Source organism: Homo sapiens, chromosome 5 (assembly GCF_000001405.40).
Source record: "Homo sapiens chromosome 5, GRCh38.p14 Primary Assembly".
NCBI classification, from domain to species: domain Eukaryota; kingdom Metazoa; phylum Chordata; class Mammalia; order Primates; family Hominidae; genus Homo; species Homo sapiens.
The window spans coordinates 25,088,111-25,376,468 of record NC_000005.10 but is presented as its reverse complement, the minus strand read 5'-3'; the positions used below and the strand labels follow the sequence as shown (position 1 = coordinate 25,376,468).

The 288,358-nt window shown below is 35.2% G+C and overlaps 2 long non-coding RNA genes across 2 annotated transcripts, besides 3 other annotated features; one reads left to right on the top strand and one right to left on the bottom strand.

Annotated features, from left to right (window-relative positions):
• Nucleotides 45,475-45,975: an enhancer, noted in NCBI's record as "H3K4me1 hESC enhancer chr5:25330603-25331103 (GRCh37/hg19 assembly coordinates)". NCBI's record gives its function as "activates a minimal SCP1, AML or CMV promoter by ChIP-STARR-seq in naive H9 embryonic stem cells {active_cell/tissue: H9 hESC(naive)}" and the evidence as "EXISTENCE:reporter gene assay evidence [ECO:0000049][PMID:30033119]".
• Nucleotides 45,976-46,476: an enhancer, noted in NCBI's record as "H3K4me1 hESC enhancer chr5:25330102-25330602 (GRCh37/hg19 assembly coordinates)". NCBI's record gives its function as "activates a minimal SCP1, AML or CMV promoter by ChIP-STARR-seq in primed H9 embryonic stem cells {active_cell/tissue: H9 hESC(primed)}" and the evidence as "EXISTENCE:reporter gene assay evidence [ECO:0000049][PMID:30033119]".
• Nucleotides 74,189-185,516, bottom strand: LINC02211 (long intergenic non-protein coding RNA 2211). Its single transcript, NR_136209.1, has 4 exons — nt 185,436-185,516; nt 78,666-78,766; nt 77,409-77,490; nt 74,189-74,251 (listed from the first exon to the last, which is right to left on the bottom strand). It is a non-coding gene; the product is annotated as a long intergenic non-protein coding RNA 2211 (long non-coding RNA).
• Nucleotides 185,310-185,809: an enhancer, noted in NCBI's record as "H3K27ac hESC enhancer chr5:25190769-25191268 (GRCh37/hg19 assembly coordinates)". NCBI's record gives its function as "activates a minimal SCP1, AML or CMV promoter by ChIP-STARR-seq in primed H9 embryonic stem cells {active_cell/tissue: H9 hESC(primed)}" and the evidence as "EXISTENCE:reporter gene assay evidence [ECO:0000049][PMID:30033119]".
• On the top strand, nt 185,813-250,164 carry LINC02228 (long intergenic non-protein coding RNA 2228). Its single transcript, NR_147006.1, has 5 exons — nt 185,813-186,022; nt 209,278-209,307; nt 214,200-214,239; nt 240,024-240,127; nt 250,015-250,164. It is a non-coding gene; the product is annotated as a long intergenic non-protein coding RNA 2228 (long non-coding RNA).
• Nucleotides 250,165-288,358: the final 38,194 nt, after the last annotated feature.

The window sequence follows — 288,358 nt, the reverse complement described above, 5'->3', positions numbered from 1 at the left end:
CCAATTTTATCTTTCCGTTGGTTGCCTTCTGTTTAGTTATAATTTTAAAAATATCCTTCAAAATACCATTCCTAACAAGCTTATATAAATTTAGCATTCATTTAATTAACCTTTCTTCAATAAGGATTTTCATTTGAAGTTCTGTGTTTCTATTTGTTCTGCATTCTCTTTGTATTAAATGGAAAAGCTTTCAGGAAGTTATTTTTTGAATATAGGAAACTAAACTTGAGCTGATGCAGAGGAAGTTGAAAATATAGACAACGTCATTTGCAGTTAAGGTCATATGAATGTTTATTTTGCTATAGGAGCTGGGCCTTGCTGGTGAGAACTACACAAATTTGACACAGAAAATAAGGATATATGAACAACCATTCACTGGTCCCATCACCGACTGAAGCCACCTGTTTTTGTTTATGGATGAGCCCACACAGACTGTGTAAATGTAGCTGGGGGGAAGACACCATAATCAGATGCAGTAGGTAGAAACAAATAGGCTTGAAAAGTGTGAATTTATTTAAAATGACAGCTCAAGAAGTTATACTTTTTAGAAAAGTGCATATTTTAAAAAATAATTCCAAGACAAGCCAATTACCATATGTTGTGAGATTTATAATTCATCATAAAATGAAATGTGTTAAAAACTTTCAATTATTTTCTTTTACTGGTAATGCTTTTGAGTGTTTCCTTTTGGATTCTATCAATTAATTGTTGGCTTTTAAAAAATTTTATGAAGCAAGATAACTTACAGTATTCAAAAGACACAGACAACATGAAATGGAGAAATTAAACATCACATATACAAACATTTCAGGTTCTTTTGCTGACATTTAATGCTTTTTAAGTAAAGAGGTTGTTTTAAAAACTCTGTATCATGGAATATTATACAGCCCTAAAAATGAAATCATTTCCTTTGTAGTAACATGGATGCAGCTGTAAGCCATTATCTTAAGGGAATTAATGCAGGAACAGAAAGCCATATACTACAGGTTCTTGCTTATAAGTGAACATAAGAAGCTAAACAATGGGTTCTCACAGACATAAAAGATGGCAACAATAGACACTGAGGACTAATAGGGGGACAGGGGGAAGGATTGAAAATGTCCTGGGTACTATGCTCACTACTTGGGTGACAGGATCAATTGTACACCAAACCTCAGCACTTTAAAATATATCCACTTAACAAACCTGCACATGTAACTCCTGAATCAAAAATAAAAGATGAAATCTTAAAAATGAAAATAAAATATTTTTAATATAGATATAATATGGATGTATTAGTTTCCCATTGCTGCTGTAACACCTTAAACTTAATGGCTTAAAACAACACACATTTATTTCCATTGAGTTCTGTAAGTCAGAAGTCTGAAGTGGAACTTACAAAGCTAAAATCAAGGTGTCAGTAGGGCTGTGTTGCCTCTGGAGACCCTAAGGGAGGATGTGTTTCTTTTCCTTTTCAGAGGCTAGCACATTCTTTGGCTGGTGATCCCCCCTCAATCTGACCTCTGCTTCTGTCTTCACTTCACATCCCCTAGTCTAATTCAAATCCTCCTACCTCCTCTTATACACATCCTTGTAATTAGATTAACTACCTAAATCATCCAAAATAATCTCCCCAACTCCACAATTTAATGATTTTTTAATTAAATAACATCTGCAATGTACCTTTTGCTTTGTAAGGTAACATGTCAACCAGTTCTAGAGACAATAACGTGAACATCTTCAGACGAGGGTACTATCTTGTTTACCACAGGTGATCTCTGTGACATTGTATCAAATGCTCAGTGAGTACCTACTGCTTTTTAATTTTGAAATATCTCATTTTATCAGCTAAAATAGTTTATCATTCTATGAATTCGATAGTTAACATATATAGGATAATACACAAAATTAACAAAATAACCTTCTATAAAAATTATCATGCTCAATATTACAATTAAGCAAATAAAATATTTTTGGTACTATTTTTAGCCTATGCATAAAATGTACTTATTAGAAAAAAAAAGTCTGTGAAAGGCTAAACAAACGTTGCTAATACAGTAAATTCTCTCTAGCTTTAAAAAGTTATTTATTTAGGAAAGATCTAAACAGTAATAATGGTGAGCATTTTATTTTTTCACATACACACATATTAGTGTAATATGTTTTATTTTCTTTTTTATGGAAACTTTTGCTCTTCATACAAAACTTTGAAATTGCAGGGAAAAATAATGGCATCTATCTAAAAACAAGCACTCTTAATATTGTCTCTGTACTCTTTCATGTCCATGTAAATTTGTTTTCCATTTATATAAATTTTAAAAATTAACTTTAGTGCTACTGGTCTTTATATATTTAATTTATTTGCCCAATTTTTCTTCATATTTTGAAGGGAATGCTTTTAGAATTTTAAACACTTAAAATTTAGTTAAATCATATTTAATTTGCTTACATTTTATAAATTATTTACATTTTATTAATATAACTGTGATGAGCATAATTATGCATTTTTTTTCTGAGAACAATTTTAAGGATGCAAAATGGAAATTTTTTTTTAAAGAATTGTTGGTATATAGTAGGTATATTTATTTATTTTTTCAGACGGAGTCTCGCTCTGTCGCCCAGGCTGGAGTGCAGTGGCGCGATCTGGGCTCACTGCAAGCTCCGCCTCCCGGGTTCAGGCCATTCTCCTGCCTCAGTCTCCCTAGTAGCTGGTTCTACAGGAAACTGCAACCACGCCTGGTTAATTTTTTTTTTTTTTTTTGTATTTGTAGTAGAGACGGAGTTTCACTGTGTTAGCCAGGACGGTCTCAATCTCCTGACCTCGTGATCCGCCCGCCTCGGCCTCGCAAAGCGCTGGGATTACAGGCGTGACCCACCGCTCCCGGCCAGTAGGTGTATATATTTAAGGGGTACATGAGATACTTTGCTGTAACCATGCAATGCATAATAATTACATCATGGTAAATGGGTATCCATTTCCTCACGCATTTATCCTTTGTGTTATAAACATTTGAATTATACTCATTTAGTTATCTTAAGATGTACAATTAAATTTTTACTGACTATAGTCACCCTGCTGTGCTATCAAAAACTAGGTTTTACTCATTCTAAACTACTTTTTATAACCATTAATCATCCTCACTTCCCCTCAACCCCTGTATGACCCTTCACAGCCTCTAGTTACCATCCTTCCATTTTCTATCTCCATGAGTTCAATTGTTTTAATTTTTAGCACAAACAAATGTGAGAATATGCAAATTTTGTCTTTCTGTGCCTGGCTTATTTCACTTAACATAATGATCCCAGATCCATCCTTGTTGTTGCCAACTACAGAGTGTCATTCTTTTGTATGGCTAAATAATACTCCATTGTATATGTGTATCACATTTTCTTTATCCACTAATCTGTTGATGGACCCTTAGGTTGCTTCCAAACCTTGGCTATTGTGGACAGTGCTGCGACATGCATGAGAGTACAGACGTCTCCTCCATGTACTGATTTCCTTTCTTTTAGGTATATACCCAGCAGTGGATTTGCTGGATTGTATTGCAGCTATTTTTTGGGTTTTTTTTGAGTAACCTCTAAACTGTTTTCCACCGTGGTTGTATTACTTTACATTCCCAACAACAGTGTAAAATTGTTCCCTTTTCTCTACATCCTCACCAGCATGTTATTGTCTGGTGAGGTGATATTACATTGTAGTTTTGATTAGCATTTCTCTGACGATAAATGATGTTGATCAATTTTTCATATACTTGTATGACATTTGCATGTCTTCTTTTGAGAAATGTCTATTCAGATCTTTTGGTCATTTTTTCATCAGTTTATTAGATTTTTTTCATGCAGAGTTGTTTGAGGTGCTTATCTATTCTGGTAATTAATCCCTCATCAGGTAGTTTTCAAATTTTTTCTCCCATTCTGTGAGTTGTCTCTTCATTTCCTTGATTATTTCCTTTGCTGTGCAGTATGATTCTGTTTGTTCACTTTTGCTTTGATTGCCTGTGCTTGTGGAGTATTGCCAAAGAAATTTTTGCCGAGACCAATGTCTGGAGAATTTTCCCAATCTTTTCTCGGAATTCTTTCATAGTTTGAGGTCTTTGATTGAAGTCTTTAATCCAGTTCATACAGATTTTTTTCTTTTTTCTTTTTTTTTTTTGCAATGGAATCTTGCTCTGTGGCCCAGGCTGGAGTGCAGTGGAATGATCTTGCCTCACTGCAACCTCCACCTCCCGGGTTCAAGTGATTCTCCTGCCTCAGCCTCCTGAGTAGCTGGGATTACAGGTGCCCATCACTACGTCCAGCTCATTTTTGTATTTTTAGTAGAAACGGGGTTTCACCATGTTGGCCAGGCTGTTCTTGAACTCCTGACCTTGTGATCTGCCTGCTTTGGCCTCCCAAAGTGTTGGGATTACAGGCATGACCTACCATGCCCAGCTGAATTGATTTTCTATATGGTGAGAGATAGGGTCTAGTGTCATTCTTCTGTATATGTATATCCAGTTTTCCCAAGACCATTTATTGAAGATACTGTCTTTTCCCCAATTTATGTTCTTGGCATCTTTGTCAAAAATGAGTTTACTGTAGGTGTATGGATTTGTTTCTATTTGTTACAATTTTGTTCATTTGTTACTATTTTGTTCCATTGATCTATGGGGTTTTTTTTATGCCAATATCATGCTGTTTGTGTTATAATAGCTCTGTAGTATAATTTTAAGCCAGATCATGTAAATTCTCATATTTTTTCTTTTTGCTCAGAATGGTTTTGGCTAGTCTGGGTCTTTTGTGGTTCCACAGAAATTTTAGTATTTTTTAAATATCTTGACAAAATATCGTTAGTATTTTGATAGGGATTGGATTGAGTCTGTGGATTGATTTAAGTAATATGGGCATTTTAACAATACTGATTCTTCCAACCCATACACATGAAATTCTTTGTGTGTGTGTGTGTCCTCTTCAATTTCTTTCCATCAGTGTTTTATAGTTTTCATTGTAGAAATCTTTTACTTTTTTAAGTTAATTTCTAGAAATTTAATTTTATTTGTGACTATTTTAAATGGAATTACTTTTTTAGTTCTTTTGCAGATTGTTTACTCTTGACATGTAGAAATGCTGCTGACCTTTGTATGTTGATTTTGTATCGTACAACTTTACTGGAGTTTTTTTTTTATCAGTTCTAATGGTTTTCTAATAGTCTTTAGGTTTGTCCAAATATAAGATCATATTATCTGCAAACAAGAATAATTTAACTTCTTTATTTCAAATTTGTAAGCCCTTTATTTATTTCTGTTACCTGATTGCTCTAGTTCAGACTCCTGGTACTATGTTTAGTAACAGTGGTGAAAGTAGGCATCCCTGTCGTGTTCCAGATCTAAGAGAAAAGTCTTTCCGTTTCTGCCCTATTCAGTACAATACTATCTGTGGATCTGTTGTATATGACTTTTATTATGTTAACATATATTTCTTCTATCCCCAGTGTTTTGAGATTTTTTATTATGAAGTGATATTGCATTTTATCAATGCTTTTTCAACGTCATTTGAAATGATCATACAGATTTTGTCATTTTGTTGATTATGTCATTTTGTTGATATAATCTATCACTTTGGTTTGCAAATGTTGAATCATCCTTGCATCACTGGGATAAATCCCACTTGGTCATAATGATCTTCTGAATGAATTGTTGAATTCAGTTTCCTATTATGTTTTTGAAAATTTTTGCATCAATATTCATCAAATATGTTTGTCTGTAGTTTTTTTTTGATATATCTTTGTTTTTTATATCAGGGTAATATAGGTCTCATAGAATGAGTAAGGAAGAAATCTCTCTTCCTTGATTTTTTTTAAAATTTGAGAAGGATTGGTATCAGTTCTTTAAATTTCTGATAGAATTCAGCAGTGAAGCCATTGGGTATTGGTATTTCATTACTGGAAGTCTTTTTATTATGACTGTAGTCTTATTACTTGTCATTGGCCTGTTCAGGTTTTGGATAAATCTTGGTCAGCTGCATGTGTCTAGGAATTTGTCCACTTCCTCTATATTTTCCAATTTATTGGCATGTAGTTGCCCAGAGTAGTCACTAATGATCCTTTCAATTTCTGTGGTACCAGTTGTAATGTCTCTTCTTTCATCCGTGATTTTATTTACTTAGATATTCTTTCTGTTTCTACTTAGTTTAGCTTACAGTTTGTCAATTTTATTTATCTTTTCAAAAACAAACTTAGTTTAATTGATCTTTTCTTTTGATTTCATTTCAAATTTATTTATATCTGCTCTGATCTTTATTATTTATATTCTGCTACTGATTTTGATTTTGGTTTAGTCTTGCTTTTCTAGTTTTTTGAGATATATCATTAGGCTATTGGCAATTTTCTTGTTTTTTGATGTAGGCATTTTTAGCTATAAATTTTTCCCTTAGTTCTGCCTTCATTATAACCCATAGGTTTTGGTATGTTGTGTTTCCATTATCCTTTGTCTCAAGAAATGTTTCAATTTCCCCCTTAATTTCTTCATTGACTCACTGGTCATTCAGAGGCACATTGTTTAATTTTCATGTATTTGTATGGTTATCAAAATTCATTTTCTTATTAATTTCTAGTTTTATTCTATTATGATTAGAGAAGATGCTTGATATTATTTTAATTTTTGAAATTTTAAGATTTTTTGGGACCCAACATGTTCTATCCTTAAGAAATATTCATGTGCTAAGAATTATGTGTATTCTGTAGCCACTGGATGAAATGTTCAGTAAATACCTGTTGGGGCAATTTGTTCTATGGTGTAGATTGTGCCTGATATTTCTTTAGTAATTTTATGTCTGAAAAATCGATCAAACGCTACAAGTTGGGTGCTGTAGTCTCCAGCTATTATTGTATTGGGGTCTGTCTCTCTCTCTGTAGCTTTAATAATATGTGTTTTATATATCTGGATGCTGCAGTGTTTGATGCATATTATATTTACAATTGTATCCTCTTGCTGAAATTATCCGTTTATCATTATCTCGTGACCTTCTTTGCCTCTTCTTACAGTTGTTGTCTTGAAATCTATTTTGTCTGATATAAGTATAGCTACAACTGTACTTTTTTGGTTTCCATTGGCATGAAATATCTGTTTTCTTTCTCTTTCAGTCCATGTGTATGTTTATAGATGAAGTGTGTTTCTTTTAGGCAACATCATTGAGTATTACTCTTTTATCTTTATCCCTTCATCTACTCCATGTCTTTTTATTGAAGAGTTTAGTCCATTTACATTCAATGTTATTATTGATAAGTAAGAACTTACTTCTAGCATTTTGTTGTTTTCTGGTGTCTTCGTCCCTCTTTCCTTCCTTTTTGTCTTCATTTTAGTGAAGGTGATTTCTTTGGTGGTATGATTTGATTTCTTACTTTTTATATTTTTGTGTATTCATTTTATGCTTTTTTTATTTGAGGTTACCATGAAGCTCACAAATATTATCTTATAACCCATGATTTTAAGCTGATAAAAACTTAATACTTATTGCATATGCAAACAAACATGCAAAAAGACTAATACAAACTCTATACTGTAACTTTATCTCTCCACTTTTTAACATTTTGTTGCTTCTCTTTATGTCTTACCGTACTGTCTATATGTTGAAAAGTTGTTGTAGTTATTATAATAGTTATTATTATTTCAATAGGTTTTTGGGGAATATTTCAACAGGTGTTTGGTTACATAAAGAAGTTTTGTGGTGGTGATTTCTGAGATTTTGGTGCACCCATCACCTGAGCAGTGTACACTATACCCAATGGGTAGTCTTTTATTCCTCACTCCCCTCAACCCATTTGTCCAAGTCCCCAAAGCCCATGGTATCATTCGTATGCCTGTGTCCTCAAAGCTTAGCTCCCACTTATGAGTGAGAAAATATGATGTTTAGTTTCCCATTCCTGAGTCACTTCACTTAGAATAATGATCTCCAATTCCATCCAGGTTGCTATAAAGGCCATTGTTTTTTTCCTTTTTTTTTTTTTTTTTTTTTTTTTGAGACGGAGTCTCGCTCTGTCACCCAGGCCGGACTGCGGACTGCAGTGGCGCAATCTTGGCTCACTGCAAGCTCTGCTTCCCAGGTTCACGCCATTCTCCTGCCTCAGCCTCCCGAGTAGCTGGGACTACAGGCGCCCGCCACCGCGCCGGGCTAATTTTTTGTATTTTTTAGTAGAGACGGGGTTTCACCTTGTTAGCCAGGATGGTCTCGATCTCCTGACCTCATGATCCACCCGCCTCGGCCTCCCAAAGTGCTGGGCTTACAGGCGTGAGCCACCGTGCCCGGCCTGTTTTTTTCCTTTTTATGGTTGAGTAGTATTCCATGGTATATGAAATATGTATATTCACCACATTTTCTTTTTCTACTCATTGATTGTTAGGCATTTGGGCTGCTCCCATAATTTTGCAATTGTGAATTGTGCTGCCACAAGCATGCATATATAAATATTTTTTTCTTATCATTACTTCTTTTCCTCTAGGTAGATACCCAAGAGTGGGACTGGTAGATCAAATGGTAGATCTACTTTTAGTTATTTAAGGAATCTCCACACTGTTTTCCACAGTGGTTTTACTAGTTTACATTCCCACTAACAGTATAAATGTGTTCCCTTTTTTACCGCATCCATGTCAACATCTTTTATTGCTTATGGCTATTCTTAAAGGAGTAAGGTGGTATCACATTGTGGTTTTGATTTTCATTTCTCTGATCATTAGTGATGCTGAGAATTTTTTATATGTGTGTTAGCCATTTGCATATCTTCTTTTGAGAATTGTCTTTCCAATGTTATCTTATAAAATTTTTATGGTTTCAGGTCTTAAAGACTTGGATCCATCTTCAGCCGATTTTTGTATAAGGTGGTAGATAAGGATCCAGTTTCATTCTTATACATGTGGCTTGCCAATTATCCCATCACCATTTATTAAATAGGGTGTCCTTTCCCTGCTTTATGTTTTTGTTTGCTTTTTCAAAGATAAGTTGACTGTAAGTATTTGGCTTTATTTCTGGGTTCTCTATTCTGCCCCATTGGTCGACATTAGGGTGATACTGGTTTCACAAAATGATCTATGTTTTTATATCATTATCATGCTCTTTTGGTGTCTATAGCCTTAGAGTATAGTTTGAAGTCATGTAATGTGATGCCTTCAGATTTTTTTTTGTTAGTCTTGCTTTGTGGGGTCTTTTTTGGTTCCATATAAATTTTAGGATTTTTTTTCTAGTTCCGTGAAGAATGATGGTGGTATTTTGATGGGAATTGCATTGAATTTGTAAATTGCTTTTAGCAGTCTGGTCATTTTCACAACATGATTGAACACATCCATGAGCATGGGATGTGTTTCCATTTGTTTGTGGCATCTATGATTTATTTCAGCAATGTTTTGTAGTTTTCCTCAAAGAGGTCTTTGATCTCCTTAGTTAAGTATATTCCCAAGTATTTTATTTTATTTTATTTTTTGCAGCTATTGTAAAAGGGGTTGAGTTCTTGATTTGCTTCTCAGCTTGGTCACTGTTGTTGTATTGCAGGGCTACTAATTTGTGTACATTAATTTTGTGTCCTGAAACTTTGCTGAATTCATTTACCAGTTCTAGGGGATTTTTGGATGTGTCTTTAGGGTTTTCTAGGAATATTATCATGTCATCAGCAAACAGTGACAGTTTGACTTCCTCTTTAGCAATTTGAATACCTTTTATTTCTTTCTCTTGTCTGATTGTTCTGGGTAGGAATTCCAGTACTATGTTGAATAGAAGTGGTGAAAGTAGGCATCCTTATCTTGTTCCAGTTCTCTGGGTGAATGCTTTCAATTTTTCACCATTCAGTATAATGTTGGCTGTGGGTTTGTCATAGATAATTTTTATTACCTTAAGGTAGGTCCCTTCTATGCTTATTTTGCTGAGGGTTTTAAGTATAAAGAGATGCTACATTTTGTCCAATGATTTTGTTGCATCTATTTAGATGATCATGTGATTTTTGTTTTTAATTTGGTTTATGTGGTGTATTACATTTATTTGTGTATGTTAAACCATCTTTGTCTCCCTAGCATAAAACCCACTTGATCATAGTGGAATGTTTTTTTGATATGTTGTTGGAATTGGTTAGCTAGTATCAGGGACATTGGTCTGTAGTGTTTTCGTTGTTGTTGTTTTGTCCTTTCCTGGTTTTGGTATTAGGGTGATACTGGCTTCATAGAATGATCTAGAGAGAATTTTCTCTTTCTCTGTCTCTTGGAATAGTGTCAATAGGAATAGTACCAATTCTTCTTTGAATGCCTGATAGAATTCAGCTGTGAATCCATCTGGTTCTGGACTTTTTTATTCTTGGTAACTTTTTAATTGCTATTTTAATCTTGCCGCTTGTTATTGGACTGTTCAGAGTTTCTATTTCTTACTGGTTTAATCTAGGAAGGTTTTATATTTCCAGAAATTTATCCATCTCCTCTAGCTTTTCTAGTTTATGTGCATAAAGGTGTTCATAGTAGCCTTGAATAATCTTTTGTATTTCTGTGGTATCAGTTGTTTATTTATCTTTTCAAAGAACCAGTTTTTTGTTTAATGTTTCTTTTGCATTTTTTTTTTTGGTTGTTGTTTCAAAACAATTTAGTTCTGCTCTGATCTTTCTTATTTCTTTTCTTCTTCTGGGTTTGGGTTTGGTTTGTTCTTGCTTTCCAACTCCTTGAGGTGTGATCTTAGATTGTTGATTTGTGCTTTTTCAGACTTTTCAATGTAGGCCTTTAATACTGTGAACTTTCTTCTTAGCACCACCTTTGCTATAACCCAGAGGTTTTGATAGGTTTCATCACTATTATCATCCAGGTCAAAATTTGTTTTAAATTTCCATCTTGGTTTTATTGTTGACCCAATGATCATTCAGGAGCAGATTATTTAATTTCCACATATTTGCATGGTTTTGAGGGCTCCTTTTGGAGTTGATTTCCAATTTTATTCCACTGTGGTCTGAGAGAGTACTTGCTATAATTTTGATTTTTAAGACTTTGTTGAGACACGTTTTGTGGCCTATCATATGGTCTGCCTTGCAGATGTTCTAAGTGCTGATGAATAGAATGCATATTTTGCAGTTGTTGGGTAGAATGTCCTGTAAATATCTGTTAAGTCCATTTGTTCCAGTGTATAATTTAAGTCCATTTTCTTTTGTTGACTTTCTGTGATGACCTGTCTAGTGCTGTCAGTGGAGTATTAAAGTCCTCCACTGTTATTGTGTTGCTATCTATCTCATTTCTTAGGTATAATAGTAATTGTTTCTTAAATTTGAAAACTCCAGTGTTAGGTGGATATATATTTAAGATTGTGATATGTTCCTTTTGGACTAGTCCTTTTATCATTGTATAATATCCCTGTGTCATTTTTAACTGTTGTTGCCTTAAAGTTTGTTTTGTCTGATATAAGAATGGCTGCTCCTGCTTGCTTTTGGTGTCTATTTGCATGGAATGTTTTTTCCACCCCTTTACCTTATGTTTATGTGAGTCCTTACGTGTCAGCTGAGTCTTTCAAAGACGGTAGATATTTGGCTGATGAATTCTTACCAATTCTACCATTCTATATCTTTAAGTGGAGCATTTAGGCCATTTACATTCAACATTAGTATCAAAATGTGAGGTACTATTATTTTATCATGCTATTTGATGCTTGAATACCTTGGGGTTTTTTATTGTGTTGTTGTTTTATAGGCTGTATGAAATTTCTGCTTAAAGGAGATGCTATTTTTCTGTATTCTGAGGTTTTTTTTCAAGATTTAGAGCTCCTTTTAGCAGTTCTTGTAGTGCTGAATTGGTAGTGACAAATTCTCTCAGCGTTTGATTGTCTGAAAAAGACTGTATTTTTCCTTCATTTATGAAGCTTAGTTTTGCTGGATACAAAATTTTTTCCTGATAATTGCTTTGTTTAAGGAAGATAAAGATAGGATTCTAATCCCTTCTCAGTTGTAGGGTTTCTGCTGTGAAATCTACTGTTAATCCATTTTCCTTTATAAGTAACCTGTTGCTTTTGCCTCGCAGTTCTTAAGATTCTTTCTTTTGTCTTGACTTCAGATTATCTGATGACTATGTACTTATGCAATGTTCAGTTTGTGATAAATTTCCCAGGTGTTGTTTGAGCTTCTTGTATTTGGATGTCTAGATCTCCAGCATGGCCGGGGAAGTTTTCCTCAATTATTCCCTCAAATATGTTTTCCAAACATTTAGATTTGTTTTCTTCAACGGAAACACTAATTGTTCTTAGGTTTGGTTATTTAACGTAATCCCAAACTTTTTGGAGGCTCTGTTCATTTATTTTTCTATTTTTTATTTTTATTTCTGTCTTTTTCAAATTTGGTTAATTCCAAAGCCTTATCTTAGAACTCCGAGGTTCTTTCTTCTACTTGTTTTATTCTATTGCTGAGACTTTCCAGTGCATTTTACAATTATCTGTGTCCTTAATTTCCAGCAGTCGTGACTGTTTTTTATTTATACTATCTATTTCATTGGAGACCTTTTCATTCATATCCTGTATCTTTTTTGATTTCTTCAAGTTGGACTTTACCTTTCTCTAGTGGCTTCTTGATTGGCTTAAAAGTCGACTTTCTAAATTCATTTTTTTGGCAACTCAGAGATTTTTATCTTGATTTGGATTTGTTGCTGGTGAGCTACTGTGATCATTTGGGGGTGTTAAAGAACCTTGTTTTTTCATACTACCAGAATTGTTTTTCTGTTTTATTCTCATTTGGATAGACTATGTCAGAGGAAAGATCTGAGACTCAAGGGCTGCTATTAAGATTATTTTGTCCCATGGTGTTCTCCCTTGATGTGGTGCTCTCCTCTTTCCCATAGAGATGGAACTTCCTGAGAGCCAAACTGCAGTAATTGTTATTTCTTTTCTGGATCTAGCCATCCATATGAGCTACTGGGCTCTGAGCTGGTACTAGGGAGTGTCATATGATTTGATCAATCTTCAGTTCTCTCAGCCATGGATACCAGCATCTGTTCCAGGAGAGGTAGCAGAAGAATGAAGTGGGCTCTGTGAGTGTCCTTGGTTGTAGTTTTGTTAAGTGCACTGGTTTTGTGTTCGTTGGCCTCCATCCAGGAGGTGGCATTTTCAAGAGTGCACTGGCTGCACTAGTATAGGGAGGATCAGGCCATGGGCAGGGCCGTAGAGCTCCCAAGAGATTAAGTCCTTTGTCTTCAGCTACCAGGGTGGGTACAGAAAGACCATCAGATGGGTACAGGGTGAGGCATATCTGAGCTTAGACTCTCCTTGGGCAGGGCTTGCTGTGGCTGGTGTTGGGGATGGATGTGTGATTCCCAAGTCAATGTAGTTATGGTCCCGAGGGGATTATGGCTGCCTCTGCTGTGTCACACAAGTCACTAGGGAAGTGGGGAAAAGCCAGCAGCCTGGATGTCCAGGCCTCACCCAGCTCCCACGCAGCCCACAGCTTGAAAGGCTGATCTCACTCCCCCACTATGCCTCCCTTGACCCCAGGAGCACAAAGTTTATTACCGGCAGCCTGTGCGCAGGGCTGAGACTTGCCCCAGGCTACAAGCCTCCCAACTGAGAAAGCAAGCTGACTCACAGTTCCTCAGCTGTCCTACAGAGCCTGCAGTGGCAGCCCATCTCCTGTGGATTCTGTCGGCTTTCCTGGTATGTTCCTACAGTACTTCTTGGAGCAAAAGTTCATGATGTAGGTCTCCAAATGCTGCTCTGTCCATCCGAGTGGGAGCTGCAAGTTAGTCCTGCCCCCTATTCACCATTTACCCCTCCATCATAGTTATTATTTTTGATTGGTTCATCTTTTAGTCCTTCTACTTAAGAGTAGTTTACACACAACAATTACAGTGTTATAAGAGTTTGCATTTTTCTGTAATTACTGTTTATTACCAGTGAGTTTTGTACCTTCAGATTATTTATTTTTGCTCATTAATTTCTTTTTCTTTATTTTTGCTCATTAACTTCTTTTTCTTTCATGTTTAAGAATTCCCTTTAGCATTTTTTTGTAAGACAGGATAGGTATTGATAAAATCCCTCAAATTTTGTTTATCTGGGAAGGTCTATATTTCTCCTTTACCCTTAAAAAATATATTTGGCCAGGTAAGGTGGCTCATGCCTGTAATCCCCGCACTTTAGGAGGCCAAGGCAGGTAGATCACCTGAGGTCAGGATTTCGTGATCAGCCTGGCCAACACAGTGAAACCTCATCTCTACTAAAAATACAAAAATTAGTCAGTCATGGTGGCGGCTGCCTGTAATCCCAGCTACTTGGGAGGCTGAGGCAGAAGAATTGCTTGAACCCAGGAGGCAGAGGATGCAGTGAGCAGAGACTACAACATTGCACTCCATCCTGCGAAACAAGAGTGAAACTTCCATCTCAAAAAAAAAGATTTTTTTTTACCAGACAGACTATTGTAGGGTAAACTTTTTTTTCTTTTAGCACTTAAAATATGTCACATCACTCTCTTCTTGTCTATAAGGGTTCCACTAAAAAGTCTACTAGCGGACATATTGGAGCTCCATTCTATGGTATTTGTTTCTTTTCTCTTGCTGCCATTAGGATCCTTTGTTTTTCCTTGTCTTCTGGGGGTTTTATTATGAAATGACTGTCTTGATGTGGTCTTCTGTGGGCTACATCAAGGCATTGTGGTTCTTGCAGATTCACAGATGTACTGCATAGGCGGTCCTGAATAAGATCTGGAAGAATTCTCTGAATCTGCTGGTGTTCTATAACCAACTTGTTCTTGAATGTTGACACCTTTGTCTAACTTGTGGAAATTCTCTGATACTATCCTTTTGAATAAATTTTCTATCCCTATGTCTTTTTCTTTTAGATCAATAACTCTTAGATTTTCCCTGTTTACGCTATTTTACAGATTTTGTAAACATGCTCCATTGCTTTTTGTTCTTTTTTATTTTGTCTTCTCTGACTGCATTCTTTTTTATTTATTTTTATTTTCTTATTATACTTTAAGTTCTAGGGTACATGTGCACAACGTGCAGGTTTGTTACATATGTGTACATGTGTCATGTTGGTGTGCTGCACCCATTAACTCGTCATTTACATTAGGTACATCTCCTAATGCTATCCCTTCCGCTCCCCCAACCCCACAACAGTCCCCGGTGTGTGATGCTCCCCTTCCTGTGTCCAAATGTTCTCATCATTCAATTCCCACCTATCAGTGAGAACATGCAGTGTTTGGTTTTTTCTCCTTGTGATAGTTTGCTGAGAATGATGGTTTCCGGCTTCATCCATGTCCCTACAAAGGACACGAACTCATCTTTTTTTATGGCTGCATAGTATTCCATGGTGTATATGTGCCACATTTTCTTAATCCAGTCTATCATTGATGGACATTTGGGTTGGTTCCAAGTCTTTGCTATTGTGAATAGTGCCGCAGTAAACATACGTGTGCATGTGTCTTTATAGCAGCTTGATTTATAATCCTTTGGGTATATACCCAGTAATGGGATGGCTGGGTCAAATGGTATTTCTAATTCTAGATCCTTGAGGAATCGCCACACTGTCTTCTGTAATGGTTGAACTAGTTTACAGTCCCACCAACAGTGTAAAAGTGTTCCTATTTCTCCACATCCTCTCCAGCACCTGTTGTTTCCTGACTTTTTAATGATTGCCATTCTAACTGGTGTGAGATGGTATCTCATTGTGGTTTTGATTTGCATTTCTCTGATGGCCAGTGATGAAGAGCATTTTTTCATATGTCTGTTGGCTGCATAAATGTCTTCTTTTGAGAAGCGTCTGTTCATATCCTTCACCCACTTTTTGATGGGGTTCATTGTTTTTTTCTTGTCAGTTTGTTTGAGTTCTTTGTAGATTCTGGATATTAGCCCTTTGTCAGATGAGTAGATTGCAAAAATTTTCTCCCATTCTGTAGGTTGCCTGTTCACTCTGATGGTAGTTTCTTTTGCTGTGCAGAAGCTGTTTAGTTTAATTAGATCCCATTTGTCAATTTTGGCTTTTGTTGCCATTGCTTTTGGTGTTTTAGACATGAAGTCCTTGCCCATGCCTATGTCCTGAATGGTATTGCCTAGGTTTTCCTCTAGGGTTTTTATGGTTTTAGGTCTAACATTTAAGTCTTTAATCCATCTTGAATTAATTTTTGTATAAGGTGTAAGGAAGGGATCCAGTTTCAGCTTTCTCCATATGGCTAGTCAGTTTTCCCAGCACCATTTATTAAATTGGGAATCCTTTCCCCATTTCTTGTTTTTGTCAGGTTTGTCAAAGATCAGATGGTTGTAGGTATGTGGTATTATTTCTGAGGGCTCTGTTCTGTTCCATTGGTCTATATCTCTGTTTTGGTACCAGTGCCATGCTGTTTTGGTTACTGTAGCCTTGTAATATAGTTTGAAGTCAGGTAGCATGATGCCTCCAGCTTTGTTCTTTTGGCTTAGGATTGTCTTGGTAATGTGGGCTCTTTTTTGGTTCCATATGAACTTTAAAGTAGTTTTTTCCAATTCTCTGAAGAAAGTCATTAGTAGCTTGATAGGGATGGCATTGAATCTATAAATTACCTTGGTCAGTATGGCCATTTTTACGATATTGATTCCTCCTATCCATGTGCGTGGACTGTTCTTCCATTTGTTTGTGTCCTCTTTTATTTTGTTGAGCAGTGTTTTGTAGTTCTCCTTGAAGAGGTCCTTCAGGACCTCTCTGACCCATTTTTAAATAGGCTGTTTTCTAGCCCAGTCATTACTTTATTTTCTCAATCAATTCTGCCATTAAGAGACTCTGATGTATTCTTCCCTATGTCACTTGCATTTTTCAACTTTACAATTTCTGTTTGATGCTTCATAATTTTTCCATCTCTTTGTCAAATTTATCTGCTAGAATTCTGAGTTCCTTTTTTGTGTTATCTAGAATTTCTTTGAGTTTCTTCAAAACAACTACTTTGAATTCTGTCTGAAAAAGCACATATCTCTGTTTCTCCAGGATTGATCCTTGGTGCCTTTAGATCAATGGTGCCTTTGGACCAACTTGTTTGTTTGGTGAAGTAACATTTTTCTGTACAATCTTGATGTTTGTAGATGTTTGTCAGTTTCTTGGCATTGAAGAATTGGGTATTTAATGTAGTCTTTATTGTCTGAGCTTGTTTGTGCCTGTGTTTCTTAGGAAGGCTTTCCAGCTATTCAAAGTGAATTAGTCCTCAAGCCCAATAATGCTGTGGTTCTTGCAGATTCATATAGATAGTGCATAGGTGGTCTTGAATAAAATCCAGAAGAATTCTCTGAATTACCAGAAATAGACTCTTGTTCTTTTCCCTTACTTTCTTCTGAACAAACAGAGGCTCTCTCTCTCTCGGTGCGGAGCCTCCTGTAGCTGGAGGTGAGGTGATGCAAGCACTCCTATGGCCACTACCACTGAAACTGCCCTGGGTTAGACCTGAAACCAGCACAGCACTGGGTCTAACCCAAGGCTTGCTGTAACCACTACCTGACTACTGCCTATGTTCACTCAAGGCTCTAGGGTTTTATAGTACAGCAAGTGGGGAAGCCAGCCAGGTTTGTTTCCTTTCCTTCAGGGTGGTGAGTTCTTAGGCCCTGGACTGGTCCATAGAGTTTGTCTGGAAGCCAGAGACTGAAGTCAAAGACCTTAGAAATCTACTTGATATTCTATTCTACTATTCTATTCTATTCTATTCTATTCTATTCTACTGCAGCTAAGCTGGACTTCAAGCCACATGACAGTCTTTCCCAGCCTTCCCTCCCCTTTCCCAATGGCCACCCCTATTGGACCACAGAGAGTTCTACCAGGCCATCACAGATGTTCACTTAAAGCCCAAGGGCTCTTCAGTCAGTTTGTGAATGCTGCCAGGCCTGCGACACACCGTTCAGGGAAGATGGTTCCCCTTTTGCCCAGGGCAGGTCCAGAAGTGCTGTCCAAGTGCCTAGACCTGGACTTGGGGACCCTGAGAGTTTGCAAGGTGCTATACCCCACTGTGGTCAAGCTGGCACCTAAGGTACAAGACAAAGTCCCCTTCACATTTCTCTCTGCTTTTCTCAACCAGAAGGAGTCTTTCATCAAAACCACCATAGCTGAGAATGTGCTGGGTCACACCTGAGGTCAGCATATCTCAGAGTCTCACCCAAGGCTCAAAGTATACTACCTGGGTATCACTGTTGGTTATTCAGGGCCCAAGGGGTCTTTAGTCAACAGGTGATAAATCCTGCCAGGACTAGATCCTTCCTTTCAAAGCAGCAGGTTCCCTCTTGTTCAGAGTATGTCTAGAAATGTCATCTGGGAGCTGGGGCCTGAGATCGGAGCCTCACGATACTGCCCAGTGCCCTATCTTAGTGTGGCTGAACTGGTATTCAAAATGCAAGATGAAGGCCTCTTTGGTCTTCCCTCTCCTCTTCTGAAGCAGAAGGAAGGAGTCATTTTCATTGCTGCAAGCTGTGCCTCCTGGGTTTGTGAAAGTGGTGGTACAAGCATTCCCTTAGCCACTCCAGCTGATGTCTCCCTAGGTCACATGCCACCCTAGTGCACTGGCTCTAAGCCCAGTCCAGCGATAACGCTTGCCTAGGAATTGCAGCCCTTATGTCCTAGACCATCTTTCAAGTTTGCCTAGAACCCCAGAGCACTTGAGCCCATGGTGGTGATGCTTGCCGAAACTCAAGTTCTGACCAAGGGGATAGGCAATTTCCGTGTGGTTAGGGCTTATCGAAATGCTCCTTTCATAAGCGAGTGCTGGCTGAGCCCAGCATGACTTTTGTCTCTGCTATGACGAGATGGCACTGTGTTCAATGCCAAATTCTCAGTTGCTGTGCTCGCCCTCACTCAAGGGCACAGATGCTCTCTCCACACTATGCACCCACTGCAATGGGAAATGGGAGGAATTGACATCAACAATTCAAGACTGTCTTTCTTACCCTTTTCAAGACCTCTTTTAGTGATAGGAAGTTTTAACCCAGTACTGTAATTGCTAATCTGACTTTTGGTTCTTATGACTGTGTTTTTGTTGTGTGTAGAAAGTTGTTAAAATGTGGTCTTCCTGAGGAGAGGAATGATCAATGCAAGCTTCTATTTGGCCATCTTCCTTCACCCTCAGGAAATAGGTTCTTAAAACTGTTTTTCTACCAGTGATCATTAAATTTTATTGATGAAGAATCACAAACCTATATTTTAATCCACCCAAATATATTACAGAAGAATTGCAGAGAATTAAATAACATAAGGAAAGTCACCCAATTATAAAAATAGAGACTATTAACATGATATAAAGGTATATGTTTTAGTTATATTTGCAATCTCATTTTGTTTCTAAAATATATTTGAATTGTTTTGGACATATCAAAAGAAATATGAGGAACAGAAGGTATAACCAAAGAAAAAATGGATATGATATGTATCGACATCTTTTATATGTTAATACAGAGCATTAATTCACATTAACTTGATTAAATATTCTAACTCACGATTTTCTTGGAGAAAGATAATTTTGAGGAGATGGATATGTTAATTTACTTGACTACAGTAATTAGTCACTATGTATATCAAAACATCATGTCGCACACCTTAAATGTATACAATTCTTATGGAAACATTTTTAAGAAGATAGAAATTTAGAGACTGTTTCTCAGTATTCTACAGGCAATGTTTTCATGTGCTGTGTATTTAAATGAGAGTAATAAAGTGTCATATAAATGGCAATTACTCATATTTCACAGCTTATCATCTTAAAACACTTTTTAAGCTGTATATTATGGCCTGGTGAATCTTAAGTAGCAAGAAATATTGCAGTTATTGCGAGCAAAAATACTGAAAGACTATCTTTTCATTATTTCTGAAGAAAAATCATCAATATTTGGTTTTCAAGTAAGAATAATTTCAATTGTAGATAAAATGAAGATGTTTTGTTTAACCACACTGTTTTATTACTGCGCCACAATTTACATAAGTCTATCCTACCATTTACTGGAATATAAATCTGATATACCATTTAATTCTAACCAATAAAAACATAAACTTATAGGGGCCTTTGTTATTGGAGATAAGTTAACTTAGTAACACAATTAACATGAAAAATAGGAAGGGAAGCAAAACAATACAGGGTCTTTATTAATACTGATGTCCAAAGTCAAGGTTTTTAGTCTCATATAAGAATGAGTTATAGTTCACGTGGCAAAAGTCAGACTTTAATATATCATGTATTTAATTGTCTATGACTAACATATGCTTAATTTTTTCCTTTTTTTTTTTAAGAGCAGGTCAAATTTAACTTGAAAGTCTTAAATGAAGAGGGCAACACAAAAGCAAACACACACATGATAAACCATCAAAGCATTAACATGAACACCACCACCCATCATAAAAAAACAATGTCAATAGAAATACATTGAGTTTTTAATACATCAAAATGCAAATGATGCACATGAGTCTCTTAGGAACACAACCACCTACCCAGATAATTACCCTTGAAGTCCTAGTGATTCAGCATGATCCTCCTCCAAAAATCAGATTTATCTGGACCAGAACTGGAAACTTTCTGAGAAAATACATTAAAAAAGAATTGACTAGCAAAAGTGCAAATGAGAAATAGCATTACATGGAGGATCTTGAATATTTAAATTGAAAACAAATTTAGACTTCTATTGATACTGCAAGAAATCCTACTCTCTCCCATTTAAACATTATTGAAATTCCTACTCCTTTGTAAACTGATTGTAAAATTACTCTGGCTTAATTTATAGAGCTAAACTATTGCAATACCCCGGAAGAAATAAATGGTAAGTTTCTAGATGGGGGGAAAAGCTGTGTGACAGTGCTGAGCAATGAGAAATAAAACAGTAAGTGCTTTGAGACAATGAGACATTCCGAAGAGATAAAATAAGCAATTTCTTGTGAATATAGAGTGGTCATGACCACTTTTTAGGTGGCATCCAAACTGTGCAATAAATGAAAACAAAATATACTACTGCATGAGGAAATTCAATAATTCAGGTCTTTTTAAAAAAATTAACATATGACATAGCTCTCTCTGAAAACATTTTTCCCCACTTCCTAACATACACAAACATACATAAACAGCAAATAGGATTGGGTACTAATGTGATATATGGTGTATTAGATATAGTGTATATATATTGTTTTATGCTAATAAATGTGGTTTTGTTATTTGATTTTCAAAAAAAGCATTTTTCTTTAGAACAATTTCAGGTTCACAGCAAAATTGAGCACAAAGTAGCATTCCCATTTACCACCCATCCTCACCTCTGCAAAAACTTCCCCCACTATCTGCATCCCACAAAACAGTGGTGCATTCTTAACAATTGATGAACCTACATTCATTATCACACTATATCATTAACACCCAAAGTTTATAGTTAACATTAGGCTTCACTCTTGGTGTTGCACATTCTGTGGGTTTTGACAAATGAATAGTGACATGTATCCACCATTGTATTAGGTTGGTGCAAAAGTAATTGCAGTTTTTGCCATTGAAAGTAATGGCGGAAACAGCAATTATTTTTGCACCAACCAATAGCAAGTACTATAGACTCAGTGCCCTAAAAATCCCTTCTGTTCTGCTTCTTCATTCTCTCTCCTGTAACCACTAGCAATAATTGATCTCTTTTCTGTCTCCATAAATTTGCCTTTTCAAAATGTCATATACTTGGATTCATATGGTATGTATTTTTTCACATTGGCTTCTTTCACTTAGTAATGTGAATTTAAATGTCCCCTATCTATTTTTAAGGCTTGATAGTGCATTTCTTTTTAGTACTGAATAGTTCTTCATTGCCTGTGTGTATTACAGTTTATCCAGTTGCCTATTGAAGGATATCTTGTTTGCTTCCGAGTTTTGGCAATTATAAAGCTGCTTTACACATTTTTGTGAAGGTTTTTGTGTGGACGTAAGTTTTCATTTGGGTAAATACTACAGAACACAATTGCTGGATTGTATGGTTAAATTATACTTATCTTAGTAGGACACTCTTAAACAGTCTTCCAAAGTGGCTATACCATTTTGCATTTCCACCAGCAGTGAATCACAGCTCCTGTTGCTTTACATCCTTGCCAGCAGTTGGTGGTGTCAGTGTTTTAAATTTTGGTCACTCTAATAAGTGTGTAGTGGTATCCCATTGTTGTTTTAATTTGCATTTTCCTAGTGACATATGATGCTGAACATATTTTCATATACTTACTTGCCATCTGTAGATTTTCTTCAGTGAAGTATGTCCTCAGGTCTTTTTCAAAAAAAGTAATAAGATTTTCTGTTTTCTTATTGTTAAAAAGTTTAAGAGTTCGGCCGGGTGCGGTGGCTCATGCCTGTAATTCCAGCATTTTGGGAGGCTGAGGCGGGCGGATTATGAGGTCAGGAGATCGAGACCATCCTGGCTAATACGGTGAAACCCCGTCTCTACTAAAAATACAAAAAATTATCTGGGCATGGTGGCGGGTGCCTGTAGTCCCAGCTACTCGGGAGGCTGAGGCAGGAGAATGGCGCGAACCCAGGAGGCGGAGCTTGCAGTGAGCCGAGATCGCGCCACTGCACTCCAGCCTGGGCGAAAGAGCGAGACTCTGTCTCAAAATAAATAAATAAACAAATAACATAAAATAAAGAGTTCTTTGTATATTATCTTTTCTTTTTCTTTTTTTTTTTTCTGAGACGGAGTCTCACTCTTTCGCCCAGGCCGGACTGCAGTGGTGCTATCTTGGCTCACTTCAAGCTCCGCCTCCCGGGTTTGCGCCATTCTCCTGCCTCAGCCTCCCGAGTAGCTGGGACTATAGGCGCCCGCCACCACGCCTGGCTAATTTTTTGTGTTTTTAGTAGAGAAGGGGTTTCACCGTGTTAGCCAGGATGGTCTCGATCTCCTGACCTCGTGATCCGCCCTCCTCGGCCTCCCAAAGTGCTGGGATCACAGGCGTGAGCCACCGTGCCCGGCCTGTATATTTTCATTAGCAGTCTTTTATCAGATGTATCTATTGCAAATATTTTCTCTCAGCCTATGGCTTGTCATCTCATTTGCTTGACATTGTCTTTTGAAGAGCAGAAGTATTTTATTTTAGTGGATTGCAGATTATCAATTGTTTCTTTCATTAATCATGACTTTGGTGTTCTATCTAAAAAGTCGCAATACCCAAGGTCGTCTAGATTTTCTGCTGTGTTATCTTCCAGGAGTTCTGTAATTTTGTGTTTTACATTTAGGTCTATGATTCATTTTGTGCTAATTTTTGTGAAGAGTGTAAAATCTGTATCTAGATTTACGTCTTTGCATGCAGAGGCTCGGTTGTTCCAGCACTATTTATTGAAAGGAGTATCTTTTCTTCATTGTGTTGCCTTATTCCTTTGTTAAATATCATTTGACTATATTTATCCGTATCTATTTCTGGACTCTCTTACCTATTTTTTCATCAATTTCTATCATTGTCTAATATTTCTAAAGTTATGGGACATTGCTTTCATTCTTATTTTTATTTTATTAATCAAAACTTCACAATATATTTTGTATGAAATACTTATTGCACTTAGAATTAAAATAAAATTTTACAGTGTAAATTCTACGTTGAATTTTTCATAATTTTTGTTTTTTAAAGTTATACAAAATGCACAGTTCCTCTTCTTACAGCTGTTGGTAAATAATATGTATAGATCTGTATCTAAATACTATTAATGTCACCTTTTCTTGGCAAGAATAACACACCATTTATTGATTCTATATTAACACTGTACCAAATTTAGCATTGGGAACAAAATTCTAAAGAAAATTAGAGGTATGGAGAATTTTATAAAGAGTTTCCCATATGCTTCAGAAATCCATGTGTGTTAAGAATAAAACAATGAATTTTTATTATAACAAAGAAGAATTGAGACAGATGGAATGACACAGTAAAAAAATACTTTCGAAAAATGAATTTTTAAAATAATCACACTTCTCTTATTTTTCTCCAAATTCTTAACCCAATGGTGTATTGTCAATTTTGTAAAAACAAACAACAATAAAAAGGTGTCATGACTTTAATTTTTCCTTTCATCATAAAATGGTAATTTTCCAGTAAAATATGTGAAATGAATTTTTTAGTGATGACAATGATCATGATGATAATTTTATAAATACTGAAATAGTTTAAATTTACCAATGACAAAGAGCTTTTACTGCTTTCTGAGGCTGTTTATTAATGGATATAATGAGTTTTATAATGCCTATCATAGAGATTTGAAATAAGAAATTATAAAACGTTGAATAGCACTTAAATATATCTTTTTAAAAAAACTTCTTGTGGGTGATCTTCAATACATACTTCACTGTACCAATTGAGATGTGATTTAAGGATATTTTATCAGTTAAACTATTACCTTTTTATATCTGTTTATCTGGATTTGTGTTTGTTTCAGAGATTTGATCTTATGTAATCTTCAGAGCTGGCTAAGCTTCCTGGTTAGGCCATCTCTGCAACTCTCTTTGCCTCTGATACTGGAGTTGAAGTCTACAGGAGAGGAGTCAGGAAGGAAAATTGGAGGTAAGATAAGGAACAAGAACAAGCTGGAATTCACAGCAGAATTGGAGCCCATGATTATGGACAGAAAACTATGCTTGTTTTTGTGGCCTTAGACCCGGTATCTGATAGGGTATCCTGTAGAAGCTGGGCCTCTCATAGCAGAGCTCAACACATTCACCTAGCATAGATTGAGAGAAGCTTCAAGGAGGATTGAGGGGATGGTAAAGCATTTTAAGGCCAAGCTGCTGCTCCTCTTGCTAATGATGTAATTCCATCTTTATCAACATAAGAGCTTAAAAATTGTAGCGTCACCTCTGCTCTCCAAATCAAGAACAATAATTTATCTAGGGCCCATCTTAACCAGAACACACAGGAAGAGGAATTCTGGGTAACATAGTCCGACATACCAAAGTTAGCACGTTGAAAAGAATGTGAGTGTCAACTGGGCACTTACACACATCTCCTTACAATATGCATAATTTTCAAATGAGAAAATAAGTCACCTTTTCCTAGCATCATGCAACCCTTCTGCTAAATGAAAACACTGTAACCTTTTCCCTGTAAGAGGCCTCCAGTCTTCTCTTTTGTCTTTGGATGATGTTCATTCTTTTCCCAGCTGATCCACACTTCCATTTGATATTATGTAACTTAAACAGTGAGTTTAAAGTAAATTATAATGAATATATCTCATGTCAGGTGACAAATGAATTAGAAAGGGAAAAAATATTTAGTGAACGTATGTATATTATATCAAAATAAGGATGAAATACTCAACTATTATGGTCCTCATTTATACAATTGATCACATAATGATAGCTCATATATATAAGAGTAAAATAATAAAGGCCATTATTTAAAAATTATTTGCATGCAAATTTTGAGCCAGTAAAATGATACGCAAAGGCTATTAAAAATGTTAGCCAGGGAGAGATACATTTGGGTGTTTTTAATTTCTGATACATATAGAACATCTCTACTTTTAGTACTTTATTTTCAGTTATTAATATTAAATAAAATACCGATTTTTCTCTGAGTAAGAAATTACTGGAAATTGATTCTTCTTTTAAATAGATAATTTTCACAATATTTTACTTTCTTATAGGCTGAAATCCTTTTCTTGTAATCTTCATTTTTAATACAAATTAATTTATAAGAAATATTTATTCAACATAGATTTACTTTAATGCAAATCCAATGTCAATATAACTCTTCCAATGATTCCAGCATTCTTATATTTCGTTAGGAAATGAAATTACCTGATATAATCCATGTTGTAATGTTAATTTTTCTTGCTATACAAGTTATATAGCAACTATGAATGGCACTAATAACAACCAATAGTAGTCATGGCTGTAGATATGTTCAGGAACCCAAAAAAAAGAAATGATATTTTCTATTTTCCCACATAAGTTACATAATATCTAGGAAGGGTCTCCAGTTTGGCTTATGCTCTCTGCTCCTTTTGGAACAATCTTTCATGGTCAGAAGCAGTATTGTGGCCAGGCCTGGGTGATGTGTATCTAAGAGGTCAGAATGACTGTATTTTTACTGGACAGAGAACATTTCTCAAAAAGGTAATAGAGAGTGGGGTTGTCCATCAGACCAAACAATAGATGCATTGCAGTGCATCTAGCTTAATGAGTTTTGCTTTATCCCATTATTAATATTCTATAGGTTGGTGCAAAAGTAACTGTGGTGTTTGCCATTAAAAGTAATGGCAAAAACACCCTCCGTATTGTTATTTTCTAGAACATATCCTTAATGTTCTGAATTCATTTAGGTGAGATTTTTATATAACTAAGCAACATTAAGAAGCTCAAGTCAATAGAAAAACCATAGAAATAATCCTAAGTGACACTGAAAAACTAAATTTCTGGAAGCCATATTTTTTGCAAATCATCCTTAACTACATTTTTTTCTCTGACTATAATTATATTTACACACTATAATGCTTCAAGAACCTAGAAAACTTTTTTTTAAAGACTTTATTTCCTTTCTGAATTATGACAAAAATCCAAGAAAGCTCACACATTGCCCTCTCATGAAATTTGATTCTCAGGCAATATTTTAAGGTTTGCACCTTTTTTTTTTTGACATGCTTGCAGCAATCATTTTATTTGAATATCTGTTTCAAATAACAGAAGATAGTATAAAGCAGATTGTATTTTTCACACTTTTGTCTACATATATATATGAAATCTTACTCCTTCCTAAAATAAATCCCATCCTTTGCCAGTTTCTTTAAAATTCTGTAGTGTATTGCTGCTTCATGGCAATGAAGTTCATTTCAAGATTAACCACTGCATTTAAAACACTAGAAAAAGTCCTGAAAAACTTAATGCAGTCTTAAATTTTGAACATATTTCTATAGATGAACATAGTTATAAGCACATTGCACTTAAAAGCTTACAGCACATCTTTAGTTATTGTAAAGACATTAGAATGTACTTCGATTCGTGTGTTTTATTGTTTTAAAAATAAGGCTATTACTTTAGGGAGGGTAAGCTCACCTTACAACATTTGCTGTTGTAAAAGTCTTCTAAAAGTTACCAGTATCACTAATTATCGTTGCCGCATCATTACCAACCTCTCTGTCACATTATACGTGTTTCCCTAAGGGAAACACAGTAAGAAATGATCCATAAAAGTGGTGTCAATAATAGGGTGTATGAACCACTATACCTATATTTGCACAGTAAAGGCATTGAAATAAACCAGATGGTCTCTTCCTTTCTTGAAGGTTAAATTAAATGCATATTTACTTTTCCTTTAATTATAACCTTCATCCTACAGGGCAACTTTTAACCAAAGACATGGCTGCATAATTCACATATAATTTGTCAGGGCAATGAATAAATAAAAAAAAACCACAGTAGCCTGGTGCTGCTAATATTGCTAGGCATTGCACCTTTCTCACAATCATAGATTATTTTTTAATTTGGTTGATGTAAAAGTTATGTGACTTATTTTCTTATCGATATTGAGAGTTTTTTGAGTCTTTAGAACCTTGCAACAGTTGCTTCTGAGAGTCGTTTCACCCCTTGTAGCCTCATTTGTAATATATTTATGAGACTATGAGAACACAGTTTATTTGAGTATACATATAGTTACATGGATTAATCAAGCATACTAGATCATACTAAAAAAAAAGAACTCCACTTTTAAAAAGTGGAATAGTTAAGAGCTTGGGAAACTTCAAATTGACCATATCAGCCCACAAATTTAATTTCTTACCCATGGTTAACTAAAAAGTAAAGAATATGTCAGATATTGAATACTGAATATTGGAAACCTTAATTAAACCTAGTATTGTTCTATGGTGTATTTCTCTTATCAATATCAACATGATAAATCAAAGAACTGATATTTACCAAGCCCTCCTATAATGTATGCATAATGTTAAATGTTTGTTATCTTGATGTTAAAGATCAGCAAACAGGAATTTAGGTTTGTAACTTGTCCCAAATTGCAAATGTCTCTACCCATTATTATATTAATTAATAGATGACAAGATTTTTAAAATAAATGTTAAACAAATTTGACAATACAGTTAGATCATATATGTGCAAACAAAGTGTCTAAAACAGTGTGGGAAGCAAATAAAGGCAACCCATTCACACACAAAAAAACTTGAATTCATTCCTATTTGTAATGCTTCAAGTTCCTGCAGACTTGGAAGTCTGACTATAACTGAGGTTTACTGCTGGGAAGAGGATAGACTTTATGTGTCTTGCTCAGACAAAGTGGAAAATCTCTCAAAGCCCTGTTCTGAAAACTATAGTAGGAGTGGACTTGTGTTTTGGAGATGGAATGATGTGTAATCTCATGTATTATGTTCATTTCAAAGGAATCCCAGTTCAGCTAGCCAGGGTTGTTTGGGTTAAAACTCTTTCATTTATTTCTTCCCTTAATGAGATTAAGACTATACAGATCCAGAGAATGCTACATGAGGCCTTGGCCAATGAAAACTAAAGCAAAACAAAAAACAAAAAACAACCAGACAAACAAAAACATTTATAAGTGCCAAAAGAGTTCCCTAGGGAAGGAAATAACAGCACTTTCTGCCCAGGAGATAATAAATATTTGAGATAGGACCTCACTTTCTCTTAAGTGATTTTAAGACATATTCCTGTAATCCCAGCACTTTGGGTGGCTGATGCGGGCGGATCACCTGAGGTCAGGAGTTCAAGACCAGTCTGGCCAACATGGCGAAACCCGGTGTCTACTAAATACACAAAATTAGCCGGGAGTGGTGGCAGGCGCCTGTAATCCCAGCTGCTCGGGAGGCTGCAGCAAGAAGCATTGTTTGAACCCAGGAGGCAGAGGTTTCACACCGTTGCACTCCAGCCTGGGTGACAGAGCGAGAATCTGTCTCAAAAAAAAAAAAAAGTTATCTGTTGCCTAAATTTTAGGAGGAACATTAATACAATGCACATGATTTCTGATGTTGGGGTCAGGTCCACCTGAAAAATTTTTAAATCTTTCATTTACGTAAGTCACACAAATATATGTATAATTTTGGATGTCGTAATTTAAAACATATTCCTCTAAGGTAGAAGGTATTGGCAAGGAATAGTGAGGATGGAGAGAAATCTAGAAGTTCTGCCACGTAAGAATGTGGTAGAGAACTGAGGTCCTTGCAATGAAGAAATTGAGTAGTTCAGGGTGAATGGGCAAGTACCAGCAGCATTCTTTTTAGGATTTTCTGTGGCTATGAAGTGGGGTTTTTATTGTGATTCAATGATGAAAATGAAACAGATTTCTCTATATAATCTTAGACTTTAAGATTTAATATAACTTTAATTGGTCTAACTTAATAAAACTCCTATGTGAAAATGGCATTATGGCCATAGCTTGAAGAAGTCAAGAGGAAGAAAGAGAATGATGAAGGATGGATAATTTCCAGATGATGGAATGGAAAAATTTGTCACTTTGAAACGTCATCATGTAAACTCAGAGGAAAGAATTGTCCAGTTTATAATTATAAGGTGTAGGAAAAAATGCTACAATAATTATTTATTTACCATAGCCAACTTTCATTCCTTGAAATTTAAAGCAAGCTTTTCTAGGAATAAACCTGCCAATCATAACTGAGACAAGTATAAATATTCATCATTCTAAATATGAAGATATAAAAAGATTAATGTTAATGTGTTCACGTAAAAATGGGTATTGTTATGGTCTAAGTAAGAATATTGTTTTAAGTAGGACATTAATTTCAGTAAATAATATTTCATAAATTTTATTTTCATAAGTAAATTAAGAAAAAGTAGATAAATTAAAAAAAACTCCAAAGATAAGTGCTATAATTGAATTGCATCCTCCCAAATTAATATGTTGAAGGTCTTACTGCAGACGTGACCACGTCTGAAGATAGAATCGTTAGGAGGTAATTAAGATTCAATGAAGCCATCAGAGTGGAGTTCTAATGCTACAGGACTGCTAAAAGGAAAAGATCTCTCTCTTTCCTCTTCCTCCATCCTTCTTCCTGTCATGTGACTGTCATGTGAAGACACAACCAAGAGAGCCATCACCATAAACCATACTGAACCTTGATCTTGGATGTTCCAGGCTCCAGACCAAATGTCTCTCTTTTTTTTTTTTTTTTTGAGACAGAGTCTTGCTCTGTCTATCAGGCTGGAGTGCAGTGGCGCAATATCGGCTCACTGCAACCTCTGCCTCCCAGGTTCATGTGATTCTCCTGCCTCAGCCTCCTGAGTAGCTGGGACTACAGGCGTGTGCCATCACTCCCAGCTAATTTTGTATTTTTAGTAGAGATGGGGTTTCACCATGTTGACCAGGATGGTCTCCATCTCTTGACCTCGTGATCCACCCTCCTCGGCCTCCCAAAGTGCTGGGATTATTTTTTAAGCCATCTAGTCTATGGAATTTTGTTACACAGCTCAAACACACTAGTACAAAGGACAAATTGAATCCAATTCAACAAATTTTTATAAACATTTTATATAAGACATTATATGAAGTGCTAAGAAACTTAAGACGTTACTTTTCATTAAAGTAAAAACACATTATACAATCATACCTGATCTTACCAAAGAAAAGAATAGAAACCTATATAAACATATATGTATATAAGCCTAGAAACATGTAGAAATATGTTGTCTGCACTTGTGTGTGGGATGTGTGTGTGTGTATGCGTGCACATGTTTAAGGAATTCTCACTCTAATTCCTAGCAAGTTTAGCAATAACACATTCATGTTTTATCAAGTAATATATTAAGGGCTGGTGATCATTTTTTCTAATTTTTATAGGATTGCCTTGTAAAAGTCAGGCCTTTAAAACTAGAGTTTGTAAGTAAGAAGAGTCTAGATACAAAACATCAATATTCCTTAGCAATGAAGCATGGCAAGTCTTGAATGTACTATAAATAGCACTAAATTTCCAAATCGTATTGAAATGGAAAACTGCTTAGTAAAGACACTATGTCTCAAACAGAGTCACAGCAAGTTTCTTTTGTTCCACTTAAACCAACTGCCTGAGTTCGCAAATATTGGCTCTTCCTTCTCATTCAAAACGAAAACAGAGGAATGAGGCAATTTCCTGGGTGATTATCACAATTCAGTGCCTCACTTTTCTACAGAGCTGTCAATTATTCTTATTTAATGGAAGTAGAATTTGAAGATGAACACATTTGAGTGACAGTAATATTTCTAAAAATTGCTGAAGAAAAGCAAATTGTAAAGAAAAAAAAAAAAGCCTATCAACTTCATGAGACCCGAAGCAGATCGGTTGCTCTTTCTGAGGTAATAGCAATGCTATCAGTCAAACAGAGCCTTAACTCTAAAAATAACTTTATTCACCAAATCTGTGATAACTACACTCATTCAAAGATGATATCTAGAAAGAAATGTGTTATATGATAATTTATATGAGGCAAGATAGCACATGTTATGTATGAACATATTTGTTTTTTTCAATAAATCTGTAAAATATGGTAACATCTTAAGACCATGCTGATACACTTATGAACAGGCAAATGAGTGTCTGTTCTCTTTGAGTAAAGAAGTGAGGAGAAAACAAAAATCAACAACATATACATTTAAATAATTGTGACAAGAACAATGAATGCTATCATAAAAATCAGAAAAGTTGAGGTGGAAGAGAACAAAGGGAGAGCTTATCTTAAAAAAAGCGATCTGCCGGGCACAGTGGCTCACGACTGTAATCCCAGCACTTTGAGAGGCCGACGCCGGCGGATCACGAGGTCAGGAGATCGAGACCATCCTGGCTAACACGGTGAAACCCTGTCTCTACTAAAAATACAAAAAAATTAGCCGGGCATGATGGCGGGCGCTTGTAGTCCCAGCTACTGAGGAGGCTGAGGCAGGAGAATGGCATGAATCCGGGAGGCGGAGCTTGCAGTGAGAGGAGATCACACTACTGCACTCCAGCCTGGCCGACAGAGCAAGACTCCGTCTCAAAAATAAAAAAAAAAAAGTGATCTTTCAGGTAAAACCTGAATGAAAAATAGAGCTAGCTGTATTAAAATGTGAAACTAATATTCGAGGAATGAGAAAGAAGGAAAAAAAGGGCATAAGGTACCAAAAAATTTGACAGATTAGAGTTCACAGTGGTAAACTTTTTTCTGTGAAGGGTCAATTAGTAGATGGTTTAGGTTTTGCCCTTCTACACTAGAAGAGCAAATAAAAGACAAATAGGAATGGGTTTTAGTTGGTCAAATAGCGGAGCCCAGATTCAAGACAGTCTAATTTAAAAATATGCTGTCAAACACTATCCTACCTTACTTTACAACAATATTTACAATGAGAATAAATAATATTCTGAAATAACATGAAGATACAGATTACAATTTTTTTTCTTATATAGTGTGTTAGTATCTGAGAGGGTTTCTGGGGGCAGGGGGGCGATACCTACACAGAATGTTAGAGGATGATGTCCCTTCATTTTAATCCCTTCTGTTTTAGTCTATTTTAATCTTGAGCCAAAAGCTTCTATCGTTTTTTGTTTTTTTCAGACTAAGTCAGTGAAATACATATATATTGAGCACTTTTGCTATGCCCAGCATTGTGGAAGGCCCTGTACTATGATAACAATACGCTGGAAGACACAGTTTAATGCCCCTGAGAGAGGTATTATGAAGTGGCTATAAGAGCCGATCTTTTGAAGTCAGATTATGCTGGGTTCACATCCACATTGGCAATTCCTTTAGTTGTGTGAACTCAAGCTTATTATTACCTCACATCTCTGATCTTGGTTTTCTTTTTCTCTAAAAAGTCTTAATAAAAAGAAACTCACAAGTTCCAAGTTGAAGGGAAAAAAAAGAAAAGAAAAAAAAACAGCAAATAAGAAACAGCTCTTCACAGTGCCTTACATACACTTTGTTGTGTCCTTTTAATTTAAAAATAAGATATCACCTTTCTGCAGCTGTAAATTAGTAAATAATGTGCACACATAACAAATGTATTAAATCAGGTATATTTGGGACAAAAATATTTGAATATGTAACTCTGATGGAAAAAGTAAAAGTAAGCAGAGAAATGTATGAGGTTTGAGAGATGAAATGAAAATAAGATGCTTCAACATAAGAATATTAGCCCACAAATGTGAACAGAGACATTAGAAAGAGAGAAGGCCGGGCGCGGTGGCTCACGCCTGTAATCCCAGCACTTTGGGAGGCTGAGGCCAGTGGATCATGAGGTCAGGAGATGGAGGCCATCCTGGCTAACATGGTGAAACCCGTCTCTACTAAAAATACAAAAAAAAAAAAAAAAATAGCCGGGCGTGGTGACGGGTGCCTGTAGTCCCAGCTACTCGGGAGGCTGAGGCAGGAGAATGGCATGAACCCGGGAGGCGGAGCTTGCAGTGAGCCGACATCGTGCCACTGCACTCCAGCCTGGGCGACAGAGTGAGACTCCATCAAAAAAAAAAAAAAAAAAAAAAAAAAAAAAAAAGATAGGAACTAACAACAACAGCAAATCTAGAGAAACAAACATAAAAAATATATACATAAATTAAAGCTCCCCCAGGCAGGATACTTTGACTACTTAACTCAAAGACAGCACCACTGAGTCTTCTGTGGCTTAATTTTATTGGCGGTGGGAATGGGAGGTCACTGTATGAATTACTTTTATATCACTGCCTGATATGGCTTGGATCTGTGTCCCCACCCAAATCTCATGTCAAATTGTAATCTCCAATATTGGTTTCTCATGGTTTAACAACATCCACCTTAGTGTTTTTGTGGTAAGAGTGAGTTATTGCAAGATCTGGTTGTTTAAAAGTGTGTAGCATCTTGCTTCATCTTTCCCCTCCTCCTGTTGTATAAGATGTGCCTGCTCACTTTTTGCCATACACCATGATTGTAATTTTCCTGTAGCCTCCCCAGCCATGCTTCCTGTACAGCCTGCAGAACTGTGATCCAATTAAACCTCTTTTCTTTATAAATTACCCAGTCTCAGGAATTTCTTTATAGCAGTGCAAGAACAGATGAATACACTGTCATAACAAATTACTACAAATATTGTGGCATAAATAATGCTCATTTATGACCTCATAATTTTGATGGGGCTTAAATCTAGGCACAAAATAGCAAAGGTAGGTTCTCTGCTCAGTGTGTCACAAGAACAAAATAGAGGTGTTGGTAGGACCACTCTTTTCTTTCTGGAAGCTTCAGGGGAGTCCTCCCACGTGGTTGACAGCCATTTCTTTTCTGGCTGTCAGCTGGGAACCACACTTACCTGCTAGGAGCCACTCTTGGGACTCTTTGGTGAGTCCTTTATTTAAAAACCTGCCACCACACCTCCTGGCCTTCTTACATCACTGTGTTGCATCTTCTTGACTGTTCTGCCTATTTCTTCTATTTGTAAGAGCTCAAGTGATTACAATATCTGAATTACACCCAGATAATCGAAAATAATCTCCTTATTCTAAGGTCTTTAGCTTTGATCACATCTGCAAAATCCCTTTCGCCAAGCAAGGAAATATATTCACAAGTTCAGGGAATTAGGGCATGGAAAGCTTTGGGTGAGTCATAATTCTTTCTACTACTGGGAAAGTAGTAGTAGTATAACTATAGGCATAGTTATATAGATATGTATGTATATGCATATTTATATAGAACTATATATCATACAGTTTTAATCAGTGTTGGAGAATTGGTAGTAATCTTTAGAAAAGTACATGATATTTTCAGGCCACTTCAGTTATGCCATACATTATAATACAGATAAGTGAAGAGTAAAATAAAATTATTGAAGAGACAATTTGTCATAATGGCTTATAACCAGACATGGAAATATCCAGCATGCCTTTGTCACAGGTCGTTGAAAAGGGAAAGAATTATGAAACTCTACCAATGTAGGTTTCAGAGGTTGCACTAGATAAATTTCAATCCAAAGGAGAAATTTATTTAATGTTATGAGGATTTTTAATTGAAGTGATATTCAGGTTTGGGGAATTGTAGATTATGTGTAAGAGAGTGGTAAAATGAGTCTGAGTTTGGGGCTTAAATGAGTTTATATAATAAACCAAACAGATCTACCATCTATGAGCAGAAGGAAATTACTTCAATGGAAAGTAATGAGTTACTCATCAGTTTCCAGAATTAACATGCATCTGATCATCAAAGTCATATCAACAGAGTTGGCCCTGACAATAATATCTATAGCTAAAGTTATTACACAATTTTCTTATTGGTTGTTCAAATAATTTGTCCCAAGGAAGTCTATTTCTTTCTATCCACATCCATACATACCAGAGGAAAAGGTTACTCTGTGTCAGCCATTTCTAACTGGTTATTGATTAGGGTTATTCCACCCACCTTGCTGCTAATGGTTACAGGATTCCATTGGCCTCTGAGCGCACAGCTTCCAATCATTTTCTTGTTATTAGGTATGCAATTTCTATAACAGAATATACTTCTGTAAGCACTGCACTACACAGATCAGCCACCAATCACATTCTCAATGCTTTTGTTTCCTCATTGCCACCATAACACAGTGTCCTCCTGTGCCCAGGAAACACAGTCAGCTGGTGGGTTTCAGATTTTATACAGTAGAGTCATTCTTTTAAGGCCAGTTCTCTGAACTTCTTGACCCATCTTCCACAGTCTTCCACAGGGCTTCTGAAAACTCTGCTTCATTTCATAGGGACTGTTTCTTTAAGTCTCTAAAATGCATCCTTGAAGAATATTATACCTGGCCCCTCATTCTCTTGTTAGCAATTTAAATAATGTGATATAAAAGAGTGACTCTTTTTGACAGACTCGTTCAGTTATAGATTAACTTTTAAATCCCTGGATTCAGAACCATTCCTATGAATATGCTCCATGTTTGTGCCAGTACATATTATTCAGGTTCAGCAGCTACTTTACTATGTAACTCCATTCTTCCTTTAGGCAGGTTCATTGATTTCCCTGCTAAGTCAGACTGAGTTTTCACCCTAATTAGTGGTTTCATTGCCAGGAGTATAACTGGGGCATATAATTAAAAGGGCAAGCATTATCTTGTATGATACTGCCTCATTTGAAGCTTCTGCCTAGTCTTCAAGCAAGCGAAGCAGAGGGCTCTTTCATCTAACGAAGAATGGGCTGTTCCTGCAGATCCATGCCTTTGGAGGATTTTGGGCCTTCCCGTTTCTCAGTCATCGGCTATGATATATTTCAGGTTCTTACTTCTTCTCTGTTCAGGGCCCAGACTTTGGCATAGTAGATTTGCAAAGCTAAAAAATTCAGCCTTTACTGATGTTCTGCTTCTCATAAATAGGACCTGTGTGTGGTGTTCAGCCATTCAACTACAGTAGACGAGGACTTTTTGCTGATCAGGAGGACTTGTGGGTGCCACATTTTTCTTTGCATGCATGATGAATTTCTTTGAGTCTAACATTTTTCTCTTTCAGAATATTACTGGTGCTCAGTAACAGTCAATTGATTGCATGGTCCTAATAATTACTACTACCTATATATCTCTAGTCCCAGCAGTATCATAAATATCATACAAATCAGTACATTCCATTCTGTGTATCTCATCCTAGTTCAACACAGGTGCACATCTTAATGTTTCTACAGCTACAGAATACCAGGGAATATCGATGTTGTACCTACCTCAGTGAAAGTGGCTTTAGTTTTATCCAGCTGGTGAGTGAGCTAAATCCATCAACTCATCTTTAGCATTTCTTCTCTGGGATCGTATATCAAAGGCATCCTTGATCATATCTTTTACTCACTTTTCAGAACTAAACTACGAGCTAATCGTATCAGCCTTATCTTCAAAATGTATCCAGAATCCACCTTAGGTAGTCATTCCTGAAAACAGAGGCTGAAGTAAGGAATCTGGTGTGCATGATTTTCTGAGAAAATGCGCTTCTGGAGAAACCTGTACTTTTTAAGCCCGTATTTTCAGCTGTTGCAAAAGCTTGCAGATGATTACATCTACAGGTCAAGGGAATCAGGTAGAATACCATAAATTCCCACTATAATCAACAAACTCAATCAAACCTATAGATATGAATGCTATGAAAACTTTCACTCATTATTCATGGGAAATTAATACAATCTTCCGTATTGTCTTATACATTTCTTAGAGATGCAACCTTTTGTCTCTGACTTTTCCCTCACTATCTTTGCTTTTTCTTGTTTGGTTTCTCTTTCTTGCTTTTCTTCCAACATCACAATGTGATAAGGTCACAACACTGGGGAAACCTACTCATCACTTATCCATTTGTACTACCCGAGCATGAAATAATAGCCGCTTTTGTATTTATAAAAAATATTTGCATTACAGTTACTGGAGATACTCCCCAGCTTTCCAGTCAGTTGTTTTGTTCTTTGCCATGCAATTTCATCTGGTTTCATGGCTTTAAATATTATATATGCTTAAAAAAACCCAGCTTTATAATTCCACATCTCATTGCTCCCATAAACCCATATCCTTGTATTCAACTCCCTTCTCATGAACACCTCCAACTGGACATCCAAAGAAATTTCAAAACATACTCTTTACCTACCTCCCCCAACACTCCTGCTACATATATTTTCTATGTAAGTAAAGTTTAATTCCTTTATTCCAGGTTTTTAGCCTCAAAACTTGGAGTCATCTTGATTTTCTTCTGTCACCTCCTAACATACAATACATCAGCAAATGTAGTTGCTTTGCCTATCAAACAATAGGAAAAACTTGAACATTTCTCACCACCTCTGCAGTGATCCAAGTCAATATTATCCATCTCCAGGAATACCTCGTAATCACTAACCAACCCTTCTGCTTCCACACTCAACTCTTCCCAGATTGTGTCACTCCTCTATTCTATAGCCCATAATGACATCCTACCTATCTCATTAAAAGTGAAACAAATACATTTTTAGGAGACAAGGTCTTGCTTTGTCTTCCAGGCTGGAATGCAGTGGCACAATCACAACTCACTGTAACTTCTAGCTTCTGAGATCAAGGGATCCTCCTGCCTCAGCCTCCCAAGGGGCTGGAATTATAGGTGTGAACCACTGCACCCAGCCCTCAAAAGCACATTTTGTAACAGACTACAGGCTTTGCGTGATAGACGTTCAATGTGATTAACAGATAATAAATCTAGCATCATGATTTATTTGTTACTTGCAACCCAGGGAACAAGTTTTTTGCAGGGTCTACAATTTCTTGTCTTCATATGTGTAATGTGGAATACATAATTTTACAAAGTAACTACATTGTATTTAAAAAATATATTTATGACCCAAGTTCAACATTGAAATCACATTTAAAGAGAAAATAACAAAACTACCAGTAATTAAGCATTTACATTGAGTCCTTTCAGAAGCCAGCTTCTATTCAACAAAGAAAACAATAATACATTCAAAGCCAAAAAATGTGAGGATTTTTTCTCTTTTATTTTTCCTACTATATTTCTTCCTTTTATCAAATCAGTCGCTATTTGACCAATGTTGCATGTATTGTCAAGTTTACATTAGACCCCAATAAATATCTCCCAATTCCTAAGTAATAGCCTGTAACCTTTCTCTCCCAGCATTTACTATATTACCACTAATAACACATTTTGAAGTTTCAAAAATTTCCAAAGAAAATGAGTCTTAGAAATTTGCTCAAAAGTAGAATACACACAAGTAATATGGCTGAAATTTTAACTTAGAAACTTCATTTGGATCTGGAGCCTGTAACCTGGATTATAATCTTATGCTGACTTTCAAGAACTGAGATGACCAATGGCCATGTGATGATGATCATGACGATAATGATGATGATGATGTGTTTCTGTTTCTCTTATTTTGTGTAGAGCCACTAACCAGTTTTTGAAAGTTTTTAGGAAAAAATCAGTCATTTCAAATTCTTTTTGAAGGAAAATTTGAAGGAAAACACTCCAGTAAGGTGTTTTCAAGTGCAAGCAATATTAAACTCTAGTTCATCTGCTTATTCAATTAAAAATATCTGTAATCTAAAAGGTAAGATATACAGGTCCTGAGTTCAGGGCCTATTTCTATGTTATGATTCCTGCTAGTGACTCTGTCCTGCCTTCTTTTGAATCTTTATCTTCAGGGTAATTTTCCTCATTGTCACAAAGAATCTATCAGCAGCATCCCAGCATCTGAGGTCATACACTTTATCTTTTCTACCTGTGGGAGATTGAGGAAGGCACTTCCCCTATTAAGGGAACAAAATCTTTCAGTTTGAATAGGCCAGCTTAGGTCACATGCCGTTTCTGGATCAATAACAGTCATCAGGAGAATACTAGGTGAGCTTTGGTTGAAAGTCTGTATTCCTGTAATAAGTATTTGGAGTGAGAGTGGGTGGATGTGATAGATATTATTCATTTAATGTGTATTTATTTAGAGCTTTTTGCATGCTGGGGAATGTTGTTTATGTTGGATACATAACAACAATCAAAATTGACAAAATCTCTGCCATCAAAGAGCTTTTCAAACAGGTAGACAAATAAACAAGGCATGTTAATATATAATAGGAAATATAAAATTCATATGCTACACACAATATACTACGGAATGTCTTACATGCACACACGCATGTGCACACTCACACACATGCGTCAAACCCATGTAGAAAAGTAAAACAACTATGCAGACTTAGGTGAGGTGACCCTTGAGCAGAGATCTGAGTGAATTTATTTTTTCATAATAAATAACAGTGCTCTTAAATTCATATGGAAATAGTAAGAGTCAATACAAATTAGGAAAATTCTGAGAAAGGGAAAGCAATAGGTGTGGCAAAAGTTGCCCGACTAGATATCAGTGCTATTTTAAAGCTATAAAATATAAGTAAGTGTGATGTTGCCTCAGGGATAAACAAATAGAGCATTTAAAGAGAATATAGAAATTTATTGACATAATAACAAAGTCAGTTTTGGCACTCCAAGTGAGGAGGAGGAGAGATGGTTCAATAAACACTGCTTGGGAAAATAACTTTTTAAAAACTTTTAAAAAACCTTTATTTTATATTACAAATAAACAAAAATTTCCAATGGATTAAGCGCAACAAATAATATTTTTTAATTTTAGAAAAACTAATATATCAGATTTTCCTTTTTAAATCAGATCATGATGATTTGTTAAAAACAATAAAGTTTTATAAAATTGATTTAGTTACTGATGGACCTTCATTAGGTTAGAGAAAATTGACTTTTTGATTTGTTATGTCTCCTTTTACATACACATGGTACACATTCTCTATTTATGAAGTATTCTTGCAGGTGCTTTCTAGAGTTTTATTTTTTTCTATTAAAAACTTATGCTTTATATTATGTGATGTGTTATATATTATTTCCAGATATATCCTATTTTTTCTATCGTTTGGATTCTTTCTGTCTTAAAAAAAAAAAAATAGGCTGGGTGTGGTGGCTCACACCTGTAATTCCAGTACTTTTGGAGGCCTAGGTGGGGGGATCACCTGAGGTCAGGAGTTCAAATCAGCCTGGCCAACACGATGAAACCCCATCTCTAGTAAAAATACCAACAGGAGCTAGACGTGGTGGTACATGCCTGTAATCCCAGCTACTTGGGAGGCTGAGAATCACTTGAATCCAGGAGACGGAAGTTGCAGTGAGCCAAGATTGTACCACTGCACTCCAGCCTGAGTGACAGAGTGAGACTCCATCTCCAATAAATAAATAAATAAATAAATAAATAAATAAATAAATAAATAAATAAAAATAGAGACAGTGTCTCCTTCTGTTGCCCAGGCTAGAATGTAGTGGTGCCATCATAGTTCACTGACACTTGGAACTCCTGGGCTCTGTGATTGGCTAGGACTACAGGAACACACCACCATGCCTGGCTAATTTTTAGAAGTTTTGGTGGAGATGGGAACTTCCTATATTCCCCAGGCTGGTCTCAAACTCTTGGCCTTAACCAATCCTCCTGTCTTGGTCTCCCAAAGTGCTGGGGTTACAAGCCTGACTCTACCTCATTTTTTATTTTATTTTCAGTGTGGATTTTGCTTGGTATGGGGAAAACTACTCAATTCCTTTGATAGGTTGCATCTATATGTGCAGCTTATTATAATAATCTACATCTTAATTTCTACCTTCTCTCTCACATGCCTTTGTCTTGTTTTATGGCAATAGTCATTGTATTGAGCAAGGCAGGCTGAAAGTTTCCCTTAGCTTGACTAAATATTTAGACAGTTTTTTGTTTGTTTGTTTTTTTGTTTGTTTGTTTGTTTGTTTTAACCTGGACTATAGGCCTCTGAATTTCATCTTTATAGAGGATTTTCTTTAGAAAACGTTGTAAATTTTTTCTCTGCCTCTTTGAGATATAAGCATTTTTAAAAGTCTCTTGCCAGTTTCACATCCCAGGAATGTCCTTCTCATGGACCTTCAGGCCATCCCTTTAAAAGGTTATCATTAGGAAAGATAGAGCCCCTGTTTTCCAGTCATTGTGAGACTGCAGGGGCCTAACTTCCATAGGGGCCAATTATCAAACACAGATGGCTTAATCACAAAGACCAACACCACCCCCACACCAACCCAAAGCCCTCCAGTACCTTTTCATTCACTCACTCATGCTCAGAAACTCTTCTGCTTGCCTTTTGCAATGGTCTTGAATAAAATCTCCGTTGCCTATTGTATTAGTCAGGGTTCTCTAGAAGGACAGAGCTAATAGTATAGATGTATATATGAAAGGGAGTTTATTAAGGAGAACTGACTCACACAATCACAAGGTAAATATCCACAATAGGCTGTCTGCAAGTTGAGGAGCAAGGAAAGCAGTGGTAGATCAGTCCAAGTCCCCAAGGAAGGGAAGCCAACAGTGCAGCCTTCAATCTGTGGCCAAAGGCCTGAGACCCCCTGGCACACCACTGTTGTAAGTCCAAGAGTCCAAAAACAGAAGAACTTGCAATCTGATGTTCGAGGGCAGGAAGCATGCAGCGTGGGAGAAAGATGAAGTCTGGAAGACTCAGCAAGTCTAGTCTTCCCGTTCTTCTGTCTGCTTTATTCTAGCCATGCTGGCAGCTGATTAAATGATTCCCACCCAGACTGACGGTGGTTCTGCCTCTCCCAGTCCACTGACTCGAATGTTAATCTCCTTTGACAACACCCTTTCAGACACCCCCAGGAACAATACTTTGTATCCTTCAATCCAATTAAGTTGACACTCAGTATTAACCGTCACATCTATTTAACTGCTCAGTTCAATTCTCTTTTACCATATCCATTATTAAGTTGAACAGAAGAACTTATACTAATGGGAAAATTTTCTAGGAGGAAAGGGTTTTATATGTTTTAAAATTTTGGTTAAATAAACTTGTAAATATCATTTGTGGTATAATTGTTTTTTATTCTTTGTATATGTGGGAACTTTTGATTAATAGTTTATTTTTATTAATACATAATTCTACATATTTATGGGTTATGGTGATATTTTGATACATGCATACCATGTGTAGGAATTAAATCTGAGTTACTGGAACATTCATTACGTCAAACATTTATTATTCCTTTGTGACAAAAACATTTTAAATCTTCTAGCTACTTTGAAATATGTAATATATTATTGTTAACTGTAGTCACCCTACTGTGCTATTGAACACAAGAATTAAATCTTATCTATCGGTATGTTTGTATCCATTAACTAGCATCTATTCATCCCACCCCTTCATCCTTCCCAGCCTCTGGTAACTATCATCGTACTACTCTCTACATCCAGATTAATTTTTTTAGGTCCCAGATATCAGTGAGAATATGCAAATTTTGTCCTTCTATGCCTTGCTTATTTCACTTAGCATAATAGCCTCTAGTTCCAGCCATGTTGCTGCATATAACAGAATTTCATCGTTTTTTATGGCTGAATGGTACTCCTTATTTTATACCACATTTTAAAAATTCATTAATCCATCGATGGACATTTAGGTTGATTCCACACCTAGGCTACTGTGAATAGAGCTGCAAGAAACATGAGGGTTGCAGGTATCATTTTTATGCACTGATTTCCTTAAAATTGTATTTTTAAATGGATATTGTTCTATTCAATCATCAAACTGCAATTGATTGCTTAGAAATCTTTGCATATATGTGAAAGCCCTTTGACTGGAGTGGGTATTAAGGAAGTGGACTATCAATTATTTTCATATACAAACAAAATGTTAAAATAAAGGTTCTGAATACATATTTAGGATCCCTACAATAATATTACTTCTTACTAAAGTTAAATATTATAGTGTTCAATATTATACAGAAGGGAAATATGTGAAACAATATTTTTATTATTATATAGTAATCCTGTTATTAGATTAAATTGTATAATCTGATTCTGTGAGTTTCATTAAAATATATTAATATAAAAGTGTAGGAATTAATTTTGTTTAAAAGGTTTCATTATTCTTAAATCAATTAGACTATTTTTGTGGCTTTGGGAATAAAAATTCAACAACCTTTTGAAAAGTTTTTGAGTATAACTTGTCTATTTTATTGGTGTTAAATGAAAATATGTAAGTTTGGAATAGAATTGAAAAACAGTCTTGTGGAAAGTTGATGTTGATGTTTTTCTTTCTTCACTAATCTCCCTGAGAGTACTGATTATGCCAAAAGTGTAGGTTTCACTATAAAACCCATATGAGTTAATGTGAAAAAGAATTGGTGGAAGTGTGTTAACAATACCAAAACCCTTGATAATACAAAAGTTCTTTCTTTCAACATGAAGTTCAAAGGAGATCTTAAACGTAATTATATGTTCATTAATAAATGCAATATAAAATATATTGCCACAAGTTTCTTTCAATAAGTCTTTATTTAGGGGTGAATTTTGGTGGGAGGGGTCAAGGGCATCTTTGACTTTCAATATTTACATTAAATACTCAGTTTAAGGTCCAAGCTTCCTCTATGCTAGAGAAAAAGGACCAAAAGAGAAAAGCATTTTTTAGTTTCTCCATTATTCTGTTTAGCTTTCTAGTAGAGGAAATTAAATTATCAGCAGCAATATGAAAATAACTGCATTTGAACAGAGTACATTCTATTGTCTGTGCAGGACTGGTGCTCAAGATAAATAATTATAGCTTTAAAATAAAACAACTCATTTAGTAAGTTATATTTATGTATCACTTATGTCTCAGGAACTGTTTAAAACTAGATGTGTGTGTGTGTGTGTGTGTGTGTGTTCATCACTCTTCTCAACATTACTATGCAGTAGGTAGTGTAATTTCCCTAATTTACAAGTTACAAAGACAGAATATACATGCCTTGTCATTTGGCTATGAGACATGCAGATAAAATACCTCTAAAACTCATTAAAAACAATGAATTAACACTGCATTTTCATCATCATTTATCCCAAATTCTTATACATGAACTAAAAATATACATTTATCAAATGTCTACTGTGAATCAGGCCCTTATAGGTATCCATGTGTCTATCTATGTATATAGATATAGATAAATAGAGGTAAAATAGAACTACTTGCTTTCACAGAATTTAAATTAACGTGTAATCTGTTTAAGGGGAAGACACAAAAACCAGCACCTACAAATATACAGTGTGAAACTATTAATGCTCGGGGAGTTGCTTCACCAGCCAGAAATCTCTGTGGCCAGTGGTGCATTTGCCGAGTTTTGCTCTAGCCTGCTGGGTTTGTTCCACCCACTTGGCCTGGCAGGCTGCATTCAGCTTCTGCTACTGGTCTGAATCCCATACCTGCCAAGGGCAAGCCAGGCATGGAGTGGACAGGGATGTGTGACTGAGCGTGGGGTCTGGCCACTGCACACAGGTTGCGATGGGGTGGGCAGCTCCAGGCACCAACATGGGTGCCAGCTCACTACAAGTCTGGAGCTGGACTGTGCATACTGTTAGCAGCTTCCATGGCTGGCACTGGGGAATGTGGTGTAGCACTCAGAAGCTTAGAGATGCCAGGAACCACAGAGCCCTAAAGAGCATGTCACAGCCCTGGCTCAGGGACCTCCTAGGTCTAGGCTCCCTGATAGGCTGCAGCTCTTCTCTCTTCTCTCCTTCTGTGGCCTGCAATATGGCATGCAAGGAGCGTGTTTCAGCCCTGTCTGTGTTACAGCTCTTTTAGTCCCACCATTTGGCAGGTCCCCAGTTATTGTCTTGCATCTAGGAAGAATGAGGTACACAGACAAGTGGAGGGTGTGTAAGATGAAGAGGAACTTTATTGAGCTCCTCTCAGAGGAGATCTGCAGTAAGCAGCTCCTCTCCACAACCAGGTGGTCCCAATGAGTGTTAGGCTCTCAGCAGAGAGGGTAGTTCCTTTCTGCAGCTGGTCATCCCATTGTCTTCTCTGCTGTCAGGAGAGAGGAGACCCTGGGGTGGGCAGCTCCTCTCTGCAGTTGATTGTCCCATCTCCTTGAGTCTGGCTGAGTCCTGGGCTTTTATGAGTCTCAGTGGGGAGGAAGTGTTCACCAGTTGGTCCATGGGCAGCCATGGGCAGGCCAAGAAAGGCACCATGAGTCCCCATTCCAGGCCACAGGACTGGCAACCTGGTCTCCATGCATCAGGCCCTCCCTGACTTGAAGGTGGGGCTTTTCCGGGGTCCCACCCCCTTCCACCCAGGTGCCTATCTGCCTCCTGCTGATGTTCATGATGCCCAGGCTGTTAATACCAAGGGTCACCTGCAGGCCAGCACCAGGCTGTCCTCGGCCCCCCAATCTGTCTCCCTCCTGTTCCTATCAATGCCTAAAGTCCAGAGGCACTGAGGCAGCAGGAGCCTGGCATGTCAGTTATGCCCTGGGTGTGCTCATACCCAGTCAGGTTGCAACAGTGCCTGGGTTTTTCTCCAACTTTGTTCTGAGAATGGAGTGGGCATCAACAACAGGGAAAAGCCAGGCAGCTGGAGCAGGCACTTCTGAGTCCGTGGGGGCAGGAGGTGGCCTTCCCAGGCCCCTGAGAGTACAGAGATGCCTGGATCCACAACCACTCCCGGGTGGCTGCAGCTGCACCAGGGAGCTCCTTCCCCACCAACTTGGAAGGGGAGGGGTTCCTGCTTGTCCCTGGCAGCCACTGGCTCTGTGAAACTTGCAGCCCCAGATGTGCATCCTTGAAGCCTGCAGCAGGGACTCCAGGTCCTTGCTGGGCCTTGGCCAGTGTCCAGGGCAGGGGTGACTTCACCGTGAGTTTTTCCTGTGGCCCTGGCATTCAGGGGCTGCCTGGGGTTCTGCTTCACCTGGCTCATGGCCCTTCCTAGGGGACATCTCCAGGAATGGATCTTGGGCCCTGCCCTGACTGTTGGGAACATCAAGCTCGGTGGTCACGTGGATGCAGGGTGGGTCCTGGGTGTGCAACCTCGAGCAACCCCACACAGAGCCTTTCCCCGAGGTGCAGGAATGTGGCTCAGCTGGTGGGGTGGGTGCAGTGGCAGCATCACTGGCTGGGTCCTCAAAGCAGGCACCACTGCTACTTCCTGCCATGGGCCTCTGAAGCATGGGCCCAGATCTGCATCTTGGGCCCAGTCCCCATGCTGCATTTGCAAGCCCGGCTCTGCCCCAGGCCAGCTCCACTTTGGGGCCCCTCTCTGCCTACTCCTCCATGCCTGACCATCCTGCTCTTTTGCTGGCAGGCGGCTTGGCCTGGCACCATTGTAGCAGCTCTCAGGGGCAGGTTCCCAGGGTGGTGGGTTTCAGGGCGGCTCCCAGGGGCAGGATCCAGGAACTGCCTCCCTCAACATCTGTACCTGAGGACCCACAGCCTGTGCCTGTAACCCACTGCAGCTGGTGTCATGCCAGTGACCACTTCAGACCAGCTGCCACTGCCATCAAGCCCCTCTCTCAAGAGGTACATCTAACTGCCATTAGAATAAGGACAATTACAACTCTTAACTGCTTCATGCTGACAAAGGGCGTTGTTTTTGGGGAAAACAGCAGTCAGAGCTCCTCTCAGGGTACCCAGTAAAAAGGGAGTCATTGTCCGAGACTCCAGTTTTATGACTGCTTGGATTTTGATGGCCCATCCCTTTTGTTTCTTCTGAGCTGCAGTCAGGGGTCACTGGTTGGTTCACCTCACAATTGACAAAAGCTGTAAATGGCTCAAAAAAAAAAGGTTCTCTGACTCTGAAAAACAAAACAAAGGATCAGCAATGTTCCAAACAAAAAGTCAAAAGTCAAAAAAGATTACTTCTGTCTTCCACTAGTTCAGTCCACCCAGTCAATACTTTTTCACAATTTCCAAAGTTATCAGAAGCATGCAATGGAGTACTATAATCCATCTTTTGAGGAGGATCAAAACAAGACAACAATTTTCTGTGAATGTCAAAATGTCCTAGAGTAGTTATAGTCAAAAACACTACTGACAAAGAAATTTGGTCACCTCTGCCGTCAAAATCACTGGGGCATCTTCAGGAGTCCAGTGAAATAATCTACAGATGGACATATTTGAAATTCATTGTGGCAAATCTCCTTGTCCCTTATTCTCCTTACCACCCAAAACAAACAAAAAGAATACATAATAGAAAATAGAAAACAGCGGGTTATTCATTGTATAATCTGAGGGGGGAAAGTTTGCACCACTCACGCAAGAAAGAAACATGAAATACGTTGTAGGTGATTTCATTTTCATATTTTATGCTTATATTATCTTTGAAATTGGGGTATTTTTTCAAAACCAATTATATATTTTAGGAAAATGGATATACATTGAGTAACATGTGAATTGAAAAAAGCTGTATTGTAGAGGCATTTGTGTGTGGCCAGTCTCAAGGCAACACATGAGTCTGAATATGATTCTATGATATCTGCAAGAACGGACATGGCTTCAAATGTAACACACACCAATTCCAGAAATCTGTTACAGAAACAGTTAATTATATGTGTGATTTATTTAAGAAATTTAATGATGTAAAGAAATTAAAAAGTACTCTACACTTATCACAGTGAGTACATGGGATTCGACATAATTTTTTGATCAGGCATCTGAAACCAAAGCTTTTCTTTTAAACCTCCAAACGCACTGACTCTGCCCCTTTGAATTTGTAAGCCTGCCACATGTAAATATCACTGAACTTCTCACAACATTTGACTCTTCTGAATTTAAAGGAAAGGGAAAAAAAGCTAAAAATGACTTTTACGGATGTATTTTACTTTTACCAAAAGTTTCCAGAGTTCCTTTATCTTTGCTCTGCTTTCTGTTTGTTAATTTATCTCATATAAACTTCATAAAGAATAATTTTTTACATTAGTTTCTATCTAACCCTAAATGCGACCCCCTATCCTGAGATTATGCTTTTTGTTTTTGCTACCCTAAACAGAGGATTCTTACCTAAACAGAGGAGTGACTCATAACTACATAGTATATGAAAAAGAAATAAATAAAAATATAGTCATTTGAACGTATAGGATAATACTATTGAAATGTTAAACTGTTTAACATTTTAAACAGTTTAAAAATTAAGACTGTTGAATGTTATAAAGAATGCCATAATAGAAACGGTATCTAAAATTTTGTATATGACATGAGAGAATGAAAGAGATACCAGCATATCTATTTTTTACTCTGGAGGGTCATGCTTTCCTCAATACAAGGTTGAAAATAGGAATCATTCACATTTCTAAAGCTATTTCCCACTGTTAAAAATCAATCAAAAGAATAAAATTTCTAACTCTGGTGAGACATCATGCCATTCATAACTATAATATTCTAAAGGAGAATCAAATCTGAGACTGTTTCTTTGAAATGGCTGGTAAAAGGTCACACATTGGTAGTAGAAGAAAGGTTTAAATTTTTTAAAGAATATATTATTTATTAATTATATTTATTTGTTCTAGAATTTTGTATTTCTAGATTGCCTATTTGAAGAACAAATCTATTAGAGCATGCTTAACACAAAACAAAAGTAGACAAAAACCGAATCATCTCTTGCACATCAGGAAAGGGCTGTAAGAACGTGTAGTCCCCAAATCAAAAGGGAGTTCACCTTAACGGAGTTAACAGGATCCCCAAAGGCCCGGATTTTCAAAAGCCATTTTATTTAAAACTGACAGAAAAAATTTCAAACAGATATATTTAAGTATTAAAAGATAAAATTATGACAAATTTAGTTACAGATTTAATTGGCTTTTATTCATGCTTCATGAATCAAGGTAGCCTCCATTCTACAAAAGAGAATGAGATTTCCCTCTGGGCAAAGGCAGAACAGTGGGTTTTGCAAAGTGGGAACAATGGGAAAAAAGTTGATTGATTAATATCAGGTCACTTCAGGTTATTTTTCTTGTAAGGATTGAAACAAAGGGGAACTTTCTCATTACGCTGACTCAGCTAGAGTAGAATCTCCTATTTTCAGGAAAAACTGTTTCTGTTTTAGAATCTATCTGCTTCCCTAATTTTTCAGTTAGATTACGTGACACTTAGCATGAGTGAATCCATTTTGGTTTGGTTTGGTCCACTGGAGCCCAGGCAGGCACACAGTTCAAAACAATGGGATCACATAATTTTGTTTAATACATTTTTTTTCAGAAAGATGATTTTTGATTTTATACTAGGAAACATGATTTTTATATACAGTGTATATTTTGATATATAGTAAATTATTTTCCCAGTAGAAAAATAGTAATAAAAAAACTAAAATAAAATATATATTTAGTACCTGTAGAATTAACGTAAGTACATATCCTTAACAATCACCAAATAGAAACCCTTTTGTTCTTTAATGTCACACTTTGAACTGACATGGATAATTGAAAAAGTTCATTCTTTCTAGAAATAATAATGTAGTTATTATGCATATTCTTACACCTTCCCTATAGTTAAAGTACATACAATTTATTTCCCTAAGTAGACTATAAATTTTCCAAGAATACAGAAACTACTACATATGTTACTACATCCATGACAGACTTGATCATCATCATCACTGTTAGGGATGGACAGGCTTTGGTGTGGTCCAAGTGAACACCAAAATCTCAGTGGCTTTCTGGTATAAAGGTTTATTTTCAGAGGCCAGTGTTGTTTCCAGTAGTAACTTAGGGCTCTGGACTCTTTGTGTTTTCGATAACATCGTCTTCATCATTTGCTTTCCCAGGTCCCACAACAGGGCAAGAATGACAGGAGGTGTGCACACAGATACATTTCAAGGCAGGCATGGTGGTGTCTGCCTTTAGCTCTGCTCACATCTCATTGGTCCAAATTCAACTAGAGTCCCCAAGTCGACAGCAAGGGAAGCTCGGCAACGTGGAGCAGCCCGTGAATGTTTGGAGAATCCTACTCATTTCGCCACAGTTATTCTAATCAATTAAATAGAAGATATGTGTTTGACCTTAACTAATGTCAGGCTCTGTTCCTGGTGTTACATCTATTAACCCACTAATCCCCACTTAACTCTATGACATAAAGACATTTACAACCTCATTTTTTTTTGGTGCAGAGATGGATAATTATATTACAAACCAATTGAAATCTTAAAACTTTGTAGCTTTACATAAGGAAAATATATTGGTTTTTTACATCATTGTGGGTTCCACCTGGTGCCAGAAAGTTTCTTCCCTACACAGTCATGCAGGCTCATTGCCATCTTCCATCCTGTAGACTTGGCCTTGCATATCCTCAGAGTTCTTTCCATTTTATTACATATTGATGGGGAAGAAGAACACAATTATGCATAGATAGATTTTTATGGGCCAGGCTTCGAAGTGTTTTAACTACTTATGTTTACCTTTCACTTGCAGGGACTATTTCCTGGATTGTTGTGAACGTATATGGGATGAGGAATATAAGTAGACTCTATACTCACGAACAAAAGGAAAAAATGGGTAGTGATGAGTTCCAGCAGTTGTCACACCCCACATTGTAGAGAAGAATCAAGAAAGAGAGAGCTTAAATAACAGCTTGCTTAAGTTCACACGGAAAAATGACAGAAAAAGAACTTGAACCCATGTAAATTAGCTTCATATTCTTTGTTCTTACCCACTTTGCTATACTCAATGCAAAATTTTCAATACATATTAACTAGTTGAACGACTGTAGAATAAATAGGTAATTTATTCCAAAATTTAGAACACAGATTTTTTTTTCTCAATAGACCATTACTGGGTGGTTGAATCTAGAGAAGATAATTTTACTCAGATGTTTGACGTAAAGCACTGTTTTTGGCAGTCACTCATTGGCATCTTAAGATCACTAGTAAAGTATAATCAAGGCACATTGTAATCTTTCATTACTGGGAAAATTTTTTGTAGATATTCAGTTTTATATCAATAAAGTATTTCCATTCCAGATTTGATGAGTAGCTGTGCAGCCTTGCATCTGTCCCTTCAGCTTCCTGATCTTCATCTTTATCTGTTCTAGCACATACCCTTCAGTATACAAACAGGCAAACTTAGGGTTAGCTCTTATTTTCTCTGATCAATTTTAAAAGTCCTTACAGAGCACAGAAACACACACAAAAAAATTCTAATTATTATTGAGAAAAAATAACAGATGGTGGATTATCAAACATTTCTGTCTTAGCTTTAGAGAAAACTATTGTAGGAAGGTATTCTCCTGGAGGAAACCTGGAGAAAATGTGGATAACTTTCACATGGGATAGGATATAATTTTTGAAACAGCTTTATTCATTTGCCTTAACTGGTAGTGAAAGTGCTATACTGCTAATGGTCGGTGAATCTTTAATTACAGATAAATGTTCATGTTAGTATCTGTCCTCAGGGCAAAAATGCAAACACATATACACCACTAGAGAAGCAAAGAAATGAATTTATGCTTTAATGAGCTGTGGAGTCTTATTATTCGCTTAATATAATATGACACTTTGACTCTGTACTGGAAACGAACTGGGAATATGAGGTTCAATTTGTACTCAGGGAAATTGTTTACTCCGAAACAATTTAGCCAATGATTAATCGTTATTTTCTTTCATATCTTGAAGACTTCCTTTCATTGATTTTTCTATCTTTAATTAGTTTAAAGTAATTATTTAAAAATTCAACATTAATTTTGCCTCTGTTCTGGAGAGAAATTATTCATGAAAAAAATCACATTAGAGTTGTCATTTCACTGTGACACTATGTATTTTGCTATCCAGCAAAATCAGATGTAAAATCAGATGTAATAATTGCCCCAGATGCTAATGACCTCTCCACCTAATGAAGTACTTTTCATTATGTCACATTGACTGATTTAACTGAGCATTTAATTCATAGTTTGTCACTCTGATGGTTGCTTAATGATTTATTTATAGCCAATCCTTACACGAAAGCTAGAAGGTAATGTCAATTTAAATGAGATATTGAAAATCAAATATTTCCAAATATTAAATCAAATACATTTAATAGACATTTTATTTTCATTGCCATCGTTTTCATGTTTATTATTGTCGCTTACGCTGCAAGTGTGATGCATGTAGAAAGAAAAACATAATAATGGCCAATGGACTTACGGTTTGACAAATGAAACTTACATTTATTACTATCATAAAATAGAAAATTAAATGTTATTTTAAGGGCCACAATTATTAAATAGCCAATCAAAATTTTATTTCTCTTACAAGGTAACATTTAACCTTTAAAGTTATAGTAGTAGTTCTATAATATGGATTATTCTATGGAACTGCAGAGAAAAGGAAACATTTTTCTTCTTCCTGAGATTTGCAACAGTTATATGGGCTTGCAGCTGCAAATCTAAGTAAAGTCCTGGAATCACAGTAGTTAGCACTGAGATAGAAAATCAGTTCCGGAAAGCTAAAAATTAACAATAAGGATGAGAGTGAATATGATAAAAAAGATAACGAGACATTTTATGTTTTATACATTGCAGAGGTATTATCATCTCCAGTTCTAAATCTAGGAGAATAAAGTATGTGGGTTTAAATATATTTATTCATTCAAAATGTATTTTATTGAGTTCTAGTTTTCAATAGAGACTGCTATGAAGTGAGAGTTATAGCTATGATAAAGTGTACTCATTCTAACCTTGGGTAGCAACATAAAATTAAAAACATCTCCCAAAATATTTACTTACTTTAAATTGTATGAAGTCCCCAAAAGAGAATTAGAAGGTGCTATGAGATATAAAACAAGAATTTGATCTTGCATGCATGTCAAGGAAAGCATTCATGAAGAACTGCAATTTTAAAAGTCACTTGAAAATGTGCATACTTGTTTAATTATGTATGCATAGGTAAATATGAGAAAGAAAGAGAGAGAGATAATGAGGGAGTAATAATTTGAGAATGTATAATACCATACTACTTTTTTGTCTGTATGGCAGAATGGAGAAAATGTCTTGGACCAGGGGAAAATACTTATTGTCTTTTCATACTGTAAATGTTTTGATTTAACTGTCTAGTTGAACAGCAGGAAAGGATTTATAGATAAAAACTTTATATTTGTGAAAGTACTGTATTGATGTTCATTCACAGAACAAATGAGTTAATCTGTAAAGTATTTTTTGGGCCAGGCATGGTGGTATCCCAGCACTTTGGGAGGCTGAAGTGGGAGGATAACTTGACGCCTGGAGTTCGAGACCAGCCTGAGCAACATAGGGAAACTCTGTCTCTACAAAAAGTAAAAACACAAAAGTAAAAAAATAGCCAGGTGCATGTCTGTCGTACCTGCAGAAGCCCTAGGAAAGCTGATGTGGGAGAACTGCTTGAGTTTTTGAGGTGGAGGCTGATGTGGACTGTTTGCACCACTTCATTCCACACTTGGCAATAGAGTAAGACCCTCTCTCAAAAAAATGTTTATCTACATAGATATGGATATAGATACAGATACATACATGTATATACACACTATATAGATATATATATCTACATATATAGTCTAGCTATCATCTATATAGTTTTTGAGATGCATAAAACAGAGTTTTAAATGCTGAAATCATCATATATGTATTTCTCATTTCATATCTACTCTGGTTTACAGTTTAGTGTTTTCATGCTACTTAAACCATCACACTTACTATTTCTACTTTATAATTACCTCAAATCTCTATTTCAGTTGCTGAATCTTTTCTTACATTTTTCTAAATTCAACTGCTGTCCCATTTCTTATTTGAAAGCCATTGAGTATTTTAACACATTGCATCTTTCATCTTTCACTATTTTTATTACTTTTACGTTTGATAAATTTTTGTCAATACCATTACCTCCAACTACACTATTTTAACACATATACTTGACAAAACACTGATTATTTCCTTACACCTTGCTATTTGCAAGCTTATTATGCTCACTTATTCATGGTCACTTTGTCCATAATATATATATATATTTCAGTAGCCTAGGAAATTTTCTTGGTACAATGTAACCACTCAATAGCAATGAATAGATCTCAGAACTTAAATTCATAATTTTATTCATTGATAGAAGATAAATATTATAAATCACACAATATATGGTAACATTATTATTTTCTGGCATAGAGAAAGACACAGTATAAAAATGTTAGCAACTGAAGAGGCCATAACTTGTCATGATAATATAAGAAAATCATCAAATTTTCAAATGTTAAAGTTGAACATATAAGAAAAAGTATAGCCTTAAAAACATATTATTTTAACTAATTCTAAGTCTCTCTATCCCTCTTTTTATTTATGCTAAAATAATTTCCATTTTTCATCCTCTGTCTTCTTACATTCTTTAATTAATGCTCTAACCAAAAGATGGTAACTTTTATGGTTCAAGCAAATATATCCTGCTCTTTCTCTCCCCCAAACTACATTATTTTTGTCTTTATTTGTTAAATATATCTATAAGCCACACGTTATCATTTTTTAGTTTAAAATAAATTTGAAATATTCTTTCAATATTTTTCCTCATAAGCTTAAAGACTTTGTTTTCCAAGTGAAAATCCTGCTATTGGAAAATATCCAGATTGTCTTATATTTGCTGTTTATATTTTCAAGAAACAGCATTTTTAAGATAATTTATAAGCAAATATTATTTATTTATAAATACATTACAACTATAAATATTTTATATTATAAAATAAATATATTAAAATATTATAGACTGTTTTAACACATCACAGTATATTTTTATATTTGTCAAATTGTATTCCTTCACATATGTGTGGATACCTCTTGCCAATTATTTGTTCAAGTATTTGAATATTCTTTAAATTCTATAGTAATTATTGTAAGGGTTGGGTTTGATTTTTGTATATTAGTAATGAATGTTGAAATGATCAAATGTTTTTAAATAATTTATTCTCTCTTCTTAATACTTACATATTTGGCGAGATATGTCATTAATATACTATTTTGATTTTAGAAAATTAGAATTTGTAGTTATTTTTTCCCATGTGGGTCACTTTAAATGACAAAACATACGTAACTCTTGAACATTTGAAATGCTTTAATAAATAAAACTCATATTTGTATAATTTACAAAAGACACATTTAACACTGTGATCATATTTTTAAGTCATTAATAATTATTTTATATACATTTATTAACTCAAAAATGTACATTTTCCTAAAAGTTTTACCCATTTAATTCTGTTTTTCGAATCTACACACAGTTGTATATATCTATGTGAGATCTAATTCTGAAGTCCTTGCATAGTTAAGAAACATTATTCAATGCCTTCTAGTCTTTATGACTTTAGAGGACACTTCAGATTCTGATATTCCTGGTCCTTCTTCCTGTAACAGTCAGGCAGGGAATCACCCATAAGTAAATGTGTATTGAGTCACTGTGTATGACAGTCCTGTTCTAGGCACTGAAGACACGGAGGTAAAGCAAGGGACAGTAGATTTACATTTTATTTGAAATTATAAGATTATAATAAAAACAAGTGAATAATAAAGATAATTTCATGCACTGATGGTAATTAAAAAATGATAAAATAATCATATGTGATTGGCAAAATAACTTCTAGCAAGTGGAAAGGAAACAGCTTCTACACGAGGTAATCTTTATTTGTGAATAAATGACAAAAACGAGGAATTCATGCATAAATCAGGAAGACGAGCTTCTAAAAGAAGAAATGTGCAAAAGCTTTACGATCAATGTGAAGAAAAGAGACTGAGAGATAAAGGTGACAACTTTAGCAGGAGATTACATTGAAAGGTGGCTTTGTCAAAATTACACACTATTCCAAGAAATCTGCCACCAATCCATTTTCTGATTTAGACATCTGACCCTATATGATCAACTTCCAAATCAATTTTGGACTTCTTCTATATTTCTCCTATCTATCTGCTTTTTTTGTGCTTTATTTTTACAAAATATTCCATTCAAATACCATTTCAATAATACGTTAAAAAATATTTCTTCAATGCACCTAAGACTTTGAAGACCACCTAATAATGCTTGAAGTAGACGAAGCTGATCTCCCTGAATGTCTTCTCAGATTTTTGGTAAGAACGTTTATATAGCCATCCAGTGATAAAGGGGAGGTTTTCCAGATTCCTCTTTGTGTGCATCCTTTACTTTCTGATTTGAGGAGATACTGCTCCATAAATTCTGAGATCTTCTGATCCTTTAGGGAAATCAGAGCATGATTTTTGAGATCCCACCTCTTGTCTTCTTAGATATCTGTGAGTTCCATACACCATTTCTGGTCTGATAATATTTATGATATCTAAAACTTATCTAATAACTTTTTGAAGAGCACATACATCCAGGTTTCAAATATAGTTTATACAGATTCCTTTATATATGTTGAGATTGGACTTTAAGTTTTTACTTACTGGTTAAATTTACCCAGACTCTCCTATAAAAGTTTAATTTTTCTATCAATTAAATCTCTTTCTTAAGCCAGCTTAACTATTCGCTCTTTTCATATTTATTTACCCACATGTTCTGACTGTAAGGCTAACAAGTTTTATTTTTACTTTTAATTCTTTCAACAGTTCTATTTTTCTTTATTTTCCTGAAGAAACTTAGTTTTAAGAAAAACAGTATTAATGATGAGCTTCTTTATACTTGAAATAATTTTATAGATGTTGTTGTTTCTCTACTTGATTGCAACATTATAATGCTGTTTCTGCTTTCTAATATACGTTTTGTCTTAATAAAATATACCACCTTCCAAAGGAAAATCTACAGTTTAGATTTTCAAATTTTGAGTCCTTCCCATAAATTAAACATTTAGCTACAAATGGTAGTAATGGGTAGGGGTGGGAGTTTAAACTTGGATCACCTGATCAAGTACTGTCAACTTAGGTCTTATTCTAAATATTTAACGACATATTCTCACTTGTCATGCGTAGAAAACAAAAATCTTTGCAATTTAAAGGCCAAGACTCATATAAACATTGCTAAGAAATATAGTAAAAACAGCAAATAACATTCTAATGTAATATCTAAAATGCCTGTATAAAGAAAGGATGATAAAATAAGGCAGAATTTACATCTGCTAAAGCTAGAGAAGCCCATATGTGTTTCCAAAGCTCTGCAGTAGAAGCTCTGCCTGTGTGTAAGGAGTTCCTCTCCTACATTAAAATTACCCACCTCTCGCCTGAGGACAAACTACTGCACATTGGACAGATCTGCGTCAAAAACTTTTAAAGCCCATATGGTGGGAATTAAGACTTAACACGTGACCCTGTTAAATAACAGTGAAGTTAATTTGATCACTAATTTTAAACCTCTGTTTCTCAAGATTCCTGATCTCAGAGCCCAGATAGTTATGAACGGCAAGGATATAGCATAACACTTCCCTGTCTCTGTTCAAGTTTTGGAACAGCTGAGTGCTAGATAGAGACAGAACACAGATTAAGATCAAAATGGTATCCTTTAGTCTGATTAAAAATATGTTGGAATACATGGCTTGGGAGTGAGGACAAAATGAGCCATGTTGACATTACTTCTTCCCATTCCTAACTTTCACAAGCAGCTATTACTTCTACATCCTACATAGCTGACCCAGTCCTTCAGGGTTTACTTATGTCTTTAAATCTGTCCAGTGTTTCTTTTAAGAAAAATTTTATTTTATCTAACTTAAGTAGGACAAATTAATTATCTGTGTTCTATCCTAAATACTTATTATTTCTCTTTAATTTTTTAAATTTTCTCTTCTGAATACAAAGTCCTTTTTTGAAATTTATTTTATAGACTCATTCAGCCTTTTAATTCATCCAATGTCATTTTTTCTGTTTTTATTTATAGTAGCCTCATTTGTAATTTTTCTTCTATTCTTATAGCTCCATGTATAACATACTCAATTACAATTTCTTCTTTATTGTCATCATACTTTGTATTTCATCAAGGATCAATAGCATTTATTGACTATAATATTTTATAATTTCTTGAAATATTTTATTAAAATATACTTTTATTTCTGTTAAAACCACTTATTAACTTCCATTTTTGTATATTGGAATTTTTATATATGCTTTTTTTGTTATTTTTTCTTGTTTCTTCATCTTTGTTTGTGGAGTCATAGCTACTTAGTTTTTTTGTTTTCACCAAATTGTGTAGGAGGTATCTCTTTAAACATATCAATGAACATCAATTTAAGGGCCAGATGATATTAATTTTGAGTGCCGTTCAGTTGTTCAGCAATCTAAGGGAGCTAGTGAAGAAGCTGACTTGTGCGTAGTCAAAGGTAAAATAAACTTTCTGTTTCTGGACAGTGACCTGCCTCAACTCTCATTTATTTATCCAACCAACAAAACCTTGTCAAACTATGAATTCTTCCAGGATATCTTCTATGTGCTGTGAAAAATCAATTGAAACAAACAAACAAACAAAAAACAACACTTACATTCTATTGAGAAGACGTACAGTAAATAAAAAGATAAAACATACTGAATGTTGGGGTAAGTGATGAGGAGCAAATGAAGCAGAAAGAGTACGTGGTTCTCATAGATGTTACCTTCAAAGACAGTGACAACTAGGTTATCTATCTTACATGTGATGATGTTACCACCTTGCCATTAAAAGTAGTATCTAGGTGACATTCTCTTGAACCTTGGTGGACTTAAAACTGTTTTATTCAAAAGAATGCAGTTGAACTGACAATATGTGGCTTTGCAGGTAGGTTCACAATAAACACTTCACTTTGCTCATTAGTACACTAGCTTTTGGAGCTCTGTGCCCCCATCTAAAAATTCCAATTATCCTACAATTTCTATTTGGTGAGTAAGCCCAGGGCATGTGTAGATCATCTGATTGAAAATCCCTTCTGAGGATCCAGTTGAAAGCCAAATATGTGATTGAAGATATGGCCAGATAGTTTCGTCTTCTTGCCTTCAAGTCCCCACAGCCATAGATAAACTATTCTATTCTTGGTCTTTCCTAATTCTTGATCCAAGGAATTTGTGAGCTTAACAAAATGACAGTTTTATATTCCACCATGTTTTGGGATGGTCTATTACAATAGTAACTAGAAAGTGAGATTTTACATTTTAGACAGGATGACCAGGGAAGGGTGATATTTATGTAAAGTTTGAACTGCCTGTTAGACATTCAAGTGGAATTATCAGCAAAGAGGAGATTATTTGAATCTCAAGTTTAAGGAAATGTTTCAGATTCAAGGGAAGACTCTAGTGATCATCTGTTGGGAAATACGGCATAAAAGTGAAGCGTATTAAAAGATCTACTACTCTCAGTACTATTCCACATATTCAGAAAAGAAGTATGCTTTCCAACTTCTAGCATCTTCTTTCAATTTTATCCATGGAATGCTGTTGGACATTTCACAATTTTCAACATGTTCTACACATCTTAACAACGTGAATGATTTTTCATTGTACCTTTATTCTTACTATTTAAGTTTCAATGTCAGTTACGTCAGAAAAAAGAGTGAAATTATTATTATTACTTTATATTTTCCACTAAGTTGCATGTTTTCTGGGTTATAATTGTCTGTACTTAATGCATATCATTAGATATTTTCAAAGTCTGTCTTATTATAGCTTTTTAGGCTTTTCCTGTTGTAAGCTACACTGATTGTTATGTTAATTGGGTTCTCACTGCCAAGCTGTAAAAGTTCCCACCTAAGCTGTAAGGTTTTATGATGGGTCAATAGTCAATTATTTATGCTGGAATTTATAGTTAATTGTGAGGCCTTCACACACCACAATCATGCAATTAATATTCAGCACAGAAGCAGCAGTAAAAGAAGGCTAACAAACCACAGTATAGTTTAGAGGCAGTAGCAAAAGGAGGCTAACAAACCACAGTGATAGTAAAAGGAGGCTAACAAACCACAGCACGCCAACAGACTAGTCCAGTGGGTCCTGAAGTCCTTTGAATGCAGGTCAGTGAGTTGGTCACTGCTTCTCTCCTGCAGAGTCTTTGGTAACAGCTGCTGAGGTTGGAAAAATGCCTCAGAGTTCTTTTTTTTTTTGAGACGGAGTCTCGCTCTGTCGCCCAGGCTGGAGTGCAGTGGCGCGATCTCGGCTCACTGCAAGCTCCGCCTCCCGGGTTCACGCCATTCTCCTGCCTCAGCCTCCCGCGCAGCTGGGACTACAGGCGCCCGCCACCACGCCCGGCTAATTTTTTTGTGTTTTTTAGTAGAGACGGGGTTTCACTGTGTTAGCCAGGATGGTCTCGATCTCCTGACCTCGTGATCCGCCCGCCTCGGCCTCCCAAAGTGCTGGGATTACAGGCGTGAGCCACCGCGCGCGGCCTGCCTCAGAGTTCTTATGGGCAGAGTCTCCATAGGTATCTCAGACAAGGCCAGGATTTGGCTGTTTTTGTATCTTCTGCAGGTTGGTCTATGCACATTATCTCAGCCACTCTTCATTTTCTATGGTGTGTTTCAGGCCTCCTATGGTACCAGGAAAAAGTGGGTGTTATCACCTCAGTCCATTACACAAATGTTTTTCATTTTGAAGAAGGGGTGAAGAACTTCAGTGTGGGCTCACTGCTACTTGACATGAATGACTTTATTTTGATACAGGATCACAAACAATTATGATATATCACCTCCATACATTAGCATAATTGTATATATTCATATTTTCTATTTAGAACAAAATATCATTCTGAAGAAATAAAAATTGAGATAAATAACATATTATATATTTCTGTAACAGTATAATATGGAATGATTATGGATTATGATTATTCCATTTCATGGGTTACTTTATATCAACTACACTGTTTTTTTTTTTTTTTTTTTTTTTCCTAACTTGCCTATGTGAGAGCAGGGTCTTAGGCTGATCTAGGTTGAGTTTAGCTTATGTTGGATGGGTTTGTTCGAGTGTCAGTAGATGGCTGGTTTACTTATGCATCTGAAATTTGGTCAGGGCTCTGCTCTAGGTTGTGCTTGCCTAGGGCACCTCAGTTGATATTTCTCTGCTTCAGATGTTGTTCATCCTCCTCACAGCACCATAGGGCTACCCCAGACATGGTTTTGATGTGGAGATGTGAGCAGCTCAAAAGCTAGTGAGATCAACCTTGCAAAAACTTTTCAAGACACTGCTAGTGTCTGGTCATATTGGCCAAAGCCAATCACAAACCAAGCCTAGGGACGAAGAATGATACCTATCCACAGTGGGAGAGCGTTGAAAACTTAGAAGAAGTTATGGATAGATGGAGTGGTAAGGAATTGGGGCCATTAATGCAATCTAGACAAAGTCTGTAAACTATGCTAATTTAATCTTCTGAGTACTTCCTTCTTTTGTTCCAAGTCTCAAGCTGCTTTTGTTTCCCGATATTATATGAATATTGTTTCTTCCTATACTGCTTTTGTGATTACTGTGACTGCTTTTGTGACTATGACAAAATATATACAAGCCAAACTAATATTTTGATACTTTATATGTTCTCAATTAGCAATTCATCATCCAAAAAAGGAAACAAATTATTTTTTTATATATATATATAAATATAAACCCGGGAATTTTACCAATTTGGTTCAACAAATTGAATCATAAAAAAATTTCTAGGCCGGGCGCGGTGGCTCACGCCTGTAATCCCAGCACTTTGGGAGGCCGAGGCGGGCGGATCACGAGGTCAGGAGATCGAGACCATCCTGGCTAACAAGGTGAAACCCCGTCTCTACTAAAAATACAAAAAATTAGCCGGGCGTAGTGGCGGGCGCCTGTAGTCCCAGCTACTTGGGAGGCTGAGGCAGGAGAATGGCGTGAACCCGGGAGGCGGAGCTTGCAGTGAGCCGAGATCCCGCCACTGCACTCCAGCCTGGGCGACAGAGCGAGACTCCGTCTCAAAAAAAAAAAAAAAAAAAAAAAAAAAAAAAAAAAAAAAAAAAAAAAAAATTTCTAGGATTACCCATATTTAATGTTATTTATCGCATTTCTGATGACTAAACATTTGAATATGTTACTCTCTAATTAGCATACTAATATTAATATTTCTAGATAGATTTACATGGATGAATAATGTATTTTCTATTTTTTGTGGATTATATGTCATTTTAAATTGTTTTTTCCAACAATAACAAAATCTGATAAATTTAGTCTGCTTTCTACTATTTACTGGATGTCTCAGAGGCATAGTTTAGAGATACGTTGTGTGCAATAGACATATAAATGATTTGTTTACATTACTCCATATAAATGATTTGTTTGTTTAATGTCTTGGAAATTATTTTATGTCTTATGGTTGCTGATTCTGTTGTCATCAGATTACTACAATAAACAAGATCTGTATCTAATTTGATCTTCTTTTAACTTCCCTAAACCAAAGGCAGGTGCTATTATCTCCAATATTTTTTATGTTAATGGCATTTATAACAATTTCATAATAAAGTATAACATTTATAATATTTTAACTTTTCCTTATTAAAATTATTTTTTCAAAAATTATGAAATATTTTGAGTAAGAAAAACATAACACATTATAAGGAATACCCGTGCATAACCTACCAGGATGTAAGAAAACTTAGCATGTAGATACATTTGCATCAAACCTATTATTTTAAAAATCTAAAATATTATAAATGAATGGTTGCATTCTTTGATTTCTCAGTAATTCTTCAATGAGGCACTATCCAGGTGTTGGTTTTCAGACCATTGATTAATTTTGTAATATTTTTGCTATATACATATATGTTTACATATAAGATATAATGTTTTGCTACTTTACTGTACAGGAATAAAATCATCTGTACACACAATTTTTGTAGTTTAGTGGTTCTACTAACAATTTTGTGTTCAGGTTAATCTGTGTTTATATATGTAAAAGCAGTTTATTTTATAAATTGCTTGTTATTTAGTCCATTTTTTAAATTCACATGAGCCATGGTGTTTTCGCAGCATTTATCTAGATCTGGATTTGTTCAGTCTAATGAGACCTTTCAAATCTACTAGATGCAATAGTTATCTATCACTGTGTAATAATTGTTCCCAAAACATTCTACCACATTTTTTGTGGGTGAGGAATGCAGGCACGTCTAAGCTGGATACTCTCCCGGCTTTGTCTTTCTCAAGGCTGCAGTCATCTCAAGGTTTGACTGAGGGTGAATCTGCTTGCAAGATCACCTGATGCAGTCTTTTGTAGGATTCCATGGCTTACAGGATGTTGAACTAAGGGTCTCTTCTTCATTGGCTGTTGATTGAAGGCCAGTCTTAGTCCTTGCCAAAGGGCAGTTCACAAATGACAGTTGGCTTTGTCAAAGTGAAGAAGTGAAAGAGAAGGAAATAAAATAACTTTTGTAATCTAATCAGAAGTGATTTTCCATCACTTCTGCTCTATTCTTCTTATAAGAAGCAAGTGACTAAATCAGCCTATACTCAGGGAGAGAAGATTGTACAAAGACATGGATACCAAGGGGTGGGCGTCATTGGAAACTATTTCTGATGCTGCCTACTACACTGGCTATTTGCAAGCTGCTTTCAAAGCACCTGCTCCAAATTTGAACTTCACCAACATGATATTAAGTCACTATTCCTCCATTTCTTGCCAACACAATATAGATGGATTAGTGTTTTTACCCATGGATTGTTAAATGTCTAAATGTTTATTCTTTATAGTCCCGATTATCAATGTTATTTATTAGTTTATCTATATGTTTATTCAACTTTTGAAGTCCTTTTTGCTGTGAATTATTGGTACGTTGCCACAAATTTTCCCCATCACTATAATGCGTGTTCATTTGCAATGTGACTTTGCAGTTCCTGTCTTGAATAAATAAACACAATTTCTCTAACCCTTTGATTCCAAGCTGCAATAAGCTTGCTTTAATCTATAGAATGTTATAGAATTGATGTTAGGTGCATTTCAAATCTAGACTTCAAGAGAATTTATAAACTCTGCTTGTGCTCAGCTGAAACCCTGGCCTGAGACCCTCTTGGGGAAAACCTAAATATAGTCTCTGATGATGAGAGACCACAGAGAGACAGAGAAGCCCAGCTAAGAGGTTTTGGCAATGCTGAAATATGTGAATGAGGCCTTCTCATACCATGTAGTCACAGTCTAACTATCAAGTAATTGGAATTACATGAATGATCCCAGATGGGACTAGAACAAGAATTCCTCAGTTTAGGAAAACTCAAATTCCTGAAACTACAGAGCAATCAGTAAATAAATAATTGTTTGGAATGTGACACTATATAACCTACACAATGTTTAAGGTTGTGCAGAATTTTTTTTTCTTTTTTGAGATGGAGTTTCACTCTGTCTCCAGGCTTGAGTGCAGTGGTGCAATCTCAGCTCACTGCAACCTCTGCCTCCTGGGTTCAACTGATTCTCCTGCCTCAGCCTCCCGAGGAGCTGGGACTACAGCTAATTTTTGTATTTTCAGTATAAATGGGATTTCACCATGGTGGCCAGGATGGTCTCAATCCCTTGACCTCGTGATCTGCTCGCCTAGGCCTCCCAGAGTACTAGGATTACAAGCATAAGCCACTGTGCCCGGCCAGGTCATGCAGAATTTAATGACTACCTAGGGGATTTGAGAAAAGACGCATGCAAATCAGTCAAGGAAGAGCCTTAGCAAATAAATCAGATCATCAATGAAATGTTGAATTGTCAGCACAATCACCATGATCATCATCATCCTCATTATCATCATTATCACTATCTCAAGAAAGGAACAAGGCAGGAAATTTGTCTTTTTGGTTTGGGTACCATATGAGGTGAAAAAGTAATGTTTTTACTCAAATTTTGAACCAAAATTAGCTATCCTAACATATTTGGGTTTAAACCATTCAAATTACTACTAATTGTCTATCTAAAGAAACATTAAGGCAAGAGTTTTAATACAAAGTTGTCCTTATAAATTGCATTTATTGGTGAAGAAAACACATCATTTGGGGAAATGCAAACAAAAGTAATTCAGTTTTCTGTTGTAAAGTTGCATAGATATGATCTTAACCTGACACATTAGCACAAACAGCTGCTGAAATAGAAAAGAAATCAACATATATTGTGAGCAAATATCATTAAAAATGGGCAAGTGATACCAACAAGGACTTCAGATGTCTGAACATCTGATAGTCTGATAGAATTGGTAATATTTAATATTATCAATTTATACTGTGGTATTAATACATCCAACAAAGATGGATGTACTATGATGATCAATATAAATATTTGTTTAAATTAGTTCATCTTGGCCGGGCGAGGGGGCTCATGCCTGTAATTGCAGCACTTTGGGAGGCCGAGGCAAGTGAATCATTTGAGGTAAGGGGTTCAAGACCAGCCTGCCCAACATGGTGAAATCCTGTCTCTATTTAAAATACAAAAAAATTAGCCGGGCGTTGTGGCAGGTGCCTGTAATCCCAGCCACTCGGGAAGCTGAGGTAAGAGAATCACTTGAATCCAGCAGGCGGAGGTTGCAGTGAGCCGAGCTGGTGCCACTGCACTCCAGCCGAGGCGACTGAGCGAGACTCCTACTCAAAAAAAAAGAAAAAAAAAAAAAATTAGCATATCTTTGTTGGATATACTAATACCACAATACAAATTGATAATATTAAATACTTTTAAGTAATAAAAATAAAGAATGAGAAACAAAAAATTAAGTAATCAAAAATATTTAGGTATACATAAAACAAATTAAATGGAATTACTAGATATGGAAACTATCTGAAGTACAAACACAATGACCTGTTTAATAATACTTTATATACAAATAACATAACTACAGTTATATACAGATAAAGCTAGGATTAATAAACTGAAAGGCAAATTAAATAAAAAACTACAGCCAATAGAGTCTAATATGTTAAAAAGATAAATTAGGGATCCAGAGGCATACTGGATAGAGTTATGCAAATAGAAAGTTACACTCAATGTTGCAGAAACCAATGATAATGTTTTCAAGTCTGTGTTATGACAAGAAAAGCATCCATTACCACATCATACTCAAAGGCTTCCTCTCAGCGAAAGTTCTGACAGCCAGGGCTAAATTTCTTATTTTTTGTTTGCTTTCCTTTTTTTTTCAGATGGAGTTTCACTCTTGTTGCCCAGGCTGGAGTGCAATGGCTTGATCTCGGCTTACTGCAACCTCTGCCTCCTGGGTTCAAGTGATTCTTCAGCCTCAGCCTCCCGAGTAGCTGGGATTACAGGCATGTGCCACCACACCTGGCTAATTTTGTGTTTTTAGTAGAGACAGGGTTTCTCCATGTTGGTTAGGCTGGTCTTGAACTCCCGACCCCAGATGATCCGCCCGCCTCAGCCTCCCAAAGTGCTGGGATTACAGGCATGAGCCACCTCGCCTGGCCAGGTCTAAGGTCTAAATTTTAATTCCTATCCTTCTGTATGGGCCAAATGAATAGGCTTTCTTTCTCAGATTAAGAAGCCAATGTGTGTGCAGAATATTTTGGAACCAACAAGTCAAAAATGGAGTTTCTATTGGAATTACTAATAACTTGTTAGTCACATAAGGCATATATCTGTTATGTAGCCATAGTATGTTTGCATCAATCAGGTATTAGCTGGTTTTGCATGGTAGCAAATTATCCAAAATCTTGGCGGATTATTATAATAATCCCTCAAGGCTTGCTTCCATTAAGACTCACTGAGCTAAGATCAGAGCAGAACTGAAAGAGACAGAGACACAAAAACCCTTCAAAAAATCAATGAATCCAGGAGCTGGTTTTTTGAAAAGATCAACAAAATTGATAGACTGCTAGCAAGACTAATAAAGGAGAAAAGAGAGAAGAATCAAATAGACGCAATAAAAAATGATAAAGGGGATATCACCACCGATCCCACAGAAATACAAACTACCATCAGAGAATACTATAAACACCTCTATGCAAATAAACTAAAAAATCTAGAACAAATAGATAAGTTCCTGGACACATACACCCTCTCAAGACTAAACCAGGAAGAAGTTGAGTCCCTGAACAGACCAAATAACAGACTCTGAAATTGAGGCAATAATGAATAGCCTACCAACAAAAAAAGTCCGGGACCAGACAGATTCAAAGCCGAATTCCACCAGAGGTAAAAGAGGAGCTGGTACCATTTCTTCTGAAACTATTCCAATCAACAGAAAAAGAGGGAATCCTCTCTGACTCATTTTATGAGGCCAGCATCATCCTGATACCAAAGCCTGGCAGAGACACAACAGAAAAGGAGAATTTTAGACCAATATCCTTGATGAACATCAGTGCAAAAATCCCCAATAAAATACTGGCAAACCGAATCCAGCAGCACATCAAAAAGCTTATCCACCACAATCAAGTTGGCTTCATCCCTGAGATGCAAGGCTGGTTCCACATACACAAATCAATAAACGTAATCCATTATATAAACAGAACCAAAGACAAAAACCACATGATTATCTCCATAGATGCAGAAAAGGCCTTCGACAAAATTCAACAGCGCTTCATGCTAAAAACTCTCAATAAACTAGGTATTGATGGGACATATCTCAAAATATTAAGAGCTATTTATGACAAACCAACAGCCAATATCATACTGAATGGGCAAAACCTGAAAGCATTCCCTTTGAAAACTGGCACAAGACAAGGATACCCTCTCTCACCACTCCTATTCAACGTAGTGTTGGAAGAACTGGCCAGGGCAATCAGGCAGGAGAAAGAAATAAGGGGCATTCAATTAGGAAAAGAGGAAGTCAAATTGTCCCTGTTTGCAGATGACATGATTGTATTTTAGAAAACCCCATCATCTCAGCCTCAAATCTCCTTAAGCTGATAAGCAACTTCAGCAAGGTCTCAGGACACAAAATCAATGTGAAAAAATCATAAGCATTCCTATACACCAATAACAGACAAACAGAGAGCAAAATCATGAGTGAACTCCCATTCACAATTGCTACAAAGAACATAAAATACCTAGGAATCCAACTTACAAGGGATGTGAAGGACCTCTTCAAGGAGAACTACAAAGCAATGCTCAACGAAATAAAAGAGGACACAAAACAAATGGAAGAACATTCCATGCTCATGGATAGGAAGAATCAATATCATGAAAACGGCCATACTGACCAAGGTGATTTATAGATTCAATGCCATCCCCATCAAGCTACCAATGACTTTCTTCACAGAATTGGAAAAAAACTACTTAAAAGTTCATATGGAACCAAAAAAGAGCCCACATCACCAAGACAATCCTAAGCAAAAAGAATGAAGCTGGAGGCATCACACTACCTGACTTTAAATTATACTACAAGGCTACAGTCACCAAAACAGCATGGCACCGGTACCAAAACACAGATGTAGACCAATGGAACAGAACAGAGCCCTCAGAAATAATACCACACACCTACAACCATCTGATCTTTGACAAACCTGACAAAAACAAGAAATGGGGAAAGGATTCCCTATTGAATAAATGGTGCTGGGAAAGCTGGCTAGCCATATGTAGAAAGCTGAAACTGGATCCCTTCCTTACACCTTATACAAAAATTAACTCAAGATGGATTAATGACTTAAATGTTAGACCTAAAACCATAAAAACCCTACAAGAAAACCTAGGCAATACCATTAAGGACATAGCCATGGGCAAGGACTTCATGACTAAAACACAAAAAGCAATGTCAACAAAAGCCAAAATTGACAAATGGGATCTAATTAAACTACAGAGCTTCTGCACAGCAAAAGAAACTACCATCAGAGTGAACAGGCAACCTACAGAATGGGAGAAAATTTTTTACAATCTACTCATCTGACAAAGGGCTAACATCCAGAATCTACAAATAACTTAAACAAATTTACAGGAAAACATCAGACAACCCCATCAAAAAGTGGGCAAAGGATATGAACAGACACTTCTCAAAAGAAGACATTTATGCAGTCAACAGACACATGGAAAAATGCTCATCATCCCTGGCCATCAGAGAAATGCAAATCAAAACCACAATGAGATACCATCTCACACCAGTTAGAATGGCGATCGTTAAAAAGTCAGGAAACAACAGGTGCTGGAGAGGATGTGGAGAAATAGACACACTTTAACACTGTTGGTGGGACTGTAAACTAGTTCAACCATTGTGGAAGACAGTGAGGCGATTCCTCAAGGATCTAGAACTAGAAATACCATTTGACCCAGCCATCCCATTACTGGGTATATACCCGAAGGATTATAGATCATGCTGCTCTAAAGACACATGCACACGTATGTTTATTGTGGCACTGTTCACAATATCAAAGACTTGGAACCAACCCAAATGTCCAACAATGATAGACTGGATTAAGAAAATGTGGCACATATACACCATGGAATACCATGCAGCCATAAAAAAGGATGCGTTCATGTCCCTTGAAGGGACATAGATGAAGCTGGAAACCATCATTCTGAGCAAAGCATCACAAGGACAGAAAACCAAACACTGCATATTCTCACTCATGGTGGGAAATGAACAATGAGAATATTTGGAGACAAGGTGGGGAATATCACACACTGGGGCCTGTCATGGGGTGAGGGAAGCGGGGAGGGATAGCATTAGGAGATATACCTAATGCTAAATGATGAGTTAATGGGTGCAGCACACCAACATGGCACATGTATACATATGTAACAAACCTGTACGTTGTGCACATGTACCCTAGAACTTAAAGTATAATAATAATAATAAAAAAAGACTCAGTGAGCAGATCTGCTCTGTTCCACATAGTGATAATGCAATGTAGGTCATGGCAGGTCTGCTTGCACAGGTGATTCCACAATTGCCAACTTGGGATAAAAAAAACTTTCTGGGAAAGCAACATACTTTCTTCTCATAGTGTGTTTCCCTACATTAGTCAAAATGACACAACTGACCTCAAAGTGCTCAGAGAAGTATAATGTATATTCTGCAGAGAAAATAAATTGTCAGTAGCCCTAATGATTACTTACAATACAGTTATTTTAAAAAGAAATAAGTAAAAAGATATTCCTTCAAGATTTAAAATATTTCATACATACTAGGAAGACCATCCCAAGAAATTATCTAATCTAGTTCTTAATATTTAAAATATTTTTTCATACTTATGTGAACTCTACTTAATGTTTACCCTTAATGAAAATTTTATTCAATATTAAAATTAATTTGTGTCAACTTTAAAATTACATATTTAGAGAAAAGAATAACATACTTATTGAAATGGTTTGTGTGGTTATAAATCAGAAGACATTCAGACAGAAGACTGTCATATTTTAAACTCTAATTGTAAGAAGAATGTAAATGAACTTCAACAGAACTAGTTATGCTTAATAACATTTATTTTATAAAATTTAATGAGCACTTCAAGACTATAACGTTAATGTATTCTTGTTAGAAAAATAAATTAGAAACAGAAAATTATAAAAAGTATATTGTCTAAAAATTATAAAAAAGCCATTATTAAGATTTAACCTTGGTTGAGGCTGGGTGGGGTGGCTAATGCCTCTAATCCCATCACTTTGGGAGGCTGCAGCAGACAGATATTTGAGCCCAGTAGTTAGAGACCTGCCTGGGAAACACAGCGAGACCCAGTCTCTTAAAAAAAAAAATAAAAAAGATTTAACCTTGGTGCATATGGACATATATCTACATATAGGTACAAATGTCTATAGAGATATATACATACAGATAGGAATTTAATTATTCAGTTCTTCTGTATTCAATATTTATTAAGTACTATATGCCAGGAAGTTATGACATTTGAATACAAGATGAAACAAAACAGAAAAAATAATGTCTCACATTCATCAGGCTTAAATTCTAGTAAAATCAATATTACTTGATTGACCTCAAAGTAATATATTTGTCATAAATACCACTATATGTATTTTAGAAGTGGTTACATATGTAAATGTATAACTCATGTATCCACGATACACATTTAGTCACATATATTAATAAGTAATAATGTTCACATATAAATTTTGTAAAATTATGTATACACACATATAGAGGAAACATATATCTAGTTTATTTCAGAGTTGAATGCATATTTATGCATATTTAGAAGTTTGTCTTTTCACTTAATGATGCACTGTAAATATGTTTTTGTGCCTTCAAAATACCTACATCATCAATTTAAATGGGTGAATAGCTATTCAATTATTTTGTTACCATATTGACATTATTTAATATGTTTAGTTGAAATTCAAGCTATTTAAAACATTTTGTAGTTTAATAATATTAATAAAGCTATAAATAAAAATAAAATAAGATTCATCTATACTAATATGTTCCTCATGTCGAAATTAAAATTTACTGCCAAAACTAATGACATATATTTGATGGATGAAAATGCCCATTTTTTTTGTTGTTGATGCCTTTAAAGGCTAAACTGAGTTTTTGCTTAGTGAATTAATCTAAATACTCAAATACATTTTCTCAGTGGATCTGTCAAGATACATACAAAACTCAGAATTCATATTTAAATAAAGGCCAGGCACGGTGGCTCACGCCTGTAATCCCAGCACTTTGGGAGGCCAAGGTGGGTGGATTACCTGAGATCAGGAGTTGGAGACCAGACTGGTCAACATAGTGAAACCCTGTCTCTACTAAAAATACAAAAATTAGCCGGGCTTGGTGGCACGTGCCTGTAATCCCAGCTACTCGGGAGGCTGAGGCAGAGGAATCTCTTGACCCAGGAGGAGGAGGTTGCAGTGAGCTGAGATTGCACCACTGCACTCTGATCTGGGCAACAGAGTGAGACTCTGCCTCAAAAACAAAAAAAAAAAAAAAAAAAAGAAAGAAAGAAAGAAGGAAAGAAAGAAAAAGAGTATATATATACACACACACACATATATTATATATATTTAATTAAAGTACATTTTCTAGAACATAAAGTATATAATCTTCAATTTAAAAATACAATATGCCTTTTAAAAGGGGGGTGGATATCCCTGATATGTAAATTGTTCTTTCATTCTTTTTGTAAATCATTTTGGTTTACTCTGACATGAACACTTTACTAAAAATATATTGGATAAAACATTTCCTGTTATAATGCTGAATCATTTGCTAACACTATTTGAAATCCCTGGATCAGTTCTTCACTTTGCCTCAGTGTACATGGCCACAAAATGTGAGAAAACCAACAGTATTTTTATCACTCTAAATATTTTTCAGTCTCAGGAATGCTGAAATTAATAATGTGAATCTATTCTATGCGATTTTATATGCAAATCAGAGAGTAAAAAAAATGTCCTTTCAAGAAACCGGTAGTAATATTCTTAAGCATAATTGTCATGCTTTAAAGCTGTTCAGATTTATTTTAGAATGAGAAAATACTAAGTATATTTTATGTGGCATACACATTTCAGGAATTTTGAAGAGAAAATATTTAAAAATTATAGATACAAATAAAGTAACACAATATTTAAAAATGATTCTCTTGAAAAAGATAATTTATAAAAAGTGAAAAGTTTAAGGTAATATTTTACTTTTAAAATTATTAATATTACATATATTAAAACTGAAACATAGATTTATTGTTCTGCTTGAATATTCATGGGATGAACATCTCTTTTTAGTATTTACATTAGTATATTTCCTAATATCTAATTCAGTTAGTTTACTATTACCAAGATTCCATCATTTATCATGCATCTCTCTCTTTCTCTCTCTCTCTCTCTCTCTTGTTCTCTCTCCTATTTATCTATCATCTGTCTATCTATTCAGGTTCACTTATGTACATCTGTTTCTCTTCTTGTCTGCCTTATTTAGACAATTTGAAGGGATTCTTGCAACTGTAAAAAACTAATATTCAAATAAAAGCAATCTATTTATAAAAATTTGGCACCAGTATAGGTTCAGAAATCCATGTTGAAATATTTTATGTGGGTAAAATCACTTTGGTGATATTATTAGCATTGATTGGTTTGGATATAAGTAAAATGAACTTCAAGCATACATATATATTTTAACCAAAACTCTTCAGCTCTTACTTTTAATTAAGGATAGCTTAAGTAATGACTAGAATTCAATACAGACAGTTATCAAAGGTACATTCGAAACTTAAAAGAAGAGGAAAGAGTTGTGTTTAATCACTGGAATGTATATAAATATATGTTTTTATAATTTTTATGTAAAAGCTTTATTTAATTCTTTATATACAAATTATTCTTCCCTAGGCTTCTAGCTTTAGAAAATCAATCTAATGAAGTAAAACTAACAACGTTTGCCTGAAACCAAAATTAATGTTTCTTTAACTTACCACATATTCTAGATTTAACTATGTATTTTCTTTCTTTTAGACGAAATGTTTAATTACTGTAATTAATAACTTGCTACTAAAATAGAAATAAAAAACTTTTTCCTCTTAAATTGGTATGTATACATTGGGTAGTTGAGGGATGTACTCACGGTGACCAGGCGTGAAGCCCTTTAGCGACTGGAGTACAGGTAAGAGGCAAATTTAGTTAAGGAAGATGGGACAGTTTATGGAGAAGTGCCAGAAACTAGCCTCAGTATTAATTGCCTGGAGAATTGTACGCAGTGTGGCAGAGCTAAAACGTAGATCTCAAGTCAGAGATAAAAAAAGGCTAGGAAAATAATAACTCTAAGTTGAATATCTCATAGGCATAGTTCCACAGAAGCCCGACACATCTCAAATAATCGTAAGTATTTTTATTTTTAATTCAGCAAAAATTATACAAACTTATGGTATACAGCATGTTGTTTTGAAATATATAAACATTATAGAAAAATTAAATTGAGTTAATTAACATGTACATTATCTCACTTATATGTGGAATCTAAAGAAGTTGGACTCATAAAAAGTGGAGAGGAGAACGGTGGTTACCAGGGACTGAGTGCAGGGGGATTGGGTTGATGTTGGTCAAAAGATACAAAAGTTCAGTTAAATTGCAAGAATAAGTTGAAGAGATCTATTGTACCATGCGATGACCAGAGTTAAAACTAATGTTTTGTATCCTTGAATTGCTAGGAGGGTAGACTTTAGGTGTTCTCATCTCAAATGATTGTAATTAAACTATAGTGATAGATGTCTCAGGCAGAATTACAAGTTTATGTAAAAGGCGTTGATTTGAATCAAACACATAGAAATTCACAGTATTTGAGAAAGCTGACCCACCTGGAATAAAAGCAACAATGACTTCTTATGTTTGATTTCAGAAGCCTAATTTTTTGTATTCGGGAAGCAGAATAACCAAGCAGGTCATCCTCTTCAATGCACTCATCAGAGGTGGCTAAGGAGGATGACTGAAAAGAAAACACATCCAAGAAGTGGAGGCAAAAGTGATGGAGAATATTCAACCGGAGCATCACTACATTCTTAAAGCTTTCTATTTCTTTTATTGCTAAGAAACTACCATCTTATGATTTTTCTTTTGGACGCCTAATTTCCAACATGGTTTGCCTGCTTGACTAACTCTCAGGATTCCAGTTTTGCTAAACATTAACTTTACTTACTATTTAGACTTTTCCTAGCTTGTCTCAATGTGTGGTTTCATCTACCATATGCATGAGGTTGAGTTTCAAATTCAAATAGCTCCCAGCCAAACTATTTCCAACTATATATATTCACTTGAATGTTTAAAAAAGTACTTACTGTAAAAAATTACAAAATTACATTTAATATCTCTTTTTCTCTTTCCCCTTTTCCTACACACACACACACACACTCACACACACTATGCACACTCTTATCCACAAACTCATACAGGTATTGTACATACACAGGCATTCACACACACTCAAAAATGCTTTTTTATCTTTTATTTCATTGAATGTCAAACTATTAAACAGGCAACTATAATTTTATCTTAAAAATGTAAATTAGTTTTAACAATATTGTTACTGTGAATTTTAGTGGAATTGCAGTAACACAAATGGAGGTTTAATGGTAGTAGGTAAGAATTGCATTAAAACAGGAAAAAAAATGATGAAGTTACAGAGAGGAGTATACATGTTTGAAATGGAATTGCATTCATTATTTTAAAATTGGGAAGACGGTGATATTAAAAGTTGGTATGAAAAATAGGTTAAATGAATAAAATAAGATTTCTGACCACATGAATGGGAAGCAATTAGTCATAAAAATATTTCTGGGAAGAAATTTTATGATCTTCTCATAGCTGAGTAAAGAATATTATATTTATGCTTACATTATGCAAAAAAGGGAATATAAGTCTTCAAATAAAACATTTAAATAAAATCAGTCTATAAATTGTGGTAGCTGTTAGTAGCTATGTAAAAATTTATTTAATTAATAAAATGTTTATTTAGTGGCTAGACTTTCAGGTTCTCAGAGTTACGACTGCTGTTGGCACAAAGAGAAATAATCAAATGGAAATTTTAAAATGAAAGATAATTGAATAATCTTGTCTAGCAATGATATTGGAAAATACTGTTTTTTGAAAGTTTTTATTACCCTGCTTGTCTAATAACTGATTTTTTGAAATAGATCATAAAGTTATAAATTACTATACCTTTTAACATAATGATTAGTGATACAGCATATTAAAAATAGAAAAAGTTAATTAAATATACATTTAGGAAAATGTAAAATCACCAGATTATCTTAAAGACCCATTTTTCTGTTTTTGATTCTCACAGTTTTTCAAAAGAAATGTATAGAAACCTGCAAAATTATGAGAAGAAAAAAATAAACTGTAACAAGAGCAAACTTTAAAATTATCCCCGCTAATATTCCTGTTGTGATTAATCATGATCTTTAACTGACCTGTCAAACATGGCCAAATGTAAGATATAATATGGCTTCCAACTTTTATAGATACTTCAAAATACACTAGTTTCTCCAGAGGAAATTTGTAGCATTTTAAAAAACACTCACTTCATAGGTTTTTGCAAAAACATTATGATCATATCACCATATGCAGAAAAAGCATTTCATGAAATACAACACCCAATTGTGATAATTCTCAATAAACTGGGAATAGAGAACTTCCTTAGCCAGAAATAGAATATTTACAAAATCCCTATAGCTAACTTTATTCTTAATGTTGAGAAACTTGAAGCTCCCCTACTAAGATTCAGAGAAAGGCAAGGATGTCTTCTTCTCACCACAGCTTTTCAATATCATACTGAAAGTTCTAGCTAATGCAATAAGAAAGGAAACAAAATGTATAAGTATTGAGAAAAAATAAATAAGCCTATTTTTGTTTAAAGATGGCAAGACTATCCATGTAAAAAACCTAAAGGAATCAACAACTACAACAAATAACTTCTGGAACTAGCAAACAATTATAGCAAGGTTGCTGATTACAAGTCTAATGTACAAATGTCAGTTTATTTTTTATAGACCAGCCATGAACAGTTAAATTTGAAATAAAAAAAAACAGAAATAACATTACTTTTATATCAGCTTCCCCCAAAATGGAATACTTTAGGTATAAATTGAACAAAATATGTACAAGCTTTATACAAAAAAAACTATAAAATTCTGATGAGTTAAACAGAAAAGGACCAAATAAATGGAAACATCCCATGCTCATAAATCAGAAGACTCAATATTGGCAATATGTCATTTCTTCCCAATTTGGTCTATAGATTCAACAAAATTCCAATCACATTCCAGTAATGTATGTTGTGGACACTAGCAAGCTAATTCTAAAGTTTATATGGAGCGGCAAAAAACACAGAATAGCCAAAGCAATATTGATTGATAAGAATAAATTGAAGGACTGTCTATACCCATCTCTAAGGCTTACTATAAAGGTACAGTAATCATGACAGTCTGATATTGGCAAAAAGAGACAAATAGACCCATGGAACAGAATAGATAACCAACAAATAGACCTGCATAAATATAGTCGACTGATTTTGGAACAAAAAGCAATGCAGTATAATGTAGCAAAGATAGTCTTTTCAGCGAGAGGTACCAGAATAACTAGACATGCAAAAAAAGTGAGTCTAGACACAGATCTTACACCCTCCACAAAAATTAACCCAACATGAATCATAGGATCAAATGTAAAACATAAAACTATAAAACTAAGAGGTAACAAAGGAGAAAATCTAGCTGATCATCAGTATGGAAATAACGTTTTAGGAAGAACACCAAAGCCATGATCCAAGAAAGAAATCAATCATTAAGCCAGCCATTGAAAACTTCTGCTCTGCAGAAAACAAAGTCAAGAGAATGAAGAGAAATGCCACAGACTGGGAAAAAATGTTTGCAAAAGATAAATCTGATTAAGGGGAGTTGTGTAGAATTTACAAAGTACCCTTAAACCCCGGTAATAAGAGAAAGTCTGATTGAAAAAATAGCTCAATAACCTTAACAGACACTTCATCAAAGAAGACACATGCATGGCAAATTAGCATAGGAAAAGATGCTCCATATCGTATGTCATAAAGGAAAGGCCAGTTAAAACAACAAGATACCACTACCCACCTATTATAATGGTCAAAATCTAGGACACTGACGGCATCAAATGCTGACAATGATGTTGAGAAATAGGAACTGTCATTCACTGCTGGTGGGAATACAAAATGGGACAGTTACTTAAGAAGGCAGTTTGGCAATTTCTTACAAGACTAAACATATCCTTACCACATGATCCACCAATCGTACTCCTTGGCATTTACCTAAAGGAGCTGAAAACTTCCACACAAACCTGCACACAAATGTTTATGGCAGTTTTGTTCATAATTAACAAAACTTGGAAGAAATCAAAATGTACTTCAGTGGGTGAATGGATAAATAAACCGCAGTAAATCCAGACAATGGAATATTATTCAACAGTAAAAAGAACTGAGTTATTAAGATGTGAAAATACAGGAAAGAAACTTAAATGCACATTGCTAAGTGAAATAAGTCAATCTAAATCCTTTATATATTACAGGATTCCAACTACATAACATTCTGGAAAAGACAAAACTGTGAAGACAGCAGAAGAGAATTGGTTGCCAACAGATGACATAGAGGTGAGAGGGATGAAAAGGCAAAGCAAATAGTTTAAGGACATTGTGTAAACTCTATATGTTACTATAATTATATATATGTGATATTGCAAATGAATATTACATTATGCATGTGTCCAAACCCCTAGGATGTACAACATTGAGAGTGAACCCTAATGTAAACTACAGCCTTTGGATGATTATGATGTGTCAATACAGGTTCATCAATTGCAACAAATATGACTTCTGGTGAGGGATGTTCATAGTCCCTCACCAGAGCAAGCTATACAACATGTGTGAGGTCACAGGCTATATGGGAAATTCCTGTACCATGCTCCCAATTTTGCTGTGAACCTAAAACTGCTCAAAAAAAAATGAAATCTTAAGAAAACATTGAACAACATTATAGGTAATATCTTCAATGATAATTTCATAGAAAACGTGATGTTTTAAATAGAACCATTTTGAAGTAAAATTTATTAATGCACATCATTTGATCAAATGGGTTTACATGGTAGTTGATTTATAATGATAGCAAATAACAGAAAAGATGGAATGAACAGTACAACGAACATACCACACAATTAAATGATATCCCCTGAGGCCATTTTTATATAGACTTGGAAAAAGAACTGTACCGAGTCAATTCAAGCTAAATACAAGAGATTGGCAACACTGGTCGTGTGTTGCTTTTTAAAAAATTTAGGTGACAATTTTCAGATCTATCATGAAAGTCAAAAACACTTACCAATTCTCCCTGAGTTTGGAGGATCACTCTGGAGATGAGGCTGATTGATGTTTTTGGCCAAGAACAACTTTTTTTTTTCATCAATACAAATTTCTGATTTTCTGAAATGTGTGAGACGTGAGATGTGTGAATGAATTCCGAATTGAATTTCCAATAATGTAAAAACATCTACGTATTTTCTTAGAAAATGTCAAGACAAAGTTTAAGAGCCATCTATATTGGTAGACTATCTGATTTTAAGTTACACTACCCTCACCCAAATTTCTATAGAGCAGTCAGATGGATTTATTGCATAATAAACCATTAGATAGCTAAAATAATCTCCAGTTGATTGAACTATTTCAAGAGTATTATCAAGATAGCATAAGACATTTTTCTTTCAATCTCATGATAAGTAATCCTGTAGTGTTCTTCTAAACTTTATTTTCAGGTTTTAAATATGATTTAAAGAAAAAGATGAAAAAATGTTCGTTCTATCATTTTATGCTGAATTCTAATCATTCTTGTCTTGCCCATTCTTGTCTTGCCCATTCTTTTTGATATAGTAACAACAGATAAAGCACAAGGTACCTATCAGGCATTGCATGTTTATTATGTACATGTATTTTTCCAATAACCCTTTAAGTTAGTATTCTTATAATTATTGCTGTTTTATAGATGAAGCAACTTGTGAGTGTTATTTCGACTACCACTGTTGTAGATAAATAATTTACTTTTCCATACTCAAAGATATAGTAAGTGACAAACCTGGATTAAAACTAGTTATTTTCAATTCCAAGCCAATATACTATAATGCTTCCCACACAAATGGCAATATCACATATACTTTGGACCTTTTGAGTTCATATTATCTATATCAGTACTGATTTCGGACAGTAAAAAATAGTTATTGATTGCAATGTTATCAAGAATCCAGTATCAATAGTCTTTTAAAAGACTATAAGCCTGCAGTATTACAGAAAGACACGATTATTCAATTAATTTTATTCATGGATTTAAAAGCATTTATTTGAATATTTTACTGTATTTGAAGAATTTGAACAATTAAAAATGCATGAATTTTTTAAATCTATAAATTGTAAGGTGAGGTTTTAACATTTTATAATCCAGCATCAATCAAAGGAAATTATATTTGAGAAATTAAATTTAACATCTAACAAATATTGGTACTGTCACTCATAAAAGGGTCAAATTACTTTATGCCAAAAAGAGATTCCTGGAGTCCATTATTCAATTTAATGAATGTAATCAAATGAGAAAAATAAAAGGTGTTAATCAAAGGGGAAAATTCTAGAAAAGTTTCTCTATTGAGGATGTATCCATGGTCATAGTGACAAAGTTAATGAGATTTTGACATGTGGATGTTAAATCTCTTGTTAAGGGGAAAAATGTGTCAGATCTCTGAAGGATCTTAGCATACATTTGCCAAAATCAATGGTTGTAATACATAAAAAGCTTAAATTTCTATTTTACATTATCATTTATTTCTAAATGTAGCTAGCTTTATTTAAAAAATAGAACATTCACACATATACGCATGCACACATACACACACGAATCTCCCCAGGGGAACACATTCATTTCTAGTAGTATTACCAAGATTCAAGCACATGGGTAATGTGCTGCCCTACCAGATTGCCATTGCTATGATGTCCCTAGGAGACAGAAACTTTTCAGCTTCATCGTATTCTTACAGTACCACTGTTGTATATGGGTCTATTGTTAACTAAAACATCATTATGCAGTATATGGCTGTACTAAAAACAAAATGAATCAGGATACACAGGGTTTGTGCTAGGAATTTAGGGTAAACTATTATTAGAAAAGCCTACCACAATTATTTGTTATCTTATTCTCTATCTTAGAGATATTTTGTCTTGGTTAATAAGAACGTTGACAGTTATGAAAGAGAAAAGTATATAATAGCAATTTAAAGAAGAAATAAAAACTAAATAAGCATGATATAGAGAAAATTAACTAGTTTTTTAAAAAAAATTTATTATGCATTTGGAAATACAAGAATTGGAATTATCACTGTAAACTGTAAACTAAAAACCAAAAAACAAAAACCTTTGTGCTTTGCAAAATGTTAATGGCAGCATTTTAAAATGTGGTCTTTCAAACCATTTTTATAAGCTCCTAGCCTTTAAAAAATTAAATATAAGCTCTCAGTTTTTATATTTAACGCTCTTTCCAAATTGAAAAGTAAGTACATAAACTATTTCAGAGTAGCTGATTTCAGGATGTTTGCAGACTTTTTTTTTCTGTTATAAGACACTTCTAATAACCAATGTTGCTTATTACCATTATTAATGAGGGAAAATTATAAAATAAAATTTGTGTTTTATATCTGTATCTGTTTTCATATCTGATTTTTCTGAGGAGCCAAAATAGTGTGAGAAAAATTAAACCCTCAACAAGAAAAAAAAGGAAAAAAAATGTAGTAAGCATTTTGCTTGGGTGCTTCATACACGGTAGTCTTTTCAACTCTACTTTAGAGAAATTGACAATGAGTCACTGTGTGCGATATACTCACTCTGGAGAACCAGAACCACACCCATACAAAGTTCTAGTCTGAGAGCAGATTTTACTTGCTCTGGTGTCCTGAGCTCCGTTTTCTTTCTGCATTGATTCAGTGCCTTGCACAAGCCAGACTTTCACCTCAATTGTTTTTGCATAAGTTTAATATTTCCTTAGGCAACCTTCAGGCAAACCTGAGCTGCTTGCATGGTCTGCCAAGTTATTTTCTAAGACAGCAGTTATTATTTTTGTTAGTGCTCTGTTTACAGGCCTGCGCAGGTTTTGGCCAATGTCATTTTCCTCATAAGCCCTGGAATCGTTTGCGGTGATTTTGCAGAATGCAGTCTTTCACAAACATATATATTGTACCCAAGCAGATATAAAGATGTTACTGGAACACCTTGCTCCAGAAAGCAAAGATGCTTTCAAGAATAGGAGAGGTGTACCTAAATGTTAAAGGGACTAATAATGTTAATAGGAAAGCCATTGACTAGGCAGTGATAATGGACAACATAATGGAATAAAAAATAGAAATATTTAGAATATATTGACACAGTCAAACCCCACCAGTATGCTCACATGGAAAAACTATAAATGAAAAATTCATAAAAAATTAAGACGGGTGACATTATTCTTAGTAGTATACATCTTTATTAATTTGTCTTTATTTAAAAATAAATAATTGTATTAGATGTTTGTTCATTTGCTTTTTTGAAATGGAGTCTCACTCTGTCGCCTAGGCTGGAATGCAGTGGTGGTGCAATCTTGGCTCACTGTAACCTCTGCCTCAGCCTCCTGAGTAGCTGGGATTACAGATGTTCACCACTATGTCTGGCATATATATACATATATATATTTATTTATATATATAATATATATTATATATAAGTATAAATATATATATATAAATAAAATACCCGGCCTGTATTAGGTGCTACAAGTTTATATGTGGTTCCGATTATCTCACAATGTTAAGCATTTGTCTGAATAAAATCTAAATTTTGGGAACAGTTTTCCAAGTAAAAAATAAAGAAGCCTAAACAAAGGGAACTGAGAATAAGCCAAAGCATCCTGAAAAAAAAAAAAAGAATATTAGGAAAAAAAGAAAGGCTTATCAGCTCCATTTCTCAACAAGGTAGTCAGGTTAAAAAGTACTTCCCAAATCTGATGGAAGATAGCAACTTGATCTACTGTCAGAGAGAATACAAACCTTTGCTCTCACCAACTCTGCTTTCCAAGGTGACATAAGCTTTGGATCATCTACCAAAATGTAATATATGACGCACATAGGAAAGCATTATATTTCTGGAAATTAAAGCAATGTGTGAAATTAAGAAAATTAAACTTGGACAACATGGGGATAGATAGAAAAAGCTTCAAGTTAAAAAGACATGCATGAGGTCTGAATGTTCTTTTGATGTAGGAAATGAGCTCTATAAAAGAGTGGCCTACATCAATGTTGTAATGGAGATTATTGAGAGAACTGAGAAGATACAATGAGGACTCATGTTTGACCTGGAAATCAGTTGACTGACAAACCAGAGTGGGTTTTTTTTTTTTTAATTTCTAGCTCTGCAATTATTATTCACTCTTTGAAAAGTGTGAAAAAAGTATGAAGATAACAAGGAAATAAAATATATGATACAATAACTTTAAGTAGTGTAGGAGTAAAAATAAAATTCTATACTCATTCAGTAATTATTGTATGTCATTTGAAGCATGTAGGAGTATATGACAAAATGATTTGTTAAAATGTAAAATTAGTACAAGAAAATGTGAAATTACTTAAGAAAACTATTGCTATAAAAGTCAAAAAAGTGATTCATCATGATTTTTTAGAATAAATGTATTTACAGTTGATAAATTAACCATTAAACAAAGTAAAAAAAATCAATAACTGTCTGCAACAAAAGATCCTTGGATATGATTACTTATAGTAATGGTCCCCAGCCTTTTTGGCACCAGTGACAGGTTTCTTGGAGGACAATTTCTCCACTGCTGAGAGGATTGGGGGTGATGATTTCAGGATGAAACTATTTCACCTCAGATCATCAGGAATTAAATTCTTATAAGGAGTGCACAACCTATATCCCTCATATGTGCAGTTCATAATAGGGTTCCCGCTCCTATGAGAATCTCATGCCTCTGCTGATCTGACAGGAGGTGAAGCTCAGGTGATAATGTGAACGATGGGGAGCAGCTGTAAATATGGATAAAACTTCACTTGCTCACCTGCCGCTCACCTCCTGCTGTGCGGCCAGTTCCTAACAGGCTATGGACAGGTACAGGTCTGTGGCCTGGGGGCTGGGGACGCCAGACTTATAATACTTACTACAATTTCCTATTGTGTTTATGTGTTAACGTCACTGCTTTTTTTTGTCTAAGTGTCACATTTTTCTGTTTACTATTATTTCTGACATACAAGACACATCAATAAATATTACTGAAGTAAAGGAAAGAAATTAATGACGAAGAGAAACCAATAAATTATTAAACTTTATCCAAAATGTTCCTAGAATGTAATAAAATTCTACAGACTTAAATTTTAAAAAGATTTCTGTTAAACTAAAAAAAAAAAAAAAAAAGAGAGAGACTATTCAAAATTATAGAGAAAATTGTCTGAGGATACCCCCAAATAATAAATTAAACTAGAAACATGATGCAGATTTGACTTTTATTTTATTTTACTTTATTTATTTATTTTTTTTGAGACGGAGTCTTGCTCTGTTGCCCAGGCTGGAGTGCAGTGGCGTGATCTCGGCTCACTGCAAGTTCCGCCTCCCGGGTTCACATCATTCTCCTGCCTCAGCCTCCTGAGTAGCTGGGACTACAGGTGCCCGCCACCGCGCCCGGTTAATTTTTTGTATTTTTAGTAGAGATGGGGTGTCACCACGTTAGCCAGGATGATCTCGATCTCCTGACTTCATCATCCGCCCGCCTCGGCCTCCCAAGATTTTACTTTTATTACTATTGATTCAGAAATCCTAAATAAAAGTTGCATAAATCATGATCTTCACCTTCATCTTGCCCTTCTTCTAGCTTGAAGCCCCATAAAAACAGTAGGGACATTGGTCTGGGATCCTTTGGATCGGTTGTGTCCTCACTTTACAGGGTCTTCTAAGGCTACCCAACTTTGAGACGCAACTTTATGACATACTAGGCAAGAATGGACGTCTTGGAGAAACACATGATTGCTTATTTACTAGCTTGGTAGTAAAACAAGTGGAAAGTATCTCAGAAGTCCCTGAATTTCTTACCAATTGTCAAATCTAGACCTTTGTGTCTCACAGAGATTAACACTTTTTTTTCTTTTTTTCTTTTCTCTTTGAGGCAAGATCTCACTCTGTCACCCAGGCTGAAGTGCAGTGGTGCCATCAAGGCTCACTGCAGCCTTGACCACCCTGGCTCAAGTGATCCTCCCACCTTGGCTTCCAGAGTAGCTGAGACTACAGTCACGTGCCACCACGCCTAGCTAATTTTTATATTTTTCGTAGATTTGGAGTTTCGTCACGTTGACCAGGCTGGTCTCTAACTCCTGGGCTCAAGCAATCCACCAGCTCCTGCCTCCCAAAGTGCTGGGAGCCACTGCACATGGCCTGAGATGAACATATTCTTGATTAGAAGTTAACATAGTAAAGCCACCAACTCTTGAAATTACAAATTAATAAAATATATTAATAATTAGAATTTTTTAAAAATTATTTTACTGAATAGAACGGGGCAAATATTTGCAACCATATATTCGATAAGAGTTGATTTCCACAATATTTGAGACTCCTACAACTCAACAGCAAATAAATAAATAAAAATAAATAAACAAACTTAAAAAAATGGGCAAAGGACTTAACTAGACATGTCTCTAAAGAAGATATACAAATGGTCAACAGGTATATCTATATCTATATCCATATCTATCTATATATATATAGAAAGATCAACATCACTAATCATCAGGGAAATATAAAGCAAGATGACAATGAGTTATCATCTCACAACTATTAGATTAGCTATTATTAAAACATCAAAAATTAATATGTATTGGCTACGTCGTGGAGAAATCAAAACCATTTTCCACTGTTGTTGAAAATGTAAAATAGTGCAGCTGGTATGGAAAATAGCATGGAAGTTCCACAAAAGAAATTAAAAATAGAACTACCATATGACCTAGCAATCATATTTTTGGGCATATATATAAAAAATTGAAATTAGAATCTTAAAGTGATATCTGCACTCCTATGTTCAGTGAAGCATTATTCTCAATAATATTCAGGATATGGAAATGTCCCAAATGCATATCAAAAGGTGAAAGAAAATTTGGTATACATATAAAATGGAATATTATTCAGCCTTAAAAATAAAAGAAATGGTGCTCTTTGCAACAACATAGATGGACTTAGCAGATGTTATGTTACATGAAATAATCCAGTCACAGATGGACAAATCCTGCATTATTCTTCTTATATGAAGCATATAAAATTGTCAAATGTATAGAAGTTGGCAATTGAATGGTAGTTACTTGAGAATGGAGAAAGAAGGAGATGTGTGTTTTGTTCAGCAGATATGACATCACAATCCTAAGCTATTTTTAATAGTGTGGTGATGAACATATGAGTGCATGTATCTTTTGGTAGAATGATCTGTTATCCTTGGGGTATACGGTAGATGCCCAATAATGGGATTACTGGATTGAATGGTAGCTCTGTTTTAAGGTCTTTGAGAAATATCCAAACTGCTTTCTACAGTAGTTTAACTAACTTACATTCCCACCAAAAGTGCATAATTGTTCCCCTTTTCCTCTGCAGCCTCACCAGCATCTGTTGTTTTGTAACTTTTAATAACAACCATTCTTACTGGTGTGAGATGGCATCTCATTCCGATTTTGACTTGCATTTCTCTGATGATTACTGATGTGGAACATTTTTATATCTTCTTTGGCCACTTGCATGTTTTCTTTTGAGAAATGTCCATTATGTCCTTTACCTATTTTTTAAATATTCTTATTATACTCTAAATTCTAGGGTTCATGTGCACAACGTGTAGGTTTGTTACATATGTATACATCTGCCATGTTGGTGTGCTGCACCCATTAACTCGTCATTTACATTAGGTGTTTCTCCTAATGCTATCCCTCCCCCCTTCCCCCACTCCCACTCCACATCAGGCCCTGGTGTGTGATGTTCCCCACCCTGTGTCCAGATGTTCTCATTGTTCAATTCCCACCTATGAGTGAGAACATGCGGTGTTTGGTTTTCTGTCCTTGTGATAGTTTGCTCAGATGTTGGTTTCCAGCTTCATCCATGTCCCTTCAAAGGACATGAACTCATCCTTTTTCATGGCTGCATAGTATTCCATGGTGTATATGTGCCACATTTTCTTAATCCAGTCTATCATTGATGGACATTTGGGTTGGTTCCAAGTCTTTGATATTGTGCATAGTGCCACAATAAACATGTGTGCATGTGTCTTTAGAGCAGCATGATTTATAATCCTTCGGGTATATAAATAAGTAATGAGATGGCTGGGTCAAATGGTATTTCTAGTTCTAGATCCTTGAGGAATCGCCACACTGTCTTCCACAATGGTTGAACTAGTTTACAGTCCCACCAACAGTGTAAAAGTGTTCCTATTTCTCCACATCCTCTCCAGCACTTGTTGTTTCCTGACTTTTTAATGATCGCCATTCTAACTGGTGTGAGATGGTATCTCATTGTGGTTTTGATTTGCATTTCTCTGATGGCCAGTGATGATGAGCATTTTTTCATGTGTCTGTTGGCTGCATAAATGTCTTCTTTTGAGAAGTGTCTGTTCATATCCTTTGTCCACTTTTTGGTGGGGTTTTTCTTGTAAATTGGTTTAAGTTCTTTGTAGATTCTTGATATTAGCCCTTTGTCAGATGGGTAGATTGCCAAAATTTTCTCCCATTCTGTAGGTTGCCTGTTCACTCTGATGGAAGCGCTTCTAGTTAAGTATTGTAGGATTTAAGAAGATACATCTCATGTTAAAAACTTTTAACACACAGGCACACACACACACACACACACACATGCAAACATAAAGCAAAGGAGCACAAGAATACACTCAGTACTGAACAAGTTTACCATCTAGAATATGGTGACAGTAATGCAAATGTATACATATGTCCAAACTCCCCAAATTGTATGCATTACTTATGTGCAGTTTCAAGAATTTCCTAGGAAACACTGAAAAAAAAAAGAGTAACAAGGGAGAAATTATCCTGAAGATATTTCTTGAGGATATTTAAAGATGCAATTGAGAATACATACAAGTATATTTACAGTGAGTTGTTTGGAAAAAAGTTTGAATCGATAAAACAATCCAGATGTGAAAACAAAAATGGACAGATTTTACAATATACATTTTTATGTGTTTGTGTATATTTGAAGACATTATAAGTATGTACAAATATGAGATTGAGAGAAAATGTCTCAAATAATTATAATAAGAGATGGGCATTCCTGAAGTAAAAATAATTTCTACAAATTAATAAAAATAGTATATGAACAAGTAATGACAGAAGATAAAGACAGGAGTCCAAAAATATTGTTAGTCACTGATGATTACCCATATTCAAATTAATATATTGTTATACTGCTTTTGTTTTGATTTATAAAAGTCAATTTATTGAGAACATTTAATAATAGACTAGCATTAAAAAACATTCTCATGCACTGCATGTAGATGTGAAAATTAGAATAATCTTTTTAGAATGTATTCTTCTGTATTTGAAAATTAAATATGCATTACTGTTCAGCCAAGGATGCCACTCAACAGAGTATTTTATATCATGTATTAGATTCAAATCCAGTAATGAGTTTAATAGCAAAAATATTTTGGAATTGAAGTTACTTTTTTCATGAAACTGCATCTAATGATTATCTTTATGACATTTAATTCGTTCATTATATTTAGTTTCCCAGCACTATGGAGTTTCACAGACCCATTTGTTATATTTGAGGAGAAAATTTAAGATTTTGAAAAACATAATTACATTAGTATACATTGAAAGCAAGAATAAAAGAGCAATAAATGAGGAGAAAGTATAAAATACTATACTTATTTATTCAGAGACAAAAACAAATTCAATTTAGTTACCCATTGGCTTAGAAAGCCTGAGTTATTACTGATGCAAGGGATCAGAAGCAAACTAGGTGTCCAAGCAACAGATCTGGTGACAAGCATTCACGGACCCAATGCAAGTAAAATTCCTTAAATAAAAAAAAACTGAAATAATGAACAATTATTGGTTTTAGAGCAACAAAATACTCTTACCTAGGAATCAATAGTGCCTTGTGAATTATAAACTAGCAATACTTTTTCTTAATTAATTCAAAGAGTGGAACAAAATTTGATCTCTGATGGAAGATAAAACACTCAGTACTAAGAGGCAAAGCATCCTTTGTTGGTCACCGTTATCCCAGAAGGTGAAACGGAAGTGCTATCCATGCCAAATGAAAAATTTTTAAAAAATTCTGTTTCAGAGTTAATGATCTTTGGACCTATGCATACTTGAGTCTCTCCTGAACTGCTAAATTTTTGTGCTGGATTTTTAGATTTAGGTTAATTCTTCAATTTTTCTAATTTTCATCAGAGGTACTAACACAACTCTAGGGGAAACTCAAAGTAGGTTAAACAAAAAAAAGCTCTTGATTCATCAAACTCTTCCGCCCGAGATCATATATAGTAAATCATCTGATCACCTTCTCGTCTTTTATCAGGATAATTTTATTGGTGCTTCAGGGTCTAATGTTCTTTCGCATTAATTAAAATCTGATGTCAAATGAATATCCTGCTACTCCTACTTTTTCTGCGAGAATGTCCATTAAAAAGTGTGAGGTTTACATTTGAGTATAGTGAGAATTGAAAACAATTTTTCAAAAAACATTCATATTTATAGTGTGTTTTTTTCTGTGAATTTACAGTTAACCCAATTAACTTACTTAGCAAAGATAACTTGTTGCTGTCATGGATATTTCATAAACATAAATCATATTTCAAATATAAATGATATGTAAAAATCAAGGATAAAATTGTAGTTAAGATAAGAAACAAGTTTTCAAATTTATTCCATAAACTTCTCAAAATCAGTGCTTAAATGCATGGAAACACAGAACAGAAACCAAAGTCCGGATGCAAAAATATAGAGTTTAAAGTATATTTTCTAATGTGTAAGTTTTAGAGAAAATACACATTATAATGTATTTTTCCTTTCTTGCCTTCATCATCTAGCAATTTCTTGATCTCCTTCCCACATATTCTCATGACCAATAGGCAAAACACTGTTATATTTTATTAAGGATGGACTGTTTAATAATTTATTCTATAAATATTTAGCAAACAATTACTATATGCAAGTAATTATATAAGGCACAAAAATTATTGAATATATACTGAACAAACACATATTTAGATAATTTGCCTTATTATTTATTCTTTTTAATTCTGTGCCATTTTTATAACTGAAGACATCTTTCTGTATACTATGTGGGTAGAGACTCCAAGAAGATGATGAATGAGAGAGAAAAGAGAGCTTGGCAGATATTCAAACTAAATCAATATTTTCAGAGAGAAAGATTTAGGCAAAACCACGATGCTGGTAAGTGCTGACTGCTTTAGAGTCATGAAAACATCAAGGACTAGCACATTTAGAAATGTGGCATATGCCGGAGTTTAGTATGATTCATGTCCCTTGATGGGTTGTAAATTCAAAAAGATCATTCTGGCTGAATAGATTACAGTAGAGTGGTGTCAACAGCCTGAGGAACCTAGCCAAACAACACTGAACCTGAGCTACAAAGTGCTTTTGGCATTTGTTGTTATTTAGACAATATTGCTATTATAGGGAAAATTTATAGAAAGCATTCATAGAATCTGAGCAATGTATCCCTGAGGTAGAAATAATATGGTGTCAGGGTAAAGTCGGCTAAATGTGAATTCTTTAAAAAGGAGAGCAGGTCCTGGAGTAATGTGATAGCTGCAAGTGGTTTCTTGGGCAAAATGATAAAACACTGTCTGTAAAATATGTGCCATGCCCAAAACATGTTAGGCTGCTTGAATTCTGGGATTTATAAACTAATGGTTTTGCTAAATTTTGTAACTCTGAATCACAAAATAACAATTGTCTGTAACCTATGTGAGTATTTTAGATTGTCATGTTTTAGAATTTCATATAGTTTTCATGCTTTATGAACAAAGTCTTAAGCAATATACAGCCTACTGCTTTCCTTCTATAACTCCTAACCAAGTTAATTTAGCATAGTTCACTGTATCTCAAAAATGAATGTAGCACATTTAGATCAAGGGACAATTATACCAATGGGAATAGTGGATATGCTATGCTTTTTTAAAAAAAGTTTTTTTTCACTCACTCTAAGACAGAAGAAACTTCTACAGTCAAATCTGATCTTATTGGCTCTTAGCATTTTTTGGCTCTCAGCATAAAATGATGCCGTATTCTTTTTAGCTATTCTGAGTTGACAGAATATAACCCCAATGTAGTTATTGAGATTTGAAGGAGGAGAAATAAATAGCAGCACTTGTCGTTATTCAATTCTGAACCAATTGAGAAGACCAAAGAGTAAGCAGAATAGAAGACTAAATAAGACCTTAATTCATGATGCAGCTCACACTGAGGAAAGTGGTCTATAAAACTTTACTTTATTGATTCAAAGACCCACATCACTTTACATTTTCAGTTATCCAAAATCGGGATGCATGTAGAGTCAATGTAGCTTTTCAATTACTATAGTCAGCTGCAATGCATTGTGTATTGGTTAGCTCATGTTTATTTTCTCTTCCAAACTCAATTATTAGATTTAATCACTCATCAAGCCCTAGGGGGAAATTAGTGAAGAGGAGGAAGGCAAAGAAACTACTTACGTACTTATGCCCACAATAGCCAACTTCATTCTCTGCACGTGCTTTCATTTAGTCACTGGAATGCATAATGCATTCCAAACATTATCAGAGTTAATGTTTAATATTCAATAACATACTTTAACATGGCTTTGTCCCACAGCATTCCACATTCATTATCAGTTTTTGTTAAAGACCATGACCTCCGTGACACTTTTTAATGGATATTCTTTAGTCAGCTTAACATTTCAGCTTCAATTGGAACTATTTACCATTTGCTTCTTCTTGAAGTAGTCTCTGACTTTGATCGGAGTGGCAAAAAACTCACACAGATTTTCAATTTCTGCTATAATGAAGTAATTTTGATAAGCCAAAAGTCCTATCCAGAATGGGTAGAATAGCTAGACAAAATAATGAGAACAATGAAAACAATAATGTCACTGAAGAATAAGCCCCTTAGAATGCTCCTGTGGCAATGAAGTCCTTATGATCCAGTACCTAAGATAGAAAGGAACATAGTAAGAATGAGTCAATATTCTCAATATTCTGTTTCACCACTGTTTTTATCCTCCTCTTAGGATTTCACTCTTCTTCATACAGAGTGAGAAAGCTGAGATATCCAGAAGTCAAGAAGTCAGAGGAGATTTCATTAATCTTCACTGGAATGAGAAAACGCAATTTTGGTATTTGTGACTACCAAGGTAAAAAAAAATATTGGGGGCCAAGGTCGCAAAGAAAACAAAGGTACAAAGATATGAGCAGGAGAATTAGTCCATTTTCTTCTTGAGCGTTTGCCAATATATTATACTGTAGTGGAAAAGATGTTGAAAGTCAAGAAGAAAGAATCTAAAAAAGGAGACTAGGCCTTTTTTGGTAATTTAGACCAAATGGAAACAAAATTGCTGGGAAAAAAAAATTTGAATTCAGTACTTGCCGAAAAGAAGAAACTCAATTATACAACAGATATTAATATCTTCTATTTCTATACATCACAGGGGTAAACGTACCAGAAAATCAAACTAGAGAGTACCAAAGAATCACTCAAAGATTACTATCATGGCTTACGTCAGTATTAATGTGGTCTATTCTCATTTTTCATTCCTATCAGAAAATAATGTTCTCTCTCTCTGCAAAATTATAAAGCATCATTGAAATATTTTATATTTTTTATGCATAACGGTGAGGATTAATTTTCTCTGCCAACTTGGCTATACTATGGTGCCCAGTTGTTTGGTCAAATACTAGTCAACTACATGTTGCTGTGAATGTATTTTTAGATGTGATTAACATTTACAATTAGTTGACTTTAAGAAAATGACTTGCAATAATGTGGGTAGATTTTATTCATTCATCTGATGCCATAAGAGCAAGCACGGACGTTTCCCGGAGAAGGAACTCTTTTAGTTAGAGACTGAAACATCAACTCTTATTTGAATTTCCAGCCTACGGGCCTATCTTACAGATTTCATACTTGTGAGTTCTCACAATTGTGTGAATGAATTTATCAAAATTTGTCTCTGTCTCTCCCCTCCCTTTCTCTCTCTCTTCTCCCTCCCTCTCTCTCTCTCTCTCTCCCCTCCTCTGCCTCCATAGATAGATAGATATCTTATTGGCTCTGTTGCTTGGGAGATCCCTGACTCATACAGTAACCATTACAACATTAATGTCTAGGCATACAATAAAGAAGAACAAAAGAAAAAGAAAAAGAAAAAAGTGGATACTAGAAACAGAATCCAAGATGTATAATATACTAGAGTTATCACATGTGTATTTAAAAATAAATGGGAATACTATGTTCTCCAATGTAAAGGATGAATAAAAAATTTTACCATAGAATAGAAATAATAAAGAACCAAATACAAATACTAGAACTGGAAAGGAAGTAATGGCTATTAAAAACACAATAGATTATTTGGGCATGAGATTGATCACAACATAAGAGGATTCCTGTACTAGAAGCCAGATGAGTAAAAATTTCCATGGATGGAAAATAAAAAATAAAAAAGTAGTATGAAAGATATATGACACAGAGTAAATGGATTGATATACATGTAATCAGAGTCTCAGATAAAGATAAAAGAGACAGACACAGTGGGGTAGAAGTTAAAACTTAAGAAGGATGTCCTGAGAATTTTCCAAAACCTATGTGGGGTAATTACTTAATAAAATATAAGAATATTGGGCAAATATTATAAAGCAACTGACTCTACTATGGTGATTTTTTGTTTGTTTTTTTATCATCTCAAAGATTCTATTCTTTTTTCTGCCATACATATTTTAATAAAAGAATTTTATATAATATAGAATTGCACTGTCCATATTTGTTGATAGTACAAGATGAGAGCAGTATATGAAAAAAGCAGCATTCATAGGTATTTTTAAGCAAAGTAATAATAGCCCAGAATCAATAAGCTGATATTAAATATAAATTTAAGTTTCTTATATAATATAAAAAAGTTCAGTTTAGCTCAAATTTCAAAGTCTAGATTTACAGAATTCCATGTTGAAATACTTGAATACCTAAAGAATCTGAACACAATATGAACCATTATTTTAATGCTGTTGACACAGAAATCATGTACTTAAGACATAAAATATAATGATGGGTCACAAAAGAGCCATGATCCTATTATATTTTTACATTTGAAAATGATATGCACCATGTACATTTCTATAACAATGCCACATTTCAAAGGGCATAGGAAATATGTCATACAAGGAATAAGACAAAAAGAAATGTAATGTTTCCATGGTAGGTATGTAGAGAATGTGAAAGAGCTAATTATATAGCCTATAGTTAGTTTGGCATTAATCAAAAAGTGTGTTTAACGTCATGTTTAGAGATTTTACATAATTTGAAAAATGATTTTGAAGGTGTTTGAATAAGGTTGTGTGGAAGCCATTACTTGAAAGAAGACAGAATAGATTGAGGGGATAAGAATGTTTAGAGCTTATAGTTGCTTATAAGTATACTAATATAGTTGAGGAAAGGAGTACTAAGAGAGTATACTTAGAAAAATGTAGTATAAATTAAACATAAAATTATTTTATTACTTTATGAAGTTCATTACATTTATTTCAAAACCTAATGTTCCATATATAAAAGAATTCTGTTCCACCATTATTTGTTAAGTTCATCTTTAAAGGCACTGCACAAGATATTTTTGAATATGTAAAAGATGTAGACATCATTTCTGTCCTCAAAGAACAACCAAACAAGTAAACACATATTTTTATTATTAGCTTGAGAATTCTAATGCTGCAAGAAAGGTCCTAAATAGCTCTTTAAGTTCGGAGGGAGAAGTAATTTCCATCTGTTTGTGATAGTGGTTATGATGGTGGTGGGAATATAATGGGATTTTTAAAATTTGAAAAGGTCAATTTCCAGAAATTTTTATTTGATTTGTTTGTTGAGGACTGAAACGGAAATGGAACAAATTATGTACAAGCCCAGGGAAAGTATAGGCAATCACCATGATATATTTAGCCAAAACATCTAAAGCAAAAAAAAAAAAAAAAAAAAAGGTTGTGTCGGGTCTTTAGCGACCTTTAATATCAGCGTGAAGTAGTAAAAAATTTGCTGAGTTGTTAAATGTGTCTTTAGATATTTTCCCAGGTCTTTGAATATTGTTCCTTTAGAAAGATTTTGATAGCATTTTCTCAAGGAGAGATTTAAGAATAGCCAGTGTTCTGTCAGTTCTGGTATTGAGCTAATAAGGTCCTGAAGAATAGCATCTGCATTGGGAATATGAAGAAAAGGAGTAATGAAAGGAATATTACAGAGCTAGAATCAGCATTATCTAGGAACTGATTATTCGAATTAAAATGCAGTACACGATGATAGCTTGAAGGCTTCAAGCCTAAATACCTTGAAGGGTTGTGAAGCCATTAAAAGAAATAAGGCATACAATATGAGGGGAGATTTGAAATTAAATCATGAATTAAATTTTGCTCATGCAGAATATGACTCTAGCCCCTAAAATAAAGAGTGCATGAGAAGCGCATGATATTTCCCGCTTGTAAGCAAAGAGAAGATAACTTCTGATAAATAGATACACTGTTATTAGGAATATAGAATTTAATATTACTGAGGGGAAAATCTTTTTTTCCTAAACCATATTTGGTAGATATAAAAGGTGGCCAAAAGTTCCTCCCATTCCTACATACCTAAAAGGTTAGAATGTGAACTTGCTGCTGCTTCTTTCTTCGGAAGGTGGAATCTATCTCTCCACCACTTGATTCTGGGATTTGCCATGTAATTTGCATAGGGCAATGAACCATTAGCAGATATGACAAAAGTGAAGGCTTGAAACACGCTTTTGCACTATAACTTGTCATTTCTGGAACTTTCTTCTAGGCAATCATATGAAGAATAAGACTTAGCCATTCACAGGCATCTTATCTGAGGTTCCAGACATATAAGTGAACCAATGCTATGTTGTCGGCATATGTCTAGATGGAAAGAACTGCTCAGATAACTGTAAGTTTCTTGAGAAATACTATGAAGTGCTGTTTTAGGCCAATGTATTTTCAAGTCACTTATTTCACAGCAAATATGAACCAATACATAAATTGATGTCTACAACTGGGAATTCCGCCGTAACAAAAGCATAAATTATGTGTTTGGTTTTGATACCAGGCACCAGATGCGCTAGATGCACCGCGGAAAAATGACAAGAAATCTGTTAGAAAAGGCTAGAAAAATGACAAGATTTTAGATATCTTTTAAGACTTTTAAAGGGATTGTCGTATAACAATTAGACACCTTTTTAAGACTTTTAAAGGGATTGCCCTATAACAATTAGCCATGTGGTCTAAGCTAGACAGAACTCAGTTTTATAACATTTTTTTGGATGTGTCTTTTGAAACGGAGTGTATTCAAGGTTGACAGAAAACTCACTGTTTATTTCAGAGAGTTGTATAGGTGGATGTAGCAATGACTTGGATTAAATCATAGAGATTGTTTCAATTGCAAAATGGGATCCAACTGATAAAGTTGCATTGACTGTTAGTAACTTCAATCACGGTCCATTTGTATAAAAAGCACAGGTCATTACAGTGGACAGAGTGAAAGTTTCATCAAAGGGTAAAGTCAAAAACCAAAGAGATCAATGAACTGGGAAACAATTTCCAGGAAACAGATTAAATATCCACCTTGAATTTGTAATTGCTTCATATTCTCCTATTTTGAACACAAGCATCCATGTTGATTATTTTCTTTTTGCTTCACTTTGAATGTTGGATCTATGGGGGGTAAATAACTTGTCTTTCTCATTCATTTCTTTGGAATAAGAAACAATGCTCTTAAGGACTTACAGCCAATGAACTTCATCTGTATCTGGACCTAATGCAGCTGGTGAAATAATGAATTGTAAACCCAGTGTCCAAACTGAAAAAGAATTCGGTGGTTCATGAAATAAAGATGAACATGTTTTTATGGGTTAGTGGCTTAGATTGAGTTCTACAAAACATACTCTGAGGAAGTTGCTTGCGTGTTGTTTATTAGTAAATGCTCTTAGAAACAGGTCTTTGGTGGCCTAATAGAAACCTCTTTAGGCAGAGAAAATTTAAACTTAAATGAAGAGAGGTAAACCTTCGAAGTTGACCCAGGCTGTGACAATGAGGCCAAGCCTTTATGCCTAGCATCCATAGATTACTTATGCAACCTTCACTGAAAGATGTATTAGCAGAGGCACTCTCTTAGTATGAAGACAATTCCTAGGAAGGTGTTAACTTTTGAACTTTTTGAATTAAACTCTCCTGCAGCCAGGGGAAAGATTGCTTTTGTCATTAAAGAATGATCTAAGGTACAGATCATATTATCCACTAGAGTGAGGAATGTAACTAATCACTGGCCAGGGACCTGTTGATAAATTGAAAAAAATGCCCAAAATTCCTCCCATGCTTGCATGCATATCCACTTTAAATGTAATTTCAGCATCCCCTCTGTCAAGACAAGAATCTCTCTCCTTGCTTCTTGAATTGGAAGTTGGTCATGCAGCTTTTATTTGCTCAGTGAGATGCTTGAAGACATGTCAAAAAATGAAGATAAAGCCCGGGCGCGGTGGATCACACCTGTAATCCCAGCACTTTGGGAGGCTGAGGCAGGTGGATCACGAGGCCAGGAGATCGAGACCATCCTGACTAACACGGTGAAACCCTGTCTCTACTAAAAATACAAAAAATTAGCCGGGCGTGGTGGTGGGCACCTGTATAGTCCCAGCTACTCTGGAGGCTGAGGCAGGAGAATGGCGTGAACCCAGGAGGAGGAGCTTGCAGTGAGCCAAGATCCCACCACTGCACTCCAGCCCGGGAGACAGAGCGAGACTCCATCTTAAAAAAAAAAAGAGGATAAAGTATCACTTGAAAAGAGAACATGAAGGTCTGCATGGAGACAGAGGTATAGCAATCGGTGTTATTCCACGAAACCCAACTAATGTCTAAGACATGCACCATAGCTATCTTAGATAATTAACTCAGAGTTGTCCCAGAACAGAACTGCCTATCCATCCATAACTCTTAAAAATTTTAAATCATTGTTGCATAAAAGCCACTAAATGTTGAAGTGGTTTGTTTTGCACATAATTGATACACATATCCATCACGTATGTATATATAATTATTCTCTTTGATTATAAATTAATATATTTTTAATTCTATATTGCAGGTTTAAGGAACATCGATTGGCTAGATTATTCAAGGATAAAATTAGCTAACAAAAGTATTAAAAGTGAAGTGAAGTGATAATTTGGAAAAAGTATGAAATAAGTGAAAAAATAAAATGATTTGTGGATAGCACAACCAGTATATGAAACGATCTATAATTGACATGGAAGTACTTGCCCTCATTATTCTATTTGTCCAAGAATAAAATGAATGGAATCTGTGAGCATTTTAAATATGTGTTTATTGCCTAATAATATTCATTTCTCTCATAGGGAAAATGAAACGCACACCATCAGTATGTTTGCAAAAAATAACCATTTGTGAAATAGACCATATGAAATAATTTGAAAAAGGCATGCATTATAAGAAAACTACAGCAGGGCAAAGCAACAGGATACCTTCTGTTACCTGATACCTTCTGTTTAGTTTCTTTTCCATATAAAATATTTACAAAGTCATCATTGTTATATATTTACTTGTATGTTTACAAATTATCTATGTTTGTGGTAGTACATTATTTAAGAATAATGTATATGTATATTATATTAAGAATAATGTATATGTATATACGTATACACATATATGTGTATACGTATATACATATACATTATATTAAGAATATATGTATGTATATGTGTATATATATGCATATACATATATGTACACATATACATATATACATATACATATGTATATGCATATACATGTATGTACACATATACATATATGTATGTATATGTGTATATATTTATACATATGTTATATTATATATGTATAATATATATGTATATATAATATATGTATACATATATTATATAATATATGTATATTATATTATACATTATATAAATATATGTTATATAAAAATAATGTATATGTATATACATATTACTTATATATTATATGTATATGTATACGTATTATTTACATATTATATGTATACATATACATATATACATATATGTTATATTAAAAATAATATATATGTATATACATGTATAATGTACTACCATGAAGATAGATAGATATAGATAAACATATATAGATACATAAATACATATACATATATAAACAATGTATATGTGATGAATTGATAAAATTAGATATTAATTTGTAATTATTCTCAACATCATTGTCACACCTAAATCTCAGTGCACATTAGCGTAAGTCATATCTAAAAACCACAGGTTTTCTAACTCTATTACTTTGGCTCTTTCCTCACATATTGTATACACAGACGTAATATTCTTTTCTGATTAACATAAGTATTTGTTCTTGAATTACATACTATTTCACCAAAAACAACCCTCCTCTAATTAATCATTATTATGAAAACAAAATCTATTGTGCCATAATATTTGTGACAAATTACCAATTTTCCTTATTAAGATATGTTCAGAATCAAATGATGACCTAACAGAATGTTTAATTATTCACTGAGATGAACCTCTGTGTTAAATTCTTTAAATTACAGATTTTTTATATAGTATGCAAAACAAAGAGAAATTTAAGCTTGCCCTAGTATCATCTGTCCCTAAAAAAGTATGTCAAAACTGATCACCATTTTGACTTCATGTGAGGTCTCATCTTTTACTCTAGGTGCATCTGCTATATATCATCAGGGACAAAATTATTTGAAAGAATATCATAGTGTATCACTTTTATTCTATATGTAAATAGGTAGGGTACGTACTTTTTATGAACACTCATTTAACATTTCTTCCATAAAATAGTTATAGTATATATAAAAGCACATCCAATTGACTGTAAAATATGTCATCACTATATTTTAAGTTCCAGATTAAAAACACAGAAGTAATCATGGGTAATTTTTATTTTATCAAATAGAGTAATTCTTAAATAAGTAAGCATACACCCAAAAAATTACACACAGAATGCATAATATTTGGTAAATTTTAAAAAATATTCTTTTATGAAACTACTCAGGCATGTAAAAAAGTTATAAATTAATTTTTAAAGTTATATTTAAATACTAACATAAAACTTAAGAGCAAAGTACATTTTTATGACACATACATTAAGAACGTATTTTAGAAATGGAAAAAAAACTTCCTAAAACTGGAAAATTTAATTAAGAAGCCACCCATATTGATCAAGTTGCTGATTAATCTCATTGTTTTTCAGTGTCCAAGATGGAAGCTGTTATTTTGAGGGAGTTTCTGAAAGGTCTAAGAGAAAAATTCCCCTGGGTTGATGGGACAGGTATCCAAAGCAATCCAAACTATCATTACAAGCCTGAGACACTCAGCATACAAGGATCTCCTCAAGCTCCCTGACTCTCTCTTTAGGTAGTGCTTTTCAGCTCTGGGAGGATGCTACTGCCCACTTCATCTTATCCATGGCTATAGGGGGCAAAAGACAGGGGGCCAGTTCCATGGGAAGGAAGATAGTTTTGCAAATTTCTATAGCTAATGAGGATATAAACAGTTAATTTATTTTTTTTGAAATAGTTAGAAATCCATTATAAGACAAAGTGGGAGTTAATGATTCCTCCACCACTTCAATACTAGGTTATGTCAAAGTTCAGACCAAATGTTTTCACACATCAGTTATTTATTCAATATTCAATACCAACAATACCATTATTTTTAAAATAACAAAACACCAGGAAGCTAGAACTGCTAGAACAGTTTTGTGTTCACGCAACCTAGTCCATAAACTGGATGGAGTTCAAGCTTCCTAGCATTTTGTTTTAGTTTTTAAAGGTTTTAGACCGCATGCTGCAAATAAGGAGAAGAGATGCTTGTTATTTTGATGATTACATTTACAAGGAACAGGTTGAGAAATGCAACAAAAAGAATCTTGAAAATTGCTATCATCTAGAGGGTACAGTGATTTTAGAGTGACTAAAAGTGTATGTTTTCTTAATGCACAGTAATTTTCGATTTAGGTATTGTTTTTGAGATACAGGTGCCTTGCAGTGAGGCATACTAAGGAGATGCCCTGTGTATGTCCTTGTGAATGTATCTTCTCTGAAATGCAACCTTTGTTTTTACCTAATAAAGTGTGCAATGTAGTATTTTCAAGGTAGAAAAGCAAAGGATCTGTGCAATAAAAGAATAGTTCATTTCATTATTCACTATTTGGGAGAAATTAAGAAGCTTAATTGTTTTTTTTTTTTTTTTTTTTTTTTGAGACGGAGTCTCGCTCTGTCGCCCAGGCCGGACTGCGGACTGCAGTGGCGCAATCTCGGCTCACTGCAAGCTCCGCTTCCCGGGTTCACGCCATTCTCCTGCCTCAGCCTCCCGAGTAGCTGGGACTACAGGCGCCCGCCACCGCGCCCGGCTAATTTTTTGTATTTTTAGTAGAGACGGGGTTTCACCTTGTTAGCCAGGATGGTCTCGATCTCTTGACCTCATGATCCACCCGCCTCGGCCTCCCAAAGTGCTGGGATTACAGGCGTGAGCCACCGCGCCCGGCCAGAAGCTTAATTGTTTAAATGCAGTTGTATTAATTAATATTAATCTGTAAATATATATTTTCTTAAAATAGTCAAATATGAGACTAAATTATTGACTTTCTAGTGACTTATTAAATAGATATTATATATTTCTAACCTAGTATTATTTATTAGAAAAGCTTTCACTTATTATATTAGGTAAGAATTTATAATTTTGAATATATTTTGCATAGCTTAGTTGATTTCTCAATTGCACATGTGTATATATGTACATATATATGAATAAACATAGTATGAATTTCTAGATTTGCTATTGTAGACCAGAAACACAAACAAAAACATGTAATTTATTCCATATCCTACTTTTCTATTTATAGTCATCGTATATCAGTTAAGGCACAAAGTATATGGAGAAACAGTACAATTTTTCTGTACCGTTTTAACTAAAAAATAAGATACACATTGGCAATTTAAAAAAATAGTATACATTTACAGTGAATTCCATATATATCTATAGATCTGTCTGTATTTGTTTATATTTCATCCTCATCTATGTATTTTGAAGTGGCAATTATTAGAAGCCATATATTAACATTTAATTTATTAACAGGGTTCAGGTCCTAGATTAAATATCACATCCAAATAGTGGGTTTGCTCCTCATTTCCCTCTTCCCCTCATATAGCAACTATGATGTCTCTTTATCACAGGTATCATGATGATGATGATTTGTGTGATTATATTTCCACTATATCTCCCTTGATGAATCAATCTAAGGGTAAAAAATTTTTATCTTTCTTTTTGGCTGTATTATCAAGCTGGTTGGTGTCATAAGGTCAGTAATTGATTTAAATAAAACCGTTGCTCACATAAATAAACTCCCTAACCAGAATCTGTGACAATTTATGATATAAAATATATTAGATAAATCTAAATCAGTCTCATTATTCAGGGTCAGTGTGGATATTTAGTTTAGCTGTGCTGGATTTTTATTTCTATTCAATAAAAATCAAATGACATTTTACAAACATCTCCCTCAGCTTACAAAGCTTACTATACATAACAATTTGTTATTTTGGCAAAATTTGTCAATGCAATACACATGCTGAAATAAACAAAAGTATTAAGGCTTAGGATTATATTTCATGTTATTTTACATTAAACATCTTTTCTAATTTTACATAAAAAGTATTTTTAAAACTAATACAAATTAATAAAAATATAGAAAGTGCACAAGTACAAGTCTATGAATCTTTAAAAGTCATTCTCCATTAACTCACAATACAGGGAAGAGTCTATGCTAATATTTTCATTTATTGTTCTAAGTAGTTTTTCCTCTCCTGTGAAACTATATAGTAATCAATATGGATGTGGATTTGGTTTATAGTACTAGAGATTATCCATTGATGAATTATATATGTACTTATGCATATATATAGTGTGCTTATATATATGTAGTTATGTGCATGTAACTGTGAATGGATAACACATATTATAGATATACTGTAAGGCAGCATATGTATTTGAAATTTGTATCATAATTTAAATTTTTGTATTTGTTTAAAATACTTGATACTTTTTTATGAAATTCATTTTAGAATAATTTTTAATTGTTAGACCACCTTTCTTCTCTTTACTCAACTTAAGTGATCTCAATCAATATACAATCTCCACACAGCATCTGTTCCTCTTTCATAGGAAAGAATTGCCAGTGATGAGTAAGTATTCATTGACGTGGTAGTGAAATAATGACTAGTTTAAATGACTTATTCTTACCCATTTTTTGAATAATCTATATCTATGTATCTCCAATATTAACAGCTAAGTCCATTCCTTATTATTTGAACCTTAATGCTGTTCTTGTTTTCAGTTAAGGGATATGTGTTACCTACTATACAAAATCTATCAACATTTTCCTTTTTTGTCATTTATCATATGTTGCATCTTCTGCATCAGTGTAGGAAGAGGGGCAGCATTAAAGGCAACATGAGAGTGAAGAGTGTTCTGGGAGGTTATCAAGTCAACATCACATCACTTCCACCTGTCATTTGCCAGTGGTATCTTGCATGCCTCCCAATCTGGTTTTGCTGTTATAATAAAATATCTGAGACTGAGTAATTTACAAATAATGGAAATTTGTTTCTCACAGTTCTAGAGCCTGGAAAGTTCAAGAACTAGGTGTTTGTAGGTTTTGGGTCTGGTGAGGGCTGATGTCTGCTTTTAAGATTCTGTCTTGAATGCTGTGTTCTTACATGGCAGAAGGAAAGGAGGACAAAAGGGTCTAGCCAATTGTCTCCAACCCTTTAATAAGGCACTAATTTCATCCATGAGGGCTCTCCCTTCACGGCCTAATCACCTTCTAAAACACCAGCCTCTTAATACTGCTGCATTGGGGATTGAGTTTCAACATGAATTTTGTAGGGAGCGCAAACATTCAAACTATAGCAGCATGCTACTATATATAGTTTGTTTGTTTGCTTCTTTTGTACTCATTTTTATTACCATACAGCAAAGGGTACCATGAACCATGAAGGAAGAATTATCTTGACATTTTTAGGGCTGGGTAATATAATATTTTGATTCATCAAAATAGTTTTTCAATATTGAGTGTATATTAGGTATTTATACACAGAGCTACATCAATAAATAAGCAAAGAGCTTACTCTATTATTGGAGACAGGAAATAATATGCACATATTAAACAAAATGACTTAAATGTACATTAATGCTATTAGTAAACATGGGAGAGGCTAACATCATAGAAAATTGTGAGAGTGCCTAATGTAGTAGAGTGGTCAAAGTAACTTTCATGTTTAAATTTTGAGCTGAGCTTTGAATGACAAGAAAGAAGTAATCATGAAATTTTGGAGGATGAGCATTGAATACATGGGGATTAAAGAAGATACGTAATGATGCATTACATTTTCTGAAAAATAAAACTATAGTAGTTAGTAAGGCAGAGAACCTGAGAAGTGATCAAGGAGGACAGTAGGAATCAGATAACATAGTTATTTTAAATTTGTTTCTCAGTAAGATATAAACTTCATCTAATATATGTATTTGCAGTCAGAAAATGGGGTTTGGATTTTAAAAAAGACAAAATAACAAGATGTAGGTTTTAGGAAAAGCTGTGACATTACCTCATATATCTATATCTATCTATGTCTATATCTCTATATATACACGCGTGATACGTGTGTATGTATGTACATATGAATGAGTTAGATGCGAGTCAAGTGTCAAGTGTAGAGATGAATCAGGACATTCTTGGAATAATTTGTCCATGTGATAATGTATATTTAAAATGCTGACTTACAGAATACAACAGTGCTGAAAAATATCCAAATTATTTATACACCTAATTAATATTGTGATTTTTACTGCCAAGAGTTTTAAATGATAGTACTGTAGCAATATTTAAATAAAAATTTGTTTAACAATTTTAATATTCAAAAAAGACATTAAAAGTATTGCCTATGTTCTAATATTATACTACACATTAAAGCTATGATTTAAAGTTATATCTCATGATATAAGATGATGTTTATATCTCACTGAAAGGCAGATTTTAAAATAACCTGTATATGTATACTTCTATTTAAATATAATTGTATGCCACTTTTGCCTGTGCTAATATTATTTTCCCCAAATCCCCCTTAAGTGGAAAAGAAGGAATAAAGTGAAATATTAACTTATGAATTATAAAGAATTAGTGAGTTTCGTTCCCAATTATAAGAGGGCATGAATAACTGAACATATATCAAGGCTTGCTGAAATATTATAGTAATTAAATTGATTAGCATTAAAATAATAATATGAAATTAGAAACTGTACTACACAATAAAAATATAATAACTTGTGGAATTGATATTTCAACTGATAAGTAAATAATTTTGATAGACAAGCAGTTATCCAGATTTTTTTAAACGTAGGTTCCTAGTTTACAATACATGCAGCAATAAATTAGAGGTTCTTCCAAAATGTAAGAACAAAATTTGAAATATGTGAAAAAATGTAAAAGAAAAGCTATAATTAGGGAAGGTTTTCTTAAGACAGAAAAGTGCAAACTACAAAGAAAAAGTTCAAAATTGTGAATAAATTAATACTAAATGTTTTAATAGCAAAGTAACCATGTGATATTCTGAACAAAGTAAACTGAGAAATCATAGAGAAACATTGCTACAAATTGTCTTAAGCCATTTGTGTTTCTAAAAAAGAACACCTGAGGCTTGGTAATTTATACAGAAAAGAGGTTTATTTGTTTCATAGTTCTATAGGCTGTATAAGAAGCATGGCTGTGTAAGAACCCATAGTTCCATGGGCTGTATAAGAAGCATGGTACCACCACCTGCTTTTGGTGAGGGCTTCAGGGATCCTCCTCTCACGGCAGAAGGTGAAGGGGAGCAGGTATCACAGGGTGAAAAAAAGGAAGCAAGAGAGAGGAGGGATATGCCTGATTCTTTTAACAACTGGATCTCATGGGAACTTGGAGTGAGAACACACTCAATACCACAAAGACAGCACCAAATCATTCATGAGTGATCTGCCCCCATGATCCATATTCCTCCCAGCAGGCCCTACTTCTAACAATGGGGATCAAATTTTAACATGAGATTTGGAGGCGATGAATATCTAAACTATATTTAAAAATTCCAAAAATAAATAAAATGCAGTGATTCAAGACAAATTTTTAAAAAGCAAATGATTCTATCACAATTTGAGCAAACTTGGGCAAAACCTATGATCGGACGTTTTCTAGAAAAACCACAACACAGACAACTCGCTATTAACCAGTTGTCAAGGAAATTCCAATTCATCTACATGAGATACCATTTTAAATTTGGATTATTGAAGCAGTGGCAACTTTCATACATGGTTGATAATGTTGACATCTGTAAAACAACTTAGAGTGGCAATTGGGAGAGGTCATCCAAAGATGGAATGAACATACTCTACCCTATCCTAAGCAACATGGCAGGAAAAAAGGATTCCCTGAGATCCATCCCTAATCTTCACAGCATGAACAACAGAATTTCTACCTGGATGACATTAAAATACATGTAAAAAAGAATTCCAACAGGGCTTTTAGAAGAGATTAAGAGGCTGGATATTATTTTTTTTATGGAAGAGCAAGAATTAAATTAAAGCCAAGACACTGGTGAAAACACAAAACATGTTAAGGGACAGTCCCTACCAGATATCCTGACCTACTATTATGTTGTATTTTCTTAAATCAGTAGTTTTATATCTATCAGGGGATGTACATTACCTCAAAATGTCAGTAACAGCACTGTTGTTAATTTAAAAAGCACGGGTAGGAAAAAAGTGTCAAAGAAATATATGCTAATATAATTGATAAATATGTTGTGATCTATTCATATAATGGAAAATTACAGAGCTGGGAAAATGAAAAAATGAAGGAAATAAAGTTGCAAGCATCTGTGTAGATGGAACTTAAACAAAATTTTTAGAATAAAATAGATATCAGAATCTCTGGGACAAAGTCCAGGCAGTGTTAAAAGGGAAATTTGCAGCCCATGTCAAATACTTAGAAAGATCTTGAGTTAACAATCTAACATCACAACTAAAAGAAATAGAGAAACAAAAGCAAACAAATAACAAAACTAGCAGAAGACAGGAAATAACCAAAATCAGAGCTGAAATGAAAGAGCCGGAGACACCAAAACCATTCAAAAGATCAAGGAATACAGGAGCTGGGTTTTTTTTAATTGAAAAAATTAATAAAATAGACCACTAACTGAGAAAAAAGAGAGAAGATTCACATAAATTTAATCAGAAACTACAAGGAGGATATTACCGCTTACCCAACAGCAATACAAATAGCCATCAGAGACTATTATGAACACATCTACGCACATAAACTAGAAAACCCAAAAGAAATGGAAAAATTCCTGGACACAAACAACTTCTCAAGACTAAACCAAGAAGGAACTGAATCCCTGAACAGAGCTATAATGAGCCCTGAATTTGAGACCATAATAAATAGCTCATGAACAAAAAGAAAGCCCAAGACCAGACAGATTCAGTGCTGAATTCTACCAGATGTACAAAGAAGAGCTGGTGCCATTCCTACTGAAACTATTCCAAAGAATTGAGGAGGAACTCCTCCCTAACTCATTCAATGGACAGCATCATTCTGATACCAAAATCTGGCAGAGATACAAAAACAATAAAATAAAAACTTCAGGCCAATATTCTTGATAACCATCAATGTAAAATCCTCAACAAAATACTGGTAAACCAAATCCAGCAGCACATCAAAAAACTTATCCAGCACTATCAAGGAGGCTTTATCCCCAGGATGCAAGGTTAGTTCAATATAAGCAATTCAATGAATATAATTCATCACAGAAACAGAATTAAAGACAAAAACCACATAATGATCTCAATTGATACAAAGGCTTTCAATAAAATTCAACATCCATTCATGTTAAAAACTCTCAGTAAATTAGATATTGAAGGAACATAGATGAAAATAATAAGAGCCATCTATGACAAGCCCACAGCCAACATCATATTGAATGGGCAAAAATTGGAAGAATTCCCCTTAAAACTGGCACAAGACAAGGATGCCCTCTCTCTCCACTTCTATTCAACATAGTATTGGAAGTTGTGGCTCAGGCAATCAGGCAAGAGAAAGAAAGAAAGGCATTCACATATGTACAAAGGAAGTAAAACAATCCATGTTTGTAGATGACATGATCCAATATCGAGAAATACCCATAGTCTCAGCTAAAAAGCTTCTTAAGTTGATAAACAATTTCAGCAAAGTTTCAGGGTAAAAAAATCACTGTGCAAATATCACAAGCATCCCTATGCACCAAAAACAGTCAAGCCAAGAGTCAAATTAGGAATAAACTCCCATTCACACTTGTCACAAAAAAGAATGAAATACCTACAAACACAGATAACTAGAGAGGTGAAAGATCTCTACAAGCAACACTACAAACCACTGCTCGAGGAAATCAGAGATGACACGAACAAATAGAAAAGCATCCCATGCTTATGGATAAGAAAAAATAAATATTGTTAAAATGGCCATACTGCCAAAAACAATTCATGAATTACATGCTATGTCTATTAAACTGCCATTGATATTCTTCACAGATGTAGTAAAAACTATTTTAAAATGTATATGGAATAAAAAAGAGCCCAAATAGTTAAGGAAATCCTAAGCAAAAAGAATGAAAATGGAGACATTATGATACTTGACTACAAACTATATAAAAGGGCTACAATAACCAAAACAGCATGGTACTGGTACAAAAACAGACACATAGACCAATAGAACAGAATAAAGAACCCAGAAATAAGGCCACATGCCTACAACTACCTGATCTTCCAAAAACTTGACAAAAACAAGCAATGGGGAAAGGATTCCCTATCCAATACGTGGTGCTGGGATAACTGGCTAGCCATACGTAGAAAATTGAAACTGGACCCCTTTCTTACACCATATACAAAAATTAACCCAAAATGGTTAAAGACTCAAATGTAAAACCCCAAACTATAAAAAAAATCCTGGAAGACAATCTAAGCAGTACCATTCAGAACATAGTCATGGGTAAAGATTTCTTGATGTAGATGCCAAAAGCAATTTCAACAAAAGCAAAAATTGACAGATGAAATCTAATTAAACTAAAGAGCTTCTTCAGAGCAAAGAAAACTATCAACAGAGTAAACAGGCAATCTACAGAATGGGAGAAAATTTTTCACACTATACACCCAACAAACGTTGAATATCTAGTCTCTATAAGGAACTTCAATAAATTTACAAGAAGAAAACAAGCAACCCATCAAAAATGGACAAAGGGCATGAACAGACACTTTTCAAAAGAAGACATACATGCAGCCACTAAGCATATGAAAAAAAAAATCAACATCACTGATCATTAGAGAAAAGAGAAACAAAACCACAATAAGATACCATGTCACACGGGTCAGAATGGCTATTATTAAAAAGTCAAAAAATAACATGCTGATAGGGTTGTGGAGAAAAAGGAATGCTTATACACCTTTGATGGGAATTGGAATTAGTTCACCCATTGTGGAAGACAGTGTGAGGATTCCGGAAAGACCTAAAGACAGAAGTACCATTTGACTCGGCAATCCCATTACTGGGCATATACTCAAAGAAAAATAAGTCATTCCATTATAAAGACATGTGCATGGGTATGTTCATTGCAGCACTATTCACAGTAGCAAAGACATGGAATCAAGCTAAATGCCCATCAGTGGTAGACTGAATAAAGAAAATGTGGTACATGTATACCATGGAACACTATGCAGCCATAAAAAATATTGAGATCATGTCCTTTCAAGGGACATGTTTGGAGCTGTAGGCCATTATCCTTAGTGAAAATGCAGGAACTGAAACCAAATATCGCATGTTCTTGCTTATAAGTGGAAACTAAATGACGAGAACACACAGACACATAAAGGGGAACAACACACCCTAGGCCCTATCAGAGGGTAAAGGGTGGGAAGAGGAAGAGGATTAGGAAAAATAACTAATAGGTACTAGGCTTAATACCTGGGTGATAAAATAATCTCTACAACAAACCCTTATGACAAAAATTTTCCTAGGTAACAAACCTGCACATGTACCCCGAACTTAAAATAAAAGATAAAAACAAAGAAAAAAAAGTCATAAGGGCAGGTTATATTTTTTAAAAGTTGGAAAATTCACAAAAGACCATTGCTTTTAGAATCATAAGTTATTTTTAAAATTTAAAAATATTTAACTGAAATTTAAATAATTATTTTGGAATAGGAGGAAGGATATTCTTAAAGGGAGGGAGGCACTGGCAGTGTTCTCTTTATCCACCTGTGTGGTGTTTTCACTGAGAATTTTTAATCGTGTTAGAAACATATTTACATTTTATAAACTTTATTGTGTGAATTTTATACAATAAAATATAACTGGTAAGTTGTTAATAGCTATTTATTTTAGTAAAGATACTGTATTCATAGTCACCGTGAAATTTATTTTCTGTATATCAACACTAAAATTTAAGTTTTAAAAATTTAAAATTACATTGGGTTTTAAATATAAAAATAAAATGTAAGATAAGTTAAAATACAAAATTATATGGGAATATTGGAGACATATTTCATGTAAATATATTTTTCTATTTTTAACTTATCTTTGATGATTGAAAATAAATTATAATTTCTCTTTGAAAACTTTGAATAGCTCTTAATAATAATATTGCAAAAATACACACAAATACACACACACTATCTTTTTATTAATTTAAAATACACCTAATTTTAGTCTCTTTAGTTGTGATGCATTCAATTATTTATGTAATACAATTTATTATTAAGATGTATCTAAATACATTTTATAGTTATTAAAATATCTTAAGCTTTTAAATATTTCATCTTTGCATTGTGCTCTAATATGATAATTCATTTAACATTGTTTTATTTCTTGACTTTCTGCTTTAGAATTGAATTTGTTTTATAACTTTACAACCATAATAATAATAAAACACCGAGAGAAACAAATAATAATTCATTTTGAGAGCATCTATTCAGAAAATTGCTACATCTTTGAACTTTAAAACAATATCATATATTTGATGTAGTAATTGATAAACTATGCTAAGATAGTAAATATTTATTTCAGGAGGTGTTTTACATTTTTATTCATTTCTTACAGAGAAAAAAAACTCTTTTTAACTGCGTCTTATGCAAAACACTTCTGTAAACAGTACACCAAAGATTATGAAATAGGAACATGTAACTTTTGAACAAATAACTATCCTAAGGCTATGAATGAGAGGCAGAATAGTACGTGGAATATTTTAAATAAGTTATATATGAGAAGCAGAGTGCAAATATTGAACAGGAGATGAAAGCAGAGTCAGAAGTTGCAGCCTTCGGATTTGATAGTTTGATGGTTGTATTTGTCAGGGTTCTCCAGAGGAAAAAAGAAAAAGAAAAAGAAGAAAGAGAAAAAAAGAAAAAAGAAAAAAAATTGCGCGCGCGCGCATATGTGTGTGTGTGTATGTGTGCGTGTATGTGTTGGGGAAGGATGGAAGAAAGATTAACTGTATAAGTTATTATTTTTGGTCGTTTTCCAGGGTTCTTCAATGAGGAAACCCAGCCTCCCCTTTGCTTCATTCAAGGGGTTCTGGCTCTGTAAACTGGTTCAAATCTGAACACTGAAAGTCTGCGACTCTCTGTTTTATCATTTGTGTTAGACTTCTGTTTGCTTGGCCTAAAAGTTTTCTGCTCGTACAGATAAAGTACAAATTTAGTAGTCTTCCTATTTTTCTCACTTCCCGGAATGCCATAATTAACTGGCCAATGCCAGAGGTCTATGGGTGAGACAATTTTGATAGCTTTTTTGACTTCGTTATCCATCACAGTAACCACACTCACATTAACTTTGGAGGTTGGGTGCTGCCACTTGGCCCCTGGCCCTCCAATGTCTAATTATTGAAGTTAGGTTTTCTAATTAAGTGTTTCCAGTTCTTATTGCAGGGTCTGGCCTACATAGAAGAGTGATCACTGAACTCATTAAGGATGTTGGGGTCCCCTCACCAATTTATTTATCAAAGTATTCATGAAATTATGTCTTCTGGGCCCTCCCAGTGTGGATGAATATGTCTTAAATAACAAACTCAATTTTAACATTATTCTTTTTCTAAGCTTTTGAGTCCTCTCCTCCATATTAAATCAATAGAGATAGGACATTCTTTTCTTTTCTTTTCTTTCTTTTTTCTTTTCTTTTTCTTTTTTTTTTTTTTTTTGAGACAGAGTCTTGCTCTGTCGCCCAGGCTGGAGTGATGGAGGTTCTTCGGTGACCCCTTTATACTTGGCTATCTCACTTTTTTCCACCTCCAATCTGAGGGTATAAATCCCACATTTCCTGAGGGAAAGGGAATGGCCTCCCCTAAGGCAGTTACCTTGTAAGACAATTCTGATTCTTCTTAGAACCAGCACCTATCATTCCTCCTTGCTTCGAGAAGTATAAGTAGACTCAAGTATCAGCAAGTACCTAAACGCGAGGTACAAAGCATGACCCATCAAGAGTATGCTAACTCCAAAAAAATCTACGTGAGTTTTTAAAGTTCTACAAGCAAATTCTGGAGAAGAAGTGTCGGAATGGATATAAATGATTAGGATAATGGTGGAAAGAACACAAAGTTGAATCATTTTGAATGTATTGATATGTTCTCACTGAGCAGAGAATCTGCATTTACTGTTGAAGCTACAGGAGTTAGTAAGGGCTCTGACAGTTTAGTTGGCTGTCCGAAATATGCAACAAAAGATGACCCATCTTGAGCTAATTGAAAATGCCCAATCTGGGCTGGGCTCTGTGGCTCACGCCTGTAATCCCAGCACTTTGGGAGGCCAAGACAGGCGGATCACTTGAGGTCAGGAGTTCGAGACCAGCCTGGCCAACATGGTGACACTCCATCTCTACTAAAAATACAAAAATTAGCTGGGCGTGGTGGCGGGCGCCTGTAATCCCTCAGCCTCAGGAGGCTGAGGCAGAAGAATCACTTGAACCCGGGAGGCGTAGGTTGCAGTGAGCCGAGATCGTGCCACTGCATCCGGCTTGCACACTGGAACGAGTGCACACTGCAGTAGAGCCTTGGAAAGTTTGCGTCATGTGCAGGGGGCAGGAGCCTGGCCTCTCCTGTTCCAGGGTGGTACCTGGGATTCAATCTGTAAGGCAGGAAACCGGCTTGCAGGACTCTCGCTTTGCTGAGTCCCTGTTTTCCTTTTTTTTTTTTTTCCTTTTCAGCTAAACGTTCAATTTTTTTTCCACCCTTCAAAATGTCTGCAGGCCTAATTTTTCATGGTCGTTTGAGAAGGACCCCACTTTTAGCTGAACTAAGGAGAAACTCCTACAACAAAAGGATACTACTATGGGTGGTGAGACAGCTAAACGCAGTCCGGGAGAGGCTACTTCTCAGATGATCCGCCTCCCTCGGCCTCCCAGAGTGCTGGGATTACAGGCGTGAGCCACCACGCCCGGCCTGAGAAAAATATATTATGCCTTCCATGTGTATTAGGATCCTATAAACATGAGTTGAACAGCACAAGCTGCAAAAGTTAAGAACTAAAGTCTTGAAGTAATTCTGATCAACTGGATAACGGCAATAATGGTAAACCATTCCATATCCACTTGATAACAGTAAATAAAATCTTCTACAGTTATCAATGAAAGATATTTTGTTCCAACACTATCATTTCAAAACAGAAATAGGGAAACATCAGGGATTATATTTAGCTAATTTATAAGCACCAAGACCTGGAATACTATCTCAGCATCATTTGAAGTCTGTTGGAAAGGGTTACACTGGATCAGAGTTCTGGAAGACATCGGATTCAAAAATGTTTTCCATAAAAGAGCCACATAACAAGACTGGGTAGAATTTTAATTGCCTAAGCTAGGATTACATAGACTAAAAATAACATAAACTATAATTGAATTTAAGAAAGTAGTGTTAATTTACCAGGACAGAATTTTCAAGACACAATTGAAATAAAACCTAGATACTGAATATTCTTTGTAGAGGATAGAAAATGAAAAGAGGTTCCACATTAAAAAACAAAACCACAAAAAGTTTCATTTTCTCAGTTGGAAACTGTATAATGTCTGCTTCTTAAAAACAATTTGGGAAACTCTTTGAGTGGAACACTTTAATCAAGTTCACCACATAGACTCATTTGTTAGGCTAATGGTAAATTATATTTAAATTATTATATTTTGAGTCCAAACCAGAGTAAGAACTGTAGATAGTGGGTGTTCATGAATGCAGCTGTGAGGAAGTGTGCATAACAGCAGAAAGACAATGTCGACGTCCATATATACATACACACTTTCCTAAAGTGAATTATGAGAGTAGCTATGTATAGAGTAAATATTTATTGCAGTAAAGAGTACATGCAAAGTGTTTATTTTGCTGGAAAGCATTGGGCAAATAAGAAACTGTTGAATATTCAGTATCATTCTCTTATCAATGAGATTATCATGTAAACAAAGATATTCTTTTCCTCCAAGAAGAGAAGGAAAATGGGAAGCATTCCTTGTGTCTGGAGTCACATATAATTATTACACAGTGATATAATGCCAAAGCAATAACACTAAATAAAACAAAAACCAAACATAAAATAGAACATTCTCTCCTTACACTAACTTCTAAAAGAATACATTTGTAGATTGTGTATTGCTGTATCCCCGCCCGCCCCCCCAACACCCCCAGCCGGGGAATAACTTAAAGAAAACTTATGTAATTATTCAGATCATGAAATGCTCTTTGTGTCACATAGAAACTTGTTTCTCTCATTTAAAAAATATGATATAAAGGCAAGTTATGAGCCTAAATTGCTGCTTTCATATTCTTATTTTCAAACATTTCTTAAAATGTGAATTCATTGATTTATATAAGAAAATTTGTTAAATCAAGCAAAATTGATTTGAAAATGGATCAGACTCTTATTTTGGGAATGTGATTTTGCTCAAGGCAAGGGATTTGTTCCCTGAGGTTTACGTTTGGAGGATTTCTCAACCAAAGTCTAATCTTCCATTGGGGGATAAACTCCTGCAGGTCCATGACTGTGCCTTGTGCTTATTCAGATCCCAAATGTTCTTTGTATTGCCTAGCAAGACATACATATCATCTAGCAAACTTACAAGATAATTTCCTAATTTGAAGTTAACGTACCGAGATATCACCATTTCTAAAGCGATATGATACATTATTTTATTTAATTAGAACAGTTGATGGTATCAGTAATGATATGACACTTGACTCTTGAAAAATACAAGGGTTAGGATGCCATTCCCCCACTCCTTCACAGTGGAAAATTTCGGTGTAACTTCAACTCCCTCCAAAACTTAACCACTAATAGCCTACTCTGGACAAAAGTAAACAATCAATTAACAAATATTTTGTATTCTGTATGTATTATATAATGTATTTGTATGACCAAGTAAGTTAGAGGGAAGAAAATGTATCTATTATTTAAGTAGAAGTGGATCATCATAAGGGTCTTTTGTCTGAATGTCTTCACTTTGAATAGGCTGAAGTGTGGGGGAGGGATTGGTCTTGCTGTCAGGGGAGGCAGAGGCAGAAAATGTGGTAGAGATACAAGGCGAGGCAGAAAATGTGGTAGAGATAGAAGGCGAGGCAGAAGACGTAGGCATATTTGGTGTAACTTTTTTTGAAAAAATCCATGTAGAAATGAATTTGTGCAGTTCAAACTTTTGTTGTTCAAAGGTCCACTGTATTTGAAATAATTATCAGAAAACACACTTTGAGGGGTTGTTAGGACAAGGTCATTTTGGTTGCAGGAAACAGAGCTCAATGTTTTTTGAAAAAACTAGACTTCCAATGCTTCGAGGAATGTGAAAAGCATTTCTCTTCAGCTACAGAGAAGCCTCACACATTTTTCATATTTTTTATTTAGAAAAGACAGACAAATTGTCTCCGTGTATTACTGTACTACCCATCATTTTACTCCAATTGGACCCCACATTAATCCAGCTTTTTGAGGCTAGAAGAGACAATTTTAGACACTGTGTTGATTGTAATCATAGCAATTTTATTCTCACTCCCCTAAATGAGATGGTTTCCTATGTAATTACCTTTTGCTTTTTCTCAATAATATAAAATATTATCCTGAATGCATCTTCTGTAACATGAGAAATTCAAGTTTGGTTTGCTTGTACTTTATTTTCTTGCCTTAAGTTGAGATATTTAGGTCTGTAAACAAAGGAAAATTGTGTTGGATAACTGTACATTAAAAATATAGGTAATTTTGTTAGGTTATTAAGATTACCTGACAAACATAACCTACTTACCTAACCTACCTACCTAACCTAACCTACCTAACCTAAAAATGTTAGGTAAAAATTTTAATTACCTAACATTTACCAGTCATAACTGTCTTAATCTCCTTTATTTTAATGTATTTAAGTATAAGAAGATCCACATAACTGGCTAAACTCATATAACCTTTTTAAGATCTGTACTGCAATTATTGCTATTATTACTGATACTTTTGTTGTACTGTTTGTCTTGTGACATGGGTAATTAAACATCAACACGTTCTATATATTTTAACATGCTTTGGATAAATTTCAAACTTTCTACATTTTACTCACATTTCTCTCATGGCCTTCATAGAAAGTGGTAACAAATGTGACAGTGGCAATGAGAGCTAAAAGACACCAATACATAGCTGAAAATATATTTTTCTGAGTTTCAATAAAGTGCAGGATGTCTCTTGACAAAAATATTTTCAATCATCTCTGTATTAAGCAATAGACTAGTCAATCAATTGGAAGATGACATTGTGTCATAGAAATGTAGTCTAGGGAACTGTGATATAGAACCTTATATCTATTTTAATCATACATATTTTTAAATGTGAATTTTGTTACCATTATGTTTTGGAAAACATACAAGCAAATAATGTGGGGTTATCTTATAACACAGAATATCACAGAAAGAAATAACAAAGAAAGAGAAAAATATATATGTGTGATGAGAAGTATCTCCAAATGGGCCACCAATAATATATATACTAACTTGAGTCAAATAAAATATTTCATTTAGCAAGATTTTGACCTATAATAGCAGTTAGTAGTTTAAAATACATTGGCTATAATGTGAAATCTTGACAGTTCAGAAAATATTGAGTTGGATACAATGGATTTAATGAACAAACATTGCTCTTTCTATTTGTATTTGCATATATATATATATATGTGTTCATATTTAGTATTACATGCATACATTTATCGATATACTACATTATATGTACATATTGGAAATGCATATATATTAATTTATACAATAAAACATTCAAATCTACAAAATGAGATTTTTGACATTTGATGTATCTTTTCAAAATTGTTATGATAGTCATGTCAGAGGTTATGAATAAAAATAAACCTAATATCAATCTATACACCAGCTTCAAGTACACATAATGGAGCCTAACACAAATAATTTATATTATGATAATTCATTGTGTGGTTTCCTCAAGCTGATAGATGTCAACACTACTTTCCTATAACTATGCAGATAAAACTGGGTATCAGATGTCTTATTGTGTAATTACAGTAGCAAAAGAAAACAGCACACTTGTAATTATAATTGTGGTGTCATATACACATTTCATTTAATGATACACATTGTTATATGTTAAATAGTTTTAAAATGGCTTGCATCAGCAGTAACATAGTCTGGCTAATGATGTAATTTTAAACGGTAAGTGAGAAGTATTCATTGTTCCTGTTGAACTTATCCAACAATTAGTACACCATAGATAGTGTCCTTACCATGGTCCCATGATGGCAGTAGATTGAGAAGTGAGATCTTCTGTTTGCCATGAATAGAAATCTATTTTTTATGTTCTTTTTATGAAACGTGAACAAGCATGGTCAGTCTCTTCATTGAGTTATATCTAAACCACAAGCCAAATTTAAGAAAATAACTAATTAATAGAATTAGTGTATTTTTGAAAATACATATGATTCATAACTCACTGCTATAATTTTTTCTGTCTTTACAGTCCTTTCATGTCTAACAACAAACAACACTGACCAAAAGCACACATAAAATTGCCTTTCTCTCTTTCCTAGCTTCCCTTTCTCCCTCCCTAACACCAGTCTCTCTGTGATGTGGACCAATGCAGTTTTCTTTCTAATCAATTCCCCCTATTGGTGGATGTCTTGGCCTTTCAGGCTTCTATAATAAAATACCTTGGACTGGGTAATTAATACAATAATAGAAATGTATTTCTCACAGTTTTGGAGGCTGAGAAGTTCAAGATCAAAACACCAGTAGATTAACTCAGTGAGTAATGAAGGTTTCAAAGATGACGTGATGCCTATTATTGCACCCTCACTTGGCGATAGCACGAAAAGGGCACTAATCCCATTAAAGTGGGTGGATCCTTCGTGACTCAGTCAAATCCCCAAAGGCCCCACCTATCAATATTATCACATTGGGTATTAGGTTCCAACTTATAAATGTTGGGGAGACATCAGCATTCAGACCATAGCAAGGGCCTATCCATTTTCTGATGTGGCATTACAAATGTCTAGGAGCTGCTCTGTTAACCTCTACTCTTCTGAACTAGGCAAGAGTGAGAAAGCAAAGATTCTTTATTAGAATGAGAGAAAGTAAAAAGTGGGACAACCTATATATTAAATTATGTTACTCTTTTAATATATAAACATTTTGATATTACTCTTATATTTATATTACACATATTTATATATTTATATATCATATAAATAAATATACACATATAAATATATATGCATATATAATGTATATCTAATATATATAAATTACTCATATAACTATTTAGACCACTCATATTTATATGAGTAATGTAAAATGTATATAATTATCAATATATGAATAATGGGATATGTATATAATTATCAATATATGAATAATGGGATATTGTAAATGAACAGTGAAGGAAAGACTCAGTGTTAAGAGAGGAAATACTAATGTTTAGTAATTAATTTCAAACTTCAAATTTTTTAGTTTAGTAATTAACTTCAAACTTCAAATTTCTTAGGTAGTTTTCTTACAACTATATACTCAAAAAATAAAAAGAAATAGGACAAAATAAGTCTAGAGAATTAATAAATGCTTTTTGGTGTTTGTTTCCTACCACAATTATGTGTCTCTCATCTTTTTGATATATTTAGCTCTAAATTCTTTCCTCTTTTCAGAAGTTTGCATTTTTAATTGGGTTTTCAGCACAAATATTTTAAAAAGAAGTTTACTGATCATTGTGAAGTAATTGTTACCTATGTGCTGACAATCTTCAAATTCACATTTTAATCCAGATGCCTTTTCTGATTACAAAACCTAAGAAATTTCTTCTCATTCATGCTTCAGAAGAACACAAAAATTCAAAATGAATAAAAATTAATTTATTATACCATCAATCCAAGCATTAAATTTATATTTCTTAATTCCAGTATTGGCAGCACCACTCATCAAGTTACCCAAATTAGAAAACCTGAGCAGAAAAATTAAAAAAAAATTAAAGCCAGAAAATATTAAATTTCTAAAAAAAAAATCATGAAAGAAACTTAAAAATCAGAAAACTCTCTTCTTTCTTTCACCAATATCAAATCAACCACAATATCACCTTAATCTATGACCTAAATATCTCTTGAATTTCTTCACTATTCCCAGTGTCTACCACTATCACCTTATTCTGTTTATAATCATTTCACTCACCTGCTTCGTTACTTGTTTCTTATTTTCCTTAGTGTTTTGAAGACTGGAATCTTTAACATGCAATCCTCTCAGTTATGGTCTTTTTGTTTTCATCTCTATTTTACACCTCATCTCCACACTCCTCACATTCTAACTATATTATATTTTATTCATCGATTCATATTTGCTATAATTTATCTCAACTTAAGACCAATTTTCATGTCCTCATTACCCCAAAAAGAAAAGATAATACATACTGTGGAATTTTTCTTTGTTGCATGAACTAGGCTTACTCAGTTGCAAGTTTTCTTGGACTTTTATTATTTCTTGGTCTTTTTAGTTACATCACATAAATCTTCTTACTATGTCAGACATTTCCTCATTTTTAGAGTTATAAGATATAAGAATCTGGTTTGGACTTAGAAAGGAAATAAGCTTTCAGCTTACTTTTTAGACCACCTTAGGTCTTTTCCAAAAATGGGTGAAAACATCCTATACCCTCCCACAGTTCACCAGTGGACTCTTTTATTATGCTTAGGACAAAGATTCAAAATACCTCAGAATATTTTTATTTTTACATAGAGCAATCTTTCAGCATGTACTCCTTGGAAGCTTCTAGAAAAAGTAGCATTGTATCAGAATCTGCTATTTTGCTTATACTGTTTTTGTCCATGGCACTCTGCACATTCTCAATTTATAACATTCTTTGTGCTATGTTACTTTAAAAAGGCTTCCTTCTGAGTAGGTTTGGTAATGATGACTTAAAGTCCTTTTCATTTTTGTGATTCTAATGGTTACTTTTACTTCAATTGCCTCTGCACAATGGTTTTTTACATTTATTTTTGCACTTTTCAAATCATTCTGTTACCTATGCTGGGATTTATTTTTCTTGTATTCTTAAAACTTTAGTTCTCAGTTCAGTATCTGGCTTACTACCTTCAACTTAAAAAATCTCAATTTCATCTTTAAAAAAAATACTATTCTGTTTCAGTAGGTATTAGATAAAAGAAATTTAAAATAAATGTGACATTTTGCAACTATATAAATGCTACAACTGGAATGACATTTAAGGGTTCCAGAACCTGGCTATTTTCTCAGGGGACCTTGTGTCTGTAATTCAGACACACTGATGCCAGACTGTGATGCTATGGTAGTTTCCTAGACCTATGACCTGCCTATAAATCTATCCTAAAACAGAGGCAAATGATCAGTTTCCCTTGACTCAGTACTTATTTCTTATGGAAGAGAAGGAAGTCAGGCTGAAGATAGGGCTGAAGTGGCATAATATCAAAACCAGCATAGGGATAAAAACTTCAGAGTTTTTAAAGCAAATTAAGACAAATAATATTCTTTAAAGTCATTTGTAGATAATGATCAAACAAAAAAGGATGCTACTATTAAATAGTGATCAGGGAGCTCTCAAGTTTAGTTTTCCAAAGATTTTTACCTTCCTAACATGAATGTCAGCATCTGCTTGTGCATAATAAATGTATTACATGTAAAAGGCCAGACAAAAGTCAATACTAAGGTGTTAAAGTTTAATTACTTAAATTTCTCCTAATATCAATTTTGCAACTATCTAGCACTCATCATCCTGCTGGGTTTGCTAGTATTGCTTGCATAAGACAAAAGCCTGCTGAAATCACTCTCCTTCAAAATACAGTATGATGTAGCTGAAGGAAATGAAACCCCATTTGTAAGTCTCAAATAGATGTTATCTCTCTGCCAGTATTACTAAAGCAAATATGAACTGCACTTCTGCTATGACTATTTAATCCCTCTACCAATATGGCATGTCTCTTAGTTGTTATACCAATTGCTTTGCAAACAGTGAATGGATTACTGCTTATAAATTTCTCCTGGCATGTCGAATTTCCAAATTAGGTACAAATTTTAACAAATGGGGTAAAACTATTGATAGGGTAACATTTTGTGCACTTTATAAATATTATAGCCTAAACTAAACATAATGATTTTTGAAAATTCAAATGAGTATAATTTTTAGAAAATTAGTTCTAAATCTAGAAGTGAAAGTATCTTCCAAGTAGAGAGATGTAATATTATATAAAATATCTTTTAAAGAAATGTCCTTTTTTCAGTCCTATTGGTAAAAAAAATTTTCAATATTATTCATCTCTTTTTAAAACAATCCAACTGGCTTGTATAGCTTGCATTTATGTGTAAGCAAGGTTAAATTTAGCAGTAATTCAGGTTAATCTCAAGTACGTATATTGTGCATATGGCCCCATACTTGTAAACTTCTAAAATCACAGAACATGATATTTTAGGTTGCTTGAAACAGTTTGTAATAGAAAAGCCTTTTGCTCACAAAAGAGAGCATATCAGAAACTTTTTGGAAACATATCCTTGACTTTTGCCACTTTTCCACCTTCTTAAGTCTTTCACATGCTCCATCTTTATTTTCATTATAACATTTTTCTTTACCTCCCCTTTGGCTTGTAACAAATCATTTTTGCATCCTGTATCTGTATCATTGAACAAGAATTTATCAAGTACTTTCTATGTACAACCTAATATTTATTTTGCTATGGAATATGAAAGGTTGAAGAAAATACGACTTTTCAACTTGCCTCTGGATGCGAACAAACCCTAGTAGTTGAAACAATAACATTTCCAATATGTATTCCTCTTAAAGGGCTCAGAGGCTTAGAAGCTCTCCATTTCCTCTATAAGCAAGGTACCTTCACAGTGAAACTATTAACAGACAATTCCTTGTTTTGAGGGCAGCCCTGTATCCTGCATGATGTTTACCAGCATCCCTGGCTCCTACTCACCAGATACCAATAACAATCTTTCCCCTGAACAGTCGTGCCAATGTCTCCTGACATTGCCAAATGTCCCTGAGGGGAAAAATCAATCATATTTGAGAGCCATTCCTCTGTAACACCTCCTGTCTAGGGTCCAAAGCTCTCTTAATTCACTAAGCTTGTAGCTATTCTCTAGTGAGCCACACACTTCTCTCTGCATTAAGTGTAACGCTTATTAAGACTCAGCCAGCTCTTATAAAACTGTTCAAGCCAGTTTTACTGCTCTTTTCAATTATATGCATTAATTAAATTAAATAAGCACTTAAAAATCATTAGAAAAAAGAGTTCTATTAAGAAAATTGCATGCTTTGGAAATAATAAAGGTGAATCAGAATAATCACTGTCAAGGTAGTGTGAGACAAGTATAAGATGTAATTGAGGAAAAAAGATTATAAAACTCAAAGGATGATGAGACCAAACTATTACAAAAATGTACTTACATTCTCTCCCCACTGTAGGAAAATAAAATTAGCTGCTAAAAAAGTCTTCCGGGTATACAAGAAAGACAACAGGAAACTCGATTGAGAATAATCCCCCATACTCAAAACAAAGGCTTTGGTCAGCATTGAGAGAATAAAATGTTTGTTTACATTTTAAGTGAAATTCAACGTTTATCTTTAATTTAGGAAATATACACTTAAACCAATTTTTCTTTTTCTTCTTTGTAAATTTTATTTTAAGTCCAGGGGTACATGTGCAGGTTTGTTGCACAGGTAAACTTGGATCATGGGAGTTTGGTAAAACAGATCATTTTATCACCCAGGTATTAAGCCTAGTACTCATCAGTTATTTTTCCTGATCCTTTTCCTCCTCCCACCTTTCACCCTCCTGATAGGCCCCAGTGTGTATTCTTCCCCTCTATGTGTCCATGTGTCATCATCTTCTAGCCCCACTTTTAAGTGAGGACATGTGGTATTTTTTTTTTCTCCCTGCATTAGTTGGCTAAGGATAATGGCTTACAGCTCCAACCAAGTCCCTGTGAAGGACAAGATCTCATCCTGTTTTATGACTACATAGTATCCCATGGTATATATGTACCACAATTTTTTAATCCAATCTATCATTGATGCGTATTTAGGTTGATTCCATGTCTTTGTTATTGTGAAAGGTGCTTCAATAAACATACCCATGCATGTGTCTTTATAATAGAATGATTTATATTCCTTTGGGTATACACTCAAATAATGGGATTGCTGGGTTGAAGGGTATTTCTGTCTTTAGGTCTTTGAGGAATCACCACATTGTCTTCCACAATAGTTGAACAAATTTATACAACCACCAACAGTGTGTAAGCATTCCTTTTTCTCCACAACCTTGCCAGCATCTGTTATTTTCTTACTTTTTAATAATAGCCATTCTTAATGGCATGGGACAATATCTTATTGTGGCTTTGACTTGCATTTCTCTAAGATCAGCGATGTTGAACTTTTCTTCATATAATTGTTTGCTGCATGCATGTCCTCTTTTGAAAAGGGCCTGTTCATGTTTTTTGCCAACTTTTTAATGGGTTGCATTGGGTTTGTTTTTTAAATGTTTAAGTTTATTGTATATGTTGTATATTAGACCTTTGCCAGATGCAGTGTGCAAAAATTTTATCACATTGTGTAGGTTGTTTACTCTGTGGGCAATTTTTCCTTTTTTCTTTCCTTTTTTTTTTTTTTTTTGCTATGCAGAATCTCTTTATATTAATTAGATGCTATTTGTCAATTTTTGCTTTTGTCGCAATTGCTTTTGGCATCTTCATTATGAAATTTTTGCCCGTGCCTATGTCCTGAATGGTACCGCCTAAGTTGTCTTCCAGGGTTTTTATAGTTTTGGGTTTTGAATTTAAGTAAGTCTTTAATCCATCTTGAGTTAATTTTTGTATATGGTATAAAAAGGAGTCCAGTTTTAATCTTCTGCATATGGCTATCCAGTTATCCCAGCACCATTTATTGAATAGGAAATCCTTTCTCTATTCCTTGTATTTGTCAGGTTTGTTGAAGGTCAGATAGCTGCAGGTGTGCAGTCTTATATCTGGATTCTCTATTCTGTTTCATTTGTCTATGTATCTGTTTTTGTACCAGTACCATGATGTTTTGGTTCCTATAGCCCTGTAGTATAGTTTGAAGTCAGATAGTGTGATGTCTCCAGCCCTGTTCTTTTTGCTTAGGATGCCTTGGCTATTCAGGCTCTCTTTTGGTTCCATATGTATTAAAAAAATTTTTTTTTTCTAGTTCTGTGAAGAATCTCAAAGGTAGTTATATTAGTCAGGGTTCTCTAGAGGGACAGAAGTAATAGGATAGATGAATATATAAAGGGGAGTTTATTAAGGAGTATTGACTCACAGGATCACAAGGTGAGGTCCCACAATAGGCCATCTGCAAGCTGAGGAGCAAGGAAGCCAATCTAAGTCCCAAAGCTGAAGAACTTGGAGTCTGATGCTTGAGGGCAGGAAGCATCCAGCAAGGGAGAAAGATGTAGGCCAGAAGACTAAACCAGTCTAGCCTTTCCACGTTCTTCTGCCTGCTTTAATTTTGGCGACTCTGGCAGCTGATTAGATTGTGCCCACACAGATTGAGGGTGGGTCTGCCATTCCCAGTCTACTGACTCAAATGTTAATTTCCTTTGCCAACACCCTCACAGACACACCCAGGAACAATACTTTGCATCCTTCAGTCCAATCAAGTTAACACTCAGTATTAACCATCACAGTAGTTTAATAGGAATAGCATTGAATCTATAAATTGTTTTGGACAGTATGACCACTTCAGCAATATTTATTCTTCCTATCCATGAACATTTGTTTGTGCCATCTTTGGTTTCTTTCAGCAGTGCTTTGTCGTTCTCCTTGTAGAGATCTTTCATCTCCCTTGTAAGCTCTAATCCTAGGTATTTTATGCTTTTGGTGGAAATTGTGAATGGGAGTTCATTCCTGATTTGAGTGTCAGCTTGACTGTTGTTGGTGTATAGGAATGCTTGTGGTTTTGCACATTGATTTTGCATCCTAGGATTTTGCTGAAGTTGTTAATCAGCTTAAGAAGCTTTTGGGCTGAGACTATAGGGGCTTTTTTAGATACAGGATAATGTAATCTGCAAACAGGGATAGTTGTACTTCCTCTTTACCTATGTGGGTGCTCTTTGTTTATTTCTCTTGCCTGATTACCCTGGTCAGAACTTCCAATATTGTGTTGAATAGAAGTGATGATAGAGGGCATCCTTGTCTTTTGCTGGTTTTCAAGAGAAGTGCTTCCAGCTTTTGCCCATTAAGTATGATGTTGACTGTGGGTTTGTCATAAATGGGCCTTATTATTTTTAGGTATGTTCCTTCAATACCTAGTTTATTGAGAGGTTTTTTTTACACAAAAGGGTGTTGAAATCTATGGAAAGCTTTTTCTGTGTGAATTGAGATATCATGTGGGATTTTTTCTTTAGTTCTGTTTATATGATCAGTCACAATTACTGATTTGTGTTTGTTGGACTAACCTTGCATGGCAGGGCTGAAACCTACTTGATCATGGTGGATAAGCTTTTTGATATGTTGCTGGATTCAGTTTCCCGTATTTTGTTGATAATTTTTGCATTGATGCTCATCTGGGATATTGGCCTGAAGTTTTCTTTTTTTGTTGTGTCCTTGCCAGTCCCTTCTCTTCAATTCATTAAAATAGTTTTAGCAGAAATGGTACCAGCTCTTCTTTGTACATCTGGTCGATTTCAGCTCTGACTCTGTCTGGTCCTGGGCTTTTATTGGTTGATAGGCTATTTATTACTGGCTCGATTTCAGAACTCATTATTGGTCTGTTCAGGGATTCAATTTCTTCCTGGGCGAGTCTTGAGAGGGTGTATGTTTCCAGATTTTCTAGTTTATATGCATAGAATTCTTTATAATATTCTCTGATGGCTGTTTATATCTCTGTTGGGTTAGTGGTAATATCCCTCCTTGTCGTTTCTGATTATGTTTATTTGAATCTTCTCTCTATATATTTATTTTATTTTATTTTATTTTATTTTGAGAACGAGTCTCACTCTGTTGCCAGGCGGGAGTGCAGTGGTGCGATCTCGGCTCACTGCAACCTCTGCCTCCTGGGTTCAGGTGATTCTCCTGCCTCAGCCTCTTGAGTAGCTGAGACTACAGCTGCATGTCACCACGCCCAACTAATTTTTTTGTATTTTTAGTAGAGATGGGGTTTCACCATGTTGGCCAGGATGGTCTCAATCTCTTAACCTCGTGGCCTGCCCGCCTCGGCCTCCCAAAGTGCTGAGATTACAGGCGTGAGCCACCGCGCCTGGCCTATTTTATTAATTTTTTCAAAAAGCCAGCTTCTGGATCTTTGACCTTTTGAATGGTTTTTTGTGGTTCTATCTCCTTCAGTTCTGCTCTGATTGTGTCTTTTCCCTGTTTTCTGCTAGATTTGGGATTTGATTGTTCTTGGCCCTCTAGTTCTTTTAGTATTGATGTTAGGTTAAATCAGATTCTTTTGACAAGCAAATGCTGAGGGAATTGTTACCGCCTATACTGCCTTACAAGAACTCCTGAAGGAAGCACTAAATATGGAAAGAAAAAACTTACCAGCCGCTATAAAAACACACTGAAGTACACAGACCAGTGACACTATAAAGCAACCCCATAAAATAGCCTGCAAAATAACCAGCTAACATCATGATGACAGCATCAAACCCACACATGTCAACACTACCCTTAAATGTAAGTGGGCTAAATGCCCCAATTAAAAGAAGTAGAGTGGCAAGCTGGATAAAGAACTAAGACCCATTAGTACCTTGTCTTCAAGAGACCTATCTCATATGCAGTGACACACATAGGCTCAAAATAGAGATGGAGAAAAATCTACAAAGCAAATGGAAAACAGAAAAAAGCAGGGGCTGCAATCCTAGTTTCTGACAAAACAGACTTTAAACCAACAAAAATTTTAAAAGACTAAAAGGGCATTACATAATGGTAAATGGTTCAATTCAACAAAAAGAACATAGTATTCTAAATATGTATGTACCCAACACAGGAGCATCCAGATTCATAAAGCAAGTTCTTAGAGACCTTCAGTGAGCGTTAGACTTTCACACAATAATAGTGGGAGACTTTAACACCCCACTGAGAATATTAGACAGATCTTTGAGATAGAATATTAACTGAGATACTCAGGACCTGAACTCAGCACTGGATCAATTGGACCTGCTAAGTATCTACAGAACTTTCCACCCTAAAACAACAGAATATACATTCTGTGTATGATATGGTATATTTCTTTGTGTGTGAGTGTATGTGCAAATATAATATTTAGAATATGTACATTTATATTACAAAATACATTGTGCATGTGTATACATATGTACATACCATATTACATTAAAAAAGGAACAGAATTTATAGATTGCCTTATAACTATATGTAAATATATACATTTATATACCATAATTTTATTAGTACATCCATTCACCGCTTTTGTTTTTATGTTTCTTAGTTGTCTATTATATGGATTTTTATACTTATATATTCTATAATAAAATGATTACATATTGTATATATGGCATATGGCATGGACGTTACATATTTCACCTCTGTCCTCCTATTGATAAGTTTCTAAGTGTCATAGTTGGCTCCTACAAATAATTTTGAAATGCCTATTTTTGTACATAAGTTGGATTAATCTCTTGGAGAGATTTCTAGTGATGGAAATCACAGGTTTTCAGGCTCTGCCTGATTCCTTTTAGCCCCAGTCTGGTCAAATGCATGGCCTTGCTTCTCCTTACATGCCTGGCTTCCAGTTAGAATATAACATAGGGACAGAAATACAGAACTAACTCGAGAGGTAAGGGGGCCAAGGACTGGGAACCCCAGCATTAGGATAATCTCCGTATTCTCTCCTTCCCTTTTTCCATTAATCTGTCACGTTTTACTTAAAGGTGCTCCAGAACATACTGGTGCTAATGCCCACCCAATATCCCCAGCCCCAAGGCTGGCCTGTCAGCTGAGAAGGTCACATTCAGCTTCATCTGCACGTTCAATTCCCTCTGTGGTCTCCTATTTTACCAACCTGACAAACAAACAAAAGTCACACTCAGATCCAGCAGCTCCTGGTGCTGTGATCCCACTCAGTGGCCTTGCTATCTGGGACGTGCATGCCTTTGACTGATGCACTGGACCACTTCCAGGAATATTTTGGTTTTTCTGCCTCTAGGGACCAACCACCACTAGTAATGAAGCAGCATCGCTTCACCCTGCCCTGCTCCTGTGTGTCTTTTAATTAGCCCAGGGTCACACACTCTGCTAGGTAACACAGTGCATTTTTCACATTATGAGATGTAAATCCCAAATTGTCAAATAAGGGAACTAACGATCTTTGAACCAAACAGACTGGCATTTTTGTTTTGAGCGGGATATACCAGTAACCATCTGGGATTATTTTAAAGCCACATCTGTCTTCTAAGCACCTTCAATTTAACAATATTAATGCTAGGTGGTTCTTATTTTAGTTGCATTTCTATCAAACCAAGAGCAAAGGTTAATTCCTTTTCTGGCCTTTGTGCTTTGGCAAGGGAACACAATGAATATTAAATGAATAAAAATGACTAATCATTGCCTTCCTTTATATACTTCATGAGAGTTACCATGAGAACAAATATTATAACCTTTCTTTTCTGTTCTTTTAATGGAACCATTAATAACACTAGGTAAAATGAAAGTATACAACAATGCAGTGTTTTTTCTTCATGCTAATTACGTTGTCAGCTTTTTGTCTGAGTATATAATTGTCTCTAGCAGCAACCAATATTGTAACATGTGAGTGCCTTGTATTAGGGTTTTGTTTATGGTGGCCCAGAAAAGGACACAACCTTGATAGCTAGACTCTTTGGTTGAATAATTCAACGTAATAATGCATCAATAGAGAATTCCCTGGCCATGACTAACTACTAAGAGGACAAGTACTAGTGAGGCAAAACGAGGAGTCAGATTCTGAAGTTTAGAGGCCACCTTTTATTGATCTAGTCCAGTGGTTTTCAAATTTCAGAGTATTTGTGATTGATAATGTATCCGTGCACCCAACTCTAAGAAACATCACAACAGGCATCCAGTATTGCCATGTTTGGTGATTGGTTGGTGCCCCAAACATAAGCATGAATGGTGCAACTTCCTGGCAGTACTTCGTTTAACGTGTTCATACCTACAATTCCACAAAATGTGGAATTTGTGCGTGTGTATGTAATTATGAAAGTGAAGGCATTATACCACGTTTAACCCCTGTAGATAATGGGCAAGAAAGCCTTACAGTTTTCCTCAGCTTGACAAATCTTTAGACTTCTTCCTGACTGTAGGTCCCTAACCTTCCTTTCGTGAAAATATTTACTTTAGAAAACTTGCAACGGTTATTTTCTACTCTGTTCTTCTGAAATATAAATTCACAGTACAGAAATGTTTTCCCCACAACCTGGAAGCCATCTTTTTGACATGCACTCATCAAAAAATATAGGGCTCTGTCTCCAAGTTTCCAGAGTAGGGTAGAAGTCTAAATTCCAGAGGTGACTATTAGCAAACACAGGTGACCTAATCCTATTGACCAAGATCTCCAGAACTTTTTTATTAGCTCACCTAATGTCTAAAAATAGTTTTGAACCCCTGTACTAAGAATCTTGAATAAAGTTATACTTGATGTTTTTTGAACAGGTGCCAGTGCAAATTTTATTTTACAATAAGTGCATAAGTACGACACCCTGGCACTAGGTCTTTGGAGCCCCCATCATAATCAGTGACCTAATTCTTTATTTCCTTTTTATTTATTTATTTTTTCTGAGATGGAGTTTCACTCTGTCATCCAGGCTGTAGTGCAGTGGCACAATCTCAGCTCACTACAACCTCCGCCTCTGGGGTTCAAGTGATTCTCCTGCCTCAGCCTGTCAAGTAGCTGGTATTACAAGTGCATACCAAGACACCAGGCTAATTTTTGTATTTTTAGTAGCAAAGGGGTTTCACCATGTTGGCCAGACTGGTCTCGAACTCCTGAACTTGGCCTCCAAAAGTGGTGGGATTACAGACATGAGCTACCACCCCCAGACCCTAATTCTTAATAATTTTTTTTAAAAAAATTATGGGTGCCTCTTATTTTGGATGACTTATTTTTAAACACATAAGACCATCTATGAGGTAAGATGTAAAAATGGAAAATCTTTAGCCCTGGATACCACTAGGAATATGTTTGCTGTATAAATTACAAATAATTATTTCCTAATTATTAGGCACAATTCAGTCCTAAGAAAGGTGACGCTAATGAGTTCATTTTTTTGAAATTAAAATACACATATTCTTGATTAGATAATAGGATAAAGTAAAAAGATTAGCTTCCTTTTACTTTAAGATACTTAAATTGTAAATCATAAAATAAGCTATATAGAAAACCTGATCCTTAATTATTAATTAATTACTTTTCTACAATACCAATTGTATTCATCAGGGTTCTCTAGAGGGACAGGAATAACAGGATAGATATAAAGGGGGGTTTCTTAAGTAGTATTAACTCACATGATCACAAGGTCCCACAGTAGGCCATCTGCAAGCTGAGGAAAAAGGAAGCCAGTCCAACTCCCAAAGCTGAAGAACCTAAAGTCTGATGTTCGAGGGCAGGAAGCATCCAGCAGGGGAGAAATATGTAGGTTGGGAGGCAAAGCCAGTCTTGGTCTTTTCACTTCCTTCTGCCTGCTTTTATTCGGGCTGCGCTGGCAGCAGATTAGATGGTGCTCACCCAGATTAAGGGTGTGTCTGCCTTTCCCAGTCCACTGACTCAAATGTTAATCTACTTTGGAAACACCCTCACACCCAGGATCAATACTTTGCATGCTTCAATCTAATAAAGTTGACACTCAGAATTAACCATCGCATCAATATACTTGAAAATATACACAGTATGAGCATTTGTTAAGAGATCAAAAAGATAGATTGTATTATTTAACATGTTCAATCCATTGATATTTTATAAATTTAAATTAATTTGAAATGAGTATATTTAAATTCTTAATTACTTATAATGTAGGTGTTGAGAGATAATAGATAATATGTATGTTTTATATCCCTCAAATATGACGAAGAATTCTGAAAAAGAATTCCAAAAATCGTCATTTAATTATAGATCTATTCATATGACTATATGAGGTTAAAACTCAATAAAGTCTGATGACAAAAATATAAATTAGATAATTCTGCACATAATATAATGAGACTCTTTTTAACGAGTATCACATAATCTGGCTACCTAGTATTTTGTCTTACTAGAATCTCTGAGAAATACTTTATGGAGGCCACATTTTATCCTCTGAAACTAATAACGAAAGACAGGGGTATACGCAGAAGAAATCCAAATGTCTTTTTTTAAAAAATTGCCTTTATATAGAAGTTAGTCATTTATAAATTTATGTAATATATTCTATAAACACGTTTTATTTTGAATATAAAGTTTAGGTCTACTAGCCTGTGAATGAAATGATTTTCATCTTTGCATATTTCAGAACTTGGTCTTAAAAGGGAAATCTGTAATGGCAAAAACTAAACAAACACATGCTAGAACATTTTCATCCTTCATCCACTGAAAAGCTTATCCTATGTTTGGGTTTACATCAGCAGCAGTCTCTGAGGTAAGGCTCTACATATAATTTGATTATTTTGTTGGTGACAAAAATCTGGCCCTAGGGGTGAGGGAAACAGGGAAGAGAAGGCAATCGATAAAGGTTATCTTCCATTATTACACATACAATTATGGGTGATGTGAGATCAATCCCGCATGGAAAATCCAAGAACTATAGAAAATACACAACTCTGTGATCCCCTGAAAAGTGAGGGAATTTGGGTATTTATAAGTCAATTCCCAACCACAAATAGTTGGGTGCTGCTAAGTGGAGGGTGTTGTAAATTACCTTCCAGGTGAATGACAGGCCATCAAAATGCTCAGACAATGAATGGAAGATGTGTTGATTACAACAATCCTTCCTGCTCAAGCCTACATATAATCTAAAGCAGGGGTCCCCAACCACAGGGCCACAGACTGGTACCAGTCCATGGCCTGTTAGGAGCTGAGCCACGCAGCAGAGGTGAGTGGCGGGTCAGTGAGCTAACCGTCATCTGTATTTACAGCTGCTCCCCATCACTTGCATTACCACCTGAGCTCTGCCTTCTTCCAGGTCAGCGGTAGCATTAGATTCCCATAGGAGCATTAACCTTATTGTGAATTGCACATGTGAGGGATCTAGGTTCCGTACTCCTTATGAGAATCTAATGATCTTGATGATCTGAGGTGGAGCTGAGGTGGTGATGCTAACACTGGGGAGCGACTGCATGTACAGATTAACATTAGCAGAGAGGTTTGACTGCACAAAGACCATAATGAATCAATTGCTTGCAGATTCATAGCAAAATCCTATCAGTGAATAGCAAGTAACAATTAAGCTGCATCTGGTGTCAGGCCTTAAGTTCGAATCCAACACTTACTTTAGTCTGCACATGACTGACCTACTATTTTATTTACCACTTCCCTCTGTGCCTCTTTTCTGCACTGTGCACTTGTCTCAGTCACAGTTTTGGTAAGCCAGTGATCTAACGCTAGCCAAAATGAGTGAAAAACAGACATCACTTGGCAGCTACTTTGAAAACAGGGAAAGACCCAATGATGAGATAGCAGAAGACTCTAAGACTGACAAAAAAGAGAAAGCTGCATTTAAAAGAAAATACCAAGAGTCCTATTTAAATTATTGATTTTATTGCAACAGGTGATTCACATTGTCCAAGCCTAGTTTGTATACTATGAGGCTACCAGCTATCCAACAAAGCCATGAAACCTTCAAAACTGCTTTGACACATGGAAATCAAGCACCTGCATTAAAAGACAAGCCTTAGGAGTTCTTCAAAAGAAAAAAGAAATGAAGACAAAGAACAGAAGCAATTATTGAAGGCCACAACTTCATCAAATGTGTCTGCACGGAGAGCATCATCCTTAGTGGCTAACCACATTGCTAAAGCTAAGAAGCCCTTTACTATTGGTGAAGAGTTGATCCTACCTGCTCCTAAGAAAATTTGTTGTAAACTTTTAGGAGAGGCTGCAGTTCAAAAGGTGGCAGGTATTCCTCTTTCAGCTAGCACCATAACAAGACAAATTGAAGAAATAACAGAGGATATTGAGGCATAATTGTTAGAGAGGATTAATGAGTCACTAGGGTATGCAATCCAGGTTGATGAGTCTGCCAATGTTGACAACAAAGTAACAATCCTTGTTTTTGTGCAATACATTTTTCAGGAGAATGTGCATGATAATATGTGATGTACACTTTTGTTGCCAACCAACAGCACAGCCGCAGAACTATTCAAGTATTTGAATGATTACATATCAGGAAAAAAAAGGAATTGGTCATTTTTCATAGGTATATGAATGACCAGAGCAGCCGCCATGACTGGATGGCTTTCTGGTTTGACTACTCAGGTCAAAGAGTTTGCTTCCGAATATGAGTCTACGCGGGTCAAAGAGTTTGCTTTTGAAAATGAGTCTACCCACTGTGTCATCCATGGAGAAATGCTGGCTAGCCAAATGTTGTCACCTGAACTTAACAATGTTAAAATTATCAACCACATTAAAGTGCATGCCGTTAACTCACATCTGTTTGCTCAACTCTGTGAGGAGATGGACGCAGAGCACACACATCTTTTCTTATACACAGAAGCAAGATAGCTTTCTAAAGATAGATCACTGGCCAGAATTTTTGAGTTACAAGAGCTACACCAGAAATTTCTTTTAGGAAAACAAAAGGGGTTGCAAGATTTGCTTTCTTGTGTGACATATTCAGCCTGCTCAACAAATCCAATCTGTCGCTTCAAGGGAGAATGACAACTGTGTTCAAATTGGCAGATAAAGTGGCAGCATTCAAAGCCAAACTGGAATTGTGGGGATGATGAGTGAACATTGAAATTTCTGACACGTTTCAAACATTAGGAGAGATTTTGAAAGAGACTGAGCTAAGGCCTTCTTTCTCCCATTTGGTGCATGATCACCCATCTAGGCTTTCAAAAGAGTTTGAGCATTACTTCCCAACCACAAAAGACCCCTGCAGAGGGAAGTAATGGATCCACAATGCATTTGTGAATAAGCCACATGAATAAGCCACAAAGCCACTTCGTGCTAGAAGAGGATCAACTGCTTGAGATTGCAAATGACGGTGACCTGAAAAGTATATTTGAGATAATTTCAGAAGTCCATACGTTTTGGATTAAAGTCAAGGAAGGCTATCTTGAGATTGCCACAACAGCACTGACAAGCCTGCTTTTATTTCCAACATCCTATCTTTGTGAAGCAGGGTTTTCTGCAGTGACATCAACCAAAATGAGATTACCTAGTAGACTGGACATAAGCAACATACTTCAGGTGTCACTGTCACCCATTACCCCCAGATGAAACTCTACATGCAGAAAAACAAGCTCAGGACTCCCACTTATTCTACATTATTGTTGAGTTGTGTAATTATTTCACTTTCTATTACAATGTAATAATAATAGAAATAAAGTGTGCAATAAATGGAATATGTTTGAATCATCCCAAAACCGCCTCCCACTTCCCAGTCTCAGTGCATGGAAAAATTGTTTTCCATGAAACAGGTCCCTGAGGCCCAAAAGGTTGGAGACTGCTGATCTAAACCTTTTTCCAATCCTGCCATTCCTGCAGCCAATATAAACAATCGGATTTTAAGGTTTTAACTTAAAGACACTGATTTAGCTTCCAAAATTCCAAAGATTTTTCACCGGCGCACCCTAGACAAGTTACATTAGTAATCTGAAAAATATTAAAAAATACTCCTACTGCACACAATATTTTACTATCATATATATTAGTGGAAACTCCATATGTTTAATCATATTTAATCAATTCTATCAGTATTGGTAATTCCATTAATAAAATCTTAAACATTTTCATATTTATTATTTTCTAGCATAAAGATATTCTGATTCTTTTATTGTGCCTTTTTGTTCTCTTTGCACTGGTGTTTGACTATGTAGAAGTATATGTCATCTTTTAACTTAAATAATGGTTATTTCTCTTTTGCCTAGGAATCGTTTATAATTGTATTTGATAAGAAGAAGCCTATAGAAGATGAAAAGTTTGAAGGATTACAAATAGGTGAATTAGGGAAGCCGAGGAAAGAAAATTTTTTAAGAAGTGAGGAGTCAGCACTATCAAATGGCATAGAAAGGTTGCTAAAGAAAAAGACTAATAAGTGTCAGTTGTATTTACAAGTCCCCCAGAGTGTCTAAGGCAGGTTTTTGCTGTTCTCTTTCTAAGACATGGCTCTCCCAGGATCTGGTGTCCTATGCCTGAACTCCAGTACAGTGGTTATAATAATGTTATTTGTTGGCAGTTCTTCTCCTTGCCTAAACTCAGCCATGAAGTTATTCAACAGATCCCTTTGAATACCTAAAAATTTTCTGTACTCTATTACTTGGTGAGTAACAGAGGCAAGGATTTTCCATTTTCAGAAAAGTTACTGGCAAATTTAGAGAAAGAGCCATCGATCAATCAGATTAAGAACACATGCATAAATGTGTGGCTACACATTGTGAAGAGTGCTATTAAAAAACATTAAAGTTTGTTGTAATAACCATATCAGAGTCAAAATGCCATTCAGCAGTTTTTCAGGGCATGCCTTTTTGTGACTTTTAAGTGCAGCGATGGACAGTGAATAAGCATCGGTGAGAGAGAAGGAGAGGAAAATCCAAGCAAAGGGTCAGTGGGGCCAGTAACACAAAAATAAAGATAGAGATGAAGGCAATTTGAGAAAGCATATTTTTATGTCACATGTCCACTAATGACATATTCATTAGCCCTAAATCCATGAAATAGATAAAAATAATATTGTCCAAATACTAAAGGAGGTTAAAGTTATAGGCGAAAATGGCTTTACTATGATTTGAAGCAGTGCCATACAAAGTATAAGATGTTTGCTAATTCCTTTTTGGTTTTGTTTTGTATGTGGAGAGGTGCTTCTTTTATCTAAATAACTCAGATAATAATAACTATTATGCTTGATAAAGGTTTAGTGGTGCAATTTTCTATAGCGTCTGAGTGGAAAAGTAAAGTCATATCACCTTTCAGTTGACAATTGTCAAAAGCCACCAAAAAATATACGTTATCTTTTCCTTGTAATTCTATTCCTGAGAATTCAGCAATAGCAAGTAACTGAGTATATGAGTAAAGATTTAACTATAAAGGGACAATATGCTTTATTCATAGTAGCTTATAAAAAAAGGGATACGTATAAATATCTAGTATTAGATGGTAACTCAAATAAGTTGTCGGGATTCATACGAGTAAAAGTTCAAAACAAAATATATTACAAACATTTATCTCTTGGCCAGGAGCAGTGGTTCACGGCTGTAATTCTAGCACTTGGGGAGGCCAAGGCAGGTGTTTGAGGTCAGGAGTTTGAGACCAGCCTGACCAACATGACGAAACACCCTCTCTACTAAAAATACAAAAAAAATTAACCACGCCTGGTGGCACACACCTGTAATCCCTGCTACTCAGGAGGCTGAGGCAGGAGAATTGCTTGAAGCTGGGAGGCAGAGGTTTTAGTGAGCCAAGATCACACCACTGCACTTCAGCGTGGGTGACAGGGCAAGACTCCATCTCAAAAAAACAAAGCAAAACAAAACAAAACAAAAATACACATCTCTTAGGATATGATATTTTCATGCAGTGATTTTGAGTTTTAAAAGTTATTATATAGAGAATTCAGGTTTATTATTATTATTATTATTAATATTATTAGAGACCAGGTCTCACTCTGTTGCCCAGGCTGGAGTGCAGTGGTATGATAATAGCTAACTGTCACCTCTAACCCCTGGGTTCAAGACATCCTCCGGACTACAGGTACATGCCTCCATGCCTAGCTAATTATTTTTAAAAATTTTATGCAGACAGGATCTCCATATGTTCCCTACACTGGTCTTGAACTCCAGGTTCATGATTATTATGTATCTATAATCTTTATTTTAGATAACATCAACATATGTTTCAGCATATATATATAGACATATATGATGATATACTCCAAAATATAAAGCTATGTCTGGCTAGTCTATAACCATGTGTAATTTTTACCTTTCTATTTTGGCTTGGTTGAATTTTCTACTTATTTTATAATAATTATGTGGGTAATTATTACTAATCAAATACATTGGGGTTTTATATTAAATTACTATTGACCATTTTTGTGGAAAATTTCTGAATAGCAAATTCAAATATGTATAAAATTTTCTCCCACCTTTTAACTTGAATAACTATAAAAGTTCAATGAGACCTAGTTATTTATTTATTTATTTATTTATTTATTTATTTATTTTGAGATGGAGTCCTGCTCTGTTGCCCAGGTTGGAGTGCAATGGTGTGATCTCGGCTCACTGCAATCTCTGCCTCCCGGGTTGAAGCTATTCTCCCTGTCTCAGCCTCCTGAGCAGCTAGGATTACAGGCGCCCACCTCCACACCCAGCTAATTTTGTATTTCTAGTAGAGGCGGAGTTTCGCCATTTGGTCAGGCTGGCCTCAAACTCCTGACCTCAGGTGATCCATCAGCCTCTACCTCCCAAAGTGCTGAGATTACAGGAGTGATCCACTGCACTGGCCCGAGACCTAATTTATTTTTATGGAAACTTATTAGTAGTTGTTGGTATGAATTTAGCATTTTCACTTAACTTTTTAGTGACTTAGTGTATAAACATACAGCTTTCTTGATAAAGCAATAAGGAAATATATTTGTGATACAGGCATGTATGTCAAAAGACAGGAATATATTCTATACTGTTTAGTGAAATGTTGAGATGTTAAAGGTGCTAGGGAATAATTAAAATCAAAGAAGATAGATCTAGATCAATATTAAATTGCACTTAGTTATTAAATTATATGGAAATTTGAGGTAATACAATGATACAAAGGGGAAAAACTTATTTATGAATGAAGGAATAATGGTGCAAGGAAATAAAAATATATGTACAATAATGTCAAGACAAAAAAGAGACAATATATCCTGAAAATGTCATAATAATTGGCTTCCTCATTTTCAATGTCTTCCCATCCCAATTCATCTAGCACACTTCCTTTAAATTACTTTTGTCAATTTCTCCTTTTATCATTTAACTTTCCTGTTCAAAGTCATTTCTTCACTTTCTATTACTAATAGGCTGAACTGTGACTGCACGTTTTAGAATTTATGACCTTCAATAACCTGGCTGCAACCTATGTCTCTAGTTTGAATCACTGATACCAATCAACTTGTCAGAAACTATTACAGCATGTGTCATTAAAGCACTGCTTTCCACTCCTAAATCTCCTGCTGATAAATCTCTCCCTAGACTTCAAGAAGAGGGTTAATCTGGATTGCCCAAATTTCAGAATTTTTAACTTGACCACCATAGATAGGTTGATAAAGTTATTAAAGCTCTTAAATGATTAAAAGCATTTGTATATGGTACATATCCCTTTTCTCTTCTCTCAGGGCCCGCAAGTAGAGCTTTTTGCGCAAATATCTATACTCAGGACACTACTTGCGTCTAGATGAGTTCTTCCTGAAACATGGAAATAAATATGAATTAACTTCTTAGTTTTGGAAATATAATTTATACTCAAATTACAGAGGTGACATGGAGAGTCAGGTGGAAAAAATGAAGTTAATTTTTTGGGTTTCTTTGGTGCTTGGCTATGACTCAGGCTTTGTTTACCTGCAGTGATTCCTCCCATTTGGATTATCGAAGCTTCTACATTAGAATTCTGAAATGAATGTCTAGGTAATGAAGTACTTGGAGAGAAAAGAAAAGCCAGTCTTATTTTGTTCTTCATGTGTGTATATAGCTTCAAAGACTTATAAAAATAATGGACTATCAAGTTTCCCTCAATTTACATCATGCTCCTAGGCTTTAGTTACACCATTTCAAGTCATGTTACTGAAGACATCAAATCTTTTCTCTACCTAACTAGTGATCTTCTAATGGCCAGAGTATATGTATATTTATTTGTAGCTTCGTATCAACACAATGTAATGATGAGCACCTTAATACAAAAACAAAAGTCTATAGTGATGGGAATACATTTTATTTAAGTCACATATTCTCAATAATGAAGTAACATAATTTTCTTGGATTTCCACATTTGCCACAGACTTTTCTCTGCCTTTTGGTAATTATGCTTTCAATGTTTCCTTTCATGTGTATAAAACCAATAAAATAACTTATATGGGAACAGGACTTGAATAGACATTTTTTAAAGAAGATATGCAAATGGCCAATAAGCACATGAAGGAATGCTCAACATCCCTAGTCATTAGAGAAACGCAAATGAAAACCACAAAGAATGCCATTTCACACCAATTATGATAGCTATGATCAAAAACGCAGAATATAACAAGTATTGGAAAAGATGTAGGGAATTTGGAGCCCTTGTGTATTGCTGGTGGGACTGTACAGTGGTCGAGGCACTGTAGAAAACAGTATGTTAAATCTTTAAAACATTAAGTATAGAATTACTATGTGCTTTAGCAATTCCACTTCTGGTAATATATCCAAAAGAGGTCAAAGCAGGGAACTCAAACAGACATTTGTATACCAATATACAGATTTGTATACCAATATACAATAATCAGAGCGGCATGTTTTACAATAGATAAAAGGTGAAGAAAAAAACCAACCAAGTATCTATTGATGGATGAGCGAATAAACAAAAATGTGGCATGTAGATAAAAGGGAAACCTTAAAAGGAAGGAAATTCTGTGCCACGAAATTACAAGCTATGACATGGATGAAACTTGACGACATTATGCTAAGTGTAATAAGTCAATTGCAAAAGGATGAATACTTTGTAATTCCACTTATATGAGACACCTAGACACAAATCCAGAGAGATAAAAATAATATAGTGGTTGACAGGGTCTGAGGTGGAAGGGGGTTAGTGTTTAATGAGTATAGAGTTTCTGTTGGAAAAGATGAAAATGTTTTGGAGATGGATGGTGGTGATGGTTGCACAACAATGTGAATGTACTTAATGCCATGGAACTGTACACTTAAAATAGTACAAATGGTCAATTTCATGTTGTATATATTTGACCCCAATGGAAAATTGATTGTTAAATTAAAAAGCAAGTAATAGCAAACTCCAAAAATAATATTTTCAAGTGGGAGTTCTACCTCTGTAGCTTGACTGAAAACAGAACAATAGGATGTCCCTCAGTAATCACTGAGATGGGAGATTTTTCTGTCTATGGTTTGGCTTTAGAAAAAGATGTGCTCTGGCATATGTATGTATAAGTAAATCAAATGTTTTTTGGCATCGATTTTTTAAATAGCAATATAATCTTATTGTAATAAGAACCCAGATGTGTATATATATATATACATAGACGTGTATATATATATATACATAGACATATATATATATATATGGAGGGTATATTTAATATACTTTTTAATGATATAATATGCAGACATACCACTTTTAACATTACAACAATGTACAGATATCCATTATTTTATGTATTAATTGGCTCAAAACAAATTTATTGAGCATGTCGGCATATGTTATTTTTATCGCTCAGATGATTAGCATTCTTGAGATACGCAGAAGGCTAAGTTTAAACTTAATAATATCAAAAATGATATTTGCTTTCTTTACTGTATTTGGGTACTTAAAATAACTTGTATGTGTTAACAAGTGTCTGTTATAGGAAGATAAATTACAGGTTAGAAACATCATCAATAATAATTTTACTCTCAAATTCATGTTTCTCTGTATAAAAAAGTTTCAAGGAGAAGGCAACATTGAGCACAAATGATGGTCCAAGAAAATGGAAAGCAGTTCCAGAAGTATCAGATTTAAAGAAAATCACCCCCCAGATAGGTGAGAAAAGATCAAGATGGAGACACTTGAGGCACAGTCAGGTTCCCAGGTGCCCTGATCTGAATCTGAGTGCTGACCAGTGAGAGGGCTGGAGAAGTGGCATAACACAGGCAGGAAAGCCCAAATGTTCCTGCATATGAAATTCTCTTGTACTTGTATTTACCTTCTAGCTACCTCACTTCTCAGTCAGTTAATAGCACAACATGTTTCTCAACTGCACTGACTGATAGATATCCTTCCAGACTGAATCCTTTTGCTCCAAGCAAGTTATGGCAGCCTAGAGATTAATAGACGTTCATTGTAGACATTTAAATAAGGCTCGGGCTGCACAGGGCCTCACTCTAAGCATTCAAAGAAGAGAAATTCATAGTGGGCAGGGGTCAAAAATAAAAATCTCTTGTAACAGATAGAACTTGAAAATACATAGCATCACCAAGCAAATTTTAAAAATAAATAAATTAGAAAAGAAACAATATCAAGGACCCCTGAAGTATGTATAACATATTTTAAACTATTACATAAACATATATAAGAAGGGCTGACATTCAAATCATTCAACAAGCAATACCACACAGTCATTATTAAATAAGGATAGACCTCCATCATGGTGTGGGAATATGGGTGAGTAGGACCTTATTGTGCCCAGCTTAACAATTTGGTTGCTGAATTAACAATCAGAGGTCGGGGGTGGGTATCTAGGACTTTGTAATGATGGCAGAGGCAGGATGCATGGGTTTAGGAACTGAGGTGGTATAACTATTTACCAAAAGGAAGAAAACATTTCAATAATTTAAAAATAAATATGGCTAAACTCTTGCCTACTGGATGAATGTCAGCGCTGTATAAAGAATTTTTTTAAAAGAGTATTTTGTATGTTCCATGAAGATTTAAAATTGAACCTTAGCTGACAATGTATTCAGTTACCTCTTGCTGTCAGGGGCATTTTGGATTCCTAGAAGAGTTTATTTTAGAATACCATTAAATATACTCTGGCAGTGGCTTCTCTACTGAATGATGCAGAAAAGGCTACACCATTAAGTAGAGAAATCACTACTTTCAGAAGGGGATAAAGCCCAAGCAGCATCATCACAGTTTTTCACTTTTCTCCATCAGAAAGTCTTTCTATTTCAATGCACATTCTACTCAAATTTATTTTGCCCAATGGACTGTTAAAATAGAATGCAAAAAACTTATATTCCAGCAGTGGTTATGCTGATGCCCTAATCACTGCTTTGCAGATAATATCAAACAGCAAAGGTAAAACTAGTCATTTTGCCAATAGAGAAAAATTCTATTGGAATTGATTACTATTGTATGTAGAGAGGTCAAATGTTTTATATACATCTGCCTTGCCTGGTTAATTCTACTTTTACAGATTAGTTAGTCCTACTAAAGTAAATGGTGCTATATTTTGTTTAAAACATCAAAATTTCAATAGAATTTTATAAACACATGCTGCTGAAACTATGTACCTATTTGTAATTTACCTGTTGGATACATAAGATAAACAATTTCGTTTTGTTTATAACATACATGTTTGATCATTTATTTTAAAAGAATAAACAATCACATCAAATAGCATTCCTGCTCTTCTAATGAAAGTTATCAAAAACCTTAGAAAATTATCAAAAAGTTAGAAGAGACATGCACAATTAGATTATAGGAAATAATTTATGATGTTTTCATATATTAACATGTACATTTTTGTACACACCCATCATGTCATGTACAACATAGTGTTATTTGTACAGCGTCATGGAGATTATGTAACACAAACACACCTTTCTACATAGATATTATATGTCCTAATTGTTTTTACATAACATTATATCAATACTACTATAAATTCCAAATAATATTTTAATAATCATATGCAATTTAAACCAAATATATATAAACCATTTGTAGGTAATCCATTTTGTCAGGTATTTGATTTTTCAAATGTTTTGGAGCTGGAATGAATTTCTTTCTTTATGCAATTTTTCTTTCGCTACTTCTGATTTCATGCATTATAGATGATCAGTCATAGAATTACTGGTTTATAGGCACTTTTGTAACTTGTTACCTAGTCCAACAAAAGTATTTATTTTAGAAATAAAAGTCTATGGTAAATAAAAGCTGCCTACAAATGTTCATTGTGGACAGTTCAAATAGGCTTACTGGAGTCATTCAGAGAAGACGAAATTTAATATCCCACCAGATTTAAGCATCCAAATTTAACCATAATTAACTTATTGAGTATAAATTTTTTATTATTTCAAAACCTCTACATGTAGGTAGATGACAGACAGGCAGCTATAGATAGATATTTTATTAAGTATGATTTTGGAACTGGACTTTGTCATTTGATATATTACAAACAATGTTGATGTATTTTTTAAATCGATGTTGATAAATGATTTCTAAGAGTCTTCTACTCACCATTGGCTATATCAACATATTCCACTGGGCAGATATACATATCATATCATGTAAAAGTACAAAATTGCTTGACAATGTGTAAAACCTCAGGAAAAATAAAGGTGAAAAATCCCACAAACATAATTGAAAATGTATCTTAAATTCAGAGCAGTTATCTAGCAAACTGAGGCATTCAAGGTAGTAATACATACCTTAAAATTTTAATAAAGTGATATTTAAATTAATGAGACATTCCACCTATTATGGGCTGAGTTATTTCATTCCAAAAATCAGTATGTTGTTGTCTCAACCTTCTAATATCTCAAATAACTATATTTGGAGATACAGTCTTTAAAGGGGTAATTAAGTTAAAATTAGATCATTAGGATGTGCCCTAATTAAATATTGCTGATGTCATTATAAGAGGAAATTTATATGTAGACACATGCAGAAGAAATATGCCATATAAACACAAAAATGACCACCTACAAGCCAAAGATAGAGGCCTTAGAAGAAACCAATTCTGCTAATAACTCCATTGAAAACCAAACCTAGCATCCAGAAGTGTGATGAAGTAATTTTTTGTTGTGTAAGCCACCCAGTCTTTGGTATTTGGTTATGGTAGACCTAGCCAGCTAATATATTGCCTACAGTGGGACTTCGCTTTGGTTGGGGTATTCCACCATAAGGGAAGAGAACCCCAAGCTATATACCACAACTGCATAGACTTGAAATGCAATTTTCCAAATCGGAATCGAATTGAAAGAATTCAGCTTAAAAGATTAGGACCAGAGGAATGTGGAGATCTTAGCAGTATAGAGGAAATTAACACTTTTTTTAATAGAATTTTTATATAATCTAAGTAAAGATAGAAACTGATTTATTGTTTAAGAAGTGTTATGAAAAGAAATTATAGCCATCATCACAGGCTATTGAACCACTTTAAGAGTCTTCAGAAAAATAATGAAGAATTATTACTTCCAAGAATGTAAAATAATAGGCAAATGTCAAGAGATGACAAAATGTTTACTTTATATGATATGAAATGGAAAAAAATGAAAAAAATATTAAACAAGAAAGCATATTTTGAAAAAGGAAAACATACCAGTAGAAGTGAAATGTATTTATTAGGATTTGAATCTTGCCAACATATTGCTTTTCACTCTTTTAATAAGAGTAGTTGGCAAATATTTTTTCCCATTTTGTGAGTTCTTTCTTCACTGTGTTGATTGTTTCCTTTGCTATACAAGGGCTTTTTAGCTTGATGTAATCTCATTTTTCTATTTTTTATTGGGTTGCCTGTGCTTTTGAGGTCTTAGATAAAAACATTTTAACCAGACATATGTCCTGAAGTGTTTTCCCAATGTTTTCATCTAAGAGTTTTATAGTTTCAGGTCTTAGATGTAAGTATTTAATTCACTTTGATTTTTGTGTATGGTGAGAGATAGGGGTCTAGTTTTATTCTTCTGCATACAGATAACCAGTTTTCCCAGCACCATTTATTAAAGAGACTGTCATTTTCTCATTGTATGTTCATGGTGCCTTTGTCGAAGATTATTTGTTTTAAAAGCATGAATATATATCTGGGTTCTCCATTCTGTTTCATTGGTCTGTGTGTCTGTTTGATGACAGTACCATGCTGATTTGGTTACTATAATTTTGTAATAAATTTTTAGTTAGGTAATGTGATGCCTCCAGCTTTATTCTATTTTGCTCAGAATTACTTTGGCTACTCAGCATCTTTTGTGATTATAAAAATTTTAGGACTTTTTTTTTTCTATTTTCATGCAGAAAGATGTTAGTATTTTGATAGGGACTACTTTGAATCTGTAAATTGCTTTGGGTAGTATGGTCAGTTTAGCAATGTTAGTATGGTCACTTTAGCAATGTTAATTCGTCCAATCTGTTACCATAAAGTATCTTTAAATTTTTTGTGTCCTTTTTTTTCCCTCGGTGTTAAATAGTTTTCCTTGTATAGATATTTTACTTATTTGGTCAAATAGATTCTTAGGTATTTATATGATTTACAGCTACTGTAAATGATATTGCATTCTTGATTTCTTTTTCATATCATTTGCTGTTGTTGTATATAAATGCTACTGATTTTTCCTTGTTGATTTTTGTATCCTAACACTTTATTGAATTCATTCATCAATTCTAACAGTTTCTTGATGGAGTTTTTAGATTTTTCTAAGTATAAGATTATGCTACCTGCAAACAAGGGGAAATGGACTTCTTTCTTTCCTCTTTGAATGCCCTTTATTTCTCTATCTTGTCTAATTACTCTGGTCAGGACTTCCACTACAACATTTAAACGTAATGGCAAAAACCGCAATTAGTTTTGCATCGACCTAATAATAAAAGAGGTGAAAGTGAGCATCCAGTCCTTAAAAAAATGACCTTTAATTTTTCACCATTCATTATTATATTAGTGTGGGCATTTCATGTATGGCTTTTATTATTTTGAGGTATGTTCCTTTTATACCTAGTTTGATGAGGGATATTATCATAACAGAATATTGAATTTTACTGAATAACTTTTAAACATATATTTAAAAATTCATGTTTTTGTTCTTGGTTCTGCTAATGTGATGTATTATGTACATTAATTTTCATATATTGAACCATTCTTACATTCCTGAATGAATCCCACTTGAACATGGTGAATGGTCTTTTTAATGTGTTATTGAATTTCTTTTACTACTATTTTGTTAAGACTATTTATATCTGTGCTCATCATAGATATTAGTTTTATTTATTTTTTTCTGTTTTTGTTTGTTTGTTTGTTTGTTTTTTGAGATGGAGTCTTGCTCTGTTGCCCAGGCTGGAGTGCAATGATGCGATCTTGGCTCACTGCAACCTCCATCTCCTAGGTTCATATTCTCCTGCCTCAGCCTCCCTAGTAGCTGGGATTACAGGCACACACCACCATGCCCAGCTGATTTTTGTATTTTTAATAGAGATGAGGTTTCATCATGTTGGCCAGGCTGGTCTCGAACTCCTGACCTCAGGTGATCTGCCCGCTTTGGCATCCCAAAGTGCTGGGATTACAAGTATGAACCACTGCACCCAGCATTTTTTTCCTGTTTTATTAAAAGTTATTACTTGTATAAATTTAAAGGATGCAAGTGCAGTTTTGTTATGTGAATATAATGCATAATGATTGAAATCTGGGCTTTTAGTGTCAGGATCACCTAAATAATGTACATTGTATCCATTAGGTAATATTTCATTTCTCATCCCCCTTACAACTTCTTGCCCTTCTGTTTCCAATGTCTACTATTCCACATTCTATGTCTATGGGAACACATTATTTATCTCCCATTTATATGTGAAAGCATTTGAGTTTCTGTTTCTGGGTTATTTCACTTAAGATAATGGTCTCTAGTTCCGCCCATGTCTGTGCAAAAGACATGATTTTTGTATCAGGATAATGCTGGCCTCATAGAATGAATTTGGAAATATTTTCTTCTCTTAAATTTTTTTGAACAGTTTTAGTAGAATTGGTATTAGTTCTCCTTTGAATGTTTAGTAGAATTCAGCAGTAAAGACATCATGTTGTGACCTTTTTTAATGGCTTCAATCTCATTACAAGTTATTGGTATATTGAAGTTTTCTATTTCTTCAAGGTTCAATATTTGTAGGTTGCATGTGTTCAGGAATTTATTAATTTTTTCCAGGTTTTTCAATTTGTTGGCGTAAGTTGTTCATATGAGAATCTAATGATTCTTTATATTTTTTATTTTCATTTGTTTTGTCTCCTTTTTTGTTTCTGATATTATTTATTTGGGCTTCTATTTCTTCATCTAGCCAAAGGTTTGTTAATTTTATTTATCTTTTCAAAAACTAATTTTTAACTTGTTGATCTTCTATATTATTTTTTATTGTCTCAATTGTATTTATTTATGCTCTGATCTTTTTCTTTTATTTTACTAATTTAAGGATTGGTTTGTTCTTGCTTTTTAGTTCCTTGAGGTTTTTTGAAGTACTACTTTTTAAACATAAGAATTTGTTGATACAAACTTTGTTTTAAGTACTGTTTTTTTGCTGTAGCCCATAGATTTTGGCATATGGTATTTTAATTATCATCTGCTTTAAGAAATTCTTTAAATATTCTTCTTAGTTTCTTCATTGACCTATTGGTCATTTAGAAACATGCTGTTTAATTTCCAAGTGTTTGTGAAGTTTCTGAGGTTACTCTTTTTATTGATTTCTAATTTTATTCCATTGTGATGAGAAAAAAATACTTGATATAATTTCTACTGTTTTTGAATTTTTTCAGATTTGTTTTGTAGCCTAAGATATGGTCCATTTTGGAGAATGTTTTATATGAAGATGAAAGAAATATGTATTCTGCAGCAGTTGGGTGAAATGTTCTGTAACTCTCAGTTAGGTCTCTTTGGTCTAATGTGTAGTTTAACTCTGAGGTTTCCTTATAGATTTTCTATCTCTATGATCTGTCATCACCAAGAGTGGGGTGTTAAAGTTCTCTACTATTATTGTATTACAGTATATCTCTCCCTTCAGAGCTGTTAATATTTGCTTTATATACTTAGGAGCTCTGATGTTAAGTGCATAGGTTTTTAAAATTGTAATATCTCTTTACTAAATTGATCCATTTATCATTATATAGTGACCTTCTTTATTTCTTTATACAGTCCTTGATTTGTATTCTATTATCTGATATAAGTATTGCTACTCTTGCTCTGTTGTGGTTTTCCATTTGCATTTAGATGTGAGAAGCATTCTTGATTGTAATGTAGCCATGCATATCAATTTTCTACTTTATAATATTGTTTAAGTAACCGATCCTTAGTCCAAGTCAGCAGATATTCCCCAATGTTATCTTTCAGAAGTGTTATTATTTTACCATTTTACCTAGATTGATTTTTATTTTTGGTGTATATAAGAGTCAAGTTTCTTTTTGTTTTTCTTTTTCTTATAGAATCCAAAAGACTCAGCACCATTATTGAAAAGTCAAAGCTTTTCCACTGTTCTTTGTCATAAATCCAATGACCAGCTCTGTGGAAATCTGTTTCTGGATTTCTATCTTGTTGTGTTCTGCCAGTAACATGTAACAGAAGCTATTTGTAGCATATATAGGCAATAAATGTCTCATATCGAGAAGATGCAGAGAATACCTATAAATTAATTAGGTATTCTCTACTGAGTTTTCTCAATAGAGAAAACTCAATACAGAAACGGCTTAAACTACTTTAAAGTTCATATGGAACCAAAAAAGAGCCCACATCGCCAAGTCAATCCTAAGCCAAAAGAACAAAGCTGGAGGCATCACACTACCTGACTTCAAACCATACTACAAGGCTACAGTAACCAAAACAGCTGTTTTGGTACCAGTACCATAACAGAGATATAGATCAATGGAACAGAACAGAGCCCTCAGAAATAATGCTGCATATCTACAACTATCTGATCTTTGACAAACCTGAGAAAAACAAGCAATGGGGAAAGGATTCCCTGTTTAATAAATGGTGCTGGGAAAACTGGCTAGCCATATGTAGAAAGCTGAAACTGGATCCCTTCCTTATACCTTATACAAAAATCAATTCAAGATGGATTAAAGACTTAAACGTTAGACCTAAAACCATAAAAACCCTAGAAGAAAACCTAGGCATTACCATTCAGGACATAGGCATGGGCAAGGACTTCATGTCGAAAACACCAAAAGCAATGGCAACAAAAGCCAAAATTGACAAATGGGATCTAATTAAACTAAAGAGCTTCTGCACAGCAAAAGAAACTACCATCAGAGTGAACAGGCAAAGTACAAAATGGGAGAAAATTTTCGCAACCTACTCATCTGACAAAGGGCTAATATCCAGAATCTACAATGAACTCAAACAAATTTACAAGAAAAAAACAAACAGCCCCATCAAAAAGTGGGCGAAGGACATGAACAGACACTTCTCAAAAGAAGACATTTATGCAGCCAAAAAACACATGAAAAAATGCTCACCATCACTGGCCATCAGAGAAATGCAAATCAAAACCACAATGAAATACCATCTCACACCAGTTAGAATGGCAATCATTAAAAAGTCAGGAAACAACAGGTGCTGGAGAGGATGTGGAGAAATAGGAACACTTTTACACTGTTGGTGGGACTGTAAACTAGTTCAACCATTGTGGAGGTCAGCGTGGCCATTCCTCAGGGATCCAGAACTAGAAATACCATTTGACCCAGCCATCCCATTACTGGGTATATACCCAAAGGACTATAAATCATGCTGCTATAAAGACACATGCACACGTATGTTTATTGCGGCATTATTCACAATAGCAAAGACTTGGAAGCAACCCAAACGTCCAACAATGATAGACTGGATTAAGAAAATGTGGCACATATACACCATGGAATACTATGCAGCCATAAAAAATGATGAGTTCACGTCCTTTGTAGGGACATGGATGAAATTGGAAATCATCATTCTCAGTAAACTATCGCAAGAACAAAAAACCAAACACCACATATTCTTGCTCATAGGTGGGAATTGAACAATGAGAACACATGGACACAGGAAGGGGAACATCACACTCTAGGGACTGTTGTGGGGTGGGGGGAGGGGGGAGGGATAGCACTGGGAGATATACCTAATGCTAGATGACGAGTTAGTGGGTGCAGCGCACCAGCATGGCACATGTATACATATGTAACTAACCTGCACATTGTGCACATGTACCCTAAAACTCAAAGTATAATAATAATAAATTTAAAAAAAAAAGAGAAAAGACTTAAAGAGTTACCTCAAAAGAGAAGATAAACAAGTTGCTAGTAAACCTATGAAAACTTTCTCCATTATGTTAATCACCAGGGAAATTTCCATTAAAACCTGAATGACATAACACTATAAATCAAAAAGAAAGATTAAAAATGAAAGAAGACTCACAATACCAAGGGTTTGCAAGAAAGGAAAGAAAAGATAATTGTCATTTCTTTTTCTGGAATAACGTAAGTTAGTACAGATTATTGGAAAATACATTAGGAGGTATCTGCCAAATTCCAAGATATGCATGCATATTTATAGCAAAAGACATCTGAAACACATTCATATTGAAACACTGAATGCAACCCTTCAACAACAGAATGAATGGAAGAATAATTTTATGTTTATAAAATACATTACTACACAGAAAATTAAATTAAAAAATAAATATCTGCTTATACCAGTATAATGGGTACTACTAGGTGTTCAAAAATCTTATTTTATAAAGTCAAAAATAATCAAAAATGATTATGGATTTAAGGTATTAGAAGTAGTAAAATTAGTGATCACTTTGGGAAGGAAGGACAAGTGTTTGGGAGGAGCAGGAAGGGACAGTTCTAATATTTCTTAGCCTGCATGGTTGTTACCTAGTTATGTACTCCGAAAGTTTTTAATAAATTTTAAAGTTATCTACATATGAACCTATGAAAAATATACAGAAACACATATGACCAATGTATGTTTTTAAATTATATGTAAATAATTCTAGAAAACAGTTCATTAGCAGTCAATAGATGTTAAGAAATTTCAGCTAAAAATCATAGTGACAATATAGCATATGAAACTATTGAGGATTAAAGCAACAAGGAAAAAAGACAGTTCTTAAAAATTGAAAGGCTATCAAAACAAATGAAACTAACTATATATCAAGTTGTTTATATAACCACACTGGATAAAAATTATTTCAAATGTTTTTAGAACACTGTATTCTTATAGTTTATTCTTAGCTGAATACATTTTATAGTGAAACAAAATGCAAATACATCTCAGAATTTATTCTGCCATCATATTTTTGAAAGTAACACTGTTATTATTACTTTGAAATTAGACATGTATGTTGAATATAGATAGATGTTGATGTAACAAATAGGTAATTACGCTAAAGTTAGATTTTTCAGTATAAAAGAATAAGGAAATGCAAATTCAAAATCAAAAAAATTTTATAACCATTTAAAATAATAAACATGAATTTTAAATATCAATGTAAGTTTATGAATTTTAAATCCACCTTATTTCTGTCAGTGAAATGGAAGTATGAACATATGAACTAAGCAGCCAAGATGACCAAGCTTAATGTCGTCCCATGACAAGTCCCATGTATCAACGCTGGCCTAGCTACTGTGCCTGTGAGAATTCAACCTGTCATGACAGATTGATGTTGAGCTCTGGGTAAGGTATGCGCTATTGCTTACAGAGACCAACAAGTCACTTGGTGACAAATTAAGCAGCATGTGTGTGGGCTGCTCTTCTACTTTGCCCCTAGCAAGGCCGTACACTATTAACCGTCTTCACAAATCTTTGTCAGTTAGGCCCGTTGTCTTGCCCTTTGACCTTGCCAGTCTTAACAGTAGTTGCAGCCTCCTGGCAGTTAAGTGCTGACTCCTGACCTCTATCACGTTGGGGTCCGTCCCATCATCCAGCTTTGTGGCTGCCCCTCCTATGTCAGCCCTGGTCTGCAGAGAAAAACTTCTTCTTGATGTCAGTGTCCCCTCGCCTCATGGTCTTGGTGAATGATGAGCCTTCTGGTCTTTCCCATGGTACATAAATCTCTGATGGGTTTTCTGACCTTATATAATACATCCAAACCAGAATGCCTACTTCCTTTAACCTCGTTCTTCCTTCTTCTGCCATCTCCTAGGGCAGCTCAGACAATTTCTCCTCACTTATTGCTAGCCATTGTTTTTCCCAGGCTTCCAAGGCAGTAGCAATTTTTTTCTATTGCTTGAATTTTCTCCTGGTGTATTAAGTCCTATGCCCTGAAAAAGGATCCCCAATTCAATCAATATTTCCTTACTTACTCTTATATTTTTGTCCCCTTGATAAAAAAAGGCTCAAGATCCAATCCTAAGAATGTTCTCCTGACTCCAGTCCATAGATGCTGGCTATTTGTTATAATTCTTGGTATATGGTCCACAGAGTCCTAATATCCTTCTGATAACATCAATGTAACTTAGCAGTAAGCGGCCAGTTCTGCGGTCTTTATAGGCACTGCTCCTTCTGCCACCCGTATTTTTTGGATGTCACATATGCTACAGCAGTCCCCTCCACTGGAACTTTACCAAAGTAATTGCCTGTGGAATATTTAGCAGTTGAGACACTATCTTATGCCAGAGTAATCTGCACCTAACCTAGCAACTTTATCCTACCTGTAATGCATGATGCCTGAGCCAGTCCCTAATTCCACATCTTATCACTTGTATTCTTGAAACATTTCAGATATCACTTGTGTTAGTCTCAATCCTCTAAGAGGTAGATTCCTAGACTGAATTATTTGTCCATGTGATTGATTAAGAGAGGAAAATGGGGAAAGGGCCAAGAAAGACTGGGAGAACTACCAGACTATGATACAGATCAGATCTCAGATGAAGGAGAGTGATAAAAAAGGAAGATTGAGTGAGTATCGTACAGTGCAAAGAAGGTCTAAGAGTCCAGGAAGGCCGTTTTAAATCGAAAGTCACTTCTCAGTTTAGTCTCATGTCTCCCAGGAACAAAATGAACTTAATATCTCTGCCACGCTCAGTTTTTGGATGAAGTCTTCTGTGAAGTGGGGCATTAGTGGGAACACAGTGATAAATTACAGAGTATAGCAGCTAGAGCCATCAGTCAACTGACTGTACTCTCCATAGTCAGAGAACTTACAGGCACATATTCGTGGCTGACGCATGTATAAATAGTTATGCAAATCTAAGTGTAGACATATAGATGTAGCTTTAACATATTCAGTATATTTAAAAATTTAATTGTCAGGAATTGAGTAAATTTAATATACTGTGTCTTATATTGGACACAGAGATATACAATGTTTATTTCTGATGACCAAGTGTACTTATTTAGGTACAGTAATAATGCATTAGATAACTGAATGGAACATAATGAGTATCCAATGGAGGACAAAAATCAGATGTATTTGGTAGGCCATGCAAGTATTCAGAGATGAAGCATGTAAGATAAATATGTACGCCAAGACTAATAAGAGTAAGGGCTAGCTATGGAAGAAAAACTACAAGCATAAGGATTTTTCTGAAAAAGGTCATTGGTGAATGAAAAAAAATATGACACAGTAAGGAAATTATTAGTGTTTTGACAAGACATCAGTGTAAAGAATGAATCAGAGGAATTTGAAAACAAGTGAAGACAAATAGGCTGAGAGAAAAGTTCTAGGATGCCATGTAAAAAAAACTTGTGGCCATAGAAAGAAGTAGGCACTTCTGTGTACATAAGGAGATCCATAGGTGAATTTCAAATATGGCAGTTTTATGATCAGAAATATATATATATAAATTCATTTTGTAAATATTTACTGAGCCTATTCTGTGTTCCAGAATTTGTCACAGGAAATTAGAAAAGTCAGTAAATACTATAGACTAAACCTGGGCAAATAGAGCTTATGTCCTGAAGATAGAGAAATAAAAACTAAAAATTATCAATAATATATTTCTATGCTATTAAGTGGAACATGGTATGTGGGAAAGAGTAAAGTTGGAAAAGGGGATTGGGAGTGAGGGAATGAAAGTGTTCTTCTATGGAGCATAAGTCTACTTATTCCAGAGGTTCAAGAGAGATTAAGGAAGGAGGAATAGAAGTCACAGAGTATAGGTGATACCAAGGAAATTTTCTGTAAAGAGGATCAGAGGGATATAACAGAGCACAAAGTTTTAGAGAAAGGTCAAGTCAAGGGAGGGTTTTTAGGATAAGATAAAGGTAACAGTATGTTGTCAAGCAGATAAAATTAATGTAGTAGAGAGTAAAACCTATAAGACTGCAGAGAGAATACTCCAAATTACATTCTGGAATAGGCAAGAGTGAATGATATCTCACACGAAATTGGAAGGCTGTTCTTATCTAGAGCAAAAGGCAAAAAGGCAGAGTGTATATGTCAAATGCTGGTAGATGGGTAGAAAATTTAGAAACTATGTATAACTAAAGTGCTGAGAATTGGTTTGTTTGGATATAGAATTTTAGGCAAGGGGAAATTTAGGAATCTATTATAATAATTCATGTGAGAGGATAAAAGTCAGAAATGAGTGTTGAAAATGTCACAAAATACATGTGCAGAAATAGGTGGCAAAGTTGATGTAGGTGGAATGAGAATGAGGCATGTCTAAGACAACTCCTGGATTTTACCTTCTTTGACTGATGATGTGAAAATGCCAGACTTCCAGATGAAATAGAAGTGAAAGGTGCTCTGTGTTACTGCTAGTGAGTAGAGTGCGTAATATAATGACTTGCTGATATCCAGGAGTCATTTATGTTGGATCCATTTTAGTGGGGTTCAAGAAATATAAGGATGCAGATATTGTGATGAAGCTCTACGTGGATATGTAACATGAGACAACAGAAGCATCAATATTTAAGGGAGGGCAGATGGGGACCTGCTGAGAATGATCAAAAGCCAAGACAGAGGCAATAATAAGAGGAAGTTCATAATGGAAATATTAGTTGGGAAATGAAATTAGCACAATGTTTCTATAATTAGGAAATATTTGAGGAGTTCTTCCAAGAAACAATTACTGGAAGTGTAAGATGAAATCTTGACCAAAGTATATTAGGAAGAAAATGATAGCAAAGAAAATACAATTATTCTCCAAATCACTATTTGGTGTTAGTTGGAAACCTAGTTTTATGACTTTAGGCAGCTTCAAATTTATAGCAAAATATCAAATTCTATCAGCAGTATTGTTTTTCAGTTATCTCAGATATTTTTGTTCCCTGTTTGAAAAGGCCCAAGGGCAATTACTTTCACTTGATTGTTATTTGAGAGCCCAAGCCTGGCAAGATTCAAAAGCATCCAGGAAATCCATTCTTGGACATAGAGATACAAGTTTAGGTATCTCCTCTCTCCTACTCTGCCCTTCTGCTTGTACCCTACATGCATTACCTCCAAAAAAAAATGAGAAATGCAATCCAAATAAAATTTTCCTAAGAGTGTTCACCATGCAACAATGTTGAACTTTCCTTTTAGTCTGTATTTGGAGTGTGACTTACTGGTATGAATTCCTATTTTAGTACAGATCCTGCTGTTTCTAGAACTATCTGGACTCTACACAATTTACTCTCTATCCATCTGTTTCTACTAACACAAATAGAGAGGTATCTATCTCTACATATTATCAAATTAAATGCATATAGGTTCATGATTCCAGATCACTTTAAAAAATAATTAAAAAATTAACATTACAAATTGTTTTTGCAACATTTTATACTGTCTTACTAAGCTGTTTTGTCATTTCATGTGTTTACATTATCTTATGCAAAACAATATTCCCAAATATAATTACTACTCCGATTTAAATATTTTCCTTTGCCATTTAAAATTTACAACAGAGGACTAGTAAACTAGCAGTCAATCAAATCTTGAACATAGGAGATACACAATTTAAACTGATTCATATGCAATATTTATAGTAAAGAATTTGGATGCTAAAGTAGTATGCATCACAAAAATTTTAAAACACTTTATATTATATTTTTATTTCTATTTTCATGAACTACATACTAATTCATTTAATCAACTGCATATTGTTATGTACCTGTGTGTGTTTATAAGTTTATATTATCACAACTTGAAAAATATTATACATGAGAGTCCTCCTTAGGTTGTTCTCTTTGCATACTTTTACATTAGTTCAAGCATTTAAAAACTAATATTTCTTTCCAAAAATCAATTAAATGTTACACACTTACTGGCTTTCTCTATATCAAGACCACTTTCTACTCCTCTCTAAAGAGTGCTGGTTACATTAATTGGATAATGAGGAAATTAAGGGATTGGCAGTGGAGTGGGAGGTACTGAAAATAATATAATGTAGTAGAAGTCGTATCTATAGCAAGATTTGTTGACAGAAAAAGAAAATCTTTAGTAGCAATGCATGCTGAGAAGTAGATGCCTTATACTTTACTACTTCTAAATACTGGAGATCTGGCTGTGAGGGATAGACATAACATAAACCAAGATGATCACACTTCTTTTTAAATAAATGCCAGCTAGAACATTTTAATTCAGAGTAAATCTTACCAACTTGCCTTTCAGCTAAATATATTTAATGGAGATTTTGGCTATATATATATTTATAGAAAAGTTGACACGTGTAAAACACACACTGTCGGTTCATAAATATGTCTAGATTCATCTTGTAGCAATTAATGCATATATGTAGTAACTAATGAACTTGAGTGTAAAAGTGATAGAAAATGATAAGAATCATGATTACCTTTGATGAGGCTTACCATGAAAGTAAGCAACAGGGTCTTCTCTCTGTGACTTAAGAAAGGTGAATTTATAAGTAAGAATAGAGGGAAAGTGATGATATTCACATATAAGAACATGCAGGCAATATATAGTGAGGTGTAAAATGGCTTTTATGAGTAATTAAATATATACTAACTAGGGAATATCTAAAAATAATGCTTAATACCTTTGTTTCTTTTAGAAAATTTTTGATTTATATAATTGAAAATGAAAGAAAAAAATGCCCAAATGGAAACTTTTTAAAAATGGTAAAAAATAAATAAAATTTATTGATTCATTAAAATATTAAATAAAGTACTTTTATTCAAATATTAGTACGAGCCTTTATCCAATGAGAGCCTCTTTTCTGTTTTCTATGTTACTATAAATAATTGAATCAAACTTGTTTATTCTCCTTATTTGGAAGTATGTATTTAATTCATTTCATTTATGACCCTTTAGTGAATATGTATATGTTTACCTATAAGAAAACAATCAACATTTATTATCTGAAATCCTGTTTCCCAAAGAAATATGAAAAATCAAAATTATATCTTTAGTAATATCCCATGGTTGAAAAAACACATATAACAAGAGTGTTACTCATAGGCAGAAATTGCATTAAAACTAAAATTTTTATTTTTATTTATTTTTTATTTAAACTTTTATTTTAGGTTTGGGACTACATGTGCAGTTTTGTTATATAGGTAAGCTCTGTCATGGGGGTCTGCTGTACAGATTATTTCATCAAGAGGTGACTTGGCTGCTGTTAAAGGCATTCAGTCTCATAAGAGAAGCAGAGCACAAAAGTTTGGAAAATTTGCAGCCTGCCAATTTTATAGAAAATAATATTCCATTTTCTGAGGAGAAATTCAAGCCAGCTGCAGAAATGTGCATAAATAATGAGAAGTCAAATGTTAATTCCTAAGACAATGCGGAAAATGTCTCCAGGGCACGTCAGAGGTTTTCACAGCAGCCCCTCTCATCACAGGCCCAGAGGCCTAGGAGGAAAAAAAAATGGTTTTGTTGCCTGGGCCAAGGGTCCCTGTGCTGTGTGCAGCCTAGAGACTTGGTGCCCTGAGTTCCAGCCACTCCTGCTGTGGCTGAAAGTGGCCAATGTAGAGTTCAGGCCATGGCTTCAGAGGGTGCAAACTCAAAGCCTTGGCAGCTTCCGTGTGGTATTGAGCCTGTGAGTGCACAGAAGCCAGGAATCAGGGTTTGGGAACCTCCACTTAGGTTTCAGATTTATAGAAATGCCTGGATGCCCAGGCAGAAGTTTGCTACAGGGGCAGGGCCCTAATGGAGAACGTCTGCTAGGGCAGTGCAGAAGAGAAATGTGGGGTCAAAGCCCCCACACAGAGTCCCTACTGGGGCACTGCCTAGTGGAGCTGTGAGAAGAGGGCAACCATCCTCCAGACCAGACTGGTAGATGCACTGACAGCTTGCACCATTCACCTGGAAAAGCCACAGACACTCAAAGCCAGCCCATGAAAGCAGCTGGGAGAGAGGCTGTACCCTGAAGAGCCACAGGGCTGGAACTACCCAAGACCATGGGAACCCACCTCTTGCATCAGCATGACTTGGATGTGAGAAATGGAGTCAAAGGAGATCATTTTGCAGCTTTAAGATTTGACTGCTCTGCTGGATTTTGGACTTGAATGGGGCCTGTAGCCCCTTTGCTTTGGCCAATTTCTCCCATTTGGAATGACTGTATTTACCCAATGCCTGCACCCACATTGTGTCTAGGAAGTAACTAACCTGCTTTTGATTTTACAGGCTCATAGGTGGAAGAGACTTGCCTTGTCTCAGATGAGACGTTGGACTATGGACTTTTGAGTTAATGCTAAAATTAGTTAAAATTTTGAGGAACTGTTGGGAAAGCATGATTAGTTTTGAAATGTGAGGACATGAGATTTTGGAACGGCCAGGACTGAAATTATATGGTTTGGCTGTGGACCCATGCAAATCTTCTCTTGAATTGTACCTCCCACAATTCCCATGTGTTGTGGGAGGAACCCGGTGGAAGGTGATTGAATTATGGAGGTGGGTCTTTTCTGTGCTATTCTCGTGATGGTGAATGAGTCTCACAAGATCTGACAGTTTTAAAAATGAGAGTTTCCCCACACAAGCTCTCTTTTTGCCTACTGCCCTCCATGTAATACATGACTTGCTCCTCCTTGCCTTCCACCATGATTGCAAGGCCTCCATGTGAAACTGTAACTCCATTAAACCTCTTTCTTTTCTAAATTGCCCAGTCTCAGGTCTGTCTTTATCAGTAGTATGAAAATAGACTAATATATGTTCTCATGATTTAGCTCCCACTTATGAGTAAGAACACGTGGTATTTGGTTTTCTATTTCTGCATTAGTTTGCTGAGGATAATGGCCTCCAGCTCCATTCATGTTTCTGCAAAAGTCATGATCTCATTTTTTTATGGCTGCATAGTATCCCATGGTGTATATATACCACATATTCTTTATATAGTCTACCATTAATGGACATTTAGGTTGATTCCATGTTTTTGCTATTATGAATAGTGCTACAGTGAACATAGGAATGCATGTGTCTTTATGACAGAACAATTTCTATTCCTCTGGGTATTTACCCAGTCATGGGATTTCTGAGTTTAATAGTAGTTCTGCTTTGAGCTCTTTGAGGAATAACTACATTAATTTTCACAATGGCTGAACTAATTTCACTCCCACAAACAATGTGTAAGCATTCTCTTCCCTCCACAATGTTGCCAGAATCTGTTTTTTTTAGAGGGAGTTTCGCCTCTTGTTGCCCAGGGTGGAGTGCAATGGTGAGATCTTGGCTCACTGCAACCACCCGCTCACAGGTTCAAGTCATTCTCCTGCCTCAGCCTCCTGAGTAGCTGAGATTACAGGTTTGCACCATCAAACACAGCTCATTAAAAAAAAATTATTAGAGATGGGGTTTCACCATGTTGCCCAGGCTGGTCTCGAATTCTTGATATCAGATGATCCACCCACCTTCCAAAGTGCTGGGATTACAGGCATGAGCCACTGCACTCAGCCAAGCTTTTTTTTATATGCTTGTTGGCCACATGTATGCTTCTTTCAAAAAGTGTCTGTTCACGTTCTTTGCTTATTTAATAGGATCTTTTTTTCTTGTAAATTCAAGTTCCTTATAGGTGTTGGATATTATACTTTTGCCAGATACATAATTTGCAAATATTTTCTCCAATTTTGTAGCTTGCCTGTTCTCTCTGATGATAGTTTCTTTTACTGTGTAGAAGCTCTTTAGTTTAATTTGAACCCATAGGTCAATTTTTGCTTTTGTTGCAATTGTTATTGGCATCTTCATCATGAAATCTTGCCTGTGCCTATGTCCTGATGGTATTGCCCAGGTCATTTTCCATGGTTTTTATAGCTCTGAGTTTTATATTTAAGTCTGTTTTGTTTTGTTTTGTTTGAGACGGAGTCTCACTCTGTGGCCAGGCTGGAGTGCAGTGGCATGATCTCAGCTCACTGCAAGCTCCGCCTCATGGGTTTACACCATTCTCCTGCCTCAACCTCCCAAGTAGCTGGGACTACAGGCGCCCATCACCATGCCCAGCTAATTTTTTGTATTTTTAGTAGAGATGGGGTTTCCCCATGTTAGCCAGGATGGTCTTGATCTCCGGACCTTGTGATCCACCCTCCTCGGCCTCCAAAAGTGCTGGGATTACAGGCATGAGCCACCATGCCTGGCCTATATTTAAGTCTTTAATCCATCCTATGTTGATTTTCGCATATGGTGTAAGAAAGGGGTTCAGTTTAAATCTTGTGCATATCGTTAGCCAGTTATCTCAGCACCATTTATTGAATAAGGAGTCCTTTCCCCATTGCTTGTTTTTGTCAGCTTTGTAGAAGATCAGATGATTGTAGCTGTGATGCCTTGTTTCTGGGCTCTCTAATCTGTTCCATTGGCCTATGTGTCTATTTTTGTACCAATACCATGCTATTTTGGTTACTGTAGCCCCATAGTATAATTTGAAGTTGTGTAAAGTGCTGCTTCCAGCTTTGTTCTTTTCCTTAGAACTGCCTTGGCTATGCAGGCTACTTTTTTCTTCCATATAAATTTCAAAATTTTTTTTTCTGGTTCTCTGAAGAATATCATTAGTAATTTGATAGGCATAACATTGAATCTATATATTACTTTGGGGAGTATGGCAATTTTAATGATATTGATTCTTCCTATTGATGAAAATAATACGTTTTTCCATTTGTTTATGTCAACTCTGATTCTTTTGAACAGTGTTTTGTAATTCTCTTTCTAGAGATTTTTTACCTCCCTGGTAGCTCTATTCCTAGGTATTTTATTTCTTGTGTGTGGCAGATCTGAATGGGATTGCATTCCTGCTTGGTTCTTGGCTTCATTGTTGTTGGTGTATAGAAATGCTTGTGATTCTTGTACAATGATTTTGTATCCTGACACTTTCCTGAAGTTGTGTATCAGTTTAAGGCATTTTAAGCTGAGAATATGAGGTTTTCTAGATATAGAATCATATTGTCTACAAATATAAATATTTTGGCTTCCTTTCTTCCTGTTGGCATGCCCTTTATTTCTTTTCCTGGCCTGATTGCTCTGGCCAGAACTTTCAATACTATGTTGAATAGGAGGGGTGAGAAAGGGTATCTTTATCTTGTGCCAGTTTTCAATGGGAATGTTTCCAGCTTTTGGCAATTTAGTTAGATGCTGGCTTTGGGTTTGCCATAGTTGGTGCTTATTATTTTGAGGTATGTTCCTTCAATACATAGTTTATTGAGAGTTTTTAATATGAAGGGATATCAAATTTTATCATAAGCCTTTTATGCATCAATTGAGATAATCATATGGGTTTTTTTAATTTAGTTATGTTTATTTGACTAATCATATTTATTGATTTGCATATGTTGAACCAACCTTGTATCCAGGATAAAGCCTACTTGATCATGGTGGATTAGTTTTTGATTTGCTGCTAAATTCAGTTAGCTAGTATTTTGTTGAGGATTTTTGCATCAATGTACATCAAGAATATTGGTCTGAAGTGTGTGGAGGTGTGTGTGTGTGTGTGTGTGTGTGTGTATCTGCAAGCTTTTGATATCAGGATGAATCTGGACTAATTGAATGAGTTGTGGAGGAGTCCCTCCTCCTACATTATTTGGAGTAGTTTCAGTAGGAATGGTACCAGCTCTTCTTTGGACATCTGGTAGAATTCAGCTGTGAGTCCATCTGGTCCAGGGCTTTGTTGTTGCTGTTGTTGTTGGTAGGCTATTTATTACTGATTCTATTTCAGAGCTTATTATTGGTCTTTTCAGGGATTCAAATTCTTCCTGGTTTAGTCTTGGGAGGGTGTATGTGTCTAGGAACTTATCCTTTATTCTATATTTTCTAGTTTCTGTTCATAGACATGTTCTTAGTAGACAGTCTCTGATTTCTTTTGTATTTCTGTAGGGACTATGGCAACATTCCCTTTGTCATTTCTATTTGTGTTTATTTGGATCTTTTTTCTTCTGTATTAGTCTAGCTAGTAGTTTGTCTTACTAAATTTTTTTCAAAAAAACAACTCCTAGATTTGCTGATCTTTTAAATGTTTTCCTTACCTCAATCTCCTTCAGCTTAGCTTTGATTTTTGTTATTTCTTGCCTTCTGCTAGGTTTGGAGTTAGTTTGCTCTTGCTTCTCGCATTGTTTTACTTGTGATGTTATGTTGTCAATTTGAATTCTTTCTAACTTTTTGTTGTGGGTAGTTAGTGGTATAAATTTCTTTCTTAATACTGCCTTAGTTGTGTCCCAGAAATTCTGGCATGTTGCATCTGTGTTCAGATTAGTTTCAAAGAACTTCTTGGCTTCTGCCTTATTTTCATTGTCCAAAAGTCATTAAAAAGCTGGTTGGTTGATTTTCATGTAATTCTATAGTTTTGAGTACTTTTCTTGATCTTGTTTTCTATTTTTATTGTGCTGTGGTCCAAAAGAGTGTTTGTTATATTTTTGGTTCTTTTGCATTTGCTGAGGATTGTTTTATGTCCCATTGTGTGGACAACTTTAGGGTATCTGCTATGTGGTGATAAGAAGAATGCATATTCTGTTGCTTTGGTTGAAGAGCTCTGTGGATGGCTATCAAGTCCCTTTGGAACAGTGTTGAGTTCAGATCCTTAATATCGTCAAGTGGGGTGTCGAAGTCTCCCACTATTATTGTGTGGGAGTCTAAGTCTCCCTGAAAGTGTCTAAGAACTTGCGTTATGAGTCTAGTGTTCCTGTGTTGGATACATATATATGTAGTTAGGTCTTCTTGTTGAATTTAACCTTATACCGTTATCTAATGTCATTCTTTGTCTTTTTTGATCTTTGTTAAAGTCCCTTTTGTCCAAAATTAAGATTCCGACCCCTGCTTTTTTTCTGTTTTCCATTTGTTTGGCAGATTTTCCTCCATCCCTTTATTTTGAGCCAATGAGTGTTATTGCCTGTGAGATGGGTCTCTTGAAAACAACATACCGTTGGCCCTTGCTTTTTGTCCAGGTTGCCACTCTGTGCCTTTCAAGTGGGGCATTTAGACCATTTACATTCAAGGTTAGTATTAATATGTTTGGATTTTATTCCATTATTTCGTTGTTAGCTGGTTATTATGCAGACTTTTGTGTGGTTGCTTTATAGTGTCACTGATCTTTGGACTTAAGTGTGATTTCGTAGTGGCTGGTAATGGGCTTTCCTTTCCACAGTTAGTGTTTCTTTCAGGAGCTCTTGGAAGGCTCCTCATTTTATTGTGATTCATACCTTCCTTGGATTGGGTTTCAATGTTCTCCTGAATCTCAATTCTCTTTGCTTATATCTATATTCTATATTCTATTCCTGTCTATTCAGCCATCTTGTTAAGAACCCTTGATGGACAGCTAGTATGGATTTATGAAAGAAATAAGGCACTCTCACTTTTTGAGTTGTCAGAGTTTTTGCACTGGTTCTTTCTTATCTTTGTGGGCTGATGTTTCTTCAATCTTTGAAGTTGCTGTCCTTTGGATGGGTTTTTAAAAATTCTCTTTTATCCTTTTGATGACCTTGTGGATAGAGCAGACTGAGAAGTGCTCAGTTTGGACTGGCCTCGTCTCATGGGCAAGCCCACTCTGAAGAGTTCAGGTCCAACAGTTTCCGCTAGTTTCCTATGGGAGCAAGTTGTGCCTATGGTGATGGGAGTCCCTGGCTGTGTTCCACTACAAACACTCCCATATCAAACCCTCTGGGCTCTGCACTGGCTGGAATTCTGCCCTTACCAGTTCTTTAAGCATCATTCCTTTCAAATTCAAGTGTCCTTGGTGGTCATGGGGGGTCTCCCCCTTCAGTTCAGCATCTGTGCCTTCTCTCCATCTGTTCTGAATGCCTTCCCTCTGAAGATCTGGTATAAGTGTGCCTGTCATCCCAATGTCCTGGTCCCTTGGTGGCTGATGTTCATCCTGGCTGTGTGTAGTTGGTCATCTTGCCACTGTAACCAAAACTAAAAATGTTTAAATGTGAATCTTATTATCACTGGTATTCTAGCCTTCAAAAATGACAGATATATTGTAGCCAATCCATCAAAAATGAATAATTAAACCTTATACATTTTCACAGAAAAGTGTATTTGTTAATTCTTTTCTTTTTTTAGTACTTGATTTTTGCTTCCCATGTTTAACTCATGACATTTAGTCAATTACACTAGAGCAAATTGCTGTTAAATACTTTATACATTTTATGGAAATTGTAATAATAGGTCAAGCAAATAAAAGAAGGGAGCCAATTAATAAAGCCCTAAAAGCATTTGTTGCATTCGCATGCTAATTTGAAATTATTAATTTTTAATTTTTCCATGAAAAATACCATTTAAATATTTTACAAATTTTCACCATTACACAAAACTCAACATATATTTTATTTTATTTATTCTCTTAATGATTTATTCAATTAAAAACAGGTGTGCATATTTGAAGGGTGTGAATAAAATGTTATTTTCTAAGGAGAAAATAAGTATTGCTCCTCAAATCCCAAATTAACATGATTTTTATTGAGTACTTTACTGAGTTCCAATATCTATCTGAATAAAATTTAATATACCAGGAATACGTCTTCAAATTTAAGCAGTGTACTAGTTTCAATTTACCATCCTTACGTGGTATCCAAAGAACAAATTTTTTTTTTTCAGAAATATAAGGAATATTATATTTCTGGTCTTGTTTACCAGGTCATCCAGCTGCAGAAGTTATAAATGTAGTTTATCCATCCATTTTTTGGACTTCAATGTAATCAAGAAAAATATTCCATGTAATGGGGTGTAAAAGTGTTACAATAACCAAGGTGTTATCCCAAAGTTCACTGTAAGATACAAATAGATCTGTAAACAGGCCTACTTTATTTACTTAAGCATTTTAATACTTTACTTTTCTCAGAAAATGACCTTTCACAAAATTTGTTTTTGATGTGTATACTCTGTCAGCATGGAAAGTTCGATAACAAATAGTGCCTTGTTCCATGATATGTGTCGATGTAAGCTATATAACTTCTAGACACAAACTTTCCATTGACATTAATAGATGAGTTCCTTATTTGCAGGGTGGCTATGAAATGTTTTCATCCCCCATTAAGGGCAAAGAATAGGAATAAAGAAAACATGGCCACAGGTCCACAAAAGGTTCTACTAAGTACTTGGTTACCTATAGCAATAAATAGTCTCAAAATCTAGTTATTATGTTTATCTGAACTTCTCTCATTCAGATCATTAATTTTTTTCTAACCAAATAAACACACAAATTCCCTTGCCAAATAGCAATACGAGTTTTGTTATTATTATTATTTTTCATTTTGTTTTGTTTTTGAAAAATACAATTCTGTTTATTAATTCATTTTTTAAAAGAAAAAACATATCTTATTGAGAAGAAACTTTAATACTGCATTTTATCATTTAAAAGTCATTATTTTTTTTTTCTTTTCTATCCATAAATGACAGCATCAATTTATCTTGGGAAAGTCTCCCTTTGGCCTGGAAATAGCCATGTGAATATTCTCTTTTGCAAGACAAGAATGTACTCATTTTAATAAGAGCATGTATATCGGGCCACGCTGATAACACAGAAAAAAAAATCCATAAATGTATGCCTCCATGTTACTCCTCACCATATAACTTGGCTATTTCAGGAATGCAATAGTCCAAATTTGCCTAGAATGGCAAGGGCTTCACAGCTATATCTCTTTGTAATTAAATTTTGTTGAACAAGAAATTCTTTGAATGAATTGGGTCACAGTGATCAAGGTGAATGAAAGCAAAGGGGCAATGTAGTGACTAAGAAATAATTTGCCATAAAGGTGAGCGAGGATTGAATCATTAAGTACCTTACTACAGTTAGATAAACACTGAAGAGTGATTATTTGGTCACAGAATGGCCAGGTATAGCTCACAGAACTGATGGCTACGTATTAAGAAAAAAAAATGATTTTCTACAAAGTGTGTGCCCATCTGTGAACTGGAGGTACTGAAAAGTAAGACTAGCAGTTTTTGATATAAGACAACTTTCACCATGTGTGACTTGGGAAAGAGTGACCTGCTGTATGTTTTGTAAGCCAGTGTGGCTTGAATGAATGAGTGGAGTATTGTACTATATCTTGAGCCCCACTGTCAGAGACCGATGAGAGCTGAGAGCAGGCTTCACCTGCAGTGGCTAATAGAGGCATTTCTTCAAAACGTCTCATATCAGAGAGATACACCAGGCTGCTGGCTTGAAAAACTTAGTGAGCTGATCCAGAAGGCAGGAGAAAGCATCAGGTAGGTCAAAAGGATTATCAGGAGCTATTTCTGTATGACAAAACGTCTATCTCATCTTACATTTCCCATGTACAACTGTGAAACTGTGTAAAAATTGAGGGTCTTTCAAATATATTATTTAAACTTATGAAAAGATTGAATTTTCACATAGGAAACACAGTTTCTCTTTTGAAAGGAAGGTGTCACTACTTTTTAGACAAAATTTTTGAGATCTAGCACCATGGAAGTTAACTATTCATTCATTCAAAATATATTGAACATATACTCTGTGCCAAGCAATACAAATATGGTTAAATTAAAAAATATTAAAAAATTCATATTTGTACGGAGTAAGAAACAAAAAGGATTATAAGTCACTCTGATTTTGTGTGAATTTACTATTCAAAATCTTTCAGTAGCATGTGCTTTTTAAAAGCTATTATTAACATATCCAATCTGGTGTTCCAAATAAAGTAGACAAAAACATGCAATTATTTCCACCACAGGTTACCACTATAATACAGTTATTTGTAGAAGAAATTTAACAATGCATATCAAAAGTCTCAAAAATGGTTGTGGAATCAGATCTAAGAATTACTCTTAAGGTAATAATTAAGTATGTGGACAATAATTTACATCTTTATCCCAGAGAATAATTTAAGACATAAAAAATATCTAAAAAAAGTTACTGGATAAAGTGTTTCGGCAAAAAAATTTACAATAATACGTAAATAGTAAAATTATACTTTATATTGACATATTATATTACATGCTAAAGTATATAATACAAGTTAAAAACACTCCCTAAAAGAGTAAAGATGATAATGATTACATCTACACATGTAAGAGACATCGTAGTAGTGATTTTTATTTTCTTTGTTTTGATATCTTTAAACACATATATAATTAAAAGTTAGATTGTATATTAAAAATAATTGTTCTCAGCACCTATCTAAAGTGAAAAAGTTATGAATAATGACAAAGTTTAGGGAGTGGATCTGATTAATTCTGTTGTCTTTACTAGTAATACCTAATGTCCTTAGCTTCCTGGATCTGAAGTCAGCAGTGGTTTAGCAGTGTGCTTGAGACAAAGCATAATTGTCACTAAAAAGAGAAACAAGAACTTTACTATAGAGTTCTAAAGTCAAAATCTTCAAGCTAAACATAGGTAATGTACATAATTTTACAACACATAATTAAATTTTAGCAGCTGTTGTCAAGGAAATAACATTATACAAGTATTGTGTGGGCACTCTCAAACGTTTCATATACTTTAAAACATAAAGCTCTTAAAATAAAGTGTATGTGAAAGTTCAGTAATTTTTACAAATATAAATGAAGTGTAAGTGAAAAGGTCATCAAATTTGACAATTAAAAATTCCAAACATATTAAACAATTCTGCAAACTAAAAGAAAATAACCATTGGGCAAAATCCAAGCAGAATACATATAAAACTGAAATTAGAGGAATATTCTAATAGTAAAGATTTTAATTACTTGAGTTATATAATAGAAAGCAAAATATTTGATAATACAAAAATAAAGTTTTTGTATGGAAATAAGGTATCATAATAAGTAGACATAGTTCAATTAGGGGAATAAAAGAAAAATGAATGCATCAAATAAAGAGGAATATATAGAAGTTTCTATAATTCACTTAAAACCACTCAAGTAGAACAAAAAGTAATGGTCTGCTTCTCAAGCATATCAAAATGCTAAAAGGAGCATAAACACATAAACAGCAAAATTCATTCGAAGTCATGGAGAGCAAAACAAAAATGTAGATATTGACACACACACACAAACACACACACATATATATATATTTAAGTATTTATGTGTGTATGTGAATGTGTGGGTATGTGTGTATGTGTGTATAACCAATCAGACTGTTGTCAGAAATGTATCATCCAGTAAAGAACTGTCTTTTGTGTTACTGGTAGAAACATGAATTGCTACAACCATTTTGGGGAAACAAAAGCAAAAATGCACCACAGTCTTGAAATTCTATTAAATTAAAAATGAAAACAATGGCAATCATTAAAAAGTCAGGAAACAACAGGTGCTGGAGAGGATGTGGAGAAATAGGAACACTTTTACACTGTTGGTGGGACTGTAAACTAGTTCAACCATTGTGGAAGTCAGTGTGGCGATTCCTCAGGGATCTAGAACTAGAAATACCATTTGACCCAGCCATCCCATTACTGGGTATATACCCAAAGGACTATAAATCATGCTGCTATAAAGACACATGCACATGTATGTTTATTGCGGCATTATTCACAATAGCAAAGACTTGGAACCAACCCAAATGTCCAACAATGATAGACTGGATTAAGAAAATGTGGCACATATACACCATGGAATACTATGCAGCCATAAAAAATGATGAGTTCATGTCCTTTGTAGGGACATGGATGAAATTGGAAATCATCATTCTCAGTAAACTATCGCAAGAACAAAAAACCAAACACTGCATATTCTCACTCATAGGTGGGAATTGAACAATGAGATCACATGGACACAGGAAGGGGAACATCACACTCTGGGGACTGTTGTGGGGTAGGGGGAGGGGGGAGGGATAGCATTGGGAGATATACCTAATGCTAGATGACGAGTTAGTGGGTGCAGCGCACCAGCATGGCACATGTATACATATGTACCTAACCTGCACAATGTGCACATGTACCCTAAAACTTAAAGTATAATAATAATAAAAAAATAAAATAAAAATAAAAAAATAAAAATAAAAATAAAAATGAAAACAAACAAAAAGGCAGAATAGTTCATGCCAAAAAATTCTGCTCTAAGGATTCTGTCCTCTAGGAATGGAAGTAACAAGTGTGAGGGTTAAAACAAATAATACAACATTACCTTAGTGGAAGCAGGTGGGAAACTGATGGCAAAAACTTCTACCGAAGGTTGAAAAGCTACAGCTTTTAGATGGATAAAAAGAAAATTACCTCCCCAAATCAGATACATCGAGAGATTTGTTAAAGAATACAAAATTATAGCTAGATGGGGGAATAAGTTCTGGTTCCATAAGTCTGTAGGATGACTATAGTTAACAATAATACATAATTTCCAATGGCTAGAAGAAGGGTATTGGAGATTTCCAACACAAAGAAATGATAAATGTTTGAGATGATGGATATGCTATTCACCCTGATCTAATCACTATACATTATATGTATCAAAATGTCACTATGCAACCCATAAATATATATTTCTGTAAATTAGAAAATTAAAGCAAACAAAAATCTAACTAGAGAAGAATGCATGCTCACATTATTTGATGTTAATATTTGAATCCCTTTACCAAATATCTTGTACTTCTAGTAGAGTAGAATGTTGTTAAAACTCTTCAGTCTTTCACCATTAACTGGATATATATCCGTATCCATTGTCAGTGAGGTTGGCCTGCAGACCACCATAAAGACTTAGAAAGATACTGGTTCTTATCTTACCAATGCATTTCCCAAAGCCTGAATAAAGGCAATATATTATGTACCCTCTGGGATTTAATTAGTAATAAGTGAGTAGATTTAACATAATAAATCTACTTCAGCATTTCATATCCCTAAACCTAAAACTTCCTTCTGTGGTACACTAAGCTTGCTCTAATACCTGAATTTTAATGGAGATTATGGTTGGGTTTAGATTTCAGTCAACCAACTAATTATTAGAGCTGCTGCCAGCTCCTAGGTTAATAGACTGAACCCATATATATATATTTTTTATTTAGTATTTTTCTGTCAATATTTTCAACCTGATCCAACATTACATCATCCCTTTCACCCTAAATTGGCACCTATAAGATTGTTTCTCATGATTATTCCCAGATTTCTGTTTATTATTTTGTAATTACTGGCATGTATGCTACAACTCATGAATCACAATACCTAACTTCCTTTGTGGGGCTGGCTGAAATGTGAATCTAGTGACATGAGACTGAGGGGTAGATCTTAATGTGAATCAGTATTGCCTTACAAATCAACAGCTCAAGTGAGGCTATTATAGGTCTGTTAGGCAAAGGATATATTATTAAAACATAATGTAGATTTTAGAAAGCAACATTCCTGAAAATACTGTATATCCATATGACATGACTTACATACAGAATAAAAGAAGCAAATAATACATAGATTATTTAGTAAAACTACCACATAATAAATGTATAGGAAAGTGTATGAGACTCAACAAACAAATTCAAGACAGTGACTAACTCTGAAAGAAAGAACATATGTGCAACCAGAGAGAGTAATCCAGGTGGCTTCAACAACACAAATAATGTTTTATTCTTTATTTGTATTCTAAGTGTGTAGGTATTCACTGTAGTAATAGAATGTTTCATGGCTATTTAATTTAGCTTTACGTATTAAAAATAATAATCTCTGTATATACATCATGATTCCATTTGAGAAATAAACATGCAACATATTGAATATGTGTCTCCTTTTATCTATGATTTAATGAGCAATCTGTAATCAGTATCTCACAAAGACACGCACCAAGGTAAACTGACTTTTTCTTTATTTCAAATTGTTCAAATTGTTGCAAAACATTTTATCATTATAAAACAAATCAAATAAGTAAAAAATTTTTAAGGTAAAATTATATGACTACTAGAAATAAAGCATATTATTTAATTTCTGAAAGCATAAATTAGATATATAAGAAAATGTGAAAAACGTATACAGGATTAGTTGGGTAGTATGGTTAGGGAAAAAAAAGTAAACAGAGTGTGTGTGTATGCATACCACAATTCTTTATTTGTTCGTACTTATGGATTTATTTATTTCGTTATCTAATTATTTGTTTATAAATTTACACTTTCCTCAAGAGTAACTATTAATAGAAAAATTACTCTTTGTCTGGAAAAAAAATCTAAGTTTTTCTGCATCATATACTTTTTGAAGTCTACTTCTTTTGAAATAGATTATTGATACTTAAATTTAATCATCTTTCTTGTATAATCTACCTCAACAGGAATCTAAAAGCAAAACTAAAATCATATTCTCATCTTTCACAAGTTCTATCACTCATAGCTGTATTAAATAATAGTAATGATGATCTCAAAGTGGAATTAAAGGGAAATCCTCAAGAGACAAAATGGGTTTTGTGGTATTAGCAAAATACATAATCTGTCTTTGAACTGTAAGTTTAAACTGTTCATGTGCTACTTACTTAAAATGATTTCTAATATATATAAAAGTAATATACATTTATATATGCATATATATATACTCAACATATATAAATATAGACATGTAGATATTTAAAAAAATACTGAATGCTCTCAGAGGATATGAATTACTTCTCATTAAAAGAGTTTTCCTAGTGTTTGAAAAACCAAGTTGACAAATTAACACTGATCTATATTATTTGAAAAATATAATTATCTTGATTTATTGAGTTTCTCTGTATATGTAACTGCACACACACAAACACAGCTGATGGTATATATGTTTTTATATTGGTCTCTGCATAGAAACATATTTACAAATTAATATAAGCCATTAAAATTATAATACCTTAAGAAAATAAGGAAAAATGCATACTTCAGTAAAGAAAAAGCAATTTGAATATTTGTGAACAATGTGATAATATTAAAATTTTTAAAAACCCTAATATATGAAATAGTTAGCTTCCAAATTTTTCTTCCACAGTTAGATTTGCAACTAAAATTTACTATTAATATGTAAAAAGACATTACCATTTATCGATGTTTAAAATGTCTTTAGAGTTGCATTTAGAGTTAAATTTATACTCATATTCCTTCTGTATGAGTTGATAAATAAATTTAACACAATTAAATAATATTGATTAATAAATTATAATTAATCAAGTAAGAAATGTAAAAAAAAGTAGTAAAAAACACAATACAATTGAAAATTAAAAGCTGTGTGTTTATTAATTAAATATAAATGTGAGGAAAAATGCAAGGATATTTCAAAGGCAAAAAGATGTAACAAGGAAGAAAAAAATTATAGGATATTATATATGAATCTGTATTAATTAATCTGATGTTAATTTTAATTTGATATTAGAGAAATAAATATATCTCATGTAAAAATACATTCCTATATTTTTATACTGTTATGTATTATATAATGTAACATATATACTATATATAACATAGTATATATTATATATAGAATATAGTATATATAATATATAGAACATAAAAATGTTATATATAACATATTGTATATGTTATATATTATATGTGTAATATATTAGATATATGACCTGTATGTTATATAAATATTAATATATTGGATGTAATATATGTTATATAATTATATAATATATTATATACTAATATAAAAATATGTATTTGTGCAGCATAAATATAATAAAATTATAATATACACTATATGTTACACATATACTATAATATATACACTATATGTTACACATATACTATAATATATAATATACACTATATGTTACACATATACTATAATATATAATATACACCATGTTACACATATACAATATATAATATACACTGTATGTTACACATATACTATAATATATAATATATAATACTATGCATACTATATATTCTATATTATATATTACATATAATAATTACATATGTAAATATAATACATATAATAATTATATGTAACATATAATATTCATCTGCCTCAGCCATGTGAATAGGATCAACATCAACAGTGAAAACTTATGTTGATAGTAAGTAACCTTGCTATGATGTGATGAGAATGGCATTAACCCTGTTATCTTCCTTTCCCAACATGCATAACTCCAGTCTAATCATAAATAAAATACCAGACAAATCTCAACAGAGGGGCACTCTACAAAGCACCTGCCAGTATGTTTCAAAACTATCAAAGTCAACAAAAATGAGAAAAATCTGAGAAACTATCAAGAGGAGAGGAGCCTAAGGAGACAGAACACCACAAAATAATGTCATACCCTAGATAGAATCTTGGAACAGAAATGGACTATAGGTAAAAACCAAAAAAACCTGAATAAAATGTGGTTAGTCAGTAATAATGTATTAACTTTTGTTCATTAATAAGAATGAATATACCATATTGATATAAGATGTTAATAACAGAGGGAAAAAGGGTAGAGAATTGGGTATATTAGAACTGTCTGCACTCTCTTCACAATTCCTTAAATTAAAAACAATTCTAAAAAATAAAATTTACTTAAAATTTTTATTAAGAAGTAATGCAAAACATTATCATGGAAGTAATATGGTCATTAGATCCTATGATCCAAGTGATTAAAATTTAAATATATCTATATAGCTTTAGGAGAAAATATACCCAATATTGTCATTTAATGTGTTTTGTTTAAAATTAGTAAATATTGTTATTTCTAAGCAAACTATTACCCACAGAATAAAAATCCAGAATGACTAATTTCTATAGAAAATACTATTAGAATCTTGTGTATTTGTTTTCTGGGGGGGATATACATAAACTTTGTAAATATGGCAGAAGAAAGAACCAGTCGGTGCCATTTATATCTTTACATATTCAATCCAAAATAAATTGATTATTTTTAATTCAACAATTCAACATAAGTAGGAGAAGAATAATTGGGATATTTTTTCTAATTAGCCATCTTATACAGATTACATTGTTTACAGTAAAATTAGAAGCATCTTAAACATAAACACATTAGTAATAGCATAAAGATATTTTCAGTTCATAACATCACTATTAACATATTTGAAACAATTGGTAAGTTATTTAATGTGCTAAAGTATTTCTTCACTATCCATCAGCAAATAACATTGTCTTCTGTGGTGAACATCCAAAACATTAAACCTTTCATAAAATATTAATGTTTAAAGAGATGGAATGTAACTATTGATTTTTATAAAGATGAAATCATTACTGTGCTATTTCATATAATGTAGTAATAATGAATATCAGGATATTCAATTCAATTTTCTTATTAGCTATTCACTTCTTATTAAAATAGAACTTTTTATTCAAGATTTTATCATATTTATTCTGGTGTCTTAAATGTCCCTGGGTCCATTAGACAACTCTCTTTTTTAATTTGCTCAGAAGAAACATCATCCTGTGTCCTTGAAGTAAAACTCACACTGCTGTTACATCCTGATAGCTATGGTTTTGGCTTGTACTGGGGCAATGATATGTAAATGATGTGTTATTTCAAAGTGTCTGCAAAGCATTTTGGATGAAGATAAGCTTGAAGTCAAAGGTTAAATATGAGATTGAACTGAATGATCTCAGTGGAAACTGAAGTGCTGACAACAGCAGCATAATCCGATCCTTGGGTTGACCTCAGCAACCTAGGCAGCCTGCAGGCCTATAATATAATGATCTAAGCAAATTAAAAAGAGATAAAAATGTGCTAACGTTTTAGCAATAAGCTCTTAAGCAAAATCATACGAAGTAGTGCGTCTTATAAAATAATCCTGATATATATAGTATCTTTATATGTCGGTTAAATTCACTGATATTCCCTGCATTTGCCTGCGAATTAGGTAACCAATGTTTTATAACTGCCAGATAAAACAATAATTGTGCATGTGTTAGTGTATATTGTTTGTGGGGATCTCCCTATGTATTTTACACAAATATTATATAATATACTCAGATATATAATTTCTTAGAAAATAAGAAAAATTATCTATAAAGAGACTAAAAAGCTATGATAAAATAATGTGTAATTCTCCATATACATACATATTAACAAGGGTAAACGTAATTTCCCAAAACCCGAATAATCACAGCAGAATTTTTAAAACTAGGATTTTAATGATTAAAGATATGCAGTCCTGGCTGCCATGCAAGTTACATTCCTTTGCATGAAGGTAACTGACAAGCAGTTACAAGGCGGACCTACATGCATTGATCTTAGGACATCACTTTATGCAAGTAATTCATATGTAGAAAATAGTCTGGAAGCTGAATTACATCCTAGTTCCTGGTTCCTTTACCTCCAGATAAGGGAACTTGAAGGAGGCACAGTGTAATGTTACATAAATTATTTCCAACATGGCATATGGAGACATATTCCAGAACCCCTTGAAACAAAGGGATTAATATATAAATGGAAAGAGCTACTTTACCACGCTTTCAGTATTTACGTTGGAATTCTTCCCACAATCTACCGCAACCTATGCATATGCAGCGGTATTTTTCTGAGGGTAGAAGAAAACTACACTATCAGCTGAGAAAATAAAATATGTTAAGAATGGAATTGGTAAAAAAGAAAACAGAGCAGAAAATGTGAAAAGAGTGTGAGATCTTTGGGTCCAAAGAAATGGATGAAATAGAGGGAAGACTGGATTCACTGTAACAGTACTGAGATTTCGCTGAGAGTGAGTACGAATACAATTGAATCATCTGCAGTTCCCAACTGTGATATTGAGAGGTGACAGCGTGCTGGCAATCCTCAGAGCCCTCGCTTGCTCTCGGCACCTCCTCTGCCTGGGCTCCCACTTTGGCGGCACTTGAGGTGCCCTTCAGCACACCACTGCACTGTGGGAGCTCCTTTCTGGGCTGGCCAAGGCTGGAGCCCACTCCCTCAGCTTGCAGGGAGGTGTGGAGGGAGAGGCGCGAGCGGGAACCGGGGCTGCGTGCGGCGCTTGCGGGCCAGCTGGAGTTCCGGGTGGGCGTGGGCTTGGCGGGCCCGCACTCAGAGCAGTCGGCCAGCCCTTCTGGCCCCGGTCAATGAGGGACTTCGCACCCGAGCCAGCAGCTGCGGAGGGTGTACTGGGTCCCCCAGCAGTGCCAGCCCACTGGCGCTGCGCTCGATTTCTCGCCGGGCCTTAGCTGCCTTCCCGTGGGACAGGCCTCGGGACTGCAGCCTGCCATGCCTGAGCCTTTCCCCCGCCTCCGTGGGTTCCTGCGCAGCCCGAGCCTCCCCGACGAATGCCACCCCCCTGCTCCACGGCACCCAGTCCCATCGACCGCCCAAGGGCTGAGGAGTGCCAGCGCATGGCGCAGGACTGGCAGGCAGCTCCACCTGCAGCCCCTCTGTGGGATCCACTGGGTGAAGCCAGCTGGGCTCCTGAGTCTGGTGGGGACGTCTTTATATCTAGCTCAGGGATTGTAAACACACCAATCAGCACCCTGTGTCCAGCTCAGGGTTTGTGAGTGCACCAACCGATACTCTGTATCTAGCTGCTCTGGTGGGGCCTCGGAGACCCTTTATGTCTAGCTCAGGGATTGTAAATACACCAATCAGCACTCTGTATCTAGCTCAAGGTTTGTAAACACACCAATCAGCACCCTGTGTTTAGCTCAAGGTTTGTGAGTGCACCAATTGACACTCTGTATCTAGCTGCTCTGGTAGGACCTTGGAGAACCTTTATGTCTAGCTCAGGGATTGTAAACACACCAATCAGCACCCTGTGTCTAGCTCAGGGTTTGTGAGTGCACCAATCAGCACCCTGTGTCTAGCCCAGGGTTTGTGAGTGCACCAATCGACACTCTGTATCTAACTACTCTGGTGGGGCCTTGGAGAACCTTTATGTCTAGCTCAGGGATTGTAAATACACCAATCGGCACTCTGTATCTGGCTCAAGGTTTGTAAACACACCAATCAGCACCCTGTGTTTAGCTCAAGGTTTGTGAATGCACCAATCGACTCTCTGTATCTAGCTGCTCTGGTGGGGCCTTGGAGAACCTTTATGTCTAGCTCAGGGATTGTAAATACACCAATCGGCACTCTGTATCTAGCTCAAGGTTTGTAAACACACCAATCAGCACCCTGTGTCTAGCTCAGGGTTTGTGAGTGCACCAATCGACACTGTATCTAGCTGCTCTGGTGGGGCCTTGGAGAACCTTTATGTCTAGCTCAGGGATTGTAAAGGCACCAATCAGCACCCTGTCAAAACAGGCCACTGGGCTCTACCAATCAGCAGGATGTGGGTGGGGCCAAATAAAAAAATAAAAGCAGGCTGCCCGAGACAGCATTGGCAACCCGCTCCGGTCCCCTTCCACACTGTGGAGGGTTTGTCCTTTTGCTCTTTGCAATAAATCTTGCTACTGCTCACTCTTTGGGTCCACGCTGCTTTTATGAGCTGTAACACTCACTGGAAGATCTGCAGCTTCACTTCTGAGCCCAGCAAGACCAGGAGCCCACCAGGAGGAACGAACAACTCCAGACGCTCTGCCTTAAGAGCTGTTAACCCTCACTGCCAAGGTCTGCAGCTTCACTCCTGAGTCAGCGAGACCACGAAACTACCAGAAGGAAGAAACTCCGAACACATCTAAACATCAGAAGGAACAAACTCCAGACGCGCCACCTTAAGAGCTATAACACTCACCGCGAGGGTCCGCGGCTTCATTCTTAAGGTCAGTGAGACCAAGAACCCACCAATTCCGGACACAATATGATTTGGGAGAGGAATTAATTATTTGTATCTGTAGTTTAGATGGATTAATAACATTTCTCATCTGTAACGTTTCCAAAAATCAGTTAAAATTAATTGTGTCCTGGTCATTAGCTGTTTTTTGATGATTCTTTACAGTTTATACAATTCAAGTTAAATATATGAATTCTCTGTGCCCTTTTTGGAGCTTTTGTTTTTGGTATTTCTCTCACATTGAAATTTCTCCCTAACTGGAATATAACAATTTTTTTCTGGTATTCTCCGAGGCTATTGTTTCTACTCTTTATCAATCAAGTTCTTAATGCAAAACCCTACAAATGGTCAATAGGTATATGAAAAAATGCTCAATATCTCTAACCAGCAGGGAAATGCAAATTAAATCTACAATGAGAGAACCTCTCAAATCTGTTAGGATCACTATTATTAAAAATAGAAAGTGACAGATGTTGAAGAAAATATGGTGAAAGGGGAAACCTTGCACACTGTTGGGGGGAAGATAAATTGGTACACCCATTATGAAAAACAATAAGGGTGCTCCTCAAAATTTCAAAATTGAACTATCATATGATCCAGCAATCTCATTTCTGGGTGTATATCCATAAAAAATTAAATCAGCATTTCCAAGAAGTATCTGCACTCCTATGTTCATTTGTAGCATTATTTACAATAGCCAAGTTATGTAATCAACCAAAAGACCAACAACAAATGAATGAATAAAGAAAATGTGGGCCAGGCGCCATGGCTCATGCCTGTAATTCCAGCACTTTGGGAGGCCAAGGTAGGTGGATCACCTGAGGTCAGGAGTTTGAGACCAGCCTGGCCAACATGGCAAAACCCCGTCTCTACTAAAAATAAAAAAATTAGCCTGGTGTGGTGGCACGCGCCTGTAGTCCCAGCTACTCGGGAGGCTGAGGCAGGAGAATCACTTGAACCCGGGAGGCAAAGGTTGCAGTGAACCAAAACTGCACCACTGCACTCCAGCCTGGGTGACAGAGTGAGACTCCCTCTGAAATACATACATACATACATACATACATACATACATACATACAAAGAAAGAAAATGTAATATACATGCACAATGAAATGCTCTTCAGTCTTAAAAAAGCAAAAGAAGGAAATCCTGTCATTTGCAATAACATACATGGATCTGGGGACATTACACTAAATGAAATAAGGCAGGAACAGAAATAGAAATACTGTATGATCTCACTGATATGTGGAATCTGAAAAGTCAAACTCATAGAAGCGGAGTAGAATGGTGGTTACCTGGGGCTATAGGTGGGAAACTGGGGAGATGTTGGTCAAAGAATACAATATTTCAGTTACACAAAAGAATAAGTTCAAGAAATCTATTGTACAACATGGTGAATATAGTAAATAACAGTGTATTGTAATCTTGAAAATCATTAAGAGAGATCTTAAGTGTTGACACCACAAAAACTGTTAAGTATGTAATGTAGTGTATATGTTAATTAGTTGAATTTAATCATTTATAAGGCATACATGTTTCAAAACATCATGCTTCACATAATAAATATATATAATTTTTTCGATTAAAAATGATCACTTAAAAATCAATCAAACAAACAAATGAGACCCCAGTAAAGGCCCTAGGATGTTTTCTCCAGATAATTTGTAACCGTCTATGCTCCAGTCTCTCTCTCTCTCTCTCTCACATTCCACACATCTCACATTACTAAGGTTTGTATATTTATTTCCACTGGAGCATATCTATGTTCATCATGCTGATTTGCACAATAGAAAAAAGCTATAATAACTTATTTGATAGATATATCTGCCATATTATATCATATTCATGTATAATTATATAAAATGCATGTGAAGGGAATATTATTCCCAAAGTGTTAACTAACACTTGTTTTGGTTTCTGAATATTATTTTAATTTTATTTGGAAAATTAATTTACTCTTTTGTTTTCCAAAATTAAAACCTTTCTTAGGACATGATATGAAAAACTAACATTGCTGCTGATATAGTCTTTTTCACAAATTGTTAACCGTTTAGCATTTCTATCTGTAACTAGGAGAAGATAATTAAAAGTTGGACAAGCTTCTGCTGACAGCAACTTTCTAACTTCCTTCTCTTAGATGTGACATATCAATATGCAATAATATACTTATAAATGATAAAAATAATTTTAGAGAAACCATCCCAAATTGGAAGGGAGACAACTGTTCGTCAAAATGGAAATACATATTCTTTAGCATTTCACATACGTAAAGAAAATACAGTTCCAGTTTTCATTAATTTAAATTATTCTTTGATAGTTTATGAAAATAAAGGTTAGTGTCTGGACAAGCCTAGAGACATAACACTGAATGTTTCTAAAAAAAACCTGTACTCTAGTTGAGAAATAAAAGAGGGACAAACATAATGATTCTGTATGGCGTAACATAATGTCCTATTAGAGGCACTAACTGCCATATTTAAGGGGAAATGTGAGATCATTTCAAAGCTGTAGGATGTGAAATTTGTGATGGATTTGGAATGGTGGATAATGTATTAATAGAAAACAAAATACGAAGTGGACACGGGCAGAGGAAATAATAAAAATAACAAATAAATAGCAAAAGTGTATCAGATTAGAAAGCAGGAGCATGTTTAGGAATGAATTTTATGTTTGCATTCTAGGAAGAAGAGTGGTTTGACTTTGGATCGTGGGAGGGTGTACCAATTTATAATTCATTTTGAATGCAAGTAAAATGTCTTTCATTATTATGGAGATAAATATACAGTCATGCATCATTTTATTACTGGTTAGGCAATTTTGTCATTGTGTGAACTCCTTAGAGCGTGCTTACACAAACTTAGATGGTACAACCTACTACACACTTAGGCAAGATAGTAAAACCTATTGCTCCTAGGCTATAATCCTGTACAGCATATTACTGTACTGAACACTGTAGGTAATTGTAACACAATAATATCTGTGTATCTAAACATATAAAAATACAGTAAAAGATGCTATAAAGGATTAAAAATAGTACACCTATATATACACCTATATAATAAAAGTCTACTTTAATCTTAGGGGACCACAATTTATATTCAGTCTGATATCCACTGAAACATTGTTTTGCAGCATGTGACTGTAATACAAACAGAGGTGTAATTTTTGAAAATATAATGAACCAATGTTCACAAACTGAGTGCTACTAGATGTGGGAAAAATAATAAAAACTACAATAATGCAGGGAAGAGACAATCACTTTAAGAAATATGATGAGTAGGGTATAGATAGAAGCTTATATTAAGGGAAAAAAGAAGATTCAATTATAGTTCAGATAATGCCATCATGAGGGAATGACATAGAAACATTTGAAACTCCTTGACTGGGAAAATAGTAACATTACCTACTAAGTAGAATTGTACCTCTTTTTCTAGAATAGTGAATAAAGTACTAAAACTAAGAATAATAAATTTTAAGTAGCTTCACCTTCTAAAGATAGAAGAGGAGGAAGTATAAGACTCATCCCTGCAGGACTTACTAAGAGCAATAACAATCACTATCACAAAATACAGGTTGAGCATCCCAAATCCAAACATTCATAGTGCTCCAAATCTAAATTTTTTTTTTTTTTTTTTGAGACGGAGTCTTGGTCTGTTGCCCAGGCTGGAGTGCAGTGGCATGATCTCAGCTCACTGTAAGTTCTGCCTCCCAACTTCACGCCACTCTCCTGCCTCAGCCTCCCAAGTAGCTGGGACTACAGGGGCCTGCCACCATGCCTGGCTAATTTTTTTGTATTTTTAGTAGAGACGGGGTTTCACCGTGTTAGCTAGGATGGTCTCGATCTCCTGACATCGTGATCCACCTGCCTCGGCCTCCCAAAGTGCTGGGATTACAGGCGTGAGCCACCGCGCCTGGCCAAATCTAAACCTTTTTGAACACAAATGTCACAATCAAAGAAATGCGCACTGGAGAATTTTGGATTTTGGAAATTTGGAATAAGGATAATCAGTAAGTATAATGAAAGTATTTCAAAACAAAAACATCTGAAATTCAAAACACTGCTGACCGTAAGAATTTCATATACAGGATATTCAACTTGTAGCATATTTCTCATTTCTCTCATTTTCATATATATAAATATAGCATATATAATATATACATCTATATCTATATACTTATATCAATGTCTATTTATGTTTATATACTGCAAATATATAGAGATATATATGACACATCATATCTATATAGATATATGTATCATATGTAACATATCTATCTACATTTATATTAACATCTAAAATAGATATATAGATATAGGTTTATATATAGATAAATATAGAAAGAGATTAATATAAATAAATGTACACAATGTGTATTAAAGAGAAAGAAAAATGTCAGAAATAAAATGGAGAGAATTGTTAGTATGCCAAGAAAAGAATGTGTTCCTTCCCCTGTCTTTTCTACCATGTGGTGGCTTTGACCATCCATAAAAACCAAGTGAACTGTTTTCATGGTAATCACACCTAGGATGAATGCTGAATGTCAGCATAACCAGTTTATTTCTTTTTGATAAGATTTTTTTAAAAAGGGAATGGGGTTGGCAAGCATTACAGCATTGCAACAGAGAGTTGAAGTAGGGGAGAAACATGTACTGTCAGTATTTGGGGCAAAGCTGTGAGTCCTCCATGAGCCTTGAGTATACTTGAGTTTGTGCCACGTTGCTACAAAAGTTGATTGCTAGAGAGAGGTATTCAGCAACACGAAGCAATAGGACTGGACAACCTACCAGGGCAGCTGAGAGGCAGTTTGGAAAAGCTGTCCCAGAAGGCATCTCTCCAGTCAGGGAACTAGAAAGTATGGAAGCTTCTTTAGGATTCCTGTAGAACCCACTCATAGGAAAGATGTAAGTGACCCAATGGAAAAAGGAGGCATCTACACATTTAGCCTGTAGTTCATCCTGGAGGCCAAAACTCAAGTGGAGAAGGGGAAACCAAAAGATAATGGCAAATTGTTAGAAAAAGATTCACAACACACACACACACACACACACCTGTTTTTGTTGAGGTTCTCCAGAGGGACAGAACCAATAGAAAATATGTATATACAAAAGATGGTTTATTAGGGAGAATTGTCTCACATGATTACAAGGCAAAGTCTCACAGTAGGCCATCTGCAAGCTGAGGAAACAGAAAAGCCAGTAGTAGTGTCTCAGACCAAGTCTGAAAGCCTAAAAACTAGGGAAACTGACATTTCAGCCTTCAGTCTGCGGTGGAAGACCAGGGAGCCCTGGGGAAACCACTGGTGCTTCCCAGAGTCCAAAGGCCGAAGAACCTGGAGTCTGATGTCCAAGGTCAAGAGAAGCAGAAGCAAACATCAGGCACAGAAAGAAGAAAGAGACAGCCAGAAGACTTAGTGAAGCAAAGTGATCCCACCTCTCTCCACCTGCTTGTTCTAGCAGGGCTGGCAGATGATTGGATGCTGTCCACCCACATTGAAGTTGGGTCTTCCTCTCCCAGTCCACCAATTCAAATGTCAGTCTCCTTTGGCAACATCCTCATAAACACACCCAGAAACAATGCATTACCAGCCTTCTGGATCTCTACAATCCAATCAAGTCAACACCTAATATTATTCTTCACAAAACCCATGTGTCAAGCACATACACACACATCAGCACAAACAAACAAGGGACACTATCTAAAGTTCAACTGAGAGGGGAAAACTGAGCGTAAGTAAATGCTTCTTTTTGGCAACAAATGGAATTAGAATGTACAGGTTATCATTATGTCTCAACATTTTAAAATCTGTTCAAATTGTTAAGAGCTGGTTTATGGAGGTTGTGATGAAGGGAGATGAAACAAGACCACTTCTTCATCTTTTCTAAATGCAGACAAAACCAGCTCGCTGTGCAAACCGCAATAGTCAAGCTAGTAAGTCCACTAATGAGACTGCTGCTCATTTACCCATTACAGCTTTAGTTTATCTTTATTTCACAATGGTAATGTTGTTAGAAACCCCATCATTGCTCTTTGTAAACTTACTAGTTAACTGGTTGTGTCTCCATAGACAGTGAGAAAAAGTCTGGGTTGTATGTTATATTTCTACATCTGTCTTTGGGGTACAATTCAGTGAGAGAGCCACTGTTTTCACAATCTGGCTCCAACCACTCATGTCACCCCATCTCCATGTCTCCCCAGCCTCCTAGTTAAACTAGTGAACTCTAAATACCTCACTCATAATAATTACCCTTCACAAAGTTGGTCAGTCAAATAATGTTTGGGATAAAAAAAGTGGGTATTGTGGTAGGAGAAAAACAAGAAGCCCAAAGATTGCATGTGACAGATTGAAAAAAAATCAGTCTCTCACTTGAAAATAGTCATTTTTTTTCTGAGAATTGTTTATTGTTCAATTGCTTGGAATGTATGAAGAAATACTCCAATAATCTACTCAATGATAGAGTAAATATTAAAGTAAATATCTATATACAATTGCAAAAAAAAGCAAAACCAAATTGTGATTAGACTAGTCACATTATACCTGCACACCACAATCAAATAAAATAGGTTAGTTTTAAATCAGATACACACAGTACAAGCAACTCAGTTTTCCTAATGTTATGAACATTGGATTTCAGCAACATAGTTTGTTCTAATATTACAAAGCTGAATACTTTGATTAGTAATTTGTAAAACAAAATATGTTAATTTTTTACCTCTTGAACATATAGTTACAGAAACATGACTCATTTCTAATTTCAATTCAATATTATAATGTATCCTCTGCCAAAGATTTCCCATTTGTTTCTCAGTGGTGTAAGGTGTTCATTTTAATTTAGAAGTTGTTGAGGGCCTAATTATTTTTCTCCTTCTCTTTCTTTTATAAAGCAAAAAATATCCTCTAAATATCCTAGGCAACATAGCAAGACCTCGTCTCTACAAAAAAAAAAAAAAAAATTAGCGAGGCATGGGCACATACTGCTAGCCCCAGCTACTCAGGAGGCTGAGGTGTAAGAATTGCTTGAGCCAGGGAGGTCAAGGCTGCAGTGAACTGTGATCAGCACTGCACTCCAGCTTAGGTGATAGAGTGATACGCTGTCTCTCAAAAAAAAAAAAAAAGAAAGAAACTTTTCAAAATATGAGTTTAAAATGTCGGTATTTTAACATGTATGAAGTATAAATAGTGGCAATATGTTGGGACATTTCAAATAAACTCAGTAATATCACTTTCATATTTTAATACATGCATTCTAAATATAATCTTGTCATATAATTGTTTGCACTTATATAAATAGCATAATAAATCACGTTAGGAAACTGGAATCAAATGAAAACAAAACAAAACCTTCCAATTTTATTAGTTAGCAATAATTAATCAAAAAAAGAATAGACTCTTTAAAAGTATACCCTTATCCGTATCAAATAAAAACTACCACCTCCAAATGATTGAAGATTTTTACGGACATTAATTATAATGTATTGAAATAGTTCAGTAGTTTAAGTTGACCAGATTTATTGCACAGTTTCCACAATGGTTTAAAATTTTGCAAAGGATTAAATGCCAAAATATAAAGCCACAAAATTAGTAACATTAGTTTTATGTCACACTTACTCCAGAAGAAAATGGTCTGGTCTTAGTTCCGGTCCGGCAGAGATCGCGGAGAGACGCAGAACGCAGCCCGCGCCTTCAGGGCCCTCTGGCCCCGGGCCGGCGGATGAACTGGGGGGCCTCGGGACAGGCCGAGCCCTCTGCCCTGCAGACACCGGAGGCCTCTGCTGTGGCTGCCCACTGGCTGTGCTCAGACCTTGAAGCCGCAGCGAACCTCTCTTTCCCACCCCACCTCGGTGACTGATGGCGGCCGTGGCGTCTCCCAGCCCGGCCCCCGCCGGCACCCGGGTCTCCCGACCCAAGCCTGCTGGGCCTCGACGAAACCCCCGCAGAGCCGCCAGGACGCAGCGCCTTTGGGCGGCGCCGGGCGTGGTGGGCCGGGAAGTATGGCGGCCGCTCGAACGCCGCGCGGCGGAGGCCATTAAGGCGTGGACGGCCCGGAAGGCGGCCTAGGGACGCAAGCAGGCTTGGCCGCCTCTTTCGGCCACGGAGCCGCGCAGATCCGGTTCCCGGGTGACCACTCTGTCGCCATTGGGCGAGACCTACCTAGTCCTGACGACAACGGACAAAGGCCTTAAGGGGCCTGAAAGGTGAGCGAAGTCCCGAACAACGACGGGTGGAACGGTTAGCGGCCATCGGGCGGTTGGTCTTCATTCTACCAGACTTTGCTGTCGGAAGAGAGAAATGGTAGAATGACAGGCCACGTTTGGCCAGTTGGAAATGCCCACCACCCTCTGGGAAGATTTACTGGCCGTTTATGGAAGGCCTGTGTATATAATATGAAAAAGCTGCTCTCAACTCCACCCCAACCTTTTAATAGAAAACATTTGTCACATCTAGCCCTTCTAGATGGAAAGAGGTTGTCGAGTTATGATAAAAGAGTTAGAAAGTTACACATCTTGTAAATTCTCATTTGTTTAAAAGAAATCGTAGAAAATACATGTCTTCTGGAGATGACTTTTGGAAATGGAATTGTTAAGACGGCCTCTGGAAGCGATACGTTCACGTTTGTTAAGTGGGTTAGATGACATGGAGCTGGAAGACCTGAGAAGGAAGAGAAGAAGGTTCTATGCTAGACTGGTCATATTTAGAAGACATTTTCATATTCTATCCATTGTTTTGTGTGCATTTTATTCCTCACTACTGTGTATATAGTTGACAATGCTAAGCTTTTTTGAAATGTCTCTTCTTTTTAGATGTTCTGAAGTGCCTGATATGTTAAAATTAGAGGTAGCAAAATCACATTTTGTAAATACCTTTTTGTTACAATTCATAGGAAATATTTTTTGGGGGGAATGGTCAAATCACCTGTTGAGTAATACTCATTGTGTTTGTGCAGTGGTTCAGGGGAGGAGAGAGGAGGGGGAGGTGCAGAGAGCTCTATGCCATCCTGTTTACAGCGAGGCAAGATGTATGTCTGTGCATTTTGTTTTACTTATCTGTGTATATAATGTACATAAAGGACAGACGAGTCCTAATTGACAACATCTAGTCTTTCTGGATGTTAAAGAGGTTGCCAGTGTATGACAAAAGTAGAGTTAGTAAACTAATATATTTTGTACATTTTGTTTTACAAGTCCTAGGAAAGATTGTCTTCTGAAAATTTGATGTCTTCTGGGTTGATGGCGATGGGAAGGGTTCTAGGCCAGAATGTTCACATTTGGAAGACTCTTTCAAATTATAACTGTTGTTACATGTTTGCAGTTTATTCAAGACTGCTGTATACATAGTAGACAAATTAACTCCTTACTTGAAACATCTAGTCTATCTAGATGTTTAGAAGTGCCCGATGTATGTTAAATGTATAGGTAGTAAAATACCACTTTGTAAATATCTTTTTGCTAAAATTCATAGGAAATGCTTTTGGAAATTGAATTGTGAAGCCACCTTTGTGAGCAGTATAGTAATGTGTATACTTGTTCAATGGTTTAGAGGAGGTAGGAGGGAAGAAATTGCAAGAGGTAATATACTAGTGTGTTCATACTTGGACATTTTCAGACACCATTTTTCTATACGTTTTGTGCATTTTGTTTTGCTCTGTATATAGTATATATAATGGACAAATAGTCCTAATTTTTCAACATCTAGTCTCTAGTTGTTAAAGAGGTTGCCAGTGTATGACAAAGTAGTAAAATTAGCATATTTTGTACGCTTTGTGTTAAAATTCATAGGAAAACTTGTCTTCTGTAAAGACTTTTGCATAGGAATTTGTTCGACCATCTCTAAGCATTACATGTGCCTGTACTTGTCCACTGGATTGAAGGCAGAGAAGGAAGGGAGGAGGGAATGATTCAAGGCCAAAATGGCCACATTTAGAAGATACCTCAGATGATAACCATTGTTATGTGTGTGCAATTTTATTTAACAGTGATGTGTATGTGGTGGACAAGTTATATGAAATATCTAGTCTTTCTAGATATTTGGAAGTGCTTGATGTATTTAAAAGTGGTAGTAGAATAACACTTTGTAAGTAGCTTTTAAAAACTGATGGGAAATGCTGTTTGGAAGTGGAATTGTTGAACCACCTGGGAGGTGGGAGGGAAGAAATTGCAAATGGTGTTTTGCCATTGCAATTATTAGAAAATTTCAGCTTAAAAAAAAATGGTCTGGTCTCAAGGATAGTTGTTTGCAACTTAGCTCTTTTATAATAATGTAAAAAAAGATTTGTCTGTCTTTATTTTCAAAAGCTGACTTTATATAGATTCTAGCTTCTGACCTAAATCATTTCCTTGATATAATAAACTTTTACATGAAATAATACTTTCATTCAGTCGATTAAAATAATTTTCCTGCCAGCTAGTAGAGTGCAACATGTGTAAAAATCTTACAGTTAAATGGGATCAAATCAGACAGTATAGATTTCCTAGACCATAAAATCTATAAAAATCAGAAGCAATGGATTTAACTCCCAAATTGTTCATTTAAAGATCTAATTATTTGTGTTTGACATTAAAATAAATCTTAAACATAAGAAAGCACTTTTTTTTAGGAACAGTGTTATACTTGTTATAGTACTAAATGTAGTAATCTTCTACTGGTAGTTGGATTACTCTTTTACTCACTACATATCGATATTTAAATCACGTGCTTAATTGGTCCTATTTAGCCTTGTTTCATCTTATTAGTTACAAGGTGATATTTATCAAATGACCTAAACCATTATTCAAATTTATTTAAAAAAAACAATTGAGATGTTATAGTTTTACTACTGTAAAGTATATTAAAAGAGACATTTTCTATGTGATCTATTTGGAAATTATTTTGTTGGAAAAATCATCATGTAAGTTCCAGATAAAGAGACATTTTACTCTTCAAATTGTAAGAGTAATAACAGACAGCAACATTCTAAATTACTCTTCTATACACATTTCCTATTTGACAATTCTACAGCCATTAAATTAACTAATCATCTTCCTAGGGTGGGAATTTCATGCTTCAAATATGGGTTGATTAAAGATTAGTGTTCCTGGTGGTTGGTCACCTGATTCATCATTAGATTTGAAGAGCTGTGGCTCCTACGATAAATAAACACTGCAAAGCATTCTGAATATTTTAAATGCATGGTTTGTTTTCCTGAGCTCCCTGTGTTTGAGATTGCTCTGGATGCTTATGTGTTTTTTTCCCCTTTGCATCATCCTCATATACTTTACCTAGCACAGTTGGAAAAAATATAATCAAAACTATTTTGACTAAATTTTAATTTAAAATTAGACTTTAGAGGCATTTTTTACTTTTACTTTTGAAAGTAAATATATCTTAAAATTGTGTTTACAAGTTGGATAATCAAATATATTGCACTTTCAGGTATAAAGAAATTACTTTTCTTGAAATTAACTTGAGAAATCTTCTACATCCCCTCTTTTCTTATTAACTATTACAAAACAAAAACAAAACTTACGTAATCTTTGAAAGTCATACACTAAGGCCTTTAGGAAAGAATGTACCAAGCATAACTATTTTTTCTATTGCCATCTTTTATATAGTTATATAATTTTATAATTTTCTTAAGAAATCAGATGACAATTGAATACATTTGGGGTGTATGACTTGCCATTTTAATATATGTATAAGTTGTGAAGTGATTAGCATAATCTAATAAACACATCCATCGCCTCACATAATTACCTTTTTGTATGTGCCATGAGAACACTTCAGATCTGCTCTTAGCAAATTACAAACATGCAATATGTTATTATTAACTGTAATCGCCAGGCTGACAGTAGGTCTCCAGTAGTTATTTAGGTTGTAGCTGAAGATTTGTACCCTTTGTCCAATGTCTCCGCTTTCCCCCAAGCCCTCCATTTCCATGGTAAATGCCATTCTATTCTTCATTATTATGAGTCCAATTTCTTTTTTAAGATTCCACACATAAGTGAGATTATGCGCTATTTATCTTTCTGTGTCTGGCTCACTTCACTTGGCATAATCCCCTCGAATTTCAGCCGTGTTCTTGCAAATGGTGGGGTTTTCTTCTTTTTTATGGCTCAATAATGTTTCATGGTGGAAGTATACCAATGTTTTCTTTGTCAACTCATCTGTTGATAGATATTTACATTGTTTCTACAGCTTGGCTAATTGAATAATGCTCCCAGGGGAATTCACGTGTCTCTGCAAGATTGTGGTTTTATTTCCTTTGCATACACAGCTAGAAGTAAGATTACGGCATCAAACAGAAAATCTATTTTTAACCTTTTGAGGAATATCCATACTGTTTTCCATAATGGCGGTACCAATCTACAGTCTGCCTGTAAAAGACTTCCCTTTTCTTTCCATTCTCAGCAACATTTATCTTTTAGGTTTTGATTAGCCATTCTAGCAGGTGCAAGGTAGTATTTCATTTTGGTGTTAGTTCGCATTTCCCTGGTGATTAGTGAAGTTGAACATCATTTCATATACCTGATGGACATTTGTATGTCTTTGGGACAACGTCTATTAAGACTTTTTGCCCCTGTTTAATTTTAGATATTAAATTACTTGCTGGACATATGATTTACAAATATTTTTCCCATTCCCATTTCATAGGTTGTCTATTCATTTTGTCGATTGTTGTCTCTTATATGCAAAATGTTTTTTAGTTTGATGTAGTCCACTTGTTTAATTTTTGCTTTTATTGGCTGTGTTTTTGAGGTCAAATCTAAAATATTATTGCTGAGGCCAATGTAAAGGAGATTATCCCCTACATTTTCATCTAGCAGTATTATGTTTTCAGGTTTTATATTTAAGTCTTTAATCCATTTTAAATTAATTTTCAAGTATAGTGTAAGAGAAGCATTCAATTTCATTTTTTTTGAATGTGGATATCCAGTTTTGCCAACCTACTTATTGGACAGTCTATCATTTCCCCATTGTGTATTCCTGATTCATTTGTAAAAATTAATTATTAACCATATGTGTGTGGGTTTATTTCTGGGGTCTCCATTTTGTTCCATTTTTCTATGTGAACTTTATAGCGATACACACTAACATTAAAAAAGAGAAACATCTCAAGTATATAACCTAACATTACATCTCAAGAAACTAGAGAAAGAAGAATAAACAAAGCCCAATGTTAGTAGAAGAAAAAAAATAACAAAGATCAGAGCAGGAATAAAAAATGTAGAGTCTAGAAAAACCTAAGAAATGGAGACTAGATGGTAAATGGAATAGAGACTAGAAAAACAATAGAAAAAAATCAAATCAATAAAGAAATCGTTATTTAAAAATATAAAAAAGATTTGACAAAAGTTTAGCTAGGCTAATAAAAAAAGAGAAGTCTCAAATGAATAAAATCAGAAAATAAAGAGGAAACACTATGCCTGAATCCACATGTATTAGTCCATTTTTATGCTGCTGATAAGACTGGGAAGAAAAAGAGGTTTAATGGACTTACAGTTCCACATGGCTGTGAGGCCTCACAATCATGGTGGAAGGCAAGGAGGAGCAAGTCAGATCTAACATGGATGGCTGCAGGCAAAAAGAGAGAGATAACTTGTTCAGGGAAACTTCTCTTTATAAAACCATCAGATCTTGTGAGAGACTTACTATCTTGAGAACAGCATGGGGAAGACTTGCCTGCATGATTCAATTACCTCCCACTGGGTCCCTCACACAATACGCAGGAATTAAAGATGAGATTTGGGTGGGGACACAGCCAAACCATATCACCACAGAAATGCAGAAAATAAGAGACTACTATAAACAATTACATGTCATCAAATTGGATAACTTAAAAGAATTGAATAAGTTCCTAGAAGCATACAACCTGAATAATGAAGAAAATCTGAACAGACCAACAACAAGTAGGGAGAGTGAATCAGTAACAAAAATCCTACATCTAAGCAAAGCCTAGGACCTAATAGTTTCATGGTTAAATTCTATCAAACCTTTAAAGAAGAAAGAATGCAAATCCTTCTCAAACTCTTTAAAAGAATTTAAGAAGAGGAAATTTTTCCATACTCATTTATAAGTTCTGCATTCCCCTGATACCAAAGCCTAAGACATTAGAAGAAAATAAAATTGGAGACCAATTCCCCTGATAAACATAGGTGTAAAAATTCTCAACAAAATACTAGCAATCTGAATTTACCAGCACATTAAAAGGGTCATATCATGATTAAGTGGCATTTAATGCTGGAATGCAAAAATGGTTCAACCTATGCAAATCTATAAATGTAATCTACCTCATTGACAGAACCATATGGTCATCTAAACAGATGCAGAAAAGGCATTTGACAAAACTCAAAACACTTTTAGGATAAAGAAACCCTCAACCATAAATCATATAATGAATGTACCTCATCAAAATAAAAGCTACATATGACAAAACCTCAGGACTGTTCACAATACCCAAGATGTAGAAACAACTTAAATACCTTACCTTATATAAAATGGTAAGAAATGTGGTATATACACACATATGACAGAATATTATTCACCTTTCAGAAGAAGGAGATTTTGTAATATGGAACAACATGGATGAACCTTGAGGATGTTATGAAAAAATGTGAAATAAGCCAATCACAGAAGGACAAATACTATACAATTCCACTTATATAAATAAGTATCCAAAGTAGTCAAATTCATAGAATCAGAGAGTGGGATGTTGGTTGCCAGGGACTGGGTGGATGAAGAAATGGGGAGCTACTAATCAAAGGCATAAACTTTCAGTTAAATAAGATGAATGAATTCTAGAGAGCTGCCCTACAACACTGTACCTGTAGTCAACAGTACAGTATTGTAGACTTTAAAAATTGTTAAGTGGGTAGACCTCATGGTAAGTGTTCTTGACACAACAAAATAAAATTTAAAGAAAAGAAATGGTACCATGTTACCATTATTTGAAAATGGAGTCAGATATAAGAAAAAAAAAAAACCTCATCATTTTTTTATTTTTTTTGAAAAATATATTGGTATCATTAGATACCAAGAATGATATCTAATATCATTTTTGATATTAGACTTTGATATCATAAAAAATCATTAAAAAATCATAAAAAATGATTTTTATCATTTAAAAAAAAAATCTATTGGTATCATTCACCTGTGTTTCTAAAGACAAATACACATTATTTTATTGGAATCCTCTAAGGTATTTTATTTTCATTTTAATTTCCTGTATAGACTTTCATTAATATGCTCATTTTTTCCAACACTTCAATATATATGTCTTTAATCATTTTCAAAGTACTATTTACTTACTTCTAAATTGCCAGCTGATCTAAGATGGCATTAGATGCTACAATATTACTATACTTCTTGAACTTAACTTTTTCCAAAATTAGATAACTTGAAAATGTCAGCATCCCAGCAAGAAACAGGTGGCATATTGAAAAAGGGGATAGTTGAAGACAGTATAATGAAAGCATTCTATACTAGACATGAGAAGTTTTAAAAAAATAGAATTAAGACTAATAGAAAGGAAAATTTTATTACCCTTAAGACTGAAGGGTAAATGTAGAATGAAGTTGTCCACATTATGCTAGGGCAGAAGCTACAGCAAACAGTAAAAAATAGTCACTATGGCATAAGATTTACCAAGCAGGCACTAGCAAACCATGGCCTACCAAGGAGAGGAACCAGGGTAGCATGTACCCTACTTTTCTCTACTCCTATCTCGCCTTGGCTTAGAAAAGCCACAACGAGAGGTCAAGGCACCTCGGTGGAAGCAGTGCCTAGAAGTCAACCTTCTGAATGTCAACATCAAGGAGGTTTGAAAGTGCATCGATAGTGAAAATAATGTACAAACAATCAAACAAATAAATAGTAATAGCTATATGAATCACTCAGAATAAAAGATATAGGCACTTTGGGAGGCCGAGGCAGGTGGGTCACGAGGTCAGGAGATCGAGACCATCCTGGCTAACGCAGTGAAACTCCATCTCTACTAAAAATACAAAAAATTAGCCGGGTGTGGTGGCGGGCACCTGTAGTCCCAGCTACTCGGGAGGCTGAGGCAGGAGAATGGTGTGAACCTGGGAGGCAGAGCTTGCAGTGAGCCAAGATTGCGCCACTGCACTCCAACCTGGGTGACAGAGCAAGACTCCGTCTCAAAAAAAAAGAAAAAAAAAAGAATAAAAGGTATAGTATAATCTGAATACACATTAGGTAAATAGAACATGATTGTTTGAAAAGGACATCTATGAAAAAATTAGTAGATTATAACCCTAATCTAAGTATACCTTAGAGTATACGTTAAACATAGATGTTGTAAAAATATGACATAAGGTACATTAAAATCTAAGTTTGTATTTTAAAATATTCTAATAGAAAATAGAAAATGTTTGAACTTTAAATGTAAGTTATTTATAATATTTTACTAGTTTTTTTACACTTAAACTATAATTATCAACTGTAAATTCATTTAGCATATTAGGAGCTAAGAAATGTGAGCTTTTAGACAAAATTTTTAGGTTTTCCTTCCCTTAGTTTCTAGAACTATACAATGGATAAATACAAAACAGAATATTCTGAATAAATTTAATTTAACTAAATAGGCTTGTATTAAAAATAAAATGTTGTCATACAATATTTAAACTATGATTAACATGGGAAAAGCCAAAACATCATGTAAGTTTAATTGTTACAAACTATTTTAATTATAAACTAAATACAAATAGTTCAGATTTCCAGCACTTAAAATTAAAGAAAAATAATTAAAAATAATTATACATCAGTGAGGTTGGGCGGGGACAAGATGGTCCAGTAGAAGCAGCAGGAATCAGAGGCTCCCATCAAAAATAAACATAATACATGTGAATCCTGCACTGGCAACTGAGGTATCCAGGTTCTCTCATCAGAACTGACTAGGCAACTGGTGTGACCCACGGAGAGGAAGAGCCATGTGGTGTGGCAGCCCAGCTCAGAGCCACATGGGGTAGGGGGGCACCCACCCCCCAGTCAAGAGAGGCAATGAGTGTGCTACCCAGCTGGGGAAGCTGTGCTTTTTTCACAGAACTGTACAACCCACAGATCCGGAAGATCCCACTTGGTGAACCCTTGCCCCCGAGGGCCTAGGGTCCCAACACCAGAGCCACGCAGATTCTCAACAGCCTCTCAGCTATAATCTGCTTAAGACTTCCAAGTTCCTGCGGGGAGGGTTGACCAGCACCACAGCTGCAGCTGCCTGCTGTCTAAGCCATTTGAGCTCCTTAGGGGAGGGGCAGCAGCCAGCACTGGGACTGATAGCTGCCTAACACGCTAAGTTCCCTGGGCAGGGGAAGGGTGGCAGCCCCTTCTACAGTTCCAGGCTGTGCTTTTGCCCTGCTGGAGCCAGGGAGGCTGGACAGCTTGGTCCCTAGAGGTGCCCCCCACAGCCCAACACACCAGCTGTGGCAGACTACAGAGCACTTCTTCAGGACTGACCCTGACCCATCCCTCCTCACTGGGCAGGACCTCCCTGCAGGAACTCCAACAACTCCAGCCAGGGATTCAGGGACAGAACTCTGATCTTCCTGGACCTGAGCTCCTAGGGAGAGGAGTGGCAGACTTAGCCTTTCCTACTGGTAGTTCTGAGGAATCCAGGCAGATCAGACAAGTGGGTTTCCCCACAGCAAAGCATACTCCGTCTCACCAAAGGACAAAGTGCTTCATTAAACGGGTCCTGTTCCTCATGCCACCCAACTGGGTGAGACCCAACAGGGTTTGTCAGACACCCTATACAGGAGTGATGCTACTGAGATCAGGTTGGTACCCCTCGAAGTCAGAGATCCCAGAGGAAGAAGCAGGCACCTACCTTTGCTGTTCTCCAGCCTCCTTGAGTGGTATCTTCAGGCATGGGAGCGAACCAGATGAATATGGCCTGAAGTGAACCCTCAGCAAACTGCAGCAGCCCTACAGAAGAGGGACCTGATCATTGAAAGAAAAACAAATACACAGAAAGCAACAACAACAGCATCAACAACAACAACGAAGTCCCCACAAAAACCTCATCCAAGATTCAGCAGCCTCAAAGATCTAAACTAAACAAACTCATGAAGGTGACAAAGATTCAATGAAGAAACACTAAAATCCCAAAAGGCCAGAGTGGCTTTTCTCCTCCAAGTGATTGCAACACCTCTACAGCAAGGGCACAGAACTGGTCGAAGGATGAGCTGGACCAATTGACAGAGGTAGGCTTCAGAAGATGGGTAAAAACAAACTCTGCTGAGCTAAAGGAGCCTGTTCTAACCCAATGCAAAGAAGCTAAGAACCTTGATAACAGGTTAGAGGAGCTGCTAACTAGAATAACCAGTTTAGAGAGGAACATAAATGACCTGATGGAGCTGAAAAACACAGCACAAGAACTTCATGAAACATACACAAGTGTCAATGGCTGAATCAAACAAGCGGAGGACAGGATATCAGAGTTTGAAGGCCACCTTGCTGAAATAAGGCATGCAGACAAAATTAGAGAGAAAAGAATAAAAAGGAATGAACAAAGCCTCCGAGAAATATGGGACTCCATAAGAAGACCGAACCTATGATTGATTGGATTATCTGAAGGAGGCAGGCAGAATGGAAACAAGCTGGAAAACACACTTCAGGATATAATCCAGGAGAACTTCCCCAACATAGCAAGACAGGCCAACATCCAAATTCAGGAAATACAGAGAACACCACTAAGATACTCCACAGGAAAATCAACTCCAAGACACATAGCCATAAGATTCTCCAAGGTTGAAATGAAGGAAAAAATGTTAAGGTCAGCCAGAAAGAAAGGCCAAGTCACCTACAAAGGGAGGCCCATCAAACTAACATTGGACCTCTCAGCAGAAACCATGCAAGCCAGAAGAGAGTGGGGGCCAATATTCAGGATTCTTAAAGAAAAGAATCTTCAGCCCAGAGTTTCATATCCAGCCAAACTAAGCTTCATAAGCAAAGGAGAAATAAAATCCTTTCCAGACAAGTAAACTGTGAGGGATTTCATCACCACCAGGCCTGCCTTGCAAGAGGTCTTGAAGGAAGCATGAAATATACAAAGAAAAAAGTGCTACCAGCCACTGCAAAAACACACCAAAATTTAAACACCAATGACACTATAAAGTAACTGCATCAACTAGTGTGCAAAATCACTAGATAGCATCATGACGAGAGGATCAAAGTCACACATAACAATACTAACCTTAAATGTAAATGGGCTAAATGCCCCAATTAAAAAATACGGGCTGGAAAATTGGATAAAAAGTCAAGACCCATCAGTGTGCTATATTCAGGAGACCCATCTCACATGCAAAGACACACATAGGCTCAAAATAAAGGGATGGAAGAAAATTGACCCAGCAAATGGAAAGAAAAAAAAAAAACGGCAGGGGTTGCAATCCTAGTCTCAGACAAACAGAGTTTAAATGAACAAAGATAAAAAAAAAAAGACAAAGAGGGCATTACATAATGGTAAAGGGATCAATTCAACAAGAAGAACTAACTATTCTAAATATATATGCATCCAATATGGGAGCACCCAGCTTCATAGAACAAGTTCTTAAAGACCTACAAGGAGACTTACACTCCAATATGATAATAGTGGGATATTTTAACACCCCACTGTCAATGTTAGATAGATCAACAAGACAGAAAATTAACAAGGATATTCAGGACTTGAACTCAGCTCTGGATCAAGTTGACCTAATAGATATCTTCAAAACTCTTCACCCCAAATCAACAGAATATATATTATTCTTAGTGCCACATGGCACTTATTCTTAAATTGATCACATATTTGCAAGTAAAACGCTCCTCAGCAAATGCAAAAGAATGGGAACCATAACAAACAGTCACTCAAACCACAGTGAAATCAAATTAGAACTCAGAATTTAAAAACTCACGCAAAACCACAAAATTACATGGAAATTGAACAAGCTGCTCCTGAATGACTCCTAAGTAAATAATGAAATTAAGGCAGAAATCAAGAAGTTGTTTGAAACCAATGAGAGCAAAGAGAAAACGTACCAGAATCTCTGGGATACAGCTAAAGCAGTGTTAAGATGGAAATTTATAGCACTAAAGTGCCCACATCTGAAAGCTAGAATAGTCTCAAATCAACACCCTAACAACACAATGAAAGGAGCTAGAGAAGTAAGAGATAACTAATCCAAAGCTAGAAGAAGACAAGAAATATCTAAAATCAAAGCAGAATTGAAGGAGATAGAGACATGAAAAACTTTCCAAAAAATCAATGAATCCTGGAACTGTCTTTTTTTGAAAAAATTAACAAAATAGACTGCTAGAAGAATAATAAAGAAGAAAAGAGAGAAGAACCAAATAGACACAATAAAAAGATGATCAAGGGGATATCACAACTGACCCCACAGAAATACAAACTATCGTCAGAGAAAACTATAAACACCCCTACACAAATAAACTAAAAAATCTAGAAGTAATGTATAAATTCCTGGATGCATACATCTTCCCAAAACTAAACCAGGAAGTAGTCGAATCCCTAAACAGACCAATATAACCCCTGAAATTGAGGCAGTAATTAATAGTCTACCAACCAAAAAAAAAAAAAAAAAAAAAAAAAGCCCAGAACCAGATGGATTGACAGTCAAATACTAACAGAAGTACAAAGAGGAGCTGGTACCATTCCTTCTGAAACTATTTCAAACACTAAAAGGAGGGACTCCTCCCTAACCCTAACTCATTTTACTTATTTATTTATTTATTTATTGAGGTGGAGTCTCACTCTGTCACCCAGGCTGGAGTGCAGTGGTGCAATCTTGGCTGACAGCAACCTCCACCTGCTGGGTTCAAGCAATTCTCCTGTCTCAGCCTCCCGAGTAGTTGGGACTACAGGTGCGTGCCACCATGCCTGGCTAAGTTTTTGTATTTTTAGTAGAGACAGGGTTTTCACCATGCTGGCCAGGCTGGTCTCGAACTCCTGACCTCGTGATCCACCTGCCTCGGCTTCTCAAATTGCTGGGATTACAGGCGTGAGCCACCGCACCAGGCCTCCTAACTCATTTTATGAAACCACCGTCATCCTGATACCAAAACCTGGCAGAAACACAACAAAAAAGGGAAAACTTCAGGCCAATATCCCTGATGAACATCGATGCGAAAATCCTCAATAAAATACTGGCAAACCAAATACAACAGCACATCAAAAAACTTGTCCACCACAATCAAGTTGGCTTCATCCCTGGGATGCAAGTTTGGTTCAACATATGCAAATCAGTAAATGTAATCCGTCACATAAACAGAACCAAAGACAAAAACCACATGATTATCTCAATAGATGCAGAAAAAGCGTTTGATATAATTCAACATCCCTTCATGTTAAAAACTCTCAATAAACCAGGTATTGATGGAACGTATCTCAAAATAATAAGAGATATTCAAGACAAACCGACACCCAATATCATATTGAATGGGCAAAAGCTGGAAGCATTCCCTTCCAACACCAGTGAAAGACAAGGATGCCTTCTCTCTCACCATTCCTGTGAAACATATTATTGGAAGTTCTGACTAGGGCAATCAGGCAAAAAAAAAAAAAAAAAAAAAAAAGAAAGAAAGCATATGCAAATAGAGAGGAAGTCAAATTGTCTCTCTTTGCAAATGACATAATTCTATATTTAGAATACCCCATTGTTTCAGCCCCAAAACTCCTTAAGCTGATAAGCAACTTCAGCAAAGTCTCAGGATCCAAAATCAATGTGCAAAAGTCACAAGCATTCCTTTACACTAACAATAGACAAACACAGAGCCAACTCATGAATGAACTCCCATTCACAATTGTTACAAAGAGAATAAAATACCTAGGAATACAGCTAACAAAAGATGTGAAGGACCTCTTCAAGAAGAACTACAAACAACTGCTCAAGGAAATAAGAGAGGACACAAACAAATGGAAAAGCATTCCAGGCTCATGTATAGGAAGAATCAATATCATGAAAATGGCCATACTGCCCAAAGTAATTTATAGGTTTAATGCTATTCCCATCAAACTACCATTGACATTCTTCATAGAATTCAAACAACTACTTTAAATTTCATATGGAACCAAAGAAGAGCCTGTATAGCCAAGACGATCCTAAGCAAAAAGAACAAAGCCAGAGGCATCACTCCTGATTTCAAACTATGCTACAAGGCTACAGTAACCAAAACACCACGGTACTACTACAAAAACAGATATATAGATAAATGGAACAGAACAGAGACCTCAGAAATGACACCACACATCTACAACCATCTGATCTTTGACAAACCTGACAAAAAGAAGCAATAGGGAAAGGATTTCCTATTCAATAAATGGTGCTGAGACAACCAGCTAGCCATATGCAGAAAACTGAAACTGGATCTCTTCCTTACACATTATACAAAAATTAACTCAAGATGAGTTAAAGACTTAAATGTAAAACCCAAAATCATAAAAACCCGAGAAGAAAACCTAGGCAATAACATTCAAGACATGGGCATGGGCAAAGACTTCATGACGAAAACGCCAAAAGCAATTGCATCAAAAGCCACAATTAACAAATGAGATCTAATACAGAGCTTCTGCACAGCAAAATAAACTGTCATCAGAGTGAACAGGCAACCTACAGAATGGAAGAAATTTTTTGCAATCTACCCATCCGACAAAGCTCTAATATCCACAATCTACAAGGAACTTAAACAAATTTACAAGTAACAAACAAACAATCCCATTGAAAACTGGGCAAAGACATTTCTTAAAATAAGACATTTATGTGGCCAAAAAACATTAGAAAAGCTCAACATCACTGATTATTAGAGAAATGCAAATCAAAACCAAAATTAGACACAATTTCATGACAAGCAGAATGTCAATTATTAAAATGTCAAGAAACAATAGATGTTGGAAGGCTACAGAGAAATAAGAACGCTTTACATTGTTGGTGGGAATGTAAATTAGCTCAACCATTGTGAAAGGCAGTGTGGTGATTCTTCAAAGGTCTAGAACCAGAAATACCATTTGACCCAGCAATTCCATTACTGGGTATATACCCCAAAGAATATAAATCATTCTACTATAAAGACACATGCACATGTATGTTTATTGAAGCTCTATTTACAATAACAAAGACGTGAAACCAACCCAAAAGTCCATCAATGACAGACTGGAAAAAGAAAATATGGTACAGATACACCATGGAATACTATGCAGCCATAAAAACAAATGAGATCATGTCCTTTGCAGGGACATGGATAAAGCTGGAAGCCATCATCCTCTGCAAGCTAACACAGGAACAGAAAACCAAAGAAGACATGTTCTCGCTTATAAGTGAGAGTTGAACAATGAGGACACATGGACACAGGGAGGGGAACAACAGACAACAGAGCCTGTTGGGGTTTGGGGGCTGAGTGGAGGGAATCTAGGGGACGGGTCAATAAGTGCAGCAAGCCACCATGTCACATGTATACCTATGTAACACACCTGCACATTCTGCACCTGTATCCCAAAGTAAAATAATAAATAATCTCTGCATGAAGTGTATCTTATAATATATTGTGTGTCTGTGTTATTCCTTTTAAAATGTATTCACTCATTTATAAAAACATGTTTATGCATAGTCTTATTCAGGATGAATTTTGATGATTATAAAAATCATCTTTAATAATATGTAGCTTATATATATGTAATACTTATTAAAAATAAACACATCTATTTTTTGAGCCTCTAAATTTGTTGCTGCCCTTCATGTAATATTCCCTCAGTCTCTAGAATTCTCTCTCCTTTCCACAAGCATATGGTAGAGGAATTAAGGATGGAGAAGAGCTTAACAAGTCAATCCATCCTTTTCTTATTCTACTTTTCTCCACCTGCTTATGAATAATTTCTTTCTTATTTACTTTTGAAATATTTATAATGTAGATATCTATATTGTAATTCCCTTATTACATTGGAAAAGCGCTGCTTAGGTGTTGCTGGAATATGTCTTTGTGTATGTTATTAAGAAAATATTGTTGAACTTCATTTGATAAAGCTTACTTAGTTGCATGTGTGTTGTGAGAAAAAGGATAGGTATTATTTCATTCTAATTAATTTTATCTTAACATGATTATAGAATTGCAAACTCTAAGACTTGAATCAGCATGAGTAAAGTGTTACTAGGTGAGTGAAATATTAAATTCATCAAAGTCATCAAACCGTCATTTATCTGTGTGTTTATCTCTTCAACTGAAATTTGCTAGCATTAACAAATTGTGTGCATTTTTATGTAAGCTCCTTTTCACTGAACTAACCTTTCAAGAGAAAATTGTTCTCTTGCTTTTTAAATGAGAGAGGTAGATCGAGTGAGATAGACATTTATTATTTAAGAATAGTAGAACTTAATGATAGACCATGAGCAGAGTCTATTCAGGCAGAAGAGGGAGGACAAAAAGAGGGGAATGCTTAGACTTTTTCAGGTGTTTCAATATACATATTTTTAATCTGTAAGGACAAATAACAATACCTTTGAGAAAATTATATGACAAGTTATAGGCAAAAGTTTTAAAACAGTGGCTGGAAACTTATTAAATATATTTATTTTGTATTTTTTTGTTCATATTATTTTTGGTTCATTATAGCTTTTTCCAATAGAAAACCAAATATTCCATGAAGTAATATTTTTTCTGGGTAAAAAAATTATGAAATGTTTTAAAATTAGTATTAATAATTTAATTAAATTGTTGAAGTAAAATTTGTCATTTTAAAATGTAAAAGCAGATTTTTTTTCTGTTTTGAAACCATATTATTTATAATTCAAATTCAGGTGTTTCTTTTTTGAAACCATATCATTTTGTTTAGCATTAAGCTAAACAAAACGTGGGACTAAGATTTCAAATAGAAGAGAGCCCTAGATAGATAGTGTATTAGTCTGTTCTCACACTGCTAATAAAGACATACTCAAGACTGGGTAATTTATAAAGTAAAGCAGGTTTAATTGACTCACAGTTCCACATGACTGGGGAAGCCTCACAATTATGGTAGAAGATGAAGAAAAAATCCACGTCTTCCGTGGCAGCATGCAAAGAGAGAATGAGAGACAAGCGAAAGGGGAAACCCCTTATAAAACCATGAGCTTTCATGAGACTTATTCACACCACAAGAATAGTATGGAAGAAACCACCCCTATGATTCAATTATCTCCCACCAGGTCCCTCCCACAACATGCATAAATTATGGGAGCTACAATTCAAGATGAGATTTGGGTGGGGACACAGCCAAACGATATCAGATGAGATCACCATTTTAGAGTTACTTCTTTCCAAATTCAAGAGCAGTAAGATTTTGAGGCATAAACAGATGATTTGGTAGAACCATCAGGGCAAAACAGGAGATCAGGATCCATCAAATAGGTAGAGTCCCATTACACTTCCTCAACTTTCAGCTGAAACTCTGAAAGGTAATACTCTAGGAGTGAATGTGAACCTGAAATAGTCATCTTTTCTAGGACAAAATAAAAATTTCATGAGAATAGAATTTCTGACTGGATATAGTTGGTCTGAAATTGCTACTTTAGCTACCTCAGTGACTCTCAAAATAGATGAATACATCATTAAGTGCATCAAAGTCATCAAGCCATCATTCATCTAGGTGTTTGCCCCTCAACGAAAGGATGTATTTTATTCTCTTAAACATTGCTTAGTACACCAAAGAGTTTTTCTTATGTGATAGATATCTATTAACATTTATAATATTAGAAACTAAAACAGAATTTTAAAACTATAGTAAATTTATGTACACATAACAAGAAACCCACCACATGTTAACGCAGATAACATACTTTATTAAGAAAAACGTTTTCAAAAAACATTTTCAAAAATCACAAGTGAAAAGCACTGCATTATTTTACATTGGTTGAAATATCTTTAAAGTCTGGTGTAATAGATGACTGATAGACTATATTTGCTTCTGCATTTGATATGTTGTGGAATCACATTTCATGTAGTTTAAAGAAAATGCCACTGTACACTCATGAGAGAATGAGTGTAAAATGTTAAAATCCATCTTGGTAGTATTGTGACAATCATTTGAGCCTAGTGGCCCTCTTGACAAATATCTGCTTCCCCATAGGTTGCCAACCGCATTTTGAGAGCCCTGCTCTTGTTAGCTGCCTGACAATAGCAAACATAGCTCTTCTCTAGAGCAGTGTTTCTCAATTTTTCTTCGTTATCAACATTCCAAGAAGCATTTAAAATATATTTTTGCTAATTACACTCTCTTCATGAAATTAATACCTAAAAGGAATAATATTTAATTTGGTAGGGGTGAGCATTCAAGAGCCACAAACCATTCTAATATCTAAGGCATTTTGTTCACACCCCAAGAGATGATACTGCCCATACTATGATTGTAAGCTCTGGAGAAAGTCACTGTCATTCAGTAATCTCCACATTTTACAAAATTATTGAAAACTAGCTACTAGATAGATAACTATTTGATGATAGATGAGATAAGTAAATATATAGATTACCAGATGAAATAGAAATAGATTCACAGAGGATCCAGTTAATATAATAATACTTTAAAAGACACAAATATTAACAATAGAGCAATCCATTTATTCAACATTGAATGATATTGTGAACTTTAGTAGAAAAATGAAAACAATTAAATTCAACAAAAATTACTTCCATATCTAAATATAATTTAAAGAGCATTTATATGGAAAATAACCAGTAAAGACTGTTAATAGGATGAGATGAGGATGCTACTTTTAAGAAAACTTTAAATTTTGAAGTAAATATAGATTCACAATAAGTTGCAAAAAATATAGAGATGTCATATGTACTTTTCACCCGGTTTCTCCAAATGGTAACATCTTGCATAATTATAAAACAATATAACCAGAAAATTCCCACTAGCAGAATACATAGAGTTTATTCAAACTTCATAAATTCACATGTAATCTTTTGTACACACAAATGTGTATGTATTGTCCTATGTAATTTCATCACGTGTATGTTCATGTAACCACCACCACAATCAAAATACAAAGCAATTCCACTAATAAAAGTCTCCCTCTTTCTTTTATTCTATTGCCACACTCACCCTCCAACATCCTTAACCTATGGCATCAACTGATCTTCACAAAAATTTTGTTATTTTGAAAGTGTGATTAAAAGGAATCAAACAGTATGTATCCTTTAGGGATTGAACTTTTTTCACTGACTGTAATTCCTTTTTGATAACGCTCACTTTTTGAAACTTTAGGTTCTCTGTTGGCATTTGCCAAATGATGACACAATATAAAAGGCTGAGAATTAATGTTTTGTCCTCGAAGAGAACTGAAGAGGGGGCAAGTTAGCTAGCAAAGTATTTTGTGGCCTAATGAAAACAGAAATTGACGAAAGATAGAAATTGACAAAATTGACCCTAGGAGGGACAAGAGCCTGAGAAAAAGTAATGAATAACAACCTGCTTTGGCTGATTCTCCCCATAGGGCTGTGGCTAATTATGAAGTTTCATGGGATAGGAGGAGAAGCAACTATGTAGAGAGCTACTGATAATTACAGCAAATAGTAGGCTGCTAGCGATCTAGCTGTTCTGAGGAAACAAGTGTTAGAATTCAGCACTAGCCAGGGGTGGGAAAAATGTGGACAATAAATATACATACATCTAAGTGAAAGGTCATGAGAGCTATGCCCTAGGAACAGAGGCAAAAGGAGTTGACAGTAACTTCCCAGAGTTACAATCTATATTTGAATGAACTCTATCCCCAGTTGGATCAAGGTAATCAGTCCTTAGTCTGTCTGCATAACAGAAGAAAAATGGGCCACATTTTATTCACCCTGTCTACCACTGATGGGCCATTTGGGTTGATTCCATGTCTTTGCTGTTGTGAATAGTACTGCAATGAACACAGGCGTGCATTTATATTTATGATAGAATGATTTATATTTCTTTGGATATACTCAGTAATGCGATTGCTGGGTCAAATGGTATTTCTGGTTCTAGGTATTTGAGAAATCACCACACTGTCATCCACAATGGTTGAACTAATTTACACTCCCATCAACAGTGTAAAAGCGTTCCTATTTGTCTGCAACCTTGCCAGCATCTGTTGTTCATTGACATTTTAATAATCACCCTTCTGACTGGCATGAGATGGTGTCTCATTTTGGTTTTGATTTGCATTTCTCGAATGATCAGTGATGTTGAGCTTTTTTTCATTTGTTTGTTGGAGCACCATGGAATACCATGCAGCCATAAAAAGGAACAAGATCATGTCCTTTGCAGGGGCATGGATGGAGCTAGAAGCCATTATCCTCAGCAAACTAACACAGGAACAGAAAACCAAACACAACATGTTCTCACTTATAAGTGGGAGCTGAACCATGTGAACACACAGACACAGGGAGGGGAACATCACACACTGGGGCCTGTTATAGCGGGTAGGAGGAGGGAGAGCATCTGGAAAAATAGCTAATACATGCTGGGCTTAATATGTAAGTGGTGGGTTGATAGATGCAGCAAATCACCATGTCACACGATTACCTACGTCACAAACCTGCACATCCTGCATGTGGACTTAAAATTAAATTAAATTAAATTTAAAATTAAACGGGAAGAAATATACTTTCTAACATCCAATTAATAAACACACACTAGGCAAACTAAGAGACAGAAATTATATTACGGAAGAACAATACAATAAAAAAAAAAAACAAGCAGACCTGCAGTTGATGTAAATATGGGAGTTAGTGGATAAAACAATAATGTATTTAATGTGATTCAGTTAGGAGTTGGAAGGTTAGCAATAATTAAAGTGATTAAAATGATAAAATAAAATATATTAATATTTAAATATTATTTAAGTAATCAATTAATAAACATACATATGCAATATGTTGTTTTTAACTATAGTCACTATGACATCCAATGGGTGTCCTGAGTGTATATTTAGACTTGACATAAAATCAGATCTATATAAAAATCAAGATTCTAGACTCAGCACAAGAATGAAAATTATTACATTAAAATGTAAGGATTTTCAAAGCAAATTTGTACACAACATAAGAGATTCACAAGATAATAAACTACTGGTAATACTGATAAATAAAATATAGACAGCTAAAATCACCAATACCAAAAATTAAATGGAATTTTCCTATAGATCTTCTAATTTTAAATTTACAGGTAAAGGACAAATTCCTAAAATATCTAGATATAGATAAGCAACACTGCTTTTACTTTTCATTTGGCATGCCACTAAATATGCCATTTGCCTCAAATGCTCATTGCTATGTATTTAGTTACTGACAAAAATATATTTATATTTCTAGTATATAACATGATGCTTTGATAATTGTATACATTGTGGAATAACTAAATCAAACTAATTAACATACTACCTTGCATACTTAAAATTTTTTTGGTGAGAACACTTAAAAAATCTACCCTCTTAGCAATATTCAAGTATACAATATGTTGGTATTTACTATAATCACCATGAGGTACAATGGATCTCCTGAGCTTATTCCTTCTATCTAACTGAAATGTTGTATACCTTGATTTTCCTAAATCTCTTTACCCTCCAGCCTCTGGTAACCTCCATTCTACTCTGTACATATTTTTAAACATATAATTTCAACTTTTATTATAGATTAAAGGGTACACATATGTGTTTGTTACATAGACAAATTGTGTGGCACTGAGGCTTGTGGTTTGTTCCACTGATCCCGTCACACACGCACTAGGCATAGTTCTCAACAGGTGATTCTTCTGCCCAATTACCCCTTCTCCTGCTTCATCTAGTGGTCCCCAGTCTCTATTTTTCACATCTTTACACTAATATGTATTAATCATTTTGCTCGCACTTATAAGTAAGAACATGGTATTTGGCTTTCTGTTCTTGAAGTAGCTTGCTTAAGATAATGTCCTCCAGCTTCATCCATGTTGCTGCAAAAAATGTGATTTCATTATTTTTAATGGCTGCATAGTATTCCATGGTGTACATGTACCAGATTTCTTTTTCGTCCAATCCACTGTTCATGGGTACCTAGGTTGACATTATGTATTTGCTATTGTGAATAACACTGCAATGAACATGAGGATGCATGTGTCTTTTTGATAGAATGAATTATTTTCCTTTGAGTATATACCCAGTAGCGAGATTGCTGAGTTCAATGGTAGTTCTGTTTTAAATTCTTTGAGAAATCTCTAAACTGCTTTCCACAGTTGATGAACTAGTTTATTTCCACTAGCAGTCTACAAGTATTCCTTTTTCTTTACAGTTTCACCAACTTTTGTTGTTTTTTGACTTTTTAATAATTGCCATTCTGATTTGTGTAAGATGGTATCAAATTGTGGTTTTGATCTGCATTTCTATGCTGATTAGTGATGTTAAGTAATTTTTTCATATGTTTGTTGGCCACTGGTATGTATTCTTTTAAGAAATGCCTGTTCACATCCTTTGCCCATTTTTAATTAAACTTTTTATCCCTGATCAACTCTGTTCTTTTTTAATTGAATTTTTAAATTGACAAATCAAAATTGTATATGTTTATTGTACACAAATATCGACTTTTTTCTTCCTAATACACTTGCCACTCTCTGGCATGGTCATCATTTATTTTTTTAGGTGCAGTCACGTGCTGTATAACAACATTTCAATTAACAACAGACCACATATAGGACAGTGGTCCCATAAGATAATAATGGAGCTGAAAAATTCTTATCATCTACTGACATTGTAGCCATTCTGACATATCAGTTCAATGCATTACTCACATGTTTGTGACGATGCTGCTGTAAACAAACCTACTGCACTGCCAGTTGTATAAAATTATAGCATATGTAATTGCGTACATTACATAATACTTGATAATGATAACAAATGACCGTTACTTGTTTATATATTTATTATGCTATACTTTCTATCATTATTTTAGAGTAAAACTTTGAAAAGTTATACTTTTCTGCTTATAAAAAACATTAACTGTAAATCAGCCTCAGGCAGGTCCTTCAGGAGATATTCCAGAAGAAGGCATTGTTGTCATAAAATATGACAGCTTTATGCATGTTATTGCCCTTGAATATTTTCCCAGGGAACAAGATGTGGAGGTTGAAGACAGTAATATTGATAATCCTGACCCTGATTAGGCTGAGGTAAATGTGTATTTTTGTATCTTAGTTTTTAACAAAAAAGTTTAAATATTAAAAATATATAAAAATGTTACAAATACAAAAATAATAAGTATATAAAAAAATATTTTTGTAAAGCTGTACAATGTATGTTTTAGGATGTTATTACAAAAGTCAAAGATTAAAAATAAAAAATTTATAAAGAAAAAATGTTATAGTAAACTAAGATTAATTTATTATTGAAGAAAGAAAAATTTCTAAATAAATTTAATGTTGACTCCATGTACAGTATTTATAAAGTAGACAGTAATGCCTGGGCCTTCATATTTACTCACCACTCATTCAATGTCTCACCCACAGCAACCTCCAGTCCTGCAAGCTTCATTCCTGGTAAGTATCCTATACAGGTGTATTGTATTTTTTATACCATATTTTTACTGTACCTTTTCTAGATTTAGATATTTTTAGATGCACAAATACTCACAATTGTATTATAATTGCCTACAGTATTTAATACTGTAGTCTGCTGTACAAATTTGTAGCTTAGGAGCAATAGGCTATGCTGTATAGCTTAGGTGTGTAACAGGCTCTCCTATCTAGTTTGTGTAATTTTACTCTACAGTGACAAAATCGCCAAAGAAGACATCTATCAGAACATATTCCCGTCATTAAGCAACACATGGCTATATTATGATTTTTTGTTATAGAATTCTCAAATATATTATTGTACCATGATTTCTTCCTAAAATATGAAATGATATTTAATGTCTTCCCTCAATAAAAGACAAAGAACTATACTGAGAAACCATCTTCTTCCACCTTCCCTTCGCAAATTTTATGGTATGCCTTTAATTTTAATTCACCCCTTGACTTTTATTTGATCACAAAGATTATTAATAAGCTGTTTACTTTTAAAACAAAATATCTGCTTTATTATCTACAAAATTTAAAACTTACTCTTTGATTGCTGTTCAGTAAGGTAGTGGAAGCCTTATGTTCCCCATTATTTTCTATCTCCCACTTGCAAATATGTCAGCCATATTATTATATTTATAATTAAACATATATAATAGTTACATTACTTTATATATTTTTATATATTTTGTTATTATTTTTATCCTGAGAATAGAAAATCAGTTTGAAAGATTTTAATATTATTTTTAACTTTTAATATTTTAAATATTAATATTAATTTTAATATTATGTTTACATTCTGCACAATCAGGCCAGTTCAATCTATCTATCTATCACAAAAGCCTTTTATCAATATCACTCAGAGAATGTCTTAAGCATTGAGATCTAACAGATTATATTTTCTCACACTTCATCAATTGCTCAAAATAGCTTAATGCTGTTTCCCACTTCCCTATCCATGATTTCTTCTCTTTGCCCCTTTTTCTAATCGTTAAATAATCATTAAGATGCCTAAGAGCATCCAAACTGTAAAAAATTCTACTGATTCTTCCATATGAATCTGCTTTTTATGCTTGCTATGCAGCCATCATTTTATGATTCTTGTTGAACTCTTGTGTTGAACTTAGACACCCTTTTGTCCTGAGGACCAGTTCTTTGTGTAACTAGAAATAAGAAGTATATATGATTAATTTTTCCTAAAATAATATTAATTTTGCATTAACACAATTGCTAATCAAAACGATTAACATGATTATTAACATGATATTAATACAATTAAAATGATTCTTATTCAGTAAGCTTATATTTTGTTATCAAATTTATAATACCAACAAGCACCAAATTCCCTAAAGGATTAAAAAACGATCTCTGGTGATCTGAAATATCCCAGTTACATATGTGGGTATTCTGTTTTATTCCTATTTTTTAAAATCATGGGTTTATCCTGTTCGTGCTTTTGTGAACTTAGTATATGTACAATCTTATTTTGGCCCTGTATTTGAACATTCCTTTGAGATCTCCCCATCTTGGTATTTTTACTCTAGTTAAATGCATTTTCTCCAGTTTTCCTTCTAGTCCTTCTTTTCCTTTTTAATAATATCTCTGAATTTATTTTAAAATATGTTTTAATAAGAAAATCATGGATGCTACTGAAAATTCAGTAACTTCATAAAAAAAAAAAGTGATACCAGGAGGGCACAGTGGCTCACGCCTGTAATCTCAGCACTTTGGAGGCCAAGGAGAGTGGATCACCTGAGGTCAGGAGTTTGAGACCAGCCTGGCCAGCATGGCAAAACCCCATCTCTACTAAAAATACAAAAATTAGTTGGGTATGGTGGCATGCGCTTGTAGTCCCAGCTACTAGGGAGGCCGAGGCAGGAGAATCACTTGAACCCACGAGGCGGAGATTGCAGTGAGCAGAGATCGCACCAGTGCACTGCAGCCTGGCTGACAGAGCCAGGCTCTGTCTCAAAAAAAAAATAAATAAATAAATAAAAAATAAATAAAGATACCGTGTTTCTATATAGGAAGTTTTAATATTAAAAAGATAGAAATTCCCTCTGAGTTAACTGATGAGTTATTCAGTTCTAGTAAGTATTTTCACTTTGATTTTAAGGGCTGAGGAAGCTAATTATAAATTTTATTCAGAAGGATTGTTTAAAAGAGTAGTTAGGAAATTCAGAAAAGCAATGTGGGGAAGCAAACCATACCAAGCTTTTAAATATAATATAAAGTCTGTGTAGTTAAAGTAGTTTAGTATCAACATCAGAACTGACAGGCATACCAATGAAATAAGATAGAAAACCCAGAATTAGCCAAATTATATTTGGAAATTCAGTGTACACTAACAAGGCATCTCAAATCAGTGAGGAAAAGATAATTGATGTTTTGATAACTAGGTGGTTCTAGAAGGAAAAACTGGATCCATGTCTCATCTCTACATCAGCATATATTGTAAGCAGATAAATAAATGTATAAAATTTCGGTTATGAAGTTTCTATAAAAATTAGTAAATAATGAGTGAATTCTTAGAAATGCACAAGTAGTAAAATTTAATAAGTATTCAAAATTCAGCACAGTAATGGAAAATATAAATTTGATTATAATAAACATTTCATCTCAAAAACATCATAGATAAGAATGACAAATGACAAACTGAAAAATAAAATTGCAACTTCTTTGAAACAAAATGACTGTTAAATTTATAAAGGGCTTCTAAAATTAATCAGGAAAAAATCAACAATGTATCATAATAAAAGAGCAAATAGTATGAATATTGAATGCCAGAAAAAGAAATGTCAGTGGCTGTTACACATATGATAATATGTTCAACTTCAATAATAATAAGAGAAAAGCAAATAAAACTTCATTTAAATATCATTCATTATCTCTCAAGCTTTTACAAATCTAAAGTTCGAAGCTGTAGATCACAAGGACATTTATATATCACTATGGAAATGCAAACTGGCATATCACTCTTTAGGGGAGATTTGGCAATGTTCATCAAAATTGTACATTCCTTTATCCTTTGAACCAGCAAACTTATTTCAGAATACTGGGAATCTATTCAAATTTAAATTGACAAAAAATAGAAAATGACTTATGAACATTGATTTCAGCATTATTTAAAATAGCAAAAGACCAGAAACAACCTAAATGCTGTTTAGGTTGACTGGTTGGATGAATTATGTTGCTTAGGAAACTGAGTAAACAATGAAAAATCAAGAAGTATGCTGTACTGCTGGAAAATGGAATAAACTCCATAATTTACTAAGTAGTTAACTCCAAAATATATTGTTCAATGATGAATGCAATATAGATAAAAGTATATATAGTGTATATTGAGAAAAGGAAATAAATCTTGGGGCCCCAAGATCACTAAGCTAAAGGGAAAAGTCAAGCTGGAAACTGCTTAAGGCAAATCTGCCTCCCATTCTATTCAAAGTCACCCCTCTGCTCACAGAGATGAATGCATATCTGTTTGCCTCATTTAGAGAGGCTAATCAGAAACTCAAAAGAACGCAACCATTTGTCTCTTATCTACCTGTGACATGGAAGCTCCCTCTCAGCTTCCAGTTTTCCCGCCTTTGCCTCAAGTTGTTCCACCTTTCCAGACTGAACCAATGTACATCTTACACATATTAATTGATGTCTCATGTCTCCCTAAAATGTGTAAAACCAAGCTGTGCTCTGGTCACCTTGGGCACATGGCATCAGGACCTTCTGAGGTTGTGTCATGGGCGCATGTCTGGGACATTGGCGAAATAAACTTTCTAAATTAACCGAGACCTGTCTCAGATTTTGGGGGTTCACATTTTGGTAACCCCAGAGGAATTCTGAGTGGAGATGCCCCAGACCTTTGACAAATCTCCTATCAGTGCTTGGTACCAGTGTAACGCCTAAGGTTCTTGCCAAGCCATGCCAAAGAATTGATGTGGCAGCTGTCTGCGGCGAGTGATAGAGACACGGAATGATAGAAAAAAGCTGTAGGCTTTATTAGGCAGAGTGAAAGTACAAAGCTTCCACAGCGTGGAAGGGGTCCTGAATGGGTAGCCAGTGTTGGTTTTGGGTGATTGCCTTTTAAACTCTTCAAGGAGGGAAATATGTGCAGCAGGAAGATGTTACCAGAGTGAGAAACAAAGGCAGTAAATTATTTTGTGACATGTCTAAGATTTTGAGGAAAACCAGAATTGCAACTTAGGTTTTATCTACTTTATGACGTTGTAGCAGCATGGCAAAGGAGACAGGATCTTACAGGACTTTACAAAGTATGTTTACAAGGAATTGGAATGGGGAGTATAGATAAGGTCTGCTGGTCACAGAAAAAGGGGAAGTTAACATTTCTTTTCCTTTAGTTTTAGGGGATGGGGAAGGGAGAGAGAACACAGGGAAACTTATAGCAAGCTTTTAGCTGTTTATAGCTTTCTTGAGGAAGAAAACACATGCACAAGTCCTGGTGTTAGGAATATTTTAAGCATATATCTTCAATATTATTCATCCAGGACTGAAGTAAGTCCTGATGCAGGAAATGAGTAAGTTTCACAGCTTTCTGAGCCCCTACTCGACCCAGGAAGCCCAGCTGGTACCTCCTCTCACTGGTATGGCTCAAACCAGTGGGAGAATTTGCAGAGGTCTGTGAGCATCCCCTCCAGAGAATCTCTGATCTCCAAAAATTTGGTCAAGATCTAAAGTTTATTTTGCTGTACACCTCCCTTCTTTTTTGGAGTTTTACTTGCTCCCAACAAGGAAGGAGAGACTTCCTGTATCCATCACAATGAAAGGCAGGTAACTTCTTTATGGAGTTTGAGCTCCCTTTCAGCAGGGAAGATGAGTTTGAGATCTCTCTTTTTTTTTTTCCCTGCTTCTAGAATGGTAGAAAGCAGTCTTCAGCCTGAGACCCATCCCTAGGTAAGTACCTGAATTGGGGTTTTGTCTTGGCTAAAGTTTAATAACCAGCTGGTCTTAATTTCTACTTACCATTAGAGCACCCAGTGATCATATTGTGGGGTTTTTATTGTTGTTGTTTGTTCTGGATTTTCACCCATCAGATTTGACCAATTTTACCTGACTTGGTCAAATCTGTGTGAGAATTCCAAGTTCTGGGTAACAAAGCCTCTCTAATTTGGACAAAATTCCTCGCAACTGCAAAGGAGGAAAAACATGCACTTAGTTTACGAGTTTTCGTCTTGTTTTTTTAAAAAACAAAAGTTCTTTCATTTACTTTTCTTCCACCCTGTACCTCCTGCCCCCTTTGCCATCTGTAGTACCAAAAAATCTAAAGGAGTCATATAATGACTTGAACCACTTTAAAGAATTCACCTGTTTTGGGGTATTCTGTTTTCTTGGTGGAGTTTCAAGAGTCATGGGCAGCTTCTTCTTAGGTCTAAAGCTCTGTTTTCCTGTATTGCATGACTTGGCCTCTTTGGCTTTGGGGATCACAGAGATTACCTTGTACTGTGAGAGGATTTGACCTTGGCATGTGTAATGGCAGATGAGAGCTACAAAGTAGGGGTGGCTGAGCAGGAGTTTAAATAAAGTGGTCTTGGCTGTTGTCTTTTTCTCTCTCCCAGGAAGTTGTTGTCTAAGGATTCTAATTCTAGTCTGGAGATACATTCTAAGGAGACTTCTCTAACGCTTTTTCTCCCAAATTACTCTCAATTCGGCTTGTCTATGTGCATTGGTGTGAGGAGCTGAACTGCTGTTTTCAAAGCTAAATGAGAGATTGAGTTTTCTCAGCTCCAAAGAGAAAGGGCATTTGTTCCTCCCACCAAAAGGCACCCCTGGGTGACTGGGGGCCTCGTGGGAGTCTCTGGGGTTTTGAACCCCCACAGCGTGCAGCAGCCCCGCAGGGAAATCCCCAACAAAAATTAATTCAAAATAACAATAACAAAACCCCCCACTTGTCCAGGAAATGCATATAAGGGCTGATCACCTGCCATTTTGAGTCTTCTCTGAGGTCACAGACCTCTGGAGAGAGAAACTGAGACACATAAGAGTGTGGAAATGACTCAGTGTTGATACACTGTGGAGTCCTGCCCACAAGCAGCACACATTGATCCACCACACAAAAACGCTAGGCCACAGCTCAGTTCCTCCTTTTAAGAAAAAGAGTGGAAAACAATCTAAGAATGAGGAGAAAACAAGGAGAATGACCCCCTTTCAAGCACTCCATAGGTTTTATGGCACTTCCACTTGCCAGGGTTTATGTAAAATGAAAGTAATATGGTCTTTGAGTACACTTACATTAAAGTAAAAGAGCCCTGAGGTCGACCTGCAAACTACAGACTTCCTAAGTTCTCTTTTTCTCTATTTTTCTTTTCTGCCTGCTTTAAATCTGCTGTTTTCTATTAAGATAAAAACCACTATTTGGATTCAAAAGGTTATTCTTGCAAGCCAGTGAATTTGTATTTATCTCATGGCTAAAGTTATGGAGTAAAAGATTTAGGATCTGTGTGTGTGTGTGTGTGTGTGTGTGTGTGTGTGTGTGTATGTGTTCATAATTTCTGTAATTTTATGTTCAATTGGCAATTAAACCCATTTTAATTTCCCTCTAGCATATCAGAATTTTTCTCACTGTATCTTATGATGTAAATTTTGCTCTTGGATTTTCACCTGAGTTATTTTCTTTAATATGCAAATTTAAGGCTATTTAGCTAACAACTACCTATGGTAGTAAAACAGGTTATCAAGACTGAAAGTTTAACAAAAAAAAGTTTATCATGAATCTATAAGATGTATTTCTATCAGCATGCCTAATACATTTATGTATTTATGTGTTGTTTACACAACATTTCACTACTGGAAAAAAGGAACTCTAATTAATTGGCTTAAGAAAATAAAAGCACTTGAATCAAATACTTTATCAGGAAAAGGGAAAAGACTACTCAACTGCTTTTTCAAGTTAACATAACTTAAGCAAAATCTTTAATAAATAATCTAGATTTAAAATTATTGGTTAAGTAATGTTAGAAATCTCTTAAAAATTGCCAGCAGACATTGTTGTTTACATTTAATCAAGCAATTTAATACTTATTCTTGCCAAATAATATAATGTGTCAAAATTTGGCATAGGGTTTGCAAAAGTATAATCCCAGCCCAAAGCAGAATGATCTTTGCTTGTGTAATCTTTAATAAATAAGACATTGATTTATTAACAATAACATTGGTTTTATAACAATAGCTACATCTTGAATTTAGTAAGATTACCATAACTTCTAATCTTGTGGCTTTAGGCAATCTAGTCCACAGGCTGTAAGGTTTGTTTTGAGAAGGAACTGTTAGTGTCTTTGTTTCAAAGCTAAAGTATAAATTAATTTCCTCCCAAAGTTAGATCAGCCTAGGCCCAGGAATGAACAAGAACAGCCTTGAGGTTAGAAGCAAGATGGAGTCAGTTAGGTCATATCTTTTTCACTGTCTCAGTTAAAATTTCACAATGGCAGTTCTATAACTTTAAATAATGAGTATCACAGTTTTCACAAATTATGTAGGTAAATGATTAAAATAAAATAATTAGGTAAACGTAACAGGATAAATACATGTAGAAAATGTCATAATTTAGAATCTAAAGTTGTATTAAATTTAATAATAGGTATTTCATTATATGGATATTTTCCAATAAAATAATACCCTATATACTATAAAAATATATTATATATTATAAATATCCAAATTATTTTATATATTATAAAAATATATCTATAAATATATATTTAGAAAACATTATTTCTAAAAAACATGTCTTTTTTTAAAAGATGAACCATTTTTTTCTATTTCAAAGCTTATTTAAAGCTAGGTAAAAACTAGGTAAAAGAAACCAGAAAATAAGAGAGATGTAAAGAAAATTATAAAAATAGTGATTTTTTTGGTAAGAAAGGTTAAAGAGAAATAATTTTATATGAGAAACAATATTATATGGTAGATTTATTCCTAGAATAAAATGGTTGTTTAAACAAGAGGTTATGTTCAGGACAAATAAAAATTTCAAGCATGTCATGAAGGGTCTTTATAAGTCATAAGTCACAATAAGAGGATTTATTAAAAAAAAAAGAAACCAACAGTGAAATTTTCTTAAGGAATTGATTTACTCTTAATAAATCATAGGAGATTTTAATTTTTTTTACCCAAGTTTAACTTTTATTGCATCTTGCCACTTTCAGGTTTTTCTCCCCTTTTAAAAGGCGCAAAATGATAATGTTCTCCTTCAACTCATTTTCAGCTCGTATAAGTCTTTTTTCCTCAATTTCTGTTTGTTGTGGTCTGATGCTAACAATGCTTTCTTAAATGCCCAAAGGAAATGTTTTCTTCAACATAATATTCTGTTCAGTGCACATGGTTTTTATTTCTGCCTTTCAGTAACTGGCCTAAAAGATATTTCATTTTATCAAAAGCAATTCCTATGCCATTATAAAGTTTTGGTTTGCTTAGGAAAAAAAACTTTGATAAAATTTTTATCTTTAATTAAGGTTATTAAATCTGTGTGTCTTTCTACATGTGCTTTTAAAGTTTTTGTGACATTGAGTTACAGGGCTTTGACTCCTGGGTCTAAAAAGGACTCCAAGTCCTGCTAAACTGTAAATACTGAGAGCAGTTAAAGCCTCATCTTCAGACCCAGTAGAAGATGCCTATCAAAATAAACTGCATTCTTGAGACGCAGGGCCAAAAATAAAGCAATTCAACAACTCAAGATCCAGGGACTCTCACAGAAAAAGTGGGCATGTGAGATTTTAAGGGCTGATCTTGAGATTAAAATAAGTTCAGTTTCTGTATAAAGTAGTCATTAATGTCAAAGGACACTGATGCAAGACGAGCATATGGACTCTTATCTCAAATTAACAAGGTTTTCTTCAAACTGTAACTATTAGCCCTTTGTCAGATGGATAGATTGCAAAAATTTTCTTCCATTCTGTAGGTTGCCTGTTCATGCTGATGATAGTGTCTTTTGCTGTGCAGAAGCTCTTTAGTTTAATTAGATCCCATTTGTCAATTTTTGCTTTTGTTGCCATTGCTTCTGGTGTTTTAGTCATGAAGTCTTTGCCCATGTTTATGTCCCGAATGGTATTGCCTAGGTTTTCTTCTAGGGTTTTTATGGTTTTAGGTATTACATTTAAGTCTTTAATCCATCTTGAGTTACTTTTTGTATAAGGTGTAAGGAAGGGATCCAGTTTCAGTTTTCTGCATATGGCTAGCCAATTTTCCCAACACCGTTTATTCTACTATAATGGCACATGCACACGTATATTTATTGTGGCACTGTTCACAATAGCAAAGACTTGGAACCAATCCAAATGCCCATCAATGATAGACTGGATAAAGAAAATGTGGCACATATACACCATGGAATACTATGCAGCCATAGAAAGGATGAGTCAATGTGCTTTGCAAGGAAACCATCATTCTCAGCAAATTAACACAATAACAGAAAACCAAACATCACATATTCTCACTCGTAAGTGTGAGCTGAACAATGAGAAGACATGGACACAGGGAGGGGAACATCACACACCAGGGCCCGTTGGGGGGGTGTGGTTCTGGGGGAGGGATAGCATTAGGAGAAATACCTGATGTAGATGACGGGTTGATGGGTACAGGAAACCACCATGGCACATGTATACCTATGTAACAAACCTGCTTGTTCTCCACATGTACCTCAGAACTTAAAGTATAACTAAAAAAAACCAAAACACTGACTTTTTAATAAAGATTATAAAGGTTATAAAAGGTTTATGGAGGTTATACCCTATGGTCGAGATTAAAATCTTACAGATTGTTTATAAAATTTCAAAAAACAAATTTAATTGGCTTCATGCTGTTTTTATTAGGTTTCATTATTTAGAAAATTAAGTCTACTCTCTCAAAGAAAGAAAGTTTTTGCCTTTTTGAAAAAATCCTTGAGTTATTTATTTGGTCAAATGAATAACTTATTTTACAATGACCTGTGACGTCAAGTGTTTTAAATCTTTGATATTTGACAGACTTTCCAAAATTAAATAAAAAATTCTGTCTTTTACTAATGTAATTAATCCTTTAAGATATTTGTGAAATAAATTGAAACCCTTTTAGTGTTTGGCCATTATGTACAATTCTAGCTTTGGTATTAAATAATATAGCTTATTTGTTCAATAAAATTTGCATGAAAGCTGCTACATGTTAGTTACTCTTCTTGGTTTAGAAAAGATTTTCAGTATACAACACAGATATCTTAGTTTATATTTCTTTAAAAGCAGAACCTGAGACAAGAACTTAGTTGCAGATAATTTAGTAAATACTCTGAAGGAGGAGTGACAGAGAAGAGCATTAGATAAGTAAGAATGAAAAACTGATATAAGGCTATGTAATCCAGGTCACTGGTTGTAGGCAATGAGAGCATAATTCTGCTAGGAATCCAAAGGCGGAGGCTGGAGTTTTTATCCACTGACTTCCATCTTTCATTATTTGAGGGTTACCTTTGGGGTCATTAACTTTACTATATTTATAGACTGTATTTATGCAGACTATTCTCAGCTTTGGGAAAGGTCCTGAGTACAAAAAGCAGGGAAACATTTGTTTTGGTCTTTAGATAATAACAGGAGTTTGAGTTCCCCAGTAGCTATCCACTTCCATTGTGGCTGAAATTGAAAAGGGCCAATGTGATGTAATATTGAGTATCAAGTGTGAGGGCTCTCGGAGGTTGATTACGCTATTACACAGTAAATTCATTTGATTATGCTATTACACAGTAAATTCTTCTCTGTCACATATTTTGAAACTGGTGGCTAGATCTAAGCTCTGAAAATATCAAAATGTTAAAGAAATAAACCACAGTATCTGCTGTTATAAGTGGCCCAAAGGCAGAAATTGATATCCTGTTCATCTCCTTTTCTTTACTGTGTTTCCATCTCTTCCACGAACTTGGCCACTGTAGCAGCTATTCTAGATTTTCCCTCTTGTGAAATAAACCAAGCATGTTTGCTTAGTCCTAGTCTATTTTTGATGCAATAATTGCTTATTCAATCTCACTGCCAGGGACACATCAGTCGATCCCCTGAGATCTAGAGATAATGACCTGCCTTGATTCTATAGAATTATAATTAGAGAAAATTGTTCATCTTAGTATTTCAAAATAATGATGCATAATTTTGTCTTCCAATGTAGTAATTCATTCATCTTATTCAGGTCTACTGGCATAAGAAAACTAATACAAAAATTGGTCATTCCTACTTTTACTTTTTTGGTTTCTCAAACTAACTACCCTTGTATACAGTATATTTTGCATCCTAGAGACTGGCACCCACTGCAGTGTACCTTCCCTGAGCTGACATCCCTGCTGAAACTTTAGTATACCATTTCATTATCTTATTAGGCTGGGTGTTGCTGATAAATATAATATATGGTTGGAACTGAAGACCCCCATCATTCTATGCTTATTGTTTTACCTCTTCTACCATAAAAATGCATTACTTGGCCTCAAGTGATATTATGCAGGACATTACATAATTAACTTATGCTTTCAGTAATTAGGCTTTCTGTAGGCCCCCAAATCATAGTATTAGCCAAGGCATTGTGAACAAAAAATATAAATACATTTTAAAATAAGAGTTTGTTCAGCAAAGATGAATTATGACCCACTTCTAGAATTGAAAATGTCCAGTAACTGACTTATTCTAAGTGGTTGCTTGCTCTAATGTAATGAATGGAACGTTATCAAAGGCTTAATCCCAGTCTCTACTGCTTACAGGTTGGGCACATAGCTTCAGTTGTCCAGTGGACAATGTTATGCATGATCTCAGGCAAGCATTGAAGCAAAAGAAAACCAAAGATGTGCATAATTTATTTCTATTTTTCTAGGTCCATCCACATGTCCCTTCTTTGTACATCTGATCTTTCTGTCTTACTCCATCCAGGTCTATGTGCAATCAGGTCAGCCATTCACCTATATCCAAGCATTTAAACACATTGTAATTCCAATAGATTTTCTACCACATAAATGGAAATCCAAATGTGATGCTCATAGCTTGGCCCACGAGGAGGATTACCCTTTCACCAAAGTCCTTTAAGGCTAATTCTCATTATGATTGTGTGTGCTAATGGTCCATTTATCATCTAGCACTATTATATTCAATTAATCCATCCACAAACCAGGTACAAAACTTTTCCTTCTTCATTAGTTGATCAAAATGAATTCTCCATGAGGTCATGGTGTGATCAGAGGAAGGGATTACAAAGAAACAATGGCTGGTGACATGAGGGTCTAGATCATGAGTGCCTCTGGATATACTTTGAGAAGATCCAAAATGCATTATTTTATTATGGGATAGACTGATTCTTGGTGCATGATGGAAGCCTTTGTCTCATAATCTCTTGATATTCTAAGATCCAGCACTCAGTCTCTTCTAAGGTCTTGTAGCACATCAGAAGCAGCATTTCAAATAGCAAGGCATTATCTGCTGCAGAGAACATGGCCTTGATAATGAACCCCAGTGGTTTCTGCTGCAACTCTTCTACAGGGGGTTTCTCACAGGGTCTTGGCCACCATGTGTACCTCTAGCACCATACTATATCCTAAGGGGAAGGGCCATTTTCACTGTAACCTAAACCTGCTGCAAAGCCCTCTTCTTCCAAATGACCCACTTAAAAAATATTTTCTTCCAAGTAATCTAATATAGAAGTTATTATTTTGTTTTGTTTTGCTTTTTTTGTTTTTTTGTTTTGTTTTTTTTGACAGAGTCTTGCTCTGTCGCCCAGGCTGGAGTGCAGTGGCACAATCTCGGCTCACTGCAAGCTCCGCCTCCCGGGTTCACGCCAGTCTCCTGCCTCAACCTCTCAAGTAGCTGGGACTACAGGCAGCTGCCACCACACCCGTCTAATTTTTTGTATTTTTTAGTAGAGACGGGATTTCACCATGTTAGCCAGGATGGTCTCGATCTCCTGACCTCGTGATTCTCCCGCCTTGGCCTCCCAAAGTGCTGGGATTACAGGCGTGAGCCACCACGCCTGGCCCTAATATAAAAGTTTAAGCAACATTCCCAAAAGCTACAGATGCTGTTTCCAACAGCTAAATATATTTACAAAATCTTGTATCTATTTCCTAGTAGTAGGTTATGCAAAGTGTATAATATAAACTTTACCTTAGAATGGATGCCCCAGAATGCCAGAGACTGTTGGACCCTGAAGTTTTGCTCTCATCTATGTTATTGTTGTAGCTTGCTAAGACATTCAGGGCACTTGCCACTTTCTATTCACTAGGTTCAGTTAGCACAATGCCATCAATTTATTGGATTATCATAGCATTTCCCAGAATGGAAAGTTGATCAAGTCCTTTGTGGACTATACTCTGTTGGAGTGCAGAGGAATTGACATATACCTAAGACCTAGGAGAAGATGTGTGTTTGCACACTTTTCCTGTGCTCCTGCTAATACTGTCTTTCCACATACACATAAAATGTTTTTAAAAATCTACTAAGATCAAGAAGGACAAAAGAACATATTTTCCAGACTATTGCCACATATAAAGTACTAAAATTGATCTGTTCCAATAAAAATCCCAAATCTAGTATAAGAGTAAATTAGATTCACCCTTGGTTAAGTTTACAGCAGTCCACTGTCATCTACCAGCTCTTTATTTTTTTGCAGCGACCCTTACAGTTAAATTAAACAGGGGAATAAAGAGAATAACTACCACCACCAATTCTTTAATTGTTTGAAGGTAGTATGAATCTCTGTAATTTAATTCTGATATTAAATATTGTTTCTGATTTATTGCCCTGGCTAGGAAAGTGTTGGGGAAGCTTCAAGGATTTATATTTGATCATACTTAACGTGCAATACATAATGAATCCTATGATTACATATTACTACAGAAATCAGGTAACCAATGTGCAGGTTCTTTGAGTAACTAAGTCTATCCATCTCAACTGTGCACTCAGCATCTGGGGAGATAACTGTGGACTGGAATCTGATTTCAATCATGTGTCTGTTAAGTACTTGTTCTTCATGAGCACTCAATCTAATTGAAGAGGGAATTTTGGTATGCTTGTATCAATATAACCTCAGACTTCAAGTCCAACAGCTCTTAAAAGTTCTGGATAGTGTTCTTTTCTTTGTATACATTCACTATGGTACATGGCTGTAGGTTCTTAATATTTGTTATTGATACTTATACTGTCATTGTAGAGTCCTTCCTCAAGTTTGTTATGACTCCACTTCAACAGATGGGCTCTGGTTCTGAGAACCAGCTCAGACTGGGTAGGTGGGTGAGAAATTGTGGGTTTTCATCACAGTAGCTAATGCCAGTCTTCTGCTTGCTAGTTCAGGATTTATTCTAATTGCAAAACCAGAAACACCCTGATTGCCTATCCATTTCACCCCTAGGAAAATCACAGTCTGTTATATATCATAAGAGACTCTCACATAAAAGACATCCTGCTTGTCCCTCTGGCATTGCTGCTAAATTCAGTTACCATACCCACATTATTTCTAATGAATAGATGTCACCACCTAATCTGAGATATTTGAGAATAATATTGTCTCATTAGCATTTGGCAGACTAGTTTCATGGCACCTTTTCCTACTAACAACTCTGGCCAAATCATGACAACAGTCACTGAGACGTTGGATGTCCTAATCGATAGTGCATGCTAATAGCCTTTGTGAAATGAGGACAGCATCTCCAACTCATCTACTAAAAGCCATCTCAGCAGCAACATTTAAAAAATTCCTCTCCTGGTGTTCTTGTCTGAACCTTAAGTTTGGATTCACAGGAAAATGATTATCTCAGCCACAACTCCCACTTCTGGTCAAAAATTCTCAAAATTCGCTCCCACACACTTTCCCTCTTCTGCTAATATGTGTTTGCCAGGACTTACAAATCTTCAGGGAGTAATCTGACTCTAGTGATTGGTCTGGAAGTCTTAAGAGAGATAGGAACAGGGTAAGAGGAGGACAAGCATCATCTTCAGGAACTTCTGCCCAGATTAGCATTTCTAATGTCTCCAGACAATGAGTGGCTACTGTTCTCCTATAAGAAGAGGATTTTGTTTGTTTGCTTTTGTTGATCTGGATGTTTTAGGAGAACTTTAGAATTAGGGGGTTTTTGTGACCCCTTCAGAACATCCCCATTAGATGTCTAAGGGAACTACTCCTGCCTAGGAGGCCCCTGATTTTAACATAGGAGTCACGTTGAGCTTGGCATACACTTCCTTTGGCAACTCTGCAGGCCTTAAAATTAAGTTGTGTGTCTGGTTTTTAATAATCTGCCTTGTGATTGTAAAAGACGAGGGACTCTGTAAACTGTCATGGAGGGATTCTGGATTTCACTGGCAACTTTGAGATAATAGTTGGCTGACATGAATCTGCCACTTGCTTTTTTCAAGGCTTTTAAGGTAAGTTGACAAAAATTATCTAATTCTACAATATTTATAATTCCCATTGCTCTAAAATTGTTAAACTGTTAGAGTTTCTGGACAACCCAAAACTTTTCTTCCATATGTGATTCGATGGACTAAAATTTAAAGTCTTTGTAATGTTGAAATAATAGCATAACAGAAGAGGCGTCACTACTCACTTATTAACAATAATAGGAACCTGTTGTCATCTAGCCAGTAAGGTCCAGTTCCAGAATTCCATAATGATGGTCTCTTTCCTAAAACTAGTTTATTGCCACTTATTTTAGCTTGGGTTCCCGACAGTAATTTATGAGACAATGACTTGGGTGCATATCTCAGTCCCACATCACCTATTTGTTTGAATTTGGAAGGTGATCCATATAGGAATGAGGAAATAGAAAGACTGAGAAAAGGCATAATACAAAGCTAATATTAGGTTGTATCTTGGGGATTTTTTTTTTTTTTGGCTTTGGAAAGAATAGCTCAATTCTTGTAAAACTATGGAAGCATAAAGAATGACCTTAAAAATTGCCCATCCTTAGGACAAGTCCTGGACCTACATCCACTGGCTCCTATCCTCTGTTAGTTGAGGATTTCCCTGGAAAACTTAACTTTCTTATGCTTCAGTGTTGATCAAGTAGGCTCCCTAGACTTTGGAAAAGACTGTGAGATTAAAAAAAAAAAAAAAGCAAGAAATTGATGGTAAGAAGTAGAAGTAAAGTAGTGTCAAAATGATTGAGCTCACAGGAAGTTGTGCAATGTAGCTGGGGCTGATCCCAGGGCAGTCTTAGAGATGTGAGGAGATACAAAAAGTAACATTTTTGCATGGCAGTTGCAATCCAGAGAGCAATTAATTATAAGTCCATCTCTCGTTTACTAAAAGTATGTAATTTTTGTTTGAGTATTTTAGTCTTAGTTTGAATTTGATCAACATACTTTATCAAAAATATATGTACAACTAATAAGACAACTATACATTTTTCTTTTAAATGAATGCTATGGTGCATTATATCACCACAATTACTAATGACAATATGTCATAATCAAAGTGAAGACAACCTGAGAATTATGTACTAGTGTTGAGTCTATAAGAGTGTCATTGTGAAAATATTTTAAAATGATTTCTTCATTAATATAATTTTGTAACACTTATCAGCACTTTCTTGGTTTTTGTTTTATTTGTTGTTGTTTGTTTGTTTTTGTCACACTTTTAGTAACAGAACCATGGCTTTGGAAAAGGTAATGCAAAAATATCTTATTGCCTGAAATGGTAGGTGGTAAAAGTGAATATAATAAAACTCCTCAGGATATTTTCAGTGTCTTTAATCAATATACATAGCTTTCTTATTGCCTTTCAGTATATTTTGATACTATATATTTTTATTTGAAAACATTAATTTCATTTGTTTTATGAACACTATTTTTAAAGTGTGTAAGCGGCTCATTTATTTTACTTTTTTCTAGGTGTTTCTGATTTTTCTTTGCTTTCAATTATAATTAATTTAATTTCATTTATAATTAATTCTATTTGTGTTTTTATTTCACTTCATTTTGTATTACTGCATTTTTTTGTGGAGGAGACAAAAATTTAGGTTTTCAGATGGTTAGATTTTGGCATTTATTTAGCAGTTTAGTTATTGAGCATTTACTTAGTAATGGACTTTTAACATTTCATTCATTTCTAATTTTATTTTTATTCATCCATAGATTATTCTTTATGATGTAATTGTTTATAATTTTTAACTATTTTGGAAAAAATTTCATATATGTTTTCCCATTTTGGTGTATTTAGAAATTTTAGATATTATGGCTATATATTTTTTTCTGAGTGAAGATTTAGCCTTAATACATGGCTATGTAGCTAGTGATTTTAAATTGTAATGTTTTTAAATCTTAAATTTTATCTTTTAATTATTTTTAACAAAAATATTAAAATTATTTTGTGCATATGTCTGTGTGTGATGGAATTTTTTAGTTTCAAAAATAGTTATTTCTTTGTTTACTTTTAATTTTCAGATTTAGCCTCTTTGGTTCAAGGGCAAATTTCAATATTTCTAATATTCATGTGCTCTATTTATTATTTATTTATGTAAACATTTTTACAGTTATTTTTATTTATTTAAAGTGTATATATTTTTAATTGTATTCATTGATTGAAGTAAGATATGCATATAATATAAAATTTTCCATCTTTACCACTTCATGTGTATACTTCAGTGGTAACAAATACATTTATATTCTTTTTTCCCTCAATTTCCCTTTCTCCTTAGCCTTCTTAGACTCGTAACCATCATTCTACTCTCTAGCTTCATGAGGTCCACTTTTTTAGATCTGACATATGAGTGATAGTACACAATATTTGTCTTTCTATGCTTAGCTTACTTCTCTTAACATAGCATAGTGGCCTTCAATTTCATCCATTTTGTTGCAAATCATAGAATTTTATTTTTTCATGGCTAAATAATATTCCATTGTCTTTATGTACTACATTTTCTTTATCCATTCATCCATTGATGGACACTTTGGTTGATTCCCTATCTTGGCTATTGTGAATAGTGCTGCAATAAACATGGGAGTGCAGCTATCTCTTTAATATACTGATTTCTTTTCTTTTGACTATATACTCACTAGTGGAATTGCTGGATTATATGGTAGTTCTATTTTCAGTTTTTTGAAGAACATCTATATTGTTCTCCATAATGGTGGTACTAAAATACATTCGCACCAATAATGTAAGATGGTTTCCCTTTCTCCATATCCTAACCTACATCAGTTATTGTCTGTGTTTTTGATATGGTACATTTTAAGACAGGCAACATCATATCACATTGTGGTTCTGATTTAAATTTCTCTGATGATTAGTGATGTTGAGTGTTTTTTCATATACTTATATTAGGTATTAGTATGTCTTCTTTTGAAAAAAAGTCTATTCAGAAATTTAGCCCATTTTTAAGTTGGATTATTTGAGTGCTTTTGCTTTTGTTTTTTTGCTGTTGAATTGTTTGAGCTCTTTATATATTCTGGTTACTAAGCCCTCATCAGATAGATACTTTGCAAATATTTTCTTTCGCTTTGTAGGTTGTCCCTTCACTTTCTTGGTTGTTTCCTTTTCTGTGTGTAAGCTTTTTAGTATCCTTTTTTTTTTTTTTTTTTTTTTTTTTCCTTTGATTGACTGTGCTTTTGAAGTCTTACACACAAAAAATTTTTCCCAGGCCAACAACCTGCGGCACTTCCCCTGTGTTTTCTTCTAGTAGTTTCATAGTTTAAGGTCTTAGATTCAAGGCTTTAATCCATTTTGATTTCATTTTTGTGTATAATGAGGAACAGTGGTCTAGTTTTATTCTTTTGCACATAGTTATCTAGTTTTCCCTGCACCATTTATTGAAGGGACTTAATTATCCCTATTATATGTTCTTGGTGTCTTTGTCCAAGAAGAGTTGGCTGTAAATGCATAGATTTTTATTTGAGTTCTCTATTCTGTCCCATTGGTCAATGTGTCTGTTTGATGACAGTACCATGCTGTTTCAATTTCTACAGACTTGTAGTAAATTTTGATGTTAGTTGCTTTGATGCTTCCAGCTTTGTTCCTTTTTCTCAAAGATATTTTGGCTATCTGGAGTTTTGGTAATTCCAGATAAATTTTAGAACTTTATTAATAATTTCTGTGAAGAATATTATTATTTTGATAGGTAATGTATTAAATCTATACATTGTTTTGGGTAGTTTTGTCATTTTAACAATATTAACTTTGTTACATTCTATGAGCATGAAATTTCTTTTTGTGATTTTTAATTTCTTTCATCAGCATTTTATAGCTTTCTTTGTATAGATCATTCATTTTTTTGTTAGGTTTATTTGAAGTATTTGATTTTTTGTAGCTATTGTAAATGGGATTACTCTCTTGATTTCTTTTCACATTGTTTGTAGTTGCCATATGTAAATGCTACTGATTTTTGTAAGTTGATTTTTTTTATCTTGCAACTTTACTGAATTTGTTCATCATTTCTAAAAATTTTTAGTGGAGTCTTTAGGTTTCTGCAAGTATAAGATCATGTCACCTGAAAACAGAGATAATTTGAATTTTTCCTTTCCAATTTGGATGCCTTTTATTTCTTTCTCATACCTAATTGCACCGGCCAGAGCTTCCAGTACTATATTAAATGAAAGTGGTAAAAGTAGGCATCCTTGCTTTGTTTCAGTCCTTAGAGGAAAGACCTTCAATTTTGCCCCATTCATTATGATGCTAGTAGTGTCTTTGTCATATATGATATTTATTATTTTGAGGTATTTTCAATCCGTAACTATTTTGGTGAGGGTTTTTGTCATATAAAGGGATGTTGAATTGTATCAAATGCTTTTTTGGCAACTATTGAAATAATTATGTAGTTTTGTTCTTGATTCTGTTAATATCATGTATTATGTTTATCGATTTGCATATGTTAAAACATTTCTGCATCCCTGGGAGGAATCCCACTTGATCATGGTGTATTATCTTTTTAATGCGTCTTTGAATTCAGTTTGCTAGTATTTTACATCTATGTTCATCAGTGATTGCATCAGTCCGTTTTCACACTGCTATAAAGAATACCTGATATTGGGTACTTTATAAAGAAAAGAAAGTTTAATTAACTCACAGTTCCCCATGTCTGGAGAGCCTCTGGAAACTTACAATTATGGCAGGAGGGGAAGCAAGGCACATCTTATATGGTGGCAGAAGAAAGAGAGCACTCGGGAGGAAGTGCCACACTTTTAAACCATCAAAACTCATGAGAACTCATTATCACAAGAACGGCATGGAAAAAAATCTGCCCCTCATGATCCAATCAACTCCCATCAGACCCTTCCCTAAGCACATGGGGATTACAATTTGAGATGAGATTGGTTGGGGACACAGAGCCAAACCGTATTAGTGATATTGGCCTGTAGTTTTCTTGTTTGTTGTATGTCCCTTTCTGGTGTTGGTATCATGGTAATTCTGGACTCACAGAATGAGGCTGAAAGTTATTCCCTTCTCTTCAATTTATTTGAAGAGTTTGAGTAGGATTGGTATTAGTTTATCTTCATATGGTTGGTAGAATTCGGCAATAAAACCATCAAGTTCTGAGCTTTCTTTTTTTTTTTTTTTTTGAGACTCTTTATTATAGTCTTAATCTATTGCTCGTTTTTGGCTTGTTGAGATTTTCCATTTTTTCATGGTTCAATCCTGGTAGGTTTTATGTATCTAGGAATGTATCCATTTATTTTAGGTTTTCCAGTTTGTTAGTGTATACTTGTTCACAATAGCCTCTAATGGTTTTTTGTATTTCTGAAATCTCGGTAATTATGCCTTCTTTAATTGTTTTTCACTTTATTTACTTAGGTCTTCTCTCTTTTTTTCTTAGTCCAACTAACAATTTGTCAATTCTATCTCTTCAAAGGACCAACTTTCCATTTCAAGAATCTTCTGTATTATGTTTCTAGACTTAATTTCATTTATTTCTACTCTGATCTTTATTATATCTTTCCTTCTACTAATTTTGGATTTGGTTTGTTTTTGCTTTTCTAGTTCCTTGAGGTGTTATTGTTAGCTTGTTTATTTTTACTTTTTGATATAGGCATTTATTGCTATAAACTTCCCTGTCAGTTCTGCTTTTGCCATATCGCATAGATTTTCTTATGTTGTATATCCATTTTCATTTGTTTCAAGATATTTTTAAAAATTCCTTCTATTCATATCTGGATTAGATAAATTTTAGTATTAGTACAGTGTTAGCCTCTAAGTGTTATTATTCTTTGTTTTATTTAACGTATTAATATAAGCTCTAATCCCCAAATCTTTGACATTTTGGTACTATGTTTATGTATATTATGTGTACCTGTGTCTTAGTCTATTTTGTGCTGCTATAACAGAATACCACAGACTGGTAAATTCATAATGAACACAAATTTATTGCTTTATGGCTCTGGGGGATGGGGCATCTAAGATTAAGCTACCAGCAGCTGTCAAGGGACTTCTTACTGTGTCATGCCATGGCAGAAGGGCAAGGATGGGGTGGGGGAGAGAGAGAAAAGACAGAACTGAAATATTCATCTATAAGGAACGCACTCTTTAATTAACAGCATCAATCCATTTATGAAGGTAGAATCTTCACAGACTTCTGAAAGGTTCTACCTCTTAATACTCTTACAATGGAAACTAAACTTCAACATGAATTTGAGAGGAGACAAACATTCAAACCACAGCAATGTGTTGCTGTTCTTGTTTTTTCTTTTTCCTCTTGAAACGATAATGGTAATGGAGATAATAAAATGTAGAAAATTATTGAAAATATATTATAGAAAATTACTCCTCTGGCATTATTCTAATTTTTCCAGGAGAGAAAAAATATATTTTATTATAATAATTTAGCATTTTATTCAGCATCTGGGGGATTATAAGTTATCAATCATGTGGCAAAATCAAAAGTACATTATTATGATTCTTCTGTAGGAGATATCAGACTGAGAGGTTTTTGTGTATTTGTTGTTTATTGGTGTTTTTTTTTTTTTACCTTGTTTCTTTAGTGATGTGGAGTGCTACGGGCTACTTATTTTACCTCCAATTCATATGTTTAAATTTTAACACTCAGAGGGATTGTATTAGGTGGAGCTCTTGGATATTGACTAGGTCATGATGAGATGAACACTCATTAAGGAGATAAGTACCTTTATAAAGGAGGTCCTAGAGAACTTCCTCATCCCTTCTCTCATATGAGGGAAAAAGACAGCCACCTATAAAGAGCAAAAAGACAGCTACCTATAAACAGGAAGAGGGCCCTCAACAGACTCTGAATCTGCTGGCATCTTGATCTTAATCTTCTCAGCTTCCAAAATTATAACAAATAAGTGTTTGTTGTTTAAGCCACCCAGTCTATGGTATTTTGTAATTGATGCCTGAACGGACTAAGACAGGAAAGTTGTCTAATCACCTTTTTCTCTTCAATACACATCTTAATTGTAGTGAAGGAGTCATTTGTCTGATGAGAATATATGGACACATAGAGGGGAACAGCCTACACTGGGGCCTTCTAGAAGGTTGAGACTAGAAGGAGGGAGAGGATCAGGAAAAATAACTATGGGAGTTAGGCTTAATACCTGGGTGATTAAATAATCTGTGCAACAAACCCCCATGTCATAAATGTACCTATGTAAGAAATCTGCACTTATATCCCTGAACTTAAAATAAAATTTAAAAAAATAAGAAGTGATTTTGGCTGGGCACAGTGGTTCACATCTGTAATCCCAGCCCTTTGGGAGGCCAAGGTGGGCAGATTGGTTGAGCTCAGGAGTTAGAGGACAGCCTGGGCAATATGCAGAGACCCCATCTCTATTGAAAAAAAAAAGTCATTTGTCCAGTCTATAATTTATTTTTTAAATTTAGTTTTTGAATTTATTTGACTTGCTGATAATTTTTTTTATATACTTTAAGTTCTAGGGTACATGTGCACAACGTGCAGGTTTGTTACATATATATATATATGTGCCATGTTGGTGTGCTGCACCCATTAACTCATCATTTACATTAGGTATACCACTGGTTCCTCCTCCTCCTCCTCCTCCCCTCTTCCTCCTCCTCCTCCTTCTTCTTCTTCTTGCCTGTTGTTGAAAACAAGTAAAATCTTTAAGAACCATTCAGTCAAAGAGTTGTCAAAAGCTAGTTGGCCATACTTTTTTTTTTTTAACTACATATACTTCCAAAGGAAACGTTATAAAATGGATAACATTTGTTTAGACACATGACAATGGAAGAGTTGATTTATAATAAGCACCTTATTTTATGTTTATGTAATGCAAAATACATCACTTACAGAAAACACACACATTCACCTCAAATTCTGTTTAATTACATTTCCTGATTCATAATGCCTTTCATTTTAGCAGATTGTTTAACAGTTTTGAAATTTTAAAAAAGTGTTCCATTGAAAGTTGATCATACTTTATAAAAATTAAAAAAATATACAGAATATTAAGAATGTTCACTGCCCAATAGTGTGAAAGTCACCTGCAATTGCAATTAAAATTTCATGGTTATACTTTTGTTTTAACTGGATATTGAATGCTAATCTTCACATATATTGTATTCTACTAAAAATTTTTATACTCATAATTTGGGAATCTTATAAAAAGTATTATAATAAAACTTAAAATATTCTTTCACAATTGGGAATGAACACTAAGTGGGTAAATTGGTATCGAGGCAGGATGGGGAATAAAGAGAGGTTGCTGTCCTGGTAGAATTGCCCTGGATTTACGTCTCCCATGTGGCAATGTTTAATAAGACTTTCTCTTAAAAATACTATTTTGATACTAATCCCTTAAATATCATTTATACAACAGGGAAAAATGGATGAGCATAGCATAAGAATAAATGGCAGCTATTGCGATAATCAACTGGGAAAAGAAAAACAAATTAAACCTAATTTTCTAACACTGTCTAATTGCAATTATATTTTTAAAAAGGTGCTTAACTATATCAATATGTTGTAATTAGACTAAGAAATGGAGGAGGGAATTAATGACAGAGAATAAATGTATAAAATTTCTAGTTCTTAACTTTGATCATGTATAAGAATCACCTGTAGGTTTTCTTTCTCTCTTGCTCTTGCTCTCTGTCTGCAAAAGAAGAGTGAAGAAGAGTAACTTAGACCCCATGGATGATGTTATTTTTCTTATAAAAAATCAATTTATTAAAATCTCTGGAAAATAAACTTGGGAGTTCACGTACACAACCACATGCAAAGGAGTTACTTGTATATTTTTCTCTAACATGTAAGTTGATGCCTACTGAGAAAATGAGATTTTTCTATTCATGCAGGAAGTTTATGTTTGATATTTCAACTCAATCAATTGTAATTAAATTGAGACTAATTAAAATGGGAAATCAAAAACAAGTGAATTGACAAGTTGAATCATTCCCATAAGATTAAGAAGAAATTTAAAATTAAAAGTAATTTTCTCAGGCAAAGAGAAAATTATCATCATTATAGGTCAATTACCTAAGGCATTCTTGAGTACTTTTATTGTAAGAAATAATGAACATAGGGGTCCGCATTGTTAAGATTACAAAAAGGAAAAAAAAATGGCCAAGAAATTAATTTTAACTTTTGGTTCCTATAATTATGAATATAGTACATATTTATTAAACAATAATCTACCCATGGAGATGTGCCTAAGGCATCTGCAATTGTGGCAGAATTAAAGAGCTGGTGATATGAGGTATTTGTAATTGAAAAACATAATTTTAATTTATAGATATTCAGATATGTCTACATCAATCATTTTTAAGTAAATATAGAAGCATGTTTGCTTTGTTTTCCACTGACCTTAAGAGTAAAAACAAGGCCGGGCGCGGTGGCTCACGCCTGTAATCCCAGCACTTTGGGAGGCCGAGGCGGGCGGATCACCAGGTCAGGAGATCGACACCATCCTGGTTAACACAGTGAAACCCCGTCTCCACTAAAAATTAGCTGGGCGTGGTGGCAGGTGCCTGTAGTCCCAGCTACTCGGGAGGCTGAGGCGGGAGAATGGCGTGAACCTGGGAGGCAGAGCTTGCAGTGAGCAGAGATCCAGCCACTGCACTCCAGCCTGGGCGACAGAGCAAAACTCCGTCTCAAAAAAAAAAAAAAAAAGAGGAAAAGCAAGGGTCCTGATTTTTGGTTCTCTACCATGTTGAAAAATTACATGTGAGTTTTTTAAGTGAAAAAAATAGTAAGCAGAGCCATATAAATTTGCTAGTTTTATAAATTGAAATTGATCAAATAGTACCAATTTTATTTTATTTAACCTATACTATCGAATTCAATTTGTCTAATCTCCCCCAAACGACAACAGGGGCCCAGAAAAGATTCGAATTTTTTCTGAGGTTGACAGTAATTCAATAACAGGGTGGAAATAGAAGCAGGACATTTTGACGTCTATTAAAATACTCTGGCTTATTCCACAAAATATCAAGTAAAAACTTGTTTATAAATCATATGCTGGAGTGAATACCTATGAGTTTGTGTGCATAAAAAATATGCTGGGAATTTTTAGACAGCTAATCTATTTCTACGTCAGGATAAATTTTTCTTAAGCCTAAGGATATAAATTCAGGTGGGGCCACATGCCTCCTTCTTTTTTTTTTTTTTTTTTTTTTTCCAGAGTCTTGCTCTGTTGCCAGACTAGAGTGCGGTGGCACAATCTCGGCTCACGGCAACCTCCACCTCCCGGGTTCAAGTGATTCTCCTGCCTCAGCCTCCTGAGTAGCTAGGATTACAGGCGCCTGCCACCACGCCCGGCTAATTTTTTGTACTTTTAGTAGAGACGGGGATTCACCATGTTGGCCGGGATGGTCTCTATCTCTTGACCTCGTGATCCACCCACCTCGGCCTCCCAAAGCGCTGGGATTACAGGTGTGAGCCACCCCGCCTGGCCACAGATGCCTCCTTCTAATCAATATGTTTAAAGAAAAGGCAACTACAGGACTGGGCATGGTGGCTCACTCCTGTAATACAAGCACTTTGGGAGGCTGAGGCGGGTAGATCACCTGAGGTCAGGAGTTCAAGACCAGCCTAGCCAACATGGCAAAACCCTGTCTCTACTAAAAATTCAAAAATTAACCAGGCATGGTGGTGGGCTCCTGCAGCTCCAGCTACTCGGGAGGCTGAGGTGGGAGAATGGCTGAATCCAGGAGGCAGAGGTTGCAATGAGCTGAGATTGTACCACTGCACTCCAGACTGGGTGACAGAGCGAGACTCCTTCTCGAAAAGAAAAGAAAAAAACAAGGCAACTCCCTAGGATTTCAAGTCCCATGTCTGGATCCCACTTGTCACAGTCCTAGCCAAGACTTCGATTGTGACTTTGTCCTGGGTTAATGCAAGGCCTCCTAACTTTAGCGGCCCTCTCCTGTCTCTTTCAGGAGCAGCTTCAGCAATATGTCTAGAATGAAAATTCGATCACCCTGCCCCCAACACCTACACACAATCCCCTTTAAAAATGTGCCATGACATTCCTGTGCTGTTAGAAATAATTTTAAATTTGCTATCATGGCTTTCAAAGCCTCATTATCTTTTCATACATTAATCTCAGATTTCTAATTTTTCATTTCTGGATGCTTCCTACTACTGTTCAGTTACCCACAGACACCACACAGAGTACAACAGATACAGTTACACTGAACTTTTTAGTTTTTCAAAATGTGTATTGCTCTCTCTCCTATTCCATTGTCTGCACAATTATTCCTATTCTCTTTGTACAACGTGCTTACTGCGTCCTGCCCAGAATATTTGGAGCATTCAGTTTTCTGCTAAAATTGCATTTATTTCTCAGATAGCTTCGTGACTCCTCAGTGAAATCCATGGGCTGTGTGTTCTATTGCTCATTTAACAAATTACCATGTATTTGGTGGCTTAAAACAATGCAAATGTATGATCTTACAGTTCTGTAGATCAGAAGTATGACTCATTTCTAATTTGGCTAAAATCAGGGTGTCAATAGAGATGTGTTCCGTTCTCAAGGCTGTAGGATAGAATTCATTTCCTTGGCTTTTTCAGCTTCTAGGTGCTTCCCTCATTCCTTGGCTGGTGGCCCCATTTCATCTTCAAAACCAGCAATGGAGGATGGCATTTTCTTCTCACAGTGGATGATTCCAGACTGACTCTCCTGTCTCTCTCTTTCATTTATGAGAACCAGTTTGATTACATTGGACCCACCAGAATAATGAAGGATAATTTTTCTGTTTATAAATCAGCTTGTTAGCAAAATTATTTTCATCTGCAAACTTATTTTCCTATTGTCATATAGGATAACATATTCCTCACTTTGAGGAATGAGAACATGGATACTTTGTCCACCACAGGCTGCTAACAACACTGCACCTTCATGACTGCTTACATCTCGGGTATCAGAATCACCTCCCACTCACTATAAGCCAATTTAGTAAGAATCAGCCAATTTTATTTATCATTTTAGCCTTTGTTCTTAGTACGTGATGTCTTATATAATGTAAGATCACACTTAATAATTAAACACACATTGTAAATAAAAAGCTGAGTAATCCTGGGAATATTCCTGAAAGATATTGAGTGCCTGGAACTGTGACTAAGAGACATATTATTATTTCCTAGAGAATTTTAGATTCTAGAGCTTATTCCTGGCTTCCTTATTTTATACTAGGGCTAACTTCTTCATTATCATTATTTTGCCTTGTATCCAAATAATTTTATCAAAAACCACATTGCTTTGAAATATGTTTCTTCTTTTCACTCAAGTCCCTGACTTGCTTCTGTTCTTGATTCCCCTTTGCCCTCCATTTTTTGTTCGTTTATTGTGTTTCAATAGAGTGGGAACTGAGAGAAAAGCGTGATAAGACAAAGTGCTCAGAGCAGGTAAAGGATAAATACAGTGGGAAGGAAAGACACGTTGGGGGCCTCTGATTACTGTTCTATATTCAAGTACAGTTTTCCCTGGGAGTCTATGGGTCCCCCCATCCACAGATTCAACCAACTATGGATTGGAAGTAGTTTTTTTAAAACACAATACAAATAATGACACAATAATACAAAAATAATAATACTTAAAAATACAGTGTAACTATTTATATAGCATTTACATTGAATTATGTATTATAAATAATCTGGAGATGATTTGAAGTATACCGGAGGATGAGCAATGGCTATATGCAAATGCTGTGCCATTTTATATCAGGAACTTGAGTTTCCATGGATTTGGATTATCAATCCAAATCAGTAACCAATGCTGTGTATATGAAAGGATGACTTTCATCCTTTCTGTAACCTATCTTGTGTATATGAAAGGATGCCTATATTCTACTTGTGATTTAATTATTTTCAGATTTGTGTTGGTATCTAATTTCACTATATAAATTTTTGATGAAACTTTTTTATAGGCATATATGTATTGACTTTTTTTCTATAAGGCCTTTTTTGTATTTTGTCATAAAACATTTTTTCGTATTTTGCCCAGTATTTGAAAAAATTTTTTATTTTGTTTAATTTAAATTCATACTTATCACTATCATATCCATTACCAAAGTAGAATATATTTCCAGAAGATGATAATGACGAATTTATATTCATGCAGTTCATATATAATCTGAACAGAACTGTGTCCACAAATTTACCGAGACGATAGCAACTGTATTCATTTCTCTTGTATGATTTTAGTCACTTCTTTTAGGCCATCAAATTTGTCACACATGGTTAATTTAGCTTTAACTTCACTACAAAATAGTATTAGTGGAATAGACATGGTATAATGTATTTTAAGCTCCTCATGCCTTACTTACACTAACTGACACATTAACATTCATTCATTTTATTCAATTTGTACAAATGCTTTTGTGGCCACAGAAAGGCTGAGGAAGAAATCCGATATGTTTAATACCTATTATCTGTACTTCCTGAGATTCAACTACATGATATTGCAAATTTTGATATATAAATCAATGTCATATAGCTCCAATTAATAAATAATTATTTAAATTTCAAGAAATATATGAGGCACATCATATAAAACAATAGAACACAACATTTTATGACACTGAACTTTGTGAAATTCTAATTTTATGGGATTTCACCTTTCACTTACACAATTAATACATTTATTTCCCTCCCCCAATCATATGTAGTCATCACGACCAAAGACACTATATATTAGGCAATTAAATTTTCCCAAGAAATTTACCTTATTCCTTACACTAGCTCAGTTAACAGTGCTATTACTGATATTTTGAAGCTAAATAAACCATAGCTTATGTAGATTATATTATTAAAAGTCATACATTAATAAGTGTCTGATTTAGGATTTAAGCCTAGAAATATTTTATTTCATAAATCACAATTAAAATCATCGAGTCATAGAGAGCATTTCTAGATATGAAGACTTTTTTAGAATTGCAGCTTAAGTAACACTCCTCTTTAAAAAACAAAAACAAATGAAACCCATTTGTGTTTTAAGTTTTACAATAACTGACATTTAAGTTTTACAATAACTGACATTATATATCAAAATATATAGATTTTATCAACAATGTTTGAATTTCCTTTTTTCTGAAATTAAGGTTTTTTTGTTTTTTTGTTTTGTTTTGTTTTGTTTTGTTCTTGAGACAGAGTCTCGCTTTGTCACCCAGTCTGGAGGGCAGTGTAGCGATCTCAGCTCACTGCAACCTCCACCTCCCAGGTTCAAGCAATTCTCCTGTCTCAGCCCCCCGCGTAACTGGGATTACAGGCACCCACCACTATGCCCAGCTAATTTTTGTATTTTTAGTAGAGACAGGGTATCATCTTGTTGGTCAAGCTGGTCTCGAGCTCCTGACCTCAGGTGATCCACCCACCTCAGCCTCCCAAAGTGCTGGGATTACAGGCGTGAACCACCGCACCCGGCCAAGATTCTTAATGTAATATGTATGTATGTGAGAAAGACAGTGAGGGAGGTTGTTGGGAGAGGGTTTTGTGTGCTTGTATTTTCTTGCCCTGCATCCATTTTCCTGTTTTGGTAATAGTTAGTTTCTTTTGAAAATCATCCCTCTTCATGCTCGTATATGTAGTCCAAATGGGACTGAAGTCCTGCTCATCCTTGCTACAGAGGCAGGCTCATGGCCTTGCACTGGTCTGTTTATTTTACAACCTAGCCATGGTACTTGGTTTGGGGATGGGTCTGGGTCTACACTTAATCCAGTGAGAATGAGTTGCATGAAATTTAATTAAATTTGAGTAAAAGTATTTTTTATTGTGATTGTAAGATGCATAGATTTGAGTTGTGACACCACATAGATAGTGCCTAAGAGTGAATACTACATGGAAGTAGAGGAGGAAAATCAAACACTGTTTGAACCTTTGGGTCCAGGCATTTTTGAAGATAACTAACTTGTTTTTATATTTTCATTTCTCAATAAATCTATTTGCTTAAGCCATATAATCTGATTTGTCAGAAACTGTTTTATTCCATTGCAGATTTGTTTATTGTATTGCAAACTCTAGCTAGCTTAATCACACAGAAATATATTACAGATTATTAAGTTTAGAATTTATGGAATAGAGAAGCAAAAAACTTTGAGTCTCCCCATCAGGAAGAGTGACTTTACTATATCATTGCCCAACTTGCAACCTCCATGGTGATGGAGACTGTGTACTAGAAACTCCACTGTGGCATCCCCAGAAAAAAACATATGTTACTACTGCTCTACTTGAAAAGAGATGGCCTCTTCCCAGATGAATGTTATCTCACATTGCTCGATTTTGCATTTATATCTTGTGTGTCTACTCTGAGGATCTTAGCTTTGAGAAAATATTGGAAATGTTTTTCTTTCCTTTCCAGACTCTATGGCACAAAGAGGCACTACAGAAAATCCCAGAATTTATTCTGACTGAAGCAATATGCAACTGGCAAAACTGGCAGCTGAAAGGATCCTGAATAAGAAGGTAGTGTGACCATCAACATTTCTCCAGCTTACCTTACTAGCTCAATGTTACACTCTGAGAATTACCATATTTAAATTCTACATTGTTATAGAAAATCTTAGCATGTATGATGGTGTTGTTACCCAATTTTCAGTAACTTATGAAACTTACGACATTTTTCTTTTTTGAGACAGAGTTTTGCTTTTTGCCCAGGCTGGAGTGCAATGGTGCAGTCTTGGCTCACCGCAACCTCCGCCTCTAGGGATCAAGCGATTCTCCTGCCTCAACCGCTCGAGTAGCTGGGATTACAGGCGCTGAACACCGCACCTGGCTAATTTCTGTATTTTTAGTAGAAACCAAACTTCACTATGTTGGCCAGGCTAGTCTCAAACTCCTGCTCTCAAGTGATCCACTTGCCTTGGCCTCCCAAAGTGCTGAGATTACAGGCATGAGCCACCACGCCCAGACCCAAAGCTTATGACAATTTTGTAACTCATCAGGGATACCTCAAGAGGTAATCAGCTAAAATACTATCCATTGGTGGCTCATGCCTGTAATCCCAGCACTTTGAAAGGAAAAACAGTGTGGATTGCTTGACAACAAGAGTTCAAGGTCAGCCTGGCCAACATGGAGAAACCACTTCTCTACTAAATATACAAAAAATTAGCCAGGAGTGGTGGTGCACACCTGTAATCCCAGCTACTTGGGAGGCTGAGGCACAAGAATCGCTTGAACCCAGGAGGCAGAGGCTGCAGTGAGCTAAAATTGCGCCACTGCACTACAGCCTGAGTGATACAGCAAGACTCTGTCTTAAGAAAATATCTATTGGCTTACCTAAGAATGTAGAATCACTAGCGGCTTTATGTTTCTTAAAAGAAACTCTGGAAGAGCCATTCTAGCCTTCAGTTCATTTCTTTCCATTCCTTAGAATACAGGCCCCCAAACAATCCATAATTACCCAGTGTAGACTTAGACAGGCAAGGTTTGTGTGACTTTCTCAACCACACACAAATTTTCAAAGGAGTAAAGCATGTGGTATCTCTATTAAATATTACAAAGTGTCAAAATTACAGGGTATAACTATGTAATTTGTGAAACATATGCTCTGTTTCTATGTTTTCATTAAAATTATAAAATCAGAATTTCTCATTATAGTATGAAATATAAACACTCACTTGGAATAAGTTGCTAGCACAATCTGGTTAGGAGCTGCTGTGGTTTTCGTGGTTAGAGGCTGTATTAACTTGTTTTCATGCTGCTGATAAAGATATACCCAAGACTGGACAATTTACAAAAGAAAGAAATTTAATGGACTCACAGTTCCACGTGGCTGAGAAGGCCTCACAATCGTGGCAGAAGGTGAAAGGCACATCTCACATGGCAGCAGACAAGAGAAAAGAGAGCTTGTGCAGGGGAAATCCCATTTTTAAAACCATCAGACCTTGTGAGACTTATTCACTATCATGAGAACAGCAGAGGAAAGACTTGCTGCTATGTTTCAATTACCTCCCACTGGGTTCCTCCCATAACACATGGCAATTCAAGTTGAGATTTGGGTGGGGACACAGCCAAACCATATAATTCCACTCCTGGCCCCTCCTAAATCTCATGTCTTCACATTTCAAAATCAATCATGCCTTCCCAACAGTCTCCCAAAGTCTTAACTCATTTCAGCATTAACTCAAAAGTCCATAGTCCAAAGTCTCATCTGAGACAAGGCAAGGACCTTCAACCTATAAGCCTGTGAAATCAAAGGCAAGTTAGTTACTTCCTAGACATAATGAGGGTGCAGAGGTTGGGTAAATACAGCCATTCCAAGTGGGAGAAATTGGCCAAAACAAAGGGACTGTAGTCCCCATGCAAGTCCGAAATCCAGCTGGGCTGTCAAATCTTAAAGTTGCAAAATGATCTCCTTTAATTCCATATCTCACATCCAGGTCATACTGATACAAAAGTTGGGCTCCTACAGCCTTGGGAAGCTCTGCCTGTTTGGCTTTGCAGGGTATAGCTTCCCTCCTGGCTGCTTTCATGCAGTGGTATTGAGTGTGTGCAGCTTTTCCATGTGCACAGTGCAAGCTGTCAGTGGATCTACAATTCTGGGGTCTGGAGGATGGGGTCCCTCTTCTCACAGCTCCACTAGGTAGTGCCCCAGTAGGGACTCTGTGTGGGGGCTCTGACCCCTCATTTCCCTTCCTCCCTGACCTAGCAGAGGTTCTCCATGAGGGCCCTGCCCCTGCAGAAAACTTCTGCCTGGACATCCAGTCATTTCCAAACATCCTCTGAAATCTAGGCAGAGGTTCCCAAACCTCAGTTCTTGACTTCTGTGCACCTGCAGGCTGAACACCTTGTGAAAGCTGCCAAGGCTTGGGGCATGCACCATTTGAATCCATGGCCCAAGCTGTAACTTGGCCCCTTTTAGTCATGGCTGGAATGGTTGTAATGCAGGGCACAAAATCCCTAAGGTGCACATAGCATGGGGACCCTGGACCCAGCCCACAAATCCATTTATTCCCCCTAGGCCTCCAGGCCTGTGATGGGAGCATCTCCCATGAAGACCTCTGACAGACCTTGGAGACATTTTCTCCATTGTCTTGGGGATTAACATTCAGCTCCTCGTTACTTATGCAAATTTCTGTGGCTGGCTTGAATTTCTCCTCAGAAAATGGAATTTTCTCTTCTATTGCATTGTCAGGCTACAAATTGTTCACACTTTTATGCTCTGATTCTCTAATAAAACTGAAAGCCTTTAACAGCAACCAAATCACCTCTTTAATGCTTTGTTGCTTGGAAGTTTCTTCTGTGAGATACCCTAAATCATCTCTCTCAAGTTCAAAGTTCCACAGATCTCTAGGGCAGACCCAAATGCCACCAGTCTCTTTGCTACAACATAACAAGAGTCACTTTTGCTCCAAATCCCAACAAGTTCCTCATCTCCATCTGAGACCACCTCAGCCTGGATTTTGTTGTCCATATTATTATCAGCATTTGGGGCAAAGCCATTCAACAAGTCTCTAGGAAGTTCCAAACTTTCTCACATTTTCCTGTCTTCTTCTGAGCCCTCCAAACTGTTCCAACCTCCACCTGTTACCCAGTTCCAAAGCCACTTCCATATTTTTGGGTATCTTCTCAACAACACCCCACTCTACTGGTAGCAATTTACTGTATTAGCCTGTTTTCCTACTGCTGATAAAACATACCTGAGACTGGGAAGAAAAAGAGGTTTAATGGACTTACAGTTCCACATGTCTGTGGAAGCCTCACAATCATTGGGGAAGGCAAGGACAAGAAAATCATGTCTTACATGGGTGGAGACAGGCAAAGAGAGAGAGAACTTGTGCAGGAAAACTCCTATTTTTAAAACCATGAGATCTTGTGAGACTTAATCATTATCACTGGAACAGCACGAGAAAAACTTGCTCCTACATTTCAATTGCCTCCCACCAGGTTCCTTCCACAACACGTGGCAATTCAAAATGAGATTTGGGTGGGGATACATTCAAGCCATATCAGAGGAAAATATGCTTTAAGTTATAGTGATACTTCATGACAACCCACAGAAGCATATTTGTTCTTCCAGCCCTTAAATATTTTAGATTACCACTCTCAAGAAGATAGGGTATATTTCCTACTTCTGTTTATGTCAATAGCCAGCCATCCTTTCCTCATTATGTTTAATCCATGCTAAAATTCTGATTGTTACTCTAAATTTATTTCTGGCTTAGGGCCTTGTCCTTTTCATTTACTTTGTCTGAGTCCAATTCTACCCACCCAAACAGATTTGACCTCTGGCTCCCAGAAACAATTGTCTAGTTTTATTTTTTCTATTTTTATCACTATGTGAAATTATGGAATTAATGTGTATTTAAATTGTATATTTTCTACTCTGACATCAGCACCCAATCTAGTTAAGAACAGGACATCATGTTTCTTCAAAACTGTGCTAGTGGCTGGATTACAGCATATATATTAAGAGGAATTTGAATAGATATTTGTAGAGTCAGTGATAGAATAATTTTTAGAATGAAAAAATAAAATTTTAGTGCAGTTTTTGAAGGTTCTGAATGTAGCCATCTAGAGAACTTTTTAAAGCTCTAAATTTTCTTATTATTTTCCTAATATAGAGTATAGAGACACACCTGTAAAAGGAAGATAATAAGTTAGCCCTAGATGACCCATAATTACCTAAATAAATAATGAATATTAAACAATAATAATGACCTGGTTTATGAACATTCCACTTATTCCCTTAATGATGCTTCTGTTATTTAACTGAAATGGACATCCTCCCTTATGTTATAATTAGGAGCAAAGGACTGATTAGAGAATGTACTCACCTCTTTTAAGAGATTTTCTTGTGAGCATATCTGTCCCCATTCATGATACTTTAAAAAGGCTAATGAATGCAATTTAAGATAGTGTCTATTTTCTATTTATTAGTTAATATGGTCTTTTTAAAAAGTGTATAATGTACAACCTAGTTTTGCCCTCGTACCATACATATCAAAACAGTGTTGTGTTTTTTAATAAAATATACTTCTCCTCCAGATGAATATATATTTCTACCTTCTCCAAAACTATAACCTTATCTGTCTACAAACATATATACCCAGTTCAACATAATCCATGTCTACTTTTAAATTTTTTATAATTTTCAATACATCTTTGTAGTTTTTAAATATTCTTCATTATTTATTTCATCATAATTTTTGGATTTATCTTTCCTTTAAGATTTATCAATCATAATTTAAGTCAAGATATGTTGATTATTTCTTTTTTATTTACAAACATGGCCTTCAAGTTCCCAGAGAAAAGACATATTATTAAAAAAAAATTTGTATGTCCTAAAATCAAGCATTTTTAGGCAGTTATTTTAGTTTTAAGAAACTATATTTACTCAAGAAAAATAAACAAAAATGTTTTTACTTCTAAATAACTAGAACAAATGTTTTTAATAAATCTTAGCAGATTTAGAATAAGTGCAGAATAGATTGTCACTTATGATTTTACTGAATCCAAATATTACATAGTAATCTCATAATGGGTAAATAGAAAAAAATGTGTGTCACAACTTGATTTATTAACATACTCTAATGATTTAATTAGAGTATATTTATACATATAGACATAAATCTTATACAATACATGTACAAAACTTATAGAAACCATCAAATTATTTTTAATAATTGAGTTCATATTTTATAATATACTTGGATTATTTAATGTAAAAATTGAAATTTTTTATTTTTCCATTAAAAGGAAGAGTAAGTGAACTAAAATTTAGTTAAATAAAATGTTTAACAAGCTGGATAATTTATACTAGTGAATGGGTTATACTGATACAGATAACGAATTAGTCACATGCATTTAAAATTTTAATGTTTTTAATTTATTTTACATAAGCTGTACATTATATATAATATTTATTTATTTAATTCACTATAGGCTTGAAGGCACACAAATTTTATGTATACTTTAAATAAACAATATATGAGATATTCTGCAATGATAACATATGTTGATTTTCTCATAGGTGTCCTGGTATTTAATCCACTAACAAAATTAAGATAAAATCGTAGGTAACTTTATTTTTGTAGTATTTTAAAAACACAATTAAGTATATATGTAATAAATTTTATTTTAAAAATGTTGGAACAATTTCTAGCCACTAAAGAGAAGGCTTTTGTTATTTTTATTCATGCTAGTACCATTCAACGTTCATTAATAGCATTTGTTCGAATACATTTATTACAGAACTCCTCAATTTGAATCCAGGCTCTATGCCAGGTATTGGAATACAATAAGGAGCAAGACAGAAGAATTTACCCGGTAGCAGGGTAGGAAGATGACCATCTTTGCATCAGAATAACTGTATAGTAGTGTAGACAGGAAGTAAAATGCAAGTATATCTTAAAAGAAAACAACAGTATCTCTGTGATTGATACATGAAGTGGCCATCTCAATATGATCAATTATGTTTGGAAAGAGAAATTCCCTCAAACATATAAGAATGGACTTTTAGTCTCACCTCCCTTATTCCAGTCTTTGTGTAATCTTGAAAGTGACACAGCCTTTTGTGGTATTTTTCTGGGTTGTAAAATGTGAAAAAAGATTATTCGCATCTCAAAATTACTATCAGGATTAAATGAAAGAATTTGCATAAGATATTGATCTGCAGTACAGTATTTCAAATAACTCAAGCACACACATACATATTTGTAATATATATATATGAAAAAAGGCAGATAATGTCATTGTAATCTAGGTGATAGAAAAATTATGAAAATACTAAATCATCAATTTGTTGGTAGATTAAAATCTGAGCACTGAATTTATTACGGTGCAATTTTTGGTTAATCTTTTTCTTAGAATTTGAAATTTAACATTTTTATTCTTCCCCACAGTGAGAATAAATGAGAAAATGAAATCTCAGGGGAACTTCTTTGATTTCCTGCTTCAGATCTTTTCTCTGTGTTAGGGATCTATATTGCATAGTCTTCTTTTGATCTCTATCTGAAAAGGCCACTGAAAACAGGTAGAAACTTTGGTATGAAAAGTGCTATATGGACACATACCAAAGTTTAAAGAAGAGTGTAATAAGGATATTCCAGCTATATTACAACTATGTTAAGTCCAATTAATGTTTTTAAAAGACTAATAATAGGTCTCCTTATATATTCATCATCTCCCATTATACATTGGTATTAGATTTATAATTATATAAGATTTTGCCCAAAGACTAAAGGTCAAAAGTAGATATAGACAGCATCTAATGGAGAATATTAGATACCAATATTTTAAAATAGCCTTTAATGATGATAGAAAAATTAAATAATCCTATGTAAAATGGGTCAAAATTAAAAACACAAATTCCACAGAAAATGATGCAAATATCTAACTGACACATACAAAGTCTTTATATAATTAGGGAAAAGATTATCAAAAATATTACAATATCAATGAATAGTTTGGAAAATCAAGCAATGTAATTATATCCAGTGCCTGTTAAAGCAGGGCACATGGGAGTCCTCATACATTACTGGTGGAACTGTAAGATGCTATAGTGTTTAGAAACATTATCCAGGAGGATATTTTTAAATAAAATTAAATGTGCTTATTATATGCTCAAGCAAGTAATATTATTTTTGGAAAATTATTCTGCAGAAATAAATTTAACTGTAAACACAGAATAAACACACACACAAAATCACATGCACCATATTTGGCGATAATAAAAACTAGAATTCTCATAGGAAAATTATTGAAACACATTACATAAGTATATAATGAATTAATATCAGTAAAATATGGGTTAATTTAAAAAAATAGTTACTACATGCCTCCTGTTCTAAAAATAGTTACTATATGCCTCCTGCTTTCAATAGGCCCACCATTTGAGGCCTTGATTATACAATAATGATTAAAATAAGTGGTTGAACTGTAAGGCCGTACCAATACTGGTTAGTGTGAGAGCATGCAATATCTCATTGCCACAGACATAGGAGGGTTCACGTCTACTCTCAGGCTCTGCTCCAATGACCTCCACTAGGGGCTCATGAGAAAGAATGAGGTTGGGGGCAGGTTGGGAGACTGGAGAAAGTTGGTTCCACAGAGCTGTACCGGAGAAGGGGAGCAGCTGCTACCGCAGAAAGGAGAAAGTCTTGTTTACATCATGTTTCCTCCAAGGAGCAAAAGCTTTAAACTGCTTGGACAGGAGCAACCATCTTGTTATTCTGAGAGAACAGGAGAAGATTTACTATAGCTGGAGAAAAAGGAAAAGAAAAAAGTCCTCTACCCCTGGGAAAGGGAAAAATTACATATCTGCCAAGAGAATCAGAAGGCTCTTAGTGATATGAAAGTGGCAGAAACCCTGATGAAACCCCACATCTGAGACTTAGTAACACAGGATCTGCCTAAGACTGAGACTAAAACTGGACCCCAGAGAAAATTCACCTTCTTCAACCCCCACCAGGTTAGCCAGCACCAATTAACAAACAATAGCAATCTATAGCTGTGGGAGGGAAAAAAGAGGATAGAATGATGTCCTCTCTAGGTACAAGCACATGATGAAGACCTAAAGCTAAGCATAGTGCAAGAAAATCCTTTAGAAAACCACAGCCCACATTAAGCACATGGTGACACTGAAGATATTTGAAGGTAATGATGCAAGGAAGACAAAGACAAAATCCCAAACCTGCTCAACTTCTGAATAGTGGGAAAAAATTAATCATGATAATGGCTAAGGAAAACAACTGGGATTAATATGTTAAAGCTGCTAGGAAGGCAACACACATAAACACATGAGAAATTTCAGAATAGAGATGGAAAGTATAAGGAAAAGAAAAATTGAAATGTGAAATATAAAAATCATGGCACCTTCACAGTAAAAAAGACCACAATTTATCAACACGTAAATCTGCAAAACTAGGAATTATCTTCTATTTTCATCCTTACCAACTTAGAACTCAAATCTGTCCCAGTGTTGCCATATATATTACCAAAACCTTGGTAACCAGTTACTATTATTTTTTGCCTAAATCAAGAGTCAAGAAACATTTTCTAGAAAGATACATACAATATATATTTAGGCTTCATGGATCACTGCGTATTTGTGGCAACTATTTAATTCTGCCATTAGAGTGAAAAAAGCAGTCATATACAATATATACAAAAGTGAGGATGGCTACTTCTTTAGTTTGAATGTGCCCCCCAAATGTTCTTAATTTGGAATTTCATTGCCATTGTGGCAGTTTTAAGAGATGGAGCTTATTGGAAGCTATTAGCTCCTAAGGACCTCATCTTCCTAAATAAACAAATGCCATTTTTTCAAAACTGGCTCTGTTATCTTGGGAGTTCCATCGTCTTTTCCTCTCTGTCTCACGTACTGTTGCCCTCTCTCATTCTCTCTCACCCATCCATTTTCTGCCCTTCCACTATGGGATGACCCTTTCCAATTGCCAACACCAAATGATAAGAAACTCTTGGACTTCCCAGCCCTCAAAAGCATTGGCCAAATAAACTTCTGTTCTTTATAAGTTGCCTAGTCTGTAGTGTTCTTTTATAGCAGCAGAAAACAGGCTGAGATGGCTACATTCCAATATAATATTATTTACACAAACAGTCAGTGTGTCAGATTTAAGCTACAGACCATCACTGGTGACCCTTGGCCTAAGCTAAAATGTCCTGTAATGTGTACCCCATAGAACTACAGATCTTTATTTATAAAATATAAATCTGATAATGTTGTTTTCCTATTTGAAATACCTCAGTGGTTTTTCATATACACAATAGTGGACAAAATAAAGCCTCTTCTATTTCTACCTATATTTCCAATTTACTATAATTTTGTGTATCACTGTATTAAAGAAATTGTCTTTGTACAACTAAATCCAAATGTGGTCTCCCTAGGTATTCTGTTTCTCAGAAAATTGCTTCCCACATAATGCATAGCACAACCCATCACAATATTATCATTTGTTTATTTCTCTCTATTTTTATTTTCACCATTCTAAGATAAGGTGCAAGAGTGAAGGGATTAGGACTAACTGTACAACCCTGGCATCTTCAGTTTCAAATACGTGCTCAGTGAACATTTGTTGAATGCATGAGTGAATGAATGAATCACACAGAATAAGAGATGACAAGTTGAGTGTCATAATATGCTAGGGATTGACAACTAGATGATAGATCTTCAAATCTCTCACACAAACAAATGTGACTTAGGGTAAAGCTCTCAGAGCTATCATCAGTTTAGAAAACATTTGCTCTATCTTTGTCACATAATATACATTAACTTTTTTTGAGAAAAAATACTGGAGTAAATTTTGAAGTGTTACAATGATGCAAGATTTTAAGCATTTGTTTGTTTTTTGATCTGTTGTTTTTTTCTCTTCCTTTCTCATGTAATTAAGGATTTTAAATGCCGTTTTGGCACAGGATGTCAGAGCACAAGCATGGTGAAGAGGAATCTGTGTCAGGAAGAAGGTGGAAGAGATATGACATTGGTCAAACAGAGAATTGATAAAATAAGAAAACAAGTTGAAAAACTAAAACAAAACCAGGTGCCAAATTTCTCAAAGCCAGAGAATGGATTAAAAATATGGAATGGAAATAAACAAGTATGAAGCCTGATGATTAAACTGGATGTATCAGTAATGAAATCATGGAATCTAAAAAAAATCAATATAAATGTATGTATGCATATATGGAGAGAGAGAGACAGAGAAACAGACAGAGGGAGAGGCCAAGCAACTGGTACAAGTGATACCCTAATCGCAATGAGGACACTGAACCCCCAGATCTTGGTTCTCAATAACATGCTCCATTGAAAAGAATGAGGCCTGATTCTGGAGCTGGTGCAGAAAAATTACAAGATGATCCTGGAATATATATTGTTAAAAATTAAGACAATGTTGAAAGGATAATAAGGTCATCCTGAAAGATTAAATTGTTGTCAGTTTGAGAATTTAAATAATTAATGGCAAAATGGATTACTACTCATTGAATCAAAGAGAAAAACATGAGCCCATATTGTTATAAATACGTAAATGCATATATTGAAAGCTTAATTAGAAACATAGTTTCAAAATAAACTCCCCTAAAATACCTAAGAATGGTAAATTTGTAGAGTGTTTCTTTCTTTATAGTAGAGGAGCCAAGCATGCTTTACCTTAATCAAGTGATCAGTGTGAATATCATCAGGACAAATCAAAAACATGCATCACCTGAGAGCTTGTAAAGAGAGCACAGCATCTCTTTGTGATATTTTCACTAAACGTGCACACCTTGAGTCTAACCGTGAGAAAGGAGCAGACAAATACAAATTGAGGGATATACTATAAAGTAACAGACTTATAATCATCAAAGTGTGAAGGTCACATATGTCCAAACAAAAGGTAGAAAATGTTCTGTACTGGAAGAGCATAAACAGATATGTCAACTGTATGGAATGTTTCACTGTAAAGTGAATCCTGTTGCTAGGAAGGACGTTATTGAGATAGCCAGTGAAACTTAAATAGGGTCTAGGGAGTCGATGGTAGTAATGTATTAATGTTGGTTTTCTTTTTTCTTTCTTTCTTCTTCTTTTTTTTTTTTTTTTGGAGACAGAGTCTCACTCTCTCCCAGGCTGGAGTGCAATGTCGCCTAGGCTGGTACGATCTTGGCTCATTGCAACCTCTGCCTTCCAGGTTCAAATGATTCTCCTGCCTCTGAGTAGCTGGGATTATATGTGTAAGCCATCACACCTGGGTAATTTCTGTATTTTTAGTAGAGATGAAGTGTCACCATGTTAACCAGTCTGGTCTCAAACTCTGGACCTTAGGTGATCCACCTGCCTTGGCCTCACAAAACGCTGGGATTACAGGCATGAGCCACTATGCCTGGCCTTAATGTTGGTTTTCTGATATTACTGGTTGTATTGTGGTCATGCAGCATAGGAATTTTATTTGTGGAAAATACAAACTAAAGTTGGGTAATGGGTCTTTATGGTGGCAACTCACACTTAAATGTTTCCAGGGGAAATGTCTTTGTATTATATTTACCTTTTCCCTAAATTAGTGGTTGATTCAATCTTTTTAAATCATCAAAGTATATAAAAGCCAAAGATAATAAAAAAGATTCATGAATTTGGCAGAAATTCTATGGTATAATTTCTTTACAGGGGTTTCTTTCAAAAGTGATGCAGAGCCAAATAACTTTAATTTGTCTAAGGGGACAGGATGGTGGGCCGTTCTTCTCATATTGTTTGATACAAGGGAGTTTGTAATGAGGATGGAGGAGCTTGTACTCATCTGTAACGAAGAACAGATTCCATAGTTTAGTTTTGACTTCAAGCAACGTAAAATTAGTCCATTTTCACGCTGCTGATAAAGACATACCCAAGACTGGGAAGAAAAGGAGGTTTAATTGGACTTACAGTTCCACATGGCTGGGGAGGCCTCAGAATCATGGTGGGAGGCAAAAGGCACTTCTTTCATGGTGGTGGCAAGAGAATAAAATGAAGAAGAAGCAAAAGTGGAAACCCCTGATAAACCCATCAAATCTCATGAGACTTGTTCACTCTCAGGAGAATAGCGTGGGAAAGACGGGTCCCATGATTCAATTACCTCCCCCTGTGTCCCTCCAACAACACTAGGGAATTCTGAGAGACACAAACAAGTTTAGATTTGGCTGGGACATAGCCAAACCATATCAATGGATTTTATCAACTTTCTACCGCTTATAATTTCCAAATATTTCAATCTTCTTTGTGCCTATTTAATACATATTTGAATTTTAAAAAACTGGTATAACAAATTTATCCAATGTAATTTAAGAGATATGTGCTTTAAAAATCTCAAAAGTGACTATTTTTAAAAGGCAAGTTTGTATTTCTTCTAAAAGATGGTTCATACATTAAAGTTATCTTAATAAAGATTAATACATTCTATTTATATGTTCACATGTCACTGTGACTAGTATTACTTACCATTTTGACATTTGATTATATTATTCTGTCATAGTTAAATCTGTAATAATTTCAATATATTTAGGGTCAATTTTATTATTTTTGAAGGAACCATTTTACTTGAAATATTAAAATGAAGAGAAAAACATGATCCAATATGAAGAAATTTGCTCAATATTTTGTGATGAAAGCAATAACTTTCCAAATATAATGTATATATTCTTATAATTTTGTCTTAAAATTATCTGATCACCTAAACAAAAAGCAAAACCAGTGATTAAGATTATTAAATTTAAAATTTGATTTAAATTTTTTCCAGAAAATAATAGGGTACAGGAAAATATAGCAATATGAAATAACATATATGAGGCATACAAATGTAAATGGAGTAGAAAGGAAGAATTGTTGTCATTTTGTCTCTTTAAAAAGGCTTGGGTTTAGCCTATTCTTTCTATTCCTATTATGACAAGGCTTACTTGATCATGGATAGTTACGTGTTTAGCTAAGTCTCTCAGCAGTTCACATTTGGGCATAAATTGTATAAATGGAAGCCAGTTGTGGTGGTTCATCCCTGTAATCTTAGTGCTTTGGGTGGTTGTTGCAAGAGGATTGCTTGAGGCTAGGAGTTCTAGACCAGCCTGGGCAACATGGCAAGACCCCATCTCTATAAAAATTAAAAAATTAGCTAGACTTGATGGCACACCTGTATTCCTAGCTACTTGGGAGGCTTAAGGGGGGAAGATCTCCTGAGCCCAAGTGTTCAAGTCTGCAGGGAGCTTTGATTGTGCCACCACACCACACTCCAGCCTGGGTAAAAGAGCAAGATGCTGTGTCAAAGAAAATAATAATAATATAATTAGAGATATAATCTTACCTGTATATTCTTACATGTACATTTGCCAATGTAATCATTATTCAAGCCATTTATGGAGGTGATATAGTTTGGCTCTGTGTCCCCACCAAAATCTCATTTCAAATTATAATCCCCATGTATTGAGAAAGGGACCTGGTGGGAGGTGATTGGATCATGGAGGCACTTTCCCCCATGATGTTCTCCTGATAGTGAGTGAGTTCTCATGAGATCTGATGGTTTAAAAGTGGCACTCTCTTCTTTGCTCTCCCTCTCCTACTGCCATATTAGATGTGCCTTGCTTCCCCTTTACCTTTTGCCATGATTGCAAGTTTTCTGAGGCCTCCTCAGTCATGTGGAACTGTGAGTTAATTAAACCTCTTTTCTTTATAAAATACCCAGTCTCAGGTAGTTCCTCATAGCAGTCTGAAAATGGACTAATACATGGAATTGGTACTGAGGTAGTAGGGCATTGCAATAAAAATACCTGAGAATGTGAAAGTGACTTTGGAACTGGGTAACCAGCACAGGTTGGAACAGTTTGGAGGGCTCAGAAAAAGACAGAAAGATGAAGGAAAGTTTGGAACTTCCTAGAGACTACTTGAATGGCTTTGACCAAAATACTGATAGTGATATGGACAATAAAGTCCAGGCTGAGGTGGTCTCAGATGAAGATAAAGAACTTGTAGGGAACTGGAGTACAGGTGACTCTTACCATGCCTCAGCAAAGAGACTGGCAGCATTTTTCCCCTTCCCTAGAGATCTGGGGAACTTTGAACTTAAGAGATATGATTTAGCATACCTCACATAAAAAATTTAAAAGCAGCAAAGCTTTCAGAATGTGACCTGGCTTTTTCTGAAAGCATACAGTCACATGTGTTCACAAAGAGATTGTTTGAAATTGGAACTTACGCTTAAAAGGGAATTAGAGCATAAAGGTTTGGAAAATTTGCAGCTTGACCACGTGGTAGAAAAGAATAAACATTTTCTGGGGAGGAAATCAAGGCTGCAGAAATTTCCATAAATAACAAGAAGAAAATGGTAATAGCCAAGACAATGAGGAAAATGTCTTCTGAGCTTTCCAGAGATCTTCATGAAAGCTTCCCCCATCATAGGCCCGGAGGTCTAGGAGGAAAAAAAATGGTTTCATGGGCCAGGCTCTGGTTGCTCTGTGCAGTCTTGGGACAAGGCACGCTGCATCCCACTCCTCCAACTCTAGTTGTGGCCAAAAGGGGCCAAGATACAGCTCAGGTTGTTGCTTCAGTGAGTGCAAGCCTTGGTGGCTTCCGTGTGCTGTTAGCCCTGTGGGTGTGCAGAAGACAAAAGTTGATTTTTCGGAGAGTCTGCCTAGATTTCAGAGGATGTATGAAATGCCTGGGTGTCCAGACAGAAGCCCGCTGCAGGCATGGAGCCCTCATGGAGAAAAGAACCTCTCCTAGGGTAATGCAGACGGGAAATGTGGGGTTGGAGCCCCCACTGGGGCACTGCCCAGTGAAGCTCTGAGAAGACGGTCACCATCCTTCAGACCCCAGAATGGTAGATTCACTGACAGCTAGCACCGTGTGCCTAAAAAAGCCACAGGCTCTAATGCCAGCCCATGAAAGGAACTGTGGAGGTTGTACTCTGAAGAGTAAAAATAATCTTCTTTGACTTATTTCTCACAGGGACAGAGCTGTCCAAGATATTGGGAGCCCACCTCTCACATTAGTGTCCACTGGATGTGAGACTTAGAGTAAAGAGAATTTTTTTGGAGCTTTAAGATTTAATGAATGCCCTGTTGGGTTTCAGACTTGCATGGGGCCTATGGCCCTTTTGTTTTGGCCAATTTCTTACATTTGAAGCAAGAACATTTACCCAACGTTTGTACCCTTATTTTGCCTTCAAAGTAACTAACTTGTTTTTGATTTTACAGGCTTATAGGTGGAAGGGACGTGCCTTGTCTCAGATGAGACTTTGGATTTGGACTTTTGAGTTAATCATGAAATGAGTTAAAACTTTGGGGAACTGTTGGGAAGGCACTAGGAGTTTTGAAATGTGAAAGGGACATGAGATTTGGGAGGGTCCAGGGGCAGAATTATATGATTTGGCTGTATGTTTCCACCCAAATCTCATCTTGATTTGTAATCCTCACATGTTGAGAGTGAGACCTGGTGGGAGGTGATTGGATCATGGGGGCAGTTTCTCCCATGTTATTCTCTTAATAGTGAGTGAGTTGTCATGAGATCTGATGGTTTAAAAGTAGCATTTCCTTTTTGCTCTCTCTCTCTCCTATTCCCATGTAAGATGTGCCTGGTTTCCCTTTCACCTTCTGCCATGATTGTAAGTATCCTGAGGCCTCCCAAGTCTAATTTTTATAAATTATCCAGTCTCAGGTAGTTCTTTATAGCAGTGTGAGAATGGACTAATACAAGAGCTTAATAAACAACTCAGATTTCTAAAGACATTAAAGAGTTAAAGCTACATGTATAATATTACATGTATATAATACTATACTTCCAAATTAGAGGATAATGTATTTTAAGTAACAATATTTGGGGTCCATTTGCACAGATTCAGTTTATGTACTCTGATGTAAGACCCAGGCATCAGTATTGTTATTATCTTTTTTTTACAAAGCTCCAGATAATGCTTAATTTAGCAGGTTTGGGCAGCAATTACCTAGGAAAAGCAACAATATTTCATCAGAAATCTTCAAGGAAAAGCAAGGGTCAGTGATTTTTAGAGTGTTTTGTGAAAATTTGGTTTTAACAGCAGCGCCTGAAATGATATCAGATGGAAGATTAGGAAAGGGAGAAGCAAGTATACTCCACACCCAATTTATCCTAAACATCAATAGCTTTTTTTGTGTGTATATTATTATTTTTCCTTCAAAAGCATTCTCCTACTAAATATGTTTAAAAAACACTAATGTAACTTTACCCAAGAGAGTCCTAGAGATGCAAAAAATCTTGCCAAGATCACAGAGATAATTTAAAGTGCTCAGAATATGTTCTGTTGGGAGTTCATCCTATAGTTATTTTTTTATAATTCTTGCAGTTCAAATTTAGTAATTATAATTATGTTAATTATTTCTGACTTTGGTCTTAAATTAAGTTCATATAAATCAAAAATGATCAAATATTTGAAGAATGGCTGTCTTGGGATTCTCTGAAAGCCAAAACACTTGAAAATATTGGCCTCAAGTCAAACGTTACTTATGTAATATATCCTCCACCTAGTGTCAGCTAGATGAAACTGCAGTCACATGATGATGATGCTAGAAAGCCTGTAATTTTATTAAGTTCACATTCAAAGTTATTATTAAGGGAGGGATTCTGGAGCCAAGATGGCCGAATAGGAACAGCTCCGGTCTACAGCTCCCAGCGTGAGCGATGCAGGAGACGGGTGATTTCTGCATTTCCATCTGAGGTACCGGGTTCATCTCACTAGGGAGTGCCAGACAGTGGGCACAGGCCAGTGGGTGCGCGCACCGTGCACGAGCCAAAGCAGGGCGAGGCATTGCCTCACTTGGGAAGCGCAAGGGGTCAGGGAGTTCCCTTTCCGAGTCAAAGAAAGGGGTGACGGACGCACCTGGAAAATAGGGTCACTCCCACCCGAATATTGCGCTTTTCAGACTGGCTTAAAAAATGGCACACCACGAGATTATATCCCACACCTGGCTAACAGGGTCCTACACCCACGGAATCTCGCTGATTGCTAGCACAGCAGTCTGAGATCAAACTGCAAGGTGGCAGCGAGGCTGGGGGAGGGGCGCCCGCCATTGCCCAGGCTTGCTTAGGTAAACAAAGCAGCCAGGAAGCTCGAACTGGGTGGAGCCCACCACAGCTCAAGGAGGCCTGCCTGCCTCTGTAGGCTCCACCTCTGGGGGCAGGGCACAGACAAACAAAAAGACAGCAGTAACCTCTGCAGACTTAAATGTCCCTGTCTGACAGCTTTGAAGAGAGCAGTGGTTCTCCCAGCACGCAGCTGGAGATCTGAGAACGGGCAGACTGCCTCCTCAAGTGGGTCCCTGGCCCCTGACCCCCGAGCAGCCTAACTGGGAGGCACCCCCCAGCAGGGGCACACTGACACCTAACACGGCAGGGTATTCCAACAGACCTGCAGCTGAGGGTCCTGTCTGTTACAAGGAAAACTAACAAACAGAAAGGACATCCACACCGAAAACCCATCTGTACATCACCATCATCAAAGACCAAACGTAGATAAAACCACAAAGATGGGGAAAAAACAGAACAGAAAAACTGGAAACTCTAAAAAGCAGAGCGCCTCTCCTCCTCCAAAGGAATGCAGTTCCTCACCAGCAATGGAACAAAGCTGGACGGAGAACGACTTTGACCAGCTGAGAGAAGAAGGCTTCAGACGATCAAATTACTCTGAGCTACGGGAGGACATTCAAACCAAAGGCAAAGAAGTTGAAAACTTTGAAAAAAATTTAGAAGAATGTATAACTAGAATAACCAATACAGAGAAGTGCCTAAAGGAGCTGGTGGAGCTGAAAACTAAGGCTCGAGAACTACGTGAAGAATGCAGAAGCCTCAGGAGCTGATGTGATCAACTGGAAGAAAGGGTATCAGCAATGAAAGATGAAATGAATGAAATGAAGCGAGAAGGGAAGTTTAGAGAAAAAAGAATAAAAAGAAATGAGAAAAGCCTCCAAGAAATATGGGACTATGTGAAAAGACCAAATCTACATCTGATTGGTGTACCTGAAAGTGACGGAGAGAATGGAACCAAGTTGGAAAACACTCTACAGGATATTATCCAGAACTTCCCCAATCTAGCAAGGCAGGCCAACGTTCAGATTCAGGAAATACAGAGAATGCCACAAAGATACTCCTCGAGAAGAGCAACTCCAAGACACATAATTGTCAGATTCACCAGAGTTGAAATGAAGGAAAAAATGTTAAGGGCAGCCAGAGAGAAAGGTCGGGTTATCCTCAAAGGGAAGCCCATCAGACTAACAGCGGATCTCTCGGCAGAAACCCTACAAGCCAGAAGAGAGTGGGGGCCAATATTCAACATTCTTAAAGAAAAGAATTTTCAACCCAGAATTTCATATCCAGCCAAACTAAGCTTCATAAGTGAAGGAGAAATAAAATACTTCACAGACAAGCAAATACTGAGAGATTTTGTCACCACCAGGCCTGCCCTAAAAGAGGTCCTGAAGGAAGCGCTAAACATGGAAAGGAACAACTGGTACCAGCCGCTGCAAAATCATGCCAAAATGTAAAGACCATCGAGACTAGGAAGAAACTGCATCAACTAACGAGCAAAATCACCAGCTAACATCATAATGACAGGATCAAATTCACACATAACAATATTAACTTTAAATGTAAATGGACTAAATGCTCCAATTAAAAGACACAGACTGGCAAATTGGATAAAGGGTCAAGACCCATCAGTGTGCCGTATTCAGGAAACCCATCTCACGTGCAGAGACACACATAGGCTCAAAATAAAAGGATGGAGGAAGATCTACCAAGCAAATGGAAAACAAAAAAAGGCAGGGGTTGCAATCCTAGTCTCTGATAAAACGGACTTTAAACCAACAAAGATCAAAAGAGACAAAGAAGGCCACTACATAATGGTAAAGGGATCAATTCAACAAGAAGAGCTAACTATCCTAAATATATATGCACCCAATACAGGAGCACCCAGATTCATAAAGCAAGTCCTGAGTGACCTACAAAGAGACTTAGACTCCCACACATTAATAATGGGAGACTTTAACAACCCACTGTCAACATTAGACAGATCAACGAGACAGAAAGTCAACAAGGATACCCAGGAATTGAACTCAGCTCTGCACCAAGCAGACCTAATAGACATCTACAGAACTCTCCACCCAAAATCAACAGAATATACATTTTTTTCAGCACCACACCACACCTATTCCAAAATTGACCACATAGTTGGAAGTAAAGCTCTCCTCAGCAAATGTAAAATAACAGAAATTATAACAAACTATCTCTCAGACCACAGTGCAATCAAACTAGAACTCAGGATTAAGAATCTCACTCAAAGCCGCTCAACTACATGGAAACTGAACAACCTGCTCCTGAATGACTACTGGGTACATAACGAAATGAAGGCAGAAATAAAGATGTTCTTTGAAACCAACGAGAACAAAGACACAACATACCAGAATCTCTGGGATGCATTCAAAGCAGTGTGTAGAGGGAAATTTATAGCACTAGATGCCCACAAGAGAAAGCAGGAAAGATCCAAAATTGACACCCTAACATCACAATTAAAAGAACTAGAAAAGCAAGAGCAAACACATTCAAAAGCTAGCAGAAGGCAAGAAATAACTAAAATCAGAGCAGAACTGAAGGAAATAGAGACACAAAAAACCCTTCTAAAAATCAATGAATCCAGGAGCTGATTTTTTGAAAGGATCAACAAAATTGATAGACCACTAGCAAGACTAATAAAGAAAAAAAGAGAGAAGAATCAAATAGACACAATAAAAAATGATAAAGGGGATATCACCACCGATCCCACAGAAATACAAACTACCATCAGAGAATACTACAAACACCTCTATGCAAATAAACTAGAAAATCTAGAAGAAATGGATAAATTCCTCGACACATACACTCTCCCAAGACTAAACCAGGAAGAAGTTGAATCTCTGAATTAGACCAATAACAGGAGCTGAAATTGTGGCAATAATCAATAGTTTACCAACCAAAAAGAGTCCAGGACCAGATGGATTCACAGCTGAATTCTACCAGACGTACAAGGAGGAACTGGTACCATTCCTTCTGAAACTATTCCAATCAATAGAAAAAGAGGGAATCCTCCCTAACTCATTTTATGAGGCCAGCATCATTCTGATACCAAAGCCTGGCAGAGACACAACCAAAAGAGAGAATTTTAGACCAATATCCTTGATGAACGTTGATGCAAAAATCCTCAATAAAATACTGGCAAAACGAATCCAGCAGCACATCAAAAAGCTTATCCACCATGATCAAGTGGGCTTCATCCCTGGGATGCCAGGCTGGTTCAATATACGCAAATCAATAAATGTAATCCAGCATATAAACAGAGCCAAAGACAAAAACCACATGATTATCTCAACAGATGCAGAAAAAGCCTTTGACAAAATTCAACAACCCTTCATGCTAAAAACTCTCAATAAATTAGGTATTGATGGGATGTATTTCAAAATCATAAGAGCTATCTATGTCAAACCCACAGCCAATATCATACTGAATGGGCAAAAACTGGAAGCATTCCCTTTGAAAACTGGCACAAGACAGGGATGCCCTCTCTCACCACTCCTATTCAACATAGTGTTGAAAGTTCTGGCCAGGGCAATTAGGCAGGAGAAGGAAATAAAGGGTATTCAATTAGGAAAAGAGGAAGTCAAATTGTCCCTGTTTGCAGATGACATGATTGTATATCTAGAAAACCCCATTGTCTCAGCCCAAAATCTCCTTAAGCTGATAAGCAACTTCAGCAAAGTCTCAGGATACAAAATCAATGTACAAAAATCACAAGCATTCTTATACACCAACAATAGACAAACAGAGAGCCGAATCATGAGTGAACTCCCATTCACAACTGCTTCAAAGAGAGTAAAATACCTAGGAATCCAATTTACAAGGGATGTGAAGGACCTCTTCAAGGAGAACTACAAACCACTGCTCAAGGAAATAAAAGAGGATACAAACAAATGGAATAATATTCCATGCTCATGGGTAGGAAGAATCAATATCATGAAAATGGCCATACTGCCCAAGGTAATTTACAGATTCAATGCCATCCCCATCAAGCTACCAATGCCTTTCTTCACAGAATTGGAAAAAACTAAAGTTCATATGCAACCAAAAAAGAGCCTGCATCGCCAAGTCAATCCTAAGCCAAAAGAACAAAGCCGGAGGCATCACACTACCTGACTTCAAACTATACTACAAGGCTACAGTAAGCAAAACAGCATGGTACTGGTACCAAAACAGAGTTATAGATCAATGGAACAGAACAGAGCCCTCAGAAATAACGCCGCATATCTACAACTATCTGATCTTTGACAAACCTGAGAAAAACAAGCAATGAGGAAAGCATTCCCTATTTAATAAATGGTGCTGGGAAAACTGGCTAGCCATATGTAGAAAGCTGAAACTGGATCCCTTCCTTACACTGTATACAAAAATCAATTCAAGATGGATTAAAGACTTAAACGTTAGACCTAAAACCATAAAAACCCTAGAAGAAAACCTAGGCATTACCATTCAGGACATAGGCATGGGCAAGGACTTCATGTCTAAAACACCAAAAGCAATGGCAACAAAAGCCAAAATTGACAAATGGGATCTAATTAAACTAAAGAGCTTCTGCACAGCAAAAGAAACTACCATCAGAGTGAACAGGCAACCTACAAAATGGGAGAAAATGTTTGCAACCTACTCATCTGACAAAGGGCTAATATCCAGAATCTACAATGAACTTCAACAAATTTACAAGAAAAAAACAAACAACCCCATCGAAAAGTGGGTGAAGGACATGAACAGACACTTCTCAAAAGAAGACATTTATGCAGCCAAAAAACACATGAAAAAATGCTCACCATCACTGGCCATCAGAGAAATGCAAATCAAAACCACAGTGAGATACCATCTCACACCAGTTAGAATGGCGACCATTAAAAAGTCAGGAAACAACAGGTGCTGGAGAGGATGTGGAGAAATAGGAACACTTTTACACTGTTGGTGGGACTGTAAACTAGTTCAACTATTGTGGAAGTCAGTGTGGCGATTCCTCAGGGATCTAGAACTAGAAATACCATTTGACCCAGCCATCCCATTACTGGGTATATACCCAAATGACTATAAATCATGCTGCTATAAAGACACATGCACACGTATGTTTATTGTGGCATTATTCACAATAGCAAAGACTTGGAACCAACCCAAATGTCCAACAATGATAGACTGGATTAAGAAAATGTGGCACATATACACCATGGAATACTGTGCAGCCATAAAAAATGATGAGTTCATGTCCTTTGTAGGGACATGGATGAAATTGGAAATCATCATTCTCAGTAAACTATCGCAAGAACAAAAAACCAAACACCGCATATTCTCACTCATAGTTGGGAATTGAACAATGAGATCACATGGACACAGGAAGGGGAATATCACACTCTGGGAACTGTGGTGGGGTGGGGGGAGGGGGGAGGGATAGTATTGGGAGATATACCTAATGCTAGATGACGAGTTAGTGGGTGCAGCGCACCAGCATGGCACATGTATACATATGTAACTAACCTGCACAATGTGCACATGTACCCTAAAATTTAAAGTATAATTTAAAAAAAAAGTTATTATTAAGATTGTTTAGTGCAATCTATTCAAATTATAGATGGGGTTGTACAAGTTAATCCTGTTTTCTGCAAATGCTACACAGGTATGTATTATTAGTCACACGTAGAAATAGGTAAACTAGAGCACAGTGATACTTTCTATTGGATAAGTGGAGTGGCATGTGTTATTAACTCCAGAACTTCCATGGACTAGCAATTTGCCAATAACTTTAGTATAACTCACTCAGTAAGTGTATCTGTACATATCCTGCTTAATGAATTATTAGGGAAGAGAAATTCAACCAATTTTTTTATAATATAATGCACTGAATTCTGAAAGTTAATATTCTCAGGGACATATATTGATTTTTATTTATTTCTTTTTCAACTTTTATCTTAGGTTTAGGGGTACATGTACAAGTTTGTTATGTAGGTAAATGGCAAACTCAAGTTATGAAGGTTTGTTGTACACATTATTTCATTACCCAGTTACTAAGCCTAGTAGCCAATAGCAATTTTTACTGGCTCTTCTCCCTCCTTCTACTCTCCACTCTCAAGTAGGTCCCAGTGTCTGTTGTTAACATTTTTGTTTACATGAGTGCTTATTATTTAGCTCCCACTAAAAAGTGAGAACATGTAGTATTTGGTTTTCTGTTCCTGTGTTAGTTTGCCTCTTCACCTCCATCCATGTTCCCGCAAAAGACATGATCTCATTCTTTTTTATGACTGCATAGTATTCCATGATGTGTATGTACCACATTTTCTTTATCCAATTTGTCATTGATGGACACTTAGGTTGATTTCATGTCAATGTTATTGTGAATAGTACTGTAGTGATGATTAGTGTGCATGTGTTCTTATGGTAGAATGACTTGTATTCCTCTGGGTATATACCAGTAACGGGATTGCTGGGTCAGATGATAGTTATGTTTTAGCTCTTTGAGGAATTGCCACGCTGCTTTCCACAATGGCTGAACTAATTCACACTGCTACCAAGAGTGTATTAATGTTCCTTTTTCTCCGCAACCTCACCAGCATACTAATTTTTGACTATTTAATAATAGCCATTCTAGCTGATATGATAGAGTATCTCATTGTGGTTTTGATTGGAGTTATCTAACGGGCAGTGATACTGAGCTATTTTTCATATGATTGTTGGCCATTTGTATATCTTCTTCTGAAAAGTGTCTGTCCATGTCCTTTGCCCACTTTTTAATGGGGTTGTTTTTTTCTTGTAAATTTGTTTAAATTTCTTATAGATCCTGGATATTAGACCTTTGTCAGATGCATAGTTTGCAAATATTTTATTTCATTCTGTACATTGTATGTTTACTCTGTTGATAGTTACTTTTGCTGTACAGAAGCTTAGTTTTATTTGATCCTATTTGTCAATTTTTGCTTTTTTTGAAATTGCTTTTGGTGTCTTTGTCCAAAAAGCTTTGCCCACTCCTATGTTCAGAATGGTATTGTCTAGGTTGTCTTCCAGGGTTTCTGTAGTTTTGAGTTTTACATTTAAGTCTTTTTTTTTTGAGACAGAGTCTCCCTCTGTCACCCAGGCTGGAGTACAGTGGCACGATCTCGGCTCACTGCCAGCTCTGCCTCCCAGGTTCAGGCCATTCTCCTGCCTCAGCCTCCCAAGTAGCTAGGATTACAGGCATGTGCCACCACCCCTTGCTAATTTTTTGTATTTTTACTAGAGACAGGGTTTTACCATGTGAAAAGATTTTTTCCCAGTACTTTAGTAATGAAATAAGCAGTATTATTTTTGAAAATTTTATTTTCCAATGCTTTGTTTCCCCCTATGGGAAAAAAATCAGTGATATTGTTGAAGTCATTGATTAACTGAATTTTTATAATTAAATTTTAAATAATTTTGGCACTGTGTTCACAATTGTCTGAGAATAATGATAGTTACAGATAGTTACATTTCTTGGTCAATCTATCTAAATTTGATTTCTTTTTATTTTCTTATTACAAACACTGAGACCATATGTAAATTGTTTAATACTGGTAAAATTCATAGATTGCTAACATTCTTAAAATTGCCTGATTTCAGAGAATAAAAGAATTGCTGATGAAAATGTTTTCTGTAGATTATTAATAGATAACTACTTTGTTTTCAATACAGAAATATCCTTTTGTCTCTGAATGTTCTAATAGTTTTTAAAAACCACAAATTTATGTTAACTATCAACATTGTCTGCTTACATTGAGATGATGATAGACTTATTTTTAATAATATTAACTGGGTGAATACATTCAGTTCTGTGGCAAGTCAAACTTGCATTTTTAGATTAAAATAAATTTGGTCCAGATTTTTTTCACAATTTTGTGTATCATTGTATTAGATTTGCTAATATTTTCTTTGGGATATTTCATCTATCTTTAATAATTAAAATGACTTTGTCAGGTTATTAAATCAAATTTACATTGGCCTCATAAAATAATATCAGTAGCATTCAGTTCAAATTATTTTATGTTTATGTGGTGACTAAATTTTTCATGCATAAGTTATTCATGTGTTTTGCTTAATTTCCAAACACATGGGGATTTGTTTATTTATTTATTTATTTATTTATTTTTTCATTTGAGACGGAGTCTTGCTCTGTCACCCAGGTTGGCGTGCAGTGGCGTCATCTTGGCTCACTACAACCTCTGCCTCCCAGATTCAAGCAATTCTCCCACCTCAGCCTCCCGAGTAGCTGGGATTACGGGCACCTGCTATAATGCCTGGCTAATTTTTAAATTTTTTGTAGAGATGGCTTTTCACCATATTGGCTAGGTTGATCTTGAACTCCTGACCTCAGGAGATCTGTCAGCTTCGGCCTCCTAAAGTGCTGGGATTACAGGTGTAAGCCACCATGTCTAGCTGGAGATTTATTTTTTGGTTAACTTTTTGTTATTTTTCTTCTATTTTAATTCCATATATAGAGAGATCATAGCACATATTTTAAAATATTTGTAATTAAATGGGGCTTACTCTGTGGCCAAGCAAATTGACAGTTAAATATTCTGAGTACATTGAAAAAATGTACTTTTCAGTTGTAGGATGCATTATTTCATATATGTCAAATTTTGTATTAGGCTGTAAAATCCTACATCTTTTTAATATTATAATATGCTTGCTGTAAAAATTTTTGAGAGAAGTATGTTAAAAACTAACTTTTTATGGGCTTGAATATTTATTTTAGTTTTCAAATTTTGTTTTATGTATATTAAGTGCATGTACATGCAAAATTAAATATTGTATTTCTAGGTAGAATTAAGTTTTGATCATTAAGGTGCAACCTTGCTTTTCCCTTGGTTAAATCTTTCTCTAAAGCCTTCTTCATCACACTTACAAGAGTTAAACTAGCTTTCATTAGTGCTCACATACTATATATGTTCGATCCTATTTGTTTTCCATTTTTCTTATCTTGTAGTAGTTGGTTTCTTATAAATTGCGAAGGGTTAGTTATTTCTTTATATTCCCTCTGGAAAACATTTTTGATTTAATTATAAAATTTACTTAATTGAACAGATTATAATTACTGATATATTTGTTTAACATTTGCTTTCTATTTACCACGTCTTTACCATATGACTTTATTTCCTTACTCTAATTTGGATTGTTAAATTGCTTTTTACTTCTATGTAGTTTTGTAGTTATACATTATTTTAAGCTTCTTAATGAGGTTAATTGTAGATTTTAATTTGCCTCTATAGTTTTTTCAACTTACTGGGTAATTAAATGACACCACAAAATTTCTATTCGAATTTCCATCCTCCCATTGCATATGGTACTATTGTTTATTATTATATCTATCTATCTTTGTGTTTATACACATCTACTGTGCACCTATGTGTATGTGGGTCGTGTTATGTGAGTGTGCATTATACTCCACAAATCTGTTTTGACAGTAGTACACATTTAGAAGTAGCACATTTTATACTTTCTGCTGCCCTTTATTTTATGTTGCATCTCAAAATTTCCATATTAATTCATGTTTCTTCTGCCTAAAGTAAACCATTTAAATAAACCATTTAAAATAAACCATTTAAAACCTCATAGTAATATGAGGCTAAAAATAAAAAGTTATCTGGTTTTGTTGATATTTTGTTTCGTTCGTTTTTGAAGGATATTGTCAATAGGTATAGAATGTTAGGTTGATAGTTTATTTCAGTACTTTAAATATTTTATATTGCTATTGTCTGTGATCTAATTTTGAATGGCAATTAATAAGCTGACAAACTCATTTTTTAACCAGTTGATGGAAATCTGTCCTGTTCCTCTATATGATTTTATGAGTTTGTCTTTGGTGTTTTGAAGTTTTACCAGGGTCAACATGAGGGTAAGGCACGTGAGGCATGTAACCTGAAGTTATAAGGGGGGGACTCATTCTTAAGGCCATGCAAGTTGACACACCTTTTTCTATATGTGAGTACATATGTGTTGCATATACACACATATATAGTCTAGCTTTACTAGTTTTCAGCAGGAGAATTATTCTGAACCACGTACCCTACCATTGTCAAATTAGATATGGTATAATACTCAAGATTTTTATATCATCATCTACAGTATTGTTATTAAGCGTGCTGTTGTAGTTACTTTTATTACCATTACATTTATTTTGATAACACTCAAAGTGAAATTGTCAAAAGTTTGATTCCACAAAGTGTTATATTTTGGATAAGTGGACCCTTCAAGCAGACATATTATTCATAGGAAACCAGTTCATGCTAAGACAGTCTGAAACAATTTTAATTTTAGGTGCACAGACAAAGGTCCAACACACAGAAATAAGATTTGTCTGGTTCCTGCAAAAAGATAAAGAAAATGAAGGAGGGAATTGAAAAAATGAATTGAATGGTAATTATCATAGGGGTGTTTTGGGGTCCTTGTCAGTTGTTTAAGAAAAAAAAAACAAAGACAAAGACATTAAATTCCCTTAAACTCTTTTTTCACACTATGGGGGCTAGGAAATTTGGCTCTCATCTGACCTTGTAAACATAGACAACCGTTTTGGTACATCACTTGCATTACTGCTAGTGTGCTCTAGTTTTATATTTTTGTTTGCTTAACATTCCAAGCTAATCAACTGTTGATCACTGCTTTCCCATTTTCAACACTTATCCCATCACTGCTCTCATAATCTGACTTTTCCTAGGTATGCTGATCTGGACACTCCCATTCTACTAACATTAAGAATCTTCTGCAATAATTGATTTTACTCTTTGGTCCTAAGTTCCCAAATTGGGCCATTTAATTGTTACCAATGTCCCTTACACTGTTGGCAGTTTCTCCCAGATTAAATTATTTCATTCTACTATAAATTCATGTTGTACTCTTCCCTTAAACCATCTCTATTCAAGGTAGCCTGATACTATAATCATATTTTAATGAAATCCACATGCTGAAGGCATTACAAATAGAGCTGAGTATATCTTCAAAATAAATTATCTGAAATATCTAAATAGAAAACAAAGATAAAAAGGATAGAAGACGAGAAAACAAAAAAAGAAAGAAAGAATAAACTGTAACCTGGTGTCCCTTTAAGAAATATCTTGAATCCTATTGCATGCCTAGTTCCTAATACGGAAAAATTTCGGAGGAAATTTATACATCATTAGTCACTCTTTCTCTTTGTCCAGGTACTCTTTCTGGGCTGAACATTTTGCTTTTTCTCTCGTTTGGCATTATTCTGACTCATGCTCTTTTTATCCATTTCTTTCCCCTGGAAACGTTCTTTTGGTTGGCATTTCAGGATTTCAAAACTGTTAAGTGATCCTAAGTTTACTCTAAGGACACATTTATTTCTCCAGACTCTTTTGTGAAATGAGATCACCACAGCCATATAACTGGATTTGCTTTATCACTCAATCAATACTCCTTTCACAGAGAGGTGGCTGGAGAAATCTCAGGGAAAGCAGTGACTGTAAGCGAAAATGAGTTTGAATAGAAATGGAGGCACAAGGGCATAGAGAATTCTCTCTACAGTAATCTAGAGAAATAAAGAAATATAGTATGAGAATCATTGCACCTACAAAAGTTATCTCTTCTCTATTTTTTAACATCTTTCTTTTTGTACTCTGTGTATGTTTATTTATGATTCTTACATCTATCCAGTGCTGTCCCATTTATCTCCTTTTCTACTTTATTTTGCTGTTGTACTGAAGAGATCACCAACTCCAATTTGTCTCTCTGCCTTAGTTACACTTTTCTTTTTAGGTAAACTCTTAAAAGTTAACAGAAGCTAGAAATTAAATTTAAAATGTTTAATATAAATATATTTACACAAGACTTCCAAATACATGCATGTTTTTATATAATTTTACAACTCTGATAGCTGTGAAAGCATTATTAATCGTATTAATAATTCTATATTATAAATAAGAAAACATAGATGTTGAGAAAATTACGTTTCATTCAAACAACTTGAATAAAAAAAGGTAAGTTATAGATTAAAACCCCTTAGTATAGTTTAGGGATTTTGATTAATTTCTCCAAAATTTATGGTATTCTTGTGTTTTATTCTAAAGCACAAACAAATAAAAAATAAAACTAATTAATAATCTTATGGCAAACAAAAAGTGTTAGTTTCTCACTATATCTATTTCAATGTCTTCCAAACAATTTAAAACATCAAAAAGTATAGGAGCATTTTCTTCAAAAGCAGGTAACCATACTCTCTTATTATTATTTTTTTTTTCACAACTTTGACAGTAGCCTTCTACACTGAACTTTGAACCATAGACATGTATAGATGTACAATTTTAGGTGAATTCTTTGAAACTAAAATGATGTAAACAAGGACCACAACAAAAGTTTAGAAATTAACAAAATAAAAGAGCCATTTTCTCAGTACTTTGAGTGAGTTTGGAATTTTGACTACTTTGTGTTTGAATATTTGTTTGAAATGTAAAATTTTGGGGTTATACACAGTTTAAAATTCAGCTAATTCATTTATAATTTTAATTAATATTTTGTTACAGCAAAAGCAAATTCAATTTACAATAATTTCATTGCTTTTTTTATTATTCCATATTTTAAGGTTAGCCAATCATGCCTTCTGCTATAAACTAATTATGTAACCTCTAATGGAAGTCGGAATGAGCATGCATTTGAAACAAAGACTATTGTGATGGTTAAATTTATGTGTCAACTTGACTGGGTTAAGGGATGCCTAGGTAGCTGACAAAACATTATTTGTATGTCTCTGAAGGTGTTTTTGGGAAAAAAAATGACAACTGAATCAGTAGATTGAGTAAACAAATTCTGCCCTCACCAATGTAGGTATTATCCATACATATGCATTGTGTATGTGTGTGTGTATTCTATGTTTAGTTTTCACTTTTCCCAGAGAGAACAAAATCAAGTCCTGAATAGAATTCTAAAAGATACGTATCTACAGATATTCCTGAATATTCCATTTAATCATGAAAAATATTTAATGTCCCAAGAAAGTCTAGGTATATATTTTTTTCTACTTTTATTTTAGGTTCAGAGGGTACATGTTCAGGTTTGTTACATAGTTAAGTTGCATGTTGCTGAGGCTTGGTGTACAAGTGATCCTGGAACTAAGAGAGTCACTATAGTACCTGATAAGTAACCTTGCCACCCACACACCACTTCCCTCTCTCCTCCCTCAAGCAGTTCCAAGTACCTGTTGTTCCTGTCTTTGTTCCCATGTTTATTCAGTATTTAGCTTCCACGTACAAGTGAGAACATGCAGTATTTGGATTTCTGTTTCTGCATTAATTCACTAAAATATGGGCCTCCAGCTCCATCCATATTACTGCCAAGGACATAATTTCATTCTCTTTTATGGTTGCAGAGTATTCCACGGTGTATATGTACCATATTTTCTTTATCCAGTCCACCATTAATGGGCATCTTGGTTGATTCCATGTCTTTGCTATGAGAGTAGAACTCCTATGAAGTGCTATGGGTGCGAGTTTATTTTCGTTTGGGTGTAAACTCAATAGTGGGATTTGTGGGTCGAATCATAGATCATAGTCCTATTGTAAGTTATTTGAGAAATCTCTAAACTACTTTCCATAGTGGCTGAACTAATTTACTAATTTACATTCCCACCAACAATCTGTAAACATTTTCTTTTCTCCACAGCCTCAGCCTCACCAGCATTTTTTTTTAATCTTTTAACAATAGTCGTTCTGACCGGTACTAGATGGTATCTCATTGTGCTTTTGATTTACATTTCTCTAGTGATTAGTAATATTGAGCATTTTTTCATTTGTTGGCCTCATGAATGTCTTTTGTGAAATGTCTGCTCATGTCCTTTGCTTATTTTTTTAATGGGGTTATTTGCTTTTTCTTGCTGATTTGTTTAAATTCCTTATATATTGTGGAATTAGACCATTGTCAGATATACAGTTTGCAAATCTTTTCTCCCATTCTGTAGGTTGTCTGTTTACTCTGTTGATAGTTTCTTTTGCTGTACTGAAGCTCTTTAGTTTAATTAGATCCCGCTTGTCAATTTTTGTTTCGGTTGCATTTGCTTTTGGAGTCTTTGTCATGAAATTTTTGCCAGAGCCTGCACCCAGAATGGTATTTCCTAGCTTGTCTTCAGAGATTTTATTGTTTTAGGTCTTATATGTAAACAATAACCATCTTGAGTTGTTTTTTTATATGGTGTAAGAAAGCAGTCAGTGTCAGTCTTCTGCATATGGCTAGTGTAGGCATATTTTAATTAAGTATATAGTAGGTATTATTAGTAGTATAAGTAGGTATTACTAGTATTAATATTTGATATTTACTACTCAAATAAATTTTGCTCAAATTTTCAATACGAGAAAAATAATATTTTTAAGTCTTACCAGGCATAATTGTGACATTTCTCTATGTAGTTTTCCCCTTAATGTAATGTATCTCTTTCCATCTGTTTCTAATATTTATTAATATTTGTATTTAGCAGTATTTTAGAAAATAAATTTAGTTGTAGGCTTGGTGGTTGTTTTCATGGTATGTTTATTTTTTGTTTTCTTTCTTTTTTTCCTGACTCTCTGTGTTTACCTTGATGAATGTTGATGATCATATGTACTTGTTAGGAAGCACTTGATTATTATTCACGTCTTGTGACAAATGGCACATTATGTGAATGAATGATTGTTTCTACATTTAAATAGTTCCATTAGAAGTAATAACATATGTAATACAATGTAATACAATATTGAACTAATTTCAAATGATTGTTTTAAGCTGCCTATGAAAAGAACAATTACTACTTCTCTTTTTTTTTGAGACGGAGTCTGGCTCTGTCGCCCAGGCTGGAGTGCAGTGGCACGATCTTGGCTCACTGCAACCTTCGCCTCCTGGGTTCCAGCAATTCTTCTGCCTCAGTGTCTCGAGTAGCTGGGACTACAGGCACACGCCACCACGCCTAGGTAATTTTTGTATTTTTAGTAGAGGCTGGTCTCGAACTCCTGACCTCGTGATCTGCCTGCCTCAGCCTCCCAAAGTGCTGGGATTACAGGTGCAAGCCACCGCACCTGGCCTACTTTTAAAATTTCTATTTGCCAAAGCAAATTGTGATTTTTTTTTTCTTGAACCATTCTAATAGATTTTATCCATTTGATTAGGTTCATTTCAATGAAAGAGGAACCTGGCAATACTGTATAAAGTGTTTCTGTGAGGTCCCATGAAGAAAGAAAAGATCAGGAAGAAAATAACCTTTATTTGAAACCATTATGTTTAAAAATAGTTCATTACAATTTTAATTATTCATTTACCAGAGCAAAATTCTAGTATTATGGCATTCTGTCAAGTTCTGTAATTTTAATTAAAAAACTATTTTAGAAATATGTACTATGTGTAACTTCACTTTGTATGGAATCTGGATGACACAGGATTCATAAGCCTTGGCCTGTGGAGAGATTGCAATTGCATAAAACCATGTATAAAGATATTCAAAGGATATTTTAAGGATATAATTTAAGTTCTAAATGGATAACAAAGTACATGTAACCACAATTAAAAGGAAGAACAAATCGATGTCTGATCCTTTGAGATGAGAGGATTTCAAGAGATTAGAGCAAGAGCACAGATAAAGCATAAGCTAAAGGAAAATACAGAGCATAGAAGGAAATAGTGTCAGTATCTCAATAACCAAGGTAAGGAGCTCGAACTTAACCTAATAGGACAATCATTTACAGAGTAGGATCAATCATAAAAGAAAGAGTGCCATATTCAAATCTGTTAGGTAAATGTGGCTGGCAGGTTTATATGGCAACTTGGCTAGACTGTAGTCCTCAGTTTTTCACATACAAGCATCCTTCTATTTATTGCCCTTCGCTTTATTGTGCTTCACATATATTGCATTTTTTTCATATTAAAGGTTTGTAACAATGCTGCAGCAAGGAAGTTTATTGGTGGCATTTTCCCAATAGCATGTGTTCATTTTGCAGCTCGGTGTCACATTTTGGTAATTTCCTACAATATTTCAACATATCTAATGATTATTATATATGTTATGGTGATCTGCAATCAGTCATCTTCCATGTTACTATTATAATTGGTTTGGGCCACCACAAACCAAACCAATATAAAATGATTAACCTAATGAATAAATGTTCTGTGTGTTCTCACTGCTTCACTGACCGGTCATTCCCTCATCTCTTTTCCTCTCCTTAGGCCTCCCTATTTCCTGCGACACAACAATATTAAAATTAGGCCATTTAATAATATAAAATAGTCTCTAAATGTTCCATGGAAAGGAAGAGTTGCAAGTCTCTCGCTTTCAACTGAAAGTCAGAAATGATTAAGTTTACTGAGGAAAGCATGCCAAAACACAAAGACAGGCCAAAAACTAGATCTCCTGCATCAGTTAACTACATTGTAAATGCAAAGGAAAAATTTTGGAAGGAAGTTAAAGTGCTGCTCCAGTGAACTTTATGAATGATGATAAAACCAAAGAGGCCTATAGATGATATGGAGAAAATATTAGTGATCTGGATAGAGGATGAAGCAAGCCATAGCATTCTTTTAAGCCAAAGCCTAATCTACAACAAGGCTCTATTCTCTTCAATTCTGTGAAGGCTGAGAGAGGTGAGGAAGCTGCAGAGGAAAATTTAAAGATAGTCGTAGTGAGTTCTAGAGATTTAAGGAAAGAAGCTGTCCCCATAACATAAAAGTACCAGATGGAGTAGTAAGTGTTGATATAGAAGCTGCGGCTAGTTATACAGAAGATCTAGCTGAGCTAAATGATGAAGGTGTCTACATTAAATAACAGATTTGTATTGTAGATAAGGCAATCTTCTGTTGGAATAAGATGTCATCTGGGACTTTGATAGCTCAAAAGAAGTCATTGCCTGGTTTCAAAGCTTTAAAGGACAGGATGACTTTCTTGTTAGGGGCTAAAGCAGCTTGTGATAAGTGGAAGCCAATGCTCATTCATCTTTCCATTAATCCTAGGGCCCTTAATAATTAAATTTACTCTGCCTGTGCTCTATCAATGAAACAACAAAGCCTGGATAATAGCACATCTATTTGTAGCATGGTTTACTGAAGATTTATACCCATTTTTGAGATTTACTGCTCAGAAAAAAAGATTTCCTCAAAATATTACTGCTCATTGACAATGCACCTAGTTACACAAGAGCCCTACAAAGAGATCAATGTTGTTTGCATACATAACACAGCATCCATTCTGCAGCACATGGATCAAGGAGCAATTTTGACTTACAAGTGTTATTAGTTAAGAAATGTACTTCATAAACCTATAGCTGCTATAAATAGTGATTCCTCTGATGGACCTGTGCTAAGAAAATTGAAAATCTTGTGGAAAGAAGTCATCATTCTAGATGCTATTAAGAACATTCATCATTTATGGAAAAAGGTGAAAACATCAACGTTAACAGGAGTTTGGAAGAAGTGGATTCCAAACCCCATGGATGACCTTGAATGAGTCAAGACTTCAGTGGAGGAAGTAACTGCAGATGTTGTGAAAATACCAAAAACCTAGAATTAGAAGTGGACCCTGAAGATCTGAATAAATTGCTGTCATCTCATGATAAAATTTTAATGGAAGAGGAAGTGCTTCTTATAGATGAACAAAAGGAATGGTTTCTCTAGTTGGAATGCACTCATAGTGAAGATGTTATGAACATTGTTGAAATGACAACAAATAATTTAGTGTATTACATAAACTTAGTTAATAAGGAAGTAGCAAGGTTTGAAAGGATTGACTCCATCCAATTTTGAAAGATGTTCTATTGTGGGTAAAATGCCATCAAATGGCATCACATGCTACACATAAATATTTCATGAAAGGAAGAGTCAAATAATGCAACAAACTGCATTGCTTTCTTATTTTAAGAAATTGCCGCAGCCACCCCAGTCTTCAGCAACTACCATCCTAATCAGTCAGTAGCCATCAAAGTTGAAGAAAGACCATACATCTGAAAAAGATTACAACTCACTGAAGATGATAGTTAACATTTGTTAGCATGAAGCATTTTAATTAAGGCATGTATGTTTGTAGACATGATGCTATTTCACACATAATAGACTAAGGTATAGTGTAATCATAACTTTTATATGCACTGAAAAACCAAAAAAATTGTGACACCTGCTTTATTGTGATATTCACGTTAATGTGGTGGTCTGAAACTGAACCCACAATATCTCGAAGTTATGTCTGTAAACCAATATGCGTTTATTGCTGTGAAAATATTTTGTATATGCCATTAACGTCTACAACTGGTTCACTTTAAATAAAGGAGTTTATCTCCGGTAATCTTGGTGGTCCTCATCTTTTTCCTTTTTTTTTTTTCTTTTTCTTTTTTTTTTTTTTTTTTTTGAGTCAGAGTCTCACTTTATTGTCAGGCTGCAGTGCAGTGGCGCGATCTCGGCTCACTGCAACCTCTGCCTCCCGGGTTTAAGCGATTCCCCTGCATTAGCCTCCTGAGTAGCTGGGACTACAGGCATGTGCCACCATGCGCAGCTCATTTTTGGTCTTCATCTTATCAGATAAAAAGCTTAATGACAAACCTGAATTTCCCTGAGGAAAAATAAATTCTGCCTCAAGACTGCAGCACAAGCACCTGCCATTGAGTTCCCAGGCTGTTTTTGGCTTGTTTTATAGAAAAGATACTGTTCATTCCCCACAACCTCATAAGCCAATTCCTTGAAATAAATCTCCCTTATGCCTATGCTCATTTCCATAGACACAGAGAACCATTTGACAAAATCCATCATTCATTACTAATACAAACTCTCTTAAAACTAGGAATACAAGGAGAATGTATGGAAAATCTAATGAAAACACCATACTTAATAGTGCAAGACTGAAGGCTTTCCCCCTGTGATATGGTTTGGCTGTGTCCCCACCCAAATCTCACCTTGAATTCTAGTTCCTGTAATCCACACATGTGGTGGGAGGGACCGGATGGGAGGTAACTTAATCATGGGGGCAGTTACCTTCTGCTGTTCTTGTGATAGCAAGTGAGTTCTCAAGAGATCTGATGGTTTTATAAGGAGCTTTTCCCCGCTTCAGTCTGCAGTTCTCCTTGCTGCCACCACATGAAGGACATGTTTGCTTCCCCTTCTGCCATGATCATAAGTTTCCTGAGAACTCCCCAGCCCTGCAGAACTGTTAGTCAATGTAACCTCTTTCCTTTAAAAATGACCCAGTCTCGGGTATGTACTTATAGCAGTGTTAGAACAGACTAATACACCCTGAGTTCAGAAACCAGGAAAGGATGTCCCTTCTCACCAATTCCTAAACATTGTCCTGGAGGTTCTTGCTAATATAGTAAGACAAAGAAAAAGAAATAAATGGCATCCACTTTGAACAGTAAAACCGTTCTCATGTGCTGGTGATGTAATCATCTGAGTAGAAATTTTTATGGAATCTACCAAAAAAGTAACTTTAGCAAAACTGCAGTTGTTACACGAATATATTAATATACATTAATATTTAAACATATCAATATATAAATATATTAACATATAATATATGTAACATATTAATATACAAATATGCAAAATAAAAATAAATTTTATTTCTATATATTATCAATTAAAAATAAATAACAATTCATAAATAAATATAAATAAAAATATAATACAATTTAAAGTAGCATAAAAAAGAAACTGATAATCGTAATAAAATGTGTCCAAAACATATGAAAGCATGTGTCCACACAAATAATTGCACATTTATCATGTGCACATTTATTATATGCAATGTGCTAAAGCTGAGAGCCCGAGTGTTCATCAGTAGGTTAAGGAAATCCAAATTATTGTATATTTATACAATAAAATACTTTCAAGCCATAAAATAATTGACTATTGATGTATGCAAAAGTGTATGAATCTCTAAATAATTGTGCTGAAAGAAAGCAGAAACCAAAAAGTGTACATACTGCTTAATTCCATGTATTTAAAATTCTAGATAATGAAAACTAATCTATCATCCTAGAAAACAGATTAGTGGTTCCTGTGAATATATGTAGGTTTGAGGAGGGACAGGAAGGAAGGATTACAAGGGATACAAAGAAACTTTAGAGAGTGATGGATATGTTCATTATTTTTATTGTGGTGATGATTTTAAAGGTATATGCATATGACAAACCTTACCAAATGTCCTTAAATCAGTGTTATTTATCAATTATATCTTCATAGAGCTGAATTTTTTTAAATTATACTTTAAGTTCAGGGATACATGTGCAGAACGTGCAGGTTTGTTATACAGGTATACAGGTGCATGGTGGTTTGCTGCACTCATCAACCTGTTATCTACAAAATTTTTAAATAATCTAGGAGAAGCATAAATAATAAAAATATAAAGAAGTGCTGAAATTGGGAGGCATGCCTATGAAATAAATTATTTTTTAGAAGTACGTTTTTTAATTATATTTTTAGAAAATATATAATATAGTTATTAAACGCAGCAATCTTATTTTAAGTGCATGGTTTAAAATCATGGCAGAACTGGAAAATGTTGCTTTCTATTAAAAGCTTTTTAGTACCTTTTTGAATTTTATGTTGTTTTATATATTTGCACCTATACGCATGTCTTCCTTTGACCTATGCAAACACACATACATATAAGCATTTAAGTTATTATTAACGGTTTATATTATTCAATTATTTATTTATTATTGACTACTCTCAACATTTGTTGCATGTGGCAACCTACAGATATAAAAATGTATATTTCACAGGATTCTTTCAGCTAGAGTGATCATGGGACACAATTCTTACATCATTTGAAAAAGTTATTGGAAAGGACTTACATAGTAGCTTTCTAAATTGAAGTCTAGATTCAAAAGGTACACACCATTGTGTTCTTTGCTATTTTCCTTCTTCTTGCATATCAAGAACACTCCTGATAGCCTGATCCACTAAGAAAGCCTGGTTCTGCCGGGCACGGTGGCTCAGGCCTGTAATCCCAGCACTTTGGGAGGCTGAGGCAGGCAGATTACGAGGTGAGGAGATCAAGACCATCCTGGCTAACATGGTGAAACCCTGTCTCTACTAAAAATACAAAAAATTAGCCGGGCATGGTGGTGTGTTCCTGTAGTCCCAGCTACTTGGGAGGCTGAGACTTGAACCCGGGAGGTGGAGGTTGTAGTGAGCCGAGATCGTGCCACTGCACTCCAGCCTGGCAACACTGTGAAACTCCATCAAAAAAAAGAAAAAAGAAAAAAAAAAGCCTGGTTCTATTGAGATTCCTTGTCAAGCATTTTGCATACATTTTTTACATGAAGAGAGAGAGAAAAAAAAGAAATCATAAACTTCTATTTTGTCTGTCACTCATATGTAGTTTTATTGGCACATAAAAGTGAATAAAAATTTTAGCATATGCCCAACACACACATATATACTACATGCATTACACAATAAAAATAATGGTTTGAGTAAGAATACCTGGAGTCCAGCCCCGGATCGCTAATTACATAACCATGTTGCATGTACACTGTTGGTGCTCTATGCGGTTCCCTTTTATCAGTCCAATTTACCCATTTCCAGCTGCTGTTAAATGTCCGATAAAATCTGAGATTCTCATCCTTTTCCAGAAAATTTACTGACTTGTTAATTTTCAACCAAATGGGAGCTGCCTTGATCAAGAATTATGCTGGTTGTGTGAGTGTGTGTGTGTGTGTGTGTGTGTTTGTGTGTGTGTGTTCAAGGCATCCCGAGTACTTGCCACTTCCTCTCATCAGGTGTAGTTAACATTACACTATCAATTTAGCTGTTCAATGTGATTTTTTGCAGAATATCCAGGTGATTTAGGTCTACTGTAAGAAAATCCATAAAATTATACCGGAGTCTTCCACAGATGTGATATTTCAGAGGACTCAGTACTTTTGTGGAATACTGGGATGTCCCTTGAAAATTTAAAGACGAGATAGTGCCATTTGTACTTCTTACCACTCAGAAAGAAACACAACAAATGGTAGACCTCTTTGAGATTCGGCAACAGTGTTTTGAACACTTGGAAGACAGGGCTGTAAGTAATGATCCATTTAAATCAAATTCCATTGAAAACTGCATGCATGTGGCTTTGAACAAAGAAAGTCCTCCACTGCAAGTCCACACTACAGTGTAAGCAGCCATTATTCATTGGGCGATATGAATAAGTTGATCCCATGGTCTTACAGCTGTCTCTGGTGAGTTAGTCTGTTCTTGCATTGCTATAAAAAAATCTGAGACTGGGTAATTTATAAGGAAAATCAATTTATTTTGGCTCTCGGTTCTACAGGCTGTGCAAGAAGTGTGATGCTGACATCTGCTTATGATGAGGGCTTCAGGAAGCTCATAATCATGGCAGAAAATGAAAGGAACGCAGCTCATCATCTGGTGAGAGCAGGAGCAAGAGAAAGAGAAAAGGGAGGTCTCAGAATCTTTTAAACAATCAGATCTCCTTTGGACTAATGAGTGATAACTCACTCATCACCAAGGGGATGATGGTAAACCATTTATGAGGGATCTGGCCCCGTGATCCAATCACTTCTCACCAGACCCCACCTCCAACATTGGGAATCATATTTCAACATAAGATTTAGAAGGAACATCCAAACCATACCATCCAGTAAGAGATGAGGCTGTGTGAAGCCAATGACAAGGCTTAATAGGACAGTTACACACTGACCCTTAGAGTATGGCACAAGATCTTGACATCTCTAGAAGATAATTATACACATTCGAAAATCTTGCTACTATTACCGTCTTAGAAACTTGCCATCGGTTCTCCATGCAGCCAGGACTGCTCATTAAAAGTAAGTTCAGATGAGCCCATAAGGCATCCATTGTAAAATAGAGTAATACATTTAAAAAGTGGCCCAAGAGGGCACAGAGGTCACATGGAAGCTGGACATGCAGATCACAAAACTCCTATGTCATCCTTCACTGTTACACTGATACCTCTCTGTTAGATAACACCTATGGCCTCATTGAGATGTCCTATACCTAGATGATGGAGGATGAAAAAGCTCAAAGTTAGTGCAAGGATGAATTAGCTCAGTATGGGTCTGCATGTCATGGAGTGCTGCTGCACAATTGTTCCAAGTAGGCGTGGCTTTGAAAGCCTATGGAGAGGAAGGAATATGTCCCCAGCAGGCAGAATTTGAGCGGTGTACCCAATCATCCACTTAGTGTGGAAACAGAATTAACCTGGGGTAAAGATATGCACGATTATAAGGGCAGTCTGGGGAGAAGTCACAAAGATGTACCTGTAAACCATAAAATATAGTGCTCAGATATCTGCATCACAGCTTAATCTCCATCAGAGAGTATGGAATCACCAAGTGCACATAACACCTCAGCCATTAAATGCTAGCTAGTCTTTGTCCTTAAGTATTCCAGTGCTTTACCATGAGATCATGGAATAAATAGTCATGGTGGCATAGAGACTGTGTATGGGTCCAGCAGCATGGATTCTCTGGCAAGCTAATTTGATCTACGTCTGGCTGCTACTGAGAACTTCATCTGCCAGTAACACAGAATGGTGCTCAGTCCATAATAAAGCACACATAGAAGACAGCAAAGCATTTGGTGTCAATTTGATTATAATGAACTCATTAGGATCTGGAAAAGGCAGTGATTCATCTTAAATGTGATTGTAATGTACTCTAGAAATGCCTTTTCCTTTCTTTGCGCTGTTGTTCAGCCAGCACCACTATTTAAATACTTATACCATGTCTGATCTACCAACATGGAAGCTCCTCTAACTAAAGTTTTCAAGCCAATGATGCTTTATAGCAAACATGCTGCAGTGGTGTGCACATGACCACAGTTCAGCCACAAACTACACTATCTTGAAACTGCTTCTCTGATAAAGCAGGGGAAGAGCCTTTTGAAAAAAACAGTTGAGAAGCCAGCTTGAAAATGAAACTATAAGAGGATGTGATTCTCTCATTCAGAATGTGGTATAATTCTTAAACCGGTGGCCCTGACATACTGCTTTGTTTCCAGCAGATGGAATACATCAGTCTGGTCATGAAGGAGTGGAAGTATCAGTGATCCCACTCACCAGTACACCCAGGGACCACCTGAGGCATTTGTGTTTCCTGTTCTCTCATCATTATGCTCTCTCAGTCTAAAGTGGGTCACTTCCACAAAGAGATGTAGTAAGAGTATCACTAGACTTAAAGCTATAACTGCTGCCTGGAGATTTGGGGCTCTTTGTTTCAGTAGACCAGCAAGTGCAGAAGGAAGTTACCATACTAAAAAAGGTAATGAACTGTAATCCTCACGAAAGCTGCTGTTACATAATGCGGGCAAGGCAAAATGTACTTAGAAGTCAGGAGATCCTCTGGGTATTTACTGGTATTCCTCTGCCTAGTTTTAACTGTAAACAGGCCAGTAAAGCAATACCGCCTAATAAGTGCATGGTAACCAGGATGTGGAACCTTCAGGGGTAAGGTCTCCTACAGCTCCCCACAAGGCAACTACGTAGACCAAAATAAGTACTAGATGAGGAGACTCTTGACTGGATAGCAGAAGAGGTACATGATGAATATCAATTATGGCCTTGGACCAACTGCAGCAGTGCATGCTGCCATTGACTGAACTAATTGTTATATTTAAAGTTTTCCAGAAACTGTGGCTTACCAACATCTTAGAGAAGCCATGTTTAGATGCAACAAACCAAATGTGAGAAGCCAGGAGACCTGAGGCATACAATGAGTGACTGTAACGGAGACTAATGGTATCCCATTTGGATTCCCTGTACTGGAAAAGTTGTATCTCAGCTGCCTTGGGAGTTTGTATCACAGCTGCCTCCTATTTCAAAGACTTACTGTAGTCTAAATAGAAGCCACTGGATTGCCTGATAGGTTATACTCCACTGTAGGGGGCAGGCTGCAGTCAGTGAATACTGAAAACTTCCCTGGCCCCAAGTTCAGACTAATCAGTGGGACAATTTGTCCTGCAGAGTCTCTGATAGGATGAGACTGAGGTAAGGTCTCTAGGAGTCCACATGCTGACTCTACTCATATCATCAACTTCCAGGAAAGAAATCGTAAAGGTGAGGATTGGAATTGGTAACTCACACCTGACCTTTCAGGTGGCTTTAAATATATGTTTTTAAGGTAGGAAAATAGAACATTATTTTTTAATGTTTTTAGCTTGTGTATATATTTTAATTATTTAATCAACTGTATCTGGATCTTAATTTGTACTCTTGTCCAAGACTTTGCAAATATTGGGTTGAATTTAGTATTTTATTCACCAATTGAGATCTTAATTTCTAAGGTTGAACCTTGGTAACATCTTTGTATAAGGCACAATATTACGATATGTCCAAACATTCTGTAGGTACAATATTCTTTCCTTTTTCCGTCTTTTTTGACTAAACATTTTTTATGAAAGACTTACATGCCTGATTTTTGAAATGCATACTAACTCATATTTTCTAAAGCAGATTTCATTTCGTTCTATACTGTCCCTGCTACTAACCTCATTATGTCTGTGTATCATTTTATTGTTTTTGAAATAGTTTGTAGCACCTCTCTATTTTGTATCTTATGAGAACCTTATTAATATTCCATTTACTTGCACTTCTAAATTCTTAATTAAAATGCTAAATAGGATATTAAATCGGATGGAGGTAAAGAGTGACCTCTGTGACAGACCATAAGACAAGCTCCTTGACATAATGTATTGCTATTTATCATATTTTTGATATATTACTTCAGAAAGTTTTCTGTATCTGTAAAATCAATTTATTATTTTCTTAAAATAGAGTTTTGTTTGAAAACTCTTCTTATGAACTCAAGGTCACTATTACAAACTATAAAAATAGAAATCTTCCATTTTACAAAAATCATTAATTAAAATATATGATGAATACATGTGTTAATCAGGTTACAATTTAAGATATAGCTTGCTTTTGGAACACCATCATTAGCCATAATTAATAATAAAAGCATCCAGTTGTAATTGAGTATATTATGCAAGTAAGATTGTTTGGGAAAATATGAATGGCTTATCACATTTGGTTAAATCCATATATATAATGCTAATTCTTTCTTTTTAAGTTTACTTTATCAGGACACAGAACTTAACTTGACAACCAGAGTCTTACATTTAAAAATACCTGAATAAAACTCACTCACTAACTCAGAAGAAATTTGAAAGACTATGAAAATCTTTGAATACAATGTAGAAGTTTTTATTCCAAAACAGTGAAAAGGTGAGAATGTTTTATATATCAATATAAAAATTGACCTGAAGTACCCATGACATTGAATATATATGTTTTGAAGGCACATTATTCTCCTTGTTTAGATATTGAAGTATTTTGTTTTTTCTCTCCCTTTTTTTTTTTTTTTTTACACTAAAACCACACAAGTAATAATTACGGAGGACATATTTTCTGGTGTCTGTAATTATTTTTTAATTATAATTTGGGGCCATAAGATACCAATAATTTTATACTCTTTCTAGTGTTTATTGGTCTTTTCATATTTATAAAATATACCTCTTAAAAGATCTAAGATGTACAAAATGAATTTAACTAGACAGGGATGAGAAGAAAAATGTTGCAAGACACAACTAAGAATCGACACCTGGAAACATTTATCCAAAAATGGTTAATTAAATATTTGCAAAGTATAATCTTGTAATCAAAATGAGTGCAATTAAATCAAAATTTAAGTGAACCATAGATTTAGAGAATTCAACTCACAATTATAAATTATCGAACAAATGTTCTGGGCCACAAATATTGGAGAATGTGAACACATATATTTTCAAAAGCTTATCCTTAATATTATGAAATGCCATTAAGGCATTCTCCACTTTCAAAATATGAAATGTATTCAACAAATATTTATTGAAGATCTTGATACATGAGGCTTTTTTGATGAGTGATGGACAAACTAATGAGTGAGTAATAAAAACAATTATTGCACTTATAAAAATTGAAATGGACAAACGATTGTAAACTGATGACTGTTATAAGAATTTTGAGAGTGAGAAGTGTTGGAAATATAAGCAGCATAATTAGGAAGTGATTGAGGAATTGAAGGAGCTTCCTTATTTAAGGGATTTGGGGAAACAGATTCCTCATCATGAGTTTCACCAAATGCTTGGAATTTAATGAGTTGCAAATGCGTATCTTAAAATGGATGGATCCATCCACTATCTTATGAGGAATTTCAAATTAGGTCCCCAAAACAGTGGAAGAGCCTCCAGAATGCTGCTATGATTCATGCTGAAAATGATTCAGAACTTGGCAAAGAAAAAAGCAACTAACTTCAGTTAGATTACAAACTTAAATTGTGAAACGTTATTTTACACAATGAAAAATGAGGATTATAATAATGGCTTTAAAGATAATTAGACCTATGTTGAATTGTGGTTAGATATCCGTTGTATGTCTATCGTTATATGCAAGCTAATACTGTAGATATGTATGTTTTTTCCCTATGTTTAAATATTATAAATATAAATAACATTTTCAATTTCATCTTAACACCATTAAATGTGTCAATTCAGTGAAAAGTATACATAAAAATATTTATGTCTGAAAGTAAATATATTGAAACTAGGTACCATAAAAATGGAAATTCAGTAAAAATGTAATATATATTCCAAAACTACCCAACCCATCTCTTTGTAAACTCTATTTGATTTCTCTATCTTTTGCCACAAAAGTAAGAAATTATACAATAATAATAATTTGCAATCTCGAGTGTCAAAAGTATAGGCTTAAGAGTTAAGTATCTACACTTAAAACTTACTGCATGTAAAATATTTTAGCAACCCAGTAAGTTCTTTAAGTCAGGTACATAATTAAAGTAACAGACATTTTGTTCAGGTTTACTGAGTCTTCCAGTTATTCATCCAAATATAGGAGTCAGTTGTAAAGTAATCGATTTTTTTGCTGTGGAAAATTAGTATATTAGTGGTGGTCATATATTTATTGACTTTATGTCTAGATGGAAAAATGGAAGGCTAGTCTGCATATTAAAGTATAGTGAGAGAAACTACAGAGCTTGACCATTCCCTTTTAAAACAATTATTTACTTCATCTCTTTACCATGTGAGTATAGCACCCAGAGTTTGTATCTGACACCTAAATGTCAATTTAACCTTCAGGCTTCACAAATTTCATTCACATTAAACTACATCCCTTAAGTACAGAATGTCACAGGGTCTAATGCATGCTCTAGATCTTTAGTTATAATCACCCTGCTGTTAGAAAAAATATATAATATTACAGTGTTTATATTGTGGGCATTGAGGGCATAAATAAATTATATTTCTTAGATGAGTCACTTAAAAATAAGCAAGTTCAGTGAGTACTAGTTTTGAGCCTATAAAGCAGCAAAAAATGATTGGAATGAAATCAGGGTATGGAAAGATCAAAATGAAAGTTCAGGCTAAATGATGCCTTTTTTCATTCAAGTAAATGTCAGATATCGGTTTCTGAACACTGCCCTGATTTTTAAGAAGTAAGTCATGGATACAGTGGGTAATATGATGAATATAAAGATTATAAAACTTTGGGAATTAATAAAATTCTTCGTTGCAGAAAAGAGGGTGATTACTTTTTGCACAGGGGACCTAGGGGTCATTTAGAGAGGCTGGCTTAGGAAGTGTAGCCCTTTCAGTGGCATTTCACTCTATAATATTTAAAAAGCCATTTTTACAGACCAGTTTCTTTAGCTGAAGTCAAGTGGAATGCAGAAATAGTTCTACAAAAAAAAAAAAAAAGTCAGAAGGGATATACTTCTTTCAGTATTTACTTTTGTTACAACCACCCACAGAATTTTATCGATCTGAACACCAGGAGCAATTTGATGGTCCCTAATCAGAGAAGTACAAGTGAAACAAGTGAAGCAATAGAACAATAACAAAGGTTACTGGCTGGCCGCGGTGGCTTACGCTTGTAATCCCAGCACTTTGGGAGGCCAAGGTGGGCGGATCACAAGGTCAGGAGTTTGAGACCAGCCTGGCCAATATGGTGAAACCCCGTGTCTATTAAAAATACGAAGATTAGCCTGTCGTGGTGGGGGGAGCCTGTAGTCCCAGCTACTCGGTAGGCTGAGGCAGGAGAATCGCTTTAACCTTGGAGGTGGAGGTTGCAGTGAGCCGAGATCACGCCACTGCATTCCAGCCTGGACAGCAGAGCAAGACTCCATCTCAAAAAAAAAAAAAAAAAAAAAAAAAAGAAAAGGTTACTAAGCCAAACTTCATTTCCAGCATACATGCTAGGTATCCTGGAGGTAATCTATATTATAAACCATCAGTATCAGATCGTAAGTTGTACAGACACCAAGTATGCAGAGAGTTGCCCAGACATGCTTGCATTTCATTTCTAATGCTTCTAAGAGTAATGTATTACTGCATTTAGAATCTTCATAGGATTACTGATAATTTTGATCATTTTAGTCTAATAAAAGTGGAGTTTTATGGCTCATTTTAATTAGGGTGGATAATCAGTATTGCCTTCTTTATTACTTTTAAGCAAATATCAGCAAAACAAAACAAACTTGAAGACTGACATGTACTTTATAATCAAGGATTATCCCAGAAAACACAAAAAGTTTATAAGTAAAATTCAGAGTACCGATTTCACTAGACTAGACATTATGCCTCCAGAGCAAATACAGTTATAAAAAACCCTTAAAAAATCATTGCTTTATGCTTCCATTTAGTTTAATATAAAATTTAATGTAATTTTAAGAGAAGATGGCTTAGTTTTATATTTATGACAGTTAAAAAACACCAGCCTTTGTAAAGCCAAATGCACACAACAATACCTGACTAACACTGTCCAATAGGATATACGCAAAGGTTAATATTAGAATCCCAACTCCAAATGGTTTGAATAGGAATACATTAATTAGCTCACTTCAAAATCTGGAGGTATGGCTATTTAAACAATTGTTAATTCAGAAGCATTAAAATCAGCATGCATTATGTAGGATTCGTTGTTTTGTTTTTCATCAATCTACTCTGCTGTTCTCAGTATGACAAGGGTGTGGACAAATAGAAGCTCTCCTTAGAAGAAAGGAAACAAATGTTAAGTAGATAATCATGTATGTCTTTCATAATAACAATACTAGAAACAGCTGGTTTATTAGGAAAAACTTTGAATCAATAAACTGATTCTACTCCTCCTACAAACCCAATAAAAGGAAAATATAATTATTTAAAATAAGAAGGTTAGACATATTTCCCACTGAAGAGATGGCCTAGCATTGATTTTTGTTTGTTTTGTTTTTTGAGATGGAGTTTTGCCCTTGTCACCCAGACTGGAGTGCAATGGCATGATCTCAAATTACTGCAACCTCTGCCTCCCTGGTTCAAGCAATTCTCCTGCCTCAGCCTCCTGAGTAGCTGGGATTACAGGTGCCCGCCATCTCGCCTGGCTAATTTATTTTATTTTATTTTATTTTATTTTATTTTATTTTATTTTATTTTATTTTATTTTATTTGTATTTTTACTAGACGGGGTTTCACCACGTTTGCCAGGCTGGTCTTGAACTCCTGACCTCAGGTGATCCACCTGCCTCAGCCTCCCAAATTGCTGGGGTTACAGGTGTAAGCCACCGAGCCCGGCTGTCATTGATTTTTTTTAAAGCTAGTTGGCCCCAGAAAGTAGGGCAGGATTCGAAAGTATTTTTAATAATATCCTATCTGTCATAAATTTGAAATAAACTGAACTAAAATATATGTGAGTGATTTGAACAGAGCTGATATGCCTCCACTTTTGACTTTAAATCCTGACTATTATTTTTTAACCTTTGATTTTAAACCTTTAAGAGAAGCGTTTTATGTTTATATAGCATATTCAATTTAGAGAAAAAGACACAGTCTATAAATGGATTTACTAACTATAGGCTGTGTTTTGCACTTAACTATTCACCATTATATTTCTCTTTGAGAGTCTTAGGGAAAAAAAATGTAATTTCTCCTAGTACTAAAATAAACTCAGTCATGTCTGTTGGGCTATTTGGAAGCTATTCAATTGTATAAATTAACACTCAGTAACAGCTTAGAATTGCCCCAAAACATTTTAACTATAGAAACACATAAAAAGTTTTTTGCTTATATCTAACAGGAGAGAGAGTAGAAGAGGAGAGAAGAGAGGAAGGAAGAAAAGGAGAGAAGATGAGAAAAAAAAGCAAGTAGTGTCTTAAATGGGAGAAAAAGTGATAAGGAAATAGTTTAATTTATTAAAG